The sequence below is a fragment of the Trachypithecus francoisi genome, unplaced genomic scaffold (assembly GCF_009764315.1).
Source record: "Trachypithecus francoisi isolate TF-2019V2 unplaced genomic scaffold, Tfra_2.0 Lachesis_group1, whole genome shotgun sequence".
Classification (NCBI taxonomy): domain Eukaryota; kingdom Metazoa; phylum Chordata; class Mammalia; order Primates; family Cercopithecidae; genus Trachypithecus; species Trachypithecus francoisi.
In genome coordinates this window covers 54,295,150-54,582,667 of record NW_022681454.1, presented here as the reverse complement: position 1 = coordinate 54,582,667, position 287,518 = coordinate 54,295,150, and the positions used below count along the sequence as shown (strand labels likewise).

The 287,518-nt window shown below is 37.6% G+C and overlaps 4 protein-coding genes, 1 long non-coding RNA gene and 1 other non-coding gene across 12 annotated transcripts; 3 read left to right on the top strand and 3 right to left on the bottom strand.

The window, feature by feature from the left end:
- Positions 1-50,359: 50,359 nt before the first annotated feature.
- Positions 50,360-71,276, bottom strand: LOC117085423 (solute carrier family 2, facilitated glucose transporter member 3-like). Its single transcript, XM_033214322.1, has 3 exons — positions 71,264-71,276; positions 55,081-55,087; positions 50,360-53,444 (listed from the first exon to the last, which is right to left on the bottom strand). The coding sequence occupies exon 3, from the start codon at positions 53,289-53,291 to the stop codon at positions 51,801-51,803; it is 1,491 nt and encodes a 496-aa protein (XP_033070213.1). The 5' UTR covers positions 53,292-53,444; positions 55,081-55,087; positions 71,264-71,276; the 3' UTR covers positions 50,360-51,800.
- Positions 65,249-66,659, top strand: LOC117085425 (40S ribosomal protein S21-like). Its single transcript, XM_033214328.1, has one exon. The coding sequence runs from the start codon at positions 66,338-66,340 to the stop codon at positions 66,548-66,550; it is 213 nt and encodes a 70-aa protein (XP_033070219.1). The 5' UTR covers positions 65,249-66,337; the 3' UTR covers positions 66,551-66,659.
- Positions 71,277-74,146: 2,870 nt separating the features above from the next.
- On the top strand, positions 74,147-219,794 carry BMP2K (BMP2 inducible kinase). Of its 2 annotated transcripts, XM_033214320.1 has the most exons (16): positions 74,147-74,504; positions 126,066-126,184; positions 133,818-133,923; positions 142,281-142,423; positions 144,813-144,934; positions 147,211-147,292; positions 151,610-151,742; positions 160,882-160,985; positions 162,657-162,736; positions 166,814-166,977; positions 173,209-173,453; positions 174,498-174,596; positions 175,252-175,436; positions 181,358-181,515; positions 190,399-190,509; positions 214,024-219,794. In XM_033214320.1, exons 1-16 carry the CDS (start codon positions 74,333-74,335, stop codon positions 215,445-215,447), a joined length of 3,447 nt encoding a protein of 1,148 aa, XP_033070211.1. In that variant the 5' UTR covers positions 74,147-74,332; the 3' UTR covers positions 215,448-219,794. The 2 variants fall into 2 exon arrangements, with proteins under 2 accessions (XP_033070211.1, XP_033070212.1); XM_033214321.1 differs by lacking the exon at positions 190,399-190,509.
- On the top strand, positions 160,155-160,285 carry LOC117086518. The gene has a single exon (XR_004438416.1). It is a non-coding gene; the product is annotated as a small nucleolar RNA SNORA18 (small nucleolar RNA).
- Positions 198,496-210,355, bottom strand: LOC117085426. Its single transcript, XR_004437951.1, has 3 exons — positions 209,513-210,355; positions 208,005-208,174; positions 198,496-198,871 (listed from the first exon to the last, which is right to left on the bottom strand). It is a non-coding gene; the product is annotated as an uncharacterized LOC117085426 (long non-coding RNA).
- Positions 215,342-242,698, bottom strand: PAQR3 (progestin and adipoQ receptor family member 3). Of its 6 annotated transcripts, none has more exons than XM_033214326.1 (7): positions 242,303-242,698; positions 238,365-238,527; positions 233,454-233,609; positions 229,807-230,004; positions 227,123-227,213; positions 221,185-221,304; positions 215,346-215,477 (listed from the first exon to the last, which is right to left on the bottom strand). In XM_033214326.1, exons 1-6 carry the CDS (start codon positions 242,485-242,487, stop codon positions 221,219-221,221), a joined length of 879 nt encoding a protein of 292 aa, XP_033070217.1. In that variant the 5' UTR covers positions 242,488-242,698; the 3' UTR covers positions 215,346-215,477; positions 221,185-221,218. The 6 variants fall into 6 exon arrangements, 5 of the variants coding, with proteins under 5 accessions (XP_033070218.1, XP_033070217.1, XP_033070216.1 ...); XM_033214325.1 differs by lacking the exon at positions 221,185-221,304 and adding an exon at positions 223,925-224,072 and having other exon boundaries at positions 215,371-215,477; XM_033214324.1 differs by lacking the exon at positions 215,346-215,477 and adding an exon at positions 223,925-224,072.
- Between the last annotated feature and the right edge of the window lie 44,820 nt (positions 242,699-287,518).

Below are 287,518 nucleotides of genomic sequence, written 5' to 3'. Positions count from 1 at the left end.
GCCTTCCCCCAAATTTGGGTTTTTAAGGATAATATTTGGCAGGCAAGTGGCTAGGGAATTGGTGCTGCTGATTGGTTGGGGATGCAACCATAAAGGTGTGGAAAACAGTACTTGTGTGCTGAGTCTTCTTCCGGGTGGGGGCCACGTGACCAGTTAAGAGTTGCAGGTTCAGGTAGAATCATCCGATCCTCAGAAATGCAAAAGTCTGAAAAGACGTCTCAAAGGCCATCTTAGGTTCTATAAGAGTGATGCTTTATAGGAGTAACTGAGGAAGTTATAAATCTTGTGACCTCCAGAACAATGGCTGATTCTCATTTAACTATGCCTACATCTTAGCAGAATCAGATCCCTCTCATAATCCTAATATTGTGGCCTTCCATTACTTTTACAAAGGCAGTTTTGTCCCCAGATAAGGAGGGGGTAGTTTGAGGAAGGGCTATTATCATCCTTGCTTTAAGGTTAAACAATAAACTAAATTTCTCCCACAGTTAGCCTGGCCCATGCCCAGGAATGACCAAGAGAAGTTTGAAGGCTAAAGGCCAGATAAAGTTAGTTGGGTCAGATTTCTCTCACTGTCATAATTTTCTCACTGTTATAATTTTTGCAAAGGCATTTCCATAAAATCTGAAAAGCAATAGAAGTGCACCACTGGGTAGCAAGACTTTACCCACCTAACTAGTGTGGCAGACATTAATTGCTTTTTGGCTTCCAGGCATCTATTCTAGCACCCCCAGTTCCACTGGGAAATTACTCTCCCTAATGGATACATTCCGTTAAGACTTTTACTCAAGGCCAGGTGCAGTGGTCCACAAACTCAGCACTTTGGGAGGCTGAGGCTGGAGGATTGCTTGAGTCCTGGACTGTGAGACCAGCCTGGGCAACATGGTGAAACCCTGTCTCTACAAAAAAAAAAAAAAAAAATACAAAATTAGCCTGGTGTGGTGGTGTGCACCTGCATTTCTAAGTACTTGGGAGGCCAAGGTGGGAAGATTCCTTGAACCTAGGAAGTGGAGGTTGCAGTGAGCCAAGATTGTCCTACTGCACTCCAGCCTGGGTGACAGTGAGACTTGGGTGACAGAGTGAAATAAATAAATAAATGAATAAATAGTGAGACCTGGGTGACAGCCTGGGTGACAGAGTGAGACCTGGGTGACAGAGTGAAATAAATAAATAAATAAATAAACAAACAAACAAACAAATAAATAGTGAGACCTGGGTGACAGCCTGGGTGACAGAGTGAGACCTGGGTGATAGAGTGAAGTAAATAAATAAATAAGCGTTAGACAAAAACAGCTTCAAGCTTCTTTTATCAAACTAGATTACTGTACTAAGATCTTTATGTAGGGAAATTCTGAAACCAACACTGGAAACAGTTTTTTAAGCAGAGAACAAGACACAATGGTGCCAATTAATAGAACCAGGGTAAAGACACAAAAGCATGCAGAAACCCTACTGTTGGAACTAGACCAGCAGCATATACCCAAGAAAGGGCAGATTCCAAGGCCCCATCTTAGACTCTCTGGATCAAAATCCCTGGAGTAGGAGACCAGGTATTTTAATTTTCTTATATTGTCAATGGTTTTGAAGCTCACTAAGGTTTGATAATCATGCTGTTTTGTGCTGGGCTATAGCCCCATGGAATCCTGCTCGTCAAAGCTTAATATGCAGACATGTGATCTTGCTAAAATGTAGATTCTGACTCAGAAAGTTTGGGTGGGGCTTGAGATTCTGCATTTCTAACAAGTTCTCAAACGATGAGGCTAGATGCGCCATAGAGTCTGGGTGAGGCTAAGCCTGAAGCTAGAATCAGAAGGCACAGACCCAGGGGAGAAGCTGTGAAGTAGACAGAGCCTGACAGCTCATTTCTTGGCAAACTGACAGAATGAAATCTCACAGCCTGCAAAACTGGCACCTAGCTTCTCAACCTCCTCAATGCTACCATCCTTCTGTTTAACCTGAGCAGCCGCTAAAGCAGACATGAGACGCAATTCTTTAATTAAATCCTCAAATAGCTCCTTTGCCTAACCCACTCCCTCTGATTCCTTGTTCAGCATTACAAGATGAAACAAAAACAAAGAGGTGATTCTGAAGTTCAATCTGATGTAATTGGGTGCTTTGTTCTTAATTAGAGTGCAAAGTCCTCTTTGGGTAGGCCACTGAGTCTGTGTAGATAATATAGTTTCCTGTGTACTGTTCTAATAAAAACTACTTTGCATTATTAAAAGCTCCTTAAAAGCTGACATAGACAGTTTCCAAATGATATATGTAACAGAATCAAATTGTTTTGAAGAGCTTGTGAATATTTGATTATCAGATATTGCCCTTCCCTTTTTATCTACTGATACATTCACTCACAATTATAGTCCAGGTACTGTGCTAAGCCTGGTCACACACTATAGATGGCGTACAGTCCCAAAGGCCTGGCCAAGAAATGCAGAAATTCAGCCTTTGCATGTAGTTTAATGAAACTCCCAGGACCCACTCCACTATTGGATTTATTTATTTAATGGAAGACTATGTGCAAATCTCTGTTCCATGTCGTCTGGAAGAAACCCAGAAATGAAGATAGAGTTCCAAATGGTAGAGAATAAACAACAAGTGATCTGGGTTTCATTCAAAATGTGAGTCACACTAAAAATAGATGGGATTTTTTTTTAAGGGTCGTTTCCACTCCAGATTTCAACGTACGTTACTCAGAATAAAGTGGGTATTTCATAGCCACAACAATGGCTGCGTATTAAGGCAAAGCTCTATTGAATTGACTTTTTTATAAGTGTAAGCTGCATTTTCATGGCTGAGTTGAAGGAGCTGGGAGAGGGACTGGTCTCAAAGCCTTTAAAAGGCACTTAAAAGGCCTTACAGCCTTTTAATATACTCTTGTAGGGTATGTTATCCCCTGAATACCAGAAGTCTGAAAACCTCTGGGTTATAGTAGAATTATTTCTAAAATAGTAATTTCCAAGGAAGATGAATAATATTAAAAATCACTGAAAAGGATGTGCTAAGCACCCACATGCAAATTTTTCTGTGGCCAGGCTAAGTTGTTTACAGAAACTTTGGAAGTGATTTGGGAGAGAATATGGGATCATCAGGAAGAAGTCCAGAGTGTGGGCTAGCATAAGAAAGTAGGATGGGCATGCAAAGGGAGGCAGTGCGGGATGTGTTGACATAAGGTATAGGTAAGAAGGGTAGTATAAGATGACAGGCTCAGAAACGAGTCACCAACACCTTGAAAGACTTGAGAAGAAAGTAAAGGAGTTAAAAGGAATGTCACCCCCCTGGAAAAGCCTTACTGCACCAATGTACTTAAAATAACTCCCCTAACCCTAGCATAGCATTCTTCATCCATTTGCACTACTGTCATTTTCTTCATGATGCTTTTTACTCCATGACATGATTTTTTTGTTATGAATATGCTTGTTTATCTTCTGTTTTCAATTAGAATATAAGACCCATGATGCCAGGAACCTGTTCTTGTTCACTGCTTATCCCCAAACCTAGAGCAGTACCTGGCAATAGCAAGTATTTGACAACGTATTTGTTGAATAAATGAATGAAACCAATGAAGGGATTTGAGAAAGGGATAAGATAGAATGCTAGTACAAGGGCCTGGAACAGAGGTATGATGAATAAAGATGGGGAGAAGACATCAAAATAAAGTAAAAGTAAAAAAATCAAATAAAAGTAAAAACTTTAATCATGTATCTCAAAATTTCAGAAGATATATGAGATCGTAAGCACACCCAAAATCCAATCTAAATAGCCTAGAAACATTACTTATAAGCATTAGATGAAAGAAGCAAATAATTCTCAAAGAGAAAAACTGGGACCCTTGATAGGCCCGCAGGCTCCAGAAACCCTCTAACTCTTCCCACCCCCAGCTGCAGAAAGAGGACTTGGGCAAGTTTCCTTGCTTTGGGGTTCACTGGATCCTCAATGTAAAGTCACACTAGAAGGAGGAGCCTCAAGTGTTACTTAGAAGCTGTTCAAGAAAAGAAAGAAAAAACAGTAAAGGGGGGAGCTTTATAAATCTAGCAACTACGTAGTCCAAAAGGAGAATTTGACTAACCCCTCCTCTTCCTCCTCCTCCTGTTCTTCCTCCCACCCCCTTGACCCTCAGACAGTGTCTCATTGTTTAGATTATGTTTATTTGAGAAAAGACAAAGCCCCAGCTGTGAGTCTGTGGTTGTGCACCCCCTAGTACTTATTTTTACCAAATATCTTGGTGCCAGCAGCAGTGATGCTAAAGGTGTTGGTTTAGGCAAAGGATAAAGGAGCACTTGTGACTCCATCAAGAAGAGAATGCATCACAAAGAGTCTTCTCCATTAGAGACCTATATTTAATTTGTCCTTAGCTTGTGTGTACTGATTGCCTGCTATTTATCATCTTCAGATCAACAATATGTACACAGAGCAGAATGTTTCTTTTCTGAAAACTAAATTCAAACACAGATTTATCTGGTAAGAGTAGTTACTTCTGAAGAGTAAAGGGGAAAGTGAGGGACATTTACCTATTATTTTATTATTTTAGTTTTAGTTTTAGTTTTATGAGACAGCGTCTCACTCTGTTGCCCAGGCTGGAGTGCAGTGGTATGATCATGGCTCACTGCAACCTCAATCTCCCAGGCTTAAGCAATTCCTCTGCCTCAGCCTCCTGAGTAGCTGAGACTATAGGCATGCACCACCACACCTGCCTAATTTATTTACATATTTTGTAGAGACAAGTTCTCACCATGTTGCCCAGGCTGGTCTCAAACTACTGAGCTCAAACAATTCCAACAATGTCTCAAACAATGCCTCGCCCTCCCAAAATGCTGGGATTACAGGCACAAAAGCCACTGCACCCGACAACCCATTTACTTATTATTTTACACTTGATCTTAGCCAAAAGGCTGAGAAGTGATACTTATTATACAAAGTCTAAAACAAGGTGAAATTTGTTTAGTTGGCTTGCTTTTTTGGTTCCATTTGATAGTTTTGTAGGTGCTATTTTGTTGAAATTTAAAAGTAGTGGATTATGAGTAATGCTCTTTTAACTTTTTTTATTTGATATTTTATATATATATGAAAGCATGTATATATACTTTTTTAAAAAAGAAAATCACTGGGCACTGTGGCTCATGCCTATAATTTCAGCACTTTGGGAGACCAAGGCAGAAGGATAACTTGAGGCCAGGAGTTTGAGACTAGCCTGGGCAACATAGCAAGGCTCTATCTCTACAAAAAAATTTAAAAAGTAGTCAGCCAGGGTGGTGGCCCACACTTGTAGTTCTAGCTACTCCAGAGGCTGAGGCAGGAGGATTGCTTGAGCCCAGGAGTGCAAGCCTGCAATGAGCTATGATTGTGCCACTGCATACAGCAGCCTGGGCAACAGAGCGAGACCCTGTCTCTAAAAAAACAAACAAATAAAAAAGAAGAAGGAAAGAAAAGAAAATCACGTTGCAGGGGGAAGCCATACCATGTTAAAAAAAAAATGTTGGTTGGCCATGAGGTTAAAAATTGTTGGCCGGGTGCGGTGGCTCAAGCCTGTCATCCCAGCACTTTGGGAGGCCGGGACGGGCGGATCACGAGGTCAGGAGATCGAGACCATCCTGGCTAACATGGTGAAACCCCTTCTCTACTAAAGAAAATACAAAAAACTAGCCAGGTGAGGTGGCGGGCGCCTGTAGTCCCAGCCACTCGGGAGGCTGAGGCAGGAGAATGGCCTAAACCTGGGAGGCGGAGACTACAGTGAGTCGAGATTGTGCCACCGCACGCCAGCCTGGGTGACAGAGTGAGACTGTCTCAAAAAAAAAAAAAATTGTTTAAAAATATAACTACCAGCTAGCTATATTTTATGGTACTATATAAATTTTAGCATGGGCAAGTCATAACAACAACTAATACTTACATATCACTATGTTCAAAGCACTGTTCTGAGTTTGTTGTTCTGTGTTTATTTCTTTATCTTTACAGCAACCAGATGAAGAAAGTGCTATTATAATCCTTATTTACAGATAAACTGACACTGACTGGGGAGAAGTTGATTTCAGTGATTAACAAGTCCTAGGGTTATGCCATCCAGAGCCCTTCAGTTGGTAACATAGAGATGTGATGTGAGAGGTCCCAGATTCTTTTTAACTTTCTTTTAATATATGTATTTTTTTTATTTTAGAGATGGGGTCTCGCTATGTTGCTCAAGCTAATCTCAAACTCCTGGGCTCAAGTGATCCTCCCACTTCAGCCTCCCAAAGTCCTGGGATTACAGGTGTGAACCACTACACCTGGCCCATTTTTCTTAACTTTCTTAATTGAAATTTAACATATGTATAATAAAGTGCACCAATCTTAAGTATATGACTTGATAAATTTTTATGTGTGTATCCACTGGGAAATCACCCAAATCAAAATATAAAATATTTCCAGCATCCTCAAAGGTTTCTTTCAGTCCCTTCCTAGTCAATACCTCCCCAAAAGTAATAATTATTCTGACATTTGTCTTCCTAAAATGCAATCACACAGTATGTACTCATTTCTGGCTTCTTTTTTGTTGTTGTTGTTGCTGTTGGGTTGGGTTTTGTTTGCTTGTTTGTTTTGTTTTGTTTTTTGTTGTTGTAGTAGTTGTTTTTTGAGACAGAGTTTCACTCTGTCACCTAGGCTAGAGTGCAGTGGCATGATCTTGGCTCACAGCAACCTCCACCTCCTGGGTTCAAGCGATTCTCCTGCCTCAGCCTCCAAAGTAGCTGGGATTACAGTCATGCACCACCACACACAGCTAATTTTAAAAATATTTTTAGTAGAGAAGGGGTTTCACCATGTTGGGCAGACTGATCTTGAACTCCTGACCTCAAGTGATCCACCCACTTCAGCCTCACAAAGTGCTGGAATTGCAGGCTTGAGCCACCACGCCTCGCTATTTCTGGCTTCTTTTACTCAACATTATACTCATGAGATTCATTCCTGTTGTTGTATATATTCGAAATTTATTGTTTTCATTGCTGTGTAGTATTCCATTTGTATGACTATTCCAAATTTATTTATCCATTCTCCTGTTGATAGACTTTTGGGTTGTTTCCATTTTGGGGTTATTATGAAGCTGTTATGCAAATTATTTTACATGTATCTTAAAGAACAAATGTTTTCATTGCTCTGTGGTGTATACCTAGAAATGGGATTACTGGATTATAGAGTAGATGTGTGTTAGAATTCATAGATATTGCCAAACAGTTTTCTAAAAGAGTTATGCCCATTTATACTCCCACTAGCAATGCATGAGGGTTCCAGTTGCTCCACATTCCTGCCAACTCTGTCATTCTAGTGGATTTGTAGTGATATCTTATCATGGGTTTAATTTGCATTTCCCTAATGGCTGAGGATATCAAGTGCCTTTTAATATTTTTGTGGGCCATATGGATGTCCTCTTTTGTGAAGTGCATGTTTAAATCTGCTTATTATGTTAATTAGGTGGTTTATCTTTTTCTTATTGAATTGTAGGAACTCTTAATACATCCTTATTATGAATCCTTTGTCAGATACATGTAATCAGGGATAGATTTTCATAGTCTGTGATTTCTCTTTTCACTATTTTAATGGTGTCTTTTGACACTAAATCTTTTTTAGGACTAAATATATTTTGTATAACAAATGTAAAAGAGCTTATCTAGTTCAGTTAGTAACATGTACAATGTAATAAAATGTATGTGAATAGTTTCACATAAAATCTTTTTCAAACAAAACCTATTTCAAATAATTCTTTTATTCATTCACGCATATAATTCAATATTCATTTCAAATTAATCATGTGCAAGGTACTGTGCCTTGCATGCAAAAATGGCTGAGACTTTTCTTGCCCTCAAGGAATTCACTGGACTCCATGAAGTTGGCAGGCAATAAGTTACAATAATGTACAGAGATAAATGATAATAAATATGTATACAGTTCCATAAGATCAGGCTCGAGCGAAGGTATTATGAGAGTGAGGCAGGAGTCTCAGGAGTAGGATTTGATAATCTGCATTTCAAACATGCTCCATAAGTGGTTCTTTGTTTTGTGTTGTTGTTGTGGCTGTTGTTTTGTTTTAGTTACAGGTTTACATGTGACAACCACTGAACTAGAATGTAGGAGAACCAATGTGACACAGAAAATGGTGCCTAGGATCAGGTTATGAAGATTATTTCCTTGAATTTCATGCTGAAGAGTTTGGATTAAATCCAAGTGGGCAATATAAGACCATTAGAGGAGTTTTTGAAGGGAAGAAATTTTAAAACTCAAGATCAATGATCTTGATAAATGCAGTTCTTCCTACTTCTCAGCTGTTAGAACCATCGAGGGTATCTGTGTGATTTATCTGATGGTATTTGAATGATGCTTTGACTAAATGTCAAAGGAGAAAGTAATATTTGTATTTATTGTTCTAGATCAGAAATCAGCAAACATATTCTATTAAAGGCCTATTAAATACAATTTATAGAAGGCCATTGGTTTGGACTGAGCTTTTGCACTAGGCCCAACAGACCAAAACAAAATGCAGTCACTCATGCTGAAGTTCCAAGCTACCAAGCTGAAACCAACATGTTTATCTGAGAAATCAGGAAAGAGAAAGAGATAATAGCCAATTTTCCAAATAGGTCAGTTTTAGCTGCATGATAAAGAAATCCCCTAAACTTTAATCTTTACAAGGAAAGTAATGTTGAAATGACCATTCCACTTTTTGCTCTGTTTCTGCTTTCTTCAGCCCTTTTCTGTCCATAAAGCCAAGCTCCTCTGCTTAGCTCATTGGAGCACTTATTCTATTTTACAGAATGAGGTTTTATGTGATTCTAGAATCACAAATAAAACAAATTAGATCTTTAAACTGAATATGTTGTAATTTTGTTTTTTGGCAGGCCATATAGTAAATAATTTAGGCTTTACAGGCCACATAGTCTCTGTTATACCTATTCAAATCTGCCTTCGTAGCAGGAAAGTAGAAAACAGCCATATCTTTTACATACTTTACATAGAAATGGTGTAGCTGAGATCCAATAGAACGTTATTCACAAGATTTGTTTGGGTCACATTTGGCCCATGGGAAGCAGCAGTTTGCGCACCTTGGTTCTAGACAATTTCATTTAGTCTAATTGAAAGTTTATAATGGTCTGGGCGCGGTGGCTCACGCCTGTGATCCCAGTACTTTAGGAGGCCGAGGCGAGTGGATCACGAAGTCAGGAGTTCAAGACCAGCCTGGCCAACATTGTGAAACCACATCTCTCCTAAAAATGCAAAAATTAGCTGGGCATGGTGGTGCTTACCTATAATCCCAGCTACTTGGGAGGCTGAGGCAGGAGAATCGCTTGAACCCAGGAGGTAGAAGTTGCAGTGAGCCAAGACCACGCCACTGCAAGCCAGCCTGGCGACAGAGCAAGACTCTGTCTCAAAAAAAAAAAAAAAAAAAAAAAAAAACAAAGGAAAAGAAAGAAAGAAAGTAAGTTTATAATGCAGTTTAGCTCCAAGATTTTTGGCTCACGGTAGCAACGTTTAATAGCTTCAAGTTTAAATAAACATAAATCTGAAACAAACTATGATTTTAAAAAAATTAGTAAAATCTAGATTGTGCTATATTCTACAAGATAACTGCGCTAGATGTTTTTTGAGATTTTTGGTTGCTTGTTTTTGAGTCAAGGTCTCACTCTGTTACCCAGGCTGGAGTGCAGTGGCATGATCACAGCTCACTGCAGCTTTGACCTCCCAGACTCAAATAATCCCCCCATCTCAGCTTCCCAAGTAGCTGGTACTACAGGCATACACCACCACACATGGCTAATTTTTGTGTTTTTCATAGAGATGGAGTTTTGTCATGTTGTCCAGGCTGGTCTTGAACTCCTGAGCTCAAGCAATTCACCCATCTCAGCCTCCCAAAATACTGGGATTACAGGTGTGAGCCACTACACCCAGCCTGCCCTTAGATGTTTAAAAGAAAATGTGATGAGGAATGAGGTGGAAAAGCAGGGGGAATGTTCTAATCTAAATGAAAAGGAATTTAAGAGACTGTACAAGCAAATATAATGCATGAAGCTGTTTGGATCTTGGATCAAAAAAGAAAATAAAACGTTGAAAAAAATCTGTGGGACAATTGAAGTGTTTGAATATGATCTAATTGAATATAATATTATTGGGATTAGAAAACAATACCCCCAAATGAAGACCTCAGAAGCAGCCTCAGAAGGAAAAGTATTTATCTGACCTTTTCCTGCTCTCCTGTCCTCAGTCCATTCTTCCTTGAGGCTAGTTACGGAAATGAGAATCCCTGTTCTCCAAAGAAGGTCATAGAAACCAGAACCCCTTTTCTCCAAAGTCAGTCATAAAACCTAAAATGTTACTTAACGCTCCCCCCAACTTTTCTTTGTAAAAACTGGTCATTAAGAAACTGTGTGACCAACTTTGTTTGACTGTAGGTCATAAGACCTCTATTCCAGAGGGGGTCTGGCCCCATACTCAGAAGGAAGGAATGTATTCTCAGAGACGTCAAGAATATGAACACACAGGCCTTGCTGGGTTTTCCCACTCAGTCTATCAGCACTGGATTTTCCCTTTTTGTCCAACCATGTTTCTACACAGCATTCCATACTTTGTCGAACATAAGCATTAAAATGGACAATTTCCCCTATATCTTTGGGTCTTCATTCTGAAGGTTCCTGTGTCACATAAAACTATGATCAAATAAATGTGTACGCCCTTTCTTTTATTAATCTATCTCTGGTCAGTGATTTTCAGTGCAACTTCAGAAAGCAAAGGGGAAGTTTTCCCTTGGCCCTTGACAATATATTTTATGATATTAAATAAATGGTATTTTACTAGATGTGATGATGATATTGTAGTTATGCAGACAATGACTTTGTTCTTACATGCTTGTATTTAGGGATGAAATGTGAAAATTGTTCAATTAAAAACAACAGATGATAAATTATCCATGAAAAAAAAACCCAGATACAGTCCAATTGAAATAGAGGGAAAAAGTCACAGAATGAAAGAGAGAAAAAGGCAAAATCTTAACAATGGTTAAATCTGGATGATGGGTATACAGGTTTTCATTGTACTATTGTAACCAGCCAGTGGGTTCATGTTGCCCATTGCCCAGATACAGCCAATTTATGAAGACAGGGGAATTGCAATAGAGAAAGAGTTTAATTCACGCAGAGCCTGCCTAACAGGAGACTGGAGGTTTATTACTCAAAGCAGGTTTCCCTGAAAATTTGGAGGTTAGGGATTTTCAAGGACAGTTTGCGGGGCCAGGAAATGGGTGCCGCTGATTGGTTGAGGATGCAATCCTAGGAGTGTGGAAAGTGTCCTTGAGCCTGCTGAGTCCGCTTCCGGGTGTGGCCACAGAACCAGTTAGCAGGAGCAGTGGAGCCATCAGCCTTCAGAGATGCAAAAACCTGAAAAGATACCTCAAAAGGCGAATCTCAGGTTCTCCAAGAGTGAAGTGATCTGCAGGAGTAATTAGGGAAGTCACAAATCTTGCGACCTCTGGAATAATGGCTGGTAATCCTGTCCACTACAGCAGAATTCAGGCTCCTCTCATCCTAATCTAGTGGTCATTCATTAGCTTTTCAAAGGCAGTTTATTTTTGGGGCAGGGCACGGTGGCTCAAGCCTGTAATCCCAGCACTTTGGGAGGCCGAGACGGGCAGATCACGAGGTCAGGAGATCGAGACCATCCTGGCTAACACTGTGAAACCCCATCTCTACTAAAAAATACAAAAAACTAGCCGGGCGAGGTGGCGGGTGCCTGTAGTCCCAGCTACTTGGGAGGCTGAGGCAGGAGAATGGCGTGAACCCGGGAGGCGGAGCTTGCAGTGAGCTGAGATCCGGCCACTGCACTCCAGCCCCGGCGACAGAGCAAGACTCCGTCTCAAAAAAAAAAAAAGAAAAAAAAAAAAAAACAAAGGCAGTTTATTTTTGGAAAGGGCTATTATCATTTAAACTATAAACTAAACGTACTCCAAAGTTAGCTTGGCCCAAGCCCAGGAATCCTTAAGGGCAGTTTGAAGATTAAGGGCAAGATGGGAATTGGTTAGATCAGATCTCTTCCAGTGTCATAATTTTCTTACTGTTATAATTTTTGCAAAGGCGATTTCACTATTATTTCAATTTTTCTGTGGCTTTAACTTTTTAAAAAAGTAAAACTGAGGGGGAAATATTGTAGAGTTCAATGTACAGTACATTTTTTTTTCCTTTTAAAATGCAGAAGAGGGCTGGTCTACTTCAAAAAGTTCGTTAGTATTAGAATTATATTCAAAAATAATAGAAGGCCTTATAGAAATCTTCGACTCAGGTTTGGGGTTGCCATGTATAACTTTTAGCTCCTGCTTTCCCCATGCTTACAACCCCCTTTCTTTTTTCTTTTTTCCCCCCACAATTTGCTGTACGGTGTCATAAGATTGCAGCACATAGCCATGTTCATAGCACCACGCCACATCCTTTCTGGTGAGGGTATCTCATATTGTGGCATTGACATTGTCGCTGCTGACATTTTGAGTCTGCCCTGTCTGTGTTGGGTGCAGAGTTGATCATGATGAGGTGACAGAGGCAGAACTGCCAAAGGTGACAGAATCATCTGTGTACACAGTTCTCTTCTGTCTCCGGTTTTGAGTCCTGGGCTCTTTTATCTTGCTCCTCTTTCTAGCACAGCCCAGACTCCCTTCGGGGTCATTTCCGAAGTGGAACCCGTGCTCAGTCACTCCGCCTTTCTGTTTCCTTCCCCTCACCAGTGAAAGAAACTTGCATTGAAAATTGTTCAAAGGGGGATGGGGTGGTTGGCAGTTGTTAAGTAACTAAATTCAAACCTTATGAAAGAGCATGAATTTAGGCTCTTGTATAAATATATCCTGAAAAAAATATATGTACTCTGAAGGGAGAGACCAGTAAAGTGTTGTTTTAAAAGAATATGGCTAACAATAGTGACCATAAACGCATCATGCGTATGAAAAAGCATGGTCTTTGGAGTTAGGTAGACCTGGGTTTGACGCTCAGCTATGCCACTTGCTGACAGGGTGATCTTGGATAAATTACTTAACTTCTCTGAACCTCAATTTCCTTATCTGTAAAATGGAACAAACAATACCTGATTCTTGCTAGGGTGAAAAGTTAAAATATAATTTTTCCTTCCTGGCTGAGAGGCTTCCAGACATCTGAACGTGAATCTGGTGTAACTGCTGAGTTCAGCCCAAAGTGGTAATTCCTATTCCGCAGGAATGATTGAGTACACAGCCAAAATGAGAGACAGGGGGCAGTTGAATGGCTGCCCTGAGGGTGAAACGCAAAGCCCTTGTTTGAAGTCTTTTATAATTCAAATCTATTGAGATAGTATCAGCACTTCTCAAACTTTCATGTGAAGAAGAATCACCTGGAGCTCTCCTTAAAATGCAGATTTTGATTCTTTAGGTCTGCAGTGGACTTCTAACTGTAGACGTCCTGAACTTCTGTCTAGAACTTCTATCTAGCTTCCGCGGGACGCAGATGCTCCTCTTTCACAAACCACACTTTGAATAGCAAGGCCCCAGGGCATGCATTTAAAAACCTGAGATTTCTCCAGACTGGGAACTCTAGTATTTCCAGACTCTACTTTCTCTTCATTCTCACTCCCCTTCTGGAGCAGCAGCTCACTTAACATGCCCGTTTTTAGTTATTATTCTATTAATTGCGATGCTCCTTTCACCGTGTTTTAATGAAGTAAAGCTCCTTTCAAAATGAACTAACAGCAGTTGTTCGCTGCCAGCGGAAACCTCACTGAAGAATTAAATAAAACTATGACCTTCTCTGCAAACAGGAAGGAAGGAGTGAATGGGAATGAGAGAGGAAGCTTGGCAAAAAAAATGTCCCTGGGAACCGCATTTATCCCTGCCCCAAAGGATGGACATGACTACAGTCCCCTGTAATTGCGAAAGTGAAAAGGGGGAAAGCAAAAATGTAGAGACCTGAACCTCTGAGCATGTGCATTTTGAGTAAGTCCTGAGGCTTCTTCCCTTCCCTGTCCAGGCCTCTCTCAGAGGGCAAATGCTGGTCCTTCTGGAGTGACTGGAGGCCCAGGACCTCCCCAGCAGGTTCTATCCTATTTAAGGCCTCGCTTAGTGAGTCCAAGTAGCCCAGACATTTTGAGCTGCTTGATTTAGCACGTTTACAGTCAGCAAGGTGTTAACATGAAATAATTGGTTAAATTTCTCACCCGCAAAAAAATCAAACAAAGCCGCAAACACTTTTTGAGAGTCCATTAAAACCCAAGAATTAGGTTAGGGACTGTGAAAAATCATACTTAATGGGGAACTCCACTGCCTTCAAGTTTTAATGTTATGAAAAGGAAATAGACACATTATAAAAGTCAATGCTTTAACAGTGAGACAAGAGAGAAGGTGCAAGTAAACAAAGACAGGAATGATGCAGCCCATTAAATGACAGTCTGCCTGTGCCCAGTGAGTATCATGGGACCTGTTATGTAAATGCATAAATATTGCTGAATAAATAAATCAGTTAGTGAGAATGAGTAAGTGAATGCAGAACAAGACCTTAATGTCTCAAAGAAAGCCAAGCCCATTTTTTCCTCCTTAACTGATTATCCACTGCCAGGATTTCACAGGCCTCACATCCAGCTCACTACTTTGCATCCCCTTGACTGACAGCAGTGAGACCCTTGGAACGTAAACCGCCCCTCACTCTGCCCTTATTAGACATTTTTGGGGGAGCTTATTTGTATATCAATATCTATATCCGCCAGGAATTTCCATCTACTCTCAGCAGTTATCTTGATAGGAGTCATATAAGTTTAGAAACATCTGTTGCCAATTTTCTAATCAAAGAAAAAAGAAAACATCATGGACTGAATGTTTGTGTCTCCCCCAAATTCATAATATGTTGAAATCTAATCCACCAATATAATGGTATTTGGAAGCAGGTCTTTTGGAAGGTAATTAGGTCATGAGACTGGAGCTTTCATGAATAAGAAGAGACCCCAGGGAGATCTCTTGCTTCTTCTTCTTCTTTATTATTATTATTATTAATTATTATTTTGGTTTTTTGAGACATTGTCTCACTCTGACACCCAGGCTGGAGTGCAATGGCGTGATCTCAGCTCACTGCAACCTCTGCCTCCTGGGTTCAAGTGATTCTTGATTCTCCCGGGTCAGTCTCACAAGTAACTGGGATTTCAGGCACCCACCATCATGCCGGGCTAATTTTTGTATATTTTGTAGAGATGGGAGTTTCACCATGTTGACCTGGCTGGTCTTGAACTCCTGACCTCAGGTGATCCTCCCGCCTTGGCCTCCCAAATTGCTGGTATTACAGGCATGAGCCACCGTGCCCAGCCTTGAGTCTTTCTATCATGTGAGGATACAATGAGAAGTCTGCCGTCTGCAGTTTGGAAGAGGGCCCTCACATAATCCTGACCATGCTGGCACCCTGATCTCAGACTTTCAGCCTCCAGAACTGTGGGAAATAAATTTCTGTTGTTTATAAGCCATCTATTTAATGGTATTTGTTATGGCAGCCCAAACTGATTAAGACAAGGGGGAAGAAGAAGGAATTACAAATGAGATAGCCTGGGGAAATGTACAATGGCAGCAAACTGACCCTTTCTGGAACCATACCTACAGTAGGTCAATCATGCCCCAGAGCAATGTGGGACAAAGGAAGACAAGGGCGTATGCCCATTTCAATGATAAGGATGTTTGACTACAGGTTGTTCCTTACTTCAATAATACATCCAACTGAAAGAATAATATTCTAGGTACTAAAAATGAAAAAATGTGTTGTTTAAGTTTATATAATTCTATTTCAGAGCTAAAACATTGCTCTCTTTAATTACCATTTATAGAATACTAGGTAAGTACTCTGTAAGTGCCCCACTTGGAATAAGTACCTATTGATGGCTGGGTGCCGTGGCTCACTCCTGTAATTCCAGCACTTTGGGAGCCTGAGGTTGGTGGATCACAGGGTCAGAAGATTGAGACCATACTGGCTAAACAGGGTGAAACCCTGTCTCTACTAAAAATACAAAAAATTAGCCGAGCGTGGTGTCACGTGCCTGTAATCCCAGCTATTCGGGAGGCTGAGGCAGGAGAATTGCTTGAACCTGCGAGACAGAGGTTGTGGTGAGCCAAGATCATGCCATTGCACTCCAGCCTGGGCAACAAGAGCAAAAATCCATCTAAAAAAAAAAAAAAAAAAATCAAAAATCAGTATGGTTAATTAATACTTTTGCTATACCTATGTAAATAACCAAGCCAAATCATGTGTGTGTGTGCATTTGTGTGTATGTGTGTGTGTGTTTGTGATCATATAACAACCTTTAAGGAAAATTTGTGAAACTTTGAAATGTGAAAATTAAAAAAAAAAGATTTTCATTTCCAGGTGTATTTTTAATGGAATATGAAGTGTTATCTAGTATACCTTGCAGGGTTTATCTCATCCTATGGGGTCTGTGCCTTTCCCTGTCTTTGAATGAGCTGTCTTATAACTGTGTAAATTGTAGAAAATTGATAATGATGCCAACAATTTCTGTTCACAGAACTGCAAACACATTTTGTCAAAGTGAATATGCAATGGTTCCATATATAGAAGAGACTAGTTTGCCTCTATTAGCAAATTCATTTCAGCATTCCTGACTGCCAGTAGATGTGTCTGTTCTTTGGAGTCTCCTTGAACTGTTTTTCACATCTTACAGTTGCCTTATAAATAAAATATTTCATGTGTTCATTTTGTATTTGTATAAAATTCATGAATTCTTTCTTTCTTTCTTTCTTTCTTTCTTTCTTTCTTTTTCTTTCTTTCTTTCTTCTTTCTTTCTTTCTCTTTCTTTCTTCTTTCTTGCTTTCTTTTCTTTCTTGCTTTCTTTCTTTTCCTTCCTTCCTTCCTTCCTCCTTCCTTCCTTCCTTCCTCCCTCCCTCCTTCCTTCCTTCCTTCCTTCTTCCTTCCTTTCTCCCTCCTCCTCCTCCTCCTCTTCCTCCTTCCTTCCTTCCTTTCTTCTTCTTCTTCGTCTTCTTCTTCTTCTTTTTTTTTGGCAGAGTCTCGCTCTGTTGCCCAGGTTGGAATGCAGTGGCGTGATCTGCAACCTCCACCTCCCAGGTTCAAGTGCTTCTCATGCCTCAGCCTCTCAGCCACTCAAGTAGCTGAGATCACAGATGTGTGCCACAATGCCCGGCTATTTTTTGTATTTTTAGTAGAGATGGGGTTTCACCATGTTGGCCAGGCTGGTCTTGAACTCCTGACCTCAAGTGATTTGCCCGTCTAGGCCACCCAAAGTACTGGAATTACAGATGTGAGGTGCCACGCTTATCCCATTCCTTTTTAAAAATTATCCTTTAATATAGGAATAATAAGCTAACCAAGGGTATCAGATATTCATGACATATTGGCAATGGAGAAAATAGATTAAATAAAAATTTATAATCACAAAAGAGGATGTTTTGTGCACAAAATAAACATTAAAACCTTATCCATTAGAGCTGGCAACTTTATTGTATTTTATTAATAGTATAGAGACAGGGTCTTGCTACGTTGTCCAGGATGGTCTTGAACTCCAGGCCTCCAGAGATTCTCCTACCTCAGCCTTCCAAAGTACTGAGATTACAGGTTGAGGAAGTGTGTAACTTTAAATATGGCATATCACTATCAGTTTTCCTCAAAGCACAATAGTTGTACCTCACAGAACAATTTGACATTTTTCCATTTTTTTCTTGAAAGTCATTAATCGAAACTTTTTGTGATATTATTGGTGCAGGGAAAGGGAAAACTTATCTGTTCCAATCTGTGACAAAAGAGAGATTAATAGAACTTTGTTCCAGGCCAGGTGTGGCAGCATGTGCCTGTAGTTCCAGTGCTTTGGGATTTGAGACATGAGTATCTCTTGGGCAGGAGTTCAAGACTAGTTTAGGCAAAATAGCAAGACCCTGCCTCCACAAAAAGTTACCCAGGTGTGGTGGCACATACTTGTAGTCCCAGCTACTCAGGAGGCTGAGGTGGGAGCCTCGCTTAGGTTACAGTGACCTATGATTATAGCCCAAGTGACAGAGCAAGACCCTGTCTCTAAAAAGTAAAATAAAATAAAACAATAGGACTTTTAAAAAAATTACTGATTTTGCAGGCACATAGGGACTTCATAGAAAAGAATTTGAAACCCATAGAAGCAATAATGGCTGGGAGCTTATATATCATTTTAACAAAGGGTGATAAATTGTGAAGTGACCAGATGAAAAAAAAAAAAAAGAGGTTTGATGTTTGGACTTTTAGGAGTGGTGAAATTGAGAGAAAATAAATATATGGGGGAAACTAATAGAACATAAGAGTTATTTTAGAAAGCTTTATTTGCTACCCATGTCAGTGCTGATTTTTCATTTCCTGTGCTAAGAGTCATCTTGTCCTCTTGGTATGGAAGAGTGATCAAGGGACACTTTTACAAATAAAACTTTATGACCTGCTGTTACACAGAAAGGGCAGGCAGAAAATGCCTCCTACATCTGCCATTTCTCAATTGCCTTCAGCTCAAAATAATCCATATGTTAAAGTGTCATATTTTGGGATGGCATATTTTGATCCCCTTCATTGACATTCACTTAGACTGCTTTATTTATGACTGCTCTCTGATATCAATATGATATTTAAATTATTTCTCCAAGGATAGTCACTGAAGATCCTCCTTATAGCTGTGAGAGCCGGGCCTGGATTTCTGTATGGCTGACTTGCCTCCCTTTACTTCCTTTTTTTTTTCCTTCCTTCTTTCTTTCCTTCCTTCCTTTTCTTTCTTTCTTTCTTTCATTCTTTTTTTTTCTTTTTTTTTTTTTTTTGAGACGGAGTCTTGCTCTGCCACCCAGGCTGGAGTGCAGTGGCCGGCTTTCAGCTCACTGCAAGCTCCGCCTCCCGGGTTCACGCCATTCTCCTGCCTCAGCCTCCCGAGTAGCTGGGACTACAGGCGCCCGCCTCGTCGCCCGGCTAGTTTTTTGTATTTTTTTTTTTTTTTTTTTTTTTTTTTTTGAGGCGGAGTCTCGCTCTGTCGCCCGGGCTGGAGTGCAGTGGCCGGATCTCAGCTCACTGCAAGCTCCGCCTCCCGGGTTCACGCCATTCTCCTGCCTCAGTCTCCCAAGTAGCTGGGACTACAGGCACCGCCACCTCACCCGGCTAATTTTTTTGTATTTTTAGTAGAGACGGGGTTTCACCATGTTAGCCAGGATGGTCTGGATCTCCTGACCTCGTGATCCGCCCGTCTCGGCCTCCCAAAGTGCTGGGATTACAGGCTTGAGCCACCGCGCCCGGCCTTTTTTTTTTTTTTTGAGTCGGGGTTTCTTCTGTCACCCAGGCTGGAGGGCAGTAATGTGATCACGACTCACTGCAGCCTTGACCTCCTAGAGTCAAGTGATCCTCCCGCTTCAACCTTCTGAGTAGGTGGGACTACAGGTGCAGGCCATCATGCCTGGATAACTTTTAAAAAAGTTTTTGTAGAGGTGGGGATCTCACTATGTTACCCAGGTTTGTCTTGAACTCCTAGACTCAAGCAATCTTCCCACCTCAGGCTTTCAAAATGCAGGCATGAGTCATTGCACTTGCCTGCCTCCATTTATTTTCTTATCACATCTGGTTCTTAAGATTTCATGCCACTAGAGAGTCACAAAGAGAATGTAGATTGGATCAGAACTATTGCTTTAGCCAAAGTAATAAGTTATCATTGATTCAATCTTCAGAGGAATTGGAGAATGACATAAGAACTAACCCTGTTTTATTTTTGACATGTATATAATGGCTCTAAGAAAAATGTTTTGTGGGGTGGGGGTGGGGGTTATTTTTGTTTGTTTGTTTGTTTTTGAAGTAGATTCTTGCTCTGCCACCCAGACTGGAGGTACAGTGATGTGACCTTAGCTCACTCCAGCCCTGACCTCCCAGGCTCAATCAATCCTCCCGTTTTAACCTCTAAAGTAGCTGGGACTACAGACCCATGCCACCATGCTCAGCTAATTGTTTGAATTTTTTGTAGAGACAGGGTCTCACTATATTGCCCAAGATGGTCTTGAAATCCTGGTCTCAAGCAATTTTTCCACCTTGGCCTCCCAAAGTGCTGAGATTACAGGTGTGAGACACCACACCAGGCCCAGACACCACACCAGGCCCAGAAGTTCACTGCTGTTTTCTTCTAATACTTGTATAGTTTCATTTTTTTACATTTGATCTTTGATTCATTTGGAGTTTATTCTTATGTATGCCGTGAGGAATGAATCTAATTTCATATTTTTCAAAATGACTATTCAGTTCTCCCAACACCATTTATTAAAATGTTCATCTTTCAGGGATTTGGAATCCCATCATTACCATATATGAAATTTCCATATGTAGTTGACTCTATTGCTGGACTTTTAATTCTATTTCATTGGTCTGTTTGAGTACTTGTGTACCAGTATCATCTGGTTTTAATTATAGAGGCCTTACATTTTATTTTAAAAGCTGGTGTGACTTGGCCCTCCTTATAGATCTTGCTTTTCAATGTTTTCCTGGATATTCTAGGATGTTTGTTTTTTCATATGAACCACACTTCTGAAACTTGTCTAGTTTCAAAAATAATGTTTGTGTTTTTATTGGGATCACATTAAAATTTTGAATTAGGTAGGGAACTGATATCTTGATGATTTTAAGACAAGAACAAGGGACATGTTTTCATTTGTTTTAGTCTTCATTTGTGTCTTTTAGGAATGCTTTATATGGTTTTTTTTTTCATGGATATTAAATATTTTCTGTAGGGCAGGCACGGTGGCTGACAGCTGTAATCCCAGCACCTTGGGAGGCTTAGGTGAGCAGATCACTTGAGGTCAGGAGTTTGAGATCAGCCTGGCCAACATGGTGAAACCCTGTCTCTACTAAAAATACAAAAATTATTTGGGCGTGGTGATGGGCACCTGTAATCCCAATTACTTGGGAGGCTAAGGCAGGAGGTTTGTTCGAACCCAGGAGGCAGAGGTTGCAGTGAGCCAAGATCATGCCATTGCACTCCAGCCTGGGAGACAGAGCAAGACCCTGCCTATAAAGAAATAAACAAACAAATAAATAAATAAATATTTTTTGTAAAAACTAGTCCTAGATATTTTAGCTTTTTTTGATACCTCAGTAAACGGGTATTTAAATAATTGGGTTTTATTTGTATATGCAAAAAGTGTTAATTTTTACATGTTTCCTGTTAATTTTATACCCTGCTAACTTACTGAATGATTTTAGTGTTGCATAAGTTTATATTTAATTATTCATAGCAACACTGTCCAATAAAAATATAATGTAGTTGGCCTAATGTGATGGCTTCTGCCTGTAATCCCAACACTTTGGGAGGCCGAGGTGGGCGGATCACCTGAGGTCAGGAGTTTGAGACCAGTCTGGCTAACATGGTGAAACCCCATCTCTACTAAAAATACAAAAAAAAAAAAAAAATAGCCGGATGTGGAGGCTTGTGCCTGTAATCCCAGCTACTCAGGGGGCTGAGGCAGGAGAATTGCTTGAACCTGGGAGGCGGAGGTTACAGTGAGCCAAGATCATGCCACTGCACTCTAGCCTGGGCCACAGAGTGAGACTCGGTCTGAAAACAATAAAAATAAAAATAAAACTTTCTAGCAGCTAAATTTAAAATAGTTAAAAGCAATCGGTGAAACAAGTATTAATGATACATTATATATTTAACTCAATGTACCAAAAGTATTATTTCAGCATAGAAACAATATAAAAATTATTAATAAGACATTTTACATTCTTTCTTCATACAAAGTCTTCGAAATCCAATATGTGTATTTCACATTTACAGTACATTCCCACTTGGATCTTAAATTGTTATCACAAATATCTTATGTGACTTTAGATTTCATAAAATTTACATTGAAAATATATATTCATGTATCCAAGTTGCTCCAAACATACTTGTTTTCTTATCACTCTAGCATGTACATATATATATATATAAAATCTTCCTTTAACATTCACATCCACATTAACAAAACTAGTTCTTCATTTTTAGAAGAATAGATTTGACTGTGTTGTAAAAGCCTACATCTGTCCAAGTAAATTCACTAACTCTTGCATCAACATCAAATTCAACAGGAATTTTATTAACTGAAAAGTAGTCTAAAAGTGAAGAATCAAAGTCTGCCAGTGGCATTCCTCAACCAGTGGGGATAAAAACCTCTTACATCCCATTATTCAGGTGAGCAATTCTGAGAGTGACTCCACATGCTCCTTAGGAGGTCACGTACAAACTGTCTTCATCAGTTACCTTGATAATGTGCCCTATGTCAACTTTTCCTCCTTCCCTGTCTAATTCCCTCACTCTAGCTCCCTGAGGTCACCTGCCCCCAAAACTACCTGTACCCAAGTCCTTATCGGAAATTCAAGCAAAGACAGAGATCTACCAAGTTTAAGGGATGAGGCATGTGTAAAAGTTGGAGCCCTTAGAGAAGAATACTGGACATATTTCGTAGGCTCTTAAAATATTGTGGAAGAACCAAACATTAAAACTTTAAGGTGAGAACCAGAAATATGCATTTAAATGTATTCCTTATTAAATTAAGTAGAGAGGAAAGCAATGTCTGAAGCTGTAGTCTGCACTGTGGTTATATAAGAGAATATTATCCTTAGGCACATGCAACTTACTCTTAAAAGTTCAGGAAAAATATGCATCTATATGTATGTATGTATACATGTGTATATGTAAAAACCGAGAGAGAGAATGGGAGAAACAGACAAAGCAAATGGGGCAGAATGTTTCCAGTAGGTAAATCTGGGTAGTGTATTCTCTTAGCTGGGCATGGTGGCTTATGCCTATAATCTCAGCATTTGGAAGGCTAAGGTGGGAAGATTGCTTGAACCCAGGAGTTAGAGATCAGCCAGATCACAGAGCAAGACCCTATCTCAAAACATTTTCCTTTTTTTTTGAGATGGAGTCTCGCTCTGTTGCCAGGCTGAAGTGCAGTGGCGTGATCTCAGCTCACTGCAACCTCCCCCTCCCAGGTTCAAGTTATTCCCCTGCCTCAGCCTCCCAAGTAGCTGGGACTACAGGCACACACCACCACTCCTCGCTAAGCTTTTTTTTGTATTTTAGTAGAGATGGGGGTTTTACCATGTTAGCCAGGATGGTCTCGATCTCCTGACCTAGTGATCCGCCCACCTCAGCCTCCCAAAGTGCTGGGATTACAGGTGTGAGCCACTGCGTCTGGCCATAAAAATTTTTTCAAAGCATACAGTCATCTGTTGGTATTTATGGGGGATTGGTTCCAGGACCTCCAGCACATAACAAAATCCACATTTTCTAGTCCCTGATTAACATAAAATGACACAGTATTTGCATATAACCTATGCACATTCTTCCATACACCTTAAATCATCTCTAGATTACTTTTATAATACCTAATACAACATAAATGATATGTAAATAGTTGTCACACTCTATTGTTTAGGGAATAATGACAAGAAACAAAAGTCTGTCTACATTCAGTACGGACGTAATTTTTTTTCCCAACATTTTCAATCTGAGGCTGATTGAATTCATGGATGTGGAACCCATAGAGATGAAGGGCCAACTATATGTGGTTGTTCTTTAGACTATTCATGCAGCTTTTCTCTAAGTGTGAATTTCCAAATTAAAAGTTAAAAAAGCTATTATAGACCTTTCAAGATAGCAAACTTAAGTCATAAGGCTTCAGGGTCAGCAGCCCTTTCTTTTTACCATCTATCTTTTAAAATGTCCTAAAATGAGCCGGGCACAGTGGTTCATGCCTATAATCCTAGCACTTCGGGAGGCCAAGGTGGATGGATCACCTGGGGACAGGGGTTTGAGACCAGCCTGGCCAACATGGTGAAACCCTGTCTCTACTAAAAATACAAAAATTAGTCGTGTGTGGTGGTGGGCTCCTATAATCCTAGCTACTTGGGAGGCTGAAGCCGGAGAATTGCCTGGACCCGGAGGACAGATGTTGCAGTGAGCCGAGATTGCACCACTTCACTCCAGCTTAGGCGAAAGAGAGAAACTCCATCTCAAAAAAAAAAGTCCTAAATGCTGACAAGTTGATATTAATAATAAAGGCTCCTATTTGTGCCCACTAACAATAAGAGGAAACCTTTACTCAGACATGATTATAAGCAGTCACACTTTGTCCCACTTTAAAAAAAAAAAAAAAAGGAATGTTGGCTACCACCTCTAAAAAGTTGGCTGGCCCTTTTCTTATCTTAATGGACTAGCAGGCAATAATAATGTGAACATTCATTAGAAAATGGTAAAACTTAGGCCAGGCGCCGTGGCTCAAGCCTATAATCCCAGCACTTTGGGAGGCTGAGATGGGCAGATCACGAGGTCAGGAGATCGAGACCATCCTGGCTAACTCGGTGAAACCCCGTCTCTACTAAAAATACAAAAAACTAGCCGGGCGAGGTGGAGGGCGCCTGTAGTCCCAGCTACTCCGGAGGCTGAGGCAGGAGAATGGCGTGAACCCGGGAGGCAGAGCTTGCAGTGAGCTGAGATCCGGCCACTGCACTCCAGCCCGGGCGACAGAGCAAGACTCCGTCTCAAAAAAAAAAAAAAAGAAAATGGTAAAACTTTTGAGATCTTGGGTTCAAAGGTCATGCACTGATGTTAATTTTTTCCCAGAGTTTCTTAGAAGTGTTGGCCAGGAAAAGCTCTTGCTGAGTTAGTAAAAACAACACAGATATGATGGGGGAAATTTCTGTTAATTAGCTAAAAGTACACTTGCTAGCCACTTGAGCAAATGAGTGTGAGGCAGCTCTACCTTGTCAAGGCTGGAAAGAATTTTACAACTGATAGTATACAATTCCTTCACTTGTCAGAGTTCTATTGGTGCAGGTCCCAACTGTCATGTGGTTTAACTGCTCATCTGCAGCTTCCATTGTCTCCGATGACACCTGCCATGTTGCTTAAATATGTTCAGAAACAAGCAGGTCACTATGCCTGCAACAGCACTAATAATCTACTTCCTTGTATAAGCAATGGTGTTAACTGCATTATTAATTTTAACAGTAAAAAAAATTAGCAAGAACTTAAATGTCAATCAATAAGAAAACTTAATTTATTAAAATTCTAAATATCATTAAAAAGAATAAGTTGAATCTACATATACCTATTTGAAACAAACAAAAAAACTTTAAAGGGACGGGGTCTCACTATGTTGCCCAGGCTGATCTCGAACTCCTAGGCTCAAGTAATTCTCCGGCCTCTACCTCCCAAAGTGCTGTGCTTACAGGCATGAACCACCATGCCCAGTCCTAATACCTGTTTTTTTTTTTTTTTTTTAAGTCTGCAATACATTAAGTTTGAAAAATTGAGGCCGGGCGTGGTGGCTCACGCCTGTAATCCCAGCACTTTGGGAGGCCGAGGTGGGTGGATCACGAGGTCAGGAGATCGAGACCATCCTGGCTAACACGGGGAAACCCTGTTTCTACTAAAAATACAAAAAATGAGCCAGGCGTGGTGGCGGGCGCCTGTAGTCCCAGCTACGTGGGAGGCTGAGGCAGGAGAATGGAGTGAACCCGGGAGGTAGAGCTTGCAGTGAGCTGACATTGTACCACAGAACTCCAGCCTGGGTGACAGAGTGAGACTCTGTCTCAAAAATAAATAAATAAATAAAAATGAAAAATAAAAATAAAGTAAAAAACTGTAAAATAGTTTCATATTATTCTGATTTTTGTATGAAAGATGTAAAAGTTTATATCCATGTGCAATTTTTTAAAAGTCTAGGATAAATTCTAAACAATTCCAAACTGTTAACAGTGTTTTTTCCATGGGGAGGACGATGAAGACAATTAATCCCACTCATTTTGTTTGCATTGGAGGAGACTTTCCCTTATACTTCTGACCTCTTTTACTCTTACTCCTCATTCCAGTCTCTAGAGGTTGCGTGGGCAATACAATGGGAAATGCATGTTGTCTCCAACTCTTATTGAGTCAAGCAGCAGGCACTGGAGAACCACCACTCCTGGGTGAAGGAGTGGCTTCTCCCTTTTTTTTTTTTTTTTTTTTTTTTGAGACGGAGTCTTGCTCTGACACCCAGGCTGGAGTGCAGTGGCTGGATCTCAGCTCACTGCAAGCTCCGCCTCCCGGGTTCACGCCATTCTCCTGTCTCAGCCTCCCGAGAGCTGGGACTACAGGCGCCCTCCACCTCACCCGGCTAGTTTTTTGTATTTTTAGTAGAGACGGGGTTTCACTGTATTAGCCAGGATGGTCTCGATCTCCTGACCTCATGATCCGCCCGTCTCGGCCTCCCAAAGTGCTGGGATTACAGGCTTGAGCCACCGCGCCCGGCCTGAGGAGTGGCTTCTCATAGTGACAAGTTTGTACAAGTGAACAGGTGTGTAACTCAATCACATTTTTTTCCCTCTGGTTTGAATCAGACTCTAGCAGAAACCATCCTTCTGTTCCTTTACTCCATCTGTAAGTTTATGGGGACAGGCTCACTTGGGAGGGGAGGCTATGCTTGTACAGTGTTCCTAGAGACTAGGGCAGGTAAGTGCTAACCTGGCCCACCACTGCCTCACACCTAGGCCACGTTCTACAGCAGTTCTGGCAGTAACAAAACTGATGTTTTGATCTCTATCCACCTCACTCTGTATTTCTCTGATTGGTTTTGAGCTTGGGTGAGTAACGGAGTATCATTCATTAGAAGCCCTCAAGTGTGAATAGAAACAATATTTTCTTTTAATTTTTTATGCTTCTGCATTGTTTAAATGTTTTATTAAAATGAGTACATATTACATAGAATAGTATAGATATCTCTAAATATAGAGATATGAAGACATAAAATCTGTATCCTTAAAATTTCCACCTAATCTTAGAATTCCTGTGTCCTTCTTGATTTGTATTGTCCTTTACACTTCAAGTTGCTTGAAGTAACTGCATCATCTTCTAAGGTTAAAAGAGGTAATTTACCTTCATCTACTCTCTTTGGTCACTGGACACTAGTTTTCTTGTTCCATACATTCTTTTCCCTTTCTGATTAAACCATCTAATTTGGCTTCCTTGAAAGAGGCTGTTGCCTCTCTATTCCAGTAAGTCATTCCTTTTCGACTTGGGAAAAAGCTTTTCCTATTTTTCTAGGCCCCCAGGATACTTTTGCTGTGGTGACAGCCTAAGAATGGTCTTCCAGGCATTTATAGAATGTTCCCTTCATTTTCCACATCATAGCCTGCAAATTTATAAAGAAAGTGTTATGTCCTCTCAAATCTTTTTTTCTCCAGGCAAAATATTCTCATTTTTTTCAACTGTGCATCACACAGCATGGTTTCGATTCCCTATTTTGGCCATTCCCCACAGAGTGGATGCTAGTTTGTCTATGAATCTCCTAAAGATTGACACCAAAAGGGGAATGCAGTTCTCTGGGTGATCTGATTAGTGTGGAATAGAAAAGGGTAGTATCCTACTTGTTATAACAATGGCATACTCTTACCACAGTGGTAAGAGTGGTCAGTATGCTCTCACCAGATATGTACACTGGGGATTATCTTGGTCTGTTAGGGCTGCTATAGCAAAATACCATAAGTTGGGTGGCTTATGCACAAAAGAAATTTATTTCTTACGGTTCTGGAGGCTGGGAAGTCCAAGATCAAGGCACAATTCGGTGTCTGGTTAGGGTCCACTTTCTTACAGATGGCACCTTCTTGTGTTCTTACCTAGTGGAGGGAGTTAAGAAGCTCCCAAAGGCCTCTTTCATAAGGGCACTAATCTCATTCCTGAGGGCTCCACCCTCATAACCTAATCACTTCCCAAATGCCTTAACTCCTAATATCATCACTTTGGGAATTAAGATTTCAACATACAAATTTTGGAAGGAGTGGACACAAATATAGCAGTGAGCATATCACGGGGTATACTCCTATTGGGCTTACTGTGATTTAAAACATGCAAATCACTTTCATCTATGCTATTAGCAAAACAAACTAATTTATTTCAACATATAAACATCTCAAATCACTTGCACACAATTATATTGAAATTATAATGATGATCAATTATATAATTATCATTAATTATTCCAATTAATTAGAATTATATTTTTATTATAATCATATTAATATTTATGTATTAATAATTATAATTATAATTATTATAATAATTATTTTTTTTTTGAGATGGAGTCTCGCTCTGTCACCCAGGCTGGAGTGCAGTGGCCGGATCTCAGCTCACTGCAAGCTCCGCCTCCTGGGTTTACGCCATTCTCCTGCCTCAGCCTCCTGAGTAGCTGGGACTACAGGCGTCCGCCACCTCACCCGGCTAGTTTTTTGTATTTTTTAGTAGAGATGGGGTTTCACCATGTTAACCAGGATGGTCTTGATCTCCTGACCTCGTGATCAGCCCGTCTCAGCCTCCCAAAGTGCTGGGATTACAGGCTTGAGCCACTGCGCCTGGCCTATAATTATTATTATAGTTCCAATTTTAAAAGTCTCCATGTTTCCTACAGTGATCATCCCTTCACAAGCAAATACCCTCTCTTCTTTACCCTCTATTCACTCCTCAACCCAGGTGACACAAGCCTTTTGATCTGAGTAGTTTGAAGTTACTCTTGCAAATAATGTAATAAGAAAAATGCAATGGTCTCTTTTCAGGCTGAGTCTTGACCTTTATAATGAATTTGACATTGACAGCTATTTCCTCTTCTAGGGTTTCAGACACTATTGGTTCCAACCTCATATCACTTCTCAGAAGCTTCCCTTCTCATTCTAAGCAGTTCCACTTTGAGCTCTCTCACTTAAATCTGCCTCCATCATTACCCTGCTTGAAATGCTTCAGTGTCTCTTGAGAGCAGTGGTTCTCAACCCAGTTGCATATTGGAATCATCTGGGGAGCTTTTAAAAACTATCTAACCCTGGACCCCATCCCAGACTAATTGAATCAGAAGTAATAGGGATTGGGCCGGGCGCGGTGGCTCAAGCCTGTAATTCCAGCACTTTGGGAGGCCGAGACGGGCGGATCACGAGGTCAGGAGATGGAGACCATCCTGGCTAACACGGTGAAACCCTGTCTCTACTAAAAAATTAAAAAAAAAAAAAAAAAACTAGCAGGGCGAGGTGGCGGGCACCTGTAGTCCCAGCTACATGGGAGGCTAGAGGCAGGAGAATGGCGTAAACCTGGGAGGCGGAGCTTGTAGTGAGCTGAGATCCGGCCACTGCGCTCCAGCCCGGGCGACAGAGCAAGACTCTGTTTCAAAAAAAAAAAGAAGTAATAGGGATTGGCCTGAATCTCTAAAACACCAGAGGTAGCCCTTATGTTTTTGTCCAGTCTTTTCTCTCATCCTTTACCTACTGATGTAGCTATATTAAATGGAGGCCCTCAATGCTCACTGTTTTGTCTAGATTATATACTGTCGGTTAAAGTGTCACATCTTCTGTGAAGCCCTAGATTTACGTCTCCAACCTCATTCTATTTTAAATTTTTTTTTTTAGAGACAGGGTCTCACTATGTTGCCCAAGTTGGTCTGAAACTCCTGGGTGATTCTCCGCCTTGCCCTCCCAAAGTGCTAGAATTACAGGTGTGAGCTACTGTACCCAGCCACTCACTCTATTTTCATCTTTTTTTCTGAAATGTGTAGTTCCTTTGACTTGATAGGGAGACGGGGTTTAAGTTAACTCAAGCTGGTAGGGCTGCAGGAACACCCAAATCAAGGGTCAAGCTGAGTAGGGTGAGTGGTATGTAGGGTTTGTGGAGGGGGGTGAGCACTTTCTTTTTCTTTTCTTTTCTTTTTTTTTTTTTTTTTTTGAGATGGAGTCTCGCTCTGTCACTCAGGCTGGAGTGCAGTGGCCGGATCTCAGCTCACTGCAAGCTCTGCCTCCCGGATTTATGCCATTCTCCTGCCTCAGCCTCCCGAGTAGCTGGGACTACAGGCGCCCGCCACCTCGCCCGGCTAGTTTTTTTTTTTTTTGTATTTTTTAGTAGAGACGGGGTTTCACCATGTTAGCCAGGATGGTCTCGATCTCCTGACTTCGTGATCCGCCCGTCTCGGCCTCCCAAAGTGCTGGGATTACAGGCTTGAGCCACCGTGCCCGGCCTGGGTGAGCACTTTCAAACCTTTCAAAATCTTCATATCTGTGCACACACACGCATATTAATACACACACATAGCCTGTGAACAAAAGCTGGCTCCTCTATAAAGACTTCAAATTGCGAAAAAGGGGAAAAGCATACTAGGGAAAGAGATAAAGGCCATATCTAGATTGCTTTGTAATTAAAGAATCAAGAGAAAGAAGAATGGAGTAAGCTGGGCATGGGGTGGCTGATGCCTGTAGTGTCACCTACTTTGGAGGCTTAGGCAGGAGGATCATTTGAACCCATGAGTTTGAGGCTATAGTGCACTAGGACGGCGCCTGCAAATAGCTACTGCATTCCAGTCAGTGCAACATGGTGAGACTCCTTATCAAAAAGAAAAAAAGAAAAAAAAAATGGAGTAGATGGGGGCTAATATAATAATGAGAGAAAAGAGTTTGCTTTTTAGCAAGGGGCCTAGGGTGACTGAGATGAGAGAGTTGGGGCAAACATGGGGGAGAACTCATGGACTTTACATATCTGGTGGGCTGAGAGGCCTGTGGTCTGATCAGCTGTCTGCAGCTTCTCATAACCAGTTTGATTCTGAACTAGAATATTAAAGTAATTGGTCTGTTATTTGTGGTCAACTTCTTTGCAGTTTTGAATATTTCTTGCTTTTCTGATTGTTTCAAAGGTTGCTATCTTGTGATTTCATTTGCAAATTGTCTTAGTATCTGGAAATAGAGCATAATATTGGTTGCCTACCCAACACCCATTTCCTCTTTACCCCACAAATAACTCCTCTCCCACACAGCATGTGCTTTAAAAAAACCTGATTCCACTGCATCTCCTGATCATGATGAATCTTAAGTTGAGAGCAATCTGTGCATTACAACTGTTACAGGTTTGAGATATGCACATAACCCAAGCAGGCCAAATCAGACTGGCTAGGGACTAGGTTTCTCTTCTTAGTTTTTGTTTGTTTGTTTGTTTTTGTTTTTGTTTTTTAACTGTTCCTGAAGCATTTATTTTATTTTATTGAGACAAGGTCTCACTTTGTCACCTAGGCTGGAGAGCAGTGATGCAATCATAGCTCACTGCAGCCTTAAATTCCTGGGCTCAAGTGATCGTCCCACCTTAGTAGTGATCCTTCCACCTTAGTTTTTTGAGTAGGTGGGACTACACGCTCGCACCACCACACTTGGCTAATTTTTTTTTCTTCTCTTTTAGTAGAGACAAGGTGTCACTATGTTGTCTTAACATTGTCTAGGCTGGTCTTGAACTCCCAAGCTCAAGCGATTATTTTGCCCCAGCCTCCCAAAGTGCTGCATTGCAGCTGTGAGCCACTGTACCCTGCCTCTCTTTTTCTGGACATAAAAATGAATACATGAAGCTGGGTGCAGTAGTATGTACTTGTGATCTCAGCTATTTGGGAGGCTGATGTGGGAGGACTGCTTGAGCTCAGCAGTTTGAGAGCAACCTGGGTAATATGGCACGTAGAGAGAAAGGAAAAAAAGAGGGGAGGGGAGGGGAGGGGAAGAGAAGGGAAGGGAAGGGAAGGGAAGGGGAGGGAAGGGAAGGGAAGGAAGGGAAGGGAAGGGAAGGGAAGGGAAGGGAAGGGAAGGAAGGGAAGGGAGGAAGGGAAGGGAAGAGAAGGGAAGGGAAGGGAGGGAAGGGAAGGGAAGGGAAGGGAAGGGAAGGGAAGGGAAGGAAGGGAAGGGAGGGAGGGGAAGGGAAGGAAGGGAAGGGAAGGGAGGGAGAGGAAGGGAAGGGAAATTTGTAGTGGGAAGGGAAGGGAAGGGGAGGGGAGGGGAAGAGAGGGGAGGAGAGGGGAAGGGAGGGGAGGGGAGGGGAAGGGAGGGGAAGAGACGGGAGGGGAGGGGAGGAAAATGACTGCTGGCAGCCAAGAGAAAAACAACATGATAAAGCCACTCCTGAGGACAGCAAAGCAGAGTATTTGAGTCATTGAATCAGCCAACCTTGTATCCAACCCTACCTCTGGACTTCTTGTTACATGAGATAATAGATGTTACTGTTCAAGCCACTTCAAGTGAGGATTTCTGTTACCACAGCCAAAAGCATCTTAACATTCATCTAGATGTAAACTGAAAAGATTAAGTGCTCTGTACTCATTTAAATTAGATGATTATCACCTCATAATTTCTTTAACCTTCTTGAATCTTGGCCTCAGTTACCTCTGTCCGATATTTATTCTAGGACTTTACATTCAAATACCACTGAATTGTGTAAGTTGGTGCTACCATTTCACTCATAGATGCTCTGGGAAAGTGAGGGAGAACTAATAGAATGTTTTCCTATTCCTAAGGCTTGGAACGGTCAAAATTGATTTTTAATTTACCAATATAGCAAGCAATTGAGTTATTAAGTTTATTTTATGATTGTGGTTATTAAAATAACATATATCTGGGATACCTCCAGAATAGAATCCCTAAATGGTAGGACTGTACAATTTAGAGAGAGGAAAAACTTATGAGCCAGTGTGTGAATATTTTGCTGTTACTGAAAAAATAAAGAGTCCTGTTTCCATTCATCCATCATCCAAGGATCCATCAACCTTGATTTGCAACTGTAAAATCTTGTATCGTTCTTCAGAGGAAAGCAGAATACTTTTTGTAGCTGCGACTGCTCTATCTGCTGGCCCCTGAGAGTTTGATAGAGCAGCAGGAGGAAATTGTCATTTCCCAATGACCTCCCGATTGAGAGAAAATCGTAATTTTTTCTTCAAGGAAATGGTTTTTCAGATGGAGAAGCTAGAAGGTAGGTTTTGTTTGTTTGTTCATTTTTTTTTTTTTTTTTGAAGACAAGGTCTTACTCTGTCACCCACGCTGGAGTGCAGCTGCGAGATCTCGGTTCACTGCAGTCTTTACATCCCGGGCTCAAGGGATCCTCCCATCTCAGGCTACGGAGTAGCTGGGACTACTGGCCTGCACCACCATGCCTGGCTAATTTTGTATTTTCTGTAGAGGTGGGGTTTCGCCATGTTGCCTGGATTGGTCTCAAATTTCTGTGCTCAAGCAATTCACCTGCCTCGGCTTCCCAAAGTGCTGGGATTATAGGCATGAACCACCACACCTGGCCACTTTTTTTTTTTTTTTAATGATGATACAGAAGAGACTAACAATTTGCTTGGTGATTTATTGTCCTTGTTGTATTCTTGGCAACAGAAGTCACTGTTAAGGTGGTTTTTAAAACGATCCAAGAGCCTAAAGCACAACTGTAAAAACTACAAACTGGCTGGTGGCAATGGTTCAGGCCTCTAATCCCAGCGCTTTGGGAGTCTGAGGCAGGAACATTGCCTGAGTCCAGGAATTTGAAGATGCAGGGTCCAGGAATTCGAAGCTGCAGTGAACTATCCTTATGCCACTGCACTGCACAACTACAAATTGATCAAATGAATTAGCACTTAGGAAAGAGGAAGTTTAAGTGATTCTTTCAATTAGGAAATAATATACTAATATAGAGTAGTTCACATACTCAGGCTTAGTAGATAAACAATGAACATATACTTTGACTTTTATTTACACATCTGATTTAAAAGATTAAAGTATTTTAAGCCTTTAAATTGAAATGAAAGAAGTAAACTCAGAAACTGTGGCTTGTGAAATCACTATTTCCCTTCCTTTACAGCAAGAGATTTTTGCAATAAGACTAGGCTGTTCCCAAACTCCTTGCTGTTGGAGAAACTAGTGGATGACTTATCAAGTGTTATACTAAGGAATTAGTCCAAAGATTTGAAGTGTAATTAAACTTCCCCTAGTCACTCTTTATCCAATTAACGTTTTCATTTCTTTAAAGCACTTACCGCTCTCTGAAATGTTTTTGTCTGTTTGTTGTCTAATTTCATTAGAATGGAAGCTCCAGGAGAGCAATAGCCTCATCTGGCTTATTTGCTTCTATAGAACACCTGATGCCTTTTAGGGGCTCAGTAAATGTTTGTTGCATCCCTAAATGGATGAACATATAAATTTTAGTTCAACTATATTATAATTTACAGAGAAAAAGAATAGACTGGCTACAGTACATCTGAACTAATTCAATTAACTAGGAAAATTTTCACTGAGAAATATTGATGATGTGACATTGTCAACAGATAGACATGTGTATTTAGGAGCTGGCTATAAAAAGAGATGCCAAATACGTATAGATTCCTTCCTTTTTTTTTTTCTTTGAGACAGAGAGAGTCTCACTCTGACACCCAGGCTGGCATGCAGTGGCTCCTGGTTCAAGCAATTCTCATGCCTCAGCCTCCCAAGGAGCTGAGATTACAGGTGCATGCCACCACACCTGGCTAATTTCTGTAATTTTAGTAGAGATAGGGTTTCACCATGTTGGCCAGGCTGGTCTCAAACTCCTGACCTCAAGTGATCCACCCACCTCAGCCTCCCAAAGTGCTGGGATTACAGGCGTGAGCCACCGCACCCGGCCAGATTCCTTCTTAATAATATAAACGCCGGGTGCGGTGGCTCACGCCTGTAATCCCAGCACTTTGGGAGGCCGAGGCGGGCGGATCACGAGGTCAGGAGATCAAGACCATCCTGGCGAAAACGGTGAAACCCCGTCTCTACTAAAAATACAAAAAAATTAGCCAGGCGTGGTGGCGGGCACCTGTAGTCCCAGCTTCTAGGGAGGCTGAGGCAGGAGAATGGCGTGAACCCGGGAGGTGGCGGAGGTTGCAGTGAGCCGAGATTGTGCCACTGCACTCTAGCCTGGGCGACAGAGCGAGACTCTGTCTCAAAAAAAAAAAAAATAAATGAAATAATAATAATAATAATATAAACATATTTACAGTATGGTTTGGATTACTTTAAACCTTTCTAAACTTAAATTTAAATGTGCCCAGGGTAGAAAGATATTTACTCATTAAGAAGGACAAATGATAGATCTAGAATACCTAGAATCAGAGATGTTTGACCCAGCCTGAGACCTGCGGCAACAATCACCAAAAGCGATTCTTTTCACTGCCCTAAATACCTAACTACCCTTTCACATGAGGCCACTCAAAATCTCTCAAGACTGTGAAAACTCCAAAGTCAGGCAGACAAAATGTGGTAGAACAAATAGTTGAAACTTCAGGTATCTAACTTCAAAGCGTGTGTGTGTGTGTGTGTGTGTGCGCGCGCGTGTGTGTTTCTAAGGTAAGATGCTTTCCGGTAGATCGGAGTTTGGTAACCTGTCAGGCATAAAAAGGGAGAGACAAAGGCCGAAGTTTAGATGCCTTTGTAAGGAAGAAATGCTTGGCATTTATGAAATCCCCTGCTTTTAGTGTCTTACAATTTTTTGAGTTGATCAAAAAGTGCAGATCACATTAATAAGGGGCCAAATGCTCTCAGCATCAGATAATGCATATGGATACCATGCATGACATGACCATTGCCATCATTATCACCGTAAAGCTTCTTATTGGAGAAACTGGTGGATGACATATCAAGTGTTATACGAAGGAATTAATGCAAGGATTTGAAGTGATAAATTTGACGTTCAGGAGATCTCATCTTTTAACTGAGAAGCTCAGTATTGACAGTATATTAGCATGAAGCAATCAAGGTATGGATCTTTGTCAAGGAAATTTCTTTATTCATGTTTCCATGCATTGGAAACCTAATGCACGATTAGTAAAGGTTTTACAAGGGAAGACGTAAAAATACTGAACTGGTAAGTGTATATATTTAATTTAATATTTAATATTAATATTTAATGTAATACCAAATTCTTTCTCACCTTAAACGGTTACAGTAATAATTTCTTTCTAAAGAATCTCCTCTGTGAGATTCTTACTGCAAAATAATGTGAATGAAAATAAAAATATCTTGAAATCTAGCAAGGTTTCAATTAACATTTGAGAAAAGCTTTGAAATGTGATGTTTAAAAAACACGCAAGATTTTTTTTTAGAAATTCAGCCCATCGACATTCATGTCAAACTTTTTCCAGCACAGATCAACACCTGTTACAGTTACTGCTTTATTTTTCTCAATGCAAATGAACAAAGGGATTCAGTAAAAGCCACTGAGCCCCAATTTTGAGATTCTCATAATTTTTGGCAAACTATAAAGCCTAAAAGTTTTGTTTGGACTCCTAGGCGGACTGCAAGGATAGACAACTTTGCATATACATATATAATGTTCCTGGTTACGTTTCTGTCCAAAGCTAAGATTATTCCTTTCCCGATAAATATCAATACTTCCTGCAATATAATCTGCTTTTCCACCTGTTGTCGAAAATATTCTGTTTTCTCTCACAGTTGCTAGATTACTATTTACACTTCGATTTCACACAGCTTCTGTGAGTCTTTTGTTAGAAGGAAATCAATTCTGTAGCTGGATTATAGAAAATATTTGCTTGAATTCTAAACAATCTGATCAGTGGGAGTTAAAGAGAGACCTAAGTGACTCAAAAGAAGGAAATGGAAGATTAAGCATCTGAGCTACTGCTGGTCAGAAATCATATTTCTCCCTGGGCTGCTCAGCGGCCTGCAAAACAAATTGATCTTGGTTCTAGTCATGGAGGGTAAACAGGTGTTTTTGGTACCAAATAGTGTCATTTCTCTTTTGTTGTGGCAATTTTAGCAATAAGGCCAAGAAGCAAGGGAGCCTATAGGACTAAACTCTTCACTGAAATGACTCAACTCTTCTGGGGAGGGAAACTGGTCCCATCCTGGATTTAAGCATGAAATTGCTGTGGCATCATCTCCTACAATCATAACACTCAAGAGAAATACATATTAACCTTTAAAAAAACCAATCTTGGGTCTTTGATCTTCACACTTTTCTTTGAACATCATGTTTTCCATAAATATAATCGAACATGGTAAGAAGCTAAGTCATGTAAATACTAAGTTATAAATTCTTATTGGGAAATAAAATGACATGGCTAATTTTTTAGTTCTGAAAAAATATATATATAAATACATGTTTTTTGTTTTTTTTTTTTTTGAGATGAAGTCTCGCCTTGTCACCCAGGCTGGAGTACACTGGCGCGATCACTGCAACTTCTGCCTCCCAGGTTCAAATGATTCTCCTGCCCCAGCCTCTGAGTAGCTGGGATTATAGAAATGCACTACCACGCCTGGCTAATTTTTGTATTTTTAGTAGAGACGGGGTTTCACCATGGCGTGAGCCACCACGCCTGGCTGGAAAAAAATATTTTCTATTTTAGCTAAATACAAAAGTGTATATTTAGGAAAGAGATGGAATATACCCCATCTCAGAATTCATATCAATTCTTAGAATAAACAGAGAGGCAAATCCATGACTGTGTCTACACAATTACAAAGATTCATTTAAACATTTAATTACATGAATTCAACTAACAAAGTAAATTACTTTAAAATAAATAAAAGTCCTTTATTTTTCTTTTCAGTCATATAAGTGATATAAACAGTTGATTAGTTGAGGATATTAAAAAATACTTAATATCACATTTTGAATTAATAGTATTTGTTATTCTAATCACAAAAGTAACATATACTGGTTATGTAAAATTTGGAAAATATGAGAAAATCTCAACAAAATTATCCATAAGTCCACCTTTCAGGTGTAATTGTTGCTTTTTTAGTTATGTCTTTGGACTTTTCTATGCATAAATTATATTATATGTTTAAACAAAATTGGACTAAAATTGTATATATTGCTTGCAATTTGTTTTTCCCTCTCAATATTATGCATGATCAGTTTTCCTTTATTCTACTGCATCTAATCTCTTATGATTGATATGTACATTGGTGCCAATGTTTTGTTATTATAAATAAAGCTGAAATAAATGTCTTTGTAAATAAATTTGTGTATCCACTTTAGATTATTTCATTAGGAAAATATTTGTATTTGAATTTCAAGATAATTATTAAGGCTTTTAGAACATTTAACCTTTTAGAAACTTTGAAATAAATTATATTCTCACAAATAGTGATAAGAAAGCTAGTTTGCCCATGCCCTAACTAACACTGGGAATTATCAACTACCTGTTTTCATACATAGACACAACAAAATCTAGCAAATGCAGAACATAGATAAGTACATGTATTTCCTTGTAAATTGGTCCAGAGATTCCACAAGGCTTCCTTTGTGCTCCCATATCATCTGAATCAAAACTGAGTCTTTGAAAGCAAGGACAAAGGGAGTACGCTGACATCGTAATTTTGGTCACCATGGTTCATAACTTCCTTTGTCAAACTCATTTGTTCCTTGTACAGATGGTGCCCAATTTATGACGGTTCAGTTTAACTTTTCAACATTATTATGGTGTGAAAGCAATTGGCATTCAATGGAAACCATACTTTGAGTATCAATATAACCATTCTACTTTTCACTTTCAGTATAGTATGAAATACATTCATGAGATATTTAACATTTTTTATTATAAAATTGGCTTTGCATTAAGATGATTTTTGCCCAACTATAGACTAATGTAAGTGTTCTGAGCATGTTTAAGGTAGGCTAGGCTAACCTGCAATGTTTGGTACACTAGGTATAATAAATGTACTTTCAACTTATGACATTTTTAACTTAGGATGAGGTTATGGGGACATAACCCCTTCATAAACCAAGAAGCATCTGTACTTTCATGTGTCTTAGCTCAAAGGCTGCTTTTGTTTCAAGTTACTCGAAAATTTACAGAAGTCAGGTCAGCAGCAAAAGAATTGAGCTGGAACATAGTATATGGGATGGCCCTTTTTTTTTTTTTTTTTGAGACGGAGTCTCGCTCTGTCGCCTGGGCTGGAGTGCAGTGGCCAGATCTCAGCTCACTGCAAGCTCCGCCTCCCGGGTTTACGCCATTCTCCTGCCTCAGCCTCCCGAGTAGCTGGGACTACAGGTGTCAGCCACCTCGCCCGCCTAGCTTTTTGTATTTTTTAGTAGAGATGGGGTTTCACCATGTTAGCCAGGATGGTCTCGATCTCCTGACCTCGTGATCCGCCCGTCTCGGCCTCCCAAAGTGCTGGGATTACAGGCTTGAGCCACCGCGCCCGGCGGGATGGCCCCTTTATTCCTACATGGTCAATATATTGTTACAGTATATTTGTTCGTTTATCCACGAAAATGAAAAGCTGTGATTTGTTCAGTTTTTTTTATTACAGCAAGACAAGTTTATTTAAAATGAACAAAAACTTACCCTATTTCCCTGCATTGTAAAAAAATTAAAAAATAAGAAAATAAAATGAACAAAACCAAATTAGCTTCCTTAGAAAATTTCAAAGTAATTATAATCTATCAGAGGCATCAACAAATGTTTTCTGTAAAGGGCCAGATAATACATATTTCAGGCCTTGCAGGCCATATGATCTTTGGCAGGATTATTCAGCTCTGCCCTTATAGTGCAAAAAAAAGCAACAAATAATATGTAGGCAAATAAGCGTGACGGTATTTCAATAAAACTTTATTTATTAAAACAGGTGCTGGACTGGGTTTGACCTGCATGCTATAGTTTGCCAACTCCTGTTCAATCATACAATTTGATTACAAAGAAAAAATAGGCCAGGCACAGCGGCTCACACCTGTAACCCAAGCACTTTGGGAGGCCAATGTGGGAGGATCTCTTGAGACGAGGAGTTCAAGACCAGCCTGGGCAACAAGCCAGATTCACTCTCTGCAAAAAAAAATTTAAAATTAGCCAGGTACGTTGTGTGCACCTGTAGTCCTAGTTACTCAGGAGGCTGAGGTAGGAGCATTGCTTGAGCCCAGGAATTTGAGGCTGCAGTGAGCTATGATGGCACCACCGCACTCTAGCCTGGGTGGCAGAGTGAGACCCTGTCTCTTAAAAAAGTAAGAATAAAGAAAAAATGCACCGAGAAATTTTGTATAATTATTCCCCTAAAATGAAATCATTGTTTAAATGAAATGTAATCATTTTTATATTAAGATATGATTTATATTAAACATCTGATAATTGAGGGGGATCATATATGCAGACACTAATATTCCAAGAAAGGATGATTACTCTTGCAGGAGGGGCATAGGAGGGAAATGTCTATGAGTTCTAAGACTAGAGGGAAACAGTTTAGAAGTTGAGGTGCAGAATTTGGAGAAAAGGGAATTAATTAAAGAGATACCAGGGGTTAAATACTTTGGGGCTAGTCTGGAACAAGAAAAAAAATTGAAATTTAAAAAGCTCATGCCAGTAATTACAACTCTTTGGGAGACTGAGGTAGGAGGATTGCTTGAGCCCAGGAATTCAAGACCAGCCTGGGCAACAAGGCAAGACCTTATCTCTACAAAATACAAAATATAAAAAATTAGTTGGGTGTAGTGGTACGCACCCGGAGTCCCGGTTCAGCTACTCGGGTGGCTGAGGTGAAAGGATTGCTTGAGCCTGGGACATTGAGGCTACAGTGAGCTGTGATTGCACCCCTACACTCCAATCTGGGTGATAAGAGTGAGACCTGGTCTAAAAAAAGAAAAAGAAAAAGCTCCTTTTGCTTCACCCAAGTAAAAATACCAAAACTCTGCTATAGTTCTTTAAAACTTACAAATCTTAGAACAAAGATTACGTGCAGTGGAAAAACAAAGCTCAACTTGACCTCAGTGCAAAGGCACAACTCTGCTAACTAGCAACAGACAGTGAACAGCAGCCATTTTCATCTCAATCATTGTGTTATTAGTTTTGGCAGATTTGTTGTACCTTATTGCTTATTTAGGAGATTTTTAAAAATACATTAGCTATCATGGCTAGTATGTACAAAATAGCAAAGATGGGTGTAAGTGCTAGAAACTACTTGCAAGAGGCATACGGTGATGACAGAAATGTTCAAATGGAAAGTCAGCACCAACGTAGATATGGATATGGAGCAATTTCATATAGATATATCATATTATGTATTGTATACATTTCTGTAGTATCACTTTGGTTTTATGAATAAAACAATGTATGTTATCAAAAGGCAAACCTGTTTAAGAGTTCAGAATAGCTTTTGTATTCTTTTTGTGCATTACACAAACCTTTCTGCCAAAGAGTTTTGGCCTATATGGCAGATTAATGATGGCCACAAATTCTTTGACACTGCCATGAGAGTTGGGTTGTTCCCGCTCAAATTCTCTGACTTACAGAATACACTGGAAGCAACGCTGTGCTAGTTTCTAGGCCCAGGCCTTAAGAGCCCAACTATTTTTATTTCCTGTGTCTTGTAACACTTGCTCTTGGAAACTTGAGCTACCCAGCAAGAAGTCCAACTATCTTGCTAGAGAGAACTACATGGAGTAGGAGAGGGTCCCCACTGAGCCCAGCCTTCCAGTCATCCTATCAAGGCACAAGCATGTAGGTGAAATCATCTTGAACCATCTAGACCAGCTCAGTTTTCAATATGTTGAGAGAAGAATCATCAAGCTAAACCCTGCCTAAATTCCTGACTTACAAAACCGTGAGATATAATAAAAGGGTTTTTTTAGTCCACTACATTTTGGCATAATTTGTAACATAGATATAGGTAACTTGAACAGCATACCTGAATGATGAACAGCAGGAGGCATTTACATGCATTTTACAGCAAATAATTACTTTGTGTTTCTCTCTGTTGTTTTTTGTTTACTTTCAATAAAATATAAATTCCCAGCTTTTGCCACTCTACGTGTAGTCATCTGAAAGTCATGATATTTCACTTTTTAAACTTCAAGACATTTCAAAGATTCTTGTTAACTCATAATTGCCAATTAAAAAGTTACTTAAAAAAAAAAAGGTAAAGCCTGCGACAGAACCAGGGTGAACTGGCAGGCAGATCTTAAAAGTAAACAACGAACTAGACAACTGAATTAAGTAATTAATCTTCATAACCAAACCCAAATTAATTTGCCTTGTTCAATAATTTCCAACCTTAGTTTTAAAGCATACCAGGCATTGCTAATAGCTTCAAGCAATCACAGAATTATCCATAATATTGCAAAAGACCTTTTCTTGAAATCATTCACATTAGAATAAAAATGTAAGGCATGTCAAATAGCAAGAATTCAAAGGGAGGATAAATTGTAACTTCTCTGCATAGACAAACTTCTTTAGAATGTAGGCTGTATATCATGAGAATGGGTAATACTTGTTTATGTACTTTCTTGGTATTCCCATCTGGTATTCTCATGTATGTAATTCTATGGCAACATTTTATTCTCTCAGGTCAGAGCCAGGAAGTCTGTTGAATTCTATGAACATCTGGCTCATGATCTCATGAGATATACTAGTTAACTCATGGGAAAATTATTTTTTTAACATGAAGGAAAATAACAGTTTATGGTGACAATCCTTTCTTATAAAAATTACTCTTTAACATAGCCTGGCACGATGAACTATTTCTCAAAGAGTTCTGCAGGATTCAATTCCTCAGAATATTAAATATGTGTTAATTGGATTAAAAGATGCCTTTGCAAATAAGTTCAGGAAATTTAGAAAGAAAAATATTAAACATGTTTCCTTTCTGAAATTTTCTGGGAATCTTGAATGTGCTAAACTCTATGAATCTCTAGGGGACCCCACAATGTGCTGAATCAAGCATTGTTGACTGTGGCATCATTTTGGAAAGGCATTTTGTGGGATGAGCGTAGACTAAAACACACTTTGGGAAATACTGGCAGAATAGAAAGAGTCTGGAACTTGGAGCCCAAAGGCCTTGATTATAATCCTGATCTGCCACTTACTGCCTGGTTAAGTTATTCTATTAATCTCAAGATCATCTTACATAAAATGAGGATAATACATGCACTATTACCCCACAGAGTTTTTATGAGAAATAAATAAGAAATCGTGGGTAAAAGTGATTAATCAATGCCTAGCATTCAGCAGGCCCTAGTGACTGAATGCTGGAGGAATGATTATCTTTGTACAACAACATCTTTAGTTTATTCAAGGTTCTGGTGAGAGGCCCACATGCTTATGAATCAGGTACCAATTTCTGATAAACTTTGAAACCTTTGTATTGCTTGGATGAGTCTAGGCCTGATTCTCCCTGCGGCCTCTCATCATCTTGTGGTAATGACCACCAAGTGTGCTGTACTGCCTGCTAAATTGAAGATCAATTTGGTTTTGTTTTTAAAACCATCTTGCAGTTGGGCAACCAATTCCAGGGATTTTAAAAACAGTTTCTCAAGAAAATATTAGATGGAGGTAGAACCTATCTTGGAGCAGAGGGCTAGAATCAGAAACTCAGGACAGGGTTTACTTAATCTCTTTGACTGTTTGTTTCCTCACTCATAATTGAAAATAATAATTTCCCCATAGTAATATTATGAGCATTGAATCTGATATTATGTATTGGAAGTACATTGTATTGTGTATTGTTAATAAACCATTTTCATGACTATCATCAAAACAGATCTTTCATAGAATTATATAATACAGTGTTAAAATTAAGAATCTATTACAGATCACCTAGTCAAATGTCCTCCTTTTCTAGAATTAAAAAAAGAAAATCAGAAGGATAAAGGAATTTAGCTAAAGTCATATAGTTCTCAGTGGCAAGTCCAGATAGAATATAATAGCTTTTTCCAAATATTCGAGGAAGAAAACACTTGTGCTATATGACCCCAAGGGATCAAATCAGTAGTGAAAGCTAGAAGAAACTATATGAAAATATACATCTAACAATCTCAATCTTAGTGCTCTACTGTTGAAATAGGTTGCTTCAGGGATGCCACTCCCCACCCTCCCAACCACACCCCCACTCCCTTCCACCACCTATTTAGGTATTAAAGCTGACTTCAGGGAGATGAAGTAAGCCATATGTACAGGTATCAGTCTCTGGGTTTTGTGAATTGGAAATTAATCATATGCATCATGGTTTGGCCTTGTGGTTGACACATTGCCTGAGACAGTCCCAGATCTATGACAGAGCCAACTCTGGAATTGTATTTTATAGAAATGCAGGAGCCACAATCTCACTGGAAGAAAGGACTTAAAGCTATAATTTCTTAGCACTTTACGTAAGATTAGGAAAATGTCAAGTATCCATATCAAAGAATAGAGTTTGAAGGAGATTACAGAGGGGCTAAATTCCTTTAACCCACTTGGCATTGCCGTTGGTTATATATAGAAGCTGGACACAACTCTGCTGGATGGCTAACCACAATTTCAGAGCCTGTAATTTTCTGTTATCTGTACTGATGCCCTTTTTATTTATGTGGATACTTGAAAATTGACTATAATTATAAAATCTGACAACCTAAAGATAAACTCATTGAGCATCTTTCTTTTAGAAACAATGTGAATTGAGATGTTTTATTCCCTAGACAACCCAAGTAATGCTTGCACATGGGTAAGAATGTACTATCAATCACAATATCCCAAACAAAAAACATTAACAGAACAACCCTACAACAACAAAGTTTTCTCTTAGAGACAATTGTAATGAGACAGGACAGGCATCACCCCAAAAGAGAAGTGAGAGATAATTTGAGGAAGTAAAATACAGTTCAATAAAGGCTGGGATATTTCCGTGGAACCTACTAAAAGGGGAACTCCAAGATATGCCTCACATTTGCCCAGATCTAGATCTGAGTTTGCATATTTTGTGATTTCAGAGTATGTTCTGACTAAAACAGCAAACACACTTAGTGTAAGTGGTTAACGAAGCTACCAGCAAAGTGGGCACATCCTGTCACAGTGCACATAATAATAACAAAGCTAATATTAACTGAGTGCTTACCATGAGCAGGCACTGTGCTAAAACGTTTCACATGAGTTAACTTGTTTAATCCTCATACTAATTATGATGTTTGTACTCTTCTTAACCCCATTTTCAGGAAACTGAAGTTTAGAGACTACTTTCTACTGCTGATAACTGTTTAAGTTCAGGTCTGAATCAAGGTCTTCTGACCACAGACCTCTATCTTCCTTATATCTTGTCCACTTACCCTTGGTAGACGTGAAATGGAGTCCAGTCTTGTTGTGTCAGTACTGTCGTCATTGTCCCCAGAGCAGCCCATTGTTTACTATGTAGGGTGACCAGCAATCTGTAGGCCAGCCTTTGGGGCATAATGTGCCTCTTTTGTGTTAATCCTTAGCAAAAATCTACTTCAAAATATGTTCTTTTTCCATTAGAGTCATGACAGGTCAAAGATCTACTGAGGAGGGGATGTGTCTTTACTTGATACCACAGGCTTTAATCAGGAGAAGTGGCGTGAACTTAAGGAAGAAAACCTTTGTGGTCAGGCGCGGTGGCTCATGCCTGTATTCCCAGCACTTTGGGAGGCCAAGGAGGGCAGATCACCAGGTCAAGGGATGGAGACCATGCTGGCCAACATGGTGAAATCCTGTCTCTACTAAAAATACAAAAATTAGCTGGGTCTGGAGGCACGTGCCTGAAGTCCCAGCTACTGAGGAGGCTGAGGCAGGAGAATCACTTGAACACAAGAGGCAGAGGTTTCAGTGAGCTGAGATTGGGCCACTTGGGCCACTGCACTCCAGCCTGGCGACAGAGCGAGCTCCTTCTCAAAAAACAAAACAAAACAAAACAATAAAACCTTTGAACCCTGATTTCACTTAATGTTACCTAACATTAAGTGTATTTCACAGGTGCTGCTGAGGAAACCATTCAAAGTCCTAGCCTATCTGTGACAGGCCTTAACATCCTAAAGCTAAGAAAGGTAGGGTACAGGGTCAGCCATATACATGCATAAAGCAGGTAGACATTCAGGACGCTGAAAAGGGTACCTGCACCAAATTTGTTTTCCCCCAGACTTACCAACTGGTCTGAAATTTTCACCACTACTATCACTTATTTGGATAAAGTCCCCTATCTTAGAATATGAACATGTTCTTGAAAAGATAAATACATTAAGCCATTAATATTCACTACACACAGTGATGGTTAACACTATAGCTGTAATGTTAGAAAAGGACAGAGCTTTGAGGGAATGAGGCCATGGTAGGTAAACTTTGAAGCAAAAAAGAAAATTGGAAAGGTCACAAAAGTGGTTTTCTTTTTCTTTCTTTTTTTTTTTTTTTGAGACGGAGTCTCCCTCTGTCGCCCGGGCTGGAGTGCAGTGGCCGGATCTCAGCTCACTACAAGCTCCGCCTCCCGGGTTTACGCCATTCTCCTGCCTCAGCATCCCGAGTAGCTGGGACTACAGGCGCCCGCCACCTCGCCCAGCTAGTTTTTTGTATTTTTTAGTAGAGACGGGGTTTCACCGTGTTAGCCAGGATGGTCTTGATCTCCTGACCTCGTGATCCGCCCGTCTCGGCCTCCCAAAGTGCTGGGATTACAGGCTTGAGCCACCGCGCCCAGCCACAACAGTGGTTTTCAAATACAGGTTTGCAGATTAGACAAAGGTACTCATTAATTTTTGGTGACATATGAGCAACAGGGACAACGTAGTAAAATTTATAATTAAAACTATACATTTAAAATTGTAAAATTATAAATTCTGAGATAATGTCCTTCTTTTTGGATGGTATCATGTCATTTCTGTTATGGGATGATTATGATAGTAGGTGAAGTTTGAATTTTTTTAAATGTCTGTATTTGACAAAATAAAAAGCTAGCAATTTTTTGTTAATCTTTAATGGATACACACGCATTCAATATTCTATTACACCTTCACAGTAACTATGAGGAATTTTTTGTGATCATGCCTATTTTATAGATGAGGAATCTCAGGCCTAGAGGATAAATGCCTTATCCAAGTTGATATAGCTATTAAGTGGCAAAACTGTGAGTTGTCCTCCTTACTCACTCCTTCCATTTGGGACAAGGATATTGGGGCCTTTGAGGAGAAGATCGGTACTAAAAACAGAAAGAGAAATGTTAGAAAATATAAATTTCACCTACTTAATTTTAACAAAGACTTTCTAGAACTTTGCTGACAAAAATGTTTTCCCTTATACCTGGCCTTTAAAAACTAACATCATAAAATTCCGAAAGTCTAAGAGCAAAAAAAGTTTTAAAGTTCATTCTCATTCTTTTCAATAAATGAGGAAACTTAGAGGTAGCTTCTGACTTAAAATTCTACATTGTTGCATATCACAAGCATATCACAAACTCAGAAATGTTTACGTAAAGCAAAAGGCATAACAGGGCCATTATTGGTAATGTAGAGAAGAAAATAGCAAAGGAAAATGTAGCCTGATCAGACCAGCTAAGTAACTGCATGTGACAGACTTCAGCCACTTCAGTCATCCATGACAAATGAAGAACAGTAAATAGGAAAAACACTTAAAATAGAATTAATTTCAACTCAGTGATTTGCACATAGGAAGCATTCAACAAATAGTCAATTACTGAAATAATAAATGAATGCCTAATTTTATATTGCTCATCATAACATGGGCAACATACATTCTTTCTTGTTCTAGAAATAAACATTTGAAGACCTGGGAAAATGCTTAATCAAGAAAAATCCATTACAAGGCTACACTTTGATTGACTACATGTATTTGTCATTAAATACCGGTATAAAATGAAAATGTCCAAATATGCTAATTTACTCATAATGCATATAATGATTAAGATTTAAAAACTAGTATCACTTATTTGGCAGTTTTCCAAACTCTCAACATTTAGAAACATTTTCCATGACTGAGTCTCTTTTCCACCAGGGAGCCCAGAATTATGCTTTCTTCAGGGAGACAGGGGAAGTTCTCATCAGCCACAGCAACCTTGGCAGGCAGCTCTCTTGTGCTTACTCTGGAACACATATTCGAGAATTAGAATAAAGACTAAAGGATATGCTCAGCATTTCCAAGTCCTTATGTACCCTGAATTGGCATCTACTATTGACTAGGAGGACAATGGGTGAACAAATTACTTCTGGGGGATTGAGAGGAGACACAGACAGAATGGTATTCTGTGGCCTCAGGCATAAGCTTCAGGAAATCCATGGTAACTCTCATATCTCTAAAGCAAAGAGGTAAGGAAATCCATCTTCTTCCAAGATTCTGACAGCAAGTAAGTATTGAAGTGGCTGTGGGGACCTCTGAGAGCCCCTCGTCTACCCTGTAGACCAAGAAACCACCTATCACAGTGGAAGCTCAGGTGCCCCACTGAGGAGTTTCCCACCATGGCTTGAATTTGCATGAGAAACATCAGACTGAATCTGATTCTTAAAAATGGATGAAAGGACAGATAGGTAACTTTCAAGATGCTTCCTCATTAGTTAGGAATCCAAGATCACTGGATTCCCTCATCCCAGAGGGAAATTAAAAGTTCAGAGGACAATGCCTGAGCCTACTGCTGGCTTACAGAATCCATCTCACTCATAAATTTGAGCCCCCAAGGACTAACGGAGATGAGCGTGGTTCAAGCTTTCCCTTCATTTTCTTTCTATACAGACCTGGCCATTTAACGGCTGTTGGATCTTGCCAAGCAGCTGCCTTATTTGGAGAAGTTCTAGCAGTTCTCAACCTCTAATTTCTGCTTCAGGCCTTACATTCTGGAAGGCATGAGATGCCACTAAAATGGAGGATTCCTGAAGCTCTATACAGAAGTGGTGCACCACAGAGGGCCACAAACCTGAACACAGAACTCCCATTGCAATGTGATAGGGGCGGGGGATTGACAGCCATTTCAGGAGACCCTAAAATAGATCAGGCAGATTTTGATTTGGGTTACAGGATTATCCTGTAGCCAGGAAGCTAGACTCATTTTTTCATTTGTCCAGCAATAATGTATTAAGCTAAGCACCTATTTTTGTGAAACTAGAAAGGGTAGAATCCCATAGTTTGAGGACCACTTCACAGAGGAATTAGGATTGCTGGAGATGACCAGCACTAAGTATGGGGCCAAGGGACTCTTCACTTAACCCCTGTTCCATACTTCACTCATGCTTTCAAATGGAAATGACCTATTTGACATTATCATTCATCAAATGTTTTTTAGATCTACTGTATAGAAGACATCAAGGCCAAAACTGTTGGACTATTTATTAATCAATAAAAATGAGATCTATTTTAAATCAACAAACAAAGATCTTAATTTTCCTTTGGCCTCAAGTACAGAACACAGTGCCTAGCCCATAGTGGACATTTTAGAGATGTTCATTACATTGAAAGAAAATAATTCCTATGATGAGAAGTATGTTACCTTGGGCTTTGTTTGGTTGGATGCAATTCATGGCTTGATATTTTCTCATCTGCAATGTTTCTGAACCAGTGAATAGTAACCTAAATAGCAATATAATAACAATTGATTTATTTTATTTTTAAGCCAGGAAAATTTGCCCACTCGGGTAGTGAAATTCAGTCATCCAGTCCACTGAGTATTCACTTACTTTAATGCCAAAATTTCAGCTCCTGTTGAAGTATTCATCAAGAGTGCTGATTTGAAGCTTTTCTAAAATTGACTCTTACAGTTTTTGCCTTGCATCTCATCTTTCCCTGCTTGTAAGATCCATGTTATAATTGCATATTCCCTAGGAATATCTGTGAAAGGGATATTACTATACACGTACAATTACTATCACTCTCATTGTCAATGATTCAATATGCAGATGTGTTAAAATCAGTTGTTTACTGTAAGCAATAAAGTATATTTTTTGTTTTTTTGAGAAGTAGTCTCGCTCTGTTGCCCAGGCTGGAGTACAGTGGTACAAGCTCAGCTCACTGCAACCTCTGCCTTCTGGATTCAATGATTTTCCTGTGTCAGCCTCGCTGATAGCTGGGATTACAGGCGTGCACCACCACTCCTGGCTAATTTTTTGTAATTTTTTTTTTCATGTACATTCAGAATTTTTATTTTAAAACAAAGAATCAGAGTAACATTAGTAATAGAAAATCCATATGGAAATATTCACAATCTTCTCAGTGAGAAAGGGGACCCTGCCTTACTGCCGACCTACTGTTTGAGGAGCCAGAAGTTGACATGAAATTGCAAGGTCACCTTTTCAAGCTAAACCCCACTCCATAGCTATGTCCCTTTTTTTTTTTTTTTTTTTTGAGACGGGGTCTTGCACTGTGGCCTGGGCTAGGGTGATCTGCAACCTCTGCATCCCGGGTTCACGTGATTCTCCTGCCTCAGCCTCCCGAGTAGCTGGGATTACAGGTACCCGCCTCCACGCCCAGTTAATTTTTGCATTTTTATTAGAGACAGGGTTTCACTATGTTGTCCAGATTGGTCTCGAATCCCTGACCGCCCGCCTCAGCCTCCCAAAGTGCTGGGATTACAGGCGAGAGCCACCGCACCCGGCCTCAGCTAGGTGTGTTTATATTCAAAGGCTCCACAGGAATAGTGAGAACTGAGAACCAAAACACTGTCACTGGCAAGGGTTTGGCTAACGGTTCTGAGATACACATCTCAGAAGCACCAAGAAGGGAAAGGGAAATTGAGCAACATATGAAAAAGGGGCTGTGGGAATAAGAGAAAATAAGTCAACAATAATGTACTTCCACCCAGAGCAAAGTGACAGTGCACATACATTCATCCTCTCAAGTGTGGCTACACTGCACATTGACTCATACTATCTCAAACATGGTTTATTGGAAAGATTCAAGTCCCCTAAGGGCACTCGGCATCGGACCACAGTGACATGGTAACAGACATACGCAAGCGTGCCATGACCTTAAAGCCATAACACACTTTAGATAATAATCGCTCAGAAAAAAATCCTCTCCCAGAGCTGAGGTTACACATTCCAAGTTTGCTATAAACATTCTTTGGGGAATTCCTTTAAAGGTAAGAGTTAAAATAAAACAGAAAATCAACACCTAAAACCTACTAAAGAACAAAGTGGAGAAATAATGAATCTCTACCAAGAACCAATTATTTTTGGTTTCTTATTTGGATGGCTCCCACAAGATAGGTGGCAGATTACTTCAAAAGTCATGAGACTACTACAAGAAGGAGTTATTTCATCCAGTGAGGGGAACAGGCTTTCTAGAAATCACTTTCCCTTCCCTCGACTCCATCCAAAATTAGAACCCATCAACCGTCATTAACTACAATGCCCATATTAGTTAATAATCCTAGACTTCAAGTACTACTACATGTAAACTATTATCTTAAAGAAAAAAATTCCAAAGGAAATCAGTAGCTTTATTATATAAGCATATGACTTTTATGAAAAATTAAACTTCAAGAGTTTCCATCTGAAGGACAAAAATTGTTAAGAGGTAACATACAGCCCTCAGGCACCACATCATTTACCCTCCAATAATGAACTACATTTCTCCCTAAATTCTTCTTATTGCACCTGAACCTCTCCAGCATCAAATCTTTTACTCTATAACCGCTCTTTAAACACCTCCCTCTAATCTCAATTTCCTTCTGTTTTTATTATTTGGTAAAATTATGCTAAAAAAATAAATATTTCCACCATGGCACATATATACCTATGTAACAAACCTGCACATTCTGCACATGTATCCTGGAACTTAATGTAAAAAAAAAAATTATGTAATTAAACCAGAGGATAAAATAAATGAAACTCAAGTTTACTTGCCGTGTAAAGCTGTGTGGAAGTGAGGAAGGTGCTCTTACATAAACCCCCTCTGCCTTCCACACTCATATGTCTATCAGCTTTCTGTTAAGTCTGAGGTTGGGGGAACCGCACCTTACTTTTCCTCTCCTATATCTCCTAATGTGGCAATATTAGAACCCAAGGGAGGAAAAGCTGGCGAAGTTGTCATATGCCAAGTGGCCAATCCCTCCTGAAATGAAGGTAGGTTCACTTGGTCTCTCCTAAGCAGAAGAGAATGTCCAGAAAATAAAATATTTAAAAAGCCATTGAAAATCCAACAAACCCCAGCCTTGGGGTGCTCATGGAGTGTGTGGGATGAGAAAGGAATCAAGTAGCAGCATTCAGAAGCAGTCCTGGGTTCATCCTGATGAGGTCTCTCCCTTGCTCAGGGAGAGATGGCTTTCCCATGCTGGGAGGGAGGTGGAAGGGGGCATGACTTAGACATTGGTGGTGGTCTCCTTAGGAGGCTGGATGCTGTTCATCTCCAAGATGCCGTCCTTCCCAGATCTATCTGCACTGTGTGCCTGCCCTTCAAAGGCCTGTGTGATATCCTCAAAAGTCCTGCCATGGGTCTCAGGGACTTTGAAGAAGGTAAAGGCCAAGAAGGTAAAGAGGAAGCCAGGGAAGATAATTAAAACGTAGGCTCCTAAATAGTGAGCAGCAGAGGGGAAGAGCAATCTGACTAGAAAGTTGGAGGTCCAGTTGGAGCAGCCGGCCACTGCCATCACAGCGGGGCGGGGGCCCTGGCTGAAGAGTTCGGCCACAATAAACCAGGGAATAGGGCCTGGTCCAATTTCAAAGAAGGCTACAAAGACCAGGATAGCCCCAATACAGACAAAGCTCATGCCATTATAGTTATCCTTTAATAACAAAGAAACAGTCATGAGCGTGGAACAAAAGGCCATCCCTCCAAGGCCTATCATATGCAGAGTCCTTCTTCCTGCCCTTTCCACCAGAAATAGAGAAACTACAGTGAAGATCGTATTAACCACACCCGCGCCGATGGTGGCGTAGATGGGCTCTTGAACACCTGCATCCTTGAAGATTCCTGTTGAGTAGTAGAACACAGCATTGATGCCAGAGAGCTGCTGAGAGAGCTGGAGCACAATGGAAATGATGATGGGCTGTCGGTAGCTGGACACTCTAAAGAGCTCCAGCACGGTGACTTGCTTTTCTTGTGACATCCTTGCACTCTCATCTTTCATCTCCTGGATGTCTTGGGATACATCCTGGGTGCCCCACAACCGCTGGAGGATCTGCTTAGCATTCTCCTCTTCTTTTCTGTTAATGAGCAAAAATCTGGGACTTTCAGGGCAAAATGGAAGGGTTGCACTTTGTAGGATAGCAGGAAGGATGGTGAAGCCCAATAGCAATGGCCAGAGCACTTCAGACCCAAAGATGAATTCCAGACCAAAGATCTGGGCCACCAGAATTCCAACCACGATGCCCAGCTGGTTGAGAGTGCCAAAGGCACCCCGCAGGGCAGTAGGCGAGATCTCTCCAATGTACATGGGCGCAAACCCTGTGCAGAGTCCGCAGAAGAGGCCGATAACCAAGCGGCCCAGGATCAGCATTTCAACTGACTTCGCTACTTTACACAGTCCCATAAGGCAGCCACCAGTGACAGCCAACAGGTTGACAATCAGCATTGAATTACGCCTGCCAAAGCGGTTGACGAAGAGTCCGATGGAAAAGGAGCCGATCATACCCCCGACGGAGAATATGGCCACAGACAAGGACCAGAGAGATGTGAGCAGCACCTCAGAGGGAGGGATATTTGCCTTCTCCGTCAAACTTTTATTGATAAATTCCTTTATGATCTTCTCAGGAGCATTGATGACCCCAGTGTTGTAGCCAAACTGGAAAGAGCTGATTGTAGCAACTGTGATGGCAAAGATCAGAGCTGGGGTGACCTTCTGTGTCCCCATGACCCGAATCTAATTCATGTCTTCAAGAAAGATCTAGGGGTGTGATTCCAGAAACAGCTTTTTCAGCCAACAAAACCTTCAAAATGTCCTTCTCAGCAGCAAGTCTTCTCCAGGTCCTCAGGAAGGCTCCAGAGTCTCACTATTACAGCATCTCTCATTTTTTGTAATTTTAGTAGAGATTGTGTTTCACCATGTTGGCCAGGCTGGTCTTGAACTCCTGACCTCAGGTGATCCACCTGTCTCGGCCTCCCAAAGTGCTGGGATTACAAGCGTGAGCCACTGTGCCCGGCCGATAAACTACATTTTTTAAACATGTAATTTAAACATTCAAATTTAAGACTACTGTAATAACATACATTCTCACTCATTGACTTTTTTGAGCTGATCTGAGAGAAAATAAGGAGGATTACAGCCAGGTACCAGCAATTACACATAGCACACAAGGAGTCTCATTGGTTTACCTATGGAAGTGTGTGACACATATGAATGTCATCAGTCACATGCATCACAGTGAAGGAGAAGCTTGAAAATTCCTGTTCTATAGTTATTCTCTTTCATTGTGAACTGTAATCTTCTTTGGAAAACATATTTAATTCTGCTACAGTATGATTGTTCATCGTTAGAAGTAAGGCAATCATCTTCTTGATCACACTAATAATGCACCCAACCGCCTTTATTCCACCGTCCCTTTTTCTGTAGTTTTTTTTTCCTATAGCGCTTATCTCTATCTGACATTCTATGTATTTTAATTATCAGTATATATCTTCCTTCTAGAATGTATACACTCTATGAAGATAGGAAGATTTGTCTTGTTTTCTGCTGTTTCCCCAATAGTGCGTGGCACATAATTGGCACTCAATAAATATTCTTTGAATAAAGGAATAAGTAGTATGACAAGATTTGTTCTACTGAGTAACTCTTATGAAGAAACTCATGATTTTTTCTATTTAGACTGTCAATTGTTCATTAAAACAATATTTGAATGATGAGTGAAGTAGAAACCTCTAGCAATCGAAAACACAAGTAAATCCAAGAGTAAAAATGGGTACTAGTGGGAGAGAAACAATCTAATATCATGGTTCTGTGCTCTGCTTGATAAATTAGAGATAAATATAGCTAAGTTGAATCTGTTCTTTTTTTTTTTTGAGACAGAGTCTTGCTCTGTAGCCCGGGCTGGAGTGCAGTGGCCGGATCTCAGCTCACTGCAAGCTCCGCCTCCCGGGTTTACGCCATTCTCCTGCCTCAGCCTCCCGAGTAGCTGGGACTACAGGCGCCAGCCACCTCGCCCGCCTAGCTTTTTGTATTTTTCAGTAGAGACGGGGTTTCACCGTGTTAGCCAGGATGGTCTCAAAGTCCTGACCTCGTGATCCGCCCGTCTCGGCCTCCCAAAGTGCTGGGATTACAGGCTTGAGCCACCGCGCCCGGCCAAATCTGTTCTTAATTGGCAGCTAGAAGTGAAAAGATTATAAAAAGTCCTACTTCATTGCGTTAAAAAATAACCCAAAATCCTAAACTCGAGTAATTCTAATGCTTAACGTGGACTTAATCATGAGACGTATTTGTTTATTTACTTTTAATTAAACTTTTAATTTTGAGATGATTCTGATTCACATGCAGTTGTAAGAAATAATACAGAGTCTGGGTGCAGTGGCTCACACCTGTAATTCCCCTACTTTGGGAGGCTGAGGTAGGAGGATAGCTTTAGCTCAGGAGTTTGAAACAAGCCTGGGCAACATAAGAGAGATCCTGTCCCTGCAAAAAATTAAAAGATTATCTGGGCATGGATCACCTGGGTCCTGGAGTTTAAGGCTGCAGTAAGCCATGATCACACCACTGCACTCTAGCCTGGGCAAAAGAGGGAGACCCTGTCTCAAAAAAAAATAATAAAAAAAGAAAGAAAGAAAAAAAGAAATAATACAGAGGGAACCCCTCCAATGACAAGATCTTGCAAAATTATAGTACAGTATTACAGCCAGGGAATCCATACTGATGTAAGTGAACATATAGCGTATTTCTGAAACCACAAGGATCTCTCATGTTGCCCTTTTGCAGCCACACCTATTTCGCTCTGTCCCCCAATACCTCCTTAATTCCTGGGAACCACTAGTATGTTCTCCATTTCTATAGTGTTGTCATCGCAAAGAATGTTATGTAAATGAAATCGTACAGCATGTAACCTCCCGGGATTGGCTTTTTCACTCAGAATAATTCTCTGGAGATTCATATAAATTGTGGCGTATATCAATACTTTCTTCCTTTTTTTAAAATAGTGTCCCATAGTATGGATCTACTGTAATTTGTTTAACCTTCACCTGTTAAAGGACATCTGGTTGTTTTTAGTTTTTGGCTATCATGAATAAAGCTACTATAAATAAATATTCATGTACAGTTTTTTTGTGTGAACTTAGACTTCCTTTCTTTGGGATGAGTGCTCAGGGTTACAACTGCTGGGTTGTATGGTAATTGCACGTTTAGTTTCTAAAGACACTGCCAAACTGTTTTGCAGAGTGGCTATACATTCCCACCAGGAATGTATGAGTAATTCACTTTCTGCATTCTTGCCAGCTTTTGGTGTTGTCACTTTTTTTTTCTGATAGGTGTGTATTACTATTGCATTGTGGTTTAAATGTGTCTTTTTGTGATGGCTAATGATGTTGAACATCTTTTCATTTGCATTCTTACTCCCTTCTGGTGAAATGTTTGTTCATATATTTCGGCCATTTTCCAATTGGACTGTCAGTTTTTTTACTATTGAATTTTGTAAGTTCTTTATATATTCCAGATGCTAGTTCCTTGTTGCATATGTGGTTTGCAAATATTTTCTTTCAGTTCACTGATTATTTCCTCTGTCCCTACATTCTACTGTTGAGCCCATCTACTGAGTTTTTTATTTTGGTTATTGTATTTCCCCCACAATTTTCTAAATTAACCAATTGGTTCTTCTTGGTATCTTCTATTCAATTTCTGTGGTTTTCTATTTTTACATTTGTTTCAAGTGTGTTATAATTGCTCATTGAAGCTTTTATTTAAACAAAATCATGGCTACTTTGAAATCTCTGTTAGGTTATTCCAACATCTCCGTTATCTCAGCATTGACATCTACTGATTGCCTTTTTTTCATTTGAGTTTGAGATTCATTTATTCAATCAAGGCTCATTTATTATTGAATACCTGAAATAATATCAGTTTGAAATATTCCTCCTTTATATGACTAGGGATTTTTGAATAAAACCTGAATATTTTTGCATTACGAGATTCTGGATCTTATTTAAATTTTATCTTCTAACTGGCTTTATCTGAAACCACCCTGGCAGGAGAAGTGTGGGCACCACCTCCTTATAGCCAGGTAGGGGTAGAAGTCAACATTCCCTACTTAGTTTCCATTGTCCTCTGCTGGGGGCAGGCTCCTCATGAATGCTGGTGGGGTGGAAGTCCCATCTCCCCAAATGGTCTCTGCTGGCATCACAGGTGGGTAGCCTCATGACTGCTGAGTGGTCATAAAAGGCCTGACTTTCCACTAGACTTTCTCTGATATGACCTCAGTGGGAATGGGAAGGGATATCTTGTTACTGCAAGGAGAGGATGGAAATCCAGGCCTTCCATGTGGTCCCCATTGATAGTAAAGGGGGATGGAGCACTCCTTACAGGCAAGTGGGGATGAAAGACCTGGTTTCTATTGGAACTTCTATCAGTCCTTGGAAAATCTGGCTGTATCCCTATAACCTTACAAAAATGGAAGTCCAGGATCCCCACTCAGCTTTTACTGATATGGGTGGGGATGGGGGTCACAGTTTGACTGAAGTATAGCAATCAATGTCAAAAATTTTTGCTTTGCTAGGGACCTATTTCCTGGTCCTTTGGCTAGAGAAAGTAAGCTTTTGCTGGGATATTTTTGGTCTTCGCCATTGTCATCCTAGGTTGCTTGCTTCTTCAGCTTTAAGTCTAGAACATATAACGAGAGAAAAAAAAAATCCAGTAAACTCACTGCTACGTTGTTCCATGGGTCCAAAGGTCCCCAGCTGGTCTGCCGTCTCTTCACCTTTCAGAGTCTTCTTATGTTTGTTTTATATATAATGCTCAGGGGAAAATAAAGAAATAGCAATAGAGAAAAGCACCTCTGCTTTGTCTTCCTAGACATAGAAGCTTCTGTAATATATTTTATTCCTTAAAAATGTTAAATAACTAGATAGTCATTACTGAACCTTCTGAAAGAACAATATCTAGATCTATGTTGTCCAATTGGTAGAACTGGTAACTATATGGGAGTATTTACATTTAAATTTATTAAAATTGAACAAAAGAAAAAATCCAGTTCTTCAGTTATACTAGCAATATTTTGAGTGCTCAATGGAATGGTAGTCTAGTGGCTACCATATTGGACTGTGCAGATACAGAACATTTTGAGCATATGTGAAAGTCTTTTGGACAAAGCTGACTTAGTAATGAACAAAAGTAGTTCATGATACCACTAAATATTGATCTGCCACAAAAAAAAATGGGAAGAACTCAAGCATGGTGGTGTGCATCTCTGGTTCTAGCTACTTGGGATACTGATGTGGGAGGATCACTTGAGTCCAGGAGTTTGAAGTTGCAGTGAGCTTTGATCAATCAAGTCACGGCACGCCAGCCTGGGTGACAGAGCCAGACCTTGTCTCTAAAAAAACAAAATAAAACAAAACAAAACAAAATGGTTAAATAATACTATAAGACAGATGAGTGAATAAATGACACTGTGAAGGACAGAAAGAGGAGGGATATGAATTTATTCACAATGCAAATTTCCAGAATGAACACCAAACCCACTATCATACCACAAATTATATTTTTAGTGATTCTAGTCTGCTTAGGTCTGTCTCTAAGACCATCCCTTTTCCCATAGGTTGGTGCAATTTGGAACAGTAAAAACTGATGTAGCTGCTGAGAGTAGCGTGTATTTACTCTGACATTGCATGTCATCTTCTGGTGTCATCTGACTTCAGCAAATGTTGGGCATATTCAGTCAACATCATTTTATTTGATAGAGGGGATTCATATACTTTATAGACTTCAGTATTTTTAAAAATAAACGGAAGCGATACAGAGGCAACTTTAGCAAGAAAGTACAATTTCAGAGCAGCAAAACCAAAATACAAGGAAAATAGATGCAAATAAAATGGGGGATGGTAAAAATATCATAAAGATGTCAGAACTGGAGTTTCTTATCATTTAACTTACTCAATAACCATTTATAAAATGCATGGTGTTATAGTTGAATTGTCAGTTACTCAAATGAGAAATTGAGCTACAGAGAAATAGGCTTGGTTGTGGGGAAAAGTAAGGAAAAGCATTTAGGCCACTTCCTTCTACATCAAGCACTCTTCCGGCTTGTACTATATGGCCATCAAAAGGTCTTTCCTAGTCTTAACAGCCACACTGGATCCTTCATTATTTGAAAAAAAAATCCGCATTTTTTTTTTTTTGAGACGGAGTCTTGCTGTGTTGCCCAGGCTGGAGTGCAGTGGCCGGATCTCAGCTCACTGCAAGCCCCGCCTCCCGGGTTTACGCCATTCTCCTGGCTCAGCCTCCCAAGTAGCTGGGACTACAGGCGCCCGCCACCTCGCCCGGCTAGTTTTTTGTATTTTTTAGTAGAGACGGGGTTTCACCGAGTTAGCCAGGATGGTCTCGATCACCTGACCTCGTGATCCGCCCGTCTCAGCCTCCCAAAGTGCTGGGATTACAGGCTTGAGCCACCGCGCCCGGCAAAAATCCGCATTTTCTACCTCAGTGGTTTACTTATGTTTTCCTCTCATTAACTCATTCCACATGTATTTGTCAAGCATCCACAATGAGCAGGAACTAGTAGGCACCAGTGTACATTAGTGAACCAAATGAAAGTGTCTGTCAGAATATTCTAGTGGGGGTAGGCAGAAAATAAATACAATACATTGTAAAATATGTTAGAAGATGAGTGCTATGTAAAATATGAAGAAGATGAAGCAGAACAGGTGATACGGGGATCAGATGTGAGGTATGGGCCAGATGGAGTCACTCATATAGAATTGACCCATCATCACCATTTGTTGATGTCTTAGCTCTTCTTCAATCTTCATCTCAAATGCCACCTCCCCCATACAATCCTGCTCAATACCTTATTACAATTAATCCTTCCCTCTATGGTCCTATCACACTTCCCAGCTCTACTGCAACACTCAGCACCTGCTTTGTGTTAGATGTGAATGCATCTAACTCTTCATCAGAGTATAATTCCTTAATAAAGAGAATGTGCCTTATTAATCATTTAATCAATGTGCAGAGTCACATATAGGGGCTAGGTTAATACGTGTGTGCTGAATAATGAATCCTAAATTAAACGTGAATTGACAAAGTGCTCGATTGTTTATAAAAGACAATCCTGATATTAGGATTCAAAAATATAAAGTCAGTATGTAGATACTGAATGCCTATCTTCCATTCACACTTACATTGGTCCTTTCTGCTAACATTTATAGGGCTGGAGGGATAATAAATGCTTGTTGGAGAAAGTTTTTATTTTCTGCTCTTCCTGGATTTCTAATAACAAATACCAGATATGAACATGCCAAACAGATCAAGCAAAATAATGGCATCATCGAGAACTTAAATTTGTCTTCAGAGATAAAACGCATTATTCATACAGCCTACTAAATCAGCCATTATACATTAGAATTTAGGCACCCTAACTAACACCATTGCCTTTTTATAGTATCACGCTTTTATTTAAGAAAATATGATTTATGTGAAGTTGTCAACCTTTATTTTTCTCTTTGTCAATGAATAAAAGCCACAGAAATAATCAAGTTATATTCTTCTCCGTTTCTTTCACAAAATATATTGCTTTACATGCACTACAACCAGTAAAACTCGTTGGCTAAGAAATTGTATTTTTTACAAGATGATAACCTGCTATCTTGAAAGCGCTGTCACAAACAATATCCATATACCCATACTACCAGATAAAGCATAGCTATAAAACTGAGTTTGATTACACACTCTGTAGGTGTGCTGAAGGATAGGTATGAACAAAAGCCTTTCCCTAAACAATCACATAACTAAAAGTACAATGTAGCTTTTGCATTTTATTACTTTTAAAAAAATCAGTTTTAGAATTTAAAGATTTAATTAGTACCTAATTAGAACATGCTTATAAATTCTTAGTAATTCAGTAGATTGAATTGGTTGAATTAATGATTAATGTTGCTTTTTTGAAAAGAAATGTGACAACATGAAATATTAATGAATGTTCTACTAGAATTACTAATGATGGATTCTTCTGATGAAGAATAATTTAAAGCAAACCTCTTTTAAATAAGGAGAGGTGTTTGCATTCTTAATATATTTTATTAAACTGAAACATTGATGCTTCTCTTAAAGGTACTTATTTTTATCCAAAATGTACATACAGTATACATTTTAATTAAATTTTATTCCCGATATGCAGGGCATTACTATAGAGTACAATCAACTAGGAGGAGTTTAATTGCTAAGGTTAGCATTCTCATTATTAGACAAATGTTATTATAATTATAGGGAAGTAAAGTAGTTAAGTCATAAGTGAGAAACGTAACAATGGTGAATGAAAGAATGAATGTATGGTCAGAAGCAGAACAAATGCAAAAAAAGTACAGGATGACAACTTATACAACAGACCATGCCTGTACCCACTAGATTCAATGTTTGTCAAAGAATATGGCTATGGCTTATTTCTATTTTCCTACTGTGAGTAGTACAATGCTGTGTGTGTGTGTGTGTGTGTGTGTGTGTGTGTGTATAGGCCTCCAGTAAGTATGTACTTGACTAATTTAATTATGTGCATAGGGCAAGCCAAGTAGCTGGCCCTAGTTACTCTATGTCTTTGAGGCTGTAGGTCAATCTTATCCAAACAAGTGATAAATTCAACATAAATTAAAATTGTTATGTAAAATTATTTGAAACAATTTTAGTTGTTTGGCTTGATTTTTAAATGTTTTGATCACCTGTTTGTAGTCATATTATTATGAGAAAGTTCAAAGTTTAAGTGTGCCAAATCTATGATTAATCCTCTTTGGTGGAAAATACTGACATTAATTTTTCTCATAATAATTATTTTGATTTAAATGTATCGTTAGGCACATTTTTAATGAGGAAATGTGTTCACATATGTGCTTAAAATTTGAATTTGGCATCTGTGAATACAGAATGGACATTTTAATGCACTGCTGCCTAAATACACTCATATACACAGACATACATATATCTATATTAAGTTTATAAGTTTGGTCAGGCACAGAGGCTCATGCTTGTAATCCCAGCACTTTGCAAGGCTGAGGCATTAAGATTGCTTGAGGACAGGAGTTTGAGAACAGCCTGGACAACATAGCAAGACCTTCATCTCTACAAAAAAATTTAAAAATTAGCTGGGCATGGTGGCACACACCTGTAATCCCACCTACTCAGGAGGCTGAGGAAGGAGGATTGCTTGACGCCACGAGTGCAAGGCTGCAGTGAGCTACGATTGCACCACTGCACTTCTGCCTGGGTGACACAGTGAGACCCTGTCTCTAAAAAAGAAAAAACAGTTTATAAGTTTAGAAATTACAAACGTGCTTGTCTATTATATGGATATGGTATGGGGACTCAACAGAGAATATTTTATTTGTGTAAAAGTGACAAGCATTTTTGTAAAATATTTACATTATATGAGTTTATTTTAGCTACACAATTTCACATTTGAATTAAAGTTAACTCAGGACTGCAAATTCCTCTTGCATTTTGTAGATGCTCTGACTTGCTGCTGCTAGTTTATCAGTAAACATTAGTTGGGTGTTGTCACAGTAAATGGAAAAAATGTTATCTGTCAGTATAAGTAGGTCCACTCATGTCAGCAGATAACAGAGAGAAGAGAAATAAGGTGTCATGTTGAAGTATGAAAAACTAAAAGACTTTTAAAAAGTATATAATAGTCCCATCCTTATCCTAGGGGCTAGGGTCCAAGACTCCCAGAGGATACCTGAAACCAAGGATAGTATCAAATCCTATTATATATTATATTTTTTCAATCTGATACCAAAAAGCCTGCTAAGTGACTAATAGGTGGGTAGCATACAGATCATGGATATGTTGGACAAAGGGATGATTCACAGTGGTGTGGGATCATGTGAGATTTCATCAGGCTACTCAGAATTGTGTGCAACTTAAAACATATGAATTGTTTATTTATGAAATTTTCCATTTAATATTTTTGGCCTGAGATTGACCACGGGTAAATTAAACCTCAGAAAGTAAGACCACCTATAAGGAGGAACTACTGTACTTATCCTTTTAAGAGTGACTCCTGGCCAGGCACGGTGGCTTACGCATGTAATCCCAGCACTTTGGGAGGCCGAGGCGGGTAGATCACGAGGTCAGGAGATCGAGACCATCCTGGCTAACACGGTGAAACCCCGTCTCCACTAAAAATAAAAAAAATTAGCCGGGCCTAGTGGTGGGCACCTGTAGTCCCAGTTACTCGGGAGGCTGAGGCAGGAGAATGGCGTGAACCCAGGAGGCAGAGCTTGCAGTGAGCCAAGATCACACCACTGTACTCCAGCCTGGGCAACTGAGCGAGACTCAGTCTCAAAAGAAAAAAAAAAAAAGAGTGACTCCTTTAAATATTATTTTCAGGGCAATACACAAATAGCATAATTGAAAAACATTCAATAAAAAGCAATTTACAAGTAATATGATTTAAGAAGTGGGTACATATAGTTTCCATTGTAACTTGTAATATACACTAAGGTGGTAAATAATCTTTAACAAGATGAAAACAAATAATAAAAATTGTTTTTAGGTAATATCTGCTCATACTTCATGGAGATTTTTTCAAGAAAAGATCTACAATAGGAACTTCTTTTTTACCTTAAAACACCAGTGCAGTGAAACTTATCTCTGCTTATCTAGACTCTGTTCAGTTGTAACTCCCCCTTCAAAGTATTTGTCTTTAATTCATTTTATTCCTGTTAATCCAAAATGCAATTTAAAAAACCCACACATCTCAAAATGTCAATTCAAAGTGGCATTTACTATCCAGGCACTAAAGTATTCAGCACCTGTAATATGCCTAGTATTGGACTACATATGCAATGGGATTACTTAAAAATAAAAACCATGCATTTTGTTTCATAGTTAAACAAAAAGCATGCATTTTGTTTCATAGTTAAGACTTATGCATAGTGACCCATTAAAGAACACAGTATGCCAGGCTTTATATGCAGACAAAAGTGCTATGGTAATTCTGAGAATTGTTGTATTATTATGAAGAGAGAAGTTGGGAAAAAACATGGAGAAGGTAAAGCAAATTAGGAATGCTGTAAATGCCTAAAGTGGATGGTGAGGAGGAAAAGACAGTGTTCAAGGTTAGGGAAACAGCAAGAACAAAAAGAGTGAAAAAGGTGAGATATTTTAGGCAGGGGAAAGTTAATCATCATCCTAAAGCAGATTTGTGTGTTTGGAGTGGTGGAGACCAGTCTTTTTTATATCCCCAAGCTTTGCTTTCAAATTTACAACTGTCAAGTTTCAGAGTTTCTCACCTATCTTTATCTCGTTGAGGATTTTACTTATAGCATTCTCTTGGTCATGCTGTCCTGATTTTACCTTATTGCATAAGCTTTTCACTCTAGAATCAGAATATCCTTTCTTATATAGTTCTATACACTGAACAGTTGCCCATTTCCTGTTTTTTTTCTTTTTCTTTTCTTTTCTTTTTTCTTTTTATCTAGCTGCCAGCATTTTTTTCTCTTAAGACTAGCATTGAAGATCTGGGACATGATCCAGGCTTAAGTTGGCCAATGCACTTCAGTCCGCAAATGTTTAAGCCCTTACTGGGAACAGGCATATATACAGATGGAAAAGCCATGGTTCTTGCCCTTTGGAAGCTTTTAGCCAGGGTAAAGCCTCTTTCCTGCCTCAAGTCTGCCTATATTGTTTTCAACTACAATTGCAATTTTAAGTTTGCCAAAATACGAAAAAATAAAATGAAATGATAAATGCTAAGAAGGCTAAAAACTCACCAAAAATAAGAACGAATAGCTTATATCTGTGAGGCATCTGTGACAAAAGGGTAGCATGGTAGAGTCGTTTGGGTCTTTACTCTGTCACTTCAAGTATAACTTTGAACAAGATGATACAGGGAAAGAAGAGGGGAACTGGCATTTCTTGATTATCTATGATGTGTCCAGAATGATGACTGGTATTATGTATTATTATTTAATATTCATAGATCACACTACTTCCAAGCCCCCTTAGAAAACCATACCACCACCACAAAAAAACAACAACCAGATTCTTCCTCTTTTAAAGACGACCAAAACTTAGGTGCGGATAGGCTAACCTCGGAGTTTTAGACAGACCTGAGATTTCACCCTGGTCTCAACCCCTTAGCTCTACCACTTATTAGATTTTTGGCTAAGTCATTCATTCATTTATTCAATACCTAGTATATGTCAAGCATGCTGCTTGACACTGGGTTTGTTGTTGTTGCTGTTTGTTTTTTGGAGACAGAGTCTTGCTGCTTTGTCCAGGCTGGAGTGCAGTGGTATGAACTCTGCTCACTGCAACCTCCGCCTCCCAGGTTCAAGCAACATTCCTGCCTCAGCCTCTTGAGTAGCTGGGATTACAGGCGCACACCACCATGTCTAGCTAAGTTTTGTATTTTAGTAGAGACAGGGTTTCACCGTGTTGGCCAGGCTGGTCTCAAACTCCTGACCTCAGGTCATCCACCCACCTCGGCCTCCCAAAGGGCTGGAATTACAGGCACGAGCCACTGTGCCCAACCGACACTGGGTTTTAAGGCAACATTGTGGCATGCTCCCTTTCCTCAAAGCTCTTACAGTTCAGTAGAGGCAGACAGCCATGTAAGGAAGCCCCTGTAGTTAAGTGATAGATGTAGTTCTGAGCATCTGTAAACTATAGTGTGGGGTACAAAATAGAACCTAGTCCATTCTAACCCTGGATTGGTAGGTGACAGATCTCAGGAAAGCTCTCAGAGGGGAGGTTACCCTGGGATCCACATAGTCACCCATTGAATCAGGTGATCATGAGAAAGAACAAGATATTCTAACCTAAGTGAGCATTAGGGCCTGAAACAGCTTGGTAAGAAATGAAAGTGTTTCAGGTCTGACTGGAGTAGAGAGCTGCAAGGTAGGGGTAATAAAATCTACTTCACTTGTTAGAGGATTAAAGAGGTAACATATAGAGAGTGCTAACCATAATGTCTGAGACATACTAGGTGCTCAAAAAAAATGTTTCTTTTCTGCTTCCTTTCAGTTTCTCCAATTGATTATATCACTTTCCACCTCTGAAATTCCATAATTTTTATCACATTGTATGGGTTCTGATTGTGAACTGGTTCACACACTACTTGGCACGCTGTTCATGTTCAGTTAACAGTCTCTACCACATTTGATAGAAGGCTGGGTAAAACAAGATGTAAATTTTAATAAATGATTGAAGCAAAAGCTGAATTGAACTTCAATATTTTCTTCTCTGTCCCTCTATGGTAACTACAGTAACTTGAATCGATTCCTTTGCATATGTGTGTCATGAATATATAGACCTTCAGTATCAGTTCAACGCACTGAGGCAGAATTTAATGTGTTTCCAGGGGAATTGTCCATTTGCTTCCAAACTGACAAGAGCTGCTTTTCTGTCTCCAGAAGTTTGTAAGATCACAACATCCACCATACTGCCAGGAGGAGACTTGAAGGTAACGTACCATAATAATATGACCTTAGAACCCATCATTTGTACAGAACTTAGAGTCAGCCTTATCTCCACCCCAATTTGTCTCCGTCTCTATTATATGGTCCTGTACATACTTTATCCCCTCCAAAAGTGTGTAAACTCTGAAGCCATGACTTGTTTTATTCAACTTGTTCAGCTGCTGCTAGCTGCCCCAATCTACAGTGCTTTACCCTTTTCAGATAATTAGCAAATATTTGTTAAATTTTACAGACACCAAGTTGTTTCTTTTCTCTACTCGCGTGCAGTGTGGTGGCAGCAGGCATGGTCTTGAGATGCAGAATTACAGTGGCGAGCTTGTGGACCTGCACATGCAGCGGAAAGGCTCTGCTAGTAATCGCATCATTGGTATCAAGAACCATGCGTCCATCCAGATGAATGTGGTAGAGGTTGACAAGGCCATAGGCAGGTTTAATGGCCAGTTTAAAACCTGTGCTATCTGCGAGGTCATTTGCAGGGTGGGTAAGTCAGATGACTACACTCTGTGATTGGCCAAGGCCAGTGGCATCATCGGAAAAAATTTTTGACTGGAGAGAATCATGGATATGGAAAGTTTGTCATAAATAAATAGTGAAAACCTAAAAAAAGAAAAAAAAAGAAATTAAAAAACATTTAAAAAATACCCAGTTAATCAGAAATTAAACATAATCCCACTTATTATAGTAGGGTTCCCTGAGCTGTGGCGGCACACTCATCTAAGATAAGTAGATGGAGGGTACAGCAGGAGGTACCTTATCATTTCAGACTGTAGCTGTCATGTCATTTATCATGCATTTTCAAATAATCTGCATGGTGTGGTTAAAAGTACGAGCCATAAAGTCATAATAGCTGTTTTTGAACCTTATTTAAAGTCATAAGACATTGCACTTGTGCCTAATCTTTTTGTGCATCAGTATTCTGTTCTGTAAAGTAAGAGTAATCATAGACGCCATCATATAGTGTTGTCAGAAAGATTTACTGAGTTAATACATGTAAAGCATTTTAGGATAGCATGGGCATATTGCAAGTGCCCAATAAGAGTTAGTTCTTACTTTGTACTCTGCTAAAGTTTTATATAAATGTTAACAGGAGCAAGGTAGTAGCTTGTCTACAGGAAGGAAATGCAGGGCTATAAAGAAGAGGGAGTGCTGGGCGTGGTGGCTCACGCCTATAATCTCAGCACTTTGGGAGGCCGAGGTGGGTGGATCACGAGGTCAGGAGATCAAGACCATCCTGGCCAACATGGTGAAAACCCGTCTCTACTAAAAATACAAAAATTAGCTGGGCGTGGTGGCACATACCTGTAATCCCAGCTACTTGGGAGGCAGGGGCAGGGGAATTGCTTGAACCCAGGGTGCAGAGGTTGCAGTGAGCTGAGATCGCACCACTGCGCTCCAGCCTGGCAACAGAGCAAGACTCTGTCTCAAAAAAAAAAAAAAAGGGTGGGAACATATCCAGAAATATGTTTGTAATCCTACTCTAGGACAGATACTTCTCTAGGGAGAAAGCTATCCCTGTCATGAGGTGTGAGGACAAGGTACAGAACTCCCCTTATCCCCTACCCCATTTGCTGGGTAAGGACGAAAGCGCCTCTCTTGGTGGTGAAGATGCCTATATCCTGCAGTCTTTTTTAAAAGCATGGTCTATCAAAACTCTATCACAGAATTGTATTTCAAGTCAAATGAGTCATATTTCCTGTTAAGAATATATGCGAGTATCTTGGTATTTTGCACTATACAATCAGATTTTTTTAGGCATATATGAAATTTTACAAGGTATAGTGATGATATGGAGTAGTTTTAACAGAGGATTTAAATATTACTGATATCTTAAAAACATTTGTTTTAATAATGGAGGCATATATATTCTTTTAATAGACCTTATAACTTTTACTTTTTTGGAAAGCAAAGACATGAACATTTAACTTGGTATAATGTAATAATGTTAGGCAGGAAAAATATTCTTTTAAAAAAGTTAAAAGAAATGTTTTGTAGAGACAGAGGCTCACTGCGTTGCCCAGGTTTGTCTCAAATTCCTGGCCACGAATGATCCTCCTGCCTCTGCCTCCATAAGTGCTGGGATTATAGGTGTGAATCATCATGCCTGGCCAAGGAAAAATAATTATTCTTAACAGTAAAACATAGTGAGGCTAATGATGATAGAAGACATGTTATCAAAGGAAAACACTGACTTATGAGGAAAAATGATTAATTGGGAGAGATGACTTATGAAGGTCACTGTGGCAGTGGAATAAGCCTTTTGGGATAAGGACATTTATTTAATCTGTGTCAGTCTTTCTCACTTCTCATAGGTCTTTGAGAGCCACCTTAATGCAAAATACATGGGGGTTAGGTTATATTTTTCCAGTAGAAGACAAAATGTAGCAATCACTCTTTCTTCCCTCATTGTCAAAATTCTTCCCGTTTAAGGATCTCAGAATCCTGCAGTTAGCTACGATCATGTATTGACTTTATCAGAAATGTGTAACATGAAATGTGTAAAGGGAAGTAATCTATTTTTTTTAAAAAAGAGTCTTCATTATATGGCAACTTTCCATCTATTTTTATAGTCATACAGCTATAAATATATGATTGATATATCTAAAACAAATTGAAATAAAATTATAATTCTTTTACTTTTCTCAAACTATTCTACATCTGTGTTTTGACTGTAAGTCACCTCAATGCCATTGTTTAGGATGGCCAGAATCTACATATCTACTTTTTTTTTTTTTGGTAGAAATTTCATTTTCAAACAGAAAGCCACATCAGATGTTCTTCTATGGTCTAATAATGAGTGTAAAACCAGAAGATGGTGCTTTTGTGTTGATAAACACATCAAGGTGGTGGGAGGGTGGTGCACCTGGAGAAGGTATGGATGCTCTGTGCACTACCACTTCCTGTACCTTGCCCTATGCATCTCATCTACACATCTGTTCCTGAGTTGTATATCTTTAATAATAAACCAGAAAACTGGATATGACGTGAAATGGTGACACAGAAATAATCTCATCATTTCTGACGACCTGAAGAGTGCCCAAAAAGTGCATTGAAAGATTAGTTTGTGCACTGGGCTCATCTTGATTCACCTGGTCACTACTACTGGGAGGTGGTTGGGAACATGCAAAGAACGGCATCTGTACATTGGCAAAAAAAAAAAAAAAAAAAGCAAAAAACTCTCTTTGCCAACAAGAAACGTTACAACTGTTTATAGAACTTGGAATTTCAACTGTAACTAAGAGAAACAGAAGTTACGTCTCCACCAACACAATGCCTCGGACTGCCTTCTGCATGGAACGCCAAATACACAAGAGAGTTTTCCTGGATATAGACATTGGAAACATTTCATTTTTCAACATTAGCAATGGTGCAGTGGTGTGATCTCGGCTCCCTGCAACCTCCACCTTCTGGGCTTAAGTGATCCACCTCAGCCTCCCGAGTAGCTGGGACTGCAGGCATGTGCCACTGCGCTCAGCTAATTTTTAAATTTTTTTTTGTCGAGACGGGTTTCATTATATTGCCCAGGCTGGTCTTGAACTCCTGGGCTCAAGCAATCCTCCTGCCTTGGCGTCCCAAAGTGCTGGGATTATAGGCGTAAGCTACCAGGCCTGGCCTTCCGACATCTTTGTATTCACTAAAATTTCTCGCTCTGAACCACTGACCCCATTCTTTTCGCCTTCAAATCCAAATAATGATGATTAGGGCACTCTGAGTATATATACTGTCATGCAACTAAGTTCAGTAATCCTTGCAGTATATGCTGGGGAAGATCATCAGACTGTAACCACATACACACACACACACACACACACACACACGAATATTTGGAAAAGATCTATTTATTTAAAGAAATATTCTATTATGTTGACTCATTAAAATGTTAAAGGTCAAAATGTATGGAACCTCTTAAAATCATAAGCACAGATTTTAATAGTCTAATATTAATTAGAAAAGACACTACATGTTTAATATTGTATGTTGATAAAAAAGTTTGTTTTGGGGGCTGGGATTTGACTTCTGTATTTGTACCTCTCGAACTTTCAGATCACATCATAGCATTTTAGTTTGTTCTAAACACTAGCCAGTGTATTACGAAGGTTTTTAACTCATGAAAAGCATTTTGTTATGTCCAAGAATTGCATGATTCATTAAAACGAAAGTCTTTACAATGCTTAATCTACTATAAGCCAGTAAATAAATTTAAGGAGTAAGAAAGTAACATATGGCTATAAAATTTTCTGAAAAAAATCTGAAAGATGAGAAATTTCAATATAGTTTTTCTGCTGGTTACAGCCTGCCCTTAATATCTCAATTTCTGCCTAAAAATTGATTTCAGGTTACACATTTTTATTTCACAAATTTGCTAGAATATGATTTAACAATAGATTAAGTTAACATCTTTTGGTAGTAAAAGTGTTTGTAAATGTTTGGCCTTCTTGTTATTAGTAACATAGTAATCCCCCAGCCCCACAGTTTCACTTTCCTCAGTTTTGGTTACCTGTGGTCAACAATGGTCTGAAAACATTAAATAGAAAATTCCAGAAAAATGAATTGGTAAATTTTAAATTGCATACTGTTCTGAGTAGCCCGATTGGTAGGTGAATCATCCCTTTGCCCAGTATATCTGTCTACACTCTCTGCCTGTTAGTCACTTAGTAGCCTTCCCAGTTTTCAGATCCATTGTCACAGTGCTTGTGTTCAAGGAACCCTTATTTTACTTACTAATGGCTCCAAGTGCAAGCATAATGATGCTGGCAATTCGAATATGCCAAAGAGAAGCCATAAAGTGCTTTCCTTAAATGAAAAGGTGAAGTTCTCAACTTAATTAAAAAAAAAAATCATATGCTGAGGTTGCTAAGATCTACAGTAAAAATGAATCTTCCATCCATGAAATTGTTATATTGTTATAATTGTTCTAATTTATTATTGTTAACCTCTTACTGTACCTAATTTAAACCCTGAACCTTATCAAAGGTATGTATATACAGGAAAAAACATTATATATACATGGTTTGGTTACTATCCTCACTTTCAGGCATCTACTGGGAGTCTTGGAATGTATCCTTCCTGGATAAGGGGGGGAAATACTCTACAATATTTTTGCTTTTTTTTTGAGACAGGGTCTTGCTCTGTCACTCAGGCTGGAGTGCAGTGGTGTGATCACAGCTCACCACAATTTCAACCTCCTGGGCTCAAACGATCCTCCTGCCTAAGCCTACTGACTAGCTGGGATCATAGGTCTACACTACCACATCTTGCTAATGTTTTTGATTATTAGTAGTCTTTGCATTTTTAAGTTATATGTTTGTTATTGGGTGTTACAGAATATTGTGACATTAGTGTACTATAAAGATGGGAGGATATCCAAATTTTGTCACATACTTGGTGAAAAAATCAAAGAACATATTGCTTGGTGTTACCCTCATCTTTCAGAGGGGGTCTATACATTATTACACATTTAATTATACAGTTATAATTATACATTTTAGTATCAAAAGTCAAGTTACATTGGTACATACAAGTAATCTTTACCACATTAATTGTAAATTGACTTATTTATTTACTTAGAGACAGGGTCTTTCTCTGTCATCCAGGCTGGAGTGCAGTTGGTGCTATCATGGCTCACTGCAGCCTCAACTTCCTTGGTTCCAGTGATCCTCCCACCTCAGCCTCCCAAGTAGCAGGGACCACAGGCCTGCACCACCCCGCCACGTCCAGCTAATTTTTGTGTTTTTGGTAGAGATGGGAGGTCTCACCATGTTGCCCAGGTTGGTCTTGAACTCCTGAGTTCAAGCAATTCACCCACTTCGGCTTCCCAAAGTGCTGGGATTATAGGTGTAAGCCACTTCGACTCGTCAAACTTTTTGTTTTTAAGAGACACCCAGCCTGGAGTGCAGCAGTGCCATCATAGCACACTGCAGCCTTGAACCCCTTGGTTCAAGTGATCCTCCTGCCTCTGTCTCCTGAGTAGCTGGGTTTACAGGTGCACCACCACCACATCTGGCTAATTTACAATTTTTTTTTTTTTTAAAGAGATGAGGTCTTGTTATGTTGACCATGCTGGTTTTGAACTCCTGGCCTCAAGTGATCCTCGTAAACTAAGTTTGAAACTTACTATAGCAGGTTTGTTGTGATCAGGTGAAGTTATATCAGGCCCAAACTTTGTATGTTTGTCTGACTCCAGTTTTGAATTGCATGAAATGACTTAATCTCTCCACTATTCTCCTTAAAAAACAATTCAAAACAATTCAAATGGAGGAATGAGACTCCACGATGAAGCCCACAGCAACGAAAGTGGTCAGCTTGTTTCTAAATGGAAATCCCCAACTGCCACACCACATCAATCATCTGACATATAATCTCACTTCCATTGAGCTGGAATCTACTTTAAAGGTCAGGTCTCTGGATGAAGAATTTTAGTTTAGTGGGTTATGTAGCAGAAATGCCTAAATCCAGAGCACTGTTTCAGTGTTGGCAGAAATAGTTTCTCTTCAAATAGCAGAGAAGAACAAGGATTTTAAGTTCAAAGTTTTTGTCTAAGCACATTTTCTAATGTTTCTACCCGTTATCTCGTTAAAAATAAAGAAATAGGGGTGGGGATAGAACCACATTCACCTACTTTCATAGAAGGTGCATCCTGCAGTCCTGCAGATACAATTTATTTGGTCTATATTTTAAAAATTAGGGAAATGCCACATTAGAAAAAAGTTCCAGGTTTTTGGTTCTCTTAAGAAACTGTAACCTCTGGGCACAGTGTGTGTGCCTATCTTCTTTTGTGGAAAAGTAGGCTGGAGCTCAGAATTGGCTGCTCTCTTTACACAGGCCCTACAGTTTGCCATTCCCTACCACTCCTGAACGTTTACTCCCGTATTTATTTTGCTGCTTCACCCCGCAGTCAGGAGACTCCTGAAGTTTATAAAATCGATGCAACGGGGCTTTTTTTTTGGCAGGGGGTGCAAATCTCTTTAAGAGAGGGACGCAGTGGTCGCTTTTGCTTTCAAATAGCCCTAGATTTGCCCGTTTGTTAACGATCTGACCCTAACCTACTTCTTCAGGGTGGCCAAAAGTAGAATATTATGAATCAAAGAATGGTCCCCAGTTACCGCGAGCCAGCTGTGTGACCTTGGGCGACTCCGTTAAGTTTTAGCGAAGGATGATAAATGGTCTGTAAAACGGCCTTAATACCTGCTCTGAATACCCCCACAAGGCTGTCGTACACCAGGAGTGAGATGTTTAAAGTATTCCTAAGTAATTTATAAACTGCAAAACGCTTCCCAGCACAAGCGTCTGCTACAGAACGCGACGACACCGAGTCGGCTTTACAAGTCCAGTTACTGGAAACCACTCCAGTTTCGTCCTGCTCCCACCTCCCACGCTCGGGGTGGGCGAGCGGAAGGAGATTCTCAAGGGAGAAGGCCTGGAAAACTGGCTAAGCAACGAAGCGAGAAGTTCCTTAGCATGGGTAAAGTTGTTGGCGGCATTTTTAAGCCCCTAGAGTGACATAGCGACTCCTAGCCGACATGACGGACCTGGGTGCGTGACTAGCGCGGGAGCCAGTCCCCGGGCCACCTCCCTGCTCGAAGTCGGGCCTGGTCAGTACCCTCCCAGCGCAACCCCGGACCAGGGACCCCCGACTTTGCCCTAGTCCCCAACCCCCACAATCACCTCCCTTGGTCCCCCTCCACGTGACAAGAGCCGGAACCGTCACTTCCGGCGGCGCGGGCAGCGCGCCTGCGCGAGGCGCCAGGCCTCTGTGAGCGGTAGGCAGCAGCGCCCCCCACCCCCGCCAACGGCCACGAGTGGCGGGCGGCTCGGGTCCGGCTGGGGCGGCGGCGGCGCGACGGGCTGCGGTACTGCGGGTTTGCAGCCAGAGACGTCCAGCCCACTCCCTGGAGGGGCCGGCCGCCCCGCCTCCTTCGCTGTCTCCCTCTACCCCGGCTTGAGCTCCAGGCGCTTAGTGAGGCGGCTGGGCGCCCGGGGCACTTGCGGAGGCGGTGGCGTCGCCCCTGCACTCGGACCCGCCCCCTCGCGCCCCGCCCCGTCCCCGCCCTCCCCACCGCCCTCTGCGGGAGCTGGGCAGCTGCAGCGGAGCCGCGGAGCTGGCGGCGGGGCCCGGGCTGTGAGCTTGGGGAGCGCATAATGTGAGGTTTGGCGGGCCGCAGCGCGCACGGACGCTCGGACCGGCCAGGGGCGGCGACCCCTTGCGGACGCCCGGCTGCGCGCCGGGCCAGGGACTTGCCCTCTCCCTCGCCCTTGCGCGCTCCCTGCGCCCTCCAGCACGCCGGCGGGACCATGAAGAAGTTCTCTCGGATGCCCAAGTCGGAGGGCGGCAGCGGCGGCGGAGCGGCGGGTGGCGGGGCTGGCGGGGCCGGGGCCGGCTGCGGCTCCGGCGGCTCGTCCGTGGGGGTCCGGGTGTTCGCGGTCGGCCGCCACCAGGTCACCCTGGAAGAGTCGCTGGCCGAAGGTACGGGCGTCCGGGGAGGCTCGGACAGGCAGGTGAGGGAGGGTTGGGGTGTGGCGGCGGCTTCTCCGGGTTATCGTCCTCCGAACTGACTTTTATACCCCGTTGTTCCTCCGCTGCCGGGCCAGCGGGGGCTCTTAAAAGAGTGACTCGGGCTTTCTCCCTTAAGCTGGCTTTTCTTGCCGCTGGCTGATCTGGCCGGTGCACAGTTATCTCACGCCTAGTTTAAATCATTTTCAGTGCTTTTTGACGCGAGAAAATAGGTAGAAGACGCTCTAGGAAGTGGGTTGGTGTTGTGATTGGGCCAGTGACTCATTAGAGGGTCGAGCAGGATTGAAGCTCTGTTCTGCCAGCTGTGGCTCAGACGAGTGTCATGCGTTGGCCTCTTCATCTGAGCCTCCACCCGCGCTGCAGGGCATAGGACCCTGCAGCCCCCGGTGTCAAGCTCGGGTTTGCTGCAGCTCAGTCATATGTTGAAAAACAATGTATTTGTGTGCATGTGTGCGTGTTGGAGGTGATCCTTTGCTCTAAATTCAGTTAGTAGGTTGCACTGAGAAGCAGGTAAACTTGAAGCCCATTTGTGTTGGACAAGGTGCTATTCATGCCCTCCCGGTATGTCTCTCTGACAGTAGTTTAAAAGGTGATATGAAAGCAGGTTAACTTTCGTTTGCGAAGTTTTGTGGTCGGTCCTTCATGACCTGGAACAGGTTATGACGGCAGGTAGAAGTCTACTTACAAAAAAAGTTTACTCCATTTTAAAAGAAAAACTTAGAATTTAGTTTCGTATTTCTGACATAATTGCCTTGTAGAAAATACTTGCCCTGTGTGCTTCATGCTTCATTGGCCTTTGAGTTTTTAATTGCAAAATGACATTACAAAATAAACTCTTTACAAGAAATACTTTTTGTTGATAAATGGCCCTTTTAAATTCTATGGTTAAGATAAAAGAAATCGAAGAGTGGATTAAGTTCTCCGAGAGTTAGACGTTGATGTGGTTTCAAAACAGTAGACTGCGATTTTGCTTGTATTTTTTGAAGTGCTATAAACAACAGTAAATTAGCACAAGGGAAAAAACCTGAATATTTTTGTATTAAATATTTGAAAGAGAAAGAAATCGTGAATTATTGAGTTGTACATATTGTTTCGTGAACCATTGCTCAGAATAATGATCTTAGCCGAAACTTGGAGAGGTGGGAGAAGGAGGATCCTTAGTTTTTCAGAAGAATGAATATGTGGTGAGTGGTATTTATTAAAGATTTACTATACTATGAAGTTTTCTAGCTCTTTATTACACATGAATCTCAATTGTTGGTTTAGATTGTGTTGTAGGTTTTAAAAACACATGGCTGTTAACTCAAATGCCATATTCTGTCTTCGAATAGTTTTAATAACTAATTGAAGTGTAGCTTAAGTAGTGTTACACTCAGTTCATTCCACCAGATCCCAAAAGGGTGTTTTATTTAATAGAAAAAAAAATGTTGACATTTCACAAACTAGGTTTTGAATTTGTAGCTGGTATCACTCACTACCCTAAGCATATCTTATCACCACCCTAAGCAAGCCATTTTCAATAAAAAATAATTTTGGAAAATAAAAAATAAAGATGAATTTCAAAAGGAGCGTTCGTTCAACCACAGCGAAGAATAAAACTTTATTTCAAGCGCTAATGTCACTGTTAGAGTGTTCCACTGACTTTGGCCATAAATGTATCATTTCTTTTGAAAAATCAATAATCAAATGCTAGGAGGAAGCAAGGGTTGAAGAAATCTTTTTGGAAGATGAAACTTCTCCATCCCACACCCCAGCTTTAATTTCCTGGAAGGGAGGCCAAGGCCTAGCTTTTCTTTCCTTGTATGTTTTTTCTGTCTCCATCACCCACACAACTGGAATTGTCTATGTATAATCAGTTTACTTTTTGATCCTGGCCAGTCTGTTCTTATTTCAGATGCTTAATATCCCCTCTCCCTTCCAAATAGTGCCACAATTTAGACAAGATGTTTAAGCACAAGTCTAGTTTGCATTTAAGTTTGATTAATCAATAATTGGTGGATCTGCCTGATCATTAGATTGGGCCATGTGCTTGTGAAAATGCATTGAAATTTAAGAGTATTTGATTTGGGGAGAGGCATACCACTGAATAGGAGAAGTGGTAGAAGCTAAGACAGACTAAAGCACAAACTTGGTAAGTTTTGCATTTTTTGCTTTGGCCCAAAGTTGTTTAAACAGAGTTGGGAAGATCTGGTAGATGCTGTGCCCTGAAGTGTTTTTGCCATGCTCCTGCAAATATTGGTAGCTTACTTATAATGACCTCTGCAGTGTCTTTTCAATAAATCAGTCCATCTCTCTTGTTATTTGTATATAATTAGTTACGTTCCAAAAAGTCACTGTGAAAACTGGATTAGCAAATACTGAAGCACGGCTCCTACTACAGTATTAGATTCCTGAAAGCCTCTGGTCACAACATTTTTGTCAACTGATTAAGATACAACCTTGTTTTATGTGTGTTGCAGCCTAAAACGCACCTTATTTAATATATTTGGTTGATTTATTAACATTGAAATCATGGCCAACAGCTCTGTAATTCATGCCTCAATGAAGATTATCTAACATTTGTATTTTCTCTGTAGTCTTTGCTCCTTGAACACTAGACAGCACTTTAGCACTATGTTTGGGGACTGTTTTCAACAGTGAAATCACCAACAGCAAGCACAAAAATGAGAAAAACATGGCACTAAATAGACCATGAAAAGGACATTTGTTTACAGTATGTAAGCTGAAGCAAGAATGTGCATTGCACATCAGTAGACTCACATTTTTCACAATTGTACACGTCTGCAAATGACAGTGGAAGTGCTATGAGTAATGATTTTGGGGGTACAAATGTTAGTAGATGAATTTGCAAATATAGTATCCCCAACTAATGAGGAGCAACCATTGTTATAGGTAGATATGTATATACACATTTTATGTCTATAATTTAAAAAGCATATTCTCAGGGGTAGGTTGTATGTTATAACTAAACTGTTAACAAGTTTTCTCTCTCAAACATTATATATACTTTGCATCATAATATCTTTGTAGTCAAGCACATAAATGTCTGAAAATAGAACTTGCACCTTTTAGTTCCTCCTCAAAGTTGAAAGGACTGATAGCATAGTGAGGCAGTTCATGTTTTTTTTCTCAAAAACTGTTTAGTTTAGGAGTCTGTGCTAAGCAGATCCCAACTTTGGTCTGTAGAAATGAGGGAGAGCCATATGTTGGTTTTAGCTTCAAACAGTGACAAATTGTCAGGCTCATATAATTAATTCAATGTAACCTTCCAGGTTTTTACTAAAACCTAGTATTGGCTTGTTGACCACATGCATCACCTTTGCATAACAAGCCTTTGGTGCTAGTCTGAGGAATTTAGTACTGATTGATAATAAGTTGGTTTTTGAGTAGGGGACACTGTTTTCTCTAAATGTCCTTGGTACAAAGTGGACCTAAAATGGGGTGTTGAGACTGGGAGAGCAGAGATAACTTGTTGAGATAATGTAATCACGAGGTTATGGGGGCTGGATAGGAATGATAGTGTGAATATGGTGATGTGGGTGAGATTTACTGAGATGGATGTTGGGGGTTATTGGCTTGGTAGTAATTGGAGGCCAGGAATTTACTATAGGGTTCTTTAAAAATAGCTCGGTATTTCTCTTAGAGTTAAATGCTTAGATAAGCTAAGTATTAGCCAGTTCTCATTGTTAATTTTTCAGGAAGGTTGTACTATACATCTGATTTTGCACTGTAAATTAGTAGGGAAATGATAGATTTAAGCGTTGTATCTCATTTGCAGAAACAATCTGTGGCTGCCCAGTAAATTCCAAGTTAACATTCCCAAGAGAAGACAGAGAGGATAGAAAGAAGGGGAGGATTGAATAAAAATATCAACAACTGTTAACTACTACACAACTTCCTTAAATGCCTTTTGTGTGCTAAGCACTGCTAGGTGCTACTTAACATAGCAGAGGACAATAGTGGAGGTATTCTTCTGGCCTATGAAACTTACAGATTAGTGTGGAAGATAAATGCTAAACAAGCAAACTAAAAACACCAAGTTACTATAGTTAAAATTTTTGATATGTGTTGTGAAGACAATGCGCAGGGTTTTATGAGACAATTCAGTTTGGGGGGGTCAAGGAAGGCCTTTTTCATCTTTCAGCAGAAACCTGAAGGATGAAAAAAGTTAGGTAAAAACAGAGGTGTGAGGTCGGGGTGACTTCAAGTATGTCATGAAGACTGAAGTCTCTATGTGAGGGAAGGAAGTTTCAGAAACTGAAATATGCTCAGAGCTGTGGACTACAGTGAATAAATCACATGTAAGAGAGATCCAAGATGATGTCGACAAGGTAACCAGGGTCCGGGGCTTAGTATACCATGCTGAGGAGTTTAGGTTTTATCTGAAATGCAGCGGGATTTGAATTGGGGCAGTGACATGCTCTGATTTGTATTTTTACAAGATCATGCTGATTGCTGTGTAGAGAGGTATACAAATTATAAGGTTAGAATGGTGACAGTGGAGATGAAGATTATAGTGCTTAAATGGGAAGACCTTGTGGTGGTCATAGGAAGTGTTAGGAATGACTTGCTTATGAATCTCTCAGGTGAAAGTACCATTTGTGAACATAAGGAAGGAACAGATTTTTTATTTTATTTTTTTGAGGTGTTTGAAAGACAGCCTGTAGTTCCAGACATGTTTAGAGACGTGTTTGGATGAGATATCTGAGAGGAAATATCAAATGGGAAGTTGGGTATGTGGTCTGGAACTCAGCAAAGGTGTTTGGGCTTAGAGATGGTACTTCTGATTGATGAGTGAGCCCCTGGCTGTTATTTAAAGCCCTGGGAGAGGATGGATTTAGGGAGAGTGTAGGAATGAGAAGGTGCTCATTGAAGGACTCCTCTAGTGCATCCGTCTCAGACATTAGTGTTCATTGTAAACATTCAGAGGATTTGGTAAAACACAAAGTGCTGAGCCTGGTCCCCAACTTTTGATTATGTCTCAGTGAGGCCCACTCTTTCAGTGATACAGATGCTGCTGGTTCAGGAACCACTTGTTGAGTACCACTGATTTAGAGCAGTGAAGAAGACTGAGAAGAAGGTGCTAGAGAGGTATGAGGAATACCAGGACACTCTGATACCTGGAAACTTGAGAGTATTTCAAGAAGGGAAGGGAGTGAACAGTTGTGTTGCTGCAAAGTCATCTTACTTGATCACATTTTTTGACCTGGCATTCACAGTTATTCCTGCTCACTTCTTATCTTTAAAAGCTTACCTGTAATTATTTGCTGGGTGAATACTCTTTGCGCCTGGCGCAATGTGCTCCACTCCCTCTTGGTCCGTAACTGAATCTTGTACTTGCCTAGCACTCTGCCTTCGCCTTTGTAATCCCTGTTTCCTAAGTACTGGTTGTCATCACTTCCTCCTTTGTGTAGACGCTTGTAACTATTTGCTTTTTCCTCTCTTGTCACTTTTAACCTGTCTTGAGATGGAATTATGTAAGCACCCAGAAACACTAAGGTTGTTAACTACTGTTCCTCTGTCACCTCCACTACCAGATAGTAAAATTCTTGAGGCTAGACAGACTCTGTTTTAATTGATATTGTATCACACAAGTTGGCCATACTGTAAACATTCAGCTACCTCTCAAAGGAAATGATGTTTGACTTTTCTTTTTCTTTTTTCTTTTTAATCAGATGATGATCTTCAGTAGAATTTAAGGCCTAATTTGCAAATTGAAGAGCACCCATGGAGGGCTGTTTACTGGACTATCAGACGTTTTGTACTTAGGCCAGAGGGCTCTGAACTTTTTAGTTTGGTGAAGACGAACAGCAGTTAAGGCAGTGTAGTTTCACTAGGCAACTTGAAACAGGAAAGAAAAAAAAAAAATAACCCAGATGCCCCCTTGTAGTTATCTTGCTTTATTGACGTTATATTTTTATTTATCCTACAAAGGTGGCTGAGTTTTTAAAAAAGTATGTTACGTGCAATTGTGAAATTGTTTTACATTTTGTGGTTGATTTTGGCAGCTTTTTTTGGGTGCTGATCTTTTTGAGAGTAGAACCAAGGTCTATTCACCTGTGCCTTCAGTTGTCCAGTAGTACTTACTCAGCACCTTTTTTTATTGTTGTTTAATTAAGCTCTTACAAAACATAGCTTCCTCTTCTGAAACAAGGAGTTAATATCTATTATGAAGATTAGAGAAGGTAATGTGTGACAGTACCTAACAGTGCATTGACAAATCTTTTCATAAATATGAGTGAACTTTTAAGTACAGATTTAGTTATAAGCTTTCAGTGAAATCTGATTTGGAAATTGTAGTGACTTGATTATATATTTGGTGTCACGTTTATCCTGAATAAGTATCACATTTATGTTTGCAAAATATCTGAATAGTTTGTTAGATAATTATGTGTCCCTCAGCCATATTGAATTTTCAAGTTTCAGTCAGCTGTATAAAATTTTGACCTATATAGTAGCATATGATTTCACAATAAAATGGAAATTATTTGCAACAAAGGACACTATATACAACATTATTAACAAATGGTTCTCTTTTGGATTATGTTATTATTGTAGTGATAGCTCCTAGGATGTAATTTTGATTGTCCATTGATGTATTTCCTCTAGAGGTAGTAGTTTTATTCAAGGACAAGCTACTGACACTAAAACAATTCTAAATTTTCAGTATTCCAAAAAAAATAGTGGAAATTTATAGTGCATTTATCTCCAGTGAAGGAGCTAAATTGTATAGGATGGGCATGGTGGCTCACTCATGTAATCCCAGCACTTTGGGAGGCCGAGAAAGGTAGATCACTTGAGGCCAGGAGTTCAAGACCAGCCTTGGCCAACAGGGTGAAACCCTGCCTCTACTAAAAGTACAAATATTAGGCACAGTGGCACGTGCCTGTAATAACAACTACTCAGGAGGCTGAGGCAGGAGAATCCCTTGAGCCCGGGAGGCAGCGGTTACAGTGTGGTGAGATAGAGCCATTGCGCTCCAGCCTGGGTGACAGAGCAAGACGCTGTCTCAAAAAATAAAATAAAATAAAATAAAATAAAATATATATATATATATATATAAATACATAAAATAAAAGTGCTAAATTGTACAAACCTGCCGAATATCTTTGCTTTTAGGCTGTAGTCAACTATTGTGGTTAATACTGACATTCTCATGCTGAGCAGATTGAAAAGGCTATGTCTTTGATATTTTAAAAATAATAAAAATGAATTAATATTTGTTAGTATGTTTGATCATGGGGTGCACAGGAGGGAAACTTGGAAAAGGTCCTTGATGTTGTTAATGTTAGAGAACATACTAGAAGGTGAGATGGATGTCCTTATGTTGATCCTGAGTCTTCTATAGTGTTCTTTCTGATCTTTTATATTATCTTGGTTTTCTTTCACCATTTCCCTCCTATTTTTTTGTCAAAACTTGAAATAGTTTCATATACATCTATTAGAGCTCATTTGGTAGCTATCAAAATGATTAAAGCCTTGACTTGGCGTTCCAAAATTAAGAGTCCTGAACTACCATTTCAAAGCTGCCACACTTTTCTAGTGGTCGGGTATAATATTTCATTTTCAAGGGATTGGGACTGTTTATTCCTTAGTTTTATATTGCATGCATCTGGTGAACCATTCATCTACCTACAGCTTGCTATTTTTAGGAGACTAAGTTGGGAAGTTGAGTAGTTAATGACTGAGCTGTTTTAAATAGTTAGGCACTTAGTTAATTTGGAGATTCTTTGTCTATCTGTATCAGCTTTACAAATGAGGTCAGTCAGCACATATCTGCTAACTGTTTCAAAAGTCTCTCTCTGCAGGAAAGTGGTTGTAAGGCCTTTTCTACAGAGGGACTTTGTTTTTGGTTTATCCTAGTCTTGTAGAATTGCAGTAACATTAGAGGCATTTTGCAGTAAGTATTATTTAAAAATATAGAATGATTGTTGCTACTAGTTTGCCCATTTTAACATTTTTAATTATCTTTGAAATAGTGCCTTCTTGGACGCATCTGTCAGGGGGGAAAATAACAGCTGATAATCCCTGTGACGTTTTGACTTCAGTTTCCTCAAGAAAAAATGAAGTGGATAAAATGAGTTTGTAACATCCTTTTCCATTTTAGTATTCTTGGATTCTGTCTATATAACTGATTTTTACTGCTGTTTTCGATAAGTGAGGAGCTTGGGATAGGGAAGAATAGCAATGAACAATTTCAGGATTGAGACCATAATGAAAGGATTGTGTTTGGTCGTTATACAATTTGAGTTCTTTGACAGACTTTACAATGGAATGGCAATTTATTTTTTAATCCTAAAGTATAAAATTATTTTTATTTTATTTTATTTTTTTCAAGATGGAGTCTTGCTCAACTGTTGCCCAGGCTGGAGTGCAGTGGTTCAATCTTGGTTCACTGCAACCTCTGCCTCCTGAGTTCAAGCGATTCTCCTGCCTCAGCCTCCCAAGTAGCTGGGATTACAGGTTCTTGCCACCACACCTGGCTAATTTTTGTATTTTTAGTAGAGATGGGGTTTCACCATGTTGGCCAGGCTGGTCTCTAACTTCTGACCTCAGGTGATCTGCCCACCTCGGCTTCCCAGAGTGCTGGGATTACAGGCATGAGCCACTGTGCCAGGCCTAAAATTATTTTTTAATCATTGGAAAAAGGTCTTTTCTAAGAAGTTGCCTTACATGCTACTCCTTGAGATCTGGGTAGAAACTCAAATTAAATTGTGTGACATTTCAGAATACTATTTCGTTTCAGTGGGCATGCCACCTTAATTGCTTATTTTACTATCTTGGTTGTGTTTTCTAAGAGACTCATGCACAATATATGTATTTTAGAGAGTATTCGAAAGTAACAAAACCTTTTTATTCAAAAAGAATATATGAGGAGGAGGTGTGACAGTACTTTCTCCGATTAAGTTTGCAGATAGAAAGTTTACCCATGATATGTGTGGGAAATTGGGTACTTTTTGTTTCCAATGCTGTCAGCCCTAATTTGAGTCCTTAATACATCTCATTTAGAGAATTACATTAGCATTTGGACTGTTCTTTCATACTCTTTCCTTGCCAAACCAGTTCTTGTATTCCTTCCAGCTTATTCTTCCTAAAATGGACTTATGTTCATGTCACTCTCTTATTTGCCTAACCAAGTAAAGTACAGTCATTACTCTAGGATTCAGGACCCTCTGCAGTGTGACCTCCAACCCACCTCTCTAGCCTTAATCTCTCACTCTTACTCCCTATGTGTATTACACTCATGCTTGATATTTTCTGCACTTCTCTCCAGCTTTCTGCTATCGTCTGAATGTTTGTGACTCCTCCCCCAATTCATATGTTGAAATCCCAACCCCCCAGGTGATGATATTTAGTGATGGGGCCCTTGGGAAGTGATTAGGTCATGAGAGCCCTCATGAATGGAATTAATGCCCTTATAAAAGAGGCCCCAGAGAGATCCCTTATCCCTTCCACTATATGAGGTTAGAGTTAGAAGATGGCCATCTATGAGGAAACAAGCCCTTACCAGACACTGAATTTGCCAGCACCTTGGTCTTGGATTTCCAGTCTCCATAACAGTAAGACATACTGTTGCTTATAAGCCACCCAATTTGTGCCTCTGTGTGTGTGTGTGTGTGTGTGTGTGTGTATGTGTGTGTGAGACAAGGTTTCATTCTATTGGCTAGGCAGGAGTGCAGTGGTGTGATCATAGCTCACTGCAGCCTTGAGCTACTGGCCTCAAGCAGTCCTGTTGCCTCAGCCTCCCAGATAGTTGGGACAATAGGCGTGTGCCACCTTGCCACACTTCCCCATTTCTGTTTTTTAGCTTATGTTGTTATGTTTGCCCAGAATGCAAATACTGGCCTCCACCATTCTGTTAAAAATTGGGTCTTGTAGGATATATTTAAAATAGTTCTTTTTTGCAATCTTTATTTTTTCCTGAAACCCTATCTACAACAAAATAAGTGTAATTATGCCTTCCCTTGCTCTGCATAGCAACTGTTACTCATATAGCACTTACCTTAAATAGCTTTGTTCAATTCTAATAAAATGTGTAGTTTTCTCTACTTTAAAATTTAATTCTTTTAAAGCTTCTCTTGTATTCATTCTTTTTTCCCCCTCATTATTTTAAAAATATTTGGTAGAGATGGGATCTTGTTTTGTTATCCAGGCTGGTTTTGAACTCCTGGCCTAAAGTAGTCTTCTTGCTTTGGCCTCCCAAAGTGCTGGGATTACAGGTGTGAGGCACCATGCTTGGCCTTGTATTCATCTTTTATCTCTTGTAGTGCTGTATTCGTGATAGTATTCAGTACCTCTGTAAGAGGTTGAGTTTCGGTTTTGAAAAGTAATCAGAGGGCTTGCTGCAAATTACTATGAAACAATTGGATAGCAGCCATACTTGACATATCAAACTGTTCAGTTGATATTTAGGAGAAGGCTGACCCTGTTTTTGAAGTTCTGTCCATTTTAAAGTAAGGAGATAGAGATATTTGGTAATAATGTAGTTCTAACCTTAAATAGATGGATGAAAAAATACTACCAGATTTATTTTTGGACTCCTAGCCTGTTTTATTTCTGTTACGGTGATATGTATAGTACATCTTTGTTTTGTGGGTACTGCATTGCTTGTATTAGATGTGACTCAAAATGTTCTAGCCTGAGTTCCCTTTAGCCACTACCGTTAGACAGAATGGGAGCTGGGTAGGTCTAAAGTATGTGCTTTGGATAACTGATCTTAAGAAGAAACAGTTTTGGGGATGGTCAGCTGTGTATGGCTTTATCTTGAGTGGCGGATAGTACCAAGGCTTAATGGGATGAATGGTGTCTAAGAGGATGAGGGTATTAGGAAAAAGAAGGGGATCTCATCTCCTTAAGGCTCCTGGGGAGGGAAACAAGTGAGCATTAACTTTGGGGATTCCTCTAACTGGACTGTATGATATTGAAGGTACTGATTTTCTAGGTAGAAAGACATTGAGTTTACTTTTAGATTAGGGAATTTGTAGGCCTGGCCTAAAGGTCAGAAGGTAGCAAACCACCCTTGACTATTCTTTCATTTTCTGAAAGAGAGGGTTCCAGTACTCTACTTCCCCTTGCCTAAATGTTATATTTACTTATTTTGCTTTGTGCTGGTTGGACCATTGTTAGGGCTGCCTGGAACTTTTTATGTAAGTATTCTCTTTTGAATGAGATTGTCAGTGGTGTGGTTAGGTTTTACTATTCTTTCTGAATCATAAAGATACTACTACAAAGTAATTTTTTTTTTTTTTTTTTTTCTGAATCTTGTCAGGACTATTTTTCTAGGGAGTGGGATTATGCATCACTGGCAATTACCCACTTTTTCATTCTCTTGCCTGCATCACAGACTCTCTTACATTGAATGTTAATGGCCTATGTTTTTACACGTATATAGAAAAAAAAGTTGCTATCGACTCATGATCAGTAGGACATATATTCTGAATTATTTCTTCAGAGATTGGGTGTATGTATGCTCAGCTGTGCATAGGCTTTTTATGGTGTCTTCTATCATCACTAACAGGAGTATGTAAGATAGTTAACTGTTACGTGCAGTAATGTGGATCTAAGGATTATTTTTTTTGTCTACCTAATAGGCCTAAATTGAAATTGGAATAGATCCTTAGTTTCATTAGCACAGCATTATAGTTAACTCATCTAGACAGCTCAGTTTAAATCCTAGTGAATAGTTAACTGGATTGCTAAATCTTTGGTAAATTTTCATCTTTTAGCAAAATGTTGTTTATACAACCCAAAGGAGAAATTCTAAGGATGTCAACCCAAATTGGTACTTGTTTTTATTTTTAAACAAGTGAAGGTAGCTGTTAAGGATTTTACAGTTTTTCACCTCAGTGCAGTGGGAACTTCAGAAATATTGCAAACCCATGAGTTTTATTTTTTAAAATATGTGTTTGTGTATGGTATTTTTTGCCTATCCATAGGAAATGTTGGAAGTGCATTTGTAAGGGCTACATGAATCCGTAGTGTTCAAGGTTGGATGTAACTAATGCCCATAAATTTCTAGCTTGAGAAACCCTTATATACAGATTCAAAGTTCAGATTTGTTATCATCTTAGAATAGTGGCTGTTTATTTTTTTATTTTTTAAAAAATACACTAAAGGTATTTCAAAAAGTTATGGTGGGCCATTATGGATAGTATAAGGTCAATTCCATGATTTTTGTTTTCTTTTTTTCTTTTGCTTTGGAAGATGAAATAATAGGGAACGATGTGTAAGAACCTGAATTAAATATAGGACCTTCTCAGAGCCTCTTTTGGAAAATATCCTAAGTATTAAATTAACCGCAATTGGTATTGTTGGACTCATAGTCTTTCTTTGAAAATACTAGTGCTTCAGTAAATTTCCCATAATTGTAGTGATTGTCCAAATTTAGTTCCCTCATTTAACCATGAGAAAACAGAGTAATGAATGAACCCAAAGTCACATTATTAGTGTTGATTGTGGAGAGTAGAACTTAGTTCTCGTGACCAGCACTCTTTCTAGTAGTTATGGCCTCTTTCTTTTTTTTTTTTCCCATTTTTTTCCTTATGCCTAAGTACTTTTACTTATGGCCTCTTTAATTAGCTCCTATGCTGTATAGGCATTGGCCTGTAGCTATAGGTATAGTTCCTGTGTTTATGGGCATTGTCCTTTGATTGGGGTGGGTACTTGGAACTGGCTTAAGGGACCTGGGGACTTTTAATAGTCTGAAGGCAGCTGCAGTATTCCTGGGTGTGTGAGGAGTATGAGGTGGAAGAAGTATTCTCAAACATTTTTGCTTGAGTTTCTAAGTTAAAACTTTTCTGCTTTGTATTTTCCTAAGGCAGTCAAACCATGTGCTGCAGTTATTTGAGCTAAGATGTCACGATTAATTTTAAAAGTTTAAATTCCAACTTCTCCCAGGGTAGTCTGTTCTCTCAGTCTAGAGAGGACAAGTCATAAATGAAATAATATATTTGTGAACTGTAAAGTATGTAGCTTAAAGGTGCAATACTTTAGCTTCTTCAGTTGAATTTAGCATAGCAACACGGAGGACCTCCTGTAAGGAGGAGGGTAAAAGAGGAAGAGATATAGCTAAGTTCTTATCCTCCACTTTTCTTCTGTTCTTAGTTCAAGGTTATGGTGCGTGGAATCTGAAGTGCTGAACAGATCCCTGTTTGCATTTTACCTAGTAAATTTGTGTAGTGTTCAAAGTAAAAAGAAAACAGGTTCTTTTAAGTTTTTGTTTATTAGATGACAGTAAAAATGCTTTAGACTTAAACTTGGAATACAAAACATCTGAATCTTTACAGTGATATAAATTCCTATGATATTATAAAACAGTTTCCTTAAAAATGACACAGCATTACTTTTATGATACATTTGGCATGTTTTTATACACAGGCAAGTAAAAAGTTAAAATAGAATGGTGCTTGATTTATGATTTTAAAACATTAAAGGATAACATTTCTAAACTAAACTTATTTGGAAATGGCATTATTGTTTAGGTATAAAACTCAAAAGAATATTGAAAAGCAACTAGGATTTATAAGAAATATTTGTAGAGTAGTAATTACAAAATAAATAAAGCTTAATAGTTTCTTACATCCCAGTAATAATGAATTAGAAAATAAATTCCATTCGTAATAGCAAAACTATATATATCATCTAAGAGCTAAACTCATGAGAAATGTGCAGAACCTCTGTGAAAAAAATTTGTAATATTGTTTAGAAGAACATAAAATAAAACTTGTCTAAATGGAGAGCTATTTCATGTTACCAGCTAAGAAGACTCAATATTGTCAATATGTTATATCTTCCTAAATAAACTCAGTACAAAAAAATAAAAAAAGATAGTATTTCTAATATATTTCAAACTATGGAAGTATCACCATCATTATCAAGCAGCATTCATCTAGTGTCTGTATGTTTTTCTGAGTAAAATGAGCTTTTTCGTAAGTCAAAATGTAGAGCCTGGCATGGTGGCCTACACCTCAGGAGGCCGAGGTGGAGTTCGAGACTGCAGTGAGCTATGATTGTGCCACTGCACTCCGTCTTCGGTGACAGAGTGAGACCTTGTTTCTAAATAACAATAATAATAATAATAAATTTTAAAAAATGTAACCCATTCCCCCCTCCCATCTGGCTCTAATATTTGTCTCTCCTTCCAACTTTAGCTAGAGGCTGAGCCCCTGGTCATCTTTTCTCTCCCATTTTTTTCCATCAGTTACCTGATTTTTCTCTTATTGTCACTTGTTCCTTAATATTTTTTATACCTGCTAAGGTATACCAGTTTATACCCTGAACAGTTTATATCCTGTTCAGCTTGTAACCCTGTTTAATTTCAAAAGACAAAACAAACAAAAATAAAACTTTTGTGGTCTTTCCTACTCTTTCCTTCCTTCATTAGTTGACCTTTCTGAAAAAATAGATTTTGGTAATGGTTCTCAAAGTGCAGTGTGTGGACTCCAAGGGAAAGGATCCTCGAGACCCTTTGATAGGGGGTCTATCAGGTAAAAAATATTTTCATAATAATGCTAAGACACAATTACCATTTACACTGTATTGGCATTCACACTGCAAGCACCTTAACACTAGTCAGGGGTACTGAAAAGCATTTCATTACTCTTGGCCCTTGAGTACCTTTTCTTTTTTTTCAAAATATACATAAGATTCACCATAATAACCATTTTTAAGTGTACAGTTCAGTGGCATCAAGTACATTCAAATTGTTGTGCATTCATCATCACTATTTCCAGAAAATTTTCATTTTAAACTTCATACCATCAAACACCAACTTTCCACTTCCCCTCTTCCTTTAGACCCTGATAACCATGATTTACTTTCCATTTCTATGAATTTAACTATTCTAGGTATCTTGTAGAAGTGGAATCATAACATTGTTTAGCATTTTGTGTCTGGCTTATTTTACTTTAAAATGTCTTTAAGGTATTCATTTGTGTTGTAGCTACATCAGAATTTCATTCCTTTTTAAGACTGAATGATATTCAGTTGTATGTACATATCACATTTTGTCTGTATGTGGGCATTTGGGTTGTTTTTACCTTTTGGTTGTTGTGAATAATGCTGCTGTAGATATGGGTGTACAAATATGTATACGTTTGAGTTCCTGCTTTCATTTCTTTTTGGTGTATATCCAGGAGTAGAATTGTTGGATCATATGGTAATTCTGTGTTTAATGTTTTTGATGAACTGCCCTACTGTTGTTCACAGTTCCTGTACCATTTTACATTCCCAACAGCGTTGCACATGGGCTCCAATTTCTCTACATCCTTGCCTCACCAACACTTGCAATTTTTTTTTAATAATAGCCTTCCTAATGAAGTGTTATCTATCTCATGAGAAATGTGCGAACCTCTGTGAAGAAAATCACAATACTGTTATAGAAGAACATAAAAGATGGACACTTTCCTAATGATTAGTGATTTTGAGTATCTTTTCATGTGCTTACTGGCCATTTTGAGCATCTTTTCATGTGCTTACTATGCCTTTTTAATATCTTATGTGAAAAAATGGGAAATACACACAAAGCACTTTTGCTGCATAAGGAAGCAGTATGGTATAATTGAGGAAGAGCACTTGGGTGATGGAGTTACGTGCTGAAGTAGCTGCCTTTTTCATAGAATATCACCTTTACTGGAAACAGTGACAAACTATGATTATTCATTTAGACTTGGATATTTGGCATACATTTTCTCAAAAGATGAAATGAGCCTGTCACTTCAAGGAAAACAAATTACATGTCTTATTAATGTAGGAATTTGAACTTTCAAAGAAAATCAGAATTTTAGAAAACTTGTTGTCAGCCATTGTGAGCTTGACAGTTCCCTATTACTTTAAAAGCCTTTCTGAGGAGATAGGTGATAAATATTAACAAATGTGATTTTAAAAAAGAAATTCTGTAATGGAATATCTGTATCACTTATATTTTCCAAACACATGATGTTACAAATACAAAGTACAAGATTGGCCACTGGATTTTAATTGTAATTGCCAAAAATTCAGTGATGTGGTTTTAGATTCCATATTACAACTAACCTTTGAGAAGTACTACTTATGTTTTGCTACAATAGCAAAGAATAGACTATTCATAGTTATCTGAAAAGACTATAAGATAGTCTTCACCTTTTTGTCTACTTACCTGTGTGAGACTGAATTATCTTTATGTACTTCATTCAACCAAAACAACATATCGTAGATTTACTGTCAAAGTAGGTGTGAGAATCCAACAGTCTTTTATTAAGCCAAATGTTAGAGTTTTGCAAGCATGTTAAACAGTGCCACTGTGGTCTCTCTTTTGAAAAGATAGCTATTTTTTATTAAAATGTTATACTCTGAGTTTATTATTTTAAATGAATTAATAGAGGTTTAAACGTTTTCAGATTTAATTTCTAATGTAATATGGATTTATATAACCCATGTAAGCAGAAGCACTCTGGTTTTTGATAATTTTTAGAAATATAAAGGGATCCTGAGGCCAAAAGACTTTGAGAGTCTCTGGGTCTACAATGTATAGTGTAATAAAACTGTCTGATACAGTAGCTAGTAGCCACATGTGGCTATCCAGTACTTAAAATTTGTGTAGCTACACTGATTTGAGATATGCAGTACATATAAAATGCACTTGGATATAAAAGCCTGGATATGAGAAAAGAATATAGAAGACCTTATTAATATTTTTATACTATTGATTACATGTTGAAATGATAATGTTTTGGGTATATTGGGTCAAAAATGTATTATTAAAATTAATTTTACAGTTTTTTTTACCTTGTTAATGTAGCCACTACAACATTTAAAATTTTGTATGTGGCTCATATTATATTGGACATATTAGACAGTGCTGATCTATAGTGTACAGTTTACAGTGTATAGTGTGCACTTTGCAATTGGGGTTATATAAGCCTGGGGTTCATAGACATCCATGTGCATTTTTCTTGGGAGAGGGCTTATGGCTTTCATCATATTCCCAAAAGGCCAGGTGAACAAAGAAAGGCGAGAAACTGCTGTAAAATTCGTAGACTCATCCCCTGACCTCTGCTTGTAGTTACTTTTGGGTACTGGTTGTATCTTGGAACTGGGGGGAATCCCTTTCTGAGTTTGGTAGGCTGAGTGAAATCTGTGTTGCTGGGGTGCAATGAGATACATTCTTGGCCTCTCAAGTTGGAACCTTGAATGAATGTTTCCATAGAAAAGTTTCAATAGACTGTCATTAGGTATTACAGTACTGTTGGTATTAAACTGTAAACAGACCTGAGAACCTAAGAATCACATACAAGACTGTTTCTGTGGGAAAATACTCTGAATACCGAAAGTAGACATAGAAACTGTCAGAACACAGTCTGCTAGTAAATTGGAGATTCATACACTTCATGCTGGGAACCTGATCGAATGAGATATTTTTTTAAACTTGAGCATCAATAGTGTTTGAAAAGATTAAGCATGTGTTAAAGTAGTAATTATATATTTTTTTCCTTTACTTTTGAGATATCCTTGCTCTGTCATGGCAGTAGTATGATCTTGGCTCACTGCAGCTTTGACCTCCCGGGCTCAAGTGATCCTCCCACCTCCACTTCCTGAGTGGCTGGGGCTACAGGTGCGTGCCACTGCGCCTGGCTAATTTTTAAAATTTTTATAGAGACGAGGTCTCACTGTGTTTTCCAGGTTGGTCTTGAATCACTGGACTCAGTTGATTCTCCCACCTCGGCCTCCCAAAGTGCTGGGATTACAGGTGTGAGCCATCATGCCAGCTGCCATAAAGTTATGGGATGTTTGTTTACTATTTATCTTTAATCATAAGAGGGATTATATAAATAAGCCACTGAATTGGAGGGTGTGTGAATTAAGTGTTTGCCTGTTTAGTTAAATAGGTTGGCGATGCTGTGTATGCAATAGATTCTTGGCTTATGTAATCAGTTCTCATCAAAAAAGACTTCGTAAAACAATGAAATTTCAGGGCTTGTTGAAGTGAAGATAGAATGCTGAATTATGTATCTCCAAACAGCATTATTTCATTATAACCGTTTGTCCTTCAGTTATATTTGTTCACATTTATCGCAGTGTGTGCCGTAATAACTTTTTGTCTTTCTCTCTCAATAGACTACAGACTCACACATACGGTGTCCTATTTAAAACGTGTTCCAGAGACTTTCACAGACACTTAATAAAATTTGTTGACAAAATGAACATGGGAAGAGCTCTCTAATTATCTAACTGTTGTGAGATAATTGCAGTTTAGGTGAGGTGACTGAGTATGGTCACTGGCTGAAGGGAACATTGAAAGTGATTTGAGAAAACAGATGATGGGTTAGAGAGTTGCAGATGCTGTTTAGGAAATCTGGTGGAAGAGGTGAGGTATTTTTGTACCTAATAGTTATAAGGCCACTTAAAGGAGTCCCAAGGAGAGGTTAGCATGATGCTGAATTTGGACAGTAATATATAAGAGTTCACTAAAATTTAATGCTTTTGGGGGTCCTGATATTCTGGTGAGAAGGAAGTTGTGAAATGGATGATTGTGATCTATATCCAGGCTTTGTATTTATGAATGGAGGAGTTTTGATACGTAAAAAGGGAGAAAGAGTAATATTAGTAGAGAACTAAATGTGTAATCTTTTTCAGTTCTGCTAAAAAAAAAAAAGGTATTCTAAAATGTGACTGTTCTACTGTGGGAAATAAAGTGGATATAAAGTAGGGGAAAGGATGTTGTGACTGGCAATAAAGGAGAGTCAAAAGGTAGTGGCTTCATTTTAGCCTTCATTTCAGCTTTATGCATGAGAGTTGTGATGAGGGGCCCTAGAGACTAGTGATATAGCAGGGAAGTTCAAGAGTGCTATGAATGCCTCTGGCCTGTTTTAAATGTATTAATTTTTTAAAACATTGTATTTTTTGGGGAGTCTTAGTCCTTAACACAGTGCTTCTTAAACTCTAATAAGTATATGAATCACCTGGGATTTACTAAACTGCTTACATTTAGTACATCTGGCTAGGGCCGGAGTTTCTGCAGTATCAGCAAGCTCTCAGGTGATGCCAGTTCTGTTGGTTCCACAGGTTGCATTCTTCCTTAGCCAGTCTCCTAAAAGGAAGGAAAAAACCCCCAAAAGTGATCAAATCAGTCCATTATGAATATCTGCTTTGTTAATGGCCTTCAGATGGATTATTAGTAGCTAACAGGCGTAATGCAGAGATTCTTAAATTTCATCTAGGGTGCTTTATTGAACAGATTCCTTGACTTGAATCCCAGAGATTCAATTCCAGGTTTAGGGAAAGGTCCAGAAAACTTCAGGTTTAATAAATACCCTAGGTAATTTGGTAGTATTGGGATTTTGGTTGGCATTGTATGAAAACTCCATATTAATTTGGAGGGATTGGCATATTGAAAGTATTAAGTAGTGCTTTCCAGAAATATGGTGTGTCTTATCATTTTTATTAAGTTTTAAAAGTTTCTGTCAGTAAAGTTATTCTTCATTTAGGTCTTGCAGCTTTATAAACTTGTCTCATATGTTTTACATTTTTTTGTAAATGAGTTGACCTTTCAGCAGTGTGAGAAAGTTTTATGTTGATTATCTTGAAGATAATTTGTCTTTGATTAGGAATGTATTCTTTTTTATTTTAGAGATAGCGTCCACTGTGTTGCCTAGGCTGGAGTGCATTGGCATGATCATAGCTCACCGCAGCCTCAAACTCCTGGGCTCAATTGAGGGATACTTCCTCCTCATTTGGAACCACAGATGTGTGCCACCACTCCTGGCTAATTTTAAAATTTTTTGTAGAGATGGGGGGTGTCTCACGTCGTTGGCCAGACAGGCTTCAAACTCCTGGCTTCAAGCAGTCCTCTCTTGGCCTCCCAAACTGTTGGTATTACAGGCATGAGCCACTGCATTTGGTGGGAATGTATTACAATAAGCTTATTACTTAGGCCTAAGAATCAAAAAGACAGCTCCTGCCTAGGAAGGTCTTGGAGTTTGGTATGTTTTTAATGAACTAGTTTCCTCAAGTGCCAGTAAGCCAGGTCCATAGAGAAAGCCATATTCAAGTCATAACTGTCATCAAGTGAGAGTTGCAAGAAATTGTATAAGATTTTGGTTGAAAGAAACAGGAGAGGGAGATAGCTGCTGGATGCCTGTGAGGAACCTGACCTAAGGATTTCAAAGGTGGATCGAAGGGGACATCCTGATTAGGAATAGTTTTAGAAATACATGTGTAGAGTCTCATCCAGGGAGAACATAACCAGTTTTCTTTTCTTAGCTTCCTTTCTGTAGCATAAAAACAAATTATTTTACTCTGAAAACAATTCGTTCTTAGAAAAACTATGATCATGTGTTTTTCAAAGGAATGACTGTGATAGTAGTCTTCCAGCATGTCACTTTAGGATGGGCAATATTCTTTAGGGAAACTCCAATGGATACTTGGAATTCTGACTTGAGAATTTCACTATAATCATCATTAACCCAAAAGTACACGTAACTACTATTCTTTTAATTGAAATGTATTTTAATATAAACCTAAATGTTAAAGATTTACAAGATCACTGCCTTCTTCCTTTTGCTGTTGAGAAGTTGATAGTTACTCTAGTTGCTTTTGTGGGCAATTTCACATTGAGGCTAAATGCTGAATGAGAGAATACAAGCTGAGAGAATGAAAATCTGGGTATCAGTGTTTTTAAGACAAGCCTTATTCTTTTTATGGCACTTACTTTGCCTGAAATTTTAAATGTCTTTCTAGACCATGCTGACACACATGGGAATATCCATAATAACATTATCAAATTATTTTATATTGACATTTTATTAGAAACTTCTAATTGTCTGGAGAACTTTCTACTCCAGACAAATTAATATGCCCAACATTTCTGAAAAAGACAGGGCAACAGTGCTGTTCTCGTTTTTACAAGAAGGAGTCTGAGGCCAACATAGGTCAGGTACCCTTAGAAGCCAATTTACATCAGCAGTTTAAAGAAGTAGATATATAAACATATGTAGGACCAGAATTACGAAAAAGTTCTGTTTGCTGCATATTTCAGTAAAGATACTAAAAAATAACTTGATTTTTTTTTTTGAGAATATCATGAAAGTTCTGTAGATCCTTTCCCCAGAAAAATTTGCATATAAAACCTACATATGATTTCAGATGGTGCATAGACTTTACATAAATACCCTTGCATTATACTCTTTGATTTCTTATGTTTACAATTTAAAATTGGCATACAGGTTTTGCATTTTAGTTACTTAGATGTTTTTCATAGTGGTTATAGGTATTTATAATCAGCATGAAAATATTGGAAAATGAAAGTGTATAAGAACTTGTGTTTCGGCCGGGCGCGGTGGCTCAAGCCTGTAATCCCAGCACTTTGGGAGGCCGAGACGGGCGGATCACGAGGTCAGGAGATCGAGACCATCCTGGCTAACACGGTGAAACCCCGTCTTTACTAAAAATACAAAAAACTAGCCGGGCGAGGTGGCGGTCGCCTGTAGTCCCAGCTACTCCGGAGGCTGAGGCAGGAGAATGGCGTAAAACCCGGGAGGCGGAGCTTGCAGTGAGCTGAGATCCGGCCACTGCACTCCAGCCCGGGCGAAAGAGCAAGACTCCGTCTCAAAAAAAAAAAAAAAAAAAAAAAGAACTTGTGTTTCTAGCTTACATACAAATGGAGTTCCTGGTGCTGATTCAAATGTGTGTATTTGTTTGTTTACGTAGAGTTTTACATCCAAGTTTTGTCTTAGTATGATTTGGCTTTTCTATCAAAAGTACATAAGATGTTTGTAAGGCTATGTCTAGACTTATGTCCGAGTATCAGAATAATTTGACTAAATCTTGCCTACTCATTTGCTATGGTTACAGTGATATGCCATAAATGGGTTATAGGTGTGCCAAGATGATGATTTTCCTTTTACCCCTCAAAGTAGCCTGGTTGTGGTTGAAGGTCCCTGCCTGTCAACTCAGGTTGAAAGTAGACTTCATTTACCCAGTGGGCCGGCCAAGTTGTTAGAAAACAACAATAATAACTAGGTGGTTTTTCATTAGTAGGATAAATACAGATTTAGTCGATAGAATATTCAGTGCAGGGAATAGTGGAAGTTGGTGAGAAGGATATGCTGTACTCTGACAAGCTTGAGCTCTCTTTGCAAAGGAGAAATTATGCAAACTTTTACTCTTTCAATTTGAAAGTCTTGTTTGTCTTTAGTAACATCAAGATACATCTATTGGAATAATTGTAGAGTGTGCTTTTCTTTGGGCTCAGGCAGAATGTATAAATATGTATCTGTTTTCTGGGCCATGGTTTGGGTATCAGGTCTTGAAGTAACAGATAGTGGCTCTGTGCTGATACTTTGGCTCTGTGCTGAGACTTTTCTCAGTAGTCCTCTCCTCCCCCTTCTGAAGTAATTACAGAAGACTGTGTTTACTTGGCACTTGAGGTAGTTACACAAAGTGCATGCAGGAGCATCAACATGTTAGGGCTAGTATAGTGATACAGGATAGTGTCAGGAGGAGTTAACAAAGCCCATATAGCACACTCTATATTTTCAATGACTTAATTACCATGTTTCCTAACCTCCCCACAGACATTCAGTAACACAAATTTTGGTGATCTTTGTTTGCTAATGTTAGACTGTCCTATATAGTTTTAATTCTACTTTAATGAGCTGTATACTAGAATGTAGTTACGTCTGTTAATTTCTAGATGTTCCAAAAATGAATTTTTAATTTTGTATTCTTCTGTAATAATTTCATGTTAATACTTTAAATTGAAATAGTTTATAGCTGTCTTTAAAGCTTGGAAATAGAGCTCTTTTTTTATAAAATTAGAATGTGTGTTATAAACATCTAAAAACTGGCAAACTCGACTCATGTTAATGGTTTTAGATTGAATTGTTTTGTTTGTATACAAGTGTCTAAATACAATAAATGTAATATTACATTTATTAAGTATCAAATGTAAATACTGAAATTGTATTTCATGTAGAGAAGTTTTTAGAGGATGAATACATTTAAACGTTTAATAGATCTTTCCTTTCAGTGTATTTCAAAATTTTTTTTTTAACAAAGATTTTCTGTTCACCCTATTAGCAGTTGTCTAAAATATTTTAAGATGGAGGAAGCTTATTCCATAATGCTCAATGAACTTGTCTTCCTTTACCTGGTGTTGGTGTTTTACCTGTTGGTTATTCCCCTGCAGTCTCTCTGTGTAATAGATCTATGCACAAATTACCCATATCTCTATTTCTATAAACCAGGCTTCCTTGCTTCTATTGTAGACATGATATCTAACTATTAAAATGTATTTTTAGATTTTCATACCTGAATTTCTCATCAAGTCAACTTCTCTTGTTTGAATAGGTGCCCCAATCCTAGACACTCAAGTGAGAAACGAATTCACGTGCTGTGTCTTTTCTGTGAATTATCTTTATTGCCTGGACGGTTGAAGTAGCTGTGTGTGTGTGTGGTGTGTGTGTGTGTGTGTTTATGTGAGTGTCATAAGTAATAAAGAAATAACTTTTCATTGTAAGATAAATGGTGTAAGACAACAGTTCTTCACCCTTCCCTGCCCGTACTCCCTTCTTAAGTCATTTGTATTGTTTTGAGACCCTTTTTCTTCATGCTGAAATAGCTTTCTAATTTGTCTCCCAATTCTGATCTTGACTCCTTGTCAGTCTCTTCAAACAGTGCCTTCTCATTATCTTTTTAATTCTTTTTCTTGCTTTGTTTCGGAATACTTAAGGTTCTTTTTTCTCCATTTTATTTCCTGCCCTCCGTTAACTGGAAGACATGTATACTTTTTCTGTTGTTTTAGTGTTGGTTTATCCCAATAAAAAGTTATAACTGTGTGCCTCACCTGTGTAAGAACCTTAGAATACTCTTAACTCCTATCACTGTCATTCTCTCCTCCTGAGAGGATGTGCTGTTGTTCTTATGATAGGACATTGTTTGTGATTTTACATCTATTGTCACTTTAAAAAAAATCTACAGATGGCTGGGCGCGGTGGCTCATGTCTGTAATCCCAGCACTTTGGGAGGCCGAGACAGGCGGATCATGAGGTCAGGAGATCAAGACTATCCTGGCTAACATGGTGAAACCCCGTCTCTACTAAAAAATACAAAAAACTAGCCGGGCGAGGTAGTGGGCGCCTGTAGTCCCAGCTACTCGGGAGGCTGAGGCAGGAGAATGGCGTGAACCCAGGAGGCAGAGCTTGCAGTGAGCTGAGATCCGGCCACTGCACTCCAGCCTGGGCGACAGAGTGAGACTCCGTCTCAAAAAAAAAAAAAAAAAAAATCTACAGATTAGAAATTATACTTATTTTAGAAGTCAGTGTTTAACAGCTATGATCTTTGTGACTGTTTATTGTATGTTGAGGAAGAAGGTCTTGTATGATCTTCCATCTAGGCTCAATTACTTTCAGTCTGACACTCTTTCCTTTAGTGAAGGTCATTTTTTGTTAGCTTGAGAAGTCTTTATTTTAACTTCATTCTAGAAGGAGTTTTGCTGGATATAGACTTCTCTGCAGATAGTTATTTTCTTTTAGCATTTGAAGGTGTCATTTCACTGCCTTCTTCGTTTGTTTTGCTGTTGAGAAGTTGGTAGTTACTCAATTGCTGTTGTGGGTGATTTCACATTGAGGCTAAAGTGCTTTGTGGGTCTAGACTTTATGTGGTTATCCCAGTGTGACCTTCTTACTCTTCCTTATGTTGGCCTTTGTCTGTCATCCAGTTTATGGATTGATACTTTCTTCTTGTTTTTGTCTCCAAATAATTCTCTTAGTCTGCTTCCATGATTATTTTATCCAGAATTTTAAAAACTGCTTTTCCAGGAAAGCTTTTTCTGAACCTATAGTCTGCCATGTTTCTAGGAGCAGAAATTGCAATTTAAATTTTAACATGGTCTAACATAGAAATTTTCATCTTTTTGAGATTTTTATATCTAAATAAATTATTTTCTACTTTGAAGTTATATACAGTCTCCTATATATATGTATTAAGACCTGGAATGTTTATCTTTTAATAGTTATATCTTTAAGTCATCTGAAATTTGTATTTGATGTGTTATGAGGTAAAGATCAAATCCCTCTGTCTACCCCAGTTGTTCTAGCAAAATGTTTACTGGTTCCTTGCCCAATGATCTCTGATGTCATTTATGAACTTTTTATAGTTTTTATGTATACACAACTCTGTTTCTGAGCTTGCTCTATTCTGTAGTCCTTTGTTTATCTCTGCACCATTATTATATAATCTTATCAGCGTTTATAATTTTTTGTTCTGATTTTTGTTTTTTTGAGACAGAGTCTTGCTCTGTTGCCCAGGCTGAAGTGCAGTGGCACATTCCTGGCTCACTGCAACCTCTGCCTCCCAGGTTCATGCGATTCTCCTGCCTCAGCCTCCCAAGTTGCTGGGATTACAGGCACCTGCCACCACACCCAGCTAATTTTTGTATTTTTAGCAGAGATGGGGTTTCACCATGTTGGCCAGGCTGGTCTCTAACTCCTGACCTCAAGTGATCCATCCTCCTCGGCCTCCCAAAGCGCTGGGATTGCAGGCGTGAGCCACTACACTGGGCCAGAGTTTATAATCTTGATAATTGGTAAAGTGACTTACCCCACTTCATCTTATTCCTTTAACGTTCCTTTATATTTTATGTAAAAATATATATACCCCCTCCTTTTTTGGTAACTTTTCTTTAATGTTTTTTATTAAAATTTTATAATTCCCTCATAAAGCTCTCATGTGTCTTCTATTTGACTTAATCCTTGATTTTTAAAAATTGCTATTAAAATAGTGTCTTTATTTTTGTTTCAGTGTCTCTTGGTTACTTTTTTTGCGGGGGGAGGACAGAATCTTGCTCTGCCACCCAGGATGTAGTGCAGTGGTACAACCTCAGCTCACTGCAACCTCTGATTCCCATGCCTCAGCCACCGGAGTAGCTGGGATTACAGATGTGTATCACCACCCCCTGCACATTTTTGTATTTTTAGTAGAGATGGCGTTTCGCCATGTTGTCCAGGCCGGTCTTGAACTCCTGGCTTCCAGTGATCCACCCACCTCAGCCTCCCAAATTGCTTGGATTACAGGCGTGAGCCTGTAACTTTACTTTTTAATAGGAATGCCATTGCTAGAGAATTACTTTCCTAAACAAATCGAATGAATATAAATCTTTGATTAACATTTTTCTGTTGTTTTCTGATCTCCTGCAGGGTGAAGTATGAACCTAAGAGCATAATATGTGATGATCCTTCATGATTAGAATCATGTGTACCTCTTTATCATGCCTCATCTCCCATAACTTCGTATTCTGAGATCTGTGCTTCAGCTATATGGAACTAGATTCAGTCTGGAACTGAATCTCTTACACTCTGATTTTTTAAATTATTGAGACGTAATTTACATATCATAAACTTTACCCCTTTAAAGTAAAAAACTTAGTAATTTTTAGTGTGTTTGCTTTGTTGTGAAACACCACCACTAATTCTAGAACATTTTCATCAACCCCCAAAGAAACCCAGTATTCATTAGAAATTACTTTCCATTCCTCCCTCCCCACCCCAAACTCTTATGATCTCTAGTCTGTTTTCTGTCTCTATGGAATTGTCTCTTCTGGGCATTGCATGTAAATGAAATCATATGATAATATGGCCTTCTGTGCCTGGCTTCTTTCATTTAGCATGTTTTAAGTTTCATTCATGTTTTGACATGCATTGGTACTTCTTTTTTATGGCTGAATATTCCTTTATATGAATAATACACTGTGGTTATTCATCAGTTAGTGGACATTTAGCTTGTTTTTGCTTTTTGGCTATTATGAACATTTATATACAAGTTTTTGAGTGGATATGTATTTTAGATTGTTCTACACTTGATACCTAGGAGTAGATTTTCTGAGTCATATGGTAGCTCTATATTTAACTTTTTTGAGGACCTACCATACTTTTCCATAATGGTTGAACAATTTTAATTTCTCACCAGCAATTTATGAGGTTTTCCAGTTTCTTCATATCCTTGCCAACATGTCATCTGTCATTTTGATCATAGCCATCTTAGTGAGTATGAGTGGTATCTCATTATGGTTTTGATTCATCAGTCATGTTCCTAATGACTGATGATGATGAGCATCTTTTCATGTGCTTATTGGCCATGTGTGTATCTTTTTTTTTGGACCAATTTCTATTCTGCTTTTTGTAAAATTGGGTTAATTGTCTCTTTATTGTAAAGGGATAAGCGTTCTTCGTAGATTCTCGATACTAGATTTTTATTAGATATAGAATTTGCAAATATCTTCTACCATTCTTTGGATTATCTTTTTGCTTTCTTGATAGTGTCCTAAAAAATTTTTAATTTTGATGAATTTTAATGTGTCATTTTTTGGTTGCATATGCTTTTGATATGTCAGTGTCAAAAAATCTTTGCCTAATCCAAGGTTTGAAGATTTATACCTATGTTTTCCTCCAAGAGTTTTATAAGTTGAGCTCTTATTTAGGTCTTTGTTCCATCTTGAGTTAATTTTTGTATATGATGTGATTTATAGGTCAAACTTCATTCATTTGCATGCTAATAGCCAGTTGTTCCAGCACCATTTATTGAAAAGGTTAGTCTTTCCTGATTGAATTCTGTTGGCACCCTTGTTGAAAATCAACTGATCATAAATGTATGGGCGAATTTCTAGGGTCTGAGTTCTTTTCCATGATCTGCGTGCTACCTTCTACCACACTGTCTTGATTGCTGTAGCTTTGCAGTACATTTTGAAACTGAAAAATGTGAGTCCTGCAACTTTGCTTTTTTTCAGATTGTTTTGGCTGTTTTGAGTCCTTTGAATTTTCATATATATTTTTGGATCAGTTTGTCCAGTTCTGCAAAGACAGAGATTTGATAAAGAATTTTTGAAGTATTTCAATCCAGTCTTTCAGTCTATGAGTGATGAATGTCTGTTTATTTAGGTCCTTAATTTCTTTCAATGATGTTTTATAAGTTTTCAGTATACAAGTCTTTATTAAGTTTATTACTAAATATTTTATTTTTTTCTGATGCTTTTGTCGGTAGAAGTGTTTTCTTAATTTATTTCAGATTGTTCATTGCTAGTGCATAGAAATCCAATTGCTTTAGGCTGGGTGCAGTGGCTCATGCCTGTAACCCCAGCACTTTGGGAGGCTGAGGTAAGTGGATCATGAGGTCAGGAGTTCGAGACCAGCCTAGCCAACATAGTGAAACCTCGTCTCTACTAAAAATACAAAAAATTAGCCGGGCTTGGTGGCAGGCGTTTGTAGGCCCAGCTACTTGGGAGGCTGAGGCAGGAGAATCACTTGAACCCGGGAGGTTACACCACTGCACTCCAGCCTGGGCAACAGAGTGAGTCTCCATCTCAAAAAAAAGAAAAAGAAATACAATTGCTTTTAATTTTTTTTTTCTTTCATTTTTTGTGGCCTATGAGACATCCCCTGGAGATCCTGAGAACATGTGCTCCTACAATTGCTTTTTACCTAATTATCTTATATCCTGCAACCTGCTGAACTTGTTTATTAGCTCTGATAGGGAATGTGTGTGTGTGTGTGTGTGTGTGTGTATGTGTGTGTGTATGTGTATATGTTCTTTAGGTTTTCCTATGTATATATTTAAATTTTTAGGATAATTTTTTTTTTTTTTTTGAGGCAGGATCTTACTCTGTTGCCCGGGCTAAAGTACAGTAGCATAACCTAGAACTCCTGGACTCATGCATTCCTCCAGCCTCAGCCTTCTAAATAGCTGGGACTACAGGCACATACTACTATGCCCAGTGAATTTTTAATTTTTTTTGTGAAGGTAGAGTCTTGCTATGTTATGCAGGCTGGTCTTGAACTCGTGGCTTCAAGCAGTCCTCCTGTCTTGGCCTACCAAAGCACTGGGATTACAGGTATGAGGTATCATGCCCCGTCTGTATGTATAAGATGACATCTACAAATAGAGACAGATTTACTTCTTCTCAATCTGGTTGATCTTTTAAAGTTTTTCCACCTAAATTGCCTGGGCTAGAATCTCCACAATATTGAATAGAAGTGGTGAGACGTAAATATATATACTTGCTGTGTATCAACCAAAATTAAAAAAAAAAAAGTGGTGAGAAAAGACATCCTTGTCTTGTTCCTGATCACAAGGAGAAAGCTTTCAGTCTTTCACATTAAATATAATGTTAGCTGTGGGATTTTTGTAGATTTCCTTTATCATATTGAGAAGGTTGCCTTCTATTCCTAGTTTGTTGACTGTTGTTATCATGAAGCAGTGGTGGATCTTTTCTTTTTTTAAAAAATATTTTTGAAACGGCATCTCACTCTATCACTCAGGCTGGAGTGCAGTGGCACGTCCTCAGCTCACTGGAACCTCCATCTCCCGGGTTCAAGCAATTCTTCCTGCCTCAGCCTCCCGAGTAGCTGGGATTACAGATGCCTGCTACCATGCCCAGCTTTCATATTTTTTAGTAGAGACGGGGTTTAGCTATGTTGGCCAGGCTGGTCTTGAATTCCTGACCTCAGGTGATCCTCCTGCCTTGACCTCCCAATGTGCTGGGATTATTGGCATGAGCCAGTGTGCCTGGCTGGGTGGTGGATTTTTTTCAAATTTTTTTCCCTGCATTTATTGAGATGATCATGTGATTTTTTTCCCTTTCTTCTGTTAATGTTTTATTACATTGGTTGATTTTTGGATGCTGAACCAACCTTGCATTCCTGGGGTAAATCTAACTTGGTCATGGAATGTAATCTTTTTTTAATGTATACTGGATTTGGTTTGCTAGTATTTTGTTGGATTTTAACATCTATACTCAAGGGATATTGGTCTGTATTTTTTTTTCTTGTGGTGTATTTTTCTGGCTTTCATAGAATAAGTGACAAAATGTTCCCTTCTATTTTTTTGGAGAATTTTTTGAGGATTGGTGTTAATTCATCTTTAAACATTTGATATAATTTATTAGTAAAGCCATCTAATCTTGGGCTTTTCTTTCTTTTTTTTGTTTTATTACTAACTCAATCTCTACTTGTTATAGGTCTGTTTAAATGTTCTATTTCTTGTATCAAATTGATAATTTGTGTCTTTCTAGGAATTTATTGGTTTCATCCAAGTTATCTGATTGGTTGGCATAAAATTATTTACCCTATAATTGCCTTATAATCCTTTTGATTTCTTTAATGTCAATAGTAATATCCCCTTTTATTCCTGATTATATTAATTTATTTTTCTAGTTTTTTCTTGGCCAGTTTAGCTAATGGTTTCCCAGTTTCAGTTTTGTTTTCGCTATAATTTTTTTAAAACTTCTGTTTCACTTATTTCCACCCTAATTTGTGTTATTTAGTTTCTTCTACTTTGGGAATAGTATGTCTTGCTTTTTCTAGTTTTTTTTTTTTTTTGAGATGGAGTCTTGCTCTGTTGCCCAGGCTGGAGTGCAATGGTGTGGTCTTGGCTCACCACAACCTCTGTCTCGCAGGTTCAAGAAATTCTCTTGTCTCAGCCTCCTGAGTAGCTGGGATTACAGGCGCCTGCCACGGCTTTTTCTAGTTTTTAACATCAGAAGTTACATTATTAATTTGAGATCTTTCTTCCTTTTTTATTTTTATTTTTTTTTTTTTTTTTGAGATGGAGTCTCACTCTGTCACCCAAGCTGGAGTGCAGTGGCCAGATCTCAGCTCACTGCAAGCTCCGCCTCCGGGTTCACGCCATTCTCCTGCCTCAGCCTCCCGAGTAGCTGGGACTACAGGCGCCCGCCACCTCGCCGGCTAGTTTTTTTTTGTATTTTTTAGTAGAGACGGGTTTCACCGTGTTAGCCAGGATGGTCTCGATCTCCTGACCTTGTGATCCGCCCGCCTCGGCCTCCCAAAGTGCTGGGATTACAGGCTTGAGCCACCGCGCCCGGCCCTTTCTTCCTTTTTTAATACAGGTGTTTTATATCTGTAAATTTCCCTCTAGGAACTACTTTAACTGCATTTCGTTAAGTTTTGGTATGCTGTTTTTTAAATTTTTTTTTTTTTTTTTGAGACGGAGTCTCGCTCTGTCACCCAGGCTGGAGTGCAGTGGCCGGATCTCAGCTCACTGCAAGCTCCGCCTCCCGGGTTCACGCCATTCTCCTGCCTCAGCCTCCCGGGTAGCTGGGACTACAGGCACCGCCACCTCGCCCGGCTAGTTTTTTGTAGTTTTTAGTAGAGACGGGGTTTTACCGTGTTAGCCAGGATGGTCTCGATCTCCTGACCTCGTGATCCTCCCGTCTCGGCCTCCCAAAGTGCTGGGATTACAGGCTTGAGCCACCGCACCCGGCCTGTTTTTTAAATTTTGATTCAGCTAAAAGTATTTTCTCATTTCCCTTGTGATTGCTTCTTTGATGCATTGGTTGAGTGTTTTCTTTAATATCCATGTGTTCATGAATTTCTCAAATTTCTTTTTGTTATTGATTTCTAATTTAATTTTATTGTAGTTGGAACATACTGTATATGATTTCAGTCTTTTGAAATTTAGGGAGGCCAGTTTTATGTTCTAACATATGCTCTATCCTGGAGAATGTTCTGTGTGGACTTGATAAATGTGCATTTTGCTGTTATTGAGGGGAATGTTATATAAATGTCTGTTAGGTCTAGTTGGTTTATAGTGTTTTTCAAGTCTTATTTTCTTGTTCATCTTCTGTCTCCTTGTTCCACTCATTATTGAAAGTGGAGTATTCTCCAACTACTATTGTGTGATTATCTGTTTCTCTCTTCAATTCTGTCAGTTTTTGTCTCATGCATTTTGGGGCTTTGTTGTTAGTGTATGTATGTTTGTAATTATTACATCTTTCTGATGGATTGGCTCTTGTGTCATTTCTTTTATTTCTAATGCCTTTCCTTGTCTTTAGTCACAATTTTTGTCTGAAAGTCTAATTTGTCTGTTATTAGTATAGCTACTCTAGCCCTTCCTTTGGTTATTATATGCATGGTGTTACCATCCTTTTAGTTCTAATCTACTTGTGCCTTTTAATCTAAAGTGTTTTTTTGTTGTTGTTGTTGTTGGTAGGATCTTGATTCACTGCAGCCTTGACCTCCTGAGCTTAAACAATCCTCCCAACCTTTGCCTCCTGAGTAGCTGGGACCACAGACATGCACCACCACACCTGGCTAATTATTTTTGTTGTTTTGTAGAGGCGAGGTTTCACCATGTTGCCCAGTCTGGACTTGAACTCCTGAGCTCACGTGACCTTTCTGCCTTGGTCTCCCAGGATGTTGGGATTATAAATGTGAGCCACTGTGCCTGGCTTAAAGGTGTTTTTTTTTTTTTTTTAAATAATTTCTGTCTCTTTATTAATATTCTTTACTTGGTGAGCCATCATTTTCATACTTTAGTTCTTTAGACATGGTTTTTATCAGTTCTTTGAACATATTTATTGTAGCTGATTTAAAGTCTTTGTCTAATAAGTCTAACATGGGTTTTCTCAGAGACAGTTTCTGTCAACTTGCTTTCTCTCTGTATGCACTATACTTTTCTGTTTCTTTGCATGTCTTATAATTTTTTGTTGAAAATTGTACATTTGAAATAATTGTAATGTGGCAACTCTGGAAATTGGATTCTCTACTGCCAGGATTTTTTTGTTGTTGTTGCTCTTTGGTTACTGACTTTCCTATACTAATTCTGTGAAGTCTGATCCCTACCCTGTGGGTTGCCACTGAAGTCTGCTCAGATTAGTGGTCAACTAATGATTGGAGAGAGGTTTCCTTAAACACCTGGGACCAATAAGTCTTCTAGCTTTTGCTGAGGGTGTGTGTTGGGGCATGACTTCAATGCTCCAGTGCAGTTTATAGCTCCTTATAGCTCCTTTCTTTTGCAGAGCCTTAAAGACATACAGAGGTAAGAGGCTAGGTCCTTCTCAGTTCTTTCCTGGGCATGCACACTCTGCTATACATGTGTGTGGCCTCGAAATTACTAGGAGCTAGAGCTTTTCAAAGAGCTTTTTGAAGCCCCTGTAGAAATCTCATTCCTACTTTGATTTAAGTTTTTTGGTCAACCTCTTTTTATCTGTGGCTATTATCACTGCATATGACAGCTGCAATATTATACAATTGCTGCTGATTGTTTTAAACAGATGCCCTGGTGATAGGGCTTTTTGCATAGAGTGCCGAGTCAGGTCACATAAAGACAAACCTGGAGAATGGAGCTTTTCTAGGTAGTTGCCTGACAGGTCTAACAGTGACAAGTCTTGGGCTTTATGGTGAGCTCTAAACCTGTTTTGTTTCCTCCAGTGGATGCTAGGTTGGTAGTTTTCACAGCTACTGCAGTTGTGAGCTGTATGACTTGAAGGCTATCATGGAGCTGGAGAGAGAAGGATGGGAATAAAGCAAGTTAAAATGCTGCAAAGCTTGCTGTTTTTACTGAGATTCATCCAATATTCTTGAGTAAAAACATATTGTTACAAGGCTTTAGCTAATTTCTAGGGTTGTGAAAAAGTTGATTTTGACAATTTTTGCCAGTATATCCTTGTTGCTTTTTTTTTAATAAAGGAGCAAATTTTTGGAGGTCCTTACTTTTCCATTGTGTAAGTGCTTCACTTCTGATGTTTTTATACTTATTTTTCCTTTCAAGCGTTACTTTACCTACCTCTTTGTAAAGTACTATGTACTCTTCTGAGATTCAGTTCACATATTAGTATTACTTTTTCAGTGATGCCTTTTCTAATTTCCCTGCATGTACCTCACTTTTTGTTTTTGTGTGCCTTAAACATAACTCTTTTACTGCACTTGTTGTGGTATTTCATTTGTTTATCCTTATTGCCTGTTAGATTGTGGGATACTTTAGAATACTTTCTGTCTCTCATTCCTAAAAGCTGAAGAGTCCTTGGAGTTTATCTGAGTTGTTAACATGAATTACAAATGAGGAGGCTGAAGCCTAGAGAGAGGGTGAGACAGTAAACCCTTGACTGAGTATTTTGTGGCAGGTGTGTCTCTAAAATATGCTTTCTACTAATTGTGTAGTACATAATAATTTTATATTTATTAATGCTATTAATTTATATTAAAGGTATGGTTATATGTACTGCTAGATATTTATAAATGAAAACAAGTCTGTCTTATTAGAATTTGACATATATACATATGCAGGTAAGACCATATGATTACAGATGCAAGGCTAGTTAATTTTAAACATAATAGGATATTCTCCCTTTTCTTCTTTCTGAATTTTATAAAAGTAACAACAAAATTGATATATATGTGTGTATAAGGTAATAAGCTTAATCTTTTAGCTAAATATACAAACAAATGAGTGATGTTTTACCAAGTAATTGTTAGCAAGCAGGTCTATTTTTATCCATTTATAAAGATATTTCTTACAAAACATTTTGGAAATCATTTAAGACATTTCTCTCGGTCAGTTTATAAAATACACAGCTTAATTTGTTGACCTGTCATGTATTGGCTTACAAAAACCCGTATTTTCCCTCCTCCATCAAAAACTCTCTCTCCTCATTTAACTGACTCAGTTAGGGATTACTTATAACTGTTATTGAAATTCTGTCTAGTCTCAGGAAGTGGGAAACTTCCCACACTGAAGTTATTTTTTAAAAAGATTTTTTTTTTTTTAAAGACAAGAGTCTTACTCTGTCACCTAGGTTAGAGTGGAGTAGTAGCATGGTCTCGGCTCACTGCAATCTCCATCTCCCAGGTTCAAGTGATTCTCCAGTCTCAGCCTCCTGAGTAGCTGGGATTACAGGTGTACACCACTGCGCCTGGCTGATTTTTGTATTTTTAGTAGAGACAGGGTTTCGCCATGTTGGCTAGGCTGGTCTCAAACTCCTGACCTCATGTGATCCACCTACCTCAGCCTCCCAAAGTGTTAGGATTACATGTGTGAAACACCGCGCCTGGCCTTTAATGGGAATTTTTTTTTTCTTTAAGATGCAGGAATATAATAATTCCCCTCCTCTCAGCTATAAATGATAGATCTTAAAAACTAAGCTACAAATAGGGGTAATGCCCAAATATATATATGTTGTTTTTATCTCTTCTGTGAACTTTACTCTTGGAATTCTAATCACCAATTTCACATCTCCCAGTGGATGTCCAGTAGGCATCTCTAACATGGTATGTCCAAAACTGTGCTATTGATACTCTGCCCACACCTTCTCTGTTGTCTGTCAAGACCTGTTAAAAGTCTGAGATTTTACCATACTAAGTCTCCTGCCCCAGGGGAAGACTTACTACCCATTAAAGTATCTGATTCTCTAAACTCAGGGTTGTTTTCATGTAGTGCAACCCACTGCATATGAAGGTATCACCTGCCCTTTCCCATAACCCTGTGGGAATTAAGGCTCTGAGATATGAAGCAAAGTGCTGTTAATCTGGCTAAAACTATTATGGCTGTGGTGGCTCCTACCTGTAATCACAGCACTTTGGGAGGCCAAGGCAGGAGGATCGCTTGAGCCTAGGAGTTGGAGACTAGCCTGGGCAACATAGTGAGACCCCCCACACCCACATCTGTATCAAAAAGTTAAAAAACTTAGCCCGGCATGGTGGTGTGTGCCTGTAGTTCCAGCTGTTTGGGAGGTTGAGGTTGGGGGATCGCTTGAGCCTGGAGGATCAAGGCTGCAGTTACCTGTGACCATGCCACTGCACTCCAGCCTGGGCAACAGAGTGAGACCTTTTCTCAAAAGGAAAAAAATACGTATATGCAGAAATGCATGAGACCCATGTTAAATAAATCAACAGTCTTCTCCATCTCATTTAATGACTTTGTTTTTCTATTTCCTCAGTCCAAAAGCCCCAATACCTTGCAGTTGTTTTAAACTGTTTTTCTCTCATATCCAATCGTTCAGGAAATCCTATCAGGTCTACCTTCAAAATATATCTATAATTCTTTTATTTCTCACTAATTCCCACTGCCCTGGTACCACTATTACCTTGCAACAAAATTATTTCAGATTTACTGATTTCCCTGCTTCTGATCTTGTCTGTCTTCACTCTGTTCTTCACACAGTGGTCATATTAAAATTCAAGTCCAGTCATGTCACTCCTTTGCTGAGAACCCTCTAGTAGTTTTCCATTTCTCTTGGAGCAAAAGCCAGTGACATTACCCTCATCCATAATAAGACCTTGCATGATCTGGCTCTGTATTTACTCTGACCTCTCTTATTTTCCTCCCCCTTATTTATTCTGCTCTAGGCTTTCTGATCCTTTTTCTGTTCCTCAAACTTACCAACCATGCCTCCTGCCTTAGGGCCTTTGCACTTCCTGTTCTCTTTATCTGGAATGTACTTGCCTTGATGTCTGCATGGCCCATTCCCTCACTTTCTTCATATCTTTACTCAAAGTCACCTTAGGCCTTCCCCATGTACCTTGATTAAAGATTTCAGCCTCCTCCATCCTTCTCCCAACACAATTTTCCAAGGGACCATCTATTCTTGCTTTAATTTTTTTCTTCTCAGGACTTATCGTTGTCTTCTATGTACTATATATTTTACTTGTTTATTTTGTTTCAGTCATTCTAGAATGTGAGCTCACAAGGGCAGTTCTCTGATTTGTTTGTAGTTAGTTTTGTTCGTAGCATGTAGATCAGTATTTGGCACATTTTGAGCATTTAATATATATTGTTGATTGAATAAATGAATGACTAAATGGTGTAGTTTCTTTGACTTGAAGCAGATGCTCCAGCAATGTAAGAATGAATGTAGGGGAGTGTGAAAAAGCAAAATGGGGACTTGGAATGAGATGAAAAGTAGAGTTTGGTAGTGAGTGAAGGTAGGGAAATGTTCCTTGGCAGTGGTGACATGGTGTAGACATCTGTTTCCCTCTGTCCTCAAGAATTACTCCTTTTTGAGTTAAAAAAGGTATTTTCTTTTTTCTTTTTTTTAATTTATTATATTTTAAGTTCTAGGGTACATATGCACAACATGCAGGTTTGTTACATATGTATACATGTGCCATGTTGGTGTGTTGCACCCATTAACTCGTCATTTACATTAGGTATATCTCCCAGTGCTATACCCCCTCCCCTTCCTCACGACAGGCCCTGGTGTGTGATGTTCCCCTTCCTGTGTTCAAGTGTTCTCATTGTTCAGTTCCCACCTATGAGTGAGAACATGCGGTGTTTGATTTTCTGTCCTTGCAATAGTTTGCTGAGAATGATGGTTTCCAGCTTCATCCATGTCCCTACGAAGGACACGAACTCATCCTTTTTTTGTGGCTGCATAGTATTCTATGGTATATATGTGCCACATTTTCTTAATCCAGTCTATCACTGATGGACATTTGGGTTGATACCAAGTCTTTGCTATTGTGAATAGTGCTGCAGTAAACATTCATGTGCATTTGTCTTTATAGCAGCATGATTGATAATCCTTTGGGTATATACCCAGTAATGGGATGGCTGGGTCAAATGGTATTTCTGGTTCTAGATCCTTGAGGAATTGCCACAGTGTCTTCCATGATGGTTGAACTAGTTTACAGTCCCACCAACAGTATAAAAGTGTTTCTATTTCTCCACATCCTCTCCAGCACCTGTTGTTTCCTGACTTTTTAATGATGGCCATTCTAGCTGGTGTGAGGTGGTATCTCATTGTGGTTTTGATTTGCATTTCTTTGATGGCCAGTGATGATGAGCATTTTTTCATGTGCAATGCCATCCCCATCAAGCTACCGATGACTTTCTTCACATAATTGGAAAAAACTACTTTAAAGTTCATATGGAACCAAAAAAGAGCCCACATTGCCAAGACAATCCTAAGCCAAAAGAACAAAGCTGGAGGCATTACGCTACCTGACTTCAAACTATACTATAAGGCTACACTAACCAAAACAGCATGGTACTGGTACCAAAACAGAGATACAGACCAATGGAACAAAACAGAGACCTCAGAAATAATACCAGACATCTACAACCATCTGATCTTTGACAAACCTGGCAAAAACAAGAAATGGGGAAAGGATTCCCTATTTAACAAATGGTGCTGGGAAAACTGGCTAGCCATATGTAGAAAGCTGAAACTGGATCACTTCCTTACACTTTATTCAAAAATTAATTCAAGATGGATTAAAGACTTAAATGTTAGACCTAAAACCATAAAAACCTTAGAAGAAAACCTAGGCAATACCATTCAGGACATAGGCAGGGGCAAGGTCTTCATGTCTAAAACACCAAAAGCAATGGCAACAAAAGCCAAAATTGACAAATGGGATCTAATTAAACTAAAGAGCTTCTGCACAGCAAAAGAAACTACCATCAGAGTGAACAGGCAACCTACAGAATGGGAGAAAATTTTTGCAATCTACTCATCTGACAAAGGGCTAATATCCAGAATCTACAAAGAACTCAATCAAATTTACAAGAAAAAAACAACCCCATCAAAAAATGGGCAAAGGATATGAAAAGACACTTCTCAAATATGGTATTTTCTTTTTTTCCTGCTCATGCCATTGCAAATGCTATTCTCTGCCCTGTGCTTGAGCTCTTCCTCCCTTCCTGTCCTGTTATCCATCTTTCAGGTTCCATCTTCCGTAATGGATTCTTTAATCATTTCATATATTTGTGTTCTTTTTAAAACATTAGCCTGTTGATATGGTTTGACTGTGTCCACACCAAATCCCATCTTGAATTGTAGTGCCTATAATCCCCAGATGTCATGGGAGGGACCCGTTGGGAAGTAATTTATTCATGGGGGCCAGGTTCCTCCATGCTGTTCTCATGATAGTGAGTGAGTTCTCACAAGATCTGATGGTTTATAAGGGGCTTTTCCCCCTTTTGCTTAGCACTTCTTGCTGTTACCATGTGAAGAAGGACGGGCTTGCTTCCCCTTCTGCCATGATTGTAAGTTTCCTGAGGCCTCTCCAGCCATGATGAACTGTGAGTCAATTAAACCTTTCCTTTATCAATTACCCAGCCTTGGGTATGTCTTTATTAGCAGTGTGAGAACAGACTAATACACTTGCAAAGGGCAAAAAAATGATATATTACGGATGTTTTCCCTTTTATAACTTTTTAAAAAAAATATAGTTTGCTGCCCTTAATGCCTTTACTACATTTGATATTATTATATTCACATCTAGAGACTGGCACTTTATTTTTTTCATAGTGGCTTAATTCTAAGATTCTTTCATTTGGCTGATTGATAAAGGAGCTTAACTAATTTTTCAATGTTTTTTTCCCCAATTTGGGAAATAGGATGAACACTCCAACTGCAAGAGCAATAAATGAAATTAAATGAGGACTCCAATTTTCAGGGTAATGATAAGAAAGAATGCATTTCCTGAAGATAAAGGTCATTCCTTTTCTCCTGTTGCTATATCTTTAGGCCTCATATTTTTTCATTTTTAGACCACTATGGTTAGTCAAAACTATATACTTTGGTGTGAAACTGGTAGTTTAATTCTGGCTCTGCTATTGATAGTCATGATCTCGAAGAACTTGCTAAAATCCTCAGAGCTTATTATCATTTCTGTTTTTAAAAAGTAGAGGAATAAAGTTAATACCAAAACTATGTGTTAAGAATTAAATGAGGTAATTATGTGAAGATATAGCATGAAGCCTGGTACATGAAAGCCCATAAAATATTTTGATTTACATCTTTTTAAGTATAAAGAGGTAATTTCTTTTCAGGAGGATAAGAGATAATAGCCTAATGTGAAGTAATATGAAGAATTAATTGTCAAATTTGAAGTACTTTTTAAAGGATGGACTCAAAAGGATTTTAATATTATAGTTTGTCATGTAATAATTAGACTAAATATGATTTATGTGGTAAAGAAATTAAATTCTGTTTTCAGAATTTGAATAGTATATTAGAAATGTAGTAAATGTCAAGGGAAAATAATCAGAGATTAATTGCTTTTTTTTCATAGGTGATCAATGTAGCAATTATAGCTTGTCAATTAGAACAACTTCCCAGGAGAAGTAGTTCATTGATTTTAAGTTATTCACTCAACAGATATTTCAGTGTCTGACATAGTGGTAAGCATCGATGATACTGTGATAAACAAGGTGTACGCAGTCTCTCCCCTTACAGAATTTACGTCCTAGTGGACAAGAGAGGCATTGAATAAATATTTCAAGCCTAAATACTGTTGTGTGTAAATTATTAGAAGTTCTTGTTGTAGGGCCTGTAAACTCAGATGCCTGTAAAGGCCAGGCGTGTAATGTAAACGAGTAAACTGGGACAGTGCCCTGAGACAATGGAGGGTAGAGGGGGCTGTGATGAACTGCATTAGCACATGCCCTGTGTAAAGGCTACAGCAACTAATGCCATTTGGTTGATGTCGTGTAAGAATGAGGGCCTACTGTTTCTCTATTTCTAAGTTTTTCAAGAAAAGCTGAAAAATATAGATTGTCATCTGATATAGTGCAGTCTTTTTTAAGGCACTGAGTAGTCCAAAGCAAACATGGTTTTCGGCCTGCAGACCTTTTTTATATAGGGAGTGCTGCCTGTTAAGTAAGGTTCTATTTAGAATAAAATTTTAGAGACTGTATTGCTCTCTTTTGATTACTTCATTTTCTTTTTGTTCCTTCTAAATTCTGTTATTCCCACATCTTCCCATTTGTAATTATGTACCTAGATTTTCTTCTGGCCTAACTCTAACAAGGGTAGTTGTAGACTGTAAAAATCATTAAACTGTGAGATTTGTATGGGAAAAAACCAAAAGTCCTTCTGTCTCCATTGTATCTGGTTTGTGTTGGCTAGCTCTTTTCCTTCATTTTCACTGTTTGGTTTATTCTTCATCTGTAAAATGGGGATTACAAGATAAATGCCTCACATGTGTTGAGAATAAAATAAGACAGTATATTTTTTGTTTCTTCTTCTCTTCCTGTTCTTGGCCCAGTCAGATGTACCAACTCATTCCTTCGTTGCCTTGTGAGAGATAGCACTTACTGATGTACTAAGTTTGGTGAGAATTTAAGTTACTAATTACTCTTTAGTAGTATTTCCACTTTTTAAAGAAACTCCTGGAGTCCTTGCCTTAATCTAAAGTAACAATGCTCTGATGTATCACAGGCTAGTGGTCACTGGGTAGGAGGAAATTTCCTTTGGCTCAGACCCCACAGGCAAATAAGTGCTTGTTCCACTTATCTTGAAGATTGTTTTCAAATGACATTGTTTTCTTTGGCAATGGTTGAAACCAGAAGTTGTGGGACAGTTTGGTATTTCCTCTGTTTTACTAATTTGCATGATGTTTGATGATTAATACAGCGCAGAAAGACCATGTGTAATTTTATCCCTTCATCTCTCTTTCTTCTTCAAGTCCCTAGGAAAACAAACTTGATAGGAGTGTATATCACTAACAGCCCAATCTTTAATAAACAAACAGTGCCTGCCTGTGTTGGGATGTTGGACCTAAGATATAGGAACTATATCCTAGGGATGTAGGTCCCTAGGATACCATAAACATTTTCTGTGGCAAGAGACTTCTAGTGCCTTTGGGGATGTTTCAAGTCTGAATAATCAGCAGATAATTCTCAGTGGTGATGGTGAAGTTGTTGCTTGGCAAGAGAGAAATCGCCTGGGGAAAACATACTTTGTTTTTTGTTCTTTTTCTTCCAACTTTATTGTGAAAAAAAATTAAAATATACGGAAGTTGAAGGGTGGTACAGTGAATAATATGCCCATCATCTACATTCAATTACTAATAACATTTTACTACATTTCCTTTATACATTTTTACAACATGTGGGTAATTTTGAATAGGGACTGTACAAGGGAATAATTATTTTCTTAGGTAGGACAGAGAGTACTATAGTTATATAGAATAATATATGGACTGTTAGGATGTATATGTGTTTAACTATTCATTAAGTATTAATGAGTAAATTACAAGAAGTTCATGGAGGATGGAAACTTTTAAAAAAGCATTAACGACTAAAGTGACATGATGTGTACAGATTGCTTTCACGTAGTTGAGCACCAACAACAAACATGTTTTACAGTTGTTTATTTGAAACTGGAATTCAGTCAAGGATTACGTATTGCATAGAATAACCCTCACTTGCTCTAAAAAATGGGTCACATTGACTCTTTGTCTAGTTGTCTTGTATAGTGTTCCACGTTTAGCTTTGTCTGATTTCTTCTTTCTGTAATCATTTTCCTCATTCTGGCTCCTGTATGTTTTTGGTAATGTGAAGTTAAACCTCAAGGTTTTTTCAGGCTAAAGGTTTTTTGGCAAGAGTACTTCATAGGCTATGCTGTTTACTTTATACTGCATCACATGTTAAGAAACATAATGTCAGTTTGTCCCAGTGTTAGTGACCACCAGATCTCTCTCTTGGAAAGTGATGTTTTTCCTTTCATACTTGGGTACTATATGAATATCCTGTTTATTAACCTTTCATCTATGATTTTAGCATACATTGATGATCCTTGGGGAATCAATTTTTAAATATTTTACTCATTTTTTTCTACACACTTTGATACTTTTTCTCCCAATTTCACTAACAGTGTCTTGTCATTTTTGGGAATGAGTAATTGGGCAAGAAAATGCATGGAAAACTACAGTTACAAAAAGCATTTAATGGTGTCTACTTTTATTTGACTTCTTCCAAGGTTGATTTTCAGTTCTTTGCAAATAAAGTACTGTTTAAGACCTGAGAGATGTTCACTAAGTGCAAATTATGCTGGACTAAATTAATTTCTTGTAGTGAATCGATCACTTTTACTTGTCATGTGAAAGAAATTAGTTTATGTTAATTAAAATAAAGCATTTAAAAAACTCCTTTTTCTCATGGGAAATCAGAGGAGCTTGGTTAAATCATAGGTGACTGGACATATTGATTATTCATCGTGTATTTACTATTGTATGAAGCCCTTCTCAAGTTGCTTAACACATAGCAGAAGAGACATATTGATAGTCAGCTATGTGGTCTGGACAGGAATTTGTGTTTTCAAGAAATGCGGTACAACCTGAAAGGAAGTCTAATTGTATGGACACACAAATATTTAAAAATTTACCAAGTACTCATTAATTCAGTATTACATGTCTCTGAAATATTTGGTACTGATTTTGAGGACTGTATGGCTTCTTGACAATCAGTTTTGAATAATGGATAGATTTAAAGCTTCTTAATTGGTAGTTGAATGCATACTTCTCATCTTCCTAAGCAGAAGATATAATACACCCATAACTTATTCCTGAGTAGATAGCTGTGTTCCAAAAACAATTCTCTGACACAACTGGGTATCCAACAATTCCATTCAATTCTAACACTTAACTGTTCAGAGTTAGCACAGACTCCACAGGTTAAGGGACATAGTCCAACAAGACTACCCCCCCTTCAAACACTAGCTCTAAGTCTTGGGGGTCACCTGTACTTCTGATAAACTTGACTACAAATTTGGGGGTTTCCTTTGGGTTTGATAATTTGCTACAGTGACTCGCAGAACTCAGGAAAGTGCTATGCTTACAATTACTCTTCTATTAGAAGGGACACGAATGAACGAAAACAGGTACGTAGCACAAGGTCTGGAAGGGTGCTGAGTGCAGAAGTTTTTATCCTCATGCCAGGTACACCACTCTGCCAGTACAGCAGTATGTTCACCAACCAGGAAACTCTGAACCTCATATTCAGAGTTTTTATTGGGGTCTTACAAAGTAAGCACGATTGATTAAATCATTGGCCATATGATTGAACTCAATCTCTAGTCTCTCTCCTATCCAGAGAGGTAGGGGGCGGGGGGAAAGGGAAGGGAGAGGCTGAAAGTTCCAACCCTGTAATCTAATCTTTCTAACCTCTAGTTGGTTTTCTGATGATCAGCCCCATTCTGAAGCTATGTAGGGCCCCATGATGACTTAACCTCTTAGCATAACAAAGAAATGTCTACTAGGGAATTCTAAGTGGTTCTGAAGTTCTGTACCAGAAACTAGGAACAAAGAACAGACATATATTTTTTCTCATATTATGGTAATAGAGTCAGAGTGATGCTTTTAATAAACATAATACAATTTTAGGGCTTTTCCTCCCTAAAATGGATGGGGGAGGCATTCATTTAGATCTTATTTTGAGTGGCTATATTGAATTGCTATTCCATTAGGCACACAAAGCCAAAACATAGAAGTGAATTATGGTGTTTAAAAAAATAGGTGAATTTTTTTTTTTTTTTTTGAATGTAAGCTCTGGGGTACATGTGCATAACGTGCAGATTTGTTACATATTTATACACATGCCATGGTGGTTTGCTGAGGTTATATACTCATTATAATACCTATAATCCTTCAGGATTGCTGGGTCAAATGGTATTTCTAGTTCTAGATCCTAGAGGAATCGCCACACTGTCTTCCACAATGGTTGAACTAATTTACACTCCCACCAACAGTGTAAAAGCGTTCCTATTTCTCCACATCCTCTCCAGCATCTGTTGTTTCCTGACTTTCTAACTGGCATGAGATGGTATCTCATTGTGGTTTTGATTTGCATTTCTCAAATGGTGTTGGAAAAAAGAGATGATCTTAGCCTTCATTTTAACACCTCACATTTCCAGTTCTTTAAAAAAGTATTTTATAAGCTGATTTGAGGTTTGAATAACTTATTTTGTACTTCTATTTATACTTTTATGCACGTATGACTTGGGCATGGTGAAGCAGGTAAGTATAGTCTCCTTGAATTTTACTGTCTTTATATTAGCTTGTTTGTCAAGCAATGTATTAGTTTCCAGTCTTCTTCTTTAGGATGTGTAGTTTAACTCTAGCCTTCATAAGATGAAGCAGTATTTTTTTTTTTTTTTCTTTTTCTTTCTTTCTGAGACAGAGTCTTGCTCTGTCACACAGGCTGGAGTGCAGTGGTGTGATGTCAGCTCACGGCAACCTCTGTCTCCTAGGATCAAGCGATTCTTGTGCCTCAGCCTCCCGAGCTGCTGGTATTACAAGTGCATGCCACCATGACTGGCTCATTTTTTTGTAGTTTTAGTAGAGACAAGGTTTTACCATGTTGCCCAGGCTGGTCTGGAACTCTTGAGCTCAGGTGATCCACCCTCCTTGGCCTCCCAAAGTGCTAGAATTACAGGTGTGAGCCACCATGCCTGGCCAAGTAGTAATAGCAGCAGCCTAATACTACTTATCGTATTAGTAGTAGTTACAAAAGCTGCCGTTTATGAAATGAACTGTACTAGTGCTTTGCATATAGAATCTCATTTGTTCCTTAGAATAGTCCTGTGAGGAGACCTTATTATCTCTTGAATGTATAAGGAAACTGGAGCTCAGAAATTAATTTGCTTATGGTCACACAGTTAGTAACGGTGGAGTTAGTATTTACTTTTATGTCTGACTCCAAAAGCCTTGCTTCCCCCTTCCCCTTGATATGCTGGATTCCAAGAAGAAATTTAGCGGAACATTTTTTTCCATCTTTCATTGATTGATTCATTCAATAAATAGTATTGTGTGCCTACTCACTTACCAGGCATTATACATAGAAGTGCTTATTGCTTCAAAACCTCCAACCCCCATAATATTCACTGTTAATGTAAGGGACAAAATCCTTTCATTTCTTGTTGGTCACTTCTTTGAAATGATTTTACAATACTCAGTCTTGCCCAGTATGTAATATCTAGGTCTTTTTTTGTTATCTAATAGAAATAGAGAAACAGTAGGCCCTCATTCTTACACGACATCAACCAAATGGCATTAGTTGCTGTAGCCTTTACACAGGGCATGTGCTAATGCAGTTCATCACAGCCCCCCACCCTCCATTGTCTCAGGGTACTGTCCCAGTTTACTCGTTTACATTACACGCCTGGCCTTTACAGGCATCTGAGTTTACAGGCTTACTGGCATTATTAATATTATTGTACAATTATCTTATGTTGGTTATCTTACTATAATGACTGTGAAAATGGAGAAATCTTGAAGCAACTTTAAAAGTTTTTAGGCTAATTTTAGTCTAACTGAAATTTAGAAACTTAGCAGGAAGTATTTGGTAAAATGCCATCAGTATATCATATGCCCACTTAATAGTAGTATTAGCTTACTTGTGCTTACACATTCATCCATTGCTTTGTGAGATGACTGGGTATGGATATAGGGCTGAAGCCATTCTAAGGGAAATATGCAATCTTTTTCTTCTGGTAACTTTTAGGATTTTCTTTTTATCTTGAGCCTTCCGAAATTTCATGACGATGAGCCTTGATGTGGATCTTTTTGTTCTGTGTGCTGGGTATTTGCTTGGTGAGCCCTTTTCATGTGGGAACCGATGTACTTCAAGTTTGATGTGTGTGTGTGTGTGTGTGTGTGTGTGTGTGTGTGTGTGTTATGTCTTTGATACATTTTCCCCTCTCATTTTCTCTTTTCTTTTTCTGAAGTGTCGTTTAGATACTAGATCTACTGGACTTTTTTTTTCTGAGATGGAGTTTCACTCTTGTTGCCCAGGCTGGAGTGCAATGGCGTGATCATGGCTCACTGCAACCTCCGCCTCCTGGGTTCAAGCAGTTCTTTTGCCTCAGCCTCCCAAGTAGTGGGTTTACAGACATGTGCCACCACACCCAGTTAATTTTTGTATTTTTAGTAGAGATGGGGTTTCACCGTGTTGGTGAAACTGGTCTCGAACTCCTGACCTCAGGTGATCCTTCCACCTCGGCCTCCCAAAGTGCTGGGATTACAGGTGTGAGCCACCATGCCCAGCCTGAACTGGTTTTTTAATATTCCAGTCTTTTATCCTTTGAAAAAATTGTGGAATATTTCCTTAATTTTATCTTCTAGCTCCTCTGTTGAAGCTTTAACTTTTGATTTCTTTATTCTATTTTGTAAAAGTAATTTCTCATTCTCCAAATATCCCTTTTATAGAACTCTGCTCTTATTTCATGACTGCAATGTCTTTCTTCTACTCTTAAGAATATTTATAGATTCTTTGGATGATTTCTTTAGCTCCCAGCACCTCTTCAAAGTTCTTTTTTTTGTTTGCTTTTTTTAATCTCTTGTCATGTTAAAGGGTTTCTTTGAACGTCTGGTCATCTTTTTGTGTCTGTTCTTTTTAAAGAGTGAAGTTCTAAAGTGATGATGATGGAAGCGATTTGTGTAAATGGACAAGTTTCTTGACTTGGGGCTTCACTTTAGTGTGATGATGCGGAAAGGCACTTTTAAATTCTATGACTCCCACATTTCATTATCTGTATGTTTTTTCCTGTTTCCCAGAAAATTTTTTTTTTCTCCAGTTTCTGTTTGTGAGTATGTCTCGCTGCCAGTGTTCTTGTAGCTGAACAGTGGTCATGAGTTCAGGTGGGGGTTCTCTTTTCAACAGGCATTTACTTAATTCTTTTTTTTTTTTTTTTTTTTAATTCAGGACTACACTCACCTTTCTTCTATTCCCATGCCCCCAAATGTTTCCTGATGTCTCATATATATTGCTAGTTTAATTAATACTGCGTAGGGGCGAGTGTTGGCCTGGCTGTGGGGAATGGGGTAGTGAATCGAGAGGTCTGACTGACCTTAAGTCAGTTTTCCTATTTGCCGGTGAACTACTTAGCCCTGTTTTAAGGATTATTTTGTTATTGATCAATTTCTACTCCTTTGGGTACCTCTAGTTGATCAATTAATAACTATTTCAGAGGAACTGTGGGAAAGATACGAAGGATAGATACGTTAGCTTTATCACTTTTCATTCTTTTGTGTTATCTTTTTAAATGAATTTGTGAAGAGTTACAAATATGTATAGCATCAGTAAATTAAAATGTTTTAATTAAAGCATGGAAATGACAGATTAAAGCAAGGAGAAATAATTGCTTACTAGAAGCAATAAATAATGGCTTACCAGAAGGAGTAGTTAGTCTGTAGCAGTATATGCCATATGTTCATATATAGTTACTACAGTGACCTGGCATCTCTAGAGCAGTGCTTTCCAAGTGAGTGTAAACTGTGTTGTCCTTCTTTTGTTATTACCGTACTACAGTGTATAAAAATTGAGAGATATCCTGGGTGGCTGGCACTTGGGATTAGATGGAGAATTGTCCATTATGATTCTTCTTAGTTGAAACAAATTTAGATTGGCTTAACAAAGCTACTCTTTCATTTTAATCTGGTTACCTTTTTTTGTGTGTGTGTGGAGACCAGCGGTAAGATTTCAATTAGGTGTCCTGTGAAATTATTTCATGTGTAAATCTCATCTCCTACCCTTGAAAAAAGCGAGAGGAGGCCGAGAATTACTGCTCTTTAAAGAATACACCTATGAATGAAACTTCTATATTTAGTTATACAATTTATATAGTTTATAGAGTGCAAAAGATACCAATCATTTTTCTTACTTTCATGAGTACACATTTATTTCCCATTTTATTTCATCAGATCAATATCTGTCATAATTTTGCTTTTATGGTCTTTTGAGAACATTCAGAATGCTTTGTAATACTCTCATAATTACATGTTTGGAATTATACAATTTAGCATTAATATAACAACTGTGCTTTACAGTATTAAATTGTACATATATATGTAAAGTCTGTGGTTACTGCCAATAATCTTATGATTTATGTACAGAAATTTGTGGAAAACTGAAGTACATGATAATATAGTCAAATTCTAGATAGAAGTACCTGAGTGAGTGATGAATGTGAAATTGGGTTGGTCATGAAAGAGTTCTGTGAGGAAAAATAAATACTTAAGAATTTGATAAGCTATAGATTGGTGGCAAGTATTACACTCCTCTCTTGGACTACTATAGTGTTCTAACTGGTTGCCTCTCCGTAAGTGCATTCTTCAAACAGAAATAATATTAGCTTATCGGAAAATTCTTGAAAAGATAGTACTGGGGAAAGCATAAATATTTATTACATTTTATTCTCAAAGTAGATACAATTAACGATCACTGTTTACCTTGTTTAGGTAGAAATCCTTTCTTGAACGTATTTTCTGTATTCAGAAAACTTAACATTTGATAAGATCTGTCTAAATTAGGGTTAGTAGAATTGGAAAACTTTCATTTTGGGAATGGTTTTTGTGACGAAAACCTATTGATACTTTTTTTTCTCATTTCTCTGATTCACAGGGATAAAATCACATTGTTCTGTGGGAGGGTAAGAGTAGGTATATAGGATCCATGGTTCCTCTGGGAACTTGGTTCAGTGACTACATACCTTGGTTGTGCATCAGAACCATTTAGGGGAACTCTTTTCGTCCTTCCATCTAATAAACAATTTAAAACATATACAAAAGTATAATAGTATAACAAATAGGGAGATTTTTAGTGCTCTTTCTCTCTATATAGTTATGTCTGTATATCTATATAAATATATAAATGGGGTCACCATTTAGACCTACTGATTCAGACTTGGGGCCAGAATTTGGAAACTGTTCAAGATAAATTCATACACAGACCACCTCAGGCAATTCTGATGCAAAGCTATGTTTGGGAAAGAATTGTTTTAGGGAAATAATCTAGACCTAGATAGATATATGTCTCAAAACAAATGCTATTTAAATGATTTCTCTCAGCTGTACTTGTACCACCTCCTTATCTAGATAAATTCTTTCTTTCCACATTTTCCTTAGTTTTTGTAACCAAATAAAATTATGGTAGTTTAAGTGGCCCTTTCTATTAGGTCTTTTACTTTCTGGCTTGTTAATGTTTACATACGAAATTAGTGCTAAGTGAGTTTCTTTTAAAGTAGTGCCCTGCATTGTTAGAGATTTTACATAAAGTACCTTTCCCAAACATCGTCATCATCTGATTTATTCCTAGAACTACCTTGTGGGGTGGTTGATTTGATTTCCCTAACACTATATATGTGGAAATCCAGATCTACAAAATGGAAAATTGTATAGTTTCTTATAACTGGACATGGAAGATGTAGAGAATCTGGAAAGAGTATGTACTGATTCTGGAATTTCCTAGGAGCTTGTATTAGTCTGTTCTCATGCTGGTAATAAAGACATACCTGAGACTGGCTAATTTATAAAGGAAAGAGATTTAATAAACTCACAGTTCCATGTGGCTGGGGAGGCCTCACAATCATGGCAGAAGGTGAATGAGGAGCAAAGTTACATCTTACATGGTGGCAGGCAAGAGAGCTTATGCAGGGGAACTCCTATTTATAAAACCATTAGATCTTGGAGTTAATTCACGACCACAAGAACAGTCTGAGGGAATCTGCCCCGTTGTTTTAATTATCACCAGCAGGCTCTGCCCTTGACATGTGGGGATTATTACAGTTCAAAGTGAGATTTCTGTGGGGACACAGCCAAATCTTATCAGAGCTCTTTTCCCCTATTGTGTATTTCTAATAGTTTTTTTTTTTCCTTTTACAACTTGTATTGACTTGAGTGCAGGTGACTTATTGCTCAGGATGCTGCTTTTTAAAGGCTATCAAATTAATGCAAGTGATACACTATTTTTTAAAAAAGTAATTAAGCAATAGCATATTCTGTGTCAAGATAAATTTAAAAAACTTCATGTGGAAATCTTTGTTTACATATGACAGAATTGTTCTTTACAATACCTACCTAGTGCTTCAGATAAGATGCTTTCTCAGCTGCAGTTAACAGAATTTCCAGCCAGGTGCTGTGGTTCACACCTGTAATTCCAGCACGTTGGGAGGCCAAGGCCGGCGGATCTTGAGATCAGGAGTTCGAGACCAGCAGCCTGGCCAACATAGCAAAGCCTTGTCTCTACAAAAATACAAAAAATTAGCCAGGTGTGGTGGCAGGCACCTGTAATTCCAGCTGCTTGGGAGGCTGAGGCAGAAGAGTAGCTTGAACCTGGGAGGCGGAGGTTGCGGTGAGCCGAGATTGTGCCACTGCACTCCAGCCTGGGCAACAAGAGTGAAACTCCCTCTCACAAACAAAAACCAAAAAAACCCAAAAAACAGAATTTCCTTGTAAACCATGGCTTAAGTAATGAAGATGTTTACTATGTGAGTTCTAGAGGGAGGTGGTTCCAGAGTTGGCTGATTCAGTAAGCCAAATGTCTGTGTTTTGGATCATTTTCTTTCTGATTCTTTCTTCCATTATGGCCATAGATGACTTCTTTAGGTCTAAACATCATAGGCAACAAAATTAAAAAGCAAAAGAGCAGAGCCTTCTCTACCAGTCTCTTTTATCTGTGGAAAATCATTCCCTGCAACTCGGGCTGACTTTACATATTCAATTAGCGAGAACTAGTTACATACCCAATCCTAAATCAGTTACTGATAAGGGGAAATGAGATTCCTGTGATGGGCTTAGAACAGTATTGGTTCATCTTCTGGAGCTGGAGGAGGGAAGCACCTATCTGATCCCATTGATGTCTCATATTAAAGAACATCAGTGTTTTGTTATCCAAGAGGGACATTCTAATACGTAGGCAATCACTTGTGTATACCAAACTTTAGTAACATAATTGTGACATTTTTCATTATACTACATAAGAGGTATTCTAGTGCAAAAGGTGAGATTTTAGCCTTTAAGAGGAAGCATCTTTATTCGAGAAGCATGTTTTCCTCTTAAGTACTACTTCATGATTGACTTAGGAAGCCAGTGTTTTGGCATTTAATCTACTAGTGGCTTATTGCACTTATTTTTGTCTTGGGTACAGTCATTGTTTATTTTTGTCCAATATTAAGCTCTACAATTATATTACATGATTTTGACATTTGTTTCTGTTTCTTTTAAATTAATTGGTGCTTTGTTTTTCTAGGTGGATTCTCCACAGTTTTCCTCGTGCGTACTCACGGCGGAATCCGATGTGCATTGAAGCGAATGTATGTCAATAACATGCCAGACCTCAATGTTTGTAAAAGGGAAATTACAATTATGGTAAGTGAAAGAGTAATTCTCTTTCAGAAATTTGGCAAGTTTTTTTTTTTTCTTTCTTTCTTTTTTTTTTTGAGACGGAGTCTCGCTCTGTCGCCCAGGCTGGAGTGCAGTGGCCGGATCTCAGCTCACTGCAAGCTCCGCCTCCCGGGTTTACACCATTCTCCTGCCTCAGCCTTCGGGTAGCTGGGACTACAGGCGCCTGCCACCTCGCCCGGCTAGTTTTTTGTATTTTTTAGTAGAGACGGGGTTTCACTGTGTTAGCCAGGATGGTCTGGATCTCCTGACCTCGTGATCCGCCCGTCTCGGCCTCCCAAAGTGCTGGGATTACAGTTGAGCCACCGCGCCCGGGCTTTTTTTTTTTTTTTCTTGAGATTGAGTCTTGCTCTGTCACCCAGGCTGGAGTGCAGTGGCGTGATCTCAGCTCGCTGCAACCTCTACTTCCCAGGTTTAAGCAATTCTCATGCCTCAGACTCCCAAGTAGCCAGGATTACAGGTGCCCATCACCATACCTGGCTAATTTTTGTACTTTTAGTAGAGACAGGGTTTCATCATGTTGGGCAGGCTGGGCTTGAACTCCTGACCTCAAGTGATCTGCTTGCCTTGGTTTCCCAAACTGTTGGGATTACAGGTGTGAGCCACCGTGCCTGGCCTGTTTTGTTTTCTATAACATTAACCAGCTATTAGGCAAGCTGCTTATTTATAATAATCTTTAAAGATCATTAAATTAGAAGATAATCTGGTGATTTGTAGTATAGTCGTCCCTTGGTCTTCTATGGGGATTTAGTGCCAGGACCCACTGCAGATACTAAACTCTGCAGATGCTCAAATCTGAGAATGCTCAAGGTCCTTATGTAAAATTTAGTATTTGCATGTAACCTACACACATCATCTTGTATACTTTAAAGCTACTCTGCTTTTTTTCTTTTTTGTTCTTAAATACATTTTAATTGTGGAGTATTTTCAGGATAGAAATATTTACAGAGTTATATAGTAAACACCAAGCTTATTCACCATCCAGATTAAGAAATTAAGCTCTGCAAGTACTATTGGAGCCTTCTGTGTGTTCCTCCTCAACTGTATCCCTGTATAGGCATACCTTGGAGATGTGAGTTTGGTTCCAGACCACTAAATAAAGTGAATGTTGCAAGGAAGCAAGTCACACAATTTTTTTAGCTTCCCAGTGCATACAAAAGTTATGGTTACAGTTTTTATCTCCCCATTTTAGATCAATGTTTCAGTTCCCTATTCTTCTATATCAAACTATTACTCCGTGGAGGACCTTTCTCTGCCCCATTGTTGCACATTATGGACTGTACATTGTGTTCCTTGGTCTGAAGAAATGATAGTTGGCCCTCTAACTCTATACACTGTCTTTTGTTTTGGTTTTTGTTTGTTTGTTTGTTTGTTTTTTTTTTTAATGGCATTCTGAGCATTTTTATCTTCCATTGCATAAGCAAAGCCCAGTCCAGAGTAAATGTCTATTCCTGTCAAGGCCTATTCATAGGCCCCTGAGGGCTACCAGCATCAGTCTCACTTGCCAGCTATGTTGAGGGCCTTCCTATCAGGGAATCTCATCCATAGCCATCGGTAATCTGTCTGTCTTGCTGACACTTAGAACAGTTCTTACTGGCATTATGTGCCTGTGAGGTTGCAAAAAGAACACGTCTTTATTCATCCTATGTCTGCACTGCTGCAGTACCCCTATGTACGCTCATTTCATGGACCCAGATTGCCACCTCCAGGGAGCACACGGACAGACCTGCTTGCTGATTCCAATCACTTTCCCAATCTGGAAGGGAGTTCTTCTGATGGGCACTGACTTGTTCTACTTTAGTGCACCCCTCAAATTTCCATAGGTTGTGTGGCCAGGCCACTGATCACTGCCTGTGAGTCAGTAAAAAAACTCAAACACAGGGGCTTCCACCACTGCTCAGTTCTGCCATTACTGGTAAAAAAATAAAAAGTAAAAAAAAAAACTGCATGCAGTTCAGCCCACCTTGCTGATATGTTTTTACCTTCTTTGATGAAAGTAGCAGCCATCTAAACGGAATGTTGTCCATTCATTTTGGAACTGCTGTCTGTAAACCAAGTAACTCCTTGTTAGTCAATTAAGATCTGTTCCTAGTGCACTGTCCAAGTGTCCAGTAGAATCCAGCAGCACCTCACACAGTTCCAGAGTCAGCCCTAGGGGTAAAGAGGCTCCCTGCTTAAGAGTATCTCCTTATTGCATTCCCCAGGTAGCACAAGAGCAGACCCATCCTCAGTCTGGGTGGGCACCATCTAATCAGCTGCCAGCATGGCTAGAATAAAGCAGGAAGGAGAAGATGGAAGAGCAGACTTGCTGAGTCTTCCAGCTTTCACCTTCTAACTTAAAGTTGTGGTTCCTACCACCTGCTCTTTAGGTTCTATTAATTGGCTGAAGTGGCTCACAGTACTCAGGGAAACACTTATGATTAGTGGTTTATTTTAAAGGATATTGCAAAGGGTACAAATGAAGTGATGCATAGAGTATGAGGTATGGAGGAAGGGGTACAGAGCTTCTTTGCCTCCCTGGGCACACCTCCCTCCAGGAACCCTCATATATTCAGCTATCTGGAAGCTCCCTGAACCCAGTCCTCTTGAGTTTTTATGGAAGCTTCATGATGTCAGCATTCCTTCCCCTAGGGTATAGTGCGGGACTCTCTCTGGGGAGGGTTTTAAGACCCACAATCAGAAAGATGGGGAACGATTAGAGTGCTGCCTTGGGGCTGGTGAAAGGAGGGCAGGAGAAAGTTTCTACTTCCTGGGGCCTCAGACACCCAACATTATGACAAAAGACTGTGACTAGGGCTTTGGGAGTTATGAACCAGGAACTGTGGACAAAAACCGATATAGTATCATAACACCACAACACTACACTGTAGTCTATAAAATGTACAATAGCATTATGCCTTAAAAAATTGTATATACCTTAATTTAAAAATGTTGTTAAAAAACAACTGATGATCACTGGAGCCTTCAGCAAAGTGCGTTCTTTTTGCTGGTAGAGGGTCTTGCCTTGATGTTGAAGGCTGCTGACTGATCACGGTAGTGGTTGCTGAAGGAAGGGGCGGGGTAGCTGTGGAAATTTCTTAACCTATTTATGCTGGAGGTTGCAATTTTTTGAATTTTTGCATGAGTAAAAAATCAGACCTTGGCGATGACCTTGAGCAATAGGATATAAATAACTCCCACATGCTCAGCGTTCCAATAATGGAACACTGGGTGTAAGTGGATTTTAAACAACAGTGAAGTTTGCCACATCAGTTGACTTTTCCTTTCATGAAAGCTTTTTCTGTAGCATGCAATACTGGTTGATAGCACTTTATTCACAGTAGGACTTCTTTCAGAATTGGAGGCAATCCTGTCAAATCTTACCACTGCTTTGTCAACCATGTTTGTGTAATATTCTTAAATCCTTTATTATTTCAGCAGTGTTCTCAGTATCTTCACCAGGAAGTAGATTCCATCTCAAGAGACCACTGTCTTTGCTAATTCATAAGAAGCAGCTCCTCATTTCACAGCAATTCAGTCAGATCTTCAGGCTCCACTTAATTCTAGGTTTTTGTTTTTTTTTTTTTTTTGCGTTTCTACCATGTCTGCAGTTACTTCCTTCACTGAAGTCATGAATTACTCAGAATCATTCGTGAGGATTGGAATCAGCTTCTTCCAAACTCTTGTTAGTGTTGATATTTTGACTTCCTCCTATGAATCACGAATGTTTGTAATGGCATCTAGAATGGTGAATCCTTTCCAGAAGATTTTTAATATACTTTGCCCAGATCCATCAGATAAGTCATTATTTATGGCAGCTATAGTCTTAAGAAACATATTTTTTAATAATAAGACTTGAAAGTTAAAATTACTCCTTGACTCATGGGCTGTAGAATGGATGTTGGTGTTAGCAGGCATGAAAACAATATTAATTTCTTTCTTTCTTTCTGTTTTTTTTTGAGATGAAGTCTTGCTCTGTTGTCCAGGGCTGGAGTGTGGTCATGTGATCTTGGCTCACTGCAACCTTAGCTTCCTGGGTTCAAGTGATTCTAATGCCCCAGCCTCCTGAGGAGCTAGGGCCATAGGCAGGTGCCACCACACCTGGCTAATTTTTTTGTATTTTTAGTAGAGATGAGGTTTCACCATGTTGCTCAGGCTGGTGGTGAACTCCTGAGCTTAAGTTATCTGTCCCACTTGGACTCCCAGAGTGCTAGGATTATAGGCAAGAGCCACTGCGCCCAGCCATCAGTATTAATTTTTTTGTACATTTCCGTCAGAGCTCATGGGTGACTAGGTGCATTGTCAGTGAGCAGTAATATTTTAAAAGGAATCTTTTTTTCTGAGCAGTAGATTTCAACAGTGGGCTTGAAATATTCAGTAAACCATGCTGGAAACAGACGTGATGTCATTCAGGCTTTGTTGTTTTATTTATAGAGAACAGAGTAGGTTTACCATAGTTCTTTAGGGCCTAGCAGTTTTGGAATGGCAAGTAAGCATTGGTTTCAACTTAAAGTCACCAGTTGCATTTGCCCTTAACAAGAGAGTTAGTCCGTCCTTTGAAACTTTCAAGCCAGGCATTGATCTCTTCTCTTTAGCTCTAAAAATCCTAGATGGCATAATAGAAGGCTGTTTTGTCTACATTGAAAATCTATTGTTTAGTGTAGCCTCCTTCATCAATTATCTTAGTTAAATCTTCTGAATAACTTGTTGCATTTCCTGCTTTACTTTGTACTTAATATGTGCTGGAAATGGCTTCTTTCCTTAAACTTCATGAACGAACCTCTGCTAGCTTCAAACTATTCTTCTGCAGCTTTCCTTACTTCTTCAGCCTTGATAGAGTTGAAGGCAGTTGGGGCATTGCTCTAGGTTAAAGCTTTGGCTTTAGGGAATGTAGCGGTTGGCTTGATCTTCTGTCTAGACCATTGAAACTTTCTCCATGTCAGCAATAAGGCTGTTTTGCTTTTTTACCATTTGTGTGTCCATGGGAGTAGCACTTTTAACTTCCTTTAAGAATTTTTCCTTTGCGTTCAAAATTTGGCTGACTGGTGTAATAAAAGGCTTAAATGTTGCCCTTCTTTGGCTTTCCATGTGCCTTTCTCACTAAGCTTAACTATTTCTAGCTTTTGATTAAAACAAGAGTTGTGGGACTCTTCAGTATTGTTGTATTTTATGATGTAGGAAACCCCAAGGAGAGGGAGCCTGAGGAATGGCTAGCCGTTGGAACAGTTAGAACACATATAACATTTATTGATTAAGTTCACTGTGTTATATGGACACAGTTTGTGTTGCCATGAAACAATTAGAATAATAATATCAGCCATCACTGATCACAGATTATCATAACTATTGTTACAATAATGGCAAAGTTTGAAATAGTGTGAGGATTACCAAAATATGACAGAGACACAAACTGAGCACATGCTATTGGGAAAATGGTGCCTATAAACTTACTCTATGCAGGATTGCCACAAGCCTGTAATTTGTATAAAATGCAGTATCTGCAGAGCATAATAAAGCAAAGTACCACTTTAAAAAATGTAGCACAATAAAATGAGGTGCACCTTTGCTATTCTCCTTATCCAAAAAAATCCTACTGTCTGAACTCTGTGTTTACTGTTCTTGTGCATTCACTGTATGTGTTTTCATTCGCAAACAGTAGTTAGTTTTCTTTTTCACTTTTAATATCATACTCTAACGTTGTTTTTTTTGTGAACTCTAATAGCAAGACATCTTTCAACAAGGGAAAACTTCTTTTTAAATATTAGGAAAAGTGAAAAATATTTTAATAGGCCATTAAAAACTTCAGTGACTCTAACTTAACTAGCCTAAGTAGTAAAAAAAAAAAAAAAAAAAAAAAAAGTAGAATAAAAATTTCCTTCTTTTCTAGAATTGCATATGCTCAGTGCTCTGGATGGTTTCTTGTTCTTATTCTTATTCCTTATCCTCTCATTTCTCCCCTCCTCTTCATCCTGTTTTCTCTTTCTCCATGGTTTTTTGAGTGCTTACACGCAAACACACACACAGGTGCATATGTATATTTGAAGATTGTTGAGGTGAAGTTCACATAATTATAGTATTTTTATTTTTTATGGCTGAATAATATCCCGTTATATGTCTGTAACACAATTTATCATTCATCTGTTGATGCAGTTTAAAAAAATTATTTGATGAGCATTTGGGCTGTTTCTGTCTTTTGGGTATTATAATTAATACTGCCGTGAATATATGCATACATCTATTTGCTTGAGTGCCTGGTTTCAGTGGTTTTGCGTTTATACCTAGGAGTGGAATTGCTGGGTCATATGTAGTTTATGTTGACTGTTTTCCATGGCAGCTGAACCATTTATGTTCTAAGGAAAGTGTTTTTCCACGTTCTTGCCAACACTTGTTATTAATGTCAGTCCTACTTATCCACCTGCTAAGAGGGGGATTTCTTATTTTGTATCAACGTCTTTACTAACACATATTACAATCCCTTTTGTTAGCAAATAAGTGCATTTGCACAATCTGACTTTTTTGAATTCTGCTTTTATTTTCTCTATTCCTTAGCTAGATTAGAGATGATTAGGCTTTGGCATTTACTTTTTTAAAAGTAAGGCTATTAGCTAGAAGGGTAAAAAGATTTACCTCAAGATAATGGAGAAGCTTAGACTAAGTTCTCTAACTAACTCGAGTCGAGATGTTATATTGTACAAGACTTCTCTCTTCGTTTCAATAGAATTTGTATGATTTTGAGAGATATATGAGGAGCAGCACACTCAAATCTTACGCTTTTGAACATTTTTTTAGGGAGATTAGTTCTTTAGAATGGTGGTCTGTCAACTTTTTTGATGATTCATCCCCATTATGTATATTTCCTTATAAATTTCCCATGTTCAGTAGCCCTTAGCCCTTATTTCAAATTACATTGCATAGTTAAAACTAGGTTTGTTGCTAATGATAGTTGATGTAAATTTATTTTGAATAATATTTTTAATAGTTGTTTTTAAATTTCTCAGTAGAGCAGAGTAGATTATTATTCTTAACCTCATTGTATACTGATGACTATCTTGTTAAAGATGCAAAAGTTTCAGATTTTTCATTTTCTTATTTCCGTATATTTGTATTAGCATTATCTTTATGGTTTCTTTTTAGAAATCTTTTTAGCCACTTGTTCATTTTTATAGGTTATTTAGTTAAAAGTGCATGTATCTATAAATTCATGTAATAGCTACACGTAAATTGCAATATGTTGCAGGCACAACAAATGAGAATGTAATTGTTAATAAATATTGGAGCTTAGTTCCCTTATTTTTTAGATAAAATCAAATATAAAAGTTCTAATATTTTATTCTCAAGTTCTTTGTACACTTTTGGGAACTATTACTTTTGAATGAACCATTTTCATAGTTGAATTTAAAAATAATTTTCATATTTGTCTGTTAGAAAATTACAGTCACATGCAGGTAAACTTTTTATTGAAACCATAGAAGCCTTTGCTTGGTTGAAATATGTTAGATTCTATACTCATGTTTAATTCTTGCCTTTTGAAATTCTTTATATTAGTTTAGACTTCAAACCATTGCTAATTCTATACCTCTAAAATGTGCATTTTCCAGTTTTCATTTTTTTTTCTTTCCAGAAAGAACTATCTGGTCACAAAAATATTGTGGGTTATTTGGACTGTGCTGTTAATTCCATTAGTGATAATGTATGGGAAGTCCTTATCTTAATGGAATATTGTCGAGGTAAGTATTTTTTGCATTTGTTTTATAATAAAAAATTTATCCTTAAATGGGTTACTAGATACCTTTGTTGTTTCCAGGGCAGCTGCTAACTTATTCTAGTCACTTATTGTAATCTTACTTTTCATTATCTAATTAGGAATATTGTTAAAACATTATTTAAAACCTAGTCATAGTTGCTGCAATTATGATATGAGCATGTAAATGCAGAATGAGAAAAATGATATTGAGTTTAAAATAGGAAATTTAAGCAGGTACAGAGTTACAGTTCTTGCTCTCCATAGAATTCTTTTGTAATCCAACCAAGAAGAGCATAATGTGTCAATATTAATGTTGTAAGATTTTTCCAGCGCTCTACTATGTTATTGTAAACATTAAATTTAACAAATTTAGAGGTTGCATTTTGATCTATAGACTTTATAAACCTGTTTTTTTGTAGTCTCTTGGTGGTGTTTGTAAACATTAGAATATAGAAAATCACATTTTATTTGGGCCTAATGTGATATTTTAAAATAAATACTTGTGTAGCATACCTTCATCATCATCATCATCATAAAAAAATTCCTGACATTTAATTTGTTTTTTTTTTTTGAGATGGATTCTCACTCTGTCACCTAGGCTGGAGTGCAGTGGCGCGATCTCGGCTCACTGTAAGCTCCGCCTGCCGGGTTTACGCCATTCTCCTGCCTCAGCCTCCCGAGTAGCTGGGACTACAGGCGCCGGCCACCACGCCCGGCTAATTTTTTGTATTTTTAGTAGAGACAGGGCTTCACCGTGTTAGCCAGGATGGTCTCGATCTGACCTCGTGATCTGCCCGCCTCGGCCTCCCAGAGTGCTGGGATTACAGGCGTGAGCCACCATGCCCGGCCTTAAAATTTTAATGTGTGGAAAGGTGGAGGCAAAATTCTATTTCCTACAAACTTGCAAGCCATATTTGGCACTTGTGGTTCTAGGGAGCCCTGGTTTACATTTACATTCTCTTCAGACAGTAATGATTGTTAATTACTATCGCAGGAACTCTTACAGTTTCCTGAAGGTTGAGGAGGAAGAGGGATATGATGATGATGTTGGAGAGAGTATGATCTTGTTTACTGCAATATTTTAAGGAGGGAAGTATGGGGGAAATGAAGTGAATCAATGTAACAATGCCTACTGTGATGTATCTGTAACTTATTTCCATACACAATATTTAACAAACAGATGTTTCTGGATCATTTTTTCTTTATATCTTATCTTCTCTACTATAAAGTACTGTACTGTGATCTCTTTTAGGAGAAGATACTCATTTTTTTCTACCCCATTTTCCTGAATTCTAGCATTTATAGTGCTAATTCTTAGATTAGAGTTTACTCCTAGCCCTTGACTACTTGGAACTTTTAAAAGATATTTGAATCAAGCATAATCATAACCGTGGATAAATTTAATTGTCACTTAGAAGACATCTTAAAAGGAGAATCAAATGACCTTCAAGTTTTAGGGGCAAATTTTAAAGTAAAAGAATGATCATATCTGTTTTTTGAGGAATGCATTATTTTGTTTTAAGAATTTTTTAGAAATAGTTATCCAGTGTTCAAATCATCAAGCTCTGCAGTATATGAAATTTAAAATTTTTATCAAAGTAATTTATGTATATGGTTTAAAAAGTCAAATAGTTGACTGGGCACGGTGGCTCACACCTGTAATCCCAGCACTTTGGGAGGCTGAGGCGGGTGGATCACGAGGTCAGGAGATCGAGACCATCCTGGCTAACATGGTGAAAGCCCGTCTCTACTAAAAATACAAAAAAAAAAAAAAATTAGCCAAGCGTGGTGGCGGGCACCTGTATTCCCAGCTGCTGAGGAGACTGAGGCAGGAGAATGACATGAACCTGGGAGGTGGAGCTTGCAGTGAGCCGAGATTGCGCCACTGCACTCCAGCCTGGGCACGGAGCGATACTCTGTCTCAAAAAAATAAAAAATAAAAAAAGTCAAATAGTTCTCTTAAGCTGTGGCTAAATCAATACCTTCCTGCCTCATCCCTTTTCAGAGGTAGTCCCTTTAAAATATTTGAGATGTTTCTTATATTTACTTCCATATTTCCGCACTGCATTATATAAAAGAGAATCAATAATTTTAGTGATTTCCTAAGGGTACAAAAGAGAAAGGACTTAGAAAATCAAGGGAAGTATGTATGTAATTCTGTGCATGAAGAGGCCTTTGAAAGAAAATTTTCTAGTGCTATTTTTGATTTGATGTTTTAGATATTGTCTCTAAGAAAAGATAGGAATTTTACTTCTAGTATAGATATGCTCAGGTTTTAGACCAAATCAGTATTTATTTTCCCATTTAATGGTGTCTGTAATTGTATTTTCTTATACTTTTTGTTTTCCTGGAGTTAGTAATTATCTCATTTTTCATTTGCCTAATTTTCTTCATGTATATTAATATTTTAGTCCTGTATTTTCCAATAGACATACAAATAATTATGCAGTATGTTTAGACATTTTAATATTTGTGTTGATTTCATTTTTTCTTCCTTTAAAAACACCTCTTGGGGAGACTGATCATCCTGCTTAGTTTTGAACAGCAGTTAGCTATCCTTCTGGAAATTCCCTTTGCCTCCCTTCTGTCTTGGATTCCCTGCTACTTACGCCACACCTTTGTTTTCACTCCCTAATTTGGAGGAGTGTATTTTTCAGTAGCTTTCTGACTGGATTTTTGGGAGAAGCATTTTTGAAACCTTGCATATATAAACATATTTTTATTCAGTGCCCACATTGATCGTTACTTTGGCTGGCTAAAACATTATAGGTTGGAAATAATTTTGATCCAGAATTTTGAAGATAACATTCCACTTTTTTCTTAGTGTTGTTGAGAAATTAATGTTACTGTGATTGCTTAATTTTTTTATGTGACATCTTTTCTCCATGGACACTTTTAGTTTGAATCTTTCCTTTATCTATGATGTATTGAAATTTCAAGATATATGCGTCTTAGTGTTTGTTGTTTTTGGTATGCTTTTTGTGGAGTTTTTTGTCTTCCATTTTCAGTTGTCTCTTACTGGACTTCTCATTTTCTTTCAGATGTTTTGAGCTTTCTAGATTGATAATCCTCTGATTTTCTTTTCTTTCTTATTGTCTTTATTCTTTTTTTGTTGGAAGCATCCCTCTGTATCTTTTAGCTCTCCTATAGAATTTTGTATTTCTATTATATTATTTTTAATTTCCAAGGACTTTTTTTTTTTTTTGAGACATAGTCTTGCTCTGTCACCTAAGCTAGAGGGTGCATAGCACCATCTCAGCTTACTGCAACCTCTTCCTCCTGGGTTCAAGCGATTCTCATTCATGCCTTAGCCTCTTGAGTAGCTGGGATTACAGGTGTGCACCACCACAGCTGAGTAATTTTTGTATTTTTAGTAGAGATAGGGTTTTGCCTTGTTGGCCAGGCTGGTCTTGAACTCCTAACTTCAAGTGATCCACCTGCCTTGGCCTCCTAGAATGCTGGGATTATAGGTGTGAGCCACCACTCCCAGCTTGACTCTTTCATGTTCTCTCAGTGTTCTTTGCTGAAATACACCTTGTTACCATGTAGGGATATTGGGGAAAAAGATATACCTTGTTCTTGTTTTAGCTGCAAATCTTTTGTTGTCTGTGGATATTAATTTCAGTGTGTCCATTTTTTTTTTCTTTGCACCCCTGACCCTTCTTTCTTTCTTTTTGAGACAAGGTCTCACTCTGTCATCCACATGAGTCCAACGTCAACTTCTGGACTCAAGTGATCCTTCTGCCTTAGCCTTTTGAGTAGTTGGGATTAGAGGTGCACATGGCCATGCCCGGCCAATTTTTTAATTCTTAATTTTTTATAGAAACAGGGTCTTACTTTGTAGCCCAGGGTAGTCTGGAACTCCTGGCCTCAAGCAGTACTCCCACCTCAGCCTCCCAAAGTGTTGGGATTAAGGGCAGAACCACTGTGCCCAACTAATTTTAGTTTTATTTTTTTTTCTTTTCCTTGCTGTATTAGTCTGTTTTCTTGCTGCTAATAAAGACATACTCAATACAGGGCGATTTACAAATGAAAAAGGTTTACTTGGACTTACAGTTCCACGTGGCTGGGGAAGCCTCACAATCATGGCGGAAGGCAAGGAGGAGCAAGTCATATCTTACATGGATGGCAGCATATAAAGAGAGAGGGTTTGTGCAGGGGAACATCCTTTTTTAAAACCATCAGATTTCGTGAGACTTATTCACTGTCGTGAGAACAGCACAGGAAAGACTTGCCCCCATGTTTCAGTTACCTCCGAATGGGTCCCTCTCACAACATGTGGGATTTCAAGATGAGCTTTGGGTGGGGACACAGCGAAACCATGCTTTCTCTTTCTTTCTTCAAAGTTTTCTTCAGATGTTTTACCTGCTAATGTTACTACTATGTATTGCAGATCAGTTGTACCCTCTAAGTGGGCAATTATTTCTTAATAGAAGAAATCCAGAAGGCCTGAATGGAGTATGCTCAATTTTCTCAGTGGAGTGTATGTAATCTCATTTCTCAGATGAATCAATTAGATAAGTTCCTTTTTCTCCCACAGGGAAGGAGTGATTTGGAAGGGCAAAGAATAGAGGACTAAATACTCTCCCCTTACTTCCTCTGTAATAGCTAATTGCATTACATAAAGTTGTTTAACAGGTATTTTAGTAAGGGAACCTATATAATGTATATAGTTCAGGGATATTGGTTTTTATTATGTAGGGATAAAACTGTATAGAGAGTAAAAGAATATGTTATATAGCTCATATCCCCTTACGTGGTTTTAGGTATCCAGTGTTTACAGTCATCTTTTGTCAAGTGTAATCGTCTTTTGTCTTTGTAAATTTGTGGTTTGGTACTGCTGTATTTGCTAATATTTTGATACATAAAGAGAAATTATGTACTTTAGGTCTCAGACTTCTAGAAATCATTATTGGTATTTTGAGGACATTTATTTTATGAATAATTCGTGAATAAATTATCAAAATTTATGAAATTTTAATATCTGTTTTTAGGAAGTATTCTACATATGTTCCCATGGATTATATATCTGTTAGTATTTGCTTAATTAAAAAAATTCCAGAATTCAATAGCATAAAATAACATTCGTTTATTATCTATCACCTGTGTATCCTTGGGCCAGCTGCTTTCAACTTAGCTTGGTAGGGTGACACTGCAGATTTTGGCAGGGCTTGCTCACATGACAATGGTTAGCTGGAATTAGTTGGAGTAGCTCTGCTTCACATGTCCATCATCCTCTTTCTGGCACTAGCAAGCTGTCCTGGGATAGTTTTCTCATGTGGATGATAGAAACATAAGAAGGAATGTAGAAGCAAATGAGGCCTCTTAAGGCCTAGTCTTGGAACTAGGACAGTGACGCTTTTACCTTTTTCTGTTGGCCAAAGAAAATCACATGACTGAGCCCAAATCAAAGAGCAGGAAATTTATCTGCCTCATTTATTGGGACAAACTGCAGAGTTACATGACAAAGTGCCTGTAAAAAGTCAAGTTTGAAAGTTGACGACCAATAATGCAATCTACTACAGACGAAATTGAATAATCTTGTTGTATTAGGGTTTTCTAGAGGGACAGAATTAATAGGATAGATATATATATAAAGGGGAGCTTATTAAGGAGTGTTAACTCATGCAATCACAAGGTCTCACAATATGCCATCTGTAAGCTGAGAAGCGAGGAAGCCAGTCCGACCACAAAAGCTGAAGCAGTTGGAGAGATGTTCGAGGGCAGGAAGCATCCAGCATGGCAGAAAGATGTAGGCTGGGAGTCTAAGCCAGTCTAGTCTTTTCATGTTCTTCTACCTGCTTTTTATTTTGGCTGTGCTGGCAGTTGATTAGATGGTGCCCACCCAGATTAAGGGTGGGTCTGCCTTTCCCAGCCCACTGACTCAAATGTTAATCTCCTTTGGCAACACCTTCACAGACACACCCAGAATCAGTACTTTGCATCCTTCAATCCAATCAAGTTGACACTCAGTATTAACCATCACAGTTGTAAGAATAAAGTCACATTATCAAAATTTAAATGGAATAATAGGTTGCATTTATGTTTTTTTTAAACCAAGTGGTAATATGTGTACTCAGGGAGGTTGTTGAACACCTTTTTAAGAGGTTAGAAAAATGTTGACTTTTTAATGTTAGTGATGAAATTTGGCAGAGTATAAAAGCTTTTGTTTTGGAAATGATACCTCTTTGGAAAATATGGAAAGAATTGAGAGTTGTAGGCATCTCATTTTATTTTATTTTATTTATTTATTTATTTATTTATTGCTGTTGCAAGATTTAATAGGGTGAAAACAGAGCTCCCATACAAAGGGAGGGGACCCAAAGAGGGTAGCCGGCTCAAATGCCTGGGTTTATATCCTGATCATTGTCCCTCCCGCTGTGCTCTCAGGTGATAGATGATTGGCTCTTTCTTTACCTCTTGATTTTGCCTAATTAGCGTTTTAGTGAGCTCTCTTCACTACCGGATTGGTCGGGCGTGAGCTAAGTTGCAAGCCCCTTGTTTAAAGGTGGGGCATCTCATTTTAAAATACCTTAAGTATATAATGTTTGATTTCCAAATCTGACTTTTTACCTTTTTCATTAGAATACCTTCTTTTAAGCTTTAATTTTCAGAAAACTCTGATTTTGAGTAATGAAATTTTATTGATTTCATTTGAAATTCAGCCCAAATATAGTTTTTGGTTTTCTCTGAGGACTTGTTTTTTGTGATTGAGGATTTCTACTTCAAAGGTCTCTGGATAGAAGAAAGGGAATTAAAGTTTGTTTAAAGTTTATTCTGCTTATTATCACATTGGAAGTTTGGAAGAGGTGGAGTGAGTTCAAGGTTATGATTTCTTTAGCTATGATAGGATATTTCAAGGATGTGAATATACACCAAGAAAGCACTTTTTAAAATCTTGTTTAATTATTCTTAAACTAGAGAAGGCTGGGTTTAATTAAAAGACAGGGAGTCTGCCAACTGAGGGAGTGGTGGAAGTTGCTGCATGGTCAGGTGCCCCAGTCTTCTGAGATAATCTGAACAAATTACACTTGAGTTTTCTGAAAGTTGGGGATTCATAGGTAAAATTAATGTTCTTTTTGCTTTAAAATGCTATGAGAAAAATATTCTCAGAAAAGACAAGACTGCTTAGACAGTAATAATAAAAGGAACAAGTTTATATGTACCTTGTTATAGATTGTAAAATAGCATATGTTCATTTATCTAACCTTGTTAAAGGAAAGTTGCAAGTTAATGAATGCTTTATGTTTTTTTGAATTCCCAAACTCAATTTTTATTAGACTGATTTCTGTGTGAATCACATATTTATTTGCATTCTTAAAATATAATGATGATTAACCTTTTGTTAATAATTAAGAATTATTATTAGACTATCAATTTCTATATTGTAATATGTAACTTTCTCAGGGCTTAATTGTATATGTGTGGCAATTTGATTTTAGTCAGTTATTTTGTTCCATTATCTCTTATCTGGATAGACTTTACCTCTTAGCCCATTTTGACTCTTTTGATTCCCCTAACCCTAGATGAGATTTTTTTGAAAGTCAAATGGGGAAATTTCTTTGGCTCTCAAGATAGAATCTAAAATATGGCTGATCCCTGTTTTCCTTGCCAGTCTCATCTCACCTTACTGTCTCCTCTGCTTCCTAGAGCGTATCAGCATTCATTAAGTTGTAAAGAAAGCATACTGGCTTTCTTTGAGTTATTCAAAGTCATGAAGCTCTTTCCTAAACTGATGGCATTTGTACATAGTACTCACTATTGCTAGTATATTGTGCTCCCAAGTCTCTGCCTGGTTAATTCCTAATTATCCTTCAATCTCAAGTATCACTTCCTTAGACCTGATCTGATACCCTCTGTTCCTCATCTTCCTTCACAATTTAAATTTAGATTTCTTATATAAGTTCTTCATATTATTGTTATGATATACAATTATTACTATATATCTATTTGTGTGATTGCTTCTACCTTTAGACTGTAAATTCTGTGATAACAGAAACCTTATTTTTGTTCACCACTGTTTAGCCCATAAATAGTATGGTGTTGAATAACTATTTCTTCAAACCAGTATTATAAGATATGCTTTGATCTCAGAGATGTTAAAAAAAAAAGTGGGCAATAGCTTTAATAAGATCTTTATTTTAAGATGATCTCTGAAATGTAAAATGTGAAAAAATGTGTCATTGAATCAATACAATATGATGTAATAAGCATCCTTACATGAGAATTATGAAAAAGCCAGTTTCCCATTACTTGAAGCCATAAAGACATGTCTTAATTTGCTTATGATGGACTTTATTTATTAAGAATATGTTCTCTCAAAATTACTTTTTTGGTTAGCTGGGCAGGTGGTGAATCAAATGAATAAGAAGCTACAGACAGGTTTTACAGAACCAGAAGTGTTACAGATATTCTGTGATACCTGTGAAGCTGTTGCAAGGTTGCATCAGTGTAAGACTCCAATAATTCACCGGGATCTGAAGGTAAGAACTTTAGAATACCTATGGATTAAGTAATAAGTTGGAGTTAAAATGTTCTTGGACTATTTTCATCTAAATCAGTATAAAAACTAGCTTTGAGATTGGTCTCTCCCTCCCCTTCTACATTTCCTGAGGTCATGTAAAGAATGACTGTAGATTTGAAATTGTGGTTTACTTGACTTTGAGGATTTCTAGCGTGGCTGTGGAGGCAGGTTTTGTACCTTCTACCCTGCATCCCTGTTTTCTATAGTAGGCTTCTTTAAAAGGTTTCATTTGAACAGAAATGTGGTTTTCACTGATATTTGTTAAATGTCTGTCCACACTATTGTCTCTCAGTTCAGCCAGCATTCTTCCTATTTCCTGTAATCCATATTAAGCATCAAGGTGTTCTCAAGGGATACTGGAGGAGACCATAAGTGGGTCTCTTTTTCTATTTCTTTATAATTTAGTACAGTTTTCTGTGATTTTCTCTAATTTGGTGGTGGTTACCTTGAAGGTCACTTCATCTTCTGTGGACTCTTGACCTCTTATATTGGTACCCACCTGTTACATTGAAAAAGTCCCCAAAGAATATTGAATATTCTGGCGTTTTATTGCTAGAGATACAATTTATCACCACAGGTGTCCTCTTTCATGCCCACAAGAACACTGAGATTACAAAAATCACTCTTCCTGAATTGCTTTATGCCTAGGTAGTCCCCTGGCTACCCTTTCCACTCCTTAGGTCTGCTCAGGTTCACCTTCTCAGTGAGTCCCATCGTGAGCCACCTTATTTATCACGGCAGCCTAACCTGCTGTACCTTTTATTAGTCCGTATTACTTCCTGTGATACTGTATAATTTGCTTATGTACTATGCCTGTTATTTATTTTCTACCTTCTCCCTCTAGAATGTAAGCTCCATGAGGGCCAAGACTTTTTTGTTTTTCATTTTTAGTGATATATTTAAGCAATTAAAATAGTGCCTGGTAGACAGCAGAGTCTTAATAAATATTGAATGATTGAATCCCAGTTCTGACTGATTATACAGAATTTTATGAAATTTTATTATAAAATGCTTGTAAGATAAAAGAGAAAATGTCACTGAGAATATAGGCTGTTAATCATGAAAGCATCATCTAGAAAACCTATGATAGTAGGAGATAAGGCAGGATTGAAATGCTTAACTGCAGGCCTCTGGCCTTAATTTGGATAACCAGTGTAGTTCTTTTGAATGTGCAGCTTTTCCATTTCCCCTAATAATTCGATACGATTTTTTGTGCTATTATGGTTAATTAATTTTTTTGCATACAAAGTTGATATCTTCAGCTGACTCTTCTTTAAATTCAGAAGACATTTAACTGCATAATTTTGTATTGTCCATATTATATGCTTAGTTCTTTTTATATGTGTAAACATATGTAAAAAATATGTTTTCAGTAGATTTCTTTCTGAATCTTTATTTTGTACAAATTTTTAAAATATACTAAAGTGAAATATAGAAGAAAAGTTACAATGAGACAGTATTTTGATAAAATGGAAATAAATAAATTACTTATCTAAGACTATCTTAAAAATAAAAGACATTGTGAAAAAACATGTAATAGTAATTTATTAGGTGCTTACCATATTCCAGACTGTTCTAAGCACTTTGCATATTTTAACTCATTTAATGTTCACTACAGTTCCATATGGCAGATTCATATTCTAATTGTCCATATTTTACATAAAGAAACTATAGCACAAGAGTGGTTAAGCAGATTGTCCAAGGGTCCATATGCTACTTAGTAGCAGATTGGGCTCTGAACCCACATTTTACTATTCAAGAAACTGACTATAATAATTTATTTTAGTTACTACAACCCTGATCTCCAAATTAAGTCAAATTTATATTTTTTCAGTGTAGTATTTTAAATAAAAATGGTACTGGAAGTCAAAGATGGAATTCCAGTGGTTTCCATTATACCTATAGAGAAGCAAAAGTGTCAGAAAAGGAGAAAAGTGGAAGTATAGTAAAAGAGAGAAGCTGGACTCTGCCAGGTACTAGTTCTTCTCTTTCATAAAAGCAGTTTTAGGGAGGATTTAGGGTTTCTTTGCCCCGGTACAAATCAGCCTGGGGTGGAAGAAGCATTTCTCTGTTCTTAGTAAGAGAAGCAGTAGACATCGTATATTTTTACTCCCGTTCATTTGTTCTTCCTCATAATTTGGGTATCTTATGTCTATATATGTTTGTGTGTACTGTGCATATATATATATATATATATGACACATATTTACATATTTTTGTATATGGCATAGGCCCTTCAGTGTTTATTGTGTAAAAATAAACTTTGTAAAAATAACCATTTTTTACAGTGGTTGTAAAAAGTTAATTTTCACTTTGAAAATACTAATTATTGATTTTCTTTTCTTAAGGTAGAAAATATTTTGTTGAATGATGGTGGGAACTATGTACTTTGTGACTTTGGCAGTGCCACTAATAAATTTCTTAATCCTCAAAAAGATGGAGTTAATATAGTAGAAGAAGAAATTAAAAAGTAAGTATTTGTCTTTATTGCACTTTTGTCATGATAATTTTAGTTAACTCTAGTCTTTGGCCAGCACTGCTAAATACAGATTTTAGGTATTTCATTTATAGATTTCTTTGGAATATTTCTGTGCCATAGATGTTGATTAATTCGTGTCTGATCTAGCTCAGTAGGAAATGTATTTTGCCATAGATGCCAATTTTTTAATCTACATTTTAAACAGATTTAGAAAGAAATTTGTTAAATAAGCTGTAGTAATTAGTGAAATTGTTAAAGGGAGTTTGAAATAATTATTGAATTCAGTTAAACATCCTTGTTTTTACTGAAACTGAGGGTTTGTGCTTGTTAAGAAAAAGTTAAATTATTTGAAAACATTTAAGCTTTTACTTCTTATTTAATATTAAAAGGATTGACATTTTTATGCATTGAAAACTATGCAGAAAATGAAAGTGTTAAGACTGCATCATCACTGTAACTTTGTAATGATATACTGGAAAGCTCTGGAATGGAAATATGTCATGTCTACTTTATGTTCTCTTAATCCTGTGCTTTCTGTGGTTGCTAGAGTACGTGTGAGAATCTTTCGCTGACTTTTCTGCTTTCTGCTTTTAGAAAATGGAACTGTTTGTAAATTTTAGGTTATCTTAATAAAGTGATACAGAATGCAGAAAGATCTCTCAGAATAGGACTTTCTAAATAGTTAGCTTTTCTGAGTTGCCTTTCATCACTTCCTCACAAATTCGCTATTGCCTAATACTATGTCAGAGCCATCATTTGAACTGCAATATTTTGAAATAGTTCAAATACAGCTGATTTTACTCTGGCCCATTTGTATAATACCATGGATTTCGACGCTACATACTACTACTCAGGAAACTTAGCCTGTGATGCTTATGTTAGATTTAATAAAAACAAACACGTTAGTAAATATATAAAGTCCTGAAGAACACAAGAATAATAAAGTATTGAATTGGCTTGTTGGAAAATACATGTATATAATTTAAAAAATTTGTTGGATTGTGATGTTTAGTGGCTGCTGTATAGGATTCTGTCCAAGCATCCCTGACCTGCTAGACATTTTATTTCTTGCTGTTGCCTTCTGAAGTATGAGGTTCAATTGAATGTTTTATTAGCGATGAACAAAAGTTCATAAGGGGTTCTCTGGTCCTTTGTGGCTCAATTAATGGACTAACTATTCATTCAATTGACAAGTATTTAGTAAGGGCCAACACTTTATCTTGATGCTGGGGTGGGGGTATAGTGAATAAAAATCCTGTTTTGGTGAAGTTTATATTTCTGGTTTCTTAGGTCATTCCTCCATAGTAGTAGTATTCAGACTCTCTCACCAGTCAGAGTGATTTGGAAAAAGTAACATAGTAGAATGTTGAGTTTTAAGATACTTCTTGCAAAATAAAATGTAAGACCATTCAATCCAAATCTTAAATTATGCCATGATATAGAATGTCCATTCATATTCTGATCATTTCTAACATGAGATTTGAGCACTGCTTCCTTAAAATGTTCTGTTCATAATAAATATGGGGGTTTTCTGTGGATAAATATTTATTCACAATACTTTTTGATTCCAAATAGCTTATTATGGCAGTCAGTATTAGAAATATACTTAATGAGTGCAGTTAGATTGTAGCAACTAGATTACTTTTAAACAATTATAAAAACAAACTCAAAAGAGATTTACTACTGTGTCAAGGAAGTAAATTTGAAAACATTTAAGCTTTTACTTCTTATTTAATGTTAAAAGGATTGACTTTTTTGTGCATTGAAAAGTATGTAGAAAATGAAAGTGTTAAGACTGCATCATCACTGCTACTTTATAATGTAACATAAAGTCCATAAAAACAAATTCCTTAGTAAATATATAAATTAAGTTTTTGAGAGTGGAAGTTTTACTTTTAAGTTAATAGACTAAAATATTTTGATAAGGAGACTATAATAGCCGAATTGTGTTATTTCACATAAGAAATTCAAGGAGAACTGTTTCCAATATATTGTCATTATTTAAGATTTTTATAATAAAGAAAATTGTTTTTAGATTATTAGAAATACTGTTGTATTTGTTGAATAAAAATGTATATAGATGCTTTGTATTGTTTAATCCTTGATGGGTTTTTAAATGAGTTTTTTAAAAGAGTATTATTCTATATAATGTTATTGAGCCTAAAAGACTTTTTTTGTAGTGTTTTATGTAGAAACAATGTATTATCTGTCTTTTTTTTTTTTTTTTTTATATATATCTCCACTCCATTTCACTCATTTACTGCCAGGTATACGACTCTGTCATACAGAGCCCCTGAAATGATCAACCTTTATGGAGGGAAACCCATCACCACCAAGGCTGATATCTGGGTAAGGCCAAGAAAGGCTGGAACTTGCTCTAACCAAATTAAAAAATCTGAGTTCAGTTGATTTTTTTTTCTCTGCTCCCCAAACGGCATTTCCTAATAAGTGGAAGAGAGAGATGTACAGTAGAGCTTCTTATTCGGGAGAAGAAAAATACTAGTACATTTTATCTTCTCAATCCTGAGATGGAAAGCTTTATGTATCAAAAAACAAGTAAAAAACTTCAGTATAGGCCAGGCGCGGTGGCTCAAGCCTGTAATCCCCAGCACTTCGGGAGGCCGAGACGGGCGGATCACGAGGTCAGGAGATCTAGACCATCCTGGCTAACACGGTGAAACCCTGTCTCTACTAAAAATACAAAAAACTAGCCGGGCGAGGTGGCGGCGCCTGTAGTCCCAGCTACTTGGGAGGCTGAGGCAGGAGAATGGCGTGAACCCAGGAGGCGGAGCTTGCAGTGAGCTGAGATCCGGCCACTGCACTCCAGCCTGGGTGACAGAGCGAGACTCCGTCTCAAAAAAAAAAAAAAAAAAAACCTTCAGTATACTTTGGGAGGCCGAGACGGGTGGATCACGAGGTCAGGAGATCGAGACCATCCTGGCTAACACAGTGAAACCCCGTCTCTACTAAAAAAAAAGTACAAAAAACTAGCCGGGCGAGGTGGCCGGCGCCTATAGTCCCAGCTACTCGGGAGGCTGAGGCAGGAGAATGGCGTAAACCGGGAGGCGGAGCTTGCAGTGAGCTGAAATCCGGCCACTGCACCCCAGCCTGGGTGACAGAGCGAAGACTCCGTCTCAAAAAAAAAAAAAAAAAAAAAAAACTTCAGTATAATGTAACTAAACCACAGTATTTTTTTAGGATGTAGATTATATATGATTGTTAACATTTATTTTAGTGGAATTTTGGTTGATCAAAATACAGAAAAGCTCGACGTAACTATTAAGTCATTATACAATAATTTTCTGGAATATTTTAGGATCTTTTTAATGGAAATTGATATGAATAAATGTTTTTCTAATTGCAGTATAAACATACCAGTGACTAGCTTCTGTACATGGAAGGTCTTTATCATTTAGCCTGTATATATCTGGATATAATTACTGAGATAGACCATATTTCTTTGTAGTTGAACTTTGTTAGAATATAGACATCTCTTTGGAACATATTCTATAAGTAAAATGTGCTTGTGATTGTATTTAATAAACTAGGAAAAGAGTATTTTAAGTGTTAATTCATTTAAATTCAACAGTTATTTAGCCGTATCTATCACAAGTGACCATATTAGGAATTGAGGAATAAAATTCTTTGGAAATAGTTCTAGGGTTTACAGAAATCAGATTTATTTTGTTTTGAAAACATAATGTTCAGAAACTTGTCAAGCATAATGTGTGAAACCAAATGAGTGTCTCCTTGGTTTTCCTTTCCTGGCCTCCTCCCTTTTAGGGTTGGGGTACCAAAGTCTTGAGAGACAAATATTCTTTTGTAAGGTTATTAAAAAAAATCTTTAATATCTTTTATCTATATAACCTTTATACATTCACCAAACAGTAATTCCTTGTGGTAGATGAATTTTTAAAAATCATATGTATAATATAATCAATTAACAATAGGTTTATTAGTTAATTTGGCACTACTTATAGATCTCCAGCTTATATAACTCAAATTTAGTTTGCTTTCTGCAGCATTAGCATTTGACTCATTGAATGGCTTATAGTAAAGATGAAGGTTATTATAATGTAGAAAGCAAATTAAACTGGATCTTAATTTATAAAATGAAGGTATTAGAAGACATGATTATGGTAATTATGGAGGTCTTTTCTGGCCTAATTTTGTGCTGCTGTTGAGTTCCATATTACCGGAAAAGAGTATTTCAATAGCAGATAAACAATAGGCATCATACTTTTCATTTTGAAGCCATTGAAGGTTTATTGAAAAAAAATTATTCTCTAAGCACATGACTGTTACCCAATACCTTAACAAAAAGAAGGAGATCCTTTTTTGGGTTTTTTTTCCCCAGATTTAGTATGCCAGTGAGGTAGCATACTAAATTGTCAATGATACTTTTAAAATTTGTACTGTTTATGTATTAGTTACAGAGTAGAGATTCTGTGATGGGAAAACTGTAAGCTGTGGGCTTACAAATAGATACTCAAAAAAAAAAACCCCCCAAAAAACCCAAAAAACACGTAATTAGAGAACAGCATATTTATATGCTTGAAAGAGGGAGAATTTTAATTTCCATGATGCCATTTTTATGCTGTCTTACTTAGCTCATCTGAAACACAAGTTTGCTACAACGTTTTAGGTATGAATTCAGTAATATCCAGAAAAAAATATTCAATTCAAATTGGCCAAGAGCTGTATCTTTCATCCTGCTTTAACATAGTACTGATTCAGAGAGTTATGGTATTGAAGTATGGTCTTGAAATATTTAGCACTTCATATTTTAGAAAATAATTATTTTAAAAATAATTTTTTTGCTTGGAAGTTTGTTTTAGGTTATTATTTTTATCCTGAGATTTAGGATGCTGATTTTATAAAGTATTAGAAAATTCATTGGTTCCCTCCTGTTTCTCGTACAATTAGAAAATTGTATTAGAAAATTAAGTGAATTTTCTAATTAGAAAATTAATTCGTGAATTAGAAAATTCACTGGTTCCCTCCTGTTTCTTGTACAATTCTCATTGAGATGGATAAAAAGGGAAATACCTTTGATGTGAAAAAATTAGTATACCTCATTGTGTTCACACTTTATGAAGCAGAGTATTTAGATTTATATATTTTTAAAGTATACTTGTGTTGCTAAAATTGTTATCTGGGAACCCTACAACATTTACTCTTAACACAAGACAAATTCCTAAAGTTTGATTGACAAAATAAAACTGGCTAAAATGGAGATTTTTTTTTTGCCTAGACTATCATCTCGACAGTGCAAAGAAAGATGTAATCTAATGTGGACATTATACCATTAATAGCATTTTTTTTTTTTTAAGTGTTGTTAAGGGAGCCTTATGTTCAATTTGCTGTATGTGAGCTGAAAATATCTTCCTTCAAGAAAAAAGCATCATAAATCTTCTGTAACCATACAGAACTGGTTATCCCTACTTCAGATCTTTATAGTTTTGTCATGTAATAACCCAGTAATTTTTTTGAACTAACATTAAAATTTTTAGAGCTTTTGAACTGTTTTCATTGGAATATTGCTACAATATGGAAAACAATGTTTTGTAAATTACTGTTGCTGAACTCACCAAGGGTGTTTAGGTCTATTGTAATAATTATACAAATTAATTCATAATAATTATAAAAATTAGTGCACTGGTTAGCTGAGTTTACTAAGTTGATACGTGGAGAAAATTTAACAAAGGAAAGCTGACTTGCTAATTTTTAGATAATAAGGCTAAATTTCAGTATTGCTGATGTAAGTGTATACTAACTTGGATAATTTTATACAATTTGGTTAGAATTGGAAATACGCCTTACACTCTTAAGGCCTGTAGGTGACACTTCTTGGGAAAAAGTAATGATTTCTTGAGCCAAAAAATCACTTACAAAAAAATCCTTCTCAAGTTTGAGCTGTTAGCACCTTAGCTAGAAATTTCCTGTGCTACTTTTATAGATGCAATTGGTATTTTAGGGTGTTTTGCCCTCATTGTCAGCAAGTAGATTTATTGGTGCTTTGATAGTTATGAAGCCATGCAGGTTAAGCAGACAGAGCACTTCCCTTTTGAATTTTAATATAGATTACTCGGGTTACAAATACAAGTATAATTAGTATAATGTGCAGTAGAAGTTGGAGGGTTGTCTCTAGAAACAGAGAACTTAATTTTTATAGTGTAAAATAATGAGGTATGCCTGGTAAATACTAAGAATTTCCTGATGGTTGTCTGATAAGTTTAACTGTGCTGGCTAATTCGTATTTGGAATCCCAGAACTTTTAAACATGCTTTATACTTAATTTGTAAAAATGCTATTAAAGAAGAAGCCTTGTACTTTGTTGGTTATATGCTAGTTATGTACTAAGTATATATCTTCCTTGTGGAAGAAATAAAAGTTTAATTTTTTTCCAAAAGGAACAAGCTACTTCTAATTTTTATGATACCATTAATTCGGCCAACTAGCCACAGATGTGATAGAAGATCATGGAAATGATATAGTTAAATGTCTTTTCAAATATTAAATGTATTAATTTGTTTGAGAAATAATTTGTAAAAAGATTGTTGCAGTATAGAAACATGCCTTTTTAAAAATAACATTTAGTTTTTGGCTATTTTTATGTCTTCCTTACTTGAGCTCTAATGATATTCATGCTTCTTTGGTTTACAGGCACTGGGATGTCTACTGTATAAACTTTGTTTCTTCACTCTTCCTTTTGGTGAGAGTCAGGTTGCTATCTGTGATGGCAACTTCACAATCCCAGACAATTCTCGTTACTCCTATAACATACATTGCTTAATAAGTAAGTATTTGGAAATATATATGAAAATATTGTAGGATACTGTACTTAGGGCCTACTATTTACATTCCTTTACTTAAATCCAGTCTTTATTTCATATATTATAATTTTGTGAAACTATAGTAAAGAAAAAAAAATTTTTAAAGGTGTTTGAAAACTTACGTAAGAATGAAAGCAACCTAATTATTGATTAATATAGATGTTTTTAAGCCCCTCAGTAAAATTTAGTAGCACACACCAAGGGATAATGTCAGAAGGGCCAGTCTCTGAGAGGCCCTTGATTTCAAAAGAATACTTTTCTTCCAACCTCCTTTAAGATTTTTTTCTTCCATTTTGGTAGGTACTGTAATTTAACTTTTTGTATATCTACACGGTAAAATTTATTAAAAAGATTTGAGGAGGGGGAAGGACCATCAGCTATTAAATTAGGCAGCTACAATATTTAAACAGCTCCTCTTAACATGGATTGTGTCTAGCATTAAGTGTGTCTAGCATTTCTGCTTTGTTTTCTGCATTCAAGTGCCCCTTGTTGTAGCTTCCAGCTCACTGGAATAGAAAAGAGAGAAATAGAAATATATTTGAGGTTTGTGTGATGAAGATGGCAGTTCAACTTTCTCAGCCATTTGTAGACAAAAAATAAGACTGGATCTCTATTTCATTCTTTATGCTAAAATTGCAGATAAATCAAAGATTTAAATATAAAAATAAAACAAATGTACTTGAAGAAAATAAGTGTGAAATTATTATAACAGTATAATGTGGAATTTATAAGCTAGACATTTAATCCCAGGAACTGTATTAAAAAAAGATTAATGCATTGCCGTATAACTTTAAACCATTAAAAGTTCCCCCAGACTCATGAACCCAAACTCATAAATTAGAAATATTTGTTACTCATTTGACAAGTGTCTAAGTTTTATAATTTTTGACGCTTGTGTAAATCATAAAAGGGTAAAAATTCCAAAAAAGATCAAAAATGCCCCAAAGAAAAAGGGAGCATAGAAGAAATCTAGTCTGACTTGTGATTTAATTTGCTTACAGTAGTAGGATCTTATTTTCTTGTGATTAGGTTTTTCTTTTTTTCTCTGTGTGTGTGTGTGTATGTATATATGTGGGAGTGGGGTGGGGTTATGTGTGTTTGTAATGGTAAGATAGAAAAAATAAATACTACTGATAATTTTAGATCTAATTAGGCTGTAGTTAATTGATGCATTACAGTGTATTATACGCTTCCTTTATTTGTCAGTAAATGTGCTAATTTTAGTTTTTATCATTGCTAGTATAAATTTGATCGTGTATTATGTCCTTGAACTTATTTCTGAGAGCTAGGCAAAAATAATGAAAGGTTGAAAAAACATAAAAGCATTCAAGTCAGTCTGAAATTATAATATTTCTGGTATTTTACCTCCTGTCAGAGGGCTTTATGGACTTTTAAAATACTGTATTGAGTAGTAAAAGCTTAATAAAGTAGAGATTTTAAAACCATAATGTACTTACCTGTAATGTAGTGTTTTAGAAAACATTTAGATTCTTCACAATTTTATTCTTTTTCTTTGTCTTCTTTAAGAGACAAGGTCTCATTCTGTGGCCCAGGCCCTGCTGGAGTACAGTGGTGTGATCAAAGCTCAATGTAACTTCAGACTCCTGGCCTCAAGCGATCCTCCCACCTCAGCCTCCTGAGTAGCTGGGACTATAGGCATGTGCCACCATGCTGGGCTAGTTTTTAAATTTTTGTAGAGATTGGGTCTTGCTGTATACCCAGGCTGGTCTCAAACTCCTGGCCTTGAGCAGTCCTGCCACCGCAGTTTCCCAAAGTGTTGGGATTACAGGCATGAACCACCATGTCCGGCGTGCGATTTTATTTTTTGTATTTTTCAAATGTGGCCTTTTGTGTCTTTTGCCATTTTATTTCAGTGTTTCTGTGTATATAATATGTAGTTAGTGATTTATATTACTTTTAAATAAATCCTACATTCAGAAAATCAGGAATTCCTAGCTTCCTTCATAGTTTTTGAATGTGAAACTTTTGTCAGTTGTGTATTCATGCAATGTAGTTTTTTCCATATATTAACATAAGATAAAACATAAGAAGATATACATCTTTTTAGTATTAGTTCCATTTGCATCCATTTTATAGCACACAGAAATTTTGAAAATGAAATAGCTTAGACAAATCTTTGTTAAAACTGTATGGTTTGTGGTTACTTAAGAATTTGAATATACTTGTTATAATTTAGGTCAAAGTAGTTACCATTATTTACTCTTCATAAAGCTTAGTTAAACTATTAAGTTCTTCTTTCTTTCCTGGAGACTTTTCTTCTTAAAAGTAATGGAGTCAATTGTTTAGAACTTTTCTTAGCTTTTGTTAACTCTCCCAGTAGACAAATAATGGGGCCAACATGTGGTATGAGGAAAGAAGCACTTTGCATTTCCAGATCCAAGAGTTGAACTTAGAGAACCATTTAAAGGAGAATGAGGAGCATAACTAACAGGATTACTGAATAGTTATGAATAATGTACCGAAAGTTGGCTGCCTCAGTTTTCTTTTGGCTCCTGTGTTGTAAGGTGATTAAAGAAGTACATTGTAGAGATTAAGAGCAAGACTTCTAGAGCCAGTGTTGGATTGCATCTGCTCTGTCTGTTTGATATGGAACATTGAGCACCTCCATTTATCTCAGTCTTCCCATTTCTAAAAGGGTCATTTTAAAAGTACCCACCTCTTAGGGTTATTGTGAGAATTAAATGAAAGACGAAAAGTGCTTTTTAGTAAGAGATAGTCTTTAATACTGCAGTCATTATTACTGTAACAACTAGCACTACAACTACTCTTGATATCAATATTATGATTCTTTATCTAACTTAATTTCTGATTTTCTGGATAGGGGCAGGACATGCTGTCAGATACTAGAACATACTTTCCCTGCAGAAATGTCTTCGGATGCTTTGAAGTAGAATTTGGTTTTATGGGTTAATGGTGGATCTACCAAAGGCTTACCATAAATTATCATCTATTCTAGAATATACTGTAAATATAACTACTAAGATTATTTTTCTTATCTCCTTATTTTGTGCAGTAAGGTAATGATGAACACCAGGTAAAAGCTTTTTTTTTTTTTTTTTTTTTTTTTTAAACTTTTGGGTCTTCTCACTTACTGCTTTATGGTTTCTTTATCTTTGCTCTTAAGAGCTCATGTATTGGGGCTAAATTTATTATTATTTTTATTATTATTTATTTATTTTTTGAGACCATGTCTCACTCTGTCATCCGGGCTGGAGAGCAATGGTGTGATCTTGGCTCACTATAACCTCCACCTCCCAGGTTCAAGTGATTCTCCTGCCACAGCTCCCTGAGTAGCTGGGACTACGGGCCTATGCCACCATGCCCGGCTAATTTTTATATTTTTAGTAGAGATAGTGTTTCACCATGTTGGTCAGGCTGGTCTTGAACTCCTGACCTCGGTGATCTGCCTGCCTCAGCCTCCCAAAATGCTGGGATTATAGGCATGAGCCACCATGCCTGGCTATTTATTTATTTAGAGACAGGATCTAGCTATGTTGCCCAGACTGGTCTCAACCTTCTGGGCTCAGCTGATCCTCTTGAGTAACTGGTACTACAGGTGTGAACCACTGTGACTGGTTCGATTAGGTTTAAATTTATTTCAATACCCATATTGTGGGAAACCAGGAATTTGCTTGCTTGTTTTTACTAAATTCAAATTTATTATGGAAATTTAATAATCTCTACAAAGACAGAGCAGTGCAATAAATTTTCATGTACCTCATGAAAATACTTCACCCAGCCTCAGTGGTTATCAATTCATGGCCAATCTTGTTTCCTCTATAACCTCACCCACTCTCTTCTCCTATATTATTTTTGAAAAAAAGAATCTCAGCTACTTCAAAGTACCTTTGAAATGAAAGATTAAGATAGGGTTTCCTTGGAGCTTTTCAGTCATCGGCTCTGGGTTACTACTTGAATAGCTGTAGAGAGAGGGCTCTGATCAGTAACTTTTTGGGGTAGTTACCAGGACTATTCCAAATGTATTATCCTGGCATTATTTAGTGCCACTTAATGTTTTAGTTATGATTGAACATATTATCAGCTGTTAAATTTAGTTTCATTTCAGCACCCGTATAATAAGGTATGTAGGACACGTATAGTAACATGTAAGTTTCTATAACAATGTCTGTAGGTTAACAGATAGAAATAATGTTGATGCATGAAATATTTATGGTTGGAAAATTAGAGTGGATGTTTCTCATTTCAGGGAAATTAAGGGTAATAACTTGAAGTTTGTGGGAGAGAAAAATGTGTCTTTATGGAGGGAAAACCAAACAAATTTTAAGCAGAAAAATTGTTTTGAGACTTCTATCCAAAGTATTTTCTTTTTAAATTTGTTGAGCTGTTAGATTAGAGATGGTGGCTTAACTTTATCTAGGCCCAGGCATGGATCCTTTGTTTTGTGTAACTTGAATGGTAACTACTTTAATTTTTGGCTTGGGTCCTTGACTAAACCATAATATGAATTTTGCTACAACAGCAGCTCCTTTAGCTTCTATTTTTGTTGGAATGTGCGGGGATTTTGTGCTTTTCTGTGCAATATTAGTATAGGCATAATTAATTCAATTGCCTCAGACCAGTGTGTACATCAATAGGAAATATTGTTGTAGTTTAGTCATACACTACCTTCAGTGCTGAAGCTCTATTTTGTGTTCTTAGGTTGTGTTAGTAGTATTTGTGTCAATAGAAAGATTTACACAATTGAGTGAGCAGAGGAATATTATTTCTTATGGCTAGGTTTTTAAAAGTTGATTTTATATTTATAATAGAATCAGATTCAGAGGTAATGGTCTTGTGATGATTCACGTGATCATTTTAAGTTGAGTTAACAAGGGTGTATTCTAGCTTCTCTGCCTTTTTTGTTTGTTTTTAAACCTAATCATGAAATACTACTTTTAGGTGAACTGAACACATACATTCCTTAATCCATTTATTTTCCCCAAAAGCATATTTTGTTAATAGATGATCTAGTTTTATTGTCATGAAGTAGCAATTAATAAAACACTAAATTCGAGGTTTAATTATTTGCAGGAGAAAATGGCTTTCGAAAAACTATAAAAATTGAAGGGTCAATTTCTTTCTTTTTCTTCCTTTTTTTTTTTTAAAAGAGACAGGATCTTTCTGTCGCCTGTGCTGGTTTGCAATGGTGAGATCATAGCTCACTGCAGCCTTGAACTCCCAAGCTCAAGCCAGCCTCTCACCTCAGCCTCCTAAGTAGTTGGGATTACAGGCGGAAGTCACCATGCCTGAGTGAAATTGTCCTTCTTGAATCAGTGTTTAGCTGTATTAAATGTGATACCTCTGCACTCTAGACTACATCCTTCAGTAATCCAGTAGTACATTTTGCAACCCATTCTCTTGAAGAGTTCAGTAAATTATATTATCTAACTTAAGTGCTTAAAGATGCTTTCATGATTTTTTCCTTTTTTTAACTTACTGATAATACTCAATTTAGAAATATTCAGAGATAAAAATGTAGCCAAGAGTTCTACCTGTGGGTTTTAGGTATGATTATTCGTCTTTTCATACTTTGAATTTAGAACCAAGTCAGAGATGGTCCACTGGAGCTCATCAGGTAAAACTGCCAACTTTTTAGTACTGATAAAGCAAATTACAGAATAAAATTTAGATCTAAAGCCAAAGGATCCTGTTCCTGTGTTCCCAACCTTCAAATTTACAAACATCCAGTCATAGGCAATGCTGAAAAACCTTAGACTTCTTTCACAGAGGCAGGTTACTTACAAAATATGGCTCAGCAGAGAACATGTATGTTCCTAAAATAACCTGTTCTGAAAGAAAGATCATCAGAGATTGACGGATGGAGGTGCTTCATTCTTTTTTCTAGTCTAGCAGTATGACAGATCACTGTCTTTCCCATGGGGGAGAATGAGTTATAGTAATAGAGATCGTGGCACTACACTAGCACAGTGGCTTCAAACTTTTTGTGACTGTGATTCAATATATTAATAAAAAATACATTTTAGTTATGACCTGGTATACACACCACACACAGAATATACACCCGTAAACTGAATCACATTTCGTGAAATATTGCTTATATTTACCATATTTTCTGTTCTTCTTTATTAAAATAAATAGTAGTTCTGACCTTTTGAGTTGATTTTATGTCACATAAATGGGATCAGTACAGTTAGGCAGACTAAACTGGCTCCAGCAGATATATTCCCACATGAAAATATGACCCAGGGAATTCGAGGTCCTTGTGTTTGCTTATAAGATAATATCAATTCTACCTGCAACCTAGCTACCTAATCATTAGAGGATATGGTGTGCTTAACTTGAGTGACAGAAATACTTATACACATATAGGTTAGGACACAAAATCTCAAATTTATTTATTTCTCCCTCGGTGCTTCTCAACTGCTATGAAAGAAAACAAAACAAAGAAAAAACAGGAATGCCTGAACTATCATTTAATTCCTCTCTGGATACTTAAAAAGTTTTTCATGGATTAAGCCAGGCCACAAAAGAAATACATTCTTGTACCATACCCCTTTCTTTTACTGCATGGCATTTAGGCCACTAGTCCATACTGATAAGAGTGTTTAAAACATGACCCTGTGTCACTCACTGCTGTTCCTAAGGATGTTGTTCACTTTGTGTGAGCTATCTTTAGAAAGACTCAACGGAGAATTTGCTCTCTAGCTTTCAGTATCACGAATAGTGTTTTTCCTTAGCACCTGATTTGTTTTTGTATTAGATACACTGTGATTCATGTAATGGATCATGTTGCCCTGTTTATATTGACAGCTAAAAAATGGAGAGCACATTTTGGGCCTGCATGTATGACCAAATCATATGTAGTTTATAACTGACCTCATTATCCTGTCCAACCCCCAAGCTATGATTTTTCCGTCAGTTTTAATTTTCTTATATATTTAAAAAAGTGTTAGTTTTGTGTGCCACTTCAAGTTCTTTATAGGACTAAATATGTATAATTAGCTATTGCTGAAATTAGATTTTAAAAGCCAAGTAAATTTGTTAGAATAGAAAAATAGGACTATACGTTTGTGAATTAGGTAGGTTTCATGTGATTTGTTTGGTTTTAAAAATTATGTGAATAAGTATTTATTGTTAACAGTATGTTCAAATTTATCCCCATTTTGTGTACTGCTGTTATGTTAAAAACATTTAATATCTGTTAGTATCAAGATAAAATAAACTTTGTGGATTCCTCAGATCTTTTCTGGATTGAGTTTGAATATAAACTAGCAAATATTAGAATTAAAATGTTTTTAGTTATTTCAATCTAGCAGTGGTGGTAAAAATTATTAAAAAATCAATTTTATAAGTGATATATGTTAGCATTATGAATATCTAAAATCAAGTTACCTGCAGAGTTTTTGTATATTTTACACTGAGCTCAGAATCTCTCAAATAAATTATAACTTTCCACATAACTGTGTTTTTAGCCAAAATAAGTTTATCATGTCATTGGAGATGTATCACACATTCTGTATTCAAAATGTTACTTAAATTTGAAGGGAAGATTTAATTCATTTTGATTTATAATTTTATGTAACCCATTTACATACTTAGATCTCTCTATACATTATTTTATTAGTAAACTTAAGAATATCATCCAATTCTTTAAATTTTACATTTTAAGTAGTTTAAAAAGGATTTAAACATTATAACAACTTTGTTAATTAATGAAGCAGAGGTACACTTTGAGATGTCTTAACAAAATCTTTTACTTATGGAATTGAGTATAAATGTCAACCTTGTGAAATTTAGAATTAAAAATTATCCAAGTAATAGAGTACTACCAAATGGTAGTGGTCATTTTGGTAGAAAAAAGATCAGGCATTTCAGGCAATGCTGTAAGATTGTTTTGAAATCTGTTCATAAAAACTGTAAAACTCTGCCCATATTTCTGAGCATGATATGGATAATATGTTAAGATACAGAACTATGGTAAATGTTGTTAGCATCAATATGGGAAGAGAGCATGTTTTTGGAAAACGAAAGTGCCAATCCTTTACTACTTTGTTAGATTATAATGTACACAATTGAGACTTTTCTCAATGGTTCAGGATCACTTAAAAATTAATACAGGTATTAATTATTTTGCATAGAATTATTTTGAATAGAATTATCTTGAAGTACCTTTTTACTATCGCCTTGGAACTTTCTTGAATAATTCCCCAGTGTTCACTAAACTCACTTTTTCTTTTGTGTCACTTTTTCAATAGAATAATCATGTTTGTAATTCATACTTGTAGTGCAGACCTGTTCTGTGACTGATCTACCCTTAGCTTGGGATAACGCTTTATTTATAAAATAGCAATTTCTGCATTTTCTATAGGTATGAATAGAGTTTGCTAGAATCGGTTGAGGTCTGTCCCAATGGGGTTTTTCCTGTAGCCTGCATGTCATTGGAAACGCCTCATAGAGTAACTCTGTGGTTTTACTTTATCACAGGACTATTGTTAGATCTGTGAGAAGGAACTACAGGACAGTTACTAAAAGTTTGAAAAAGACAGTTACTAAACGTTATGAAAAACCAGATAGTCTACTTTTTTACCTTAGGTATTGGCATCTTCCACACATCTGTACTATTCTTGAGTGATCGCTTAGGAATGAATGTGATTTGAACTCATTCATGTTGAGAGGGTGTCAAATTGAGAAGCAGGCAGATCCCCACCACCTACAGTATGAAGAACCCTAAAGTAAATTGGTTGAATAAATTAAATCCCAAAGATTCTTGGTGAATTTTGAAGTCTTCCTCAGTATACCCATATTAAAAGGAGATGACGAAGCCAAAGTAATTGTGGGCTGACATGGCAACTGGATCAATTTCATTAAAAAGGGCAAACTTGAAGATGACTCCAGCTCTTTAGAGGATCTAAAGTGACCTTGATGGACAGTGGGAAGAAATCACAACATGGAATTCCTTGAATAAAAATTTATTGACTTTAAAAAAAAAAGTTTGCTAGAATCATCACTGATCTTAGAATGGAACAGAAAATATGTATTTTTTATCCTTATAATGTGTGCCGCTACGTAGTATAATGTGTGTTTCATAAAACTTCTTAACATTTTGATCTATTCTTGCAGGGTTCATGCTTGAACCAGATCCGGAACATAGACCTGATATATTTCAAGTATCATATTTTGCATTTAAATTTGCCAAAAAGGATTGTCCAATCTCCAACATCAATGTAAGTAGGTTTTCAAGTAGGATATGAATTTAAAATTCATTTTATCATATGTAAATATATTTACTTTCAGAGTTACTTTTTTGTTTGTTGCTGCTGTTAAACCACAGAGTTACTTGTTTCATGACAAGTGATCTGATTGTGTGTTTGATTATATTTGTGGTACAAAGCTTCTGCACCCAGACTATGCACTGAGATACCTTGGGGAACTGCAGCAGACTCAGCATATTTTGCATTATTGAGGAAAACACAGGGACATCTTTGTGACCTAGCACAAACTAATTTTATTATTTGGGCCTAACCATTTAATAAACAGGACTATTAGATTTTTTTTTTTTTTCTCTTAGAAGTAAACAATTACTGAGATACTGAGCACTGTGTTAACTAAGTTTGGGAAACTTTGGTATAAAGAGCACAGGCATTGTTAAGTGGGAACTAAACAATGTGTACGCATAGATATTGACAGTGAAGTAATAGACATTGGAAGCTTAGAAAGGTGGGAAGGGGATGAAGGATGAGAAGTTACCTTATGGGTACAATGTACACTATTTGGGTGATGGTTATACAAAAGCCCAGAGTTCACCATTATGCAGTATATCCTTGTAACAAAACTGCACTTATATCCCCTAAAACTTAAAAAAAATTTTTTTTTAAAAAAGCACAGGCAGTGTAAACAGAGACCCAGATTCAGTTTTGTCCTTATCAGAGACTGACTTTGAATCTTTTGGTAAGTTACTTTATGTCCATTTCTTTTTCTGTAAAACAAGGATAGTAATTATAAGGATTACATGTAAAACCCAGTGCCTAGTCCATGGAAGGTGCTCAGTTGGTAATAGTTAGTATTATTTAAAAGCTTTGAATTTTATTCACTGTCTGTACAGTGCATTTAACTACACTAGGTGAATTGTGTATGGCAAGTCTCTGTCAGTGTTAATAAAGGTCTCTAGAATCATCACTGATTATAAGCCATTCTTGACTTTGTAAAGATCATCTGGCCTGACCTGTTTCTGTAGGGTTTCCTTTATGTGTAACTTAATCTACCCCACTAAGAAAAAAAGAAGGAATGTGGTGCCTTTCTTTTTTTTGAAGCCCTTGCCGTATTGATGTATTATTTTCTCTGTTGAAGCTGAAAGCTTTGCAGTTCTAAAAGTAGATAAGTAGACTCATTCGACATTTACTCAGCAAGTATTTATTGAGTACCTACAATGAACTAAACATTGAGTATAAACAAATGAACAAGGCCTTCCGTCCTCATTTTCCAGACCTTACATTCAGTGTCTTGAAAATTATCTGTAGTATGTAGAAACAACACTTGATTCTTATCCTTGGTGTTTGTTGCTTTTTCCAAAATGCAAAATAGTCATTGATTTACAAGTGTAATATAATCTTTCTATTTTACTCAAGATTTACCCACTTATAAATGGACACAATGGTGTTCTTCTGCTTATTTTCCAAGGTTTCTATGACACGTGAATATGAAATTGACATTTGTGTAACATGTAGTGATATTTGCAGATTAGATCTGGTGAATATATGTGAACAGTTTATAGGTATCTGATGTGATAGTAATAGCGTCTCATAGTACTTTTAAAGTTCAATAATATATCCAAAGCTTACAAAAACTTTCTGCAATTAAAAAACTAAAATGAGAAGTTTTATTTTTTTCCTTCCAAGAATTCTTCTATTCCTTCAGCTCTTCCTGAACCGATGACTGCTAGTGAAGCAGCTGCTAGGAAAAGCCAAATAAAAGCCAGGTAGGCAAAACTATGTTAAAATTGAAAAGGCATTAAAAAAAAGATAGGTTTTGTTTTTAATCCTAGCAGGTATAATTGATTAAATATCATCTTCATCCACAAAAGATGTTGTGTTGCTTATTGTATGTGGTATAATTGAGATAGCAAATACAAAATAAGCTTTTAAAAATATTAGATAAAGGGTTTGGCATCATCTCACTGGAACTGTTCACTCAATGACAAGTGATTGATGATGTTAGAGTGGGTCTTTTTTTTGGACAGGGATTGTCATTTTCATCACATAGCAACTCTAATTTAGGAAATACTATGTTTTCAGTTTATAGATAGTATGTTTATTTTTTAAATTTAAGGAAAGAAAAAAATAGCTCTTACAGGCAACTAGAATATATAGAATATGTATGTACTTTGTAGAATTTGTAATGAGTAGTTATAACTATAATAGTTTTTAAGGCTGGTAAATATGTTTTCAATCTTATTTTTCAGAGTATTTATTATATTATTAATAATAAGTTTGGACTATATTATGTAGGTTAAGACTGAATCTGTTAATGACTGATTTTTATCCCCCTCACACTTTTTTGAATTTAAAAGTTAATAAGCAGGATTGTATCTTAGATTATCAGACAGGTATAATATTTGGGGAGATTTCTTGGTCACAGCAATTTTGTATTGTATGCTATTTATGCAAAGTTTGTTTACCCAATACAAAAATATATTTGTTCATATGCTTTTTATATGCACGATATAGACAATTGAAACACAAAGGAAAACAGTTTTTATTTCCAAGGAGTTCACATTCTAATTGACAAGTAAACAATTACAACCTGATAGATGTTAGGCTACTTTGAGAGTGTCGAGGAAGGGAAAGACTGGGAACAGAGAAACAGGAGCACATAAAGAATGCTTTCCCTGCGGGTGGGAGTTGCTGCACTCCTCCTTGAATGGTGAATAGTCAATCACCTGGAAGGGCGGGGAGTGAAATTATAGCTGGCAGGCAGTTTAGGCAAGAGTGACCCTTGTGAAACTACAAGACTAGGACAAAGGGGGGCATATACAGGAGGTAGATAAATGCCCGTCATGAACAACTTTGTTTATATATCATGCTGAGAAATTTGGACTTTGGCCTATAGGTCAGTTAATTTTCAACCTTCTAGTCAGTTCTACTCTTTGAGACTTGGTTGTGACATGTGTTGTAAATGATCTGTTACTTATAAATGTTAAAATTTCATTTGTGAATGGCTTATTTTCAAAAATGGTATTACTCTAAAAATATCTTCCTTCACTTGAATTTCAAAATATTCTTTTGAGAAGAGATGAAGGTGTAAAGTTATATCTAACCTGCAGGAATCCAGCTTGACCAACAATCGATCTTATCTATGACGTAGCTTTAAGTAGCATCCACTGTTATAGTTGAGTGGTAATTAGGAATTATTGTAGGATTTGTCAGTTGAATTTTATTGTGACTTCTGTTTTTTAAAATAATTAGTAAATCTTTGAGAAAGTAGGTGCAGACTTTTTTAAAAAAGCATAAGTCAGCTGAACAAGAATGATGATTTGATTTTCTTTTCACCCTAACGCAAGTCATAGCTGTGGAGTTACAAGACAATGAAATAGTACTATTAAAATTCACGGTGCTTATTTATAGTATGTTAAATCTGAACATTATGTATATTAAAAAATAAGGTTGATTGGTACTTATTGGTTAATATAAATTTAGTCTATGAATATTAGTGAAAACTTGAAAAAATCTAAATGTATACAAAGCTTAATATTAAAAAATTTAGTTTTTTTCATGTAAAGAGCATATTTTGGGAGGAGAAATTATTTACTAGCAGTTTCATTACATGTTTTCAAAAAGCACCTGTGGGTTTTTCAGCTGCCTTCAATCTGTGGTACTCTTTGCCTTCTTAAAAGGTCGCTCTCATCTCCCTGAACTTTGCATCTGCTCTTGGTATGGTTTAAGATGTGAAGTTTATCTGACGTGTCTTAAAGATGGAGACACTGAGAATCACTGGCCTGGCAGATGGAAACATTGAAGGATTTTAAGCAGGAGAGTGTGAGTCTGAGTTTTAGGAAAATTACAATGATTTTGTTCAGGTGATGGCGAGGAGAAAGAAGGGAAGCAGAAAAACAACTCTGTGACTGTTGTAATAGTGAAAATGAGACTATGTGGCAGTATTGATGCAATGATTACTGTTTTTTAACTTCAGTCAATTTTATATCTCCCTATGCCAATCTGCCCAGGCATTTTCTTCCCATTCCTTCACATAGAATACCTGGTTTCTCCGTCACTACCTAATGAAATCAAACTTATTAAGAAAATTTTAAACTCCAGTTTCTACCTGAAGCCTTCGGTAGCCAGATTAGGTTAAAAGTACAATTACATCTCCATAAACTCTTGACAGCACTAGCTTGGCACTGATGATTTTTACTATCTTACATTTATTACATTTCCACTAACATGTGCCCTGTCTTCCTAGGTATACTGTAAATTCTTTGAGGACGGGGTGTTGTGCAGTGTTTTGCTGGATATCAGTAAATGTACAATACATATTAGCGCTTTGGTAAAACAGGAGACATCAGAGTGAACAAACTATACAGACTTTTAATACGCTTCTTAGGGCTTTTGCTGTGCCTATGTGTGTTGTGAATCTCTAAAGAGGGTTTACATCAGCAACAAGGCAATGTCAGGTCTGGCCTGTACTAGCCACTTAATACAGAATGGATAGTTAAACAGAGATTGTGTATAGTATTTCCCCCAAATTACTTGAGCTTAGGGAGTATAGCATTGGTTGTAATGGTGCATCAATAATTCAATGGCAGTAAATACTTGATTATCATTAAAACAAGATATAATTGATTTTTTTATATATATATACCGATTATATGTATATATACAGATATACAGTGTGTATATATATCTGTGTGTGTATATTATATATATATATATATATATTTGGCCTATTAGTTCAATTTTCATGTCTTTTACCATCCCTATCCCATCTAGAGCATTAGTATTATTTTCAGAAAACAGCATACATGTAATTCTAAAATCTTTTGATTCTGTGTCATGTTTTTTTTTTGTTCCTCTTGGAAAGATAGTTGTTAGTAGGGTTCCCTCTTGTGGTACATACAGATACTGGGAAATAACTGGATCTGTGTACTTGTTGATAGATGCAAATGCAGCAGATGTGTGCTTCATAAATCATATGTATGTAAAAACTTTAAGTATTCACTTGAAAATGTGTGAGGGGATTTAATAATGATATTTTATTGTGAATCCTGTTGGAAGGTGAACATATGGTCCTATTAACAAGTATTTGAATTTTTGTACTTAATTTATAGAAAGCAAGCAAGTTGATAAATATATAAAGATTTTACCTTTTTTCTTTTTCTTTTTTTTAAAAAAAGCAAATGTCGATGTCTTCTCACATTATATTTATGGTCTCTTGATTTCAAAACTGTGTTTACTGCTTAACTACCCACATCTGGGGCCTAAACTAAGTCCTAGTGGGATAAACTTGATATGCTTTCCATTCTGTGTTCTGAGTAAAGCAAAGTTAAAGAGTCAGTAAGTTGAATGTGAGCAGGTGGCACCTATTAAAAGTTTTGGCTTATTTTGTTTAACATGCCCTAGGCCACAGTCTTTTCTTTTTTTATGCCTTGGAGTCCAAGCAAAGGGAGATTATTCCTTCTTGTTTCTTATTTTTATTTCCCTGACAAGTTCAGAGAGTGGCTCCCAGTTTTGTCTAAAACCTTATGAAAAGGTTTTTATTTCCTTTCAGTATCATTTCATCTCCTTAAGAGCAATTTCTGGGACTATGTTCTTTTTCTGCTGGTTTTGATAGCAGACTATGAATGGTTGTGTACTGTTTTAAGGAAAATTGTTAGTTTTATTTGTTTTTCTATCTTTATTAAACATTTGATACTTGAAAATGAGCCTTAGGAGAAAGATGAGGACTAATGTGATTATCAGTAATAGTTAAAATGCATCTGTTGAGTTGGATGCTTTATAGAATAACTAGTAAATTAGAAATAATCCCAATATTTAGAATGAAATATATTCTTCTGTTGTAGAATAACAGATACCATTGGACCAACAGAAACCTCAATTGCACCAAGACAAAGACCAAAGGCCAACTCTACTACTACTGCCACTCCCAGTGTGCTGACCATTCAAAGTTCAGCAACACCTGTTAAAGTCCTTGCTCCTGGTGAATTTGGTAACCATAGACCAAAAGGTAATAGAACCCTGCCAATCTCATCCTCTTAAAGGTTAATGTAAATAAACCTTTTATGGTTTGATTTCCTGACCTCAGGTGATCCTTAATATTGTAAAGCAGATAACATAATGCTTTCAGAAACTTTCTACTGATGTCTACTAAATTCGGTTGGTTTCTCAACAATTCAATTTTTGTAGGCAAAGGGAAGTTACTGGCAATATGAAAGTATAGTACAAAAAACTCACAATTTGCTTTGATACTATAAATACAAACTCTTATCCCTAGAGTCATCAAGTAGTAGGGTTTGAGGTTGGAAATAAAGTTCAAAGGTATGGAAAAACTCTATGTTATATGAGAAAGAAAGAAAGTTGAAACACTAGTCTTACAAAGTTATATGTCTTTGCATTGCACCTAAAGTCTTGGTGAGGGACTATCTTGAACCATCGCTATGGACATTACAACATAAAAACTTACCTGATTTTGAGAAAAATTTACTCATCTAAAGTATCTCTTAAGCATGATGGTACAGCGTGGTATTTTAAAAAAAATTTTTTTCCCCCAAAGAAATATCCCTAACATTAGAGTAAACTTACTTTCTCAAGAATCTGGGGGTATAACCTGAAGACTCACCTTAAAGAAATCCTGTTTTGCACTTCATTTCGTGATCAATCTGTCATGTTTTAATGTTAAAATGTTTTTAATGGGATACCCTAATGGTTAAGAGCCTACATTTTGAGTCTCACGGACCTGATTTGTGTCCTATTTCTCCCATTTTTTAATATAGCTTCTAAAAGTACTAGTACCTGTCTTAATAGGATTATTGGGAAGATTAAATGGTAGTTTAATGTGATACCTGATACATGATATGCCTTTGATAAATGTTAACTGTTAACTACTGTTATCAAGTAAAGTATATGTTCAGGAAAGGTAATGTTTATTTTTATTTTTTATTTTTTTTTTGAGACGAAGTCTCACTCTTGTCCCCCAGGCTGGAGTGCAGTGGCACCATCTCAGCTCACTGCAACCTCCCGCCTCCTGGGTTCAAGCAATTCTCCTGCCTCAGCCTCACAAGCAGCTGGGATTACAGGCAACTGCTAACCATGCCCAGCTAATTTTGGTATTTTTAGTAGAGATGGGGTTTCACCATGTTGGCCAGGCTGGTCTCGAACTCCTGACCTCAGGTGATCCGCCCACCTCGGCCTCCCAAAGTGCTGGGATTACAGGCGTGAGCCACCGCACCTGACCTGTTTATTTATTTATTTACTCTTTATTTTTGAGACAGGGTTTTACTCTGTCACCCAGGCTGGAATGCAGTGGCACTCCATGATCATGCTACTGCATTTGTGCCTCCCAGGCTCAAGCGTTCCTCCTACCTCAGCCTCTTGAGTAGCTAGGGCTATTGGTGTAGGCCACCATGCCTGCTAATTTTTTAGTTTTTTTTTTTCATAGATTTAGAAGGTCTCCCTGTGCTTCCTATGTTTCCCAGGCTGGTCTTGAACTTCTGGGCTCAAGCAGTCCTCCCATCTTGGCCTCCCAAAGTGCTAGGATTAAAGGCGTGAGCCACTGCACCCATCCTGTTTTATCTGGCATATTGCTATGTACTTCTTTGGTAATCAGGTACAATAATTGGAGGAGTATTCCATGGAAAAGGGAAAACAATGTGAATTTGAAATCATTTGTATTTAATTCCTATTTAATCATTTCTTAACGCTACTGTTCTCTTATGTAAAATGGAATAACAACTACTTTTCCTGTTATGAGGAGTAAATAAGGTGTGATATCTATGAAAATTTTGTCTCATAGTAAACATTCAATGTTAGTTTGTCTTTTTTATAGCTTTTTGGGTTGGAGGTCCTATCAGTCTTATTTATCATGCATTAGTGTCCTCCAGTCAAAGAACACTAGAAACACACTTGTTGTTGAACAAGTTATATTTATTACTCCTAAACTATTCAGATCTGTGGGGTGTCTCAGGAAGACGGTGCTTGAAAAGACATATTAAAGGATTTGGGCTTGTTTTGGGTAATTTTGGAGAGGCTATAAGGAAGTGGGAGGCCAGACATGCTGACTCATGCCTGTAATCCCAGCACTTTGGGAGGCTGAGGTGGGAGGATCACTTGAGGCCAGGAGTTTGAGACCAGCTTGGGGAACATAGTGAGACCCCATCTCTACAAAAAATAAAGAATTAGCTAGGCAGGGTGGTTCATTCCTGTTGTCCCAGCAACTCAGGAGGCTGAGGTAGGATCAACACTTGAGCCCAGGGATTCAAAGGTAGAGTGAGCTGTGATTGCACCATTCGCAGCCTGGGTGACAGGGCAATACCTTATCTAAAACAAAAAAAAAAAAAAGAAGGAAGAAAGGAAGTAGGCTTTGCTCTGTATTGCATACTGTCAAGAAGAGGGCATATGAAGCGGGGTGTAGTGGCTCACGCTTGTAGTCCCAGCACTTTGGGAGGCCAAGGCAGGTCGGATTGCTTGAGGCCAGGAGTTCAAGACCAGCCTGAGCAATGGCGTGGTGGTGCTCACCTGTAGTCCCAGCTACTCCAGAGGCTGAGGTGCGGAGGATCCCTTGGACCCAGTAGGTGGAGATTGCAGTGAGCCAAGATTGCACTGCTGCACACCAACCTGGGCAACAGAATGAGACTCTGTGTCAAAAAAAAATAAAAATAAAAATGAAACGGTGTTATATGTTTAGGTTTCTTAATATAAATTTTGTCTAGAAGGAAGGAAGCTAAAGCCTCAGTAGCTAAAGATATTGAGACATTTTTGGGGTTTGGACAATGTTCATGGTTTTGTCGCTGTTCAGACATAATTTTGGAGTGGTCTTGTTTTGATCCATCACAATCATAGTGGCCTTGTCTAATGTTGTATGAGATTATTCAACAGGAGAGCACCAAGACTTAGCTGTGATTGCCAGGCCTACTCCTGATGTCAGGGGCCATGTTTCTCTTTCTTACATGCTTTCAGCTTAAGTTGGAAAAATGTTCCATTTTTTTTTTTAACATTTCTTCACCCTTTAAAAAGAATACAAAAATTAACATTAGTATTGTATTTTAAAATATTCGGATTATACAGTAGTATTCAGTGAAAATGTGAACATCTCCCTCCATTTTCTTCCCAGAGTTAACCAGCAGTGTTTAATGTTCATCTTCCCAGTCCTTTTTTATGTTTTTACATGTATATATACAGATATAAATAATTCATGTTGTATTTAAAATAAATGGAGGCCGGACATAGTGCCTCACTGCCTGTAATCCCAACACTTTGGGAGGCCGAGGTGGGTGGATCACTTGAGGCCAGAAGTTCAAGACCAGCCTGGCCAACATGGCAAAACCTCATCTCTACTAAAAATACAAAAATTATCTGGGCAGCGTGGTGGCAGATGCCTGTAATCCCAGCTACTTGGGAGGCTGACGCACAAGAATCACTTGAGCCCAGGAGGCGGAGATTGCAGTGAGCCGAGATCATGCCATTGCACTCCAGGCTGGGCAACAGACTCTGTCTCAAAAATAGTAAGTAAATAAAATAAAAGGAGTCATACTATGCATACGTATTAGTTCGTTTTCATGCTGCTGATAAAGACATTCCAGAAACTGGGAACAAAAAGAGGTTTAATTGGACTTGCAGTTCCACATGGCTGGGGAGGCCTCAGAATCATGGCAAGTGGTGAAAGGCACTTACATGGTGGCAGCAAGAGAAAATGAGGAAGAAGCAAAAGCAGAAACCCCTGATAAACCCATCAGATCTCATGAGACTTATTCACTGTCACGAGAAAAACTGGCCCCCATGATTCAGTTACCTCCCCTTGGGTCCTTCCTACAATGTGGGAATTCTGTGAGATACGATTCAAGTTGTGATTTGGGTGGGGACAAGGCCAAACCATATCATTCGACCCCTGACCCCTCCAAATCTCGTGTCCTCACATTTCAAAACCAATCATGCCTTCCCAACAGTCCCCCAAAGTCATAACTCATTTCAGCATTAACCCAAAAGTCCACAGTCCAAGGTCTCATCTGAGACGAGGCAAGTCCCTTCCACCTATGAGCCTGTAAAATCAAAAGCAAGCTAGTTACTTCATAGATACAATGCGGATACAGGTATTGGGTAAATATAGCCGTTCCAAAGGGGAGAAATTGGCCGAAACAAAGGGGTTACGGAGCCCATACAAGTCTGAAATCCAGTGGGGTGGTCACATTTAAAAGCTCCAAAATGATCTCCTTTGACTCCAGGTCTCACATCCAGGACATGCTGATGCAAAAGGTGGATTCCCATGATCTTGGGCAGCTCCGCCTCTGTGGCTTTGCAGGGTACAGCGTCTCTCCGGGCTGCTTTCGTGGGCTGGCCGTTGAGTGTATGCAGCTTTTTCAGGCGCATGGTGCGAGCTCTAGGTGCATCTACCATTCTGGGTTCGGGAGGATGGTGGCCCTCTTCTCACAGCTACACTAGGCAGTGCCCCAGTAGAGACTCTGTGGGGACTCTGACCCCACATTTCCCTTCTGTACTGCCCTAGCAGAGGTTCCCCGTAAGGGCCCTACCCCTGCAGCAAACTTTTGCTTGCGCATCCAGGCATTTCCATATATCTTCTGAAATCTAGACTGAGGTTCCCAAACCTCAGTTCTTGACTTCTGTGTACCCACAGGGTCAACACCAAATGGAAGCTGCTGAAAGGGTTGGGGCTTCCACTCTCTGAAGCCACACAGCCTGAGCTCTACGTTGACCCTTTTGTTATTTCTTTTTTAACCTATAAGTTACTTAGGTTGTTGTTAAAGTTACTTATTATAAAGTTATTAAAGTTACTTACTGTTATTAAATTTTCAAGGAGATAAAAGATACTAAAGGCTGGAAGGATACGGGAAGTGAGGGGTAGGGAGGGATCTACTAAAGGATATAAAATTTTAGCCAGATAGGAAGAATAAATCCTAGTATTCTCTACCACTTAGAATGACTAGTTAACAATATTTTGTATAATTTCAAATAGGTAGAAAGAGAATGTTGAGTATTCCTAACACACAAAAAAAGACGATGCTTGCGATGATGCTTTTGCTAATTACCCTGATCTGATCACTTTGCAAAATATGTATTAAAACATCAATATGTACCCCATGAATATGTACACTTATTATTTGTCAATTAAAAAAAGATTTCAAAGTGAATGATTTTTGAGTAGTTATTTTAATACTCTTTCACCTGGAAAGAAATACACTTAAAAGGCTAATAATGGTTGTATCTGTGTGGTGGATTTGTGATTTTCATTTTTTAACTTACATTTTTATAAGTATTTTCAAGGATAGTTAAAATGAACATGCATTTCCTTATAAGTAGAAAAGTTAGAAATAGTTATAAAACTATGTTCATAAAGCTGTTGTACTTAGGTCTGAGGAAATTTGAGGATACTAACACTGATGAAAAAAGAACCCTTGTCTCCCTCCTTGCACTCTCCCCCCTCTCTTTTTATCCTCTAGGATTGAACAGTTGCATTTGAATGTAGGGTAAGTTAGAGGAGAATATAGAAATTATAGTGTGTTAGTGTATTGCATTAAGTGTATATCTTACTTTTTAGTTAATTTTTAAAGTTTATATATAGGATTTGCCTAGGGTATAATTTATGGAGCTTATGAATAAATATCTGTTTAGGAGACAGTGTTAATAGATTCCTTACAGTGAGCATTTATTAATCTTCTTTTGTATAAAAGGTTTTTTGGGACTCTTAACAGATGAGTAAGTCATCATCTTTTCCCTCAGGGTCCCTGGTTAGGAAATAGCCATGTAAGTCATTAATATGTGCAAGACAGACTAAAATGGAATAAACCGAGTGGAAGTGCTAGTCGAAGGAACAAGGAAGAGAGATTTGAGCTAAACTTTAAAGAATAAGAATTTCAGTAGGTGGAAAATGGCATTCTAGACTGAGAATTGTTTTGGTAATGATACATACTCATGATAGTACATGATATAGTTGAGCAGTGTAGAACAAACTAACATGAATATTGTGTTCATGGAGAGCCGAAGCATGAAACATGAAGTGTTTCTAAGATGTTGACTTGTTCAGAGTTGTAGATGACAAAATTAAGCTTCTTCAGTACTTATAATTAAAGTAAATCCCTATAAACTCTATGCATATGGAAGTTTCTGTATTATAAATAAGGATATAAATGCCTTAGTTAAATTACTATTGAGATGAGCATGTTGAAATCCAGCTTTTTAATTGAAATCATTAGTATGTTAATGTAAGTGTTTGGGACCTTGTCTTTAGGGGCACTAAGACCTGGAAATGGCCCTGAAATTTTACTGGGTCAGGGACCTCCTCAACAACCACCACAGCAGCATAGAGTACTCCAGCAACTACAGCAGGGAGATTGGAGATTACAGCAACTCCATTTACAGCATCGTCATCCTCACCAGCAGCAGCAGCAACAGCAACAGCAGCAGCAGCAGCAGCAGCAGCAGCAGCACCACCACCACCACCACCACCTACTTCAGGATGCTTATATGCAGCAGGTAATTTTTTTGTTCCTTTAGATATGGAAGTAGTGTGAAATTGATGCAGCAAATTGAATATCAGTGAATTCCTTTTTGTATCATGGGCGCCTTGAACTCTAGATTTGAGTAAACACTTTCCCCAATTTTCTGATTATGAAATAATATTTAATTTGCAATCAGTGAAATACTTAAGAATACCCTAAAATAGGTTGCATTGTGGCCTTATAAAGAAAAGAATGTTCATCGGAAACATTTAGTATTCACAAATAAGTACTGCAGTTTATAATGAATATTATCTGAGGTTACATTTTGAGTTCACAGACTAATAATGCTGTTGTTGGAAAGGTGATATTAAGCTTTGCAGAAGTAACATTGTCTTAGATTTTTGTCACTCTCCTGGTTTTGGTTCATAGATCCAGAGTGGAGGGTGGTAAGTAGGTGGTACCATGGGATGCCCAGAGGACACCACTGGAGGGGAGATAAAAGGAGAGTGTAGATTTAGTGTAATGGGTCTTGATTAGAAGTCACTTCTTGTGTCTTTATCTTCTAGGAAAAGGTGGTAAATGTGTTTTGGTAGCTTTCTTCTAAACGTTCTTAAATTGTGCTAAAAGTGGTTTTAATTGAATCTCTGTTATGTTTTGTTGATAATTTTGAAACCAGTTCTGGATCAGAGAATTGCTTCAGAGAATAATTTACTCCTTTTTTTTTTTTTTTTTTTTTTAATAGCAACCACTGTATTAGTGACTTTTTCTTCAATATTTAAAAGAGGATTTTTGATTCTGGCCAAGTGAGCCTACCTTCAAAACTTTTTAAAAAGGTTTATTTCATCTTGCTGTGGTTTTCTAGTAATAGAGCTATTCCTGCAGATGATTGGTTTTTAGGTTTCTGATGATAAGCATATTTATTAATAAATTATAGTAATTTAGAGTATAACTATTTTGTGTTGATGTTTGGACTGCTGATTTCTCAAATCATTATTATGGTAAGATCAATACTTTGAAAAAGGGCTCTGACACAAAAAAGGCATGAATAACATTTATTAATTTGATTTTCTCATTGTAGTATCAACATGCAACACAGCAGCAACAGATGCTTCAGCAACAGTTTTTAATGCATTCGGTATATCAGCCACAACCTTCTGCATCACAGTATCCAACAATGGTAACTTAAATAATTTCTAGAGATTTCTCTGAGTGTACATTATGGTGTTGGAATTCACAGTATGAATCATATTATGCAGAATTTAATAAAAAATCAAGTTAATTGACATGTATTTTATCAAAGCAAGTCATATATTCTCAAACAACTTTAAATTGCACTGAACTATGGCACCTAAATATGGCACATAGTAATTGACCGATAACATACTTCTCTTATTGTGTAAGGGAAATGTCGTCTTACCTATAGTCTTTTGTCACATGTCTCTTTCATTCAGCAAATATCTATTGAGTAAAAAAATGAAACCCAAATGGAGAGTGTATTTGCTTCAGAGAATAATTTGACTTTTTTTTTTTTTTTTTTTTTTTTTTTTTTACAGCAACCACTGTATTAGTGACTTTAAGCTACTCTTTTTCTTGAAATATTTAAAAGAGGATTTTTGATTCTGGCCAAGTGAGCCTACCTTCACAACTTTTTAAAAAGGTTTATTTCATCTTGCTGTAGTTTTCTAGTAATAGAGCTGCTCCTGCAGGTGATTGTTTTTTAGGTTTCTGATTTTGTCACCAATGTGAAAGGAAGGAACATAGTAAATAGATGCAGTGCTGACAGTGCTTTAGGACTGGAGCATTGTTTTGTATAATATCATTTCTTTTTTCAGATGCAGCAGTATCAGCAGGCTTTCTTTCAACAGCAGATGCTAGCTCAACATCAGCCATCTCAACAGCAGGCATCACCTGAATATCTTACCTCCCCTCAAGAGTTCTCACCAGCCTTAGTTTCCTACACTTCATCACTTCCAGCTCAGGTTGGAACCATAATGGACTCCTCCTATAGTGCCAATAGGCAAGTATTTTTCTGGTGAAAACAAAGGAAATTATTGTGGAAGTGGAAGTCATTGTTGAATGGTCGGTCATTAAGTTCTCTTAAATTAATTTGGACTTATTTTTTCTCTAGAGCCACCCATTCTCTCTTCCTAGTCCTGTCTTCTGGTCCCTTCGCATCCCCATCCTTCCATTTCCTCAGTTAATTCTGCTTACTGTTATTTGTAGGTGAGGTGTAGCAACATGTAATAGCATTTAGGGCTAAGGATATTTTTGACTTGTGTGTATAGGCATTTTTTGTAATGTAAGTATAAACACCACCCTAACAAGTGACTTTAGCAGTTAAAAATAAATCCTCATAGACTTTTTCTATTTACATGTTATTACCTTTGATTAATTTTACTGTTTACTCATAAAGGTTGTATAATTTAATTTAAATATGTATAAACATTTTTACATACATATATTTTAAGATGATATATAGTAAACATACTCGTTACCATAACATTGTTGGGAATAGTATATTTTGGCTATTTAGATATATTGGTTAGTTGAGTTATAAATTAAAGAACTTTGGTACAAATTTTCTTTTACATATAAAATGGCAGGTGCTTTGGCATCTTGTAATTAAGAATCATCATGAATGTCTCCTAATGTTTTTAGATACCTAGGAGGTAGGAGCTGTTAGACTTTTGTTACAGGAATACTGAAGAAGTTCTCATACAATGCTATTTAAGGATTTGAAACCTTAGCTGAGAAAAGATGTCTATAAGCTTTGGCTCAGAGTTGAGCAGGAGAAACAGCAGCATCAGTAGCATACTTGTACACTGCATCTCAAGAGAGAGCTAAAGTATGCAGTTTGCTATAGAACGCCTCCCAACCTCTGTGTGTGTGCACGCACGTGTGTGTGTGTGCATGTGTGCACACATGCACAAGGAACAGATGGTGGGGTGGGTATGGTAGGGAGGGAGACAGAAACATGAACTGATTTCTTGAACTGCTTTTCTAAAGTAAGAATTGGGGTGGAGGAATTAGGACAGTTTTGTCTAGGGAGAAAGCAGAGTATATGGTTAAAGGCCAGTTTAAATGTCCAGCTCAGGCAGGGTGCAGTGGCTCAGGCCTGTAATCCCAGCACTTTGGGAGGCCAAGGCAGGCGGATCACGAGGTCAGGAGATCAAGACCATCCTAGCCAACATGGTGAAACCCTGTCTCTACTGAAAATACAAAAATTAGCTGGGTGTAGTTGTGTGCGCCTGTAATCCCAGCTACTTGGGATGCTGAGGCAGGAGAATGGTTTGAACTCGGGGGTCGGAAGTTGCAGTGAGCTGAGATCATGCCACTGCACTCCAGCCTGGTGAATCCATCTCACAAAAACAAACAAACAAAAACTTCAGATCAGTATTTGCCAAACTTGTTGTCATTTATCTACTCTAGTTAAAATTTTTTGCTTTATTCATGTAGTGCTTTTTTTCTTTAATAATTAGGAACATTATTGTGTATAATAAAATTAAAACATTATACATTTTAAACAAATAAGATCCACTAAAATATAAAGTATGAAATGTAAATTGTAATCTAATGAATTTGCTAAGTCCCCTAGTGATAAGAATGGAATAATTTTCCTCATTAAAAATCGGATATTCTGCTTGATGATTGCTTAAAGATCCCGATGAGGCTATTGTATTAATTAGATGATTGCTTTTTTCCACTTTTGAAGCTAACTAGCATAAAAAAAAGTCAAATCTAGTGTATTTAGTTGGAAAGTAGAAAAGATATTAAACTGTCTTCTCTGACATAGCATATATATTGTGTATACTTCATATTCTAAAAGTCTGTCAGCTCCTGGAAGCAAAGTTATGTCACTGATGAGAATGGGATGATGAATTGGAAATCTGTCTAAACTTCTGATTAGTTACAAAGAAAGTTGGATATCCAGAGATTTGAGGCATACACTGGCATGCAAGGTGCTGATACCTGTAATGTATATTAATTACTATAGCACTGCCTGCTTTATTCTCATTTGTAGTGATGCTATTTGACAAATCACAGGTTTGATACATTAGATACTTTTCTTTTAATTTCTGTGTAACTATTAAAAAATCAGTTATCACAAAAGTCATCTTGCATTCCCCAGGTTAGGAAATACTGGGTTGCATATCTGGGAAAGTGCATAAGACTTGTTTTACTCCACTCCTATGAAACTGTGTATTTAAGGATATGGTAGAAAAAATTACACAGTCAGCCACTAAAGGTTAGAAATGTGGAACTTCATATGTGAACATTGCTCCAGCCACACTTGGTACGTCAATGCTACTGCATTAATATTATTATACCTATTTAACCTCAGATTGTATGTTGAGTGTAATGTCTTCTGTAACAATTTAAAAAGAGCTCTACACTAATGTTCCTGCTTATAACTAAGTCAGTGGAAGAAGAGAATTGGGGCTAAATGTTTGTCTCTAAGTGGATAAGGGGCTATTTGAGTAGAATATAAGAAACTAAGTAGTTCCTTAGACAGAGGGAAAGAGTCACTATCTTTGTTGGAATGATTATTTCCTTTTCTTTTCCACTATCTTTTGCTAAACTTTCTACTCTTCCACCATGTTAATTTATCTTTACTATGAATATCAGAGAGTATTATTGTTTTATATTCCAATAATAGTTAAAATAAACATTTTCTATGCATACGTTATCTTCTTATGATATAATTGCCCTGTTGTATTAGTTATCTGTTGATGCCTAATAAATTATCTCAAAACCTGGTGGTTTAAAACAGTAGTAAACATTTATTATCTTACATACTTTCTTTGGATCAGAAATTTAGGAGTGGCTTAACAGGGTGGTTGTGTCTGGTAAGGCTGGTTCGGCTCTCCTCTGAAGGCTTGACTGATGCTAAAGGATGTAATTTACAAGATAGTTTACTCACATGGATTTGGGCAGGAGGCTTCAGTCCCCTGCCACATGGATTTCTCCAAAAGACTGCTTGAGTTTTCTCTTTGGCAAGGCAAAAATTATTTTGAACAAGGAATTATTGATTCTGGTTTCTCCCTCAACAAGTGATCCAAGAGACAGAGCAAGGAGGAATCTGAAATGTCTTTTTAGACCTAGTCTCAGCAGTCATGGGCTGCTTCTTGTGCCGTATTTCATTTGTTGGAATTGAGTCACTAGATCTAGCTCATGTTCAAGGGCAGCGAAATTCAGTTTCACCCTTTGAAGGAAGGAATGTCAGATAACTTGTAGACGTATTTTAATACCTGTTTAAACTAGGTTAAGGTGATACCCTATTGAGTTACAGTCTGCCAATGGGAATCTGTAAATTTATTTTGGGACTAGTAAGAGGGTGATTCATATAGGGAATCAAAGTTCTAAAAGGAATCATTGACAGAGAGGAGGGGAATGCCCACCATCTCTCTCTGAGTTTTACCCACTCTGATCTGTTTTTTTTTCCTTCAATTTTCTGGATAAAAACACATCTGATCTGTGTTTTAAGGACTGAAAATTCTTAGAGATAGTTTTGGAATTAGAGATGGGACTCTGTCACAGGAGGCAGGCTCAGACTGCTTGGCAGTTAATGCATCCAGAATGGTTTTTAAACTGAATTGTTTTTTAAATTAAGATAGTAAGTTCTACTTACTAAGCAAGTCTATCTACTTGTAGGTAACTTAACTATGTTTATTTTCCTCTATCATATGCTAGCCTTCAGTAAATATTTAAGTATCCTATTCTTGGCTCAGATATACTGAAGGGTCTTGGACTAAGGGATTAAATGGATGACTTTTGCCTTTCTCTTTCTCTTCTAAGACCTGTTTGGTGGCAATGACAATGAGCTCTCAACAGTTAGGTATATTTAGTGAATCAGTTAAGACTTGCGAAATTGGGATACTACTTTGAACATTAGGATTCTCCCTTCATTACTACTGTTAAGAAGATTTGGATATGAGTTATGGAAGGAACTTAATAGCTTTCTTACATTGTCTCATTCTTATGCTATACAGTCATGCATTGCGTAACAACGGGGACATGTTCTGAGAAATTGCATCATTAGGCAATTTTATCATCGTATGAACATCGTAGAGTGCATTTACACAAACTTAGATGGTATAGCCTACTATACATCTAGGCTTTGTTATATAACTTATTGCTCTTAGGCTGCAAATCTGTATAGCATGTTATTGTATTTAGTACTATAGGCAATTGTAACAATGGTAAGTATTTTTGTATCTAAACATAGAAAAGGTAGAATAAAAATATTGTATAAAGGATAAAAAATGGTACATCTGTATAGGGCACTTACCATGAATGGAGCTTGGAGGACTGAAAGTTTCTCTGGGTGGGTCAATGAGTGAGTCGTGAGTGAATGTGAAGGCCTAGGACATTACTGTACAGTATTATAGACTTGACTTTATAAACACCACATTCTTAGGGCACACTAAATTTATGTAAAATTTTTTTCTTCAATAATAAATTAACTTCAGTTTTTTACTTTATAAACTTTAAAAATTTTAAAAATGTTTTGACTCTGGTAGTAACACAAAACACAAACATGTACAACTGTACAAAAGTATTTTCTTTATATTCTTATTCTATAGATTTTTTCTATTTTAACTTTTCTTTTTAAACTTTTTTGTTGAAAACTAAGACACAAACACACACATTAGCCCTGGCCTAAGGTATGGATTGTCAGTATCACTATCTTCCACCTCCACGTCTTGTCTCACTGCAAGTTCTTTAGGGGCAATAACAGGCATGGAGCTGTCATATCCTATGATAACGATACCTTCTCCTGGAATACCTCCTAAAGGACCTGCCTGAGGCTCTTTTACAGTCGACCTCAAATAAAATAAGTAGAAGGAGTATACTTGAAAATAACTCAAAAATATGGTATGGTAAATACATAAAGCAGAATACAGTCATTTATTATCAAATATTATGCACTGTACACAATTGTATTGCTATACTTTTATACAACTGGCAGCCCAGTAGGTGTCTTCAAATCAGCATCACCACAAACACATGAATAATCTGTTGTGCTATGGTGTTACAATGGCTACGATATCACTAGGTGATAGGAATTTTTCAGCTCTGTTTTAATCTTACGGAACCACCATTATATATATGGTCCATTGTTGACTGGAAGGCCATTGTGTGGTACATGACTGTATTTCCAGGCTGGGTTGCGGGGAGAGGTACACAGAGATTCTTGGGTTAAGAAATCTTTAGATTCTCATCTTCTCTTAAAAGCCTAGAGCCCTGTAAGATAATTTTCATAGAACCAGTGGTCTCAGGCTCCAGACTCTAGATCCTTTAAATACTATAAATAATTTATTATATACAAAAATAACCCTCATTTAATTTTAGCTAACCTTTAAAGCAGTCCTAGCAATTCATCTTTTGTTAGTAGCTATATATAGGGAATGCCTTTGTCAAAAGGAAAATTACTGTGGTGTCCCAGCATAACCAAGGCATTTGATCACTGTGTTCAGTAGTGATTTTAGAGTGATACTGTCTGATAGGTGACTGATTTCTTCTTTAAGGCTTATTTCCTATGATAATAACAGTTAATATTTATTCTTATTTTTACTAGATATTGTTCTCTTTGCTTTATGTGTATTAAATTATTTAATCTTCTCAGTAACCCTATGAGGTGGATATTATTACTCCTTTTTACAGATGAAGCTGAGGCAGAGAACTTAAGGAACTTGCCCAAGGGTACACAGCTAGTGTACCTTAAGTAGGTGATTATGGAGCTAGTATACCTTATGCAGGTGATCTAGATCCCATATGTTGTCTCTCTCCATCTCATGCTTTTGTCTGTCATCTCTGTCATAAGGAAATGATTTGGTTTTCTAAGTATTTATAAAGTATAAACTAGGGCATTGTGAATTTTTATTAATTTTAATTTTGCTCTCCATCTTCTTTTTTCTTTCTCATTTATTACTATAGGTCAGTTGCTGATAAAGAGGCCATTGCAAATTTCACAAATCAGAAGAACATCAGCAACCCACCTGATATGTCAGGGTGGAATCCTTTTGGAGAGGATAATTTTTCTAAGTTAACAGAAGAGGAACTATTGGACAGAGAATTTGACCTTCTAAGATCAAGTAAGGGACACTTGAAGGCTTATTTTGCTTCACAGTAAAATAACAGCTCTATTATTATTCAGCAAGGCCAAAGACTTTTGAGAATGTATACGGGAAATTCTTTTTGTGCATTTGAGGGCAAAAATCAGGCCATCTTCTTACACTATCAAATTATGTTGTGTGCATTAGAAATCAGTTACCTGATAGTAGCTATTAAACCCAATATTGCTGATAGTATGCTAATATCCTAAAACTTAAATATTGCATATCTATGAATGTTAAATTCAGAATATCTCCAAAACATGGAACATTGATGTTTCAATAAAAAGGGAGACATTATTATTTTGCCTTAGTAATGATTGTGCAACTCTGTTTTTCTGCACACTCAACAGAAAATATTGTGGGTCTGAGATGCCCCTTGAAAATGCCTGAAAGAAAACGTGGGCTACTACATTATGTTAATGTTTTGTAATGCCCTTTTAATGAGTGGTGACATAAAAGGGCTGCTTTGTTGTCCTGATATGGCAAAAATTAAATAAATTCTTTTTTACTTTAAATCAGATATCTCAATGTTTTTACTTGGAATCATTGCTTTTCTTTGAACTACCTAATATATGTCAAGCTTCGCCACACATTTTAGAAATGTCCTCTTTTTGAAAGAATGGTGCGAGTGTTTTGAGTAGGTCGCAAAATAGGAGCAAAAAGCTCACTTCTAGAGTATGTAGATAATTTTCAGGTTTCTGAGGCTTGTGTGTGTGTGTGTGTGTGTGTGTGTATATGCAGGTGTGCACACAAAACAAGTGTGTTTTCCCCTTCTGCATGTGAAAAGAAGGTTAATAGTCCCTAGTTTGTAGTTCCTAGGTCCTATTTCATTTAGGTAATTGGCCTTATGAGAATGTTTAATAGATGAAATGCTTTGTTCTGAATTGGTATATATTTTATATAAAATTCCTGTAAGAATAGTTGTTTGGGATTTAAATTTGTATTTTACATATTGGTTATATGAGTATGAAAATTGATTAAATGCGATATAAAAATACGTTCTGAACTATTAATAAAAGTTTCTTAATAAAACCAATCGTATCTTACTAAAACAATTTTTTTTTAAATCACAACTTTTTTGTTTGGCATTTTCCTAGAATTTATGTTGAGTAGGCCCAAAAAAGCAAGAGTTTTTTTTTTTTGAGACTGAGTTTTGCTCTTGTTGCCCAGGCTGGAGTGCAATGGCACGATCTCGGCTCACTGCAACCTCTGCCTCCTGGGTTCAAGCGATTCTCCTATCTTAGCCTCCCGAGTAGCTGGGATGCAGGCATGTGCCACCATGCCCGGCGAATTTTGTATTTTTGGTAGAGACAGGATTTCTCCATGTTGGTCAGGCTGGTCTCAAACTCCCGACCTCAGGTGATCTGCCCACCGCAGCCTCCCAAAGTGCTGGGATTACAGGTGTGAGCCACCACGCCCAGCTCTTTCAGAGTGATGGAAGGGGTAGATACAGGGTGTAACCAAATCATTATAATTTATAGGACTATATTTAAAGCAAAATATATTAATTTTAATGTGTACTGACCAGGGTTTGCTAAATTAGTATTTTCAACTGCTTAGGTAAAAAATTATTTTTAAAAAATGAATTTATGAAATGGGAATTCACATTATTTTGTATCCTATAAAAATGTGTTATTCTAAGCTTCCTAGAATTTGTAATGACATCAAAGTAGTTTTATTTACTTAGCATAGGCAAGAGTGACATATGAATATGCCTATATGTATATAACTTCATAAAAATTGGGTTGAGTACGTAAAATTCTTAAGTAGCTATTTTTAAGAATAGCTTAAAACTTCATGATCAGATAATGTGTGAATTTTAAACTTCATGATCAGATAGCATTTGTAAATTGTGCATGTATCTGTGTACATATGTGTATGCCAAAGAGAGTTCAGACTTTGCAGTATTAATTATAGAAAGATACTAAGTTCCAAAGGAAAGTGCAGGAGGAATTTTATGTGAAGGTTAGACTTGGAGCAACCTTAGCCATTTGGAAAAACACATAGATGGTCCATGAGCTACTGAAATTATTGTCACAAGTCTGATGCACTTAATTTGGCACACAGTACCAGAAAACATAAATTTTCACCCCTGGCAACGTTACTTAACTAGGTTGTAATCTCAGATAAGTCACTCAACTGCTGTCAGTCTCACTTTCACATTTATAAACTGGCGATAGTGATGCCTATTTCATAGGGTTGTCCAGATAATTAAATGATGTCTTTAAATCTGGGCACTCAATAAATAAATGCCACTTTCCCTTTTCTCACTTTCTGTATAAGCCTTTATGTCATGATTTAAGAGGTTTTTAACTTTTAGCCAGCATTTAAAAATTATATTTAAATTATCAGTTTGTCAGTGGTGATATAACCATCAAATTAGAAGGGGCTTTGTGGGCAAACACATCAAAAGCAGAAGTGACAAATGATAGCAAGGAAGTTGACGAAAAAGTGTCTGTTTTTCTCTTAATAATTGATATTCATTGTTCAGTGACTTGGGGTCAATGAACCCACTCTTTTAGGGTTCAAAAAAGTGAAATGTCTTTAATAAAAAAGTTTGTAATTACTATAAAGTTGTATATAAAATATAGTTTAGAAAGATTTCCTCTCAGAGTTTAACTTAACTGTAAAATTTAGTCATCTTTAGCACCTCTTTCAGAAGCAATAAGATACCTAGTATTTGATCTATTTGATAGAGTTTATATTATATTGATGGGCAAAAGAACTCTTTCAGAACCTTAAGAGTTTATTAGAAGACTAATTGTGCAATGAAAATTGATAGTTGGTCATTATATTAAACTTTCTTAAAGTTTAATAACTTTCACTTTTTTGAATTCCGAAATAGTGGGTTCAATGACTCCAAAAATTTGCCCATCAGTATAATATAAATCCTGTCATTTTCCAAAAGGAATAAACTATTGATGCAGTTGAAATGCCGTGTAGGATATTTGTACCCTTTTCCTTGACAGAGGTATTAACAATTTTCCAAAGTCTGTTCTAAAATAATTTATATTTGGTTTATAAAACACTTTCCAGTGAGAAACTAAAAGCCTTTATATGGTCCTTAAAAGTAGAGGCATTGCCAGTATAATGATTATTCAGAATAATACTTTTCCATTTGGGGTTTTATTTTGAAAATGATTCACGGTTATTTGTTTAAAAGCAAAAAAAAGGAAAATAATATGCTGTTTAGGAAATATTTTACGTGTATTATCCAGAAAGTAATTTTCAAATCATAATAGTATTTTGAGATATCAAAATTCTAAAATATTACTAATTGATAACAACGTTTTTTAGTAATCTTTAAGAAAACAGTTGATTCCATATACTAGGCAAAGGGATTTAATATGTAAAATAAACTAGATTCTTCTTGCTTTCACCTTCACTATAAATGAATACCATTTATGGTTCAGAATTGTTTTACCTGTTCTTAATTTTAGTAAGAAGAAAACATTAAATCAAATTTAAGCATTAATAATAAAGCTTGTCTGAATGATATTTTTAAAAATTTAACTTTGTATTTTTATTTTTTTGTACCAGAATATCCCGATTAGTATGTAAACTTTAGCAATTTGTCATAATATTTTAGTATCTTAATATTTAATATGACAATTTAAAATTGTCATAATATTTAATACATTAAACTAATTAGAACACAGATGCTTGCTTTGGGGAATTTATAAACTTGTATTTGTGCAAATAGTTGTGTAATTATACCTGTTAATTAAAACTATTACTTCATGAAATACATTTCATTTATTGATGGTGGATTTTTTCTGCTTAAAATTGGATCAAAATAACTAAAAGGAAGAATAGAAGATACTAAAGAATTGTGATTGCTTTATAAATTCCACTGAATGTTGTTGTTTCATCTATGAAGCCACAGAATGATAATGGCTATAAGCATCTGAATCTATAGTTTATTGTAAAATATTAACCCTCATCTTTTTTAGCAAATTCAGAACTATTACTGTTCCTTCAGTGCAGAATAACAGAACTTTTCAAGTATATTAGACCAGTTTCAAGAGTATCACGTGACGACTGTGCTTTTAAACCTTATTCATTAACCTTTTAGCCTTTTACACCATTATCCATATAAGCAGCAAAATTAACTTTGTAGACTATTTTAATTTCGTGATGATATTATGGAATATACTTTGATTCTAAGATTTTAAAATCCTGTATTTTCGCTATCTGTATCAATTAAAATTCTTGAAAAGATACTGTCTTTGTTCACCAACATAATTCTTTTGTGAAGGCAGGAGGTAAGTTTCTTATATTGGATAATCAAGCTTTGTTCTAATCTAAAGAAAACCAGTCATTTGAAAATGTAATTAAAAACATTTTAGGGATGACTATGTGTTTACAAAGTAGTTCTACATAACCATTTCATTAGATTTTATTTATAGGTAATAATTACAAAATTAATGTGTATATTTATTTTGTATTTTGTGTCCTGAGACCCACATTTTCATGTGAACTTTAGAAACATAAATGATTTTTTTAAAAATTCCATTGAAAAGTTGATTCTGCATTTTGTGGAACAATAACGTTCATTTTACAATGAATTTATTCTGATTCCTATTTTGAAATAACTGGATAAATGAACTTTGCATAGAGCAAAGTTCTTCTATATTTTTACTTATAGGGACCCTTATATAAAAACAAGTTCACCCCTACATGATAATGTGTATAGTTTTGTCATAATTTCACAGTACTGTTCATATACTTACCATAAATTTACCACAGACTGATGGATGTAATATACCAGTGCATGAGAATTTAAAGAACCTCAGTGATAACTTCACAGTTTTATAAGCTGGGACTTATTAGTATAGTAGTGGTTTAAATACGTCGAGAGGGCCGGGTGTGGTGGGTTCTTGCCTGTAATTCTACTACTTTGGAGGTTGAGGTGGGAGGATTGCTTGAGGCCAGGAGTTCGAGACTAGCCGGGGCAATACAGACCTCGTGTCTACAAAAAATTAAAAAAATTAAATTAACCAAGTGTGGTGTGCCTGTAGTCGCGGCTACTCCAGAGGCTGAGCCTTGGAGGCAGAGGTTGCAGTGAGCCAAGATCATGCCACTGTATCATAGCCTGGGTGAAACAGCAAGGCTCTGTCTCAAAAACAAATACGCGCTGAGAGGCTGGGCGTGGAGGATTGCTTGAGTCCAGGAGTTTGAGACCAGCCTGGACAACATAGAGCTTGTCTCTACAAAAAATAAAAAATTAGCTGAACGTGGTGGCCTGTGCCTGTAGTGCCAGCAACTTGGGAGGCTGAGATTGGAGGATTGCTTGAACCGGAGAGATTGAGGCCACAGTGAGCCGTGATCATGCCACTGGACCCTAGCTTGGGTGAAAAAGTGAGACCCTGTCTCAAAACATAAAACAAAAATAAAAACAGAGAGTATGTAAAATTGCAGATTCCTAAGTTACTACTCAGATAACTTGATTCATTAGGTCTGTGGTAGGGTCCAGGTAACTACATTTTATACAGAAATCCTAGCAGTTATGATGCAGATGGTTGAGGTATAAAGTCTGTTTCTAATTCAGACTTAAATACTTATACTTTTGGTCTTAATTTTCAGGAATGAGGGTCCTTGGATATTGACATGCTGTCGTCATCACTCTGAGTCAGTCTCTTCCATTTGTTCTTCCTCAACCCCTCTTTTCTCTGTCCTCAGTGCTTTATACACTGGAATTTGGGAAATGGAGAAGAGTGGGGGAGTCCAGGAGGATTCTGATACAAGGCATCATTACTGGTTTTACAGTGATTCCATAAATGCATTGAGGGCCTGAATAAATAGGTAACCACATGTCATCTCACTCAGTGAATCTGAATCCTCTCCTTAAGGTTTGATTGCAGCCTCCCACCACAATAAGTTAGGGACCCTTTGTTATATAAATTATTCTTCAACCTTTTGCAGAAAGATGTTATGGGACTGGCTTCTCTTTAATAGGTGTTTTGACAACAAAATAATAAAAAGTTTTTAGTAAAATGAGCATTTGTCACTGATTTCCTGCATTAAGTATACAGTTAATACCTTGAAAAATAATACCCAAAATAAATTTTCATTGTTAACCAATGCAGTGTTGGATTTGAAAAGAGCACTTAAGTTTAGGAAGTTGTGTTTGTTCATAAAACAATTGTCAGATGTATTTAGTAACTCAATATTAGTGCCTCCATAAAATGTGTGATAGTGTTTCAACAAAATTTTAAGTAAAAATTTAAACAATCCAAAGTTTCATATAGATACTGCAGAATTCATGTTAACTATAAAGGCTGGTAATTGTACCTATTGTCATAAAGGTTTTGAAAGAATTAGTTGCCCATAGGAGTAGTTATATTTAGAATATTATAGACTCTAGGGCCTTGTTTATTCAAGAGTGTACTTCTTGGACAGCAGTATCAGTATCACTTGGGGGCTAGTTGAAGTGCGGAATGTCAGGATCCTCCCCAAACTCATTCCATCAGAGTCTACATTTTAACAAATCCCCAGGTAACTGAAATGTACATTCAATGTAAACAGCACTGTTAGAAGAGACGCTGCTTGAACTTGGGGCTTTTTGCTTCACTCCAAAATTGAAAGTCATTTTTTTTTTTTTTTTTTTGAGACGGAGTCTCGCTCTGTCACCCAGGCTGGAGTGCAGTGGCCGGATCTCAGCTCACTGCAAGCTCCGCCTCCTGCTGCAAGCTCCGCCTCCCGCGTTTATGCCATTCTCCTGCCTCAGCCTCCCACTCGGGAGGACTACAGGCGCCCGCCACCTCACCCGGCTAGTTTTTTGTATTTTTTTAGTAGAGACGGGGTTTCACCGTGTTAGCCAGGACGTTCTCGATCTCCTGACCTCGTGATCCGCCCGTCTCGGCCTCCCAAAGTGCTGGGATTACAGGCTTGAGCCACCGCGCCCGGCCGAAAGTCATTTTTAGGGAATTCCAGTTCTACTTGGGTTCCGCCTCCCCTACACTGCAGTCCCTTAAAACTCAGTTGAAACCAGTACAGCTTACCATGGAGTTCTTGGAATATAGGTCAGTCTAAACATGATTTGGATTTTTTCAAATGGCTGTGGACCAAAGGTCTGCTGGTAGAAATGCTCAAAATGTCTGGAAAGGAGGTAGAATGAGTCTCAAATAGAATTTTGATTGCCAAGAATCGGAGGCTAGAGAGACATCCTACAAAAATCAGGAAGTTCTCAACTAGTATGTGTCTACTATGTGGAGAGGTTTTTGTTTGTTTTAGAGACAGGGTCTCTCTGTCATCCAGGCTGGAATGCAGTGGTACAATTTTGGCTCACTGCAGCCTCAATTTTTAGTAGTATTTTTGCGTTTTTATTTATTTATTTATTTATTTTTTATTTTTATTTTTTGAGACGGAGTCTCGCTCTGTCGCCCGGACTGGAGTGCAGTGGCCGGATCTCAGCTCACTGCAAGCTCCGCCTCCCGGGTTTACGCCATTCTCCTGCCTCAGCCTCCCAAGTAGCTGGGACTACAGGCGCCCGCCACCTCGCCTGGCTAGTTTTTGTATTTTTAGTAGAGACGGGGTTTCACCGTGTTAACCAGGATGGTCTCGATCTCCTGACCTCGTGATCCGCCCATCTCAGCCTCCCAAAGTGCTAGGATTACAGGCTTGAGCCACCGCGCCCGGCCTATTTTTGCGTTTTTAAAGTAATGTGTTTGTTATTGACTGTTACAGAATATTGTGAAGTTAACATTCTGTAAAGATCGGGAGAGATCCAAATTTCATTACATGCTTGCTGAAAAAAAATCAAAAGACCATCTCCCTGTGTTGCTCAGGCTGGTTTCAAGAAATCCTCCTGCCTTGGTCTTCCAGATTATAGGTGTGAGCCCCCATCCCTGACCTATATGGAGAGTTTAAGAGCAGGGAAAATATAATCATTACTAGGGAGTCAGGATATATCAACTCAAATACACTGGGCCTCCAGCTCTTTCTCTTCCCAATTGTTCTTTCCTAGGTATTCACTCCCTTGCTTCCTTCAAGTCTTTTCTTACCTAGTGACTATTAGAATCACTCTACTACTAAAATCTCTACCCATTCCCTGAATTCCTATTACCCTGCACTACATTTTTCTCTATAGCTTTTAACACACTATATACATTTCTTTTTATGTCTATTGCCTATTATTTGTTTTTCCACACCAGCATATAATCTGCATAAGGTCAGGGGTCCTTGTTTTGTTTGACATTACATGCCAGTTGTCTAGAATAGTGCCTGGCACATTGGCACATAGTAGATACTCAAATTTACTTGTTGGGTCAGTCAATAAACTCTGTTTTTATGTAAGTCTTTGTGAGTGTGTGGAGGGGCATGTGTGTTTGTGTGTGTGTGTGTGTGTGAGAGAGAGAGAGAGAGAGAGAATGGTTTGATAATACAAAGTAGTATGAAAAATGAACAAAAAAGTAAAATATAGTGAATTTTTATTGCTATTGAGAAGCAAGATTTACCTACTTTATGGATGAATGACCATTTGCAAGATTTTTTCTAAATTTATTTTTGGAGACAGTCTGTCAAATATGTCTCTTTTTATTTAGCTGGGTTTGAGTTCAGGCCCAATATATTAAAGTTGAGGACAAGTAGTATTTAAATGAACCAGAGTAAGTTTATTATTAGGTTAATTGTATTTAGTGAAACCTATCATGGATTATATTGTTAAACTTGCTTTTGCAGCAATAAATATGTATTACATTCAGGACTACTCCCTAATACTTAGAATGATAGATTCTGAACCTAATATTTTTCTAAAAGGCTGGTGCTTTAATTTTCACTTTTATTTATGTTGTATATCACTTTTTAATTTAAAGATCATTTTTATTTCATTTTTTATTTCATTTCATCTTATTTTTGCAGATAGGCTCGAGGGGAGAGCATCCTCAGATAAGAATGTAGACTCACTTTCTGCTCCACATAACCATCCTCCAGAAGATCCTTTTGGTTCTGTTCCTTTCATTTCTCATTCAGGCAAGTTACACATGTAACATCATCACTATCGCAAATAAAACACACCAGAACAACAGCAAAATCTTATAAAGTGGAAGTAAGACTCTGATGTTAGCTACAGAAAGTAGAAAATATTTTAACCTTTAGCTATCCTACTCTTCTTAATGATGTTCTTTGCATTGAGTTATTATTCAGTTGTATCTTTGCCAACATAGAAAAATGCTGATTTATTTAATATAAACATAACTGCTTTTCATCTTCATTATTGGATAGTATTGAAAAAAATATTTAAAGGTATTTTTATACTTGGCTTTTGCTTAAAAATTTGGTATTTTCCTAGTTTGTACACGCTCTCTTGTAGATGCATTTTAAAAGTCTTAATAATTTTGTATTTGCCACAATCACTTTGTTTTAGCTACTCTTTTCTTCTTATATCCCTGCTTTTGATTCAATCCAGAATTTAAATATTGATGTTTTTCACTGTTAAAAGTTTTCAGTAATAATTTCACCCAGTTAACACTTGGAAGATACTAGGATGGAACAGGATCGTGCATTGGCATAAATGAATTTTCATGTATGTATGGTTATAGTGGAAAAAAGAGTTTTAATCTGGGCACAGGGAAATATGTTAGAAGAAATAATGCTTTATTAGAAAGTAAAAGTTTAATATATTCATGGTAACTGTCAGCCATGTTCTTCAGTTCTGTTCCTTTTATTTCTCACTCAGGCAAGTTACATATGTAACACCATTAAAAAACTACAGGAATAACAACAAAAGAAAACTTACAAATGTAAAGCCAAAATAAGAATTGAATGTTTAGGATTTCTGCTGAGTACATTGAACAACTTTTCGATATTCAGACTTGTTTGGTTATCTAGAACATACAGGACAGTAAACAAGATTGTTTTTCATTGCTTTCATACTCCATATTTTTCTCTTTGACATGTATTAAAAACAGTTCCTATTCTTGCTATTTTCTGCTTGCTGCTTTCAAGTTTTCTTTTTCATAAATGACATAATTAACTGGGGAACATAGCTTACTGTGTCTGTTTACTTATTCTGCATAAATGTGTTCCCTTATACCCCCAATACCCTGGGTCATGGACTTACTACTTTTTAAAATTATAACAACTCAAAATAGTCTTTGTAAGTTCTCAAGAACATAGTATTCAGTGACTTGAGATACTGATCTATGTGTGGCAGAAAGCACTTTCAGTACTAGCTGTTTTACATCCTCTGGAAGGAATTACATTATCCTTTTCAGGTTTGCATGGACCTATACAACTACTTCTTGCTCTTTAATAGCATCTGAGAGAACCCTGGGGAAATGAATAGTAGAGTTAGGAGAACTGAAGTAAACGTCAATGATTGGTCTTTTCTCTGGACACCCTTATTTTGAGTTGGCTTAAAGATTTTGTACTTTGCAACACGTTCACAGATTTAAGCTTGATTGCTGCTATTTATTTACTATGGGTATTTATATTAGATTTTACGCTTATTGAGGGTGGGAAATAGGAATTGTCTATCTTTGAATCCTGCCCAGTATCCAACCCAGTAGGTACCTAATACTGTTCATTGAATGTACAGAGTTATGACTATCTGTAAAAATTCATATTCCTTAGATTTAGGACAGTGACCTTAAAAAATGCCCATTAATATAAATGCTACCTTTTAAAGAAATCTTTTTAAACAGTGTTAACATAAACATTGGAATGATTTGGTTATGAAAAAATTTAAGTATATAGACTGGAATAAAGGAGAGTATGGTCATAGGATAAATACATCTCTAGAGAAAGAAGAAAAAGTGATCATCTTGCAAAATTAGCACTGTTAATATATATCAGATCTAAAATATATAATTAAGTTAAAAAAATCTAATATGTTGCTACTTATAAAGCTTTGAAATACTTTGTCACGTATAATTTTTAGGTAAAGTATTGGGGGCATTCATTTTTCTTTAATAGCAGAATAATTGAACCTACTGAAACAAAAATTAACCTCCCTATAAGCTTTAGGAAAAAGTTGGAAAAAGGAGTTCTATCCAGTGAAAATACATTCTACTCGCGTTGTGAGACTGAAAAAGCATCTGGAGATTTCTAGGACCAGTACTTAAGAAACGCAAAAAACTACTCCCAAGTATACGTGTATATATACAATACAGAATGATAAGTATATGTGATAAACCATCTTATTTGAATTTGAGAGTTGACAATTACTAAACAATTTAATTTTTAGTAAACCATATAGAGAATGCTACTTGAGAATAAAATGAATTTAATTATGCTGCAGAATGCTTATAAGAACTTAAGTTTTAAGTCTAATGCTAATGTTCATGTAAGAAGAACCACTGTCTTGAATCTAGTGTTCCTTACACTGGTTTTATTAGGAATTGTGCTCTTTTTATTTTAAAAGAAAGTTTTTGTGAAAACTTTTAATCTCATCTTTGATACTGTAATAGATTAGTTTATACTTTTTTTCTGCAGTTCATCATAATCTTACAAAGTAATTTGTAAATTGAAACTTTATTAAAGTATATATATAGTTTAAAAAGTCAGATTTAACAAGGTTTGAAAAAAAAAATCACTTCCCTCCCTGCTCCCTGCCAGTCCCCTTCTTCTACTTAAACTCTTTAGAAATAATTTTTCACTTCTGGCATTTTAATATATCACGCTAATTATGCTATTTCTTACCTCTGCACTTTTAAAAAACAGTATCTGTGAACTTTGTTATGGAAAATGAGATTTTTTTGTTTTGATTTAGATATTTTATAGTTTGTCCACCTCACACATACACAACCATGCGCGCGCGCACACACACAAACACACACACGTGTTCTTTCCTTACATCCTTCCAGCATGTTTTGGACACAGTTTTTGGTTGAATCAGTGTTCAGTGTCTACATTTTTTTAATATGTAAATATTTGTCACCACTGAGGTTTACTATCCCATGATCACATTTCCTGTCCTTGTTTTTCCTGGAGTTAATTACTGTGTTTATAATTCTGTGTTTTTTGTTTACTTAGTTTTTTATGTACCCTATCATTGATTAATCTCCGTTTAGAAGTGTAAATTTCCTCCCAGTTTAAGGTGGCTATCATTTTCATTCTTCATTAGATCTCTCATAGAACTCTGCAATCAGAATTGGTTGCTTTCTGGAGCTGCCACACACTTATAATTCTAGTATTTTCCCCACCAATCTTTATGGAAATTCCTGGATCTCTTCTCGTCCTTTTTCTTGGTTTGTTAGTAAAGCAACTCCTCTAGTTGTTGCTAGAGAAAATATGCATGAGAGGAAGTTTTAAGCTTTGCTGCCTAGGCTGGGTGTGGTGGCTCATGCCTGTAATCCCAGCATTTTGGGAGGCTGAAGTGGGAGGATTGCTTGCTTGAGGCCAAGAGTTTAAGACCAGTCTGTGTGACATAGTAAGACCCTGTCTCTACAAAAATAAGTAAAAAATAAACTTTGCTGACTAAAAGTTTATATTTTCCCTAAACTGATACCTGATTGATAATTTGGCAGGGCAAATAATTTTAGGTTAGATAAGATTTTCCCTGCGAGTTTTAAGAGGCACTCCTTCATAGTATTGTAGCTTCTCATATTTCTGTTGAGAAAGCTGATATTACTGTCTTTTCTGATCTTTTATGTGTGAACTGTGGTGGGTTTCTTCTTCTTCCTCTTTTTCTTATTCCTGCCTCCTCTGCCTCCTGGCCCCACCATGAACATTTTTAGCATGTGTATTAACTTGTTCTGAATATTCAAGATGTTGTACCTTTTATTCATTGTGCTGGGTACCTTGCAGGCCTTATTCAGTCTGGAAACTTACATTTTCTTGCTTTATATGTTTTGGTAATTTTATTTCTTCCTCTTTCTGTACTTTCTTCTTTTAAAATCAGTCCTCTTACTTACAAAAAGATATTGTGCCTTTTGGATTGAACCTCTAATTTAAATTTTGTTCCCCTCTGTTTTCTAGCTCTTCGTCTTTTATATTTGCATCTTAGAAATTTCCTTGGCTTTATATTACAGACATTATTTCTAATTGCAAATAATGTATTATTGAATGCAATGTATTTTAATTTGTCTGAGGATACTTTGGTTTTGCACATTTTCCACACGTTTTCTTCACTTTTCTTTATCTTTCACTCTAAGAGTTTCAGCAAATTATTGTAAATTATTTTCTTCCCAGAGAAGGTAGCCTTAAACTGAGACCTGAAGGATGTAAAGAAGTTTGCTTATTGGATACAGTGTTTCCCAGGCTTGAGAAATCCTTTAGTTTGATACAGATTACTGAGTCTAAAATGTGATGGAGAAGTGGGGGAAGATGAGAATAGTGGGAAATGCCAAACCAACCTTGAATTTCTTGGAAACACCCTAGCTGACCACGATTTCTTTTATAAAAAATATATTGCTGTTTTCAGTCTTTAAAAGGATTTTTTATTCATGAAGGATATTGAACTTTGGTTTTCTTTTTTAGACTTTTGTTTCAGAGTTATGTTGGTCTCATAAAATGAGTTGAGAAATGTTACCTCTACTTTCTGTAAGAGTTAGTGTATGATGTGTATTTTTTTCCTAAATATTTAGAATTCACCTGTGAAGCAAACTGGGCTTCAATTTACCTTTGTGAAAAGGTTTTTAATTACATATTTCATATCTTTAATAGTTATAGGGCCGTTTAGATGTTCAGTTTTCTTACATTGTAAATTTTGAAATTTATATTTTTAAAGAAATTTGTACATTTCATCTGAGATACAGGGTTTTACTGACGTGAAGTTTTTAATAATGTTCCAGTATCATCATTTCAAAATGTGGAGGATCTATTTTGATATTCCTTTTTTTATGCCTAATAGTAATAATTTGTGTTTTCCCCTTTTTATCAAACTTGCTAAGGCATTAATCTCTTTAAGGAACCAACTTTTGACTTTATCTGGTCTTTATTTATTGACATATGCTAAAATTTTTATGTTTTATTTTAAGAGATACTGCAGTGAATATTTTGCAATAAAGAGGCACACACAGTGTTTTGTTTTTTGTTTCCCAGTGCATACAAAAGTTACATTTATGCTATACTGTAGTCTGTTAACTATGCAATAATATTATGTCTAAAAAGTATATATACCATAATTTAAAAATAACTTATTGATAAAAAATGCTAACGATCATCTGAACCTTCAGCTGCTTGTAATCTTTTTGCTGGTGGCGGGTCTTGCCTCAGTATGGAAGACTGCTGACAGATTAGGGTGGTGGTTGCTGAAAGAAGGGGTGGCTATGGTAACTTCTTAAAATAAGACAATGATTTAAGTTTGCCAAGTCAATGGACTCTTCCTTTCATGAAAGACTTCTCTGTGCATGCAGTGCTGTTTGATATCAGTTTTTATGCACAGTAGAACTTCTTCCAAAATTGGAGTTAGTTCCCTCAAACCATATCAAACCATACCATTGCTTTATGAATTATGTTTATATAATATTCTAAATTCTTTTGAGTCCTTTCAGCAGTGTTCACAGCATCTTCACCAGGAACAGATCCCATCTCAAGAAACCACTTCTTTGCTCAAGGATAAGCAACTCCTCATCTGTTCCAGTTTGATTATGAGACTGCAACAATTTAGTCACATTTTTAGTTTCCATTTCTAGTTCTCTTCCTCTTTCCATGACATCTGCAGTTACTTCTTTCAGTGAAATCTTAAACCCTTCAGAGTCATCCATGAGGGTTGCAGTCAACTTCCAGGGTCCTGTTAATGTTGATATTTTGACCTGTTCTCATGAATCACAAATATTTTTAATGAAATATAGAATGGTGAATTCTTTTCAGGTTTTCAGTTTTACTTTGCACAGATTCATGAGAGGATTCACTATCTATGACAGTTATAACCTTATGAAATGTATTTCTTAAATAATAAGACTTATCAAAATGGGTCCTGCTTTGTCTTCCAGGCTGGAATGCAGTGGCATGATCATAACTCACTGTGGCCTCGAACTCCTGGGCCCCAGTGATCCTCCTGCCTCAGCCTCCCGTGTAGCTGGGACTAAAGGCATGTACTAAGACACCTGCGAAATTCTTTAAAGTTTTTCTTAGTGTTCGGGTCTCAGTATGTTGCCCAGGTTGGTCTTGAACTCCTGGCCTCAAGCAGTCCTCTCACCTCAGCCTCCAGAGTAGCTGGGATTATAGGTGTGAGCTACCACATCCAGCTAATAAGACTTGAAAGCCACAATTACTCCTTGATCCATGGGCTGCAGATTGGATGTTATTTTAGCAGGCATGAAAACAACAGTAATCTTCTGTACTTCTCCATCAGAGCTCTTGGGTGACAGGTGCATTGTCAATGAGCAGGAATATTTTGAAAGGAATCTTTTTTTCTGAGTGGGTTTTTTTGAGTGGGGTTCAGATATTTAGTAAACTATGCTGGAAACAGATGTGATGTCATCCAGGCTTTGTTGTTTCATTTATAGAGCACAACAGAGTAGTTTTAGCATAGTTCTTAAGGGCCTATGAGTTTTGGAATGGCAAGTAAGCATTGGTTTCAGCTTAAAGTCACCAATTGCACTAGCTCCTAACAAGAGAGTCAGTATGTCCTTTGAATCTTTGAAGCCAGACATTGACTTACTTTAGTTCTGAAAGTCCTGGATGGCTTCTTCCAATAGAAGGCTGTTTTGCCTCTACTGAAAATCTGTTGTTTAGTGTAGCCACCTTCATCAATGGTCTTAGTGAAATCTTCTGGATAACTTGTTATACTTCCTGCGTTACCTTGTACTTATATGTTCTGGAGATGGCTTCTTTCCTTACAGCTCATGAACCAACCTCTGCTAGCTTCAAACTTTTCTTCTGCAGGTTTCTCAGTTCACTCAGCCTTCATAGGATTGAAGAGAGTTAGAGCCTTACTCTGGATTAAGGCTTTGGCTTAAGGGAATACAGTGGTTGGTTTGATCTTCTGTCCAGACCATTAAAATTTTCTCCATATCAGCAATAAGGGTGTTTTGCTTTCTTATCGTTCATCACTGATGACTGGAGTATCACTTTTTTCCTTCAAGAATTTTTCCTCGGCTAATGGTGCAAGAGGCCTAGCTTTTGGCCTGTCTCAGCTTTCAGCATGCTTTCCTCTCTAAGCTTAGTCATTTCTAACTCTTGATTTAAAGTGACAGATGCATCTCTTCCTTTCACCTGAACACTTAGAGGCCATTGTGGGGTTATTAATTGGCCTCATTTCAGTATTGTTGTGTCTCAAGGAATAGGGAGACCCAAGGAAAGGGAGAGAGATGTGGAACGACTGATCGGTGGACCAGTCAGAACACATATAAACTTTTATCAGTTAAGTTTGCTGTCTTATATGGGCTCAGTTTGTGGAGCCCGAAAAAATTACAGTAGTAACATCAAAGATCACTGATCACAGATCACCATAACAGATAAAGTAATAATGAAAAAGTTTAAAATACTTTAAGAATTAGCAGAACGTGACATAGAGACACCAAGTGATCACATGCTCTTGGAAAAACGGCAGTGATAGACTTGTTCAACATAGGCTTGCTACAGAGTTTTAATTTTTTTAAAAAGGCAATCTTGGAAGTGCAGTGAAGTCCTGCACAATATAAAAACATACACCTGTATTTAATTTTACACTGATCTTTTTAAAGCATAAGGTTTAAGGTACAGATTTCTCTTCAAACACTGTTTAGCTGCATTTCACACATTTTGATGTGCTGAATTTGCCACATAGTTTATAATTTTTCTAATTTCTCACAAATGTCAGAAAGTGTTTTGATTAAAGGTTGAAATCCCAGAGGGTTTAGGATAAATTTTTAAAAAATACTTGACATTGAGGATTCCCTTGGAGTAAATGATACTAGAAGAAATAAAAGAACTGACACTTAAAAAAAAGAGGTGATGAAATAAGTTGAAAGTGAGACTTGGGGAAAAAATAAGAAGATGGATCTGTAGATTTATTAATGGAAGTTGGGATGTAGATGGGAATTTAGCTCATTTTATGGAGCAAAAGGACTATATTTTATGGAGCAAATATATTTATGGAGCAAAATTTTATGGAGCAAAAGGACTATATAATATCATTGCCAGTTGTACTCTACTCTAATTTTTATATGAACACAGTTTTTATTGTTGTTTTTGAAACAGCATCTTGCTTTTTTGCCCAGGCTGGAGTGCAGTGGCATGATCACGGTTCACTGTAACCTTGAACTCCTGAGCTCAAGCAGTCCTCCCACCTTAGCCTCCTAAGTAGCCTGGACTACAAGCACAAGCTACCACACCCACCTAATTTTTTAATTTTTAGTAGAGACGAGGTCTTGCTTTGTTGAACAGGCTGATGTTGAATTCCTGGGTTCAAGCAATCCTACTGCCTTGGCCTCCCACAATGCTGGTATTACAGGCGTGAGCCATTCTGCCAAATCCAAATACAGTGTTTAATTAATTGAAACATAGGGTGCTTCTAATTTTCTTTCCTTACCTTTATGAATCTATAACCTAACTTTTTTGCAGCCGAGATTATAAATGACATTCATTTTTCTCACAACTAATAATCCTAGTGTCACTACCAGAGATTGAATATTGGGCTTGGTGAGCCAATGATCAAACTATCAAATTTGGCAGTTTTTTATACAAATGCCTATATTATGATAAAATACTCAAAGCGTGTGTATTGAAAAAGTAGGGATCAGAAATAACATTTAATTGTACTTATATTTAAAAATTATATGAGTAAATTCTTGAAGTTAAAATTATCTGGGTTCAGTTTAAGGTCTATTGTTAGCGTTTGACCCAGGCAAATCACCTACTTGCTGTATATATCAGTTTCCTCATCTATAAAACGGGGGTAATATTCCATAACATGTGACTAATAGGGTTTTTAGTGATTAATAAGAAAAATATTGGTGAAGCACAAAAAATGCCTGGCACATAGTTTTTCAGGAAATGTTAGATTTTGTTATGATTATCATATATGGTGAATGCAGTGCAGTGAGATCTCAACTATCAGACTAATATGTCTACTTGATTTTTACAAATGATTTGCCTTTTTAATTTTATGGGAATTTCTAGAAGTTGTTAAATTTTTAATATTTAAACTTTTTTATCACAGTGTTTCTTTGCTACTGCTTTTGCAAATCCATCAAGAAGAGTTTGCAGTATTTTAAATAATTCTTTATTGAATATCCTTACACATGAACATTTGACACATAACATTATTCCTAGAGGAGGACTAATGGCCAAGAGCATGTACATTTACAGAATGGATTTATTGCTAGGTGGGCCTACAGAATGAATGCACTGATTTATGCGCACACTGGAAGTTTTCAAAAAATTCTCATTTACTTGGGAAGCTTAATCTTAGAGTTTTGATAGTTTCCTCTGTTGAAATACATTGCTTGGGGGAAAATGTACAATGGAGCTGGTAAGTAAAAATACACTTTAGTATGATTATATATATAGAGAGAGATATATATACTGCTTAAAAAACTTGTACCAATTTATGCCATCAGCAATATCTTATGCTAATTTTACTCCATATTTTAAGAGCAACTTATGAATAAAATGTTTTTTGATTTTTTTTTTTTTAAGCCTTATTTCTGGGAACTTACCTTAAGAAAATAACATAACAGGCCGGGCGCGGTGGCTCAAGCCTGTAATCCTAGCACTTTGGGAGGCCGAGACGGGCGGATCACAAGGTCAGGAGATCGAGACCACCCTGGCTGATACGGTGAAACCCCGTCTCTACTAAAGAATACAAAAAACTAGCCGGGCAATGAGGCGGGCGCCTGTAGTCCCAGCTACTTGGGAGGCGGAGGCAGGAGAATGGCCTAAACCTGGGAGGTGGAGCTTGCAGTGAGCTGAGATCCGGCCACCGCACTCCAGCCTGGGCGACAGAGCCAGACTCCGTCTCAAAAAAAAAAAAAAAAGAAAATAACATAACATCTTGGTGAAAAGTGCAGCTACAGAAATGTTCAGTACAGCATTAGTTGTAGAAACAAAATTTAAAGCACTCTAAATATACAATATTAGGTGAAATATTAAATTATGGCTTATTTAGTAATTAAAATTTAATGCTGTTTTTAAAATGATGGAAGTGAAGATTATGTAGCAATGTACAAATGTGTCTGTGCTATAATTGAATTAAAAATTTATAATGAAAAATTATCATAAAACTGAATAATGTGGGAAAAACACAATCTCATTATATGAGCACAACTATTTGAATTTTGAACCATTTACTACTTCATTTTCCTTGTAGGTCTAATATTTATACTTGTTAAGTATAGTGCATGTAAAACTTTTTGATCCTTTTTCTTGCTGCTACTGTGTTTTCATAGCATTTTTTATAGCGCTAAGTATCCTTCCATGTACAGATAATTTCTGTTTTAATTTATATTTGCATTGGTGCCTCTTATTTCTTCTACCTTCTAATTTCCCAGCCTTGATTAATATGGGCATAGTCTCAGAAGTTAATTCAGGAGCTATTTCTATTACAAGATAGAGTTTTACCTGGAAATCTAAAAGGATTATTATAAAGATTACAGCCTCTGCCTCTCAAGGACTTCGAGATTGGTTAGGCTGAGAGAGTCATGAAAACTACATGCAATTAAGATGCAAATGCTACAGTAGATAAATTATTCTGTTGGTGCGCAAAGGAGAGAGTTGCTTTATTCTGGTTGAGTTGGGATTGGGAAATGAGGAAAGCTTCATGGAAAAGATGTTACTTATGGTAATCCCTGAGAAATGAATGCATGTGAACTTGTAGGAATGAAGAGGGCATTCAGAGCAGAGAGAACAGTTGTGAGCAAAGTTCTGAGACAATTCAGTATGTTCAGAGAATTGCAGGTATTTGAGGATGGCAGTATTAGGTTTGGTGAACTTCCTCAACGCTCCTAAAGACCCTAGACCCACCCCGTGGGCTTTATTATCTAATAGGATGTTAAATTGAGTTTAGGATTGGGAAACATTACATTACATATAGCAAATATTTGTTGGAACATAACATTTACAGATTGTCAGTCCAAATGCTGGGCCATTTTATAAGCTACAAGGAGGTATTGTTTATTTTAGATTCTAGTGCATGATTCTTGAAGAACTTCAGGATGTTAGCAATAATAGTTATGATATATTGAATTAAACTGGAGAGGTTGGCAGGGGCTATCATGTTGTGGAGACAATGGAGGCAATAGGCAGAAATGGAAGGACTTTAAACAGGAAAGAAATATGGTTAGATATACAGTCTAGAAAGATTACACTGGAAAGACTTTGTAATCTTTCTAGACTGTATATCTAATCATATTCCTTTCCTGTTTAAAGTCCTTCCATTGGGTGACAGAGCAAGACTCCATCTCAAAAAAAAAAAAAAAAAAAAAAAAAAGACCATTTGGAGCAGTGCTCCTCAAAGTGTGGTCTGCAACAAAATGACTACAGAAATTGAAAGCAAGTGAGAAATAACTTTATATGTATTGAATCACTTGGACAATGTGAATTGGGAATTAATAACAAAAATAAGAAATAAACCTATTGTTTCACTACTTCACAGTGTGAGAAGTAGTGATTAAAAGATTATTGCAGCTGGTGCAGTGGCACGTGCTTGTAGTCCCAGCTACTCGGGAGGCTTAGGCGGGAGGACTGCTTGAGCCCAGTAGTTCTGGACTGCAATGCCCTATGCTGATCCTGTGTCCTCACTACGTTTGACATCAATATGGTGACCTCCTGGAAGCAAGGGGGCCACCAGGTTGCCTAAGGAAGTCTGAACTGGCTCAGGTTGGAAGTGGAGCAGGTTGAAACTCCTGTGCTGATGAGTAGTGGGATCATGCCTATGAATAGCCACTTCACTCCAGCCTAGGCAACATAGTGAGACTCCTTCTTTTAAAATAAATCTATTGCAAAAGACTCCATGCTTGAAATGACGGCCTGAGAGAGATGAGAGGGACAGAATATATAGGATTTAGTAACCATACGGGAAGGAGCAGGGGACCTTGAAGGAAAGAGAGGAACCTAAAACGATTAGCAGACTTTTGTTTTGGCAAAATTGGTGAAGTTCTTTTCTGGAAAGGGAGAATATAGGGTAGGTCAAGAAGAGTTCACATTCACATAGGTTGAGTTTGAGTTGTCTGTAGGGGCATTGGAATCTTTTTAGTAGGAATTTAGACACAAAAGAAGACATCCAGGACAGAAATCTTGGCCATCAGGTTTACCATAAAGAAAGTGGTAGTTCATGCCAGTTAGAAGAGACTAGAAGAGGGATGAGAAGAAAATTCAGGTTAATTCTAGCAGTGAAGAGGCAAGACAGGGGGTTAGGAAAAGATAGAGAAAGAAGGACCATAGAGACAGGGGAAGTACAGGAGAGCTGAAGAAAGAAAATATATATATATTTTTCCAAAGGATTGAGCATATCTTTTGAAATGTTCACAGGGGTAAGGTGACTGGGAATAGTCCTTTAGATTTAGCATTTCGTAATTATTTAATCGTGGCAAGAATAATATGGTTGGAATCCTGATTGCAGTGGATTTGAGAAGTGAATGGGAGTTGAATAAGTTGAGCAACGGATTATTCTTTCGAAGAGTTCAGCTGTACTGAGAACAGAGAAAGGTAGGTAGGTAAGGATTAAGGGAAGAATTTAGATTTTACATGGGCAAGACAAGAAAATTATGTGATGTGGGAGTGTTTATATATACAGTTGACCCTTGAACAACACGGGTTTGAACTGTATGGATTCCTTTATACACTGATGTTCTTTCGCCTCTGCTATCCCTAAGACAGCAAGAACAACCCCCATTCTTTGCTCCTCAGCCTACTCAGTGTGAAGACGATGAGGATGAGGACCTTTATGATAATCTACTTTCACTTAATTAGTAGTAAATATATCTTATTAACATTTTGTTTTATCTAACTTACTTTAAGAATATAGTGTATAATATAACATTCAGAGTATGTATTAGTTGACTCTATGTTATCAGCAAGGCTTCTGGTTAGCAGTAGGCTATTAGCAGTTAAGTTTTGAGGAGTTAAAAGTTACACATGGATTTTTGACGGTGGTCGGAGGTTGATGCCTCTAATCCCCTCATTGTTCAGGGCTCAACTGTATATAGAAAGATTGAAAGTGAAGGAAGGAGAAGGATTAAAGAACAGTATTCTGGAGAGAGAAAGTCAGTAGCACAGTTGGAAAAATGAGTGTCTAACAAGACATAAAAATTTTTCTCCTTGAGACTGGGAACAGCTGTAAATAGGTTTGTGATAGGAAATTAAGGATAATTCATGTATTCACAATCTGGTACAGTCAGCTGGCCTACCTTACTTTGGCCACAAAGAATGATCTTTCTGATTTATTTGTTGCCTTAGTTTATGATATCATTTCCAGACTTTTAGGAAGATTAGCGAATATAACATTTTGGCAGACTATGTCTTAAAATGAATCAAGTCTAGTTTTTTCTCTTCTTAATTTTACACATTGATTTCTGGGAAAGTTAAATTTATAATGATCCATTTATTTAAGAATCAAATAATTGTATCAATAATCTGCTGTATGCAGATGTTATGTTTTATTCCATAAGTTGATATTTTAATTATCATGAATTATATTTACCTTTTATGTCAGGTTACAACACTGATGTTAGTAATGTAGTTTACCAGAAAGACCATTGACTTTGGAATTATAAAACCCTGAGTTAAAATCTTAGTTCTGCCGGGCGCGGTGGCTCAAGCCTGTAATCCCAGCACTTTGGGAGGCGGAGACGGGCGGATCACGAGGTCAGGAGATCGAGACCATCCTGGCTAACACAGTGAAACCCCGTCTCTACTAAAAAATACAAAAAACTAGCCGGGCAAGGTGGCGGGGGCCTGTAGTCCCAGCTACTCCGGAGGCTGAGGCAGGAGAATGGTGTAAACCCGGGAGGTGGAGCTTGCAGTGAGCTGAGATCCGGCCACTGCACTCCAGCCTGGGTGACAGAGCGAGACTGTGTCTCAAAAAAAAAAAACAAAAAAAACAAAAAAAATCTTAGTTCTATCACAGATTAACCATTTGATATTGAGTATTGGCAAACTTGTTTTCCTTTTTGAGATAAGAGTCTTGCTCTGTTGCCCAGGCTGGAGTGCAGTGGCATGATCATAGGCTTACTACAGCTTCAACCTCTGGGCTCAAGCAGTCTTCCTCCCTTAGCCTCCTAAGTAGCTGGGACTATAGGTGTGCACCACCATTCTCAGCTACTTTTTTTTTTTTTTTTTTGTAGAGATTAGGTCTTACTATGTTGCCTAGGCTTGTCTCAAACTCCTGGCCTCAAGCAATCCTCTCACCTCAGCCTCCGAAAGTTCTGGGATTACAGGCAAGAGCCATTGTGCCCAGCCCAAACTTCTTGTAAAATTTATCTTAAATTGAAGATAGTACTGGCTACTTGATAAGATAATTGAAAGGATTAAATGAGTGACTATTATGCTAGTGTTCTCTTCTGAATGAAACCGTTAAAATATAGAACCTGTTTGTGAGGATTTCCACTACCAGTATCTGTTTAAAGTAGTGCCATTCCTATTTTCACTAAAGGATTAACTACCAGTGTTCATTACATTATACTCATAAAAATCATATTTAAAGCATGGTATTCATTCCCTTTCCTGAAACCCATTCCGTTTCTTCTCCTCAGGGCACTGTTTTACAGTTAGTTTGTATACCAACATAGGATAGGTGGCTCTGTGAATTATATAATGTAGAGTGGACCACCCAATTTTAATAAACACCTACAACTTCTAAAACGTAGTGTTCTTGAAATTCTAAAATTTTATTTGAAGAGTTTTAGTGACATGTAGGCCATATTAATTAGGTCACTGAAGTTTTAAATTTCTTATATTGCGTTTCATTTTTAATTAGGTTTGGTGAACTTCCTCAATGCTCCCAAAGACCCTAGACCCACCTCGTGAGCTTTATTATCTAATAGGAAGTTAAATTGAATTTAGGATTGGGAAACATTACATTACATATAGCAAATATTTGTTGGAACATAACATTTACAGATTATCAGTCCAAATGCTGGGCCGTTTTTTAAGCTACAATGAGGTATTGTTTATTTTAGATTCTAGTGTATGATTCTTGAAGAACTTCAGGATGTTAGCAATAATAGTTATGATATATTGAATTCCACTGCTACATAGAGTAGAAAATGAGGCTCAGAAAGGTTCAGTGACTTGCTTAAGCTTACACAGTTTATAAGTAGGAATCTGGCTTTGTCTCATTCTAAATTCTAGTCTGTAAATAGCAAAACAAAGCATTAATCTATTTTAAATAAAAATTTTATTAATATGAGAACATAATGGAAATGTCAGTTTTATGGCATTTTTCATCTGGCTGGGAAATACTGTTCACAACTATTAGGATTCTCTTCTTATACTCAAACCGTGTCATTTGGCCTGCCTTCTGAGAAGCAGTACAGATTTTGATAAAACCTTCTCCTAATCCACTAATCCTTGGGACTAACATGGTAAATTGCTGGGAGATGATGGCAGGCAGTATGCTGCCAATTCAAAGTGAACTTTAAAGTCTTACAGCCCCTCCCTTACACCCTCGATGAGACAACAGAAGGCATGTAATTACAATAGAAGTTTCAAGCCATTTATCTTCTATAATCTGACAGCTAAGAAAAGAACATCAAAACAAAATTTCCTTGACACTGGAAGCTTCTTATATGATTAAAAATGTACCACCTGTTTTATAACTAAAAGAACAACTGCCCTCTAAAAGGAAACCTGATTCTAGAAGAGTGGTAATATGCATAGTATGATGCAAACATACTTCTCTCTTCACATTGGATATTTTCTAAATATTTTGAATTTTTTGGTATAGTTTATAAAGGTTTATTTAAGAATATATTGCAATATTTGTTTAAAATAGTGTGGCATTAACTAGGATCTCATTCTTTTTATGAAGTATTTGTTTAAAAAAATGCTATAACAAATATATGAAAATGTAGCCTAAGAAATGTTTTAGGCATTGACTACAAATTTTAACTTTTGAGTCTAGAATCCTTATTTGGACTGTGCAAGGCTATGAAGTCTGAAATTTTAACACCAAGGTATTGTATGGTATACAATACCTTGCTGAATGAATTCATTGTCAAATTTTAACACTTTCATAAAAGGCCTAAAATTAGCCTTTTATGAAGACTTATAAGCACAGAATGGGCAAATTCATGTTCTTACATTTATTTTGGTGAATATAAGCTTCTTTTTCAAAATTATCCAATTGTTATTACCTTGGTCACTCATTTTCCAGATCACTAGAGTCAGATTAGCATGTTTCTGAATGCATAAATGTACATTATTATTTCACAAATTTTTAAGTGAATAAGCTTCTTGAAGTTGTCAGGTATTGTCTTACTCATCTTTGTATCCCATACGGTACCCTGCTGAATGAATTCATTATCAAAATACACATTCATAATCTAACACACACTCCTACCCAATATTTAGTGAATATTCACTAAATAAAATGAATTATATTAAGATCAGCCCTGTCACCTAAGTTCTATTATTGGCTCTGTTTTCTAGATGAGAAAACTCAGGCTTATTTGGATGTTTATCTCTCATAAATTTTGTAAAGTTTATTCTTTTGTTCGTTGATAAAGCCTTATAGTATTTTTAGAACTTAACCCTACAGAATATAAAGAAAAAAAACCTCTATAATACGGGGTACTCGTCATACAGGTTCAACAAAAGAGTCTTCATCCTGTTCGTGACTTTTATTTTTCGGGTATGGTTTTTTAATGAGGATACAAAATAAATGCAAGACAAGTCTGTGTTTGTATTTTGTAGTGTGTTGGTGATAAACTATGTTGAAATTTTGCTGGTGATAATATTCTACCGGTAATTTAATTGTAGAATTTACAGATGAGAGTTTTAAGCCAATGTCAGCAGAGAAGTCATTATGGCTTTGATATATAGCCTTAAATTTGGGCAGGTCTCAAATTTCTTATGTATAAAAAAAGTTAGACTAAATCTCCCAAAATCCTTTCTTAAGCTTTCAAGATATAATTGGAGCTATGAAAGAGTATTAAGGCCACCAAAAGGAAAAAGCGCAAAGAGCTAAGAGAAATCCAAGGACTGAGTTTTGAGTGTTAACAATGCATATTTTTGAAATGGTAGGAAGTCATGACAGTGAACTAACATGGAAAACAAGGAAAGTTTCTGAAAATGTGGTTAATAAGATTGAAGAGAAAAAAGCTCTAAGAAAGATCATAGTAAACCTTACAGAGCATTTTTTGCCCTAAAATGTTGTGGGGGCCTAATAGTAGGGAGATAAGAGGTAATATATGAAAAACCCTTGGCACTGTGCTTCAGGATATTAGTTCCTATTTCCTCTGATTCATTTCTGATTCAAGTACCATTTGTGTCCTCTTGACACTTATTTGAGTGGTACTTCATTGCTCAAACATTTTTTGCAATACTTGTAATTTCCCTGAGAGACTATTTAGAAGCCACACAAGATAATTTAAAACTTTATAACCTATTATTGCTGTTCTTAATAAATTGCCCAGATCTGCATTGTCTTAGTCACTCACCTTATTCTCAGAATTTGGCTCTGAATGAATTTTGATGGTTTCCAGCAATCAGACTCAACCTGAAAAGATGAGGATTTGCTCTCATTTTCAGATAGTAGAATTCAACAGAAATAAAGAATTGAAAGAGCACTGCATTTGATGTTGAGACTTGTATTCTGTTCCAAGTTCTTCTGTTAAGTAGATGTATACTTTCATTTAAATTCTACTTGAAATGACTTAATTATTAATTATTGCTTAATTAATAACAGCATAATTATATATTGTGAAAGTATGATTTTATTATTTTAACTAGGCTCTGAAAATAAGATAGTTATAATTCCATCTACAATAATGAATCTTTGAAAATTTGGTTCTTAGTAACTCTGTACCAAAGCTGCCTAAAGAAAATTTAATTCTGTATTTTTGTATAAATATGTGGAATATATTAATGTATTCCTATTTTGAGTTTTTTTCCCTAAATATCTACTTAGTATTATGTTTTGACTAATGGTCTATTGGTTCATTCTTAATTGGGAAACAGCATTTGAAGTAACAGCTCTCAATTAATTGATTAACCCTCTGTTAAGTTTTGTTTACAGATATTGGTTGATCATATAGATTTTTGCATGGCATTTATTTACTAAATCACTGCATAATTAGTGAACTTGCTTTGTGTCACCAATTAACATGCAACTTCCTAAGATAATAAAAAAGCTAAAATTTTTAGTTCGTAGTTCCAAAGCACAAAAACATAAATAAAGAATATCTTGACTAGAAGCCATCAAAATATCATTCTACTGTATTTAGTTAAAAAAAAAGAAATACCTTTCTTAGAGCCAAAAATAAAAACAATGGGTGAATATATGAAATTTTACAGTATAGTAAAATAATGTAAATGAGTTATGATTCTGTGCACCATCTACACAGTTTTTAATGCTGTAAATACATGTTCTTAGTACTTATTCTAAATATTATACCCCCATCTCCCACCTACTTGAAGAACAGCTATTTTTATGTTAATAATACAGATCTCAGTAAATATGGGGATTATTAGGATTTAGGATATATTGAATTATAAAGCAAAATATTTAGGCTTATACTTTTGGGAAATTAACTTTAGCAGTGAAATAATCCTGATTAAATTTCATAGTAAATCAAATGTGTATAATTTAATCTAACAACTAATGGGAACCTGGCCCCAGACACAAATAGTGGGAGTATCTGAATTTTTTTTTTTTTTAATTACAGGAATATGTTTAGGCAAATAAATGGAGTATAAATGTTTATGGCATTCTTAGCTAGAGGTCACATTCTAAAGTGCTGTGCATCGTATGGTTATAACCAACTTTACAACTTAAAATACTTACTCTGACAGTCTTTTATGTCTATGGAATAGGACTGAAAGCCTTAGAATATACTGAAATACTTTTTATTTTTGTGTAATTCACCTTTCTTTCCCAGCTCTTCTATAGTTTCATAATGAACAGATGATTAAGTAGATCACTGCTACTGCAGAAAGAGAAACTTACCTTGGATCGTGGTAACTTGCAGCCTGGATCCTAACTCTTCCTCAGTAGGAGGTGCTGGAGAGATAAAAGGATTAATAGTTTCTCTTAGTATGCTTTCAGAGAGCCTCATTATTGCTCTTTACTTTTTATAAGTTTATGACAGCAGTAAAAGTGTAGAGTGAAACATTTAAACAATGTCAGTGTGGGTTGCAAGAATATGGGAGAAAACAGGAATTTGGATAAATATTTTTGATTATTTTAGTTTTATGTAGGGGGGCAAAATAATTAAAACCAGTCTATCTACATCAACAGAAAATTTCCCCAATTGCCTGTACTATTTGCAGATGTAATCTGAAACCACAAAGGTGGTATAGATGATGGTGTCTTTTCTTGCTCTTTTGAAAGTGTGTTTCCATTTCTTATACTGTGTTCCCAAATATAGCTGTCTAAAAATCAAAAATATAATTTCCAGGATCTAAAATGCACCCTTATGCTGTGTGGATATACATTTGTTTGTCTGCTTACTTCTGGTCAATTCTGAAGTGGATCTCAGCTCCTCTTGAATTAGCCATAGACTTGCTTCTCCCCACACTTCTCCCTCATTTATATTCACCTGCAACCATTGGGCCCAGAAAAGTTACTAGAAGCGTGTTGAGTATGATGGATAAAATAATTGAATTTGGCCATTCCCTGGGCATGATGATTGTAGAGTGCTTATTATGTGTCAGGCGGCGTTTTAAGTCCTTTCTTCACAACAGCTTTGTGAAATAAAATGTGTTATCCCATTTTGTGTATAAAGAAAGAGTGGAATAGTGTTGACCTTGTCAGGATTATTATTGGGTTAGCTTTATTAGCTGTGTTAATTACCCATAAGGAGGGAATAATAGTATATAAATAAAGTGAAATTGATACTAAAAAAGGAGGGTTTCCTTTTTACTCCCTGAAGGAAAAAGTGCATGAATCAGGGTTGTATCTAAAATGCCGAAAAACTAGAAACAACCTAAATGTTCTATTGCTAAATAGTGAACAGTTACATACACAAAATTGTATCATATTTCTATCAGAATAAATAATGGACTATGTTGATACCTGAAAAGATGCATTAAAAATAGTAAGTTAAAAACCCACAGATTTATACCCACACTGACAATTATAAATGTGTATTTCTATTAATACAACTTTGATAAACTGACAAAGGGCCAACAGAATGGGAAGTATAAAGTGACAGGTGTCTTCTGAAAAGTAATGGTAGCCAGTTGGATAATGAAAACAGTAAATATTAAGAAAACTAGGGATTACAATGTATTAATTTTAAAAAGGTGAATTTAAATTCACTTCCAAATGACATTCTCCAAGATGAAATATCTGTCCTATGTTAAATGTTCCAGAAGACCTTCAGGAACACAACTAAAGTGCCCTAGAAATGGAAAATTTCAAGATAAGTTGTATAGCAGTGTTTCCCAAAGCACTTTTGCACAGTTGGTTTTAAAGGTTAACAGGCATTACATGTAAATAAAAGGGTAGTGAAGACAATTTGGGAAATCCTAGGGTTCATAGAATTAGATTCTTTTGTGTAGGACTCATTAGCCTCTTTAATGCACATACTCCAGGTGAGTAGGAGTGGAGGCAGAATGCAGAGTGCCCCATTTCATAGACTTGTTTGCTTGAGACCACAGAACTGTTTGGCTTGGTTCTTGTTAGGGAAATAGCCTCTGCAGAATACACTTTGGGCAACATTGGAATGTTACTTGGAGGTGTCGGTGAGCAGGCGTGAGGTGTGAATGTTGTGGCTGTGGGTGGGTATGCAACTCGAGGAATAATACGTTGAATGGTCCACAGTCAGGGATGATGGGAAATCATCTGGAACCGTACATATTTTGTTTCGTTTTATTTTTCCCCTCTTCCCATATTTTGCTTTTGAATACAAATTCATGACAATAAATTCACTAATCTAAAATTAACTTTGTTTTTAATATCATAAATATGCGGTATAGCGAAGAAGTCAAACTTGAGAATCTGCATTTGATTTGCTTTTAATCTGGAAGGATAACAAATACAGCATGTAGCTCTTGGCTGGTTTTAAGGAACTGGCAGAAGATTATATTTGCATTAAAATATAACCTGGTGGTATTCTCTACATACTTGTCTCCCACACATTCTTTAGCACCACAACTCATGTCAATATTGCCAACAAACTATACAAGATGACCAGATCCAGTGGCCATTTTATGTCCTTAGTTTACCGGACCTCTTTGCACCATCCAGCTCAGTTGTCTGCTACCTCCCTGCAAACATTCTTCTCTCTCCATTTCTGTGACATTGCACTCAGCTGTTTTCTTCCTCCTCTCTGGCTGTTACTTTGTAGTTTGTTTTGCATGTTCATCTTCCTCTGCTGACTTCTGAATGTTTTATACTGAGGGCTCAGTTTTGGATCTTCTTTTCTTCTATGTTTTCTTCCGAGGTGATGTCCTTTAGTCTTGTAGCTCTCCCTGCATAACGACTGCATGGTGGTAACTCCCAAATCTATTTTCTTCAGCCAAAAACTAACCATTGTTTTCAAGTCACAGATACCTAACTGCTGTACACTTAAATGTTGTCTCACACATATGTCAAGCTTAACGTCTCCAAACAAAATTTTTAGTACTCCTCTTCAATTTCCAACTATTCATTTTTAAAAAATTTATGCTCATTAAAATTGTGTGTGTGGGTACATAGTAGGTATATACATTTATGGGGTACATGAGATATGTTGATACAGGTATACAGTGCATAATAATCACATCAGGGTAAATGGGTTTCTATCATGCCACTCATTCTTTCCTTTCTGTTAATGGTACTGCCATCCACCAAGAGTTTTCCATCTCTACTTTTTCTACTTTGATCCACTCTGCCACCACTGTCATGTCATCTAGGCCACCAAAATCTCTAATTTGCGTTACTATCGTTACTATAATTTCCTTTTGCCTAAACTCCCTTTCTTATCTCCCCTTAGTCTTTTTTTTTTTTTTTTTTTTTTTTGAGACAGAGTTTCGCTCTTTCGCCCAGACTGGAGTGCAGTGGTGCGATCTTCGCTCACTGCAACCTCTGCCTTCCAGTTTCAAGTGATTCTCCCTGACTCAGCTGGCACCCGCCACCATGCCTGGCTAATTTTTCTATTTTTAGTAGAGATGGGGTTTCACCATGTTGGCCAGGCTGGTCTCAAACTCCTGGGGTGATCCACCCGCCTTGGCCTCCCAAAGTGCTGGGATTACAGGGGTGAGCCACCGCACTTGGCCCCCTTAGTCTTTTTCTATAGAGCAGTCATTTTTTTTTTTTTAATGTAAACCTAATCATGACACCCATTTTAATAATAGCTTCCATTATACACTGAATTTTGAATAAAATCTATGCTGCTTATTGTGGCCTTAAAGAACCTTCACAGTCTGGCCTTTTCCAGTCTTCCTTACCCCATCTTGTACCTGATCCTCCCTTGCTCACTATGTTCCAGCCATAATAGCCTATTTTCAGCCTCTTAAATATGTCTTCATATATGCCATTGCTTTTACTGGAAGCAGCTTCCAGCTTATCCTTTGCATGGCTGGCTGCTTCTCATTGTTCAGTCCTGTCATCTCCTTAGGGAGGTCTTTACCAACTGTCCAAAGTAGGTTTATGCACCCATTTCCCTGCTCTCCTTTATTTCAGAGCACTGGTCACAATTTGTGTTTACTTGCAACCTCTGATTGTAAACCCCTGAAAGCAGAAACCATGTTTCTTCTACTCACCAATGTACTATGTGTATAGTAAAGTGCCCTGTATTTCTTTTGTTGAATGAACTCAGAAAATGAAGTGACTGAATGGATTCTGAGCTAAAAACATCTCCAGATGGTTTAGATTTGTTTTTAAAGGCATCTGGCTTTTAATGTAAGGTATAGATATTATAATTAAAGGAAGATATATCATCTAGAGAAGACAGATGTTCTTGGTACAGTCTCCATTTAGTATCTGGTCCTTAGCTTTGATCAGGCCATTCATGCTAACTCAATTCAAAAGATACTGGTTTATAAAAAATACAATGCTGATTAAAAAAAATAGTGAAACAAATATGTAATTGAGCAGGCAGGCTGTTCATGCTTGTGGATCTCCATGAGAAAACTTTACAACAGTTGAAATATAAGCAGAAGGTGTTTAGTGAATGTGAGATCTGAGGTTTCAGAATTAGCAGAATAATGTTATTTTGGTGGTGGGGTGAAGAAAATTTGCTAGTCTACTACATTCTGAGTGCTATAAATAAAATTTGGCTGTCAGAGTATGATGAGGAGGCAGGGTGTAGGGTCCAGATATGAGTAAGTCTGTTTACATTAAGACTTAACCACCTACTTGAGGTCAAATGCATTCTCTAAGTCTAATGACAAAGAATTGACAACATTATTCTTTCCTCTAAGGGAGCTCGTATGAGGGATTTGTAATGCTGTGTGTAATACATATTAACATTTAGTGCAAGAGGATTCTGAAATGCATTGGAATGCTGTAATAATTTTTCTTTGAACTTGCAGGCTCTCCTGAAAAGAAAGCTGAACGTTCATCTATAAATCAAGAAAATGGCACTGCAAACCCTCTCAAGAACGGCAAAACAAGTCCAGCATCTAAAGATCAGCGGACTGGAAAGAAAACCTCAGTACAGGGTCAAGTGCAAAAGGGGAATGATGAATCTGAAAGTGATTTTGAATCAGATCCCCCTTCTCCTAAGAGCAGTGAAGAGGAAGAGCAAGATGATGAAGAAGTTCTTCAGGGGGAACAAGGAGATTTTAATGATGATGATACTGAACCAGAAAATCTGGGTCATAGGCCTCTCCTCATGGATTCTGAAGATGAGGAAGAAGAGGAGAAACATAGCTCTGATTCTGATTATGAGCAGGCTAAAGCAAAGTACAGTGACATGAGCTCTGTCTACAGAGACAAATCTGGCAGTGGACCAACCCAAGATCTTAATACAATACTCCTCACCTCAGCCCAATTATCCTCTGATGTTGGGGTGGAGACTCCCAAACAGGAGTTTGATGTATTTGGCGCTGTCCCCTTCTTTGCAGTGCGTGCTCAACAGCCCCAGCAAGAAAAGAATGAAAAGAACCTCCCTCAACACAGGTTTCCTGCTGCAGGACTTGAGCAGGAGGAATTTGATGTGTTCACAAAGGCGCCTTTTAGCAAGAAGGTGACTGTCCAAGAATGCCATGCGGGGGGGCCTGAGGCACATACTATCCCTGGTTATCCCAAAAGTGTAGATGTATTTGGCTCCACTCCATTTCAGCCCTTCCTCACATCAACAAGTAAAAGTGAAAGCAACGAGGACCTTTTTGGGCTTGTGCCCTTTGATGAAATAACGGGGAGCCAGCAGCAAAAAGTCAAACAGCGCAGTTTACAGAAACTGTCCTCTCGCCAAAGGCGCACAAAGCAGGATATGTCCAAAAGTAATGGGAAGCGGCATCATGGCACGCCAACTAGCACAAAGAAGACTTTGAAGCCTACCTATCGCACTCCAGAGAGGGCTCGCAGGCACAAAAAAGTGGGCCGCCGAGACTCTCAAAGTAGCAATGAATTTTTAACCATCTCAGACTCCAAGGAGAACATCAGTGTTGCACTGACTGATGGGAAAGATAGGGGCAATGTCTTACAACCTGAGGAGAGCCTGTTGGACCCCTTCGGTGCCAAGCCGTTCCATTCTGCAGACCTGTCATGGCACCCTCCACATCAGGGCCTGAGCGACATCCGTGCTGATCACAATACTGTCCTGCCAGGGCGGCCAAGACAAAATTCACTACATGGGTCATTCCATAGTGCAGATGTATTGAAAATGGATGATTTTGGTGCCGTGCCCTTTACAGAACTTGTGGTGCAAAGCATCACTCCACATCAGTCCCAACAGTCCCAACCAGTCGAATTGGACCCATTTGGTGCTGCTCCATTTCCTTCTAAACAGTAGATACTTCTGATGGATTCTTGGCATTAACTCCTGTTTCAAGAAAGTATGAATAGTTTCATGAATTTGAAAGAATTTGGTAGCTCTTTATATCATTCATTCTTAAAGATCAATCAGAATAGGTGATTTCTAAATAAACCAAATAGAAAAATGAAATATCTCTGCAGGGTAGGAACTTGATGCCTCTTCAGGAGAAAGGGAGCTAAATTGCAAGCTCTAAGTTTCTGCTACTGACATCACAATACAGAAATGCAAGTGTGGTACTTCCAGTGAAAGCACATGGCACCTTTCCAGGTGTGTAGCCACTGAGAAGGGACAGTAAAACTTATTTTTGATATCAGAATGTCATTTTTGTGTGCATATCCCTAAAATTAGGGTTATTTGTACATACACTAGTTACACTTGTGAATTTTTTTAAGATCTCTTCTAATTTCCAGACAGTTAAAAACAGTCTAGTTATCTTAAAGCATTAGAAAGTAATTATCTGGAGAGTGCAGAGATTTCAGTCCATACACCTTTCTCCACAAAGCAGAGCCAGAAGTAACTGACTATTGTGCCTAAAACTGTTTCATTTTTAAAAACAAGTGCCATTAATATGGAATATCTAATGATAAGCATATGAAAAAATGTGTAGTTAATTAGCTCAATTTAACTATTCCACAATTTACATATTTCAAAACAATGTTATACATGATAAATATAATTCTTGTCAATTAAAACATAACTTAAAAAATGGACTATCGCATAGAAGCCTAGAACAAAAATATGAGGAATATCTGACATTTGCAAAGAAATTAGAAGAAGAAAAAATGATATAGAATAGAAAATGTTCACTACTTTAGAAACACTTTATGAATGGCTTCTTGCCCCAGACTTTTATTGTCATGGCCCTAATAAAGCAGATTATTGGAAAAATTGGAGTGAGAACAAGGGTTATGTAAAAATTTTATAAAGAAAATATGTAGCGGAAACAATTTTTAAGACATTTACAATGTGAAATCATGTTGCATTTAATGTACTTTATTAGCAACTTCACCAAATATTCCCCAAATCATAAGCAACAATTATTTTTATTAGGTTTGGGGGGTGGAGTAGATTGAATAAAGTGCACAGAATGGTGACACCTACAAAGCCTTATATAAAGGCAGGATTCATGCATCCTGCTGCAAGTACCTCTGCACTAATACACCAGATCCTAAAATGCATATAAGGTGGACTAGCATCTTAACTCTGCTAGTTGATTGTGTCTTTACTGAAAAGAACCCAGCTACCAATTTGCCTTTTTTAAACACCACAAATCCTAACTAGAAACTTGAGATTTTATAGAAATCATTTAATGATAGAGATTACATATGTGAATTAATGTGAATATAGTATCTGTGCTTCCTGTGTCTGTAACTACTTTAAGTTATAATTGTGCTGCGCTATCAGATTAACATTTGGAAGTTTCTAGAACAGTTAATGCTATTTACAGAAAGGAGTGGACACTCATCAACTGGCACTCTCTTTGATTTTTATATTTTAAATTAACTCTCTTCGAACCCAATTAAAGTATATTTTATAAGTAATTTTATTAGGAATCTCTTAATTATAGTGCCCCAATGGGTAAGCTATTTGCCTCTTTTCACAGTTCTGAACTCGGAAAGAAGCAAAGTATATGTAACTAAACCACTTATTTGTCTTTTTATTGCTTTTTCCCTTCTCTTATATGCTAAATCAAATACAAATTTGTGGATAGGGAAGCAATATGTGAATCACAATGTAGCAGAGGCAGACCAAGCATTACATTATTATTTAGAGTTGTACTTTTAGAGCTGGACTGCACCAATTACTTGTCCTCGTGCCAAAGGCAAATGTGTTCGCACCTTTTTTTTTTTCTTCTGATTCTCAGGTTGATTAATATTGCTAATGCAAATGCTCAAGTAGATGTTTAAAAACTTTACAAAATAGATTCAAGTGATACTTTCTTTTAAAAGTGAAGAGTTGATGATTACACATAGTAAATTCATGAACTACAGTAGGTTTGTATCAAACAATTTTTTTAAATGAAAATCTGTTGAGGTGTACACAATATGCTTCTTGATTGTATTAGTCCTTGGTCTCTGCTAGACCTCACGAGTTTCATCATTTAGAAAAGGGGTAGAGGATGAACTAATGTGGTCTCCTTCAGATGTAAACATGAAATACCTAGAGTTTTAATTGCTTTTCAAGACACTGAATAATTTTAAATGATTCCGACACAGATGTAGACCTTTTGGCTTATAAATTCTGAGGAAACAACTCTGACAACTTAAAATATTTACATTCTTAATGTTATAACACAGCACAGTGACTTTCTTCTTTCAAGATTGTAGCTCGGAGAAAAGATACAGGATTCAATTGGGGGTTCAACAGGATATAAATGGAGAGATTGCTTTGTGTTGTAGTAGAGGCATTTTCCTAAGGAGTATAGATTTATAGTTTGCATTTTCATTCATCATCCCCCAGAATCATGGTCAAGGTGTAGGTCACTCCACACAGCTGATGCTCAGGTTATTCCCTTGTGAGAATTATGAGAATAAAGCTCCCAAGGTATGTGAAAGTGCTTAACACAGTACCTGGCACACAGCACTCACTAAAAGTTTGGCTCTATTATGGGATGGTTCAATTGTGGTTTACAGAAGGAAGAAAGGTTATATATATTTATATTTACCACTAAGCAAATACACACACACACACACATCTGGGTTTTTTCCCCTAATATTTGGGTGTCCCCTGTGCTTCTTTAGGATGTAGTTATAACTAAGCCTGTTATACTTGAACATCACTAAGAGAAGTAAATTATTATGAAGCTAGCAAAAATCTGAGGCCAAAGTTGTTTCCTAACAGCTTTAATAATGCTTGTTGATTTTGAATAATCCTTTAAAAAGTGGACCATTTGCTTATTTTAATATTATCACGTCAGTAAAATGTTAGTATTAAAAAGATCAGCTTTTTATGGCATTGAAGAATGTATCTGCTAAGACACAAAAATTGCATGGTAAGTATATTAGGTGGAGGAGGAAAGGTTGTAGGCTGGATGAAAATTTAACTGACTAGAACATTTATTTAGGAGTGTAATTATTTTCCCTTACCCCAATCCCTGTGTATGTGTTGCGCATAGTTATGACATTATCTGGATTTGCAAATAGACACAACTTTCAATCCTACCCTGTTTATTGTTTAAGAGTGATAGACTGTTGTCCTCTTGCTGGTGGAAAATCTAAGGTGGAGCCCACTCTTCTCTGCTGAAGTTCACCAGGCAGAGCGGTTTTGTTACAAGTCAGCTACTCTGCTTGGTTTATTTTAGGTTTTGGTACTTCACGTAAGCACTGTTAGAAGGTACAAGTGTATTAATATCACTAGTTTTGAGGAGCTTGGGTACATTTGTTTTTAATATATTTAGAATGTGCAGTAAACTTTTTTCTCTCATTTTTTTTTTCTTTTTAGCAAACTTGTTATTTTAGGTCCAATTATTGAATTGACAGTCTACTGTGAGAATGAGATGACATATCTACTGTGAGAATACCATAAATGATGAATAGTTTATTTGAGAACTTTTATACTCAGTGGTGTTTTATATATTAAGATAAAAATATGTACACACATGCATGTCACATCTCTCTACTGTGGAGTTAATGTGAATTTTAAAAAAACGGAATTGCAACCACAATCATATCTAAGAGAACATTCACTCCTAGTGAGGGTTTACAAAAGCTACTAAGAGAATAAGGTAGATGAGAATGCAAAGGGTCATGATTTGGGGTTATTTTTGTTTTATTTTAAAATTTATAGTGCTACTTTTGAAAGAATTGTTTTTATGACTGTGCTCTTTTTGTGATTGAAAAGTCATCTAATAGAAGCTGTATAGAAGCTACTTTTTAATTGCTGGCAAACAGCTTTAAGTGCACTTTCTTTGATTACACTTCCATTTTTTGTTAAACTTGAATTTTCTGAAGCCTTTTATGTACCACTAAGCAAATAACTTTAACCTTTAAATAAATCAGATTTACATCTTTATTGTATTTCTACTTGTTACAAAACATACTTGCTGAAGTAACTTCAGTCCTCAAATATCGCTGGGAAACAGTTATGAGATAGACTCAGTCTCCCCCTCCCACCCCCTTCCCCCTGCCATATCTAATTAAGCACTAACTGATTTTATTACTTTATTGCCTTTACATTGCTTATTCTTTTTGACTGAATTCTGTCCCTGATTCACTGTATTTTGTTTGAAATTTAAAGTTATTTTCTTACTCTATTTATCATACCTGTTTTAATCTGTTTTCTTTAAATGCAATAAATCCCAAATGGATTGCATATTCTTTATAATCAGTGACTTTGGAGTTTTTCATTATTTGTCTTATTACGACGTTTGAATGTAAACTTCTATTCAAATTCAGTTATTTCATTCACACCACAAACATTAAGGACCTATTGTGTAGCAGCTAGTGGAATACAAAAGTTTCTAAGATTAGATCCTTATTCTTAAGGAGCTCACAGTTTACAATTTAGGTAAGAAAACCCATTTGACTTAAGAGTTTTTGCTACAAGAACACTTAACAGCACGACTTTTTCAGTGAGTCATAATTACTGATACTCAGAGTGATGACAGTAGGCAAAAACTATTCTGTAATGCCTTCTGAATAACTTGTTTTGTAGCTTCCACATTATAAAATTTTAAAAATCCTTAAAACCTGGTAACATCTTTGGTTCAATTAATATTGGTTATTTGGTTAAATAACATTGTAATCCTCAATTATGTCAGAAAAGAGGCTATGACACATTAAAGAGAAAACCTATTTATTGGATCGATGGAGTAAGCTTGGCATCAAGGTTATAATATTATGTATTATTCCACAAACTGGAGTCTTTAGATTGGTAGCCTGTGGAAAGGTTCATCTTATTTTTATGAATGAACTTTTTTTGAAGTTGTAACATTAAAGTTATGTGAAAAAGGGGGCTTTGTATCTTTTTAATGAATGGTACAAAGCAGCAAAATAACACAAATGATTAGAAAAGTTCTATTAACAAAGAATAGTTTGCAGTGTATTACTGTTCAAATTCAGTTATAGTTAACTTATTTGAGATGAATATATGCTGCAATTTGAGCTATTTATTTTGGATAATGAATACCTTTTTAAGGAAGCCCAGCTCAAGCATCACATGTAACATGTAGTTAGTATTCTCATATTGAAAGCTTGAACGTTTGTTGTTACATATTAAGATAGTTCAAATGGTTGCCACAATTGAGATTACATGCATGTTAGGTAGTATGTTGATCTCAGATTTTATAGAGCAGGACTAGAACCTTGGTGGCTGTTCATTTCAGCTCTCTTGAGGATGGAGGTTAATTTTTCACAGGAAACCCCCTACTGCTATTTACCTCTCCCTTCCAAAAATGTTTTCTTAAGGGTAGTTTCAGTTCTGGATCATTACCTCATTACACTACTTGGGAATTCTGGTACAAGATTTCAGAGGACTGTACTTACACCTCTTCAGTGTAAACACAGTTTTTGTGATAATACACATAGAAGGTATTTCTACCCCTTCTCTAATAGGTGAGCTGATTCTTTACACACTTGGGCAGAGGTAGAATTCCCAGGAATGATGATTTAGAGTAGACAGGGACCTAATGCAGCAAAGCAACCAGCAGGAATTCAGAGGAATAGGCTTTGCCCCTTGACATTTAATACAGGGCAAAGTATTATCTAGTAGGTACCTGCCAAATGGAGAGCTGTATAGTTTTATGGCAGTCAATCACAATCTTCAAATCGGATATTCTGTCCAGGTGGGATGCCATAAGATGTGACAGACATTCCCTGAATCTTCGTTCCTGATTCTAAAATATGATTTTAAAGCTGTTATGTATTACAAAGAATGACAAGCAGCACTTAAAAATATTTAGTAAACCCGGTTTATTTACATAATACATATTTTGTCATGCAGCTTACTGAATTGCAGTTAGTGTAATAACAAAAAAAGACAAGCACTGTCTTGCTATTTGAAAATGGCTTAATATAGAAAGATAATTGTTTCTTAAATGAGTTAACTACAACCATATAAATTGCGAGACAATTTAAAACAGCCATAGATAATTTTAAAATGTACTTGTAAAATCTGTAGGCAAAAGCTTTTATAGTTCACACATTGGTAAAATTAAAACCAGTCTTTTTTAGTACTGTAACTGGATAGTATATTTTAATCTTATTTTAATCTATAAAAACAAAAATAAATATACATCATTACAAGGCTCAGATTTGTAGACAACTTTAAAATATTTTTTAATGTTAACAATGTCTTCAAAATTTTACCAGTAGTGCTGTGCACACAGTAGGTGGTCATTAAAATGCTGACTGACATACAGAAGTGTTTCTAGTTGACAGCAATCCACATTCATTCATTCATTCCCTACTTTATAATAAATACATCAAAGCAGTGAAAAAATGAGAGGATAACTTTCTTACAATATTTAACATTTTCATAAAAAGTTGAAATGTTTACACGGAACAATTTTTCCTACGGAAAGACCTGTACACCCTTTAAATTCAAAGAAACACTGATTTAAAAACACAGTATGCTCTTTTTATGTATTAATTCAGATGGCAAGTATTCATATACTAATACAGGGATTGCAAAAATTGAAATGATTCAATTTTTTTTATTTTGACAAAGTTTTCTAATAAAAATGGCTCCACACCTAAAATAATGACTTTCCTCTCATTTTTAACTTAAGTATAACTACTCAGTGTCTTTTGTTTGGCCAAAATGACAAAATATCTATTTAAACGCAATAAAATCATGTAAGCCAATAAGGGATGCTCTAGGAGAAATATATACTACTACTATTGCACCAAAATCTTCCATCACTTAACATATGGATCAAAATTTTAACCTTATAAGGTAAAATAGCCATTTTCAAAGCAGGGTTCCATCATCACGATGGGTAAGACATGGTATTCCTTTACTGAGCCTCCTGGGGGGAAATTCTCTTTGCTGAGATACTAGCATGGGGAATTTATATTCCAAAAGCACTACACTGGAAAAGAAACACAACATTTCACTGATGTATTAACTGAGGCACATTAAAGTGACTTTCCAAAATCATATGTACAAAAGGCAGTTTGGGAATGAGCTTCATCATCAATTAACATTTTTTCTGATATTCAGTAATTCTGCTGTTCTGAAAATACACCAATATTTAAAACAGCTCATGTCAACTAATTAAGAAACTTGGGTAATATTTTATATTCCAATAAACAGTGTAAGTTTTTATGAATGTCTGCTTTAAGGGATTTAATGCATATGAAAGACCAAAGAATAAGAGGGCTACAATGTATGATAGGGCAGTGAGATCTATTTTTTTAAGTATATACAATAAAGAGGAAGTTTAATGCTTCAGGTCCAAATATTAAGTGTTTATCAAGATTCTGAGTTATCAGTGCAATGCTACCACATGCAGAAACCAAGGACTAGAGCACAGGTGAATAAGCGTACTATCAAATGGGGTATCTGCATGACTTTGTTCTAAGGCTTCAGGTTCATTTCAGGGTCAAGACAGGGCCATCTAGATTCTATGGCCTTGAAAGTAGCACCCATAAAGCTGGGAACCCCCATCACTGGATATTCAGGACTAAAAATTCAGAGTTGAAAGCTCTGGAATTTTGGGATCAAAAACCTGCTGTAATCCACTCACAAGAATTCAGTTATTATATGGGATTAGTATCTGGAATGAAAATGTTTAGGTGGCTAATGACGATGTTACTTGATCACATAATTTGTCTAATCCTGTACTTAGTTTCTAATGTGATTCTTATCTGATAGAAAAGGACATGTTCTTTTCCTCTTCTCAAACCTTCTCTCAACTTGCAGGAGAAGTTTAAAGCTTTTGTTCTGGAAAACTAAAATATCTAATGTTCTTAGGGAGAGAAGAACTTACAGCTAAAGGATACAATCTCTGAAGTGCCAGTTTCTCACAAATCATGTACTTAAAAGCGAGTGATTATTTAAAATCACTATCCTAGCTTGCATTAAGCATAGGCTGAAACAACCCTTGACTTGATTAGGCACTTAAACTTGGTAATTTACTGAAAATAGTTAAGCACATAGGATGACTCCATTTTCTAATGGAGATGAGCCCTTCCTAAGGAAATTAAGCTGGTGCTAAGTAAAATGAATCCTATTTCAACACTAGTTTCCCATTCATCATTGTTACTCAGATATTTCTTATGATTGCCAACTAATTTTCACTTTCTGTACAAGCAGCAAATTAGTAGTTTTAAGGGTTTTGTAAAGCAGCTATTACTACAGATCCTTAAGTATACTTTTTTTCCCCCATTTTTATAAAGTGTTACTCATATTAAAGAGGAAAAAGGGAAAATGAATGGGAATTTTAGAAATAGTGGGGTATACAATTCCCCATTATATATTGCTTAACAACTGAATTCACCAGGTGGCCATACCTAATTCACAAATGTGAAACCTAGTCAGGACAAGGCTTGCTATGTCTGTACTGCATGACATACACTGTTGACTGATGCCACCAATATAACATCACTACTGCAAGGATATGCCATATTTGGTGGCTTGATCCGAGGTAGTTTAGTTGTCCTGGAAAGAAGGTAGAAAGAAAATAATATTGATTTCAATATGTTGACATTAAAGGAAAAATATATTTCTTGGAAGTACAGTTTAGCAGAAAAATTTTCATAGTCTCAGAGTGCCTAGAGACTAAGTGGAGATCCAAAGGTTTTTAAAAATGGATCAATTCATATTTGGGTCTAATTTTAAGGTTTTATTTATTAAGTACACAGGTAAACTTTAGAAATGCTCTTCCAAGTGTGTTTTCAAAATCTAACTTAATTTCAGGAATTTGACCTTATGCCTCCCATGTCTCAACTCACATCTGGCAGAACGAACAACAACAACAACAAATTGAGAGAAGCAAAAGAAACTAGATGTTAAAAATCATGGGGTGATTTAGGTATAAATCTGCGAGAAGCAGATATACTGTTGAGTTTAGATATAAACCTACTAGAAGCACTTTTTATTTCAAGCAGGCGTGCAAAGAAAAAGTGCTGACCTGAATCCTGTGCTCTCTAACTAATGGAATAATCTGCAGGATGTAATTAGTAATGGCTTAATTAACTAAGGTTATTTCATATACAACTTCAGAGAACAATTTAATCTCTTTGTGGTCAAATGTTAAATTCTAAGAAGATTAAACAATTAACATATGGAAAACTTCTTGATCTCTCTTAGCAAATAAAATACAGAGCTATAATAATTTCAATGTAAATAACATACTCATAGTACTTCTATGGTCATATAATGTAAATATTCTCTAACCTCTCTTTTTTCTTACCAATCAGTACAGTACATAGATTTTAAAGTGTATGTCAACAAGATTCTTAGCCTTTTTTGTACCATGGACTCTTCTGGCAGTCTAGTGAAGCCTACAGACTCATTTTTTAAAAAACAAAATACAGCAAATATTGATTATCTAATACAACTATCAGAGATCCACTCAATTTTATCCACACACCTTGGGGATCCTCGGACCCATCAAATGCCATTGTGTTGTGTATACATTTTTAAACATTCGACCTGAGCTGAATGAAAGCTTTTAGGTTAAAATTTATTTTATTTCCCAGTGGTCAAGTCATACATGAGGACTTGCCAGAGATAGTTTCTAAGGCGTTTGTACATGAACATTTGGGACTATCACTTTTCACTGTAAAGACTTCTAATTTTTTAGTTTCTGTATCTCCACTGCTCTCATGTACCCGAACTCAACATGTTCTGCTACATAGGGCACATTTTATGTCAAGTATGTCTTGGGGAAGGTTAAGTTACAACAAGTTTGATTGTTTATAGATGTCCTATATTAAACAACTGGTAACTCCTGCTCTGAATGTTTTAAGGCCTAAAACCCACTATGGTCATAATCACATAGAGAATTTTCATGGTTTGGTGTTCTACTTTTTTATTATAAAGAGAATATAGAATTTTAAAAAGAATTATTAATAAAGTGATACAAAAATATATTTTACCAGAATTGTTTTCTGAGGGAAATTCTGGCCCTGCCTGGAAGATGGGTGGTCTTCAATTCAGTGGCATGTCCTAGATCTATTCCCAAATCCTCCTGTTTACAACTCAGGTTTTCCCCTGTATTTCCATTCTTGTTTAAAGCTCAATCGTGAAAAACCAAGTACACAGAGGAATGAGGATCCGTGGGATGCATTGTTAGGCCAGGGTTTCTCACCCTTTCTTCTTCCCCAACACATGTGATGAGTGGGACAGTCCCTTCTCTGATTCACCGTGGAAGTGATTCTTAACCCAGGAAGAAGAGGGGATACATTTGCAGTTTAGATTTAAACTGCTCCCTGACTTCTAGCTCTCCAAACTGAAAAAAACATCAGTTTTATGCACTCTAAATGTTATTTCTGACTCATGCCAAAACTTACCTGGATTTGCGTCACTCTGTCTCTTACTAAACCACATATTTCACTTATAAGACCAGGGCTGGGGGACATAGTAATAACTGCTGTCATTTATTCAGTCCCTACTAATTGCTAGAAACCTGGTTACATGATATGTGCATTTTCTCATCTAATCCTCATTAAACTGTGTTATATGCATTTTTTCATCTACTCCTTACCATAACCCCAGGGGGGTGGAAAAAAGTATTTCCATGTTTTAGATAGGAAACTGGAGCTGACAGCGCTTAAGTAACTTACTTAGCTCACGTAACTAGAAAGTGGTTGATGTGGGTCTTGAACCCAAGCAGTCTGACTCCAGAGCTAAAGTTCTCAAACAAGCAAATACAGGTTTTGGAGACTGTTGTTCACTCCACCCAGTGTCCTCTTATTTTCCATCTGAAAATATTTTCTTTGGAATGAAGAACAAAAAAATCTATTGGCTTGTGTATCTTGGAAACACAAAGACTCTTAACTTTCACTATTTTCTTCCTAGTGCTGGGTGCCAGGAAGCCTAAAGCCAGCTTTGTCACCATTATTTATTTTATAGACCCTTTTGATGTACATATTGTGAAGTGATCCTACACCTCACTTATTTTCACTATCTTTTTCTGGAAACATAAAGACTCTGAATTCTCACTATTTTCTTCCTAGTGCTGGGTGCCAGGAAGCCTAAAGCCAGGTTTGTTACCTTTATCTTTTTTATAGACCCCTTTGATGTACATATTGTGAAGTGATCCTACCCCTCACTTCTTTTCACTATCTTTTTCTTACTGTTCTTTGCTTCTTATTTCTTGCTTTATATATCTCTGCATATATAAATTACTTTTAAACAACCAGCTGGCATAGAAAGAAGTAAATGGTAGTTGACGGTGTTCTACTTTTTAAAAGAAATAGTGGTTGGGAGTCAGAAGACTCAAAAGTCTAATGTCAGCTTTGTCACTAGTTCATAACCATAAAACAGTGACAACTCCACCTACTGGACTCAACTCACATGGTCAGGATGAAAGGAAAAGTTGTGAAAGCCCTTTGAAAGTTTTAGGTAACATTTGGAAAGAGAGGAATCATTTCCATAATCAATAATATTAAAAAATGAAACTAAGTTTTTTGATGCTCTGATGCCTATACCTTGGGCATATATTTAGAATAACAATACAAAACTGCTATAAAAGAGATACCCACCTGGAAAGTACCGCTCTGGGACTTTGGAAATGTAGAATAGGAAAGCAAGAAGAGCAATCATATACATCACAATTACACGGGGTGCAAAGTCCTGAAAAGCAAAACATGTTTTTTTGACAGATCTTCCTACTGTTACTGAACTCCAAATTTATTACGAATCTAATAGTTGGATTTAAGATTGTTAAATCTGAATTGTTTTGCAGACTGTCTCCAATAATGAAAACTTGTTCTCATATGCAGGAAGCAGTCTGCAAGAATGGAGCACGGAGAATGCTCTAACAATCAGGCTCCTAAAGGGGCTGGAGCTTTAACATGCCGAAGTTCCTAAGGGCACCCAACTCCATCTACGACGTAGGTATATGGGTAGAATGCATATGGAAATAGAGTTGGCAGGTAAATAAGCACAGACACTGAAGAACAGGAACTTATGGCTGGAAAAGACCTAAGGGGTCTCCCCAAGACAGAAATCTGTTCCAATATCCCAGATAAATGGTCCTCTTGAATACTACTATATGAAGCACTTTGTCTCACTGCTGACACAGTATTGAAAAGACTTTCCTGGCCCTGAGAAAATCCAGCAAGCTATCCTTATACATATTGTTCCTAATACTGATTATAAACCTAATTTACTAAGAACTCATTTAAGAAATAAGGACAGGCTGGGTGCATGGCCTATGCCTGTAATCCCACCACTTTGGGAGGCTTTGGCAGAAGGATCGCTTGAGGACAGGAGTTCAAAACTAGCCTGAGCAACACAGTAAGACGCCTCCCTCTATTTTTTTTTTTTTTTTTAATTAGCTGAGGACAGGAGTTCAAAAGTAGCCTAGGCAACATAGTAAGACCCCTCTCTCTACAAATTTTTTTTTTTTTTTTAGCTGGGCATGGTGGTGCATGCCTATAGACCTAACTACTTAGGAGGCTGAGGTGGGAGGGCTGCTTGAGCCAAGGAGTTTGAAGGCAATAGAGGGACTCTGTTTCAAAGAAATAAAAAATAAAGACAAATTTCTCCTTCCTCTTCAAATATGAGAATCATCATAACCCTCCCTAACTCCAATATTTTTCAGATTAATCAACCTCAGATTTCTTCAACATTCTAGAACACAATTTGATCCTGCCTCCCAAGATTAACCCTTCCAGAACTTTTTATCTTTGTTAAAGTGCCTGTCTTTCTATCTTTTTAAAAATTAGAGCTTATCAAAGAATTTCTGTGAAAGTTTCCCTTTGCTTCCTCACTGGAATGATCTGTGATCATATTAGGATTCCATCTTTGAAAACTATTATCTAAGCCATCTTTCCATTTTAAGATTTCTGAATACAAAAACAAAAAAAAAATCCCATTTTCTTCCTTAACTTCTCTAAAATTCACTGACTATTAGACCCATTAGGGTCTTATTCTTTTTGTCATTATAAGCTTAAAAGGAATGTGTTTATCACATCCAAAAATTTTGGTCACTTCTATGTCAACAATTATTCCAGTTGGAATTTATCTACAGTGGCAGTTCCCCATTCCATTTTCTTATTATAAGGGAATCAAAATTGTCAGAAAGATGTTTTCACAGATAGGAGGATTACTGATGTCCCTCATCACTACTGTCTCACCTTTCTCCCAATATCCTAATGTATGAAGACATCATTACCCTTGTCCTCAAATTGGCCAAGTGGCCAGATTATATCACTCAATTCACTCTGTCACAGAACTTCCTTTCTTTTCAGCTGTATACCCAACTGTTTTCCACTATGCTGTTGCCAATTTCATGCAGATAAATGTAGGCCCACTAATGGTCTCTCCTCTTCTAATAAAAATCTGATTCTTTTGAATAAAACCACCCTTAAAGTCACACATTCTAGAGAAAGGTACCATTGCAATGAGTATATGTGATTTCTGTCAGATTTCTTGGCGTATTTACTTGTATTAAAAATTCTCAAGTTTACTCTCTAGTGCATACGTAGAGCATTTTTATAACGATCTCTAAGAATGTAAGTCTTATTTCTAATCCTTTTCTCAAGAATCCTGAGTGCTCACTGAGACTCTTCCTAATGCACATCAACTGTTCCCCCACAACACCTGATTCTAACAAAGAGCTCTTCTTTTATTTCTCAATATCTTGTCCTTGGTGGATTGAACATGCTTCCCTGGCTCCAGCTACCAATACAATGATGATTTCCAAATCTTTATTGCCAGTGTCAAACTCTGGCTATAATCTCAGATCCTATCTCTACCTTTACATCCAATGGGTACCCCAAACTCATTGGGTCCAACATAAAAATCCTTCCCAACTTCCCTTCACCCCCTAAAAGATCAGCTGCTCCTATTTCTATACTTGCGTTATCATTGGCATTATCACTGATCCAGCAGACAAAGCTAGAAACTTTGGAGTCCTCCTCCACAAATAAGGACTTGGGTATTTATATACTAAGGGTAACAGAGAATAATAATGTATTCTTTTACAGAAAGACAACTCAGAGAAAAACAGTATTCAGATTTTACCTCAACTTCTGCGAGGTATGCTTATTTATATGGCTGTGAAAATTATGGCATCAATATGCAATTACAAATATGTTCTCAAATGACAAACATCCACCCACTTGGCCTGATTATACTACTTTACTTAAAAGGAGTAAGATTGAAAGGCAAAAAAATAACTAAATAAATAAGAGAAAAATATCAACTACACTCAACCTACCTGTACAATAGGAGCACCAATTCCTCCATTGAGCCAAACCCAGTGAAGAGTAGGAATCACTCCATATCCCGAAACAGAACAAAAGATGATAGAACGGAGCCTTTGCCATTGCTGTGTGAGGTAATTGGGATGAATCTGCGCAAAGAACACTGCCAGGATCATAGCAAGCACCGTGATCAAGTATACCTGACGCCAGTACTAGAATGAAAAGAAATCACATTTTAATTCTGTTATTAACAATAAGGGAACTGAAAAAGTAATTTTGGCTTTTACACTAAATTCCAAACTCTATTTACTTGCTATTTGCATTTCATATTAGGATTATCTCCCTTCCTTAAAAAATACGTTCCATACAACTTTTAGGTTGGTCACAATGACAAACCAAATTCCAAAGTGAGCTGGTAAAAGACTACATTTATTCACACAAAAGCATTTTCTGATTACCTATTACATGCCATGCACAGTTCAAGTCCTATAAAAGCAAAGATGACTATGACATGAACTCTCCCAGCAGTGAGCTTACAGACTATGGGAGGGGCAGACATGTCAACAAATGATTATAATCTTATGGTAGATACTGTAACTGAGGAACAGAACATTGTAGAACCACAGAAGAGGGAACAATTAACTTTACTTGGGGTAGCTAAAAAATGCTTCATAGAGGAGGTGACATCTAAGATTTTGTGGGAAGACAGAGCTCTCAAGGAAAGAGAACAGTAAATGCAGCAGGAAGTTTTGAGAAGAAAGGCTGAAAAGGCATACTGTTAGGCTTAATGTTTTGAACTTGACCACACTGGCATTGGAGGAACAGCAGAATTCTTTAAGAATAGGATGACACAGCTGTTTTTCAAACTGACTTATTAGAAAGACAACTCTGGCATCAGTGTAGAAAATAGGTGACAGGAAACCAGCTAGAAAGATATTAGTTTAGTTTATTCAAAGAGAGAGTAGGGGCTTGGACTCCTGTTGAATAAAGTAGATGTGAGCACCAGATTTAGGAGACATTTTTGAAATAGGCTTAAGTCTTAATGGCTGACTGGATGTGTGAGAGGGCAGTAGAGGAAAGCTTGACTGTTTTTAGCCCAAAAGGCCACATAAATGGTTTCTATTAATGAAGCAAATGATCAAAGATAATCCAGGTTTGCTGTGTGTGTGATGGGGGAAGAGAACAGGGGCATGAGAGAACACACACTTAGCTTAGGTTTGAAGGGCTTATGAGACATGTAGGTATTTAAATAAGCAGTTAGCTGGTCTTAAAGTCAAAAGTCACATAAGACAAGAGTTCTTAATCTGGGCTCCAAGGACTTTTTTGGGGCTATTAACTTCCTGAAATCAAATGTCAGATTGTTTAAGTGTGTGCCCAAAAGTACATTCTACTGGATCTAGGGTCCACAGTTTTCAATCTCATTCTGAAAGCAGCTGTGTTCCTTAAAAGGTAAAACGAGTCTTTTATAGGTCTACAGCAACTGAGTATTTGAAAATGATTAGAAACCAGATGGAAGAAAGCAATTTTTCAACGATCATGGACTGATTGTATTAATCTATCTTGGGCTTTTAGTTTTTCTGGTAAGAGAGTTACAAAAAGTATCTCACTTTGATGTTTAGCAAGAGATAAAGGAAAACAGTTTCAGAAAAATACAGAATAAGATAAGCAAAAGAATTCAGATATTACATGGCTGTACTCACAAGCACCTGGTTATCAGTATGCTCTAATTTTTTAAAAACATATAAACCATTTCATGCAAAATGGTTAAGTTATGAAAGCTGGGCAGAAATAAATAGTATACTGCTAAAATCAAGTCAATTTACAATAAGGTTACCTGCATATATATTTAATTATGTGCTTATGTTCCAAAGTGATTAGGCCTAAAAAGCAAATGGCTTACATTTAAGCAGCTACAATTAATAATGTTCTTACATATTCAAATCAAATTTATGATTTTTCTCTTCACTAAATTTCATACCACATATGTTGACAGTTTTCTCTGGCATTGTGTAGAGACAAAGGTCCTACTGAAAAATCCCAAGCAATCTGAGAAATTCCACACTGCAGCCAATCTTCCCAACAAGTGAAGGCTGAGGACTGTGCCTTAGAGCAGTGGTCCCCATCTTTCTGGCACCAGGGACTGGTTTTGTGGAAGACGATTTTCCACGGATCATGGTGCGGGGAGGCAGGCAGAGATGGTTTCAGGATAATTCAAGTGCATTACATTTATTGTGCACTTTATTTCTATTATTACTACATTGTAATATATAATAATTATACAACTCACCCTAACGTAGAATCACTGGGAGCCCTGGGCTTGTTTTCCTGCAACTAGACAGTCCCCATCTAGGGGTGATGGGAGACAGTGATAGATCATCAAGCATTAGATTGCACAACCTAAATCCTTTGCATGTGCACTTCACAATAGGGTTTGTGCTGCTATGAGAATCTAATGCTGCTGCTGATCTGACAGGAGGCAGAGCTCAGGTGGTAATGCGAGCCATGGGGAGTGGCTGTAAATACATATGAAACTTCCCTGGCTCACCAGCCCACTGCTTACCTCCTGCTGCATGGCCTGGTTCCTAACAGGCCACGGACAGGTTCTGGGGGTTGGTGACCCCCAGATATGTAGGGCACCTGCAGATACCTGCCTTACAGCACCTGTTACATGGTGGGCCTTGGGCAGGACAGGCTCTATTCTTTGTGATCAGGACTAGAAATAACTAGTAGGTATACTGCTCCTGAGGAAGAAGCTCAGTCTTGGTTCTGAAAGGAAGGTAACTAAAAGGGCAAAAGAAAAAACAAGAGTATGGTAGAAAAACAGGAAGAAAACAAAGTAGGGTTGAAGGGGACTTTCTGAAAGGGAGAACTTGAGATGTACTGAACCCATGGGAACATTCAATTTGTCTTCTTGGCTGGAACATGAAGTGATGAGTTAGGGTTCTACTCCATAAGGTTTGGTTGGCCAATATTTTTAGGTCAGGTGCTGTATTATCTGATTACAGTGTTGCAAATGCTGCCTTGCACAAGGCAAAAACTGACTTTTGTGTGAACTTAGGGACAGGAAGCAGAGTTGATCCAGAACTCAGAAAAGACACATCTCACATTTGTTAAAGACACTCACTCCTATCTGGTCTGTCTTACAAGCCTACCCCAAACATAAGACTGAAGACAGGAAAACATATTTTAGAGAAGAATATGGGCTAATAAATTCAGATACATTTTCCTGTTTTTTTTTTTTTTTCCACTGAGAGGAGAAAAAAGAAATGGAAAGCAGTAACCAATCTCATAATTTTAACAAGTGTGAATTTTAACTTCAATTCTATAAACACACAAATAAAAGATAAATAATGTGGATATTTGAGGAACCATGCAGCCATATAGATTTAGTGAAAACATTAATAATTTAATGTCTACATTAAGTCTCAGAAAATAACTGTATATATATTTTCCAATAAAAAATTAGTAAAATAAGTATAGAACTGATAATAGACGTTAGAGATGACAGGGCCATTTTGAAAAATAAGTTTATGCTTATACAAAACTCTTCTACTTATTCTATAAGTTAATTATGTACTTATTAAGAAATTCAAAAGCACCAAGGCAAGAAAACCCAAGACCTATACGAAAGGTAGAATTTAAAATGTTTCAATCTACTTACGTTATTACAATAAAATGCGTAAAATACTCCTGAGACATAGCAGCCCAGTATTCCAATAGAAATTCCTGCATAATCTAATGCCATCCATCTTCGACATGTTTTTTCTGACCGATGGCAGGAAAAAAGATGATAGCCCACAGAGCAGAGCATACAGACCTGTGAAAAATAAAAACAAATCTTAACAAAGTGACTAAAGAAACTAAACCAACTTATGCATGATGTTCAGGGAAATAGTTAAGAGGCTAGGCTTTCAATTCAAACATTTATGGGCTTGGATTCTAGCTCTGTGCCTTACAGTAGAGCGAGCCATGTCATTACTCTAAAGCCTCAATCTCCTCATGGATAAAATGGAGATAATAATGAGAAAATTTAAAATAACTACATTAAAAAATGAAAATTATAAATAAATAGCACAGTAATGGGAAAGTTACACAATGTGAATGTTTTAAAACTATCATCTGAGGCTTGTTTTGATCCATGAATTAATTTGTTTTTAAAGAGTATTTACTATAGAAGCAATACATATCCCTAAAAAAAAATCAAAGAACATAAATATAAGCCACTCTTACTTAATCTATTCCCGAGGTAGCCAGTGATAACATTTTTTATGTGTCTTTCCAGATAGTTTCAATACATATGTCAAATACCTGCGATATATTAGTCTGTACACATGCACTCATTATATACACACACACACACACACACACACACACTTTAAAATTAAATGAAATTACACTATGCATTCTGTTCCACAATTGGCTTTTTTTTCAGTTAAGAATTTTCATGTCTGTATGAGATTCACTCTATAGAGTTTACTATTAATTTCTAAGGTAAACACAGCTTTATTGCCTTCAAGAAAAAACAGGCTGGTATAGTAGTGGCTCATGCCTGTAATCCCAGCACTTTGGGAGGCCATGGTGTGAGGATCACTTAAGCACAGGAGTTCGAGACCAGCCTGGGCAACATAGGAAGACCTCATTTCTACGACAAACAAACAAACAAACAAACAAAATTAGCTGGGCATGGTGGCATGCACCTGTGGTCCCAGCTACTTCGGAGGCTAAGGCAGGAGGATTACTTAAGCTTGGGAGATCGAGGCTGCAGTGAGCCGTGACTGCCCCACTATGCTCTAGCCTGGATGACAGTGAGACCCTGTCTCAAAAAAAATAATAATAATTTAAAAAACAATCATGACTTGCTAACTTTATATGGTTGCCAAACTGAGAGTAAAGCTACTCTGATTCAATCAGCTAGCTGCTCTGATAATTGATGAGGTTTCTATGGCAGAATGCCTTTCAGCCATCAAGCACCTGCCGCGTGTCATACATTGGAGGTGATACAGAATCACTGAATAGTACAGTAACAAATCCTACTATACTTCAGTGCAGAGCATAATTGAAAAAGGTGGGAGGATATTGACTCTGTGAGGGTACATGTGCATTTGGAGGGTGGGACTGGTGGGAAGAAAAGAGCATCAGAGAAGGGCTGTTCACCTGAGGCGGATTTTAAAAGTTGGGCTGGCATTCACCAAGGACATAAAAAAAGGTGTGCACATATTTATGGCTGGGGGGCAGAGATTAAGGAAAAGCATCATATTCTTTATAATATGATTATGACATGTCCTATATATTAATGGGTTTTAACTTCAATATTACGGGTATGATATGATATGCCTGAAGATTTTAAGTGCCCCCTTACAGAGGTGTGGCCTAGAAGGGCTGAAACAGGAGGTTATAGGAATAGCCCTGGAGAGCACGTACTGAGACAGTGACAGTAGGGTGCAGGTAATGGGACAAACAAACAATATAAAGTAGGTACAACCGATAAACATTTTGTAAGCAATTGCTAAGGCAGTAACATGGTCATCCAGCTATTAATATTTTATATTCTGGTCATTAAACAAATCTAGTTACTATAGACTCAATATCAATATTTAGTAACAATGTACTTTGTCACAACTTCATTGCTTCATCAATTGTCTAAAATCCTTAATAGTCTATAGCTTTTTGGTTACTAAGCAACCAACCAGTAACTAACTCTAAGTTCGTTATTTAAACGTAACTCTAAGAAGCCTGGTTATTTGTTTTCTCAGATTATCCTTGAGATTAAGCACCATAAATCAGGAGAACATAAAAGTGTATTATTTCTCATTGATTGGGACACATCCCATTGCCACAATGTTGAATGACACAAGAACAGGTCGCAAAATAGCAAGCAGGGATGACTGTAGCTTGGAAGTAGGTAGACAGGTAAGTGAGCAGGCAGGTAGGCAGGTGCAAGGTAGCTATGCATACACAAACATACACATTTGGGTTAAACTCATTGTTTAACACAAATGTCCAATGTGGTTACCTCTGAAAAGTGGAATTTCAAGTGACGTTTTCTTCCATAAACTTCTGTTTGCCTAAATTTCTACACGATTATATCTTGCAGTAATAATTAGAAACAAAAATAAAGCTCACTTCATTGTGAAAAAGAAAATAAAAAGAGGAAAAAGAAAACTATGGTATCTAAGGGAAAAGTAAAATAGTATTAACAGAAAACCCCAGATTTTAAAGTTAACCCATACCTAGTATGCCCTGTTTAAGAAGGAATATGTTATTCCTAGAGCTCCTTTAAAAATGGACTGAAAGATAATCTGGGAAATTGGGTATGTTTCAGTTATAATGGAAAGTTTCCTTCTATGGATTATCTCACTCCATCAAGGTAGACAGGTAATTACAGTGTTACATCCCACATCGAAGCTCCTTGGCATGATAACAAAATACCTCATGATTTGATCCCTGCCAATCTCTCCAGTCTTAATCTTTCTCCATTCTTCTAGGTTTCAACCACAAAAACCAGTACCTGCAAGTCCAGAAAGTGCTAAGAAAGTGAGTCTTGCTTCTTTTTTCCTGCTTAAATGCCACCTCACTGTCTCTTCTGCACGCCTACGAGTGGCTTGACCTTTATACCAGGTTGGTTCTGTTCAGCACTGTTCAGATACTAGCATAGTATCTGGATGTATATAGGATGCATTCAACAAATATTTGTTAACTGAATGTAAATGGATCAAATCTAGCAAAAGGCATTATTGTATTCTGAGGTTCTTCTCCAAAATACAAAACTTGGAAGGTTCAAAGCCCCTGAATTACATTCTACTGTTCAGAATGTACTCTATTAATCTGGTTGCAAGGAAAGCACTAAAGCATATAGAAGCACAGGAGTGAGAAAAATGTTATGTCTTTTAATATTAAATGTAAATCGTCTTTTAATATTAAATGTAAATCAATATTAATAAATATATTTACGGTTTACTACACTGTCCACTGACCCTAAGAATCTGAAAAACTCAGGTGAACAAGTTATAATTTGGTAAGAAGTGGTCTTTTCAAGTAGCGAAGATGTGCTCATCTGTCTTTAGTAAGTTGTACAGCATATATTGTAACAATGATCATTGCACTAGCAATTAGGAGAAGAGGATTTTACCGCCCTGCTGAATAATCCTGGGCAAGTCACGGTAATACTTTGGCTCTGTTTCTTTATTGGAAATTGTTGTAATTATTTAATCCTTTTAGTTTTGCAACGTATTGTTTTCTTACGTCAATACTGAAATTAATACACATTCTCTGAACTAACATCAGCTGTGGCAGGTAGTGAAGGCATAAAGAATAGGCCTCAGCATAAAGGAAAAGAGCAGGGATTCTCAAAGTAGATAATATGCATATAACTAACAAGAATAGAAGCCAGTTTTTACTTAATGATTATTAAGAGCATGTTAATCTATACTGAGATGCACCTAAAAATTTAAAAATAAATTGATTCATTCACGTTACAAAATTGGTTATGGATTGTAAGGGACATTTTGGCTGAAATTAGGGCAAAAATTAAACCTCAGAAAGAGTACATTTTTAAAAAATATTTGAAGGAAAAATAATTTTCTAATAACAGAAATAGGTTATGCTTTCCCTCAAAGAAAATTAAAATATTATTCCAAAAATTGGAATTAATAAAAAAGGGGAAGAGAGATTTGTTTTGCTGTGTTTCTTGGCCATTGAAGTCCAAAGTTTAAACTTGAGTAAAGCGATGACACTCTGAAATAAAATGATACACAATGAAAGCGACATTTGTGCAGCTGAGTTATGAGGTTCACCTCTCAAACTCAGCAGCAACAGGCTAACTGCAGGGAATAGCTAGTCTGTGTCTGTCATGAGAAAGGGGGATAATACGTTTTTCTTTTCATTTTTATGTTTTTCTATATTATCTGAAGCAGAAAAAATTGTTTTAAATGTCAATAGAACTATAGCCCACATTTGTTTTCTGTTTCAAAATTATCTGTTTGAAATCTACTAAATATAACTGTTAAAGACATTTTTACAGATTCTTGAAAAATGCCAGTGCTATGGAACTAACAAATACAGGAGGTAGAGAGGAAAATAAACTGAAAGTATTTGAAGCCAGGCCAGTGGGTTCAAAATAAATTAACATTAAAGCAACAGAGCAAAAAATCAATACCAGCAAAACAGGACAGTAAAATATAGTATGGAAATAACAAATACAAAAATCACAGATGCAAACAGGAAAGAGATGAGAAATCTTCCCCAACAAGTTTTAAGTAGACACTAGGGTTATATTTTAGCCAGCTAATAGAATTCAAAGATTCCTACTTTTTTTATTAATCTTAAAGCAGAGGTGCCCAAAAAGAAGAGGAAAGAAACAAATTTTTCTCCATCTTTGTAATTTAATAGATTTCAAACATACTCTCATAAGAACAGACCATTTGGTGTTTATGTTATGAAAATCAATAAGCTGACCAACATGCCATTCCAGGGCTCTTTAAAGCAAGTGGTAGGTCTGAGGTAAGGTCACCTGACCAAGCCTGCCTGACAAAAAGTTCTCTTTACCAATAGCAGTATTTGTGAAATGACTTACCTGGAAGCAGAAAAGACAAATAGAACAAATTACAAAATCTTCTCTGGACGCACTTGCTGAAGGTAACACAGATGTCATGTCATATATTCCCAGGGTGAAGAAGAGAAAGAAACCCAGCAAATGACTCCAGATGTTTACTGTCTCATTAGATAAAATAAACAAACTGGAAAATAAACATACATGCAACTGAGATTCACATTGGTCATCTCACTGTCACATTCAAAGGTTAGGGACAATTTTGAGGAGTTACCTAATACTTGCTCCAAAGCTCTTAACCCCACCTGTACCTTTCCAAATTTGATATATTATCTAATCAAATTATTCTAAGTTTTTCCACATTGCCACCAATCTTGGGACCACAGTTTTTTGGGTGCTCACCTCTATTATCATGCTTACCATTTCCTTCTCTGTCTTAAGAGATTTACATACAAATTCCATCTCATCTTCCAGCCTATCAACTCCCTAATGGTCAGTACCATTCATCTTTATGACCCCACCGTTCACAATGCCTTGCTCAGATTAGTCTATAAACTAAAGGTCTCCAGAAATGAATGTGCAGAGGAAATCTGGATGTTAGCTAGCATATTCTATCAATAATATGTATCTGAAAACCTGCTCAGTGCAAGGTGAGGCATTAACTTAGAATACTTTCCTGCAGCTCATTAAACACAAATGCAAAATTAAATGGACTTAAGAGAAGCAAAATAAATATATATTGATCCATTGGAAAGGTTCTTTAAGACAGGCATGCCAGAACAACTTTGCTGTGGATGTCTTAAAACCATTCTAGTTTCCAGGTGGCATAAGTTTCTCCTTTTCAGAAACAACTGGACTTTACTTTTAATGTGGGTACTATGTGCCCTCTTTCAAAATGCCCTGGGCTAACTGGTCTTGGCAGCACAGGTTGGTAGAGTGTGTATGACCCTGAGTCAAGAGGCTCACTGTCCGCACCCCACACAAGTCACTTAACCTCTCCGGGCTTCAGTTTCTTCATCTACACAGTAATGGAGCCACATTAGATGCTGCTGCAACTTTCTTCCAGCTCCTTTCTTACTTTTGGGAAATGGTTCTCCAGATGTGGAGAGGACTCATCTGATTATTTACTAAAAGGTGACATCATGACTAAAGATTAAAATACTCTTGCATTTGTCTGTAAAATCTAGTATTTTTGCTTAAATTTAGGTTTTTGGTCTTCACTGATTCAGAAATCCTTAACGTATTGACATTGACATATAACTCTAAATTTGTAGCAGTCACTGTGGTTCTCACGTTCTCATTTTTACAAGAAATGGAATTTCCTATTTATTTTGCTTCTCAAGTTCATTTCTTGTAAAAGCAAAAGCGAGAACCACAGTGACTGCTACAAATTTAGTTATATGTCAACACTTACTAGTAAGGATTTCTGAATCAGTGAAGGCCAGATACATGATGTATATAGCAAAGTGTCAAAACTATCAAATGATCATCAAGAATAAAGTGAATCTTGGATCATGAATTTCAGGCTTTATCATGTACAAACATCAAAGTGTAAAGATTACTTATAACTGGATGAAGGGATGCACGAATGTGCTTGAAACATGTAACTACAAGACTGTTTTGACAATCAATACTATGCTCTGCTTATTACTTCAGAACTTTTCTTTTTGTGAAATCCAGTATAGCCTGACTAACTGAACTGAGAGGTGCAACCTCTCCATGTTCCCTGCAGCTAACAGTGGACTCGCAAAACTGCTATGACATACAAAACCTCCTCAGATTACATCCAAAATCTGTCCCAGTCACTCCTGAAAGTCAAAAGGAGAGAGGGCAAAGGCTGAACTTGGAAAAGATAAGGCCGGTGGGAAGGCAAGAACACCTGTAATAAAGAATCTACTCTTACTGTATGAAAAGTTAGGTGTCTCCTGCACAGTAGACACACCTGACAGCAGTAACTTAAGCATATCCTGAGAATGACCCTATATGAAAAACACACTTGAATGTGTTTACAGTTTCAAGCATGGCCAACCCTTAGATTGATTCCTTATCTATGAGGAACATCTGAGCCCCTGTCCCATCTCACGGAATGCTGACTGTACATGGGATGGAGGCCTTTTGTTTTGTAAATGAAGATTACCAGGTGGAGACTGTCAGGGGGAAGGGTGTTAAGTAAAATGCTATATAAACTGCATGCTTTCTGCAGGCAGCAGAGGTTCTCCCATTCAGGTCACTGCCACTGGACCCCTCTGTAAATCACCCTAGTAAAACCCTATGTCTTGTTTACTGGCTTTGGGTCTTTTCTTCTGTCTTTCGAATCTGGTGCCATCCTTATTGAAGTTAACAGGAGTCCAGCATCACATCTTCATATTCTGTTCAGTTTTAAAATCAATAATCATCTTCATTATCATCATCTGTTCAGCTTCAAAATCATTGGTGATGACAACAATCAGTATTTATTGAGGGCTTATTAGGTTCCAGGCCATGTATAGCAATTTCACACACAGAATCTAATTGAATCCTTTTTTACCTCTGGAAGCAGATACATTATACCCTCATTTTTACATGTGGGTATAATGAGGCTCAGTGAGGTTACATTTTGCTACAGGTCTCAGAACTCTTAAGTGGCAGATCTGGATACTAAAGTCTTTGACTCAATAGCTCAAGAGCTAATGCTCTATACTTAATTTTCCACTCCGTGAGATTTGGACCCTAACATCAGAATGCAGAGGGCCACTGCTAGTTGGGTAGAAAATATTTAAGGCAATTCACTGCTTGCCCTATTCTTATGGAACTCCAGATCCACAGCAGAACCCAGGTGTGTAATTTACTTATGTACAGTACTTATGTACTGGGGAGGAAAACGGTAATTACGCTTCAAGTTGTGAATCCTAAGGGCCATCCATTCAAGCCAAGTAGGGATGAGCAGTGATGTCACCTTGTGACCATGAGTCACAGAAACACTTTCATGGCAGGACAAAAGGAAAGAAGGACAGGAAAAGACAATGCTGGAAAAATCAAGAATCAGACATGTGGTTGTCGCTTGAGCAACTCAACAGCCCACATTCTGGCACTAGAGTTTGCCACTGCAGTGACCTGGAGCTAACCAACATCTGTATCTTAATTCTCCTAAAGCAGAGGTCCTGTATTTCAGTACAGGTAGTAAGTTTGGACAGTTACTCCAAGAACTAGAACAGTTATTTTTCAGTTTTTTTTTTTTTTTTTTTTTTTTTTAACACAGGTTTTCAAGGGACTGTAGTTTTAAAGGTTTAGAATGATAAAGAAGTTTCCTTCTTAGAGATGCTTCTGTGGTGCTCTAGTGGAGGCTCGGTGCCCATTACGGGCTCTCTCTACCACAGTGCTTTTCCTACACAGCATTTTTTTTCCACAATGGTTATTATGTAATTGTGTAACTATCTCTTTAATGTCTGTTACCCAGGCTACACCTTAGTAGCTTCATGAGAACAAGGGCCATGTTTGCTGTTTTTCTGCATGGGCTCCATAAGTATTTGCTAAATGAATAAATCTTGGGCGTATATGTTAACTTGTTTCCTATGATACAGGCATTTTTCTGGCCCAAAGCTACTGAATTCCCAGAGGGTTGCTCTAAAAAGAAAGCAAACTTAGGTATACACCGGGCAAATATGGCTCAGCCCCATTCCAACATATATCTCAATGAGCCGAAAAAACCGAATAAAGGATGTAAAAGCCCTTTGTAAACAGCAAAGCGCCATAGGAGAGTTGTAATTATGATCACTGTTACTATCATGATTATTCCGTGGATCAAGTACCCTGGCCAGGTAAGGGGAGATAACGGGGGAGGAGAGGCGGCAAAAAGCGATGAAAAGGATGGGGCGGGGAGGAAATGATGGGCAAGCAAAGGCGGGGAAAGCAGAAGGGGGACCAGACAAAAAGGGTGTAGGTGAGAGAGGGGGACACGCCAGGCGGAGGCGGCCAGACCGTACCTTTTGATACACAGCCTGGACGGCAGGTAGGCCCGGTAGCCGTCGGTGATGTATGGGTTGTCCTTGAGGGACACGGGGATCTGCTCGTAGGTGTACAGACGGATGCCACGGGGCACCAGGACTGGCCAGTACTGGTAGCTGCCCAGCTCGATATAATGCGCGCTCTTCAGCAGCTTCTGATGCATCGTTCCAGGCCGCCGCCGCTCCCTGGCTAGGGAGTTCCCCCAGGCCCCGCCTCCCCGGGGAGGGGGCTTCGCCGCTGGAGCCCCCGCCCCGGAGCCCGCGGACGCTGCGCGAGGTCCTACCGCGCCGCCGCTGCCCAGGGCCCGGCTCTGCACTCACACCAGCCACTGCCGTCTGCGCCGCGGCGAACCCGGCGGCGTCGCAGCCTCCTCTGACGTCAGCGCGCCGCCGCGGCCCCGCCCCCCAGCCCTCGCTGGGAGGGGCAGGGGACGGTGGCTCGCCGGCTTGTGCTCCAGCGGGCTCTGGTGGCCGCGCGGGTGCCGGTGTCTCTGGCGTTGTGATTTGGCGGCGCACGGGGTGTTCGTTTGCCTGTGAGAAGAGCCGAAAGCACAGAGCTACAGGCGAATACAAGTGGATTTTTTTTTTTCTTTTTCTATTTTTTTATTAGAAGTAATAGTTGCTGCATTTTGAAAAATCAAGAGGAAAAGAGTTAACAGGAAGAAAAGTTCGAGGTAATTACCGTTTAGTTTATGCTTGCAATTACACGCACTTAGTGTCAGAAGGGACTTTGAGGATTTCTAAGCTGAAGTCAGCTCTTAGCTCGATAGTTGGAAAGAGAGGAAACCTGATGCACATGGAACATACACCAGCATCGAGCACATCCTGAGCCATAAAGGAAAGCCCCCGCGCATTCAAAACTCCGACCCGGTTCAGCGTTATGTTCGCTGATCACAGTAGAATTAAACTAGAGTAACAAGAAAACTAGAAATCTCCACGCCTGGAATCTGAGCAATACACCAAATATTTCAAGGGCTGATGAAGAAATCACAGTGGAAATAAGAATATCTACTTAACTGAATAATAAAGATAGAACATATTAAATCCTGTGGAGTGCGGCTATAGTAGCGTTTAGAGGAAATGTTACAGCTTTGTTTCTGGCTGTGTACTGTGATGCAAATGTTTACTTATAATGGCAACAGGGCAAAACATCAGTTTGAGTACCGCATGTATAATAGAACCCTTAGTCCATTGTTTGGCATTGTAAGGGCAAGAAAAATATCTTGTCCTCACTTATCGCAAGGTTCACAGCTGACATTCCTATGAAAAAAATTAAGAGAAGCCGGCCGGGCGCAGGTGGCTCATGCCTGTAATCCCAACATTTTGGAAGGCCGAGGCAGGCGGATCGCTTGTGCCCAGGAATTTGAGACCTGAAGCGAGAGGATTGCTTGAGCCTGGGAGGTGGAGGCTGCAGTGAGCCGTGTTTGTGCCACTGCACTCCAGTCTGGGTGACAAAGCGAGACTTTGTCTCAAAAAATAAGTAATAAAAATTAACAAGAAGGCATAATAAATTTATTTAACAAAGTTTTATGTGACAGAGGAGTCTTCAGAAATGACACAAAGACCCATGAAAAAATGGTCTTTTTATGCTGTCTGATGAAAGGAGTGGATAGTTGTGGAGAAACATGATTGAAAAGGGGCATCATCTAATGATAAACTGAGGGGGGAACCCAGCAAGGCCAGTTCATTAAAATTCTTGGCCTCAGAGTATAGGGCAAGAACTCTCTAGAATGAGGGTTTTATGACCTAGTTTCAGGTGAGGTAAGTCAGAATTCCTTTGTGACCACGGAAAGGCAGGGATGGTCAGAAAGTAATCTTACTAGACTTTTTCTCTCTCTCTTTTTTTTTTTTTTTTTTTTGGTGGGGGGAGACAGAGTCTCACTTTGATGCCCAGGCTGGAGTGCAGTGGCGCGATCTCAGCTCACGCAATCTCCACCTCCCGGGTGCAAGCGATTCTCCTGCCTCAGCCTCCCTAGTAGCTGGGACTACAGGCGCCCACCACCACGCCCGGCTAATTTTTGTACTTTTTGTAGAGATGGAGTTTCACCATGTTGGACAGGCTGCCCTTGAACTCCTGACCTCAAACGATCTGTCTGCCTCGGCCTCCCAAAGTGCTGAGATTACAGGTGTGAGCCACCACGCCCCGTGCCTGGCCCCTTACTAGGTTTTATGGCTTGCTTTAGGGAGAGAAATTCTAGGTTATAAGACTCACTTGGGAAGAACAGGAAAAGGAAGAAAGGAGGACAGAAAGAAGTTCAGAGAGACCTTAGTTCTGAGGCCTTCCCAGTCTCCTTTAGTTTAAAGAACTCAGCATGTCAAAGCACCAAACTTTGGGGTGTGGTGTTCTGAACCCTGACAACATACAATAATCACTCATAATACCTATTATTATTATGTAGTAATATTGGTTAATTTTTGAGAAGCAGTATGGCTTAGTGATTAAGATCTTGGACTTTGAAGCCATGTACTGAAGGTCGAATTTCTGTTCAATCATTGACTAACTATTAATACATGTCCTAGTGCAGGTAACTTAACCTCTCTGAGCCTCAGTTTTCTTATTGGTAGAATAAGACTAATAACAGCACTTTGTGTTGTTGAGGATTAAATGACTAAATCCATATAACAATCTTAGAAAAGTACCAGACATACTGTTAGCACTCAACAAATGTGAGCTATGTAGAGAGTTCAAACAAAAGTCAATAAAACTGGAAAGGTAAATTGAGATACATCCTAAGTGGACTTAAATGTCCTATGAAAGAAGTGAGACTTATTTTTTAAGCCATGGAGCTAAAAATAATGTTTGAGAACCTACTACATGCTCAGTACATTGTCTCTGCTGAAGGTTATTGTGTATAGAAATTCTCATTTCCCAGTGTGGGACGATCATGCCTGAGAATGCCTGCCTGCCACTCCTACAGACCTCCTCTAGGAGGTTCCTTCTGCATGTATTTCTTGCTGGTACTATATGATACTACCTTGAGGCTATTGCTGACCCACAAGTAGATTAGTAGTCTGTGACATGCGATGGCACAAATGTCCATTCAAGAACAACAGTAATTAGTTTGACCAATTGGTTACTTCCTTAGGAATTTGACCTGGAGATGTGGGAAGAGAATCCCTAGCCTGTTATTTGAAACAATGTAGAAAGATGCCCAGAGATTATCAGACACACAGAAAGTAGCTGAGTTATGATAATGATGGGAAACTAGCGTAAAGAACTAAAAATGGCACTTTGGGAGGCTGAGGCAGGCGGATCACGAGGTCAGGAGATCGAGACCATCCTGGCTAACACGGTGAAACCCTGTCTCTACTAAAAATACAAAAAATTAGCCGGGCATGGTGGCGGGCACCTATAGTCCCAGCTACTTGGAAGGCTGAGGCAGGAGAATGGCGTGAACCCGGGAGGCAGAGCTGGCAGTGAGCTGAGATCACTCCACTGAACTCCAGTCTGGGCAACAGAGCGAGACTCTGTCTCAAAAAACAACAACAAAACAAAATGAAAAACCACTTATGAAATGCATGAACAAATATGAAAAGGTAGATATAGCAACAATCCATGCCTGAGTCCTAGGGTGAGAAAGAGATCTATAGGTAAAAAAACAAAATAATAGAAATGGAAAGAGCTCTTCCACTCAAGTTTGTACGACAGCGGAAGCAGGAGCAACACTGCTTTGTGACACCTCTAACAGAGGGTAACTCAAATATGAGAGGGTACATTTCCCCACAGATAACAATAACATTGTGGCACTCTGAGGGCTCTGGCTGTTTAGTCATGGTGCTTAACAGAGATCTTCAGCAGCATGTCTGATGGAAGAATAAAGCTTGTTGATGTACTTGGTGAGGCACCAGCATCTGTGATAGGTGGGGATCAACAGCATCCAGCAGGAGATCTTGGTGCCTCTTGAAGTGGCAAGATGGGGAACTGAACTGCCCAGAGATAATGGGAAAATGGCAGCACCCTATCATGAACACCTGTGAGACAAACCCTGGATTTTAGAGATGATTGAGGTGGTGTGGATGGGACAGGGATGCAGTTCTCAAGGAACTGAAGTCCTGAATTTCCAAGTGGGAGCAGGAGCCTGGGGACAGGAGACATGGGGGCTGAATGGGGCCTTTGGGGTAAGACAGATCCTTCCGTCCTCCCTCCCTCTCTCCCTCCCTCCCTCTCTTCCTTCCTTCCTTCCTTCCTTCCTTCCTTCCTTCCTTCCTTCCTCCCTTCCTCCCTTCCTCCCTTCCTCCCTTCCTCCCTCCCTCCCTCCTTGTGCTTTCTGCATTTATTATAATTCAAACAGTGTTGGAGTGAGATTCACAGGTATTGGGATGTCCACAACACAGAACTTTACATTTACTGAATTCTGACAATATGTCACACATTTTCCTATGTGCTAACAGAGATGAATAAGGCAAATTTTAGACAACAACCTCTGCCAATTTCAGCAGCACTGACATTTTGATCACTCTACCATTGAACTCTCTTTTCTGGACTTCTGGGACCACTCTCATCTTGACTCTTCCTTATCTTTCTGGCCTGTCTATAAAGTCCCAGGGGACTTTATAGCCACTGTTTCTCTGACTCTTCAGAGTGTTTTCAGGATTCCTTCTTCAGTGGTGTAAATTCTATTTTTTCCCTTTATATTTCCATGGCTTCAGTGACTATCTTTTTCAGGTCAGATCTCCTTTCTATGCATCTGGATTTGCATGTAAAACTGGACATAGAAACCTGAAATATTAAAAATGAACTATTATATTTTCTCCTAAATCTGTTTACATCCCTAAATCTCTATTTACTCAGCCTGTTAAGCCAAAAGTCTTGCAGTCATCTCTTCCCTTGGCACAATTTTATTAGTAACATCCTTTGCTTCCATCCCCATCACTGCAACCAGTTCCTTGTCAATGATTTTTAACTCCCCTGCCTAATTAAGCTTATCTGAAAAAACAAGGAAGCAGTTCATCAATTTAACTGTGTCCTCTTTAATTCTACAACCATATTGCTAAAGAAAATGACAGGATGGCATGGATCGGTATTTCTACAAAGTATTTACAATTTCTACAGAATCGTCAACATCATTTGGATATTTTAAATGTTTACTTGATACCATATCTCAAGTAAAAAAAAGATAGATGCCCATCTTCCCGCTTCCTTAGCAGATCAGCTCTTTCCTATCTAACGGAGAAAATAGAGGTCATAGAGTAGGCACTCTCTCAACTTTCTGTTGCTAGCCTTCCACCTGTAAATTCACTCATAATTAAAGCCCATTCTTTGTTTCCTTTCCCCTGTCTCATTGGAAATGACTACTTTATAACACCTCCTACCTAAGGTCAACCCTGCCACCTATTTTCTGGATCAGGCTCCCCTTAGTTTCCTAATGGACCTTGCTCTGTCAGTTATCCTTCTCTCAGATGTATCTCCAACCTTTCCTTCTCTATTTTTTTTTTCCTTTGGTACTTAAACATGTTGCAAACAAGCATCTTTGAGTAAACAGACGATAGAATGAGAGAAAATATTTGCAAACTATTTTGCAAATAGTTTGCAAAAGAAAAAAAATCCTCTGTGTGTTTTTTTTGTTTGTTTTTTTTTTTGTTTTTTAACATTTCAGCTTTTATTATAGATGAAAGGCTACCTGTGAAGGTTTCTTACATGGGTAAACTGTATGACACTGAGGCTTCAGACCATCCAGGCAGTAAGCATAGTACCCAACGGGTAGTTCTTCAGCCCACAACCCCCTCTCTCCCTCCTCCATCTAGTGATCCCCAGTGTCTCTTTTTCCCATTTTTACAAGCACGTGGATTCAATGTTGAGCTCCAACTTGTGAGAACATGTGGTATTTGGTTTTCTGTTTGTGTGTTATGTCAGGTCGCTTAGGATAATGATCTCTAGCTCCATCCATGTTCCTGCAAAGTGCTGAAAGAATGATTTTGTTCTTTTTTTGTGACTACTCAGTATTCTGTGGTGTATATGTACCACATTTTCTTTAATCCCTTGTTGATGGACATTTAGGTTGATTTCATGTCCTTGCTATTGTGAGTAGTGCTGCAATGACCACACAGGTGCATGTGTCTTTATGATGGAATGAGTTATTTTCCTTTGAGTATATACCCAGTAGTGGGATTGCTGAGTCAGATGGTAGTTCTGTTTTAGGTTTCTTGAGAAATCTCCAAACCACTTTCCACAGTGGCTGAACTAGTTTACATTCCCACCAACAATGTATATAAGCATTCCTATTTCTCCACAGTCTCACTGTATTAGTCTGCTTCCACACTGCTATAAAGATACTACCTGAGACTGGGTAATTTATAAAGGAAAGAAGTTTAATTGACTCACAGTTCCACATGGCTGGGAAGGCTTTGGGAAATTTACAGTCGTGGTGGAAGGCAAAGGAAAAGCAAGCACGTTCTTGCATGGCAGTAGGAGAGAAAAAGCACGCAGGGGAAACTGCCACTTTAAAGCTATCAGATCTTGTGAGAACTCCTTCCCTATCATGAGAACAGCATGGGAGAACTGCTTCCATGATCCAGTCACCTCCCACAGGGTCCTTCCCTTGACATGAGGAGATTACAATTTGAGATGAGATTTGGGTGGGGACACAGAGCCAAACCATATCACTCACCCTCTGTTGTTTTTTGACTTTTAAATAATCGCCACCATTCTGACTGGTGGGTGTGAGATGGTATCTCATTGGGGTTTTGATTTGCATTTCTCTGATGAGTACTGATGTTGAGCATTTTTTCATATGTTTTTTGGCCACTTGTATGTCGACTTTTGAGAAGTGTCTGTTTATGTCCTTTGCCCATTTTTTAATTGGATTCTTTAGTTTTTGCTTATTTTTTTAAAGTTTTAAAGTTTAAAAACTTTAAAGTTTTTAAAGTTGTAGATTCTAGATATTAGTCTTTTGTCAGATATATAGTTTGCAAATATTTTCTCCCATTTTGTAGTCTGTAGTCTGTGTATCTGTTTGTAATTTCTTCTGCTGTGCAGAAGTTCTCTAATTAAGTACCACTTGTCAGTTTTTGTTTTTGTCACAATTAACATAAATTATTTGCCAAAGCCTTTGTTGAGAAGCGTATTTCCTAGGTTTTCTTCCAGGCTTTTTATAGTTTGAGGTCATACATTTAAATCTTTAATCTATCTTGAGTCAGTTTTCATATATGGTGAAAGGTAGGGGTCCAGTTTTATTCGTCTGCATATGGCTAGCCACTTATCCCAGCACAATTCCCCATTGCTTGTTTTTGTTGATTTTTGTCTAAGATCGATGGTTGTAGGTATGTGGGCTTACTTCTGGGTTCTTTATTCTGTTCACTGTTGTGTGTATCTGTTTTTATACCGTTACCATGTTGTTTTGATTACTGTAGCCTTGTAGTATAGTTTGAAGTCAGATAGTGTGATGTCTCTGAATATGTTCTTTTCGTTATTGCTTTGGCTATTCAGGCTCTTTTTTGGTTCCAGATGAATTTTAGAATAGCTTTTTCTAAATCTGTAAAAAATGACACTGGTATTTTGATAGGAATGGAGTTGAATCTGTAAATTGCTTTGGGTAGTATGGCCTTTTTAACCATATTGATTTTTCCAAGCCATGAGCATGGAATATTTTATATTTCTTTGTGTTGTCTCTGATTTATTTGAGCAGTGTTTTGTAGTTCTCATTATAGAGATCTTTCACTTCCTTTAATGGATGGATTCTTAGGTATTTCATTTTCTTTGTGTCTATAGTTAATGGGATTGTGTTCTTAATTTGGTTCTTAGCTAGAACATTATTGATGTAGAGAACTGTTTCTCTATATCAAATGTAGCTACTGATTTTTGTACTTTGATTTTGTATCCTGAAACTTTACTCAATTTGTTTATCAGTTCGCGGAGCCTTTTGGCAGAATCTTTAGGGTTTTCTAGGTATAGAATCATATTTTCAGCAAAGGGACAGTTTGACTTCTTCTTTTCCTTTTTGGATGCCTTTTATTTCTTTCTCTTGTCTGATTTCCCTGGCTAGGACTTCCAGTACTATGTCGAATAGGAATGGTGAGAGTGGGCATCCTCACCTTGTTTCACTTCTCAATGGGAATGATTCCAGTTTTTGGACTGTTCAGTATGATGTTGGCTGTAGGTTTATCATAGATGGCTCTTATTATGTGGCGGTATGTTCCTTCAATGCCTAATCTGTTGAGGGTTTCTACCATGAAGGGATGCTGGATTTTATTGAAGGCTTTTCCTGCATCTATTGAGATGATCATATGGTTTTCATTTTTGATTCTGCTTATCACATTTATTGATGTATGTTAAACCAACCTTGCATATCAGAAATACAGCCTACTTGATCATAGTGAATTAACTTTTTAATGTGCTGCATTTGATTCAGTTTGCTAGTATTTTGTTGAGGATTTTTACGTTTATGTTCATCAGGGATATTGGCCTGAAATTTTCATTTTTTTTGTGTCTCTGCCACATTTTGGTATTAGTATGATGCTAGCTTTGTAGAATGAGTTAGGGAGCAGCTCTTTCTCCTTGATTGAAAAAATGTTTCAGTAGGATTGGTGTCAGTTTTTCCTTATATGTCTGGTAGAACTCAGCTGTAAATCCATGTAGTCCAGGGCTCTTTTTGGTTTGTACGTTTTTTGTTACAGATTCAATTTCCAAACTTGTTATTGGTCTGTTCAGGTTTTTACTTTCTTCCTAATTCTATCTTGGGCATTTTGTGTTTCTAGGAATTTAGCTATTTCCACTTGATTTTGTACTTTGTGTGCATAGAAGTGTTCATAATAGTCTCTGAGAATCTTTTGTATTTCTGTGGATCAGTTGTAATGTCATCTTTGTCATTTCTGATTGTTCTGATTTGGATTTTCTCTTTTTTTTTTTTGTTAATCTGGCTAACAGTCTATCAGTCTTGTTTATTATTTCTAAGAACCAACTCTTGGTTTCACTGATCTCTTGTATGGACTTTTGGGTCTCAGTTTTATTCACTTCTCTGGTTTTAGTTGTGAGAAAACCTCTCTCTTTTTTTTTTTTTTTTGTATGTTATTCTGAAACTACAGATTTCTCTCCTTCCATTCTCAGCCATATTTCTAGAAACAGTCTACATTTATTGTCTCCATTTCTAACTTTCCTTTTGTTCGTTGTCTTATGGCAATCTGACTTCTTACCTCTGTCTCTCCCCTGGCCTCTATGAAAACTGTAGCATTGAATTTGCCACACTGCATGGGAACTGCCTGCTTTCTTCTAGGTGTTTACTACAATATATAATGTCTTTTAAGGGATATTTATTCTATTTGTAGTACCAGTGCTTTAGGTGTGATATCTATCTATGTATCTATGTATCTATCTATCTTTTTTTTTTTTTTTTGAGATAATGTCTCTGTTGCCCAGGCTGGAATGCAGTGGTGCAAACATGGCTCACTACAGCCTCAACCTCATGGCCTCAAGTGATCCTCCTGCCTCCACTTCCTGAGTAACTTCGGTCACAGGTATGTGCCAGCATGCCTGGCTAACTTTTTTTGTTTTTCTTTTTTTTGTATTTTCGTCTTTTTTTTTTTTTTTTTTTTTGAGATGGAGTCTCGCTCTGCTGCCCAGGCTGGAGTGCAGTGGCGCGATCTGGGCTCACTGCAAGCTCCGCCTCCTGGGTTCACACCATTCTCCTGTCGCAGCCTCCTGAGTAGCTGGGACTGCAGACGCCCGCCACCACGCCCGACTAATTTTTTGTATATTTAGTAGAGACAGGGTCTCACCGTGTTAGCCAGGATGGTCTCGATCTCCTGACCTCATGATCCGCCCGCCTCGGCCTCCCAAAGTGCTGGGATTACAGGCGTGAGCCACTGTGCCCAGCCTCGTCTTATTTAGATTTCAGAGTTCCCTTCAAAAAATAACCCTACTTTTTATTTATTTATTTATTTTTTGGTAGACACGGTTTTGCTGTGTTGCCCAGGCTGGTCTTGAACTCCAGGTCTCAAGTGATCCTCTTGCTTTGGCCTCCCAAAATGCTGGGATTACAGGTATGAGCCACCATGCTTGACCTTTTTTTTTTTAAATTAAACTTTTTATTTTGAGGTCATTGTAGACTCATATACAATTTTAAGAAATGACAGAGATCCCTTGTACCCTTTACTCAGTTTCCTCCAATAATAACGTCTTGAAAAGCTATATAGTACAATATTACAACCATGATATTGACACTGATAACAGTCAAGGTGTGGTATCATTCACCACAAAGATCCATCACCACAAAGATCCCTTATGTTGTGGATTCAGCCACACATACTTTCTCCTGCCCACCCACTCCTTAACCCCTGATACCACTGATTTGTTCATTTCTATAATTTTGTTGTTTTGATAATGTTATATAAATGAAATCATACAGTATGTCACCCTTTGGGATTGGATATATCACACTTTGTTCAATCGTTTACTTGTTGAAGGACATCGGGTTGTTTCCAGTTTTGGGTTATTATAAATGTAGCTACTGTGAACACTATTGTACAGGTTTTTGTGAAAATCGAATTGTTCTTATCTCTGGGATAAATCCCCCAAAGTGCAATTGCTGGGTCATGGTCAGATGGTAGTTTCATGCTTGGGTTTATGATAAATACCAAAAGGTTTTACAGTAAATTTTCAATAAAGAAGTGAACAAATAATGTTATACCAAAATCTTTAGAATGAAGATGGGGCTTGAATAAATGTATTTTTACCGTCTGCACAGGCAATCCTATTAACTACAAAAATGACATTCTAAATACTCTGAAACATAATGCAAAGCAGAAATCAATAAAGCTTAAATGTGGGGAATAAGCTTATTCATTACGCTAGGAGTCAGGGTTTTTTAGCCTAAAATGTATTTATAGCAATAGTGAAGTCTGATTCACCAGAAATAATGTACACATATTACACTATAATATTTAATTTCCAAATGGCTACACTTTGAAAATTAGATCTAAAACCCCCACAAATGACAAACATAGCTTGATAATCAGTAATGTATATTAAATAAGTAACCACATGCTCTTTAAAGATGTTTTCCTGTTTTTTGTGGTAGTCCATTACAGTGTTCCATGTTAGGGTGCTCCACCAGAGTCCTTGCCTTGGTTACATCATCCCATCCCAATGCCAAGCCCATCTTTTCATTTGAAATTCATAGCCAGCACTTATAATAAGGGTCTTCGTGTATCATAGAAGGAACACGTGCTAGACCCAGATGGACGTGAGGCTGAATCTGAACAATAAAACTTACTGGCAAGTTACAGAGTTTCTCTTGGCCTTGATTTTCTCATCTATTAGATGAGGATAAGTCTAAACAACCTAAATAACTTGACAGGGTTTAACGTCACACGAAATAACATATACAAAGTACCTGGCATTGAAAAAGCATCAATAATATTCAATTCCCTTCTCTTATGGCATTTTAAATTTTCTGAGGAATAAGTTCCCAAGGCTTATTTATAAATGTTGCCCAAATTTGTAGTGGGTTGTTACAGATCATTCTTATCCAGGAGATTTGAACATGTAAGTTTAACAACCCAATCATATCCAAGGAAATATTCAAAGGCAGTTGATGCAGTTTCCACTGGGCCTTCTTAAAATTAGAGATAGATATTAAAATAAAGAAAAATAATCTATGCCTTATTGAAAATGTTTACATTTTGGGATACAAACCGTATGTTCTTATTACTTGTTTTCTTATTTTTTTTGGTATGAATATATATACACTCCAGTTCAAGAAAATGAAGGGATTTTTTTCTTAATTTGGACTGAGGTAGTTTTATTTTTAATAATTAAATGCTGTCAGAAACAGGACCACCATTTGCAGAGCCCAGAATTAAACAAACACCATCTTGCAGAATGGTTAAGAACATGCATCAGGAACCACTTATAGTAGAAATCACCTCTTATAACAGACAGGGGTAGTAGCTTACAATAATCTCCTATCTGATTTGAACTTATAAAATTGAGGAAGTTCAGTGGTGACTTTATCATCTATTTGCTATGTAAAGTTTAGGAAAATATGCATAAAAATGAAAAATGCAAGTTAATGTAATGTTTGATTTTTCAATAGTGTTTTTAATTATTGTTGGGAGCCTGTTTTTATCAGAGAAAAGCATAAGAAGAGACTTACATTTATCAATAATTTAAAGGAGCTGCTCTATAGTACAAAATGATTGGGCACATCTTCAATAGAATTCTTTAACTCTATTGTGGCAAATTTAGAAATAAATTGAAATGATGGCATAAAACCAAAAATCAAGGTTGGTTCTGCTCTTTGGAATATCAGGTACCACATACACCATAAGGCCCTGCCTAACTCAGAAGATCATCTCCATTAGTCCAACACAGAGGCCTAAACGTTTGTTATGTCTTCAGAAATACCTCACTAAAATGTATTCAAATTACTTTGGTGATGAAATCAATTAGCAATTGTCATGAAATCATTTACCGGATTAGCTAGTCACTAGTTAGATTAGAACCCTGAGAAAATAAAGTATGGGCAGTTTAGTTTTGTTGGGAGTAAGGGGGGTTGTGGGAAGTTCCTAGCATGAAGTATTTATAAGGAAGAAGGAAGAAGGAGCTGAAAAAGGAAGTGGGAGACAGGGAAAAGGAAGCAGGAGCATCCTGGAGTCTTATAGGATCAACTGGCTGTAAACTTTTGAAAGACAGGAAATATGGTGGGTTCACCATTGTATGCAGGTTAAATATCACAGCACCTTGAACATAGCAGGTGCGCAAAAATATTTATTGAACAAATGAAAGAACATATGTTCTAAAATGAGGGCTGATATCAATTCTGAAAAGGGAGGAAGGAGAGCATTCCAAACTAAATTTACATCACTAAGTTTTCCTAGCCCTGACCCTACTGAAGTTTGTAGAGCCATGGGTATGAATATAAGAGGTTGTGGAATTTCCTTCTGTAAGACCTTTAAAAATGATATAGATTCTTACATATCTGGAAGGGTTCCTATGAAAACCAGGAGAATGATCTGAATAATCTGAATAGACTTGTTCTTTCTTCCTTGGGCTTTGATTTGTTTTTGCTTTTCAATTTCAAGAGATACAGTGCAAAATTATATATTGCCATCATTACTACCATGCCAATAACAATAATAATTTATTGAGTTTACTGTATGCCAGACAACTTGCTGAGTGTGGAATCTCCACTAATGAATTGTCTCATTTTTGTTAACTCTGAGGATTTTGCCAGGTATTATACAGTCCTCCTGCAGATGGCACTCTTCTCCTGCAGAATTGTCACCTCTTGCTCTCTGGACTTGAGCGTTACACTGAGATAGGGATGAGAAATGAGTGATTTTAAGGTTGGTACACTATGATCAAAAAAATTATTATCTATATATGAATTGAAATTCCTAAATATGAATAATCCAGCCCACTAGAAATTTAAAGAGTTTTTAAAATACAAAACTTAGTAATTAAGTTCACATAATTTTTCAATGATTTTGCAGCTTTGCCTTTATCTTTATCATAATGGAACATAATGTGCTGTTCTGTTTTCCTCAGGAAAACTGAAACAAAGAATGTTTTTTTGACAGGCAAGCTTCAGCTCAGAAAATGGATAAATAGCTCTTCTCCTCCCCTGTGCTTCACTTTGAACTTCCCTCTGTACCTAATCTCTGGCTCATCTTTCCTCTTTTGGAGAGCTCAGGGTGATTGAGCCTGGGGAAATGAATAGCTGGTGAAATCTGACTGGTTCCTGGGCAGGCCACTGTTCATCAGGCTCACCTGGTCCAGCTGGGACTCAGCTTTTCCTTCCACAGTGTGGCCACAGCTAGCGCTGAGTACAGACCTTCAGAAACTTGCAAGTATAGATAGATAAAGCAGAATTAACAACATGCCCAGAAATAGCAATTTCATTATTACTATTCCATGGTATTTACAAAGACACTGTTTTGTGCTTGCATAGCTTTCTTTATGCTTCTGGGCAAATGTATAAAACATTTTTAGCTCTTATGTGGCTCTGGCAAGTCAATATGTCACATCCAGTGATAGCATCTAGTTGTCTGGCACACATGTGAAACATTTAGAATTATATAGCTCAGAGCTCTGGAATTGGTATTAACTATTTTATCAGACCCCTTGGTATAGCGCTATAAGGCACTGTTCTTAGAGTATGATCTATTTATTGATCATCTGCTTTTGAATCACTAGGATGTATGTTAAGAACAACAAAAATAAAACAAAATCTTAGACCTGCCTTTTCCCAGCTACATAACCAGACTCTGAAGGATTTAAAAGAAACTAGTCATTCTTGCCCTCACTGAAGTTTCAGAACCATAAGAAAACAGTGCTTTCAGGAGCTAGCGGTTCCCTGAGCACAAATTAAAAGTCTGATTTTAGTCCTGGCCTTCCAACTACTATCCTTTTCCACTTGGGGATATCGTTAGTGATCTCCCACTCTCTTTATTCTCAATTAATTAAAGCTTATCCTCAGAGTCTTTATTCAGTAAAGATGATCTGAGAATCCCCCTAAGTTTAGTGCATTTTAATAAGGTCGCCGCTGCTTACTTAAGGGAACTCTGAATTCCAGCATGCTTCTTTCTTCTGGATTAAGGGCTGACACAGTCGGGACCTTTTGTGTAACTTTGTCCTTCTCCTACTCCCATCTGTCTGGTCTCTTCTGGCCACTTTCTTTTCCTTCTTACTAGCAAGCAATGATGGTTTAAGATCTTCTCCGGTGTCCTTCCTCAGAGGAGAATTCCTCAAATCCTCCCGGAAGAGGTGGTTGAGCAGTCAGAGCACTTACTGCCCTGCTCCCTAACTTGTTTCCTGTCATCTTGGAAGTAGTTCCCTTCTTGTTTGAATCCCTGGTACCAAGCCTAGTGCCTTGCAAATAGTAAATGCTCAGTAAATGTGCATTGACTCACTGGAGGATTAAAAAAAGCACCCTTCACTTCTGTTCTTGTACAAAATTATAAACCAAATGTTAATAAGTGAGCTCCTTGAGCATACACCCATGGCTTTTTCATCTGTTAACATGAACAAATGAACTTGTGGAAGAAAATGTTCTTTTCCATATACAAACAAAATGTTATTTCCATATACAAACTTGAGACACCGTGGACACTAAGGATAGGGGCCGTATTTCATTCATGTTCATACCTCCAGCTCTTAGCACAGTATGCAGCACATAATAGCACTTGCTAAATGTTTGCTGAAATAAAATTTAAGAAGCTACCTACGAATCACTCTTGTGTTACCTCATGCAGTACAGGAGAAAAGACAGTCTCACTTTTACATATGTGCCTGGGACATTCTTACAAGTAGAGAGTTAGAGGACTTGTCATAGGTGCTACAGCTATTTAGAGGTGGATGCCAGACTAGAAATCAGGGCTGTTCAGGTTTGGAGGAGTCATGCCTCAGCAGGAACAGGTGGAAAAACCATCTCTTTTTGAGCAGGCTGTGATGCAGCCTCTCGTTGGTAGGGGGCAATACTGGCACACGATATACATGAAAAGGCAGCCTTTCAGAAGAGGAGACTTGGGCAGATTTAGGGTGTCCTTTGGAATCAACTGATGGAACCACGACCAGTGTAACAGCAACCGCAACCAACACCAGAGCCAGAACTAGCACCACAACCACCACCAATATTAATTGCCATTTATTTCATGATTGGTGAATGGCAGCACTGATTTTTTAGAACCAAAGTCTTCTGACTTTTAGTTTGATATGGTTTTTGTTGCACCATGCTATTTTTTAAATAGAGCTTTTTGTTTGTTAAAAAGTTATATATTTTCCTTGTAAGAATGGTATATTATCCTTACAAAAAATTAAACTTAGAGACATGGATGTTTAAGAAGGTTAAAAATTCTTATTCCAGCCCCTTCCCATATACAAATAATGTTTTTAAAAATAGTTTTTCCTATGCATAAACTAATATCTATTTCTTTCATAGAAATTAAAACATTAGAGATATGGTTTAATGCTTTACGCAGAGTGGACCTAGACTTGCTGAATGAACTAACTGGACTAATATGTTATCTTATGTGTGGCTTTTTTGGACTATTGTATGTAGATTAGTTTAAATGTTGGTCCTACAGCTTCTGACAATTATTTTTCTCCTATTTTTTTCAAGATTAGTATTATTGTTATGTCAGTCCTTTTAATTTGTAACACATGGTGTGATTCAAACCACTGAGTCTTAGCATCTGTCAATGATAAGATCATTCTTTTTAGTGATAGAAGGATGGTTGCCAATAATGTGGCAGAATTTGGCTTTTCATTGTTGTATTATTAATGACTGCACCGGAGCAATTATGGGAAATATATTTTTTCTACTTAAGCTTCAGCCAGTTTTCTGAAGTCTCTTTTAAATTTCTACATCAAATTAAACCTAAGGAGATCTTAGATTTTCCAAAGTAAAATTTTTCTGTATCTCCAAAGTTGGAATTTCTTTTTTTTTTTTTTTTTTTTAGACGGAGTCTCGCTCTGTCGCCCAGGCTGGAGTGCAGTGGCCGGATCTCAGCTCACTGCAAGCTCCGCCTCCCGGGTTTACGCCATTCTCCTGCCTCAGCCTCCCGAGTAGCTGGGACTACAGGCGCCCGCCACCTCGCCCGGCTAGTTTTTTGTATTTTTTAGTAGAGACGGGGTTTCACCCTGTTAGCCAGGATGGTCTCGATCTCCTGACCTCGTGATCCGCCCGTCTCGGCCTCCCAAAGTGCTGGGATTACAGGCTTGAGCCACCGCGCCCGGCCGGAATTTCAAATTATTTATGTAGGACCAGTGAAAGTGATCTTCTCACTCCTTGAGATGTGGAGGTTGTATGTTGCAATTATAATGATGGGAAAGGGTAGTCTGGGTTAAGCAAAAAATGGTATCTAGTAGATCTTATCCCAGAAGTACCCTGGCCAAAAGGCAGTCATTTGTTTTCTTGGATACTATCCTTGATGCTGCTGATTTAAGGGTCTGGTTCATTTTGTTTTGGAACTCTTTCTCTTACTCTACTTAGAACTATTTATTTTTTATTTCACTTCTTTTAACTATAATTTTTGTGTCATTTTTTCCTGGTGTATATTATGTCTCTATATATTTACTGTATCAAAATATTAGCATTGTTTTAAATATATTATCTACACATGCAGCATATTATTATGATAGTACTTATTTGTAATTTATAAATAAGTAAATATACATTTGTGGTATTGGGTGTATATGCCCAAATTTTTTACCGGATGGTGGTGTACAATTAAACATATTTGAGTCTACTGTTCAATATTATGTATTTCTTGAGGACATAGATTTTTTCTTTTCTTCTTGATAGCCTTAATTGCTTAGAGGAATGTCTGGTTTATATTAGGTAGTTAATAAGTATTATTGGCTGGGTGACTTGCTGGATAGATGGATAAATGAATAGATCATTTAATTATGCTTCTCTTTATGAATAGGAGGTAATTTTAAGTTACCATTTACTAAATACTTAAATGTACTAAGGACACAGCTGGGTAATCAAACAACTAGACTAGTAACTCCTCTAGATGTTATGTTTGGATGTATTAGAAACTGATTCGGTTTGCCACATTTTTCAACAATACACTGGATTGATGGATTAACACAAAATAAATAGTGAATATGATTGAGAAATTTTATGTAACTCTGCTTGGAAGGATTCATCTGTGCTAAATTGTATCAGGATCACATTTAGGGTTTAGCAAGTAACCTGATCTCCACAAACCTCAAAGTTTGGATTTCTTTATATTTCTTCTCTCTTTGGTGAAAATGGCATGTGATTAGAACAATACAATGACATGATTAGGGAGGAAGTAAGGGGAGAAGAAAAATTCTAAAAAGATGTGTAGGCTCGTATTCAACTGACGTTAGTCTCCTATTCCCCAACTCATTAGGGTGACAGTGATGGGACTGACTGGGAGGGAGCACCCCCGTATATACAGTCTCTCAGATCACGTCTCCTTTGTCTGATTTGTCCCTACCTCACTGTCAGTCTTGATATCCATTTTCACCACTGTGCAAAACCATTGTGTAGTACATTGTAAGCACTTACGATATATTGTTGACCTACTACATGCAGAACAGTTCTTCAGGTGGCCTTGGACCCACCCATTTCTCCCTCCTTTTTTGTGTGTAGTTCTCAAGAGAAACTGTAGAATGTGCTGGGAATGCAACATCCTGAGATGCGGAGGGACTGACCTGAACAGTCCATTGTGCCAGTCCCCTCTGTAAACAAAATGTCACTTTAGCCCCACATGTCATATTGTCCCTATGGTACAAAACCCAGGGCAGGCTGCCTGCTGGGGGTCCTTCAGCTGTGGTGCAAGTGGGGCACATACTGATGAGATTTCATCTTCGCCAGGCAGCTTTCCTGAGCCTTGAGGGGACAGGCTGGTCATGAATCCTAGGGTTTTTTTTTTTTTTTTTTTTTTTTTTTGTCTCTTGCTTCTTATCTGTAAGTGATAAACCCACTTCATGTAACTTGTTGTATGTGTGGGTGTTCTGTCTCACTGGACTCAGACAAATTGGTAGCCAGTGCACAGTGAACCTGCTTCACACACATTCCCACTATGTGATTTGTGTCTGTGTATATGTAAATGCATGTCTCTGATGGTGGAGGTAGTAGTCATAGTGCTGGCAGGGCAGTATGGGAAGGACAGTGTGACACTGTAGACTTCACTCTGCTCCTTACCCAGGGGTGGCTTGTTTAGTCAGTTCTGCTCGCCACCACCCAGCCTGTCTGTCAGTGGGGGAATGACAGTTTTGTCTTCTTTAGTTTTAACTTCTTTATGATAGTCCTGCCTTCTGCAAATAGATACATAGATTTTAAGAAAAGACATGTTACAACTATAATAAGCCCTATGCTTTTTTTCCTTCAGAATTTCCCACATCAGCTTGGGGTGTTGCTGATGTTTTCTTATTTTACATGAGTCTTTTTTTTTTGAGTCTCACTCTGTCACCCAGGCTGTAGTACAGTGTTGCAATCTCAGCTCACTTCAACCTCCACCTCCCAGGTTCAAGTAATTCTCCTGCCTTAGCCTCCTGAGTAACTGGGATTATAGGCACCTGCCGCCATGCCCAGCTAATTTTTTTTTTTTTTTTAATTTCTAGTAGAGACAGGGTTTCACCATGTTGGCCAGGCTGGTCTCGAACTCCTGACCTCAGGTGATCCACCCACCTTGGCCTCCCAAAGTGCTGGGATTAGAGGCGTGAGTCACTGTGCCCAGCTTTAGATGACTATTTTACTGCTATGGATTAAAATAGAAGGAAATGTGAATTGCTATCAATGTGGGCATATTTGGGTGTTCACTTATGAGTTATATAACTTTTTATTTTTTGTCGATGAGACTGTTTTCTTTTTCTTGACCTCTCCTCTTTTGCCTTTCTCAGAATAGTCACATACTAAGCATGAATGCTCTTTCTTAGTGTTAATACCGTGATATACCTGACCAGTTTTGCAAGAGAAGAAAAGCGCATGACACAGAACAGTTTCTCCTAGCAAGTGAGGTGGAAGTTCTTCGTACTATCTTCTTTTTATTTGAACATAGTTTTTCTTTTCAAAAAAGGGTTTAAGTACTAATTATATGTGTCAGTGATTTTCCTTTATAGTGGATGGTTTAACACATGTTATGGCATAGCTGAAAGAAAATCTAAATCTTTCTCAGAATCATAGTAGAGGAATGGTTTATTATTGAAGATCTGGAATATACTATTTTTAGCAATCGCTGGTATGGTAACACTGTTCTTTTTTGCCTACGATTGGTACAAACTTTAAATTACAAACTCAGGCAGGCAAAAGATATAACTATTTTTCTAAAGCTTGCTTAACTTCTGTTACAGCTTGAACTGCGTTAAATATCTGCCCCTCCCCGTCCCCCTACCTCTGACAAATTGATGTCCACCTAGAATCTGTGACTGTGACCTTATCTGAAAATGGAGACTTTGTGGAGGTAATCAAGTTAAAGTGAGGTCAGACTGGGTCAGGGTGTGCCCTGATAAGAACAGGGAGTTTGGACACTGACACACAGGGGAGACAGCCATGAGAGGATGGAGGCAGAGATTGGAGACATTCATCTACAAGTCAAGGAATACAAAGGAATGCTGACAACCACCAGAAACTAGAAGAGGCAAGGAAAGTTGTTTCCCCAGAGACTTCAGAGGGAGCATGACCCTGCTGACAACTTGATTTCAGACTTCTCGTCTCCAGAACTGTGAGAGGGTAAGTTTCTGTTGTTACCAGTTTGTGGTCATTCAGAGTCCCTTTTTAAATTAGAGTGGCAGACAATCTCATTTGATTTGGAGAATCCTTTCTCTTTCTCTGGAGTTGTGTTAAGTAGCAGTAAGATGTGATGTTGGGGCAGGGTCCACAAATTCTTAACATCACTAAGCTACCCTGGTGTCCCTGAACATCCTTCGCTTGATTCACCATCGGTGCTCTTCCCTGGATGCTGCAGAGCTGACCTTTGCTCCCACTGACATGACCCCTTCTGGTCTGCCATTTTCTCTGCTATTTCTAGGCCACTCTTGAGTGACCAGGAATTAGTCCGCTGCTCCCATGTCATACTGTGGTTTATGTAGATAGATTCAGCAACTGTCTTATGTCTGGGATATTGACATCTCCCAGAATCAGCACTTTACTAGGACAATGGATTGCAAGATGTCTCTGCTTTTGAACCCCACAAACCTATCTGGGGGTGTTGCCACCTCTTCAGGACTTGGTCTAAGGAATGGCTCTGGGTTTGTTGCTGATGTGTGTTCTCCTTACTTGCTCTGTGACTCTGTTTCCATCACTCTGGCCAAAGAATGTTTTCCTAGCCTTGTTTTGAAGGTAGGGTGGGGAAGTGGCAAATCCTTGCCTACTCATAATGTTTTCTCTAAGATCTTTTGTCTATGTCTTGATTCTTTTCTCTTCCCTTAACATACTAAATCAACAGTTCTCAACTGGAGCTCATTTAGCGATGTCTAGACAATTTTGGTTGTCACATCTAGAGAGCTGAGGGGTTTTATTGACGTCTAGTGGGTAGTGGCCAAGGATGCTGCTGAATATCCTACAGTGCACAGGACAGACCCTTATAACAAATAATTATTGGCTTAAAATGTTGTTAGTGCCACTGTTGAGAAACAAGCCTAGATCCTTGAAACAAAAAGAATCTGAAAGATATGTCTTTTTCACTTTGCTTTCTGCCATCATAAATTCCTTTTTTTGTGGCAATGAACACAGAATATTCTGCTTTGCAATGGGGAGAGTTAATGGTGAATAGAAATTCACCTTACATTAGAATTGTTCTGATTCTTCAAGGAAAGAATATTTAAAAATCTTTCCTACTTCCTCTGTCACATAAATACATTCTTTTTTTTTTTTTTTTTTTTTTTTTGAGGCGGAGTCTCGCTCTGTCGCCCGGACTGGAGTGCAGTGGCCAGATCTCAGCTCACTGCAAGCTCCGCCTCCTGGGTTTCCGCCATTCTCCTGCCTCAGCCTCCCAAGTAGCTGGGACTACAGGCGCCCGCCACCTCGCCCGGCTAGTTTTTGTATTTTTAGTAGAGACGGGGTTTCACCGTATTAGCCAGGATGGTCTCGATCTCCTGACCTCGTGATCCGCCCGTCTCGGCCTCCCAAAGTGCTGGGATTACAGGCTTGAGCCACCGCGCCCGGCCATAAATACATTCTTTATGTTAAAATATAAAACAGAGCATTAGCAGTTACAGGGACTTCTGAATTGGCTAGAAAGCCAAATCATTTAATTTGGCAGGGGACAAAAATCCACTTTAGAGTTTAAGCCGTTTTGACTATCTAGAGAGCTCATATGACTTAAGCAAGTGTATGATTTAGTGAATTCATGCCAGGCTTGAGAAGAATGTGTAAATGTGGGTTGCAGTCTTGCTTCTCTTACTAACTGCTTGAGTAGGCAACTTCATTTATCTGGGCCTAATTTTTCTCTTGTAATAGAGGTTTACTCTAGATTATTTCTGAAATTATAAATTGTCATTGAATTTTTTCCTAGGATAGGACCAGATTCTGAGCGGAAATAATTTTTCATATACGGACTCAAAATGTACTATATAAAATCATCTTTTTTCATGACATTCCTTAGAAATTCTTTGTTGGATTGCAGTTGTCCAACAAAAGTTGTTCTCCTCTTTTTCCATGTACCTGTAATTAGGGCAAAAGACTAAGCTGCTACAGTAAGGAGACTCACCAATATAGTGACTGAAAAAAAAAAAAGATGAGGCTAGACCACATTTCTCAGACTCCCTTGCATCAGGCATGATTAAGTTTTCACCAATTGAATGTGAGAAGTGAGGCGTCTAAACCCTGATCCCAGTCCTGAAGGCAGTGGAAGTGCCTCTTTCATGTGTTCCCTTTTCCTCCAGCTGAACTCTGGGCTTCAACTGTGCAGGTAACAGTGATGCCCAAGGGGGTGGAACAAGATGAAAGGAGTCTGAAACCCTAATGACAAAGTGGAGCAGAGCCACCCCACCAAATTGGATTGCTTTCCTCAGAGCTGTTTGAGAAGAGATACAAACTTTTGTTTTTAAAGTATGGTTCAGTGTCTTTATTTTAGCTGCTTAGCCTTTTGCCCTAATCAAGGAATTCTTCATGTAGTGGTTAAAACAACAAACTTAAAAAAAATGCATTTTTGTAATACTCAGTATGAGGCCTGATGTTTCCCTACCTCGCTGTCATTCTTATTACCCATTTTCGCCACTATGCAGTGCATTGTAAGCACTTAAAAAATATTTGTTGATCCACCACATGCAGGACAGTTCTCCAGGTGTTCTTGGATCCACCCAGTTCTCCCTCCTTTTTTGTGTGTGGTTCTCAAGAGAAACTGTAGAAGGTGCTGGGAATGCAACATCCTGAGATAAGGAGGGGCTGACCTGAAAGGCCCAGGCTTTGTACCAGTCACCTCTATGTTGTCTTCTAATATCTCATTACTAAAATGTAAGTGATTTTTTTTTAAGAGACAGGGTCTTGCTCTGTCACCCAGGTTGGAGTGTAGTGGTGCAATACCACACGTGGCTAATTTTTTAATTTTTAATTTTTTTACCTGTTGCCCAGGCTAGTCTCAAACTCCTGGCCTCAAGCAGTCCTCCTGCCTCAGCCTCCCTAAGCACTGGGATTACAAGCACGAGTCACTGTGCCCAGCCATAAGAAGAGGATATGAACAACTTTAGGTCCATCTTGTTCACAGTCTCTTCTTTTCTCTGTACTATTTTCTCTTATAATTTCTGTACTAAATAACAATCCTCATAATCTACTCCAAGTTGGCATTTGTTGTTTCAGGGATGGCCTATGCTCCCAGGATGATGAGTTTCTATAATCTAAATGCAATGGCTCACATTTTAGACTTAAAGTATTACATTTTGTACTGTGTTGTTCCTCTTATAGCTCTTTCTATTTCATTGCTTTGCTGGAATGTAGGATATATGGCTCTCTTCCCATGTGTCTAGGCACAATTGTCTGTTGTGGTCACTTGAAAAGAATACTTGAGAAACTCTTCCCTTTAGGGTACAGGGAGGTAGAGGCAGTGGTAGAAATGGACGGTGGTTTAGATTGTCCTGGTTTTTACTGAGAAGGAAGCAATTTCTTGCCAGAGTTCTGCTCAAAACTCACTACTTTCTAGCAAGTGTTCTCTCTGATTATTGTTGCAGCCACTGATCTGTAAGTTATAGTAGTAGTGATTATTAAGTATCATTTCAGGTATCAACCAGATTCTGACTGTGAACTATTTTTGTGTTAAATGAAATATCATTTGTTTTAACTATGCAAATGGAAACTATTTCTTAAGGATAAGTATTAATTTAATTATCAGATCATGAATAAGAGAAAGACTAAATTGAATACTCAATTTTACGTATGTTTAAATGTGGACAAATAGGTTAATCATTCTCCTGTTAATTTTTTTTTCTCTCTTAAAAGGCAAAGGTGATTAGCTGATCTGTGATCTGAAGGGAAATGACTTTGATCATCTTATCAACCTTTCCATTTAGCTTTCTTTAAATGGACCCATCTTATATAGTTTGCTTAGTACTATTTGCAATATACTTGCTATTTGAAATCAAAATTCTTCCCAGGAAATTTGGGTTAAAATGTTAGTTCAATTACTTTTTTTCTCAATGACCTGGTGAAATAACATTACCTCATAATTTTAAATTGGTCTTTTGGAAAGAAAACTTGTTTGTACATTTTAATCTTGATATTAGTTCATGCAGGCCTATATATTTATTTTTCAAGTGGCAAAAATCCATACTTTAAATCCATAACCCAAGTTGAAATCCATACTTGCTTGCTGTGACTTCACTTGGATTTGAGTAGGAGACCCACCTTTCTTCTGATGTTTTAAGTAGGCAGTTGTGGATGGTTTCCCGGGAAGAAAATCCCCAACAGAGAACTTTTTGAAGAGTTGTTGCATTTGCTCTGTATGCTCTCTGTGTTTTGATACACTGAGCAAGGAATGTTGATGAGACATGAGGCAGAACAGCTTGTTCCTCCACAGCTATTTTGACTTTGCAATGCTGGCAGTAGTAAAAAAAAAAAAAAAAAAAAAAAAAAAAAAAAAAAAAGAGAGAGAGAATAGAAAAAAAAAAGTTTAGTGTGTTAACTAAGCAAACACATGGGGCTTGGAAGAAGGCTAGGGAACAGCTAGGCTATTCTTGGTATCCAAAACCCTATTGCTTAGGAACTTTTAATTCCAGTTTATGAATTCATGGTACTTGGAGTTCTACATTTCTCTAGATGTCCTTTGTCTCTGGGAATGTTAACAGGAACAAATGGTGTTTTTAATGAAGTAAAATTGTTTTTGTGTTCAAAAATGAAATTTCAGTACAAGGAGGATGACTTAGAAGAATAGACACCTCAAAGGATTCAGAATGTGACTGTGAAAACCAAATTAATTAAGAGAAATGCTCATGCTACTTTAGGTATTGATGAGTATGGATTATCCTTAAAAAATGAAAATATCAAAGATGGAAGTTTGTTATATTAGGGGTATTTTGGAAGAATGTGGATTATAAACTTGAGTTTTGTGAGCTGTTCTTGCTGTTTTTCACAGAAGTGCCAGCATACCAGCTCTGAGCCAATGCTTTAGGAGGCATGGAGAGTTTCCACTGGCCTCTCTTATGCTCCTACCATCTGCCATGAGAAGGACACACCATAGTTAGCCAAATCTCCTTTTGCCGGGGTCCCAGGATCAGAGATACAAGAAACCAACCTGAATTTGAGCCAACCTAAGCCCAGTTGAGCCCAGCTAAATCACTGCTGACCTGCAGACCTCTGAGGGAGAAGTGGAAGTGAATACTTTCTTTGTTTTAAGCCATGGAAATTTGGCAGTTGTTTGTTATGCAGCAAAACCTGACTAATACACCTTTATTAGAGGTCTCTAATTACAGGTTGTTGACATGTGAGAACCAGAGTGTATATGACCCAGATCTTATGTCCTGCTTTAGATTCCCTCAGCAGGTTTGTTTCTCAGCCCATGCTGTCAATGGTTTGACAGTGATTCATGCTGTCGCTGGGCAGTAGCTATAGGGCAGCCAGGTTTACTGGCTACAATTCAGAATTTCTTACTCCTCCTATCAGTTTTTTAGACTTTTGAACTTCTAATTCCAGTTTACAAATGCATAGTTGAAATTCACTCTGATGAAATTGCATAGTACTTAAGTGTGGTGACTGACATCTTTTTTTTTTTTTTTTTTTTTTTTTGAGACGGAGTCTCGCTCTGCCACCCAAGCTGGAGTGCAGTGGCCGGATCTCAGCTCACTGCAAGCTCTGCCTCCTGGGTTTACGCCATTCTCCTGCCTCAGCCTCCCGAGTAGCTGGGGCTACAGGCGCCCGCCACGTCGCCCGGCTAGTTTTTTGAATTTTGTAGTAGAGACGGGGTTTCACCGTGTTAGCCAGGATGGTCTCGATCTCCTGACCTCATGATCCGCCCATCTCGGCCTCCCAAAGTGCTGAGATTACAGGCTTGAGCCACCGCGCCCAGCCTGTGACTGACATCTTAAGTGGCCATCAGAAGAGCTAGATGACACAACTCAGAAGTGTGATGGTATTAATTCCCATGGAGCAATATTTGACTAATGGGAAACTGAAGATGGCAGGAAGAAAGCAAATACCTCTCTCCCCTTCTTACTCCTTCCCATGCACTATTCCAATTACAGATACACAAAGCTCATTTGAAGTCCTGTATGGCCAAGCAGGTGCTTTTGCTGAGTGATCTGCTATGCCTATTTATGGCTCACTGGGAAGCAGTGACCAGCAGGGTAATAGCATTTTACATGGCTTTCCATCCTTCTTTGCTACATCTCCCTTTTCCCCCCTGGTTCATACCACCCAAAGAAAGCATCAACACTTAATTCTTGATTCAGGCTCTGTTTTCTAGAGAACCTAAGCTAAGGCCTTGACCTAGATCATCATGTCAAGGTGAAGATGATAAAACTGATGGCTAGGATTATGTCAACTAATACCTACTGATGACCACTGACTGTGTATCAAGCAATGTATTGAGTGTTTTGAATTCATTTTATTTAATTTTAATTACAACTCATGAACTGTGTAGTATTATTAGCTCATTATATAGATGTTTGAAAATTTGCCAGGATCACAGAGCAAGTAAGTGGAGCCAGGATAGAAACCCAAATATTTCTGATATCCTATCTTATGAGTTAAACTACTAAGTAACACAAATAAATTGCAGAATAGGTCACCGGGTGCCCAGTTTCAATGTGTGCCTAATACAGTGTACTTCACATAGCGTACATTCAATATGGAGTTTTTGATTTCATACATAATTTATTACTCTTCAATTAATAATATTCTGGTAATACTGGGTGCAGTGGCTCAGGCCTATAATCCCAGCACCTTGGGAAGCAAACATGGGAGGATTGCTTGAGTCCAGGAGATCAAGACGAGCCTGGCCAACATAGGCAGACCCTGTCCCTACAAAAAGAAAACAATTTAAAATAACATTTTGGTAAACCTAGAGTTATTCTACTTAGGACTCACGGTTTGTCAATTAAAAAAATTAAAGTAAAAAAGTCGTATTTAACCATAAAACCTGTTCTAAGTTAGAAGACTATTTAGAATTTTTGGGAGCTAGAGAGATACCATGAAATTATCTTTGTATATTGTTTGAAAACAATCTATTTGAACCTAATGGATTTAGGATAAAGGCATATCTATTACAGTAGGAATGGTTTTTTGTTTTTAAAAAACCATCCTTGTTGCTTTATGGAGGCGCAGATTATTATAGTAGAAAAGCAGTGAACTAAAAATAAGTGGACATAAATTCAGCCCTTGAGTTTTTCATGAGCAAGTTTATAATTTTGTGAAAGTCATCCTGGGCTTGGGATTCAGATACAACATCTGTAAAATGCAAAACTGGTTGAAGAATATTTTCAGCTCTGAATGACATCTGTGATTTTCCTGAAGTTACTAGGACTCTGTATCCAGATACTACCTGAAGAGATAGTTGCAGCCACACTTTTGATGATATATTATGCTCTTTCCCTCTTCTAAGACTTCCCTTTATCTGTTTCTTAGTTTGGCAGTTTACATGTTCTTTAAGATACGTTTCAAATACCTTTTTTTTTTTTTTTAATTTGTGAACCTCCCTTGACATTCTTAGGCAATTTCCTACTTTTTACCCATAGGAAAGCTTTGTATACCTGTGCTGTAATTTTTACTCTGTCATTTTGTGATTATTTGTATGTGTGTTTCTCACTATACTGTGGACATTTAAAAAACCACAACTAAGTATTTATTATATTTTAAGAAGGGAATCAATTGCGGTAGTGTTACAGAGGCTATCTATATTTTTTCTAATGCCTTATGTGTTCATAGACTCTAGGTACAAACACTTTGATCATCAAATTCCACTTTTTGCCTCTAAAAATATACTAGCTCATGTGCACGAAGAGACTTATGGAAGTTTCTTTATTGTAGCAGTATTCAAACTATTTTATTAACTGGGACTATGGGCACATGCCACCCTGCCTAGCTGTTTTTTTTGGTAGAGACAGGATTTTACCATGTTACCCAGGCTGGTCTTGAACTCCTGGGCTCAACTAACCTACCCACCTTGGCCTCCCAAAGTGCTGGAATTACAGGTGTGAGCCACCATACATGGCCTGTTTTCATTTTAATAGCCCCAATGACATATAATTGACTGTATTACTTTACTACGACCGCTATAACAAAATACCACAGGCTGAGTGGCTTAAACATACAGAAATTTATTCATTCACATTTCTGGAAGCTAGAAATTCAGTTGAAGGTATCAGCAGGATTGATTACTTCTGAGGCCTCTCTCCTGGGCTTGCAGATGGCCACCTACTTGCTATGTCCCTACATGGTCATCCTATGGTCTGTGTCTTAATCTTCTCTTCCAAAACAACTACAACAAAAAAATTCCAGTTTTATTGGATAAGGGCCCACCAATATGACCTTATTTCACCTCAGTTCTCTCTTGAAAGGTCTTATCTCCAAATATACTAACAATCTGATATAGCAGTGGGTAAGACTTCAACATACGAATTTTGGAGGATACAATTAAGTTCATAACATTGACCTACCATAAAATGCACATAAAGTGTACAGTGTGATGTTCTGAGATATACATACATCTACAAAATGATCACAATCAAGATAATGAATATGTCCATTGTCCTTTCATATTTTCCATGGTCTTTTTGTCATCCCTTCCTTTAGCCTTTCCCTACGTTACTCAGTTCCCATGCAATCATTGATCTGCTTTGGATCACTGTATATTGGTTTGTATTTTCTAGAATGTTATACACATGGAATCATATAGATTATACTCTTTTTGTTTGTTTGTTTGTTTTTGAGACGGAGTCTCACTCTCTCACCCAGGGTGGAGTGCAGTGGCGCCATCTCAGCTCACTGTAAGCTCCACCTCCTGGGTTCACACCATTCTCCTGCCTCAGCCTCCTGAGTAGCTGGGACTACAGGCGCTCGCCACCACGCCTGGCTAATTTTTTGTATTTTTAGTAGAGATGGGGTTTCACTGTTTTAGCCAGGATGGTCTCGATCTCCTGACCTTGTGATCTGCCTGCCTCGGCCTCCCAAAGTGCTGGGATTACAGGCGTGAGCCACTGCGGCCAGCCAGATTATACTAATTTTGTTATTCAGCCTGATTATTTTGAGGCTCAGCTATAATGTAGCACATATCAATAACATTCATTTTTGTTGCTGAGTAATATTCCATTGTATGGGTATGCTATAGTTTCTTTTTTTTTTTTTTTTTTGAGGCGGAGTCTCGCTCTGTCGCCCGGCTGGAGTGCAGTGGCCGATCTCAGCTCACTGCAAGCTCCGCCTCCCGGATTTACGCCATTCTCCTGCCTCAGCATCCCGAGTAGCTGGGGCTACAGGCGCCCGCCACGTCGCCCGGCTAGTTTTTTGAATTTTGTAGTAGAGACGGGGTTTCACCGTGTTAGCCAGGATGGTCTCGAGCTCCTGACCTCGTGATCCGCCCGTCTCGGCCTCCCAAAGTGCTGGGATTACAGGCTTGAGCCACCGCGCCCGGCCGCTATAGTTTCTTTATCCATTCATCTACTCATGGACATTTGAGTTCTTTCCAGTTTGGGCCATTAAAAATAAAGCTGCTATGGACATTTGTGTATAAGTCTTATGTGGACCTGTCAACATTAGACAGATCAACGAGACAGAAAGTTAACAGGGATATCCAGGAATTGAACTCAACTCTGCACCAAGCAGACCTAATAGACAGCTACAGAACTCTCCACCCCAAATCAACAGAATATACATTCTTCTCAGCACTACATTGCACTTATTCCAAAATTGAACACATAGTTGAAAGTAAAGCACTCCGCAGCAAATATGAAAGAACAGAATTATAACTAACTGTCTCTCAGACCACAGTGCAATCAAATAGAACTCAGGATTAAGAAACTTACTCAAAACCGCTCAACTACATGGAAACTAAACAACCTGCTCCTGAATGACTACTGGCTACATAATGAACTGAAGGAAGAAATAAAGATGTTCTTTGAAACCAATGAGAACAAAGATACAGCATACCAGAATCTCTGGGACACATTTAAAGCAGTGTGTAGAGGGGAATTTATAGCACTAAATGCCCACAAGAGAAAGCAGGAAAGATCTAAAATTGACACCCTAACATCACAATTAAAAGAACTAGAGAAGCAAGAGCAAACATATTTAAAAGTTAGCAGAAGGCAAGAAATAACTAAGATCAGAGCAGAACTGAAGGAGATAGAGACACAAAAAACCCTCCAAAAAAATCAATGAATCCAGAAGCTGGTTTTTTGGAAAGATCAACAAAATTGATAGACTGCTAGCAAGACTAATAAAGAAGAAAAGAGAGAAGAATCAAATAGATGCAATGAAAAGTGATAAAGGGGATATCACCACCGACCCCACAGAAATACAGACTACCATCAGAGAATACTATAAACACCTCTACACAAATAAACTAGAAAATCTAGAAGAAATGGATAAATTCTTGGACACATACACCCTCCCAAGACTAAACCAGGAAGAAGTTGAGTCCCTGAATAGACCAATAACAGGCTCTGAAATTGAGGCAATAATTAATAGCCTACCAACCAAAAAAAGTCCAGGACCAGAGGGATTCGCAGCTGAATTCTACCACAGGTACAAGGAGGAGCTGGTACCATTCCTTCTGAAACTATTCCAATCAATAGAAAAAGAGGGAATCCTCCCTAACTCATTTTATGAGGCCAGCATCATCCTGATACCAAAGCCTGGCAGAGACATAACAAAAAGAAGAGAATTTTAGACAAATATCCCTGATGAACATTGATGTAGAAATCCTCAATAAAATACTGGCAAACCGAATCCAGGATCAGAAAGCTTATCCACCATGATCAACTGGGCTTCACCCTGGGATGCAAGGCTCGTTCAACATATGCAAATCAATAAACATAATCCAGCATATAAACAGAACCAAAGACAAAAACCACATGATTATCTCAATAGATGCAGAAAAGGCCTTTGACAAAATTCAACAGCCTTTCATGATAAAAACTCTCAATAAATTAGGTATTGTTGGGATGTATCTCAAAATAATAAGAGCTATTAATGACAAACCCACAGCCAATATCATACTGAATGGGCAAAACCTGGAAGCATTCGCTTTGAAAACTGGCACAAGACAGGGATGCCCTCTCTCACCACTCCTGTTCAACATAGTGTTGGAAGTTCTGGCCAGGGCAATCAGGCAGGAGAAAGAAAGAAAGGGCATTCAATTAGGAAAAGAGGAAGTCAAATTGTCCCTGTTTGCAGATGACATGATTGTATATTTAGAAAACCTCATCATCTCAGCCCGAAATCTCCTTAAGCTGGTAAGCAACTTCAGCAAAGTCTCAGGACACAAAATCAATGTGCAGAAATCACAAGCATTCTTATACACCAATAACAGAAAAACAGAGAGCCAAATCATGAGTGAACTCCCATTCACAATTGCTTCAAAGAGAATAAAATACCTAGGAATTCAACTTACAAGGGATGTGAAGACCTCTTCAAGGAGAATTACAAACCACTGCTAAACAAAATAAAAGAGGACACAAACAAATGGAAGAACATTCCATGGTCATGAATAGGAAGAATCAATATCGTGAAAATGGCCATACTGCCCAAGGTAAGTTATGGATTCAATGCCATCCCCATCAAGCTACCAATGACTTTCTTCACAGAATTGGAAAAAAACTACTTTAAAGCTCATATGGAACCAAAAAAGAGCCTGCATTGCCCAGAGAATCCTAAGCCAAAAGAACAAAGCTAGAGGCATTATGCTACCTGACTTCAAACTATACTACAAGGCTACAGTAACCAAAACAGCATGGTACTGGTACCAAAACAGAGATATAGACCAATGGAACAGAACAGAGCCCTCAAAAATAATACCACACATCTACAACCATCTGATCTTTGACAAACCTGATAAAAACAAGAAATGGGGAAAGGATTCCCTATTTAATAAGTGGTGCTGGGAAAACTGGCTAGCCATAAGTAGAAAGCTGAAACTGGATCCCTTCCTTACACCTTATACAAAAATTAATTCAAGATGGATTAAAGACTTAAATGTTAGACCTAAAACCATAAAAACCCTAGAAGAAAACTTAGGCAATACCATTCAGAAATGGGCAAGGACTTCATGTCTAAAACACCAAAAGCAATGGCAGCAAAAGCCAAAATTGACAAATGGGATCTAATTAAACTAAAGAGCTTCTGCACAGCAAAAGAAACTACCATCAGAGTGAACAGGCAACCTACAGAATGGAAAAAATTTTTGCAATCTACTCACCTGACAAAGGGCTAATATCCAGAGTCTACAAAGAACTCGAACAAATTTACAAGAAAAAAAAAACTACCCCATCAAAAAGTGGGTGAAGGATATGAACAGACACTTCTCAAAAGAAGACATTTATGCAGCCAACAGACACATGAAAAAATGCTCATCATCACTGGCCATCAGAGAAATGCAAATGCAAAATCAAATCAAAACCACAATGATATACCAGTTAGAATGGCGATCATTAAAATGTCAGGAAACAACAGGTGCTGGAAAGGATGTGGAGAAACAGCAAAACTTTTACACTGTTGGTGGGACTGTAAACTAGTTCAACCATTGTGGAAGACAGTATGGCGATTCCTCAAGGATCTAGAACTAGAAATACCATTTGAACCAGCCATCCCATTACTAGGTATATACCCAAAGGATTATAAATCATGCTGCTATAAAGACACATGCACACGTTTGTTTATTGTGGCACTAGTCACAATAGCAAATACTTGGAATCAACCCAAATGTCCATCAATGATAGACTGGATGAAGAAAATGTGGCACATATACACCATGGAATACTATGCAGCCATTAAAAAGGATGAGTTCATGTCCTTTGTAGGGACATGGATGAAGCTGGAAACCATTCTCAGCAAACTATCACAAGGACAAAAAACCAAACACCCCATGTTCTCACTCATAGGTGGGAATTGAACAATGAGATCACATGGACTCAGGAAAGGGAACATCACACACTGGGGCCTGCCGTGGGGTGGGGGGAGCAGGGAGGGATAGCATTAGGAGATATACCTAATGTAAATGATGAGTTAATGGGTACAGCACACCAACATGGCACATGTATACATATGTAACCTGCACGTTTTGCATATGTACCCTAGAACTTAAAGAATAAATAAATAAATAAATAAATAAATGTCTTACATGGACATATTCTTTTATTTCTCTTGGGTAAATGCCCAATAGTAAAATGGCTGGATTTTGTGGTAATCTTAAAAAAAGTCTACTGTTTTTCAAAGTAGTTGTAGTATTTTCTGATTTTATTTAATTTGCAAATCTATACCTTAAATGACAAATAAAAATTGTATACATTTATGATGTACAATGTGATGTTTTGATATATGTATGATTGTGGAGTGATTACATCAAGCTTGTTAACGTATCTATCACCTCAAATGCTTTTTTTTTTGTGGTAAGAGCAGTTAAAATCTCAGCAATTTCAAGTTTATATTATTATTAACTATAGTCTCCATGTTGTGTAATCATTCTCCAAAATTTATTTCTCCTGTCTAACTGAAACTTTATACTCTTTGACCAACATCTCCATATTGTCCCCACATTCGCAAGCCCCTGGTAACCATCTTTCAGTTCTCTGCTTCTATGAGTTCAACTCTTTTAGATTCCTCATATAAGTAAGAGCATACAGTATTTATCTTTCTATGCATGGCTTATTGCACTTAGCATAATATTCTCCAGGTTTATCTATGTTGTCACAAATGGTTAGGTTTCCTTTTTTAAGGCTAAATACTATTCCATTGTGTATATATATTACATTTTATTTATTCCCATTAATAGACACTTAGGTGGATTCTATGTCTTGAAATTGTGAATAATCTGCAATGAACATAGAAGTACAGATATCTCACTGACTTACTGATTTCGTTTCCTTTGGATACATACCTGGAAGTAGGATTGCTGGATCGTATGGTTGTTTTATTTTCAATTTGTTGATGAACATCTATTCTGTTTCCTCCAATGACCATGGGTTATACTATTTTATAATTCTGCCATCAAGTGTATGAGAGTTCCAGTTTTTCTATGGTCAATTTCTATTTATTTGTTTATTCGTATTTAAAATTTTATCCATTTACACAAGTATGAAGGGGCATCTTATTGTGGTTCCCATTTCCATTTCCATAATGACTAATGATGTTGAGACTCTTGTGTTTATTTGCCACTCATTATCTTTTTTGCTGAAGTGTCTGTTCAAATCTTTTGTCCTTTAAAAAACTGGGTTATTTCTTTTGAATATAGTGATTCAATTTGTTTTGAATCATTATGTATTCTGGATACTAGTTTTTTTTTAAATAATAGAAATCATTTGGAAATATATTCTTCCATCCTGTGGCTTATTTTCTCATTCTGTTAGCAGTATCTTTTGAAGAACAGTACATTTAATTTTGATAAGGTCCAATTTGTCAGTTTGTTCTTTCATAGATTATTTTTGTTATATCTAAAAAATCTGCCTATCATAAGGTCACAAAAGTTATTTTCCTATTTTAAAAAGAAGTTTTGTCATTTTATTTTCGGTTAAGTCACTTTTTCATTTTAAGTTAATTTTTGCCTGTGGCACAAGGGGCAGATTCTAGTTTCTTTTTTGCATTTGGATATGCAGTTGCTCCAGCATTGTTTTTGAAAAGACTATCCTTTCTCTATTGGATTTTCTTTGCATCCTTGTGGAAAACATTTGCTCATGTATGTGTGGGTCTCTCTTTCTTTCTCTCTTTCTCCTTTCTCTCTCTCTCTCTTTCTCTCTTTCTTTTTTTTTTGAGACAGAGTCTCGCTCTGTCGCCCAGGCTGGAGTGCAATGGCACAATCTCAGCTCACTGCAACGTCCACCTCCTGGCTTCAAGTGATTCTCCTGCCTCAGCCTCCTGAGTAGCTGGGATTACAGGCACATGTCACCATGCTCGGCTAGTTTTTGTGTGTGTGTGTGTGTGTATTTTTAACTCCTGACCTCAGATGATCCCCTGCCTCGGCCTCCCAAAGTGCTGGAATTACAGGCACAAGCCATCGAGTCCAGCCGGGTCTATTTCTTCATTGATCTACTGGTGTATATTACAAGTACTACATTTACTTCATTACTTACAATAAGTCTTGAATCAAATAGTGTTAACCCTGTAACTTGTTTGTTCTTTTTTAAAGTTGCTATTGTTTCTTGCCACTGAGCTTAAAAAAAAACGTTGCTGTTGACTATTTTAGGTTCTTTGCATTTTCATATGTGTTTTTTCAATTTCTACAAAAGTCCTCCTGGCATTTTAATTGGAATTTGCTGGAATCTGTAGAATAATTTGGGAAGAAATGACATCTTTAAAATATTGAGTAATATTTTATATAATACTGGCCAATTAATATATCTATTTATTTTGTTTTTTTCTTTATGTTTTTCTCAACAATGTTTTGAGATTTCTATTTATAGGTTTTCCACATCTTTTATGTAAATTATCCCTATTTCATATATTTTTTATGTTATCATTAGTGACATTTAAAACATTCAGTTTCCAATAACTTGTTGCTAGTATATAGAAATTCAGTTGATTTTTATATGCTGATCTTGTATTCCAAAATCTTGCTAAGCTTACTTATTAGTACAAGTGACTTTTATTCTCGATTCCATCACATTTCTATACAAATGATCATATTGTCTGTGAATAAAGACAGTTTTTTATTCCTTTTTTTCTGATTCCTGTGGTTATTTATTTTTCTTTTCTTTTTTTATTGTACTAGCTGAAACCTCCAGGACAAAGTTGAATAGAAGTGGTGGTGAGAGTGGAAATTCTTGTCCTGTTCTGGTCTTTTATCTTTCAGTATAATACATTTTCATAGGTGCTTTTTTTCGGTTGAGAAAATTCTCTTCAGTTTCTCCTTCACTGAGTCATTTTATGAGGAATGGATGTTGGATTTTGCCAAATGGTTTGTTTTGCCTATTTTGTGTGCCTATTATGTACACGTTGAAGAATTTCTGGGTTTTGTTTTGTTTTGTTTTTTGAGACGGAGTCTCGTTCTGTCGCCCAGGCTGGAGTGCAGTGGCGCAATCTCGGCTCACTGCAAGCTCCGCCTCCTGGGTTCAAGCCATTCTCCTGCCTCAGCCTCCCAAGTAGGTGGGACTACAGGCACCCGCCACCACGCCCAGCTAATTTTTTGTATTTTTAGTAGAGATAGGGTTTCACCGTGTTAGCCAGGATGGTCTGGAACTCCTGACCTCATGATCCTCCTACCTCTGCCTCTCAAAGTGCTGGGATTACAAGCGTGGGCCACCATGCCCGGCCCTGAAGAATTTCTTTTAGCATTTCTTGTGTAGATCTCCTGGAAAAAAAATCTGGTTTGGGGAGAAGGGTATGAACATGTCTTTATTTTTCATTTTTGTAGGATATAGGACTATGCTACAATTTTATGTAGAATCTATGTAGAATCCTATACAGAATTCCAGACTAACATATTTTACTTTCAGCTCCTTAAAGATGTCATTCTATTGTTTTGGCCTTCATTGTTTCTGAAGAGAAATCAGACATAATTTTATCATTGTTTTCGTCTGTGTAATGTTTCTTTTTTCTCTGATTGCTCTTAAGATTTTTGTGTCGTCTTTGGCTGTCTACAGAGTGAATATGGTGTGCCTAGTTCTGTTTTTGTGTTTGTCCTTTTTTGGGATTACTATGATTCTTGATGCTGAAGTTTGATATTTTTAATCGATTTTGGGAACTTCTTGGTCATTATGTTTTCAAGTATTTCTTCTGACTCCTTTTCTATCTCTCCCGGATGCAATTACATATTTACTAGACTACTTAATATTGTCCTAGAGATCATAGACTCAAGTTTTTTACTCATTCTCCCTTTTATTTATTTATTTTTGATAATTGACCTGTCCTCAGGTTTATTGCTTCTTTTTGCTGCTGTTAATAGGCTACTGTTGTGTTTTATGGCCTCTTAGGCTCCTAATATGTATTCTCTTTTAATGATAGTGTATTAAAAATTTTTTTGACATTTCAGTTTGGTTTCGTTTTATACTTTTCATTACTCTGCTGAAATTCTCTATATATTCATGCATGCTCTCCACCTTTTCCACTGAATTATTTGACATATTTATCATAGTTATGCTGAAGTTACCCCCTGATAAATCTAACGTCTATACTTTCTAGAGTCTCAGCCTGTTGACTGTTTTCTCATTTGATTATTGTTCACATTTTTTTTCTTTTTGTGTGTCTCAAAATTTTTCACTGTATGTTGGACATTGTGAGAAAAAAGTAGAGATTGAGAAAATTAATATTTTTTTACCCTAGAAAAGTGCATACTTTTTTTTTGTTAGGCCTTGGCTTGGGAAAGTTGAGGAAATCTGTTGTATATTTGAGGTATGTGGGTTTTATTTCAGCTTTAGTTGGATTAGTTTACCACTGACTTCAAATGTTTTGAAAACAGAATAAGGTCTTTTCTGTCACTAGGGCTTGTGATCTGAGCATTGGCAAGATTTCAGAGATCTCTGTATGCTCACAGACTGTTTTGGTTGCTAGGGAGTTCTTTTTCCTTCCCCGTTTCTGACTTTATTAATCTCAGGAGGTCTTTCTTCTTTCTGCTCTACTAGTTCAAGCCTTTGGCATCCAGTGCTTTGTACTTAATGAAAGTTCACAACACTCTGAGGAAGTGTTCTCAGTTTTTCTGCCTTGTTTCTGGCCTCAGCTGCAACTGTTTTGACCTAGTGAAGGCCTAGTCTTTCTCAGACAGATTTCTTTTAACTCTTCTGCCCTGACTCCAGTCTTCACTGGGATGCTGCCTTGCACTTAGGGAAGGTTCACATGCCTCAAGGATCTCTCTGTCAGATTTCTTGACTTTCCCTCAGTCTTCAGGATAGTCCTCCTATGTGCCTGGTGAAGACCTGTGGTAAAGTGCTGGCAGGTGAGTACAGCTTGATGGTGTGGATGGGTTCCTTGGGACTCCAGCATGTCAAGCCAGTTCACACACAGGTCTTAATAGTTGTTTCAGATTCACATAGTTTCTCATTTTCTTTTCTGTGATAGATTCTGTTTCCTGCTACTCCACCAGGGATGAAAAAATTCACTGGTCTCATCTTTTATAGAACGGGATCATAACTATATAGATTTTAGTTAAGTTAGCTTTATTAGTGTTCTCAGTTTTCTTAAGGGGATAAAAAGCAATGATTTTATGGATTATCTGACTTTTCCTTTAGTATTAGGTTTGCCCAATCATCTCCACGATTTCTAAATTCCAAACTTCTTGAATAAATAAATAAAAGAAAACATTGTACTAAAGTCAAAAGAAAGGTTTTAAAGCATAGTTCTACTTTTTACTGTCTGTATATCCTTGGATAAACTACTCCTCCAAAATTGTATTGCTTGCTTTTTCAGCTTGTTGAGTCTTTCATAAATTTAAGGGTTGGAATATGTCTCTCAGACAGAAAATGATAGAGCTTTGCAAGTCTTCCGATGTATTCAAGTTTGGTAAACACTGGGTTAGGCCATGGATAAAAGATTGGTCTTTGTGTGTTCATAAGAAAACCTGGATAGGAAGCTCTTCTTCTTACAGAAAGCCTCAATTGAGAAGTAAAGCTGGAACTATTAGTCCATGTTCTGCATTGAAATAATGGTAGCCATGCCTAGATTGATTTAAGATACCTGTCTTCACACAGTTAATAGTCACATCAAGGGAAATAGCAACAGGCAGAACTCTTGGCTTTGTGTAAGAGCCCGAGGAAAGGGCCTGAGAGAGTACACACTTACTGTCTCAAAGTGCACTGTTAATGTGAGGTGTTGGGGAAAAGGTCTTGGGTGTGTGTGTGTCTGCATAATATATGTGTGGAAACTCTCAGTGCTGGTCCTTTGAGATATGTCTGTGAAAACTTTCAATTAACAAAAATAACCAACATTAATTGAATACTTTTTATGTGCCAGTCACTGTTCCAAGTTCTCTACAAAAGGTAATTCTTTAGTCCTTATAGTAGTACTATCGTGGTGCTGATACTATTTTTATCTTCATTTTTCAGATGAAGAAGCTAAATCACGTAAAAGTTAAGAAACAGCTCAGCGTTTCACAACTAGTAGCAGAGACGGGCTTGAGACCAGATTGGCAGGATCCAGGTCTTGAGCTTGTAATGACTCTGCTATGGTGCCTCCCTTGAAAGCGTCTTAGTGCTTTCATTGTTGTTTTTGTTATTGTTATTCTGACTATTACTTAGTACCTCCTTGGTGGATAGTGGCTGTGAATTTGTAGTTGTTGGTGTGTTTCTTCTGGAGCTTAAGCTCCTGCCTCCTCTATTGTTGAGTTTTTGTTACCTTTGAAATAATTGCTGAATCAACAAACTGTTACATTGCTGCTGCTCGAATGGCTATCTTTCAGAATTAGCACTCTTCTTTCTGAGTCTGATGCCACAGCCTTTTGAACTTAAGGTATTTAGATGTGTCAGTAAAGGGGCTGTGGTAGCTGTGGTAACAGCAGCTCCAGTGGTGGTGACCATGGAGAATATGGCAGAGCTGTGAATGAGATGAAGACATTTAGTGATGACAGAGGAAACTTTGGGATTTCACAGCTTTCTTCCTCCAAAAACTATTTGAAAGCAGATATGAGGAGTGGGAAATACAGAAATAATTCCAGCCTTTGTGCACCTTACAGCATAACGAGTGATGTTCACAGCTGATAAATAATAATAGCAAATACCTGTATAGAACTTACTGTATACTGGGCACTTTCCCAAATATTTTACATGTGCTATCTCACATGTTCCACTCAATAATCCCAGAAGATAGAACTCTGGTCTCTAGTTTACAGGTGAGGAAACTGAGGCAAAGCAAGGTTAAGAGCTAGCTCAAGATTCCACAACCAGTAGGTGACAACTGATATTTGAACCTAGGAAGATTGGCTTGAGAATCTGACACTTAAACACTATCCTATTCTGCTAACAAATAATGAGCCAGTTGGCAACTGTGGTAAGAGCTACACAGACAATGAGAAGATGAGGGGGATTGAGCTGAGTCTGGAGGGTTTTGGGAAGGCTTGCCTGATGAAGTGATGAGGAGTGATGAAAAAGTCAGCCAGGTGAAGGGACATGTGTATATGTGCATGTGTGTGCATGTGTTCCTGTACCCATGCATGTGACATGGTCAGGGAGACACATTTTCAGGACTTGTATAACACACCTCTGTAAATAGCTTCAAAATAAAATACCAATTTGTGATTCTTTTAATGGAAATTTACCTCAAGCACAACTTTCAGGCACTGTTTTGTAGAATAATTCAAAGTGATGCTGTCTTTGTATATGGCTTTAAGACAGGTTTTGAGCACATATCTCTGTGTGTCTGTGTCCTGCTTTATGGGCAGTAAGAAGCTTGGGAATCCTGGAAAGCTGAATTCACATTCCAGCTTTGTAGCCCTGATCATTGCCCAGTTACTTGGGGTTGTGTTCTCTGTTTGTTGATTAATAGAAAATGCATTAAAAATGCATAAAATAGAAAAATTATCCCCAATCAGTACAAACATCCACATATCTGAAGGCTTCTATTGCAGGTTCCTGGTAATCATCAGAACCCCTCTAGTGAGACCATCAGGTTATTTCTAGGTTCCATGCCAGAGTCAATGGTCCCTCAAAAAGGAAGTTTTTGCTTACTATAAGCAAAACCAAATAGAATTAGGAAGGTCATGGATTCAAGAACTCTAAAGACAGGGTTGAGAAATTAAGTGAGAAGGAGAAAACAGAGGAAGATCTAAACATTGAGATTACACCTCTGCCCAACTTAGTTGTGTTCTAACATTTTAAAAAAGAGATTAACTGGGAAGCAAATAGAAATTAGACTATTTATTAAAAAGCCTTTAGCAGTTTCTCATCAAGTGACACATTTGGTGTTTAGTGTTCCTAATGAGTTGCACTAGGGTTATTTTTACACTTTTGGGCATCTGTGGAGTGGTAAATGTGTTCCTGAATATTAGATATAATTACAATAAAATATGTTTATATAAATTTACTTGGTACCAGATTCAGACTAGTTTTGTTTTAATCAGGGTTTTGAATTATACATGACTTTCATCTGTCTTCACCTTTATCCTCGTTAATCAAGAGCTGATTATATCAGGTGTCTGCACTTGAGTGGACCCACTGGATCTCTTTTGAGTTTTGGTTTTCTGATGTGTAAAAATCAAGTTAGCACCCCTATATCGCTCAAGGTATTTGTAGGGATAACATGATATAATATGCAGCAAAGTGTTTTGTATGAATCTGGTATAGGATGGATGCCCAAATGATTTTAATCCTTTTTTTTCTTTCCTCCCTCCCTTCCTTCCTTCCCTTTTTATTTACTGCCTTCCTTTCTTCCTTCCTGGCGGTGGGGCAGAAGATAAGGAGACCAAGTCTCAGGTTTGCTACTCAGAGGCGGGTGAGCTTGACTTGATCTTTCTGCTGGTAAAATGAGAGAATTCATTAAATAGATCCCCTAAGAGCCCTGCAAGTTATAAGAGTCTACATTTTCATTTTCTTTGATTCTTGAGTTATACAAGAAAATATTTGACAGTACTTTCAGTTAAACAGTTTCAGTTTTTGCCTGTTTAAAGGAAGGTTGTAGTCCTAACTCTCCACCCCTCTAAACCTGGGAAAGGATTCCCACAAATACAGCTTTACCAAATTTATAGGCTCCCTGCTGAGTTAGCAGAAACCAGGCAACTGAGTGGATGAGCTTCTATTAGCACAGTGGTGTTTGGTTATGCAGCTGAGTGGATGAGCTTCTATTAGCACTATGGTGTTTGGTTATGCAGCTGCAGAACTGGGGAGAAAAGCCTGAGCCAATATTTATGAGGTGTGACTGTGACCTAAACTTTAGAACTAGTTCTCCTGGAGAATGCAGGTAATTATTTTTCATTTCCTTGGAAAAATAAACAGTTATGTAAGGTAGGCTGAAAAATGGTCCCCCAAAGATGTCCATGGTCTAATCTCGGAATCTGCAAATATGTTAAACTACACAACAAAAGGAATTTTGCAGATGTGATTAAGAGTTTGAGATGGGAGGTTATCTTTTATACTAGGGAGATAGGAGAGTCAGAGTAGGCAAATTGTGACAGAAGCAGAGAGACAGACTTTTGAGGGTGCTACACTGCTGGCCTTGAAGATGAAGGGTGGGGCCATGATTCAAGGGATGTGAGCAGCTTTTAGAAGCTAGAAAAGGTAAGCTGAACTCTCTCCTAGGGCCACCAGAAGGAACTCAGCCTTGCCAACACCTTTATTGTAGCCTGTAAGGCATATTTCAGACTTTTGAACTACAGAATCGTGAGATAATAAGTTTGCATTGTTCTGAACCACTACATTTGTGGAAATTTGATATAGCAGTGATAGGAAACAAACGTACCATGGCTACCAAAGTAAAAACCCTACATTTTGAAACATTTATTATTTCTCCAAATAAGTCTGGATGAACAATTCTAAGGATGGAAGAATAATTTTACCTATTACAACCTGGTAGTTAGGGAAAAGACTTGGTGAGTGGAGGTGATCTAGACCTTCCAACAGGTAAGAAAACCTCAAAATTGCTAGTTCTTGTGACATCCCAGGTGGGCCACAGTAGACATCTCCATTCTAGGGAGTTACTGAATTATAGAGGTGAAAAATGGTTAAAATTGGCCTATTTCCTATGGAAGTATTCATAAATGATTCAATTTCAGGTCTATTTTTTCTTTCTAGTCTAGGAATATGGCCACGATTGACTGAGGAAGGGGCATGAATAAGGTAGTATTGATAGGAGATATGAAATAATTCTCTACTGAGTTTAGTAGAGAGTTAATCCCACTTTTCTATAAAATTAATATAATTTCTCTCTCTCAGTAAAGGGATGGCTATTAACAATACAGCATTCCTTATGTCGAACAATAGAGATCAACTACACACAAAAAAATTGGCAATGGATGGACGTTGGATAGCTTTTAATGGGGCTTTTCCTCTCAGGTTTCAGTCACATTTTGCTGTAAATTAAAAGAGAAACCCTATTATAGGTCAGGTTCTAGGGGGTTGTATCCCCATACTGACTACTTACTGGCTGTGGGGCTGCCCTATGGGAAATTGCTTAATTTGGGGTGAGGCAGCTCCCTTCTGTTGAGAGTAATGCCCAGGAAGGGACTCAGCTGTGAACCAATGGCACCTGGAACGTCCAGGCAATTGGAGAAATGAGTACCTCAAAGTGGGTAGCTGGAAGGAGCTGGTAGGTGTACTCCAGGGTTCTTACAGACCCCTGGATGCATGTACATAAAGGCAAAGCAGAGACATGGAATCAGCATGAAATAGAGCCCTTAATTGGATTCCAGAAAGATAGATTTAGAGGTTCTATGCCACTGGCTTTGCAAAAGTTACTTGGTCAATTAATTAGTTCCATTGCTCTCTAGGTTTCAGTTGAATGACCTTTCCATTGCTTCTACATCATGATGATGGTGAAAAACAGAGAATTAGAATAGTTGAAAGTCAAAGATAAGCCTATTCTAAATCTAGTTTTACAACTTTGTTGAAAAACATCTTCAGATGCGTTATTACCTTCACTCTCTTTAAACATTTCCATCTCTACCTTTTTTTGGGATTTGCCCTGATGGAAATAGTATTAAGGCAATGTAATTGTGCAAAGTTGGTGACAGAAAGGAAAATAAGCACAATTAAAGGACTTGGATTCAGTGAACCATATGTTTATGGAACCTCTACTGGGTTCAGACAAAATACATATATTCAACTATTTATTTTAGATGATCGAATATCTAGAGATTAAGTAGTCTACTTTTTAAACAAGGGTAGACATCAGGATTGAACTAATGGTACATTTTTTAAAGGTAGGAGTTTTTATTTGGAAATACTTTATCCCTACAAATTACTCTTAGTTTGTTACTGTTGGTGAAAAAATTATCTTCCTCTAATAACTTAAGCAACATTGTGAGAACTACTGAAGGTAGATTGTAGCTTAATTACATGAAGTTACCAGTCTTTCTATATGTTTTTTCAGTCCTTGTAACACCAGTTATTAGTCTTCCTTATTGTCCCCAGCACACTTTTCTACATTTTACAAATATCAGTCCCAATTACTGTATCTTTATTATTAATTCATTTAACTTCTGTTACAAGGAGATCAAGCATTTATTCCTTTTTGAACATTCACTTGCCTACACGCTTAGAAATATTTGACTGACAGCAATGGCTACCCCCATGGAGCCTGTGTAAACATGAGTTTATGGGCTGCTGTGCAGGCACCTTTGGTGATTTACTTTCTGGTTATTGGGATTTATTTATTTTTTGATGGACTGGTAAATTATGAGGCTGTGGACCTTGCCAGGTTTTCAGGTATCAACTCAGCCCTGCTGGAAAAACTGTGGTTGGCACAGCAACACAGAGAATGACCAATGAGGCATCATATATTTTTAATAGATATATGTTTTAATAAACATTCTCCTCCTAAAGCAATGGATTTTAAAATAGGCTTTTGCCTTGAGCCATGTAGCTACCCAGCTGTGAGTTTTATAAGGCAACAATCTCCACATCATTAGATGTTGTGACTAATATTCCAGCAACTGAAATAATAGCTATTTACCTGCACATAAAAAGTTAAAATGACATTTAAGGTGCACGTAAACTTAGAAAAGTATGCTTGTAAAAGCAATGCCACAAGTTTCTCCTTCATGTTCCTTCTATTGACTTGTAAAGACCCCTTGCAAACAAAAGGTAGCTTAGAAATCTTGTTCCAGACAGACACCTGGGAATTCTCCAAACTTGACAGGAAGGTGGGATAGCCTCCAACTTCGAATCCCACTACCCTTTAGGGTTCTAAGCTTCCTGAAGATTTCTGCTGATTTCATTGGCTCATGTGCCTGTGGTCTGTTCCTGCCTTTGCAAGAGGCTTTGCTATTTTCACTTGAATTTACTGTTTTGCTCCTTTATTGGTTTCTGTATGAAATTCACTCACATCAAACATTTGGTGAGTTTGTTGTGGATTTTAGTGGCAAGTCACTTTGTGTTCCTTACAGCATTCTGCCATTTCTGTGGCCCCACCTACTTCTGCTCCCCACTCCTGCTTTATCTTCCTCTCATTGTTAGAAAGACATATTTTTCTTTCCTTGTCATATTCAGAGTATAGCCTAATCCTTTGAGGTCTCATTTTCTATTCCAAGTACTTATCAAGGTGTCCCTCCCACCCCACAACAAAGAGTCTGGTG

Bases quoted from the DNA above. Each gene is read 5' to 3' on its own strand.
- PAQR3 (XM_033214325.1), bottom strand. From the start codon at position 242,487: ATGCATCAGAAGCTGCTGAAGAGCGCGCATTATATCGAGCTGGGCAGC. The intron at 227,214-229,806 runs GTAGGTTGAGTG...TTTGCTTTTCAG, and splicing joins TTGGTGCTCCTATTGTACAG to GACTTTGCACCCCGTGTAAT. The intron at 224,073-227,122 runs GTGGGTATCTCT...CCTTCTTTCCAG, and splicing joins CCCAGAGCGGTACTTTCCAG to GACAACTAAACTACCTCGGA.
- LOC117085423 (XM_033214322.1), bottom strand. From the start codon at position 53,291: ATGGGGACACAGAAGGTCACCCCAGCTCTGATCTTTGCCATCACAGTT.
- BMP2K (XM_033214320.1), top strand. From the start codon at position 74,333: ATGAAGAAGTTCTCTCGGATGCCCAAGTCGGAGGGCGGCAGCGGCGGC. The intron at 126,185-133,817 runs GTAAGTGAAAGA...TTTTCTTTCCAG, and splicing joins AAAGGGAAATTACAATTATG to AAAGAACTATCTGGTCACAA. The intron at 174,597-175,251 runs GTAACTTAAATA...TTCTTTTTTCAG, and splicing joins CATCACAGTATCCAACAATG to ATGCAGCAGTATCAGCAGGC.
- LOC117085425 (XM_033214328.1), top strand. From the start codon at position 66,338: ATGCAGAATTACAGTGGCGAGCTTGTGGACCTGCACATGCAGCGGAAA.